We start from the raw sequence: 226,198 nt of genomic DNA, 5'->3' as shown, positions 1-226,198 counted from the left end.
ATCTTAAAAAAAAAGAATAAACGTAAAGTTGTATTTTAATTAAATCCAGTTTGGCCTTCAAGATTTAATACATTAATTACAAGAAAATTGAGGCTGTCAAGTTTAGACTGCGGCGCAGCAAAAACTGGCAAGCGGATGACGTCAAAGTACCGCGAGAGTACTTCTCCGTATTATTTCTCGCATCGCTCTCGCGGTACCTTGACGTCATATGCCTGTCAGTTCTTGCGGCGCCACATGAAGTTGAACGCAATTGTAGATTCATAACGAGATTAGCAGCAAGTGAAAAGTTGCCATACTGAAACAAATGATTATTGCATTTCCTGAACATAAATAATGTTTTCTCAGATACATTTCATTTCACTCAATATTTACTTGAATGAGAGACTACGTACCCATATAGCGGGTTAATTTTAACAGCAACCTTAAACAAAGAAAGTCACAGATGACTTACTTGTTCACGCGGAGTTTTTTCGCTGTTTTGCTGAAGTTGTGCAGTTTAAGAGACGATGCGGTGGATGCAACACAGATCTCACCTTACAAGCACACTGCAATACAATTCATTATCTATGAATCCTTTATCATGTCACGTGACCTTATAAGCGGGTAATAAAAAATGAGTTGAGTTGGTCAGAGCAGACACAAATTTCACAAAAATATGTCAAAGCACAAAATGTGTGCATCTACTAAACGTCAATAAAGTGTTTGCTCAAATGAATGGAATGTAAATATAATTTAACAAAGTTGGTGAACTAGTTTTGTTTTTACAAATCAATAAAAAATATACACTAATAAAAACTAGAACATAGTTTAATATATGAATATACGTTCTGAATATACATTTGATAATATTTGTGAAATGGGGTGTACATTTTTTCAGGACTGATATTTCAATAGAATTTGCATTCTTAAAATAATTTCCTCTTTCATTTGCATTAAGTTGCATTTGAATAAAGCATGCAATGGATCTTTAAACATTGCATTTATGTTCGTGTTAATGTTTGCTGGCCTGACTTTAATATTGTGGGGTTTTAGGAGATTGTTGTGAAACGAGACAAAACCTTAATACACTTACTGCATAACCAGCAGAAAAACATGAGCGATTTGAGCGTTTATGATAACATTAATTATTATAAATGATAAGATAAAGCAGAATGCATTTGGAATTAAGATAACGTAAACATTTTTCCTTCCTTTATCAGTATGTTCGAACCTATGACCTTTTGCACTGCTAACCTAATGTTCTACCACTAAGCTGTACAGGAACAAAATCATGCTAAACATGACTGATAAACTTTTATTGCCAAAGGTATGTGAGGTATTGACATAATGATATATAAACCACTTGTTGGGATTATTAGATTAATTTCCCTTAGTCAGCACAATTAATAGTGCCTTCACCTTACAGACACATCTGATGTTTCTGCAAAAAAGATGAAAGTCCAGTTACTATAAACGCTCATGAGTGATATATAAAACCCTGCATACTGACCGCCAGGGTCATTTGATCACACCACCAGTTAAGTACAGGATAAAACAGGATGACCTCAGCTGAAGTGAAACTATTATGCATCAATGCATAGATTTTTTTAAAGGGCTGCACAATTCAAATAAAAAAAAAATCATAATTATCAGTTATTTCCCCTGATATTGTATTAACAGTTATCATTTTGATTAATAGTTTTGTACATTGTTTTCCTTTCATTATCATTGTATACCTGAGTCTTAATTGTAACATTTTTTTACACCTAACCACAGTGTGTAAAAATGTTTTACTATTAGTTACGAGGAGTTGCTGACATGTTTCAAAATGGTGTTATGTTTTATGTAACAAGACAGTGATTAAAACAATATAAGGTTGGATTTGGTAACCTACACCCCAACTCAGAAATCGAAAAAAACCTCCACAACCCTATTTGTTTAATATCTTAACGAAAACACATCAAAAAATTTTACAAATCAACAGAAGATCACCTTCTGACAGTAAGAGAAGTGCCCGCTCACCCCTACATTTTATATACTGGTGGTTACACATCAACACATCACCAGGACATTTTCTTTACTCAGCGATGATAGTAAAAAAACAGAATGATTAACTGTACATTTCTTACAATTGGCTACCCAAAAGCCAAATGACATTAACTTGGAGACAGCAAAGTTCATTAAAATAAGCTTTAATTTTAAAAATCTTTTTATAGAAACTATACATTGTTCACTGTTAAGTATAACTTGTGATCTATTTCAATAACATTTTTTTTAATTACAAGTATCACTTTTGTACTGCAAGAATCTATCCTGGAGGCCAGCTCATTTGCCTTCCACCTAGGACATGGATGTGGAGATGGTACACAGACTGAGCCCCATGTTTCCCATCATTTATCACTGTAAATTATAAAAAAAGAAAATTAAATTCAATATACACTCACCTAAAGGATTATTAGGAACACCATTCTAATACTGTGTTTGACCCCCTTTCGCCTTCAAAACTGCCTTAATTCTATGTGGCATTGATTCCATAAGGTGCTGAAAGCATTCTTTAGAAATGTTGGCCCATATTGATAGGATAGCATCTTGCAGTTGATTGAGATTTGTGGGATGCACACCTAGGGCAAGAAGCTCCTGTTCCACCACATCCCAAAGATGCTCTATTGGGTTGAGATCTGGTGACTGTGGGGGCCATTGTAGTACAGTGAACTCATTCTCATGTTCAAGAAACCAATTTGAAATGATTCGAACTTTGTGACATGGTGCATTATCCTGCTGGAAGTAGCCATCAGAGGATGGTGTCAAGGTTGTGCGTGTTGTGGCTTCACAAATGCTTTGCTGCATACCTCGGTTGTAACGAGTGGTTATTTCAGTCACAGTTGCCCTTCTATCAGCCTGAATCAGTCGGCCCATTCTCCTCTGACCTCTACATTCAACAAGGCATTTTTTGCCCACAGGACTGCCACATACTAGATGTTTTTCCCTTTTCCACACCATTCTTTGTAAACCCTAGAAATGGTTGTGCGTGAAAATCCCAGTAACTGAGCAGATTGTGAAATACTCAGACCGGCCCGTCTGGCACCAACAACCACGCCACGCTCAAAATTGCTTAAATCACCTTTCTTTCCCATTCTGACATTCAGTTTGGAGTTCAGGAGATTGTCTTGACCAGGACCACACCCCTAAATGCATTGAAGCAACTGCCATGTAATTGGTTAATTAGATCATTGCATTAATGAGAAATTGAACAGGTGTTCCTAATAATCATTTAGGTGAGTGTACACATGGAATGATATGGTGATAACATGCAACTGTGATGTACAAGAACAAATTTTCTGCTGATAGTAAGATGACATAAAATAGATAAACTCACCAACTCTGTATCCTTTATCTAGTCCTTCTTTTTTTGCAACATTTTTGGCCACCATCAAGAGATGACCAAGAAGCTGCATGAAAAAAATCCATATATTAAAGGTTAGAGGTTTCAGGCTCAGAAATTACTATGACAGAGAAATAATATAAAGTAAAAGAATGATAGGGAAAGACAAACCGGTGCATCCTCATCGTGTGCCTCACTAATTTTTGGAATAGAAATCCTTGGAATAACCAGGAAGTGTACAGGAGCTTGTGGACTTACATCTCTGAATGCAAGACACTACAATATAAACTTTTATGAATAGATGTTTAAGTTTACTGATAGTATCTATATCCTATAACATTTTCCTATCCCCATTAAACATGTTTGTTACAAACTTACTTTGTCGTCTTCATAAATGATGTTTGCAGGAATAGTTTTGTCAATTATTTTGGAAAATATAGTGGGTTCAGGTTTTCCATATTTCTTGCTGGCCTCTTCTGCAAGACGAACCTCATCTCGCGTAGATGAGCAGAAGCTCTAAAACAAACAATCAAACAAACAAATAATTTAATAGAATGTAAATAAAATATCTATCTTTCAAGCAACTAAATCATGCACTATTATAAATATCAAGTCTTCTATGCAATTGCTCTGGGCATTTACAAATTCAAAGCATAGACAGCACTTACAGTCAAAAAGAGCGTGAATAACATTAAAATAAACACCTTTACGGATATTGCACCCCTTAAATAATAGCCAATGGGTAAAACTCGCCGAGTCAGCATGAAACTTAAGGCTGTCATTTTTTGAAACACACGCCAACCCCACACACGCTGATCGATGTTTACATCCACTACCGCTGTTCGGTATATTTCAAAATAAAAGTTTTCTTCTTCTTCTAATGACTTTTTATGGCGGATGGCAAACCAACTTTTGGTGCATTTACCGCTCCCAAATGGACCGGAGTGTGACGCACTAGTAAGCAGATGACATACAAATGTATATATAAAAAGTAAAATAATTATATTAATTATTCCTATTTCTTTAATATATTTCATAATAGCAATAGTACTTTGTTCTGTATGTTCTTTCAAAAGACTTATCAAATTGAATGATTCAATACCCATGTTTTTAACTTCATTAATTAGTTTTAACCTTTCTTTTTCATATTTTTTACATTTTATTAATACATGTTCTATAGTTTCTGGCTGATTACAATAAATGCATTGACCTGATTCATGTTTTCCTATTTAAAACAGGGAATCATTTAATCTAGTAAGCCCTATTCGGATGTGTGAAATAATTGTATCTTCTTTTCTGTATTTCTTCCATTTCCTACTGCTGTTGTATATTATACAAACATGGTAAATGTGAAAAGTCGAACACTTGACTTTTTTAACGAACATACAAAGAGTAAAATGGATAAAAAGCTCAAAGATCAGTGCAGAACATCAGAAGAAAGATTACTTAGATCATGACATTCAACTAAATTTACATTAAATAAATAAAACCGAGGATAAAAAATTTAACAAAAAGAAATATTAAAAAATATATAATAAAATAACTATAAATAAAATAATAGCTCGCAGTTAAACTTCCTTATTTTTAACTCCACCAAGAGCAATATTTTACTGAATTCTTTGGGTAGCACTTTACATTTGTGTATTTGAAACTGTTTAAACAGTTCCCATCCAACATATAAATTATAAAGTTTGTTATGATTTTTTTCTTTTCATTAAAGGGGACATTATATGAAAATCTTTCCATATTTAAATGCTATAATTACTATAATATACTATAATAACTAGGGGCCTGTGCTTCTATCAACCTAGAAAACATGAAAAACAACAACCCAGTAATTTAGTTTTGGTAAACCATTCTCTGCAAGCATGTGAAAGAATAAGTAATTAAAATGTGGCTCCCCTTGTGATGTCAGAAGGGGATCTTACTATAATAATACCACCCTTAAACCATTATGGCGATTAGTGTTTGTATTTTATCAGCTGGTTTGCATTTAAAAGACCCACCCAAAAACGGCACACTTTGCTCACACCAACAGAGTGGCAATTTAACATTTTATAATAAATTATCTATATAGTATTTTAAGTTAAAACTTCACAAACGTACTCTGGGGACACCAAAGATTTATTTTACATCTTAAAAGAATTCTTGTGAAATGTCCTTTAAAGGAATAGTCTACTCATTTTCAATATTAAACTATGTTATTACCTTAACTAAGAATTGTTGATACATCCCTCTATCATCTCTGTGCGTGCACGTAAGCGCTGGAGCGCGCTGCGACACTTCGATAGCATTTAGCTTAGCCCCATTCATTCAATGGTACCAATCAGAGATAAAGTTAGAAGTGACCAAACACATCAACGTTTTTCCTATTTAAGACGAGTAGTTATACGAGCAAGTTTGGTGGTACAAAATAAAACGTAGCGCTTTCTAAGCGGATTTAAATGAGGAACTATATTTTATGGCGTAATAGCCTTTTTGGGAGTACATCGACTCGCCTGAAAAGTCCGCTCCCCTTCTCCCTCTCATAATGGGAGAGGGAGGGTGTTACTGCGCCGAGTCGATGTACTCCCAAAAGTGCTATTACGCCATAAAATATAGTTCCTCTTTTAAATCCGCTTAGAAAAGCGCTACGTTTTATTTTGTACCACCAAACTTGCTCGTATAACTACTCGTCTTAATTAGGAAAAACGTTGATGTGTTTGGTCACTTCTAACTTTATCTCTGATTGGTACCATTGAATAAATGGGGCTAAGCTAAATGCTATCGAAGTGTCGCAGCGCTCCAGCGCTTACGTGCACGCACACAGATGATAGAGGGATGTATCAACTCTTCTTAGTTAAGGTAATAACATAGTTTAATATTGAAAATGAGTAGACTATTCCTTTAAGTCAGGAGTGGGGAACCCTGGGTCCTGGAGGGCCACTGTCCTGCAGAGTTTAGTTCCAACCCTAACCAAACACACCTGAATTGAATTTCCAAGTAATCCTGAAGACTTGAATTAGATTTTCCAGGTGTGTTTAATTAGGGTTGGAACTAAACTCTGCAGGACAGTGGCCCTCCAGGAACAGGGTTCCCCACCCCTGCTTTAAGTCGTGCACACACACACACACACACACACACACACACACACACACACACACACACACACACACACACACACACACACACATACTTGCTTTTACTACTGGGTGGGGACACATGACATAATGCTGCCTGGTGGGAACCACCCTTTCTGAGGGGTCTACAGACAAGGTAGAAACTGGTCCACACTACATTTACAGTCGTTATAACAGCCATCACTTGTAAATTTGAGCCTGACCCCCAGAAGGCTGACCTGACATTTAACAAACTGCTGGGGACCCAGTCAGGTAGAATTCCCTCCAGGGGACCTATGATGTAATGTTTTGATATGCAAATGAATGACGTCACTGTGTGTGTTAAAAAGGTTAACAATGGGGACCTCACCTCAAGCTTCTTAAATCAGTATCCTGATACAGGTCAACAGGTGCTCCCTGCTAACACTGTAACATTTGCTGAGTTATGCAGCTGTTTGCCAGTAACTTGCTGTAGATTTAAAAGATTGTTATTTACTGGCAACAGTTTTTTCAAAGATAAATTAACATTAAACATTTCTTTAGATTTTGGTGCTTTGAATGCTTTGCATGATGCTGTTATTTTGTGGTTTTATTCTGTAAAGATGTTAATGTTTATTTATCTTTGAAAAAATTGTTTTACAGATACAAATAAGGTGCTTCTTTTTCATGAGTCCAACATCTAGCCATGTAAGAAAACACAACAAAGTGTCAAGTACCAAAAGCCGTCCATGTTAAATCTACATTTCAAGTATTTAAGTATATTATACACAATTGTCCCATATTTTTTCTTTGTGAAGTTGGAAACCCTAGCTACCACTTATCACAAATGTATTGTGCAAATAGATTAAATTTCAAATAAAATAAATTGCATTCAAATAAATTGTCATTTGGAAAAAAAGTACTTCTTTTATTTATCACACTTAGATATCTCATCGTACGAATACAAGTGCAAACACAGATGTCTCACTGTACGAATACAAGTGCAAACACAGATATCTCATCGTACGAATACAAGTGCAAACAAAGATCTCATTGCACAAATATAAGTGCAAACACAGAACTAATTGTACTTATACAAGTACAAAAACTTCTCTTAGAAAACACATTGTACAAATAAAAGTGGAAAAAAAAATTATTCGTACAATGAGATTTCTACATTTTTGGACTTTTATTTGTACGATGAGTTTTCTAAGAAAAGTTCTTGTACTTGTATTCGTACGATGAGATTTTGAAGTACAAAAACTTCTCTTAGAAAACTGCAAAAACTTAGAAATCTCATCGTACGAATACAAGTGCAAACATAGATCTCATCGTATGAATATAAGTCCAAACACAGATATCTCATCATACGAATAAGTGTGCAAAATCTTCTCTTAGAAATCTCATCGTACGAATACAAGTACAAAAACTTCTCTTAGAAAACTCAACGTACGAATAACAGTGCAAACACAGATATCTCATCGTACAAATAAGTGTGCAAAAACTTCTCTTAGAAATCTCATCGTACGAATACAAGTCCAAACACAGATATCTCATCGTACGAATAAGTGTGCAAAAACTTCTTAGAAAACTCATCGTACAAATAAAAGTGCAAAAATGTAGAAATCTCATCATACGAATACAAGTACAAAAACTTCTCTTAGAAAACTCAACGTACGAATAAAAGTGCAATCACAGATATCTCATTGTACGAATGCAAGTGCAAACACAGATCTCATCGCACGAATATAAGTGCAAACACAGAACTAATTGTACGAATGCAAGTACAAAAACTTTTCTTTATACGTTGAGTTTTTTAAGAAAAGTTCTTGTACTTGTATTCGTACGATGAGATTTCGAAGTACAAAAACTTCTCTTAGAAAACTGCAAAAACTTAGAAATCTCATCGTACGAATACAAGTGCAAACATAGATCTCATCGTATGAATATAAGTCCAAACACAGATATCTCATCGTACGAATAAGTGTGCAAAAACTTCTCTTAGAAATCTCATCGTACGAATACAAGTACAAAAACTTTTCTTAGAAAACTCAACGTACGAATAAAAGTGCAAACACAGATATCTCATCATACGAATAAGTGTGCAAAAACTTCTCTTAGAAATCTCATCGTACGAATACAAGTACAAAAACTTTTCTTAGAAAACTCAACGTACGAATAAAAGTGCAAACACAGATATCTCATCGTACGAATAAGTGTGCAAAAACTTCTCTTAGAAAACTCATCGTACAAATAAAAGTGCAAAAATTTAGAAATCTCATCGTACGAATACAAGTACAAAAACTTCTCTTAGAAAACTCAACGTACGAATAAAAGTGCAATCACAGATATCTCATCGTACGAATGCAAGTGCAAACACAGATCTCATCGCACGAATATAAGTGCAAACACAGAACTAATTGTACGAATGCAAGTACAAAAACTTTTCTTAGAACTTAAAAGTGCTTGATTTCCCTGAAAAAAAAAGGAATAATCTGACCTGAGACATTACATTTTCTTTCTTTTCTCACACTCTCTCCTGAATGCTGTTATTCGGTTCTTGACATAAAACTTCACTGATTTCCAGGTTCTGTTTTTAAGCAATTCCGGCGCTGACCTGATGCAGTCTTCACACTGTCTTATCCCTGGTAACCTGCCAGATGTGATGCAGTCTAAAAGTTTGTTTTCAACTGCCTTCACCTCCTCTTCTGTCCACTTTCTTTTGGGGCATTTTGACAAACCTAAAAATGAAAATAATTTTACATCAACTTTCAAGAAAGATAATAATTTTACCTCAACTTATAAGAAAGACAATCTTTTGCTTTACTTTAAAAAAACTGAATGTAGAGTACAGTACAGGGGTAATGTACACTAGGACATCGGCAGTCAATACCAAGTAGGGGAGTACCAGACGTTACTATTGAGCAAGGCTTTGAACCGGTTCACAGAACGAAAACGAAAACCAGAAACTTTTAATGTATTGCAAGGAACAGAAACGAAACCAGAAACTTTAAAAATATATATGTTCCGGAACAGAAACGTTTATTGAAAATAGTGGTAACCGGTTAATAACGTAATTTTTTCCGTTCTTTGACAAGATTTCTGTGTAATGACTTGTGGAAGTTCACTTCCGGTCGTTGCCGACTCAGAGAATTGAGAAGCTTGCCACCAGCAAGTACAGTGTTTCCCTCTCGTTGTGTTCAGCGCCTCAGCAGCACACGCTCCTCCCCTGTTGCATGCAGCGCGCCTCTCTCACATAACAGTGAAAAGTATTTTAACTCCGCGTTCCTCCCGCGTGTACTTTCTTTTTTGCATAAACTTCAACGTTCACAGATATTACTGACAGAGAAGATGGCTGATCGAGTTCATCATGAGTGACTTAACAAAAGGTTAGCATTACCACACATACCCATTCTGGTGTGAGTCTGTGTCCAAGATCTCTTCCTACCTATGATGCATATGCACGTGTTCTGTAGTAACAGCAACCGTGTATTCTCTCATATTTCTGTATTTGCATACAATAAAACTACCAATCGTATTTAAAATAAAAAAGCGCTCAAAACGCAACAACACCGATGAGAAGAGCAACATCAGTACAGCCTCAATGTAAATGTATGATGATTTTGCGCGTTTTTAGCAGCAGTTAAAGAGCTGATTTGATTAAACAAGTAGTTACTGGGTCGTGGGACGTTACTAGGTTGTGTTAAGTCACTATTTCATAGACAACAGAACAAATAATCTGTAAAAATAGCATCCAGTTTTGTTAAATGCAATATAATGTGACAGATCACATGGTAAAACACGACGCAATGACGCCACATATATGCTAATCGGCGTGTGACGTCATCACCACCACAGTCTCTAAAAATCCTGTGGGAAACACTAAAGTAGCATAATCAAGCCCAAGTCTCTAATGCTCAATCATAAGAGGTAAATATTGTAGGCTACCAAGTCTCTCAAGATGTTTGTTTTAAAACTAATTAGTGGTGTAACGGATCCATTCCATACAGATCACGACCCACAGTTCAGCTTGCATGTGATTCGCGGATTAATACACAAATTTAAATAGGGTGAAAGTTGATGATTTGCCTATGCCCTTCAAAGATCAGATCTCTTGATGTATAAACTTGAGAGGGAGTTGCTCTACTGTATCTCATACTGTAGTCCAGTGTTTCCCAATCCTGGTCCTCGAGGCACAGAAAGTTTTAGATGTCTCCTTATTTAAAACACCTGATTCAACTTATCAACCTCCTTAAAAAATGGTAAACATGTCTCCCTAACGAGCTGATGAGTTAAATCAGGTATGTTAAATAAGGAAACATCTAAAACTTTCTGGCAGGGGGGCCTCGAGGACCAGGATTGGGAACCACTGCGTGTAGTCCATTAAAATAAGTGGCGAATATAGCACTGAAAAACAACTTAATTTTCACTTCATGTGGAGCGACTGTTTATGCTCCATCTTCTTCCCAAAGCGACATTTGGCATTCGTCCTCCATCTATGTGTGTGTGCGTGTTTAAGTGCACTCAACGAATGTAGGCATGTCAGAATTACAGTTATGCCGCTTACATAATGTAGCCTTTTTTAATGTTTGATGACAAGATAGAGACTTAAGGAAAATTATGTAGACTAATAATTTAAATTAAATGTCCTTAATGATCAGCCTACTTATTTAGTCCCACAGCTGACATGGAACGTTATTAACCGGTTCGGGAACTTAATTTTTTTGTTCTAACCGGTTCAGGAACGCCAACTTTAGGGTTGAACCGAAAACCGGAAACGTTAAAATACTGTTTGTGTTCGGAACTAACCAATTGGGAAAAAATTCTGGTTCAAAGCCCTGCTATTGAGGCCTATGAGATTAAATTTTTAGTTCTCATTTGTGTGGATAACCAATCACAACAGACTGGGCCATCTTCATTTACAGAGTCCTTTGAAAAATATTGAACAATGTGGTGATATACAATGCATGAGAAAAGTGTTTTTTGACTTTGGATGCATGTAAACCTCTAAAACAAAATTAGGAGCCTTTCAAATACAATAATAGGGGCATTAACTTTAATTAGGCAAGTCAGCAATTAGCAGTGCAGTGCAGTCCTGACTGTTTACCTGAGTTTGAAGTCGTCGCTCTCTCCTTTGCCGACTTGCGGGCAAATGAATTTTCTTCTGAAAGAGAAAACAAACACTTTAAAATTAAGCCGTACTGTAACCAAAAGCTTCAATAATGATGATTTCAGGCAAGTTCATTTCCAGAGCACAGGTTTGACTTTACCTGTAGATGTTGAAGGGGACTGACATTGCTTCTCTTGCTGTGGCATTTCCCTCAAAGACTTGGTGCCAACTGAAGATTCCGCTGAAGGACACAAAAAAGATTTTGACTATTGTAAAAAGTAAACAATTAAATACAGGTTGTACTAGCCAAGACCATTTAGGGATGGACGATTTGACCTAAAATCAAAACCTCGGTTAATTTAACATTGACATAGATTACGATTAATTAACTATTATTTTGCCTCATAGTTCACTGAGAAGGTTTGAACTGTAAATATGCTCAGATAGTAAAGGTGGGATACATTTTTCTATTGAAGGGGAATATTTTTTATTTGAAAAGAATTTTGAGAAAAGAACAAAGTATTAGTTGTTAAGGTTATTTATTGAATTTATTGAAGATTATTGTGTTATATTATTCATATAATTTTTTTATTGCTTATTTGTTGCACTGTTTTATACAGTTATATTCTAAAACTAAAATAACCTTTCAGTTTACAGTGTTAGATTTGTGGCTTGTTTTCTCTCAGGAAAAATAAATAATATTAATGTCTTTCAGATAATAAAAATACTGTAATAAAAGTTCACTGTATGTATTTGTTCATGTTTTATACAGGAATAAGTCTAAAGCACACCATAAATTAATTATATCAATTCATACAGGGCTAGTAGTACGTATAGCTGTATATTATACTGATATGCACACCTAGGTATCGGATCAGTACTCTGTATCGGTCGATGCCCTGAGCCCACATATCTGGAAGAGAAAAATAGTATCGGAACATCCCTAAAGTAAAATCTAACAATGGCCTACTAAGAAAGACCAAAGCAAGGGCACTGTCGTAGTCAAGCAGAGAGATAACCATGGGAAGTTCCAATGGCTGTGGCCTGAGTTGGCTGGTATATTGACGTGGTCAGAGAAGGACAACTGGTCAGTCAGTCATGACACCCAGGTTTCTTGCAACAGATTTGAATTCAGGTCACCATTCTGAGAGAGGAATTCATAGACCTGTTTGAAAACCAATCTTTTGATAGCCTCAGATAATGGGAAATGGGAATAGTGAAACTAGATGATATTTCTCAACTTCAGCAGGACTAAGGGAAAGGGACTGGGTTTTTTCCGAGCAGGGGAGTTACCAAAGCCAGTTTGAACACGGTAGGAAATGTTCCAAAAGCTATTGAAATATAGAAGTGTGATTGCTGATACAATGATAAATGTTATGGCTTAGGTGATGGGTAGTAAGAATGGGGTCCAGCAGACAAGCAGTAGTATGGCCAAGTCAATGAGCGAATGATCAAAGTGATACGCAGTTGATGGGGAAGAAAAGTTGTCCCAGAGTAGCTTTAAGAACTGCTTACTAATGGGTGCCACTTTTTTCAGTCAAGAAAGAAGCAAACAGATCAACTGAGAGGTCAGTGGTTTTGGTACATCATTGTAGAAAGCCATTTTTTCAGCACTAATGCTGGATGAGAAGCAAGGTAGGAGTGAAGGGTTTAAGTTTTCTGACATGTTCTCTCTGCAGCTCCAAGATCAGTATGCAACTTTAAGATTATATTATTCATTCATGGGTGAGGTTGGTTTGAGGGAGCAGGTTTGGTGGAGAGAGGACACAGCCTGTCCAGACATAAGCTTAGTGTAGGGCAGAGAGATTGTGTGGCATCATTAACCTTTAGTGAGGAAAATGTTCAATAGGTAGAGTGGAGGTGACCAGTGAAAAGTGGGTGGAAGGCAGGTTGCAGTAGAAAAACCAGTAGTGAAGGAACAGAGGACTGTTCCAGGAGGCACACAATGAACTGAATGAAACCATGTTCAGAGGCGTAACCATCAGTGACCATTAGGCATTCTAGGGGCACAGCTTGAGTGAGAATGAGATCAAGTTCCTTACCTGCTTTGTAACGGCTGCAAACCTGTTTTAGGTCAAATGAGCATATCAGGGACAGCCACAGAGATTTTTATAATACAAGAGCAAAATCTAAATCTTTATTCTTAAACCCAACCAAAGCAAACACATAATAGGTTACTTGTTAATGCAGGAATTTACATAAAATCACAGAGGACCATACCTATAGATGTTGAAGAGGACCGACGTCGTTTTTTTGGCTGTGGCATCTCACCCTCACTTTCTTCATCCTCAGTTTCAGAAACATCAGTTTCAGAAACATCAGTCTCTACATTCACTTTCTCTGCAAAAAATTATACAAAAACATTTGTTTTAATGCACCGTATAAAGTTGCACAAAAGAGATGTTACTGAACAATACAGAAATTTTGCTCTTGTACATATGTGTTATTACCATTAGGATCAAGGTTAATTTCATCAAGGTTTTTCCCCTTGAATTCTGATACCCTTCCCTGTTCAAGGGCCATCAGCACCTTGCTGATCTTTGCTAGTTGTAACGTCCCTTCAGGCAGTCGGTAAAAGTTTCTATGAACTCTTATATCATGTCCCATAAAATCTGCCAATTGGTCCATATCAGTATCTCTCAGATTAAGCACTGTAGAAAGTGTTGCAATGTGTTTCCGCAGCTTTGTGGTTTTTAGAGTCTTTGGACGTTCAGCTCCACACTGGTAGGCAACCTTCCTGATGCAATCCGTGCCTTTGTAGTATGATGTCTCAGTCATGGGTTTTGCGAAAAAAAAAAGATTTTCATCATGTACACCACATGCTTGACGATTCTTTACAAGTAGCTCCATGGAGTCCAGCATACTTGGGGTCAGGAGTATTGGCACCTTTCTGTCTCGCTTGCCTCTAATTTCAACACGTTGGAAATGCTGACAGAGCTTCTGCTCAACTTTAGATAAAGCAACCGCGACATCAGAATGCAAAACAGATGTGTTTCGGAGAAGATATGAATTCAACTTCATTTTCGAAACTTCTCCTGCTCTCCTGCGATTAAACACCATTACATCACACAGAGTCACTTGAGCAAGATTTGACCAGTTCTTTTGACTTTTCTCAAGTTTTAGCTTTTCTTGGTACAGTTTAGTTTGCTTGCTGAGATGGATGTGCATTTTCTTAACATCCTCAGTAAAAGGAAGAAGCTCTGGAGTGTTCCATTTTGCTTCATTAAGTGTCTTCAAGGCTGAGGCTGACACCAATTCATTCCATTTTGTGGTATACATTTTCTTAAACATTTTTACCTTTTGGACAATGTTTTCATCTCCTGCAATCATTGCTTCACATTCTGCAATATCTGCCATTTTTTTTAGGTTGTGCCCCAGTTTTAACGCCAAAGACGGAATTGCAAAGACCTCATCTTCTTCTCGGTATCCCGCTGTATCTTTAACGGCCTTAATAACATCATAGAAGTTTTTGGGTATGAAAAAGTCTTTAATACTCTGCAGTTTTCCAACTTTTCTAGCAGATACCAACAGCCTTCCAGCCTCACGCATTTTAGTTCTGATGTATTCATGCTTGGTTTTGTCGTTCCCCATTTTGTTGCACAAGTGTTCTCCAAACTTGATGATGCATGCATCACTTTTAACCACGTGCGTTACTTCATCTTGCTTCATGTCACTGATCAGTTTCCATAATTTTTTTGTTACTCCTTCAGGAACAGGCTCTGCATAAGCACAGAGTGCTTGAACTCTGGATCTACCTGGTTTTGTGACCTGGCACTTCTTGGCTAGGTTACACCTTGACATATGCCTCCAAAGTGCTTTTCGCCTGAACAGCCCTTGGCAATTCAAACAGTGCAAGTAGTCCTTAAAATTCACGTATTTAGCAGTGGATTGTTGACGTGGCACCAACACTCCTTTGCCAGCTTTTAGAACATTTGTGTTGTGTACACGGTTCCCTTTATTCCTCAAAAGATCCAAATTAATCTTCCTTTCTTTAGACCCCTTTGGATAAGAAAGAGCTTTTGCTACATCGACCTCATTTTTATGAACTTGGGCCAAGTGTCTTGCCATTTTGCAGAATGGTTTGTAACAATAAAAGCAATAATGCTTTTTGTTGTACATTCTTTGGCCATATGCAGTCTTTTTCAGTTTCATTACAGAAACCTCACTACTGCAGTCATTATCTGAATGAGTCATTGTCTCCTTAACTTCAAGTGGGGAACATTCCTTGTCTGCATTCATGGAAGATGAGGAAGAATCAACATTGTCACCTAATGGCACATTGGTAGATGAGGGACTGGACAAAGGCTGTGGAAGGCTGTCTTCAGATTCTTCACAACTGCTCTCTGATTCAGGCACATACTCGTCTTCACTGTTGTCAATGCTGCTAATTGAGTCATCTGAAGTGGAACTGATCCCTAATGATTTCTTGGTAAGCTGTAAATAAATAACATAGTTTAAGTTTAAAATAATTAAACTGGATCTCTGTATGTAGAGTCCATTGTGAGTTCAGAGTTTATTTATATAATTCAAATAAAAGCAGCCTATAAAATTTACAATAAAACAGTTTGTACCTTCATTTTTTTACAAACCTAGGGCCCCATACAATGCAATGCTAGTGTTTTTTGCTGGTTTCAGACAAAGTTATCATTTTCACGTCCAGCGCCACAGTGTTTAAATAGAACAATAGAAATCTCTTGCGCCCATGGATGTGCTGGTCTGAAAACGAGGTGTGTTCAGGCACATTGTTGGTGCATTGTTATTTTGATAAAACTAAAATAGGCTACACCATTGACCAACTAAAACCTGGTCTAAAGTCAATGGCGCAATATTGACTTTGTTATTTAACGAGTGGGTTAGTAATATTCATAAACGAGACGAAAACACGGATTTTCTTTTGCTGTGGCGCACGGCGACACTTTGGTAACACTTAGCTTAGCTCAGTTCATTCACTGGTACCAAACAGAGATGAAGTTAGAAATGACAAACACATCAACGTTTTCCCTATTTAAAACGAGTAGTTATACAACCTTCTAGTGCTTCGACTTGGCGCAGTAAAACTCTCGCTCTCCTTATGAAAGGGAGAAGGGGAGCAAATTTTTCAGGCGTGACTTTTTACTGCGCCAAGTCGAAGTACTCCCAAAAAAGCTATTCCGCCATACGTTATAGTTATCCTTTTTAACCCGCTTAAAAAAGCACAAGGTTTTATTTTGTGCCACCATACTAGGTTGTATAACTACTCGTTTTAAATAGGGAAAATGTTGATGTGTTTGGTCATTTCTAACTTCATCTCTGTTTGGTACCAGTGAATGGAATGAACTGGGCTAAGCTAAGTGCTATCAAAGTGTCACCGCACGCAACAGCAATTAAGTGCACGCACTAAGATGATAGAGGGATGTATCAACTCTTCTTAGATAAGGTAATAACATAGTTTAATAAGACAAAAAGATGGAGTATCCCTTTAATGATAAATATGTGTGTGAAACCTAGAAATGCAATGATGCCATAGCCACAAGTCTAAAGTTGTAAAGATGTTTCATGTTTGAGGTCATTCTTGCAAGGGTTTTCGGAAGAATAGTGCCTTTTCTAAGTGCCAGTCAGCCCAAACATAGAAGTCTTTTGTTTACATGCATACACGTTCGTTCTTATTACTTATCCTTATGTTAGCATATAAAATGCAGTTTCCACACCAGGAAATAAAAGGTCACACAAAGATCTTTGGATTCGTTATGTAATTGGCTACACATACTGTCTATCAATATTTTCCATGAAGTCATTGGAGGAACAAGCGAGTCAGATGACATCACAATATTTGACAGCGCTGTTTGGATATTATGTATTATACTCCCACCTACTTTGTAAAACAAAGTTTGAACGCAGGTTTAAACACGAGTGTAAGCTTATATACAGTGTTACGATGTAAATAGTCCTCAGATTGGATATTATATTCTATTACAAGACGTTCATGCGAAATCTGATGTAAACAATAGACAATAAATCTATATTTCACGAATTATACGCATTTGTGGACAAAAATGGTAATTGGATGTAGTCTATAAGATGGTTTTAAAGAGTAATTCACACATCTGAAACAGACTGGATTCAATTCACGATCGTTATACCAACACAAAGGTAAGAAGTCCCGTTTATATTTTGCATGTTGTCATCTGGATTTCTGTCACAAAATACTACATTTACGATGCTAGAGCATCTGTATCTCAAAACAGAGACCATACACTGATGCTAAACCCGTAGACCTTTTAAACGATGTATAGTAATGTTAATATTATTAATGTTTGTAGACAGTAGGCTATATAGATATTTTTAGCAGCGTTAAAAAAAACTGACATCATCCCGCCCCCGAGCTAGTGCGCGTCGAGAGGTTAAGGGAATGGGAGATGAGACTCTCATTGGTTTATTGAACATTACGCCCAAAACACACCCATTACTCATTAAGGGAATAGGAACAATCCTTTTAGACTGTGTGCCAGGCGTATAACCATTTTTTCCCATTGTTAAACTAGCAAAAGTGGATTCCGACACGCCTTAAGTGCACTTGTGCCATGCCCTTTAGACCATGTGTTTAGATAGTTAAAATAGAGCCCTATAGTTATAAACACAAGGCTCGTCTGGAAGGAAAATGGGAAGGAGTTCCTCTTTAACATTGCGCACAAGCAGATCAGTTTACTCACTAGAAAAGCATTTACGAACACTTGAAGGCGTATGGTGGGCGGAGCTAAAGAGTTACGAGTATGCGCAGCATTTGGAAACTAATCTTACACTGTGACGTCGATGGAAACAAACTTAAAAACTATTTTTTAAATAACCATGGCTTACAGTCAGATGCAGCCTTACATATTTGATCCAGAATCGGATACCGATTCAGTAATTGATCAACAGGAACAACAGCAGCAACAATGGCAGCAGGACGTCTCTATCTAATCGTTGTTTGTTTATCCGCTATTTTAAGCAACGTAAATCTCGATGTGTTTGCATCCACTGTTGTCTCAACAAAGGGAAAACTAAATAATATTTTCTTCTCCTTACATCCAAAGACACACTTCTTTTGTCGAACTATCTTGATAAAACAAAGTTGTTGCGTGCTGTGCAGTGATACCGGTGACTTCTACTTGACTGACCAATACTACTGCACATTACATAATAAATGTGTTACATTTATTATTTGTTGAGGAATTATATATAAAAATGTATTAGACTTTTTGACTAATCAATAGTTGCAGCTCTGAATACAACAGATACTGTAGACTAAATGTAGACTTAAGATAAAATGATCAGCACACACGAGTGTGGGAAACTTACAAATACACTGTCAGTCCTCTTTAGGTCTGGGACATCACAGGCTCCTGGTGATACAGAAGAACTGGGCAACTCTAGGATTTCTGTATCTGCATCACTGTCTGTGTCCTGGACAAAGAGATAAATATAATCAAATGTATTTTTATCCAGCAATGTTCCATCTCTGACTAAGTTTTCACCCAGCAAATACTGGATAAGAGCAGTGTAGAAATTAACAACACCAACGTAACAAAGCTAATGTTTAAAATTTAGCACATATCAAGCAATGTTTTTTTATATAATATATATATATATATATATATATATATATATATAAATATATATATAAATTAAACTTAAAGTGATTGAGCTTACTGAATCGCATGCTACTGTCAAAGGGACTTTTCACACCTAGTCACTTCATGAGTTTTCTCTAGGGATGCTCCGATCAGGATTTTTGTCTCCTAAAAGTACTGAAAATATGAGCAAAGGGTTGTAAAAATGCTCGCGCTACGTAAAAAATGTCTTTAATTGCAGCCGCATTCAGGATCCTTTTGATGACAAAAGTAAACAGAAAGATCGGTTTATGAGATCGGCAGATTTAGCGAGCACCGATCGAGTCATTTAATGCCATTATTGGCCGATACCGATCGGCGGCCGATCGATCGGAGCATCCCTAGTTTTCTCTGATCGGATAGCTATCTGATTTGTTCAAACTCTTCCATTTACATTTGGCCTCATAAATGCGTCTTGGCAAAATGGATAACAATCTGATCTTCTACTAAAAAACGCAAAAACACTATTTATTACTCCTAATAAATAGATTGCGCTTTACAGAGCAGCAAAAGTTTTAATTCTTGGTTTAATATCGAGTTTGTTTAAAATGTAGAAACCTAAAGGCAACTGTTCAGATGTAAGAGCCACAAAAGCTGATATTAGTCACGTAAGGATATTTATATATGTAAAATGACTACAAAGAAAAATAAAATCCTGCACAAATAAATACACGTGGATGAGACAAAATCCACTCGGGCCTCAAAATCCTCTCCCAAATGTATCTCCTACAAATGAATGCAACATTATCATCTACATGATCCTCAAGGACATGACATCTTAAAGCCAATTTATACTTTTGCGTCGGGGTTACGCCGTAGGGTACGCCAGACGCTACGCACGTAAGCAACGCCGTCATGAGCATTTATACTTCTGCGTTTGTGTTGCTCTGCAGTTACACCACCGAAATGCGTAGGAGGAAACACAATGCATTCACGCCGACCAATCACAGATCTTGCGGTCCGCGTCGTTTCGACGTGTAGTTACATTTTTGAGGAGGTGCACGTCAGGTTCTGCGAAAACTACGGCGACAGGGTTCGCGTCTATGCGTATGTTACGGCGTACCTATAACGCGCACCTAACGCAAAAGTATAAATTGGCCTTTAGACATACACAGTCTTTGCACCGAAGTACATGAAATTGGCTATACAAGTCATTGCTATTTAATGTTTTAATTTTGAGGTTGACTTTTTTGTACTAAATATATAAAATATATTAAAATGACTTGCACTGGCAATTTCATTGTAAATTAAAAACAACAAAAAATTAACAGTACATTAATTGGGCACAGTTTTAAGTACACTGAGTAAACTAACAAGATATACAAACTCCCCTACTGCTAAATTGGGGAAGGAGACCACAAGAAACTCTGAGTACAAGTTACTTCTTCTGAAACAGGCTTACCCCGCTGTCTCTGGTTTAACAAACCTCCCGTTTTGAAATGGAAAACTCAAAGAGTTTCCCTCATTTCAGGGTTAAAATACTTAGTTTTCACCACCTTTCTGAAACGGGCTCCCAGTCTTTTTATGATTGGATAGCTATCCAACCAGAGAAAACGCATGAATTGACCAGATGTTAATATCCTCATAAAGCCAAACCAAATTGATGTGTGTTTTATGGTGCATGTCGGCTATGTTGTCTCTGGCGACATTATGACAAATACTCACCGCAGATTTCTTTGTAGACAGTGACTTTTTGCCAAACGGCTTGGTAACATCTGAAGGTATTGAACTGTCCATATTTCCCTTTGAATCCAGCTGATCAGATTGACAGAAAGTGTCATAAATTATTGCCTTTTTAAACACACCTATTACCTTTGTATTTTTAAAACACACAAATTTACCAAGGATCGTTTTCTACACATCAATTTTAAGTCAAGTATGTCCTGCTGGAGGGGAGATGGGACCTGGTCATCTGGGTCCTGGTGAGGCATGATGGTGCCAACACTTGATGTTTCCATTGCCTGAAATAAGTTCATTTAATTTATAACTGCAGTCAAAAAAATGTTTTTCTTTCACTTTACTTTGCAGCCTCACTTGCTTTAAAAAGTAAATAGGGGATGCAATATTTGATTTTATATGAATATTTAAAGTGCCCATATTATGAAAAACTCACTTTTTCTGGGTTTTGGGGTGTTATTTTGTGTCTCTGGTGCTTCCACACACATACAAACTTGGAAAAAAATCCATCCATGCTGTTTTGAGTGAGATACAGGTTTCTGAATGTCCTCTGCCTTGAGTCTCAGATTGCACAAGTTCAAACTCAGCTCCGAAGTGACGTAACTAGCCGTTTCGTCAAATTCCGTTTACTAATAGTGCTTTGCCAAACTAAAAGTGTTTTGCCAAACTAACCGTGACCGGGCCTTACTGACCTGGCTTTTCTGACGAGGCTAACGTACCCCCAAGTCTCTTCTTTACGGTCCGGACCTCCCGCTAGCTTCTAGCAATTAGCACGCGGTCCACAAGCAGTATATATCCCCCGCCGGGTCTAAATTTCTGTCATTTGCAAAAATAATGCGTTTGAAAATGTTTTATAACGGGAATATGTTAGCATTGTCCAGGGAAAACGAGTGTATTGTTGAGACTGATACATCATAATTTACTCTGGAATCATTATGTGTCATGAGTTTCTTCTCCTGTAATGTACTTTTTAGTGATACTTTTTTGCTTGATTTGTCTGTTGGCAACATAAACCGTTAATATTAATATATAAAAATAATAACACAGTATTGTACTGCTCACAATATCACTGAGCACGCACACATGACCTTAGTAGTGGGGCGTGATCAAAGGAGCAGCAGCTCATAAATATGTAATGACCACCTCAAAACGGCACAATCTGAAATGCACTGAAACAGAGGCTACTAGAGATGGGTAACAATCTTTTCCTACAAGCTATTACAAGCAAACAACTTTTGAAACATGCTTTATGGAACTCATACAACTATTTAACTTGTGGAAAAGCAGTCATAATATGGGCACTTTAATTTTCTGTCTTGGCAAATATGTAGGTTTTGTACATATGTTCACATAATCATAAAAACTAAATGTTTTACATAAACAAAACATGCAACGATTAAGGCTACTTCAATTTGCATGCATGAAAAAAAATCACCTTTTCTCTAGCTGATTGTCTCCTGGCACATTCACCATGACGCTTTCTCAGTCTTGTGATGCGACGTTCAAACCTGCTGATCCTTTTGTTGACTTTATTTGGGCTGTTTAAAATAAAATCAACATCTTTACACATGTACAGTTACAACTACAAAACTCTTGTTTACATGTATGCACAGACCAACCGTGACCAACCATAAACATAACATATTTTTGCCACTAAACTGCACTGCATGCATCACAATGTTATTATTATTATTATTTTCTACTTTGGCACATAACTGCTGGCTATTATTTTCAGCAGGGATATCAAAACAAAGGTGAGAAGTCCTGTTATTTAGCATGTTGTTATCCGCAATTCTGTCTCAAAATACTGTATTTATGATCCTATAACATCTGAATATCTCAACAGAGACCATTTACTGAAGCGAAACACTTAGACATTTTAAACAATGTATTTTTGCTAATATTATAAACGTTTGTAACGTAGTCTATATGGTAAACAGTGTAAAAACGGTGACGCAGACGAATTAACATTAGTCCACATCAAGAAGTTTTTAACTAAAATAACCATCTCTAGTTTAAAGTTTTCAATTATGAACAATAGACTCACACAACACTTGAAATATTTATGATTATTTTCCATGCGCTATGACATAATAGGCTTGTTCGACTTCCTACGGTGCCGCTAGAACTGACAGGCGGATGACGTTAAAGTGCCACGAGAGCGAGACGAAATTACACTTCGTATGATTTCTCAAATCGTTCTCGCGGTACTTTGACGTCATCCGGCTGTCGGTTCTTGCAGCGCCGCATGAAGTCGAACAAGCCTAATGTTGACAATCAGAACACACGTGACGTTCGGTTATTGATTTAAAACAAGCATATTATTAAGAGTTAACATAAATCAATTTCATATTTATGTGAAGACGATTTACATTCGTTAAACTATCATTCTATCTATCATTATAATGAGCACGCTTGCCAACACGCTTGCTAATTGCTAATTACCTAAAGCTTTAATTTAATCTGTTTAATTGATCTACCTCATCATATTACTACTATAAAATTTACCATGGTTTCGATAACATTTCTTACCTTTTTTTGTCCATGATGCTCCCATCAAAAAGAAATATTCCGGGGAGATGTTTCGTCTTTCCAAGTTCTGATCAAAATTAAACTAAAATGGAGGTCGCACCTGCGTGACTGCATGAGAGTGAATGGGGGAGGGGTGCTGTTGTCATCCCCTATTGGCTATCGCAGGGGGTGGGGTGGTTGTGATGGGGACTTGATATGTCAGGTGAACACACAGTTCAGGAAATTTCCATTAGGCTTATAAGGCCTTCTGATATTATCAGAGGTTTTGAAAAAAAAAATGAAATATTGACTTATTTTTTAGATTTAATTACATTTTGCATCTTTATAAATCAAAATTAAAAATGAACAGATTAATGTAAAAAAGTCAATTTAAAGTTATCTTTTGTCTAATTGTTTCTCCCACACATTACTCTCAAACCATGATAATACTTTATTTTAAAACTGAAATGGGCATAGAGTGCTGCAGGGATGATGTATTTTTGCAGGCTATTTGAATGTGAACTACTCTTAAAATAAAGAAAATGCTTAATGCATCAAGACCATGATATTGAAAGACTAATCTGTAACATTATTAATAAAGCAGCCTTCTATATTGACAAACAGATCAGGCCTAATATGATGCATTGTGCTTAACACACTTAATGTGCCAATTAATGCATTAAGACTGGCATTTAAAGATTCAGTATAGTCTAGCCTACACCTTGTTAATAAAGCATACTATACAGACATGCCTATGCAGGCATTTAAGCCTACATTAAGCCATGTAAAGCGTTTTAGAATGAAAACCAGATGGATAACAACACTTGACATATCACACCATGTCATTATTTATTTAACAAAAATAAACCAAGGGAAAAAAGACATGAGACAAGTTATGACACTGTTAAAAGATGAATTAAGAGTCTGACAGTAGTATTCAGGCTCTGCTAATCAAATGCCTGTGATTAAGGATTGCCAGGGGAAATCCTCTACTGGAAAAAAACTTGACAGCATGGCTAACGTTTGCAAAGCTGCATGTGAACAAACACCTCACAACAAATGCAACACATGCTTGTTCACCCTGCTGAAAAAAACAGAATCAAACCAGCATGGGAATTATGCTGGTCTATGCTGGTTTAGCTGGTGGTCACCAGCATACCAGCACCAAAACACAACATATGCTGGTATGCTAATGCTGGTTTAGCTGGTGCTAATGCTGGTTTAATGCTGGTTTAGCTGGTGCTAATGCTGGTGCTGGTTGGATGCTGGTTTAGCTGGTGTTCACTAGCAAACCAGCACCAAAACACAACATAGGCTATGCTGGTCTTGCTGGTATCCTGTTTTTGTCAGCAGGGCAATAAACCCTTTTCCAGCTCACGTGATCAAATAGCCTGCGCGTGCATTTTGGCGACGAAAGTGGTATTGTTCCCCATTGGTTCTAACGTGTTAGCAACTCAGAAAGTTTATCAAAATGGTTTCCCAGCATCAAAATGTCTGGTTGTTGCGTTTGGTTGCACTAATATAATAACTAATATAGGCTACGTATATATGTATCTGGCCACTTTATATTTGGCCATCTGCTAACATCTTCTATCCACTCCACTATAGTATACGGATCAGGTAGCTGTGTTAAAAAAGTTGATAAGTCAATGTTTTAAAATAACTTTCTCTGTCTGTGTTGCTTCAGTGCTGATTCTTGCCATACTTCCGTTGCCAAAATGTGCGCGCATACGTTGCCACGTCATCATTGTGTACAAACAGTAAAAGGGTCTATAGGCACATGACCTGGGCACCTCACAGTGATTGAGTCGACCATGTGCTCTGCACATTTTGTATATCTCTTTTATTTGACAGACAGTTCAGTTCATGGAGATCTCTTCTAATTAGCTGATGATTTGAATCAGGTGTGTTTAATAAGGGAGACATAAAAAATGTGCAGAGCAGTGGGCTTCCAGGAATAACGTTAAGAACCACTGGTATGACCATTTTGCAAGATGTAAACAACACAGGGTCAGAAGCACTTTCTGTTTCAGTTTTTTTAACACTACATAAACGTTGGGATAAAATACAACCAACAGAACATATAGAACTGAATTAAAAAAGTTAAAAATCATCTTTAAAATGTTTTTTATATGTGAAATAAAGAAAACAGTTACAAACTGAAACAGGAAGTGTTTCTGGACCAGTGTTGTTTACATCTTGGAAAATGGTCTATATTAAACCATCCTAGAGTCCAATGTGAGGACATCCATTTGACAGCTAAAGCTTAGCCACAACTGGGTCATGCAACAGGATAATGATACAAGCACAGAATCATATCTACAACAAAATGTCGGAAAAGAAAATAATAAAGTGGTTGCAACAGTCCAGTCATTGTCCAGACCTCATCCTGACTGAAATCATGTGCATAAACAAAAGCTCCACCAACCTCAATGAACTGGACATTGCAATGTTGTAAAGAAGAACCAAAACCTCCAAACAATGTGAGAGACTGATACAGTCATACAGAAAATTATTACTTAAAGGGATAGTTCAGCCAAAAATGAAAATTCTGTCATCATTTACTCACTCTCATGTTGTTATAAACCTGTATAAATGTGTTTGTTCTCATGAACACAAAGGAAGATTTTATGAGGAATGTTTGTAATCAAACTGTTTGTGAGCCTTGTTCATTTCTATAGTAGGACAAATAATACTATGGAAATGATTGGACTCACAAACAGTTTGATTACAAACATTCCTCATAATATCTTCCTTTGTGTTCATGAGAACAAACACATTTATACAGGTTTATAACAACATGAGAGTGATTAAATGATGACAGAATTTTCATTTTTGGCTGAACTATCTTTAAGCAGCTAAGAAGACGTTACCAGCATTAGCACCAGCTAAATCAGCACCAAACCAGCCTTAGCATCAGCATTCCATGCTGGTCATACCAGCAAGACACAGCATATGTTGTGTTTTGGTACTAATTCCCATGCTGGTCCATGCTGGTTTGATGCTGGATTTTTCAGCAGGGTTTCCTTGCATATTCTTATTTATGTGACACCCAGTCGGGCCAGTGGTTCAGATTTTCACTTGCCCTGCCAAAATTCTTACTGGCCCCAATAAAAAAATCTGTGTCACATATTTCAAAAGAATAATTCAAAAATAATTAATTGTATACATATACAACAGACACGTTCCAACGAAAAAAAGGCTCCCAACTTTTCTGCTTTACCTGTAAACTGACAGCAAATTGTGCAAAATATTGCATTGTTTCTTTTGTCGGGTTTTACCCAAGTAGATGTCTGCTTCAAAGATGTTAAATAATATACATTGATGAAAATATATTTTAGTGACTGAGGGTGAAGCACTGGTTCGATCGGGCAAGTGACAATACTTTTTACTGTCCCGAACGCCTCTCATGCTTGCCCCGGGCCACCGGGCAGTCCTTTATGTTGAGCCCTGCCTTGTTTAACAACATCAAAGACAAAAAACCAGTGGCTTCTCTTCCGAGGGGCGCAAATTCAAAATATGTGTTCAGAATGTGTTACATGTGTTGCTTGTCATTCCGAAATATGTGTTCGTTTTGTCATGTGAACCTATGTGCATCATGCGTCTTGTCAAAATATGTCCCTTCTGCACATGCGTCGAGACGCTCACGTTCACACAATTCTCACAAGACACTAACTTAACCCCTGCTGAAAAAAACAGCATCAAACCAGCATGGACCAGCAAGGGATTTATGCTGGTCTATGCTGGTTTAGCTGGTGGTCACAGCATACCAGCACCAAAACACAACATATGCTGGTATGACCAGCATGGGATGCTGGTGCTAATGCTGGTTTAGCTGGTGCTAATGCTGGTAGTGATGCTGGTTTGATGCTGGTTTAGCTGGTGTTCACTAGCAAACCAGCACCAAAACACAACATATGCTGGTATGCTGTTTTTTTAGCAGGGACAGTAAACTTTGATTATATATTAAGCGAGTATCTGGCAAACGCGAGCGTCTCTTTTATCATAAACCCTTTAGACCCTTTTTTATAACTTCCGGTCTCTGTTTGTTTAATGGTCTGACTAGTGTTTAAACTGAACTCTGGAACAATTACCTCATGGAAAATTACAAATGTTTTAGGTTCCTAAAGATAAGGGGAGATGACCCTTATCATTGATCACCGCTATGTGAAGAGCATTTTGGCAGCCAATCTGTAATCAACCATGTTTTTATTTATGGTTACGTGTAGTAAAGATTTTTTTGGTGTATTGATTACTATAATCAAAACTATGCTATGGTTTAACTACAGTAACCATATATTTTCTTTTGTTTTTAAGTGTAGTAAAACCATGGTTACATTTCCTAAAGGACACATTATATACATTAATTTTAAACAGTAACATTAGCTCAATGTAGTTTTTGATACGCTTTAGCTCTGCTATATGAACTAAGGTAATCTATTTGTTGTGTATTTTGCTTGTTATCAGAAATAATCTACTCTAAAAGGTCACTGATGTTATTGATTCTTTGTAGAAGTTTACTGGAAGTTACGTTGGTTCCACAAAAGTCATTTGTTTATGTTGTTACTGCAGTTCTTACAGTATTTTTCAAGTTGTATTCTTCAAATACAATGGCATAATGTTGTAAAGATGCCTTCACACGACATCAACACCTCCGTGCAGCTGTGGTTGTACAGTAAATTATCATTGGTTGTATTCAAACTGAACAATATACTGTTCTACCGAATATCTAGCAGTAAGTGTATCGACATAAAAACAGTGTTTAAACTCATTGTTTACTTCATTAAATTTCTCTCCAGGGAAAAGTCAGTATGCATGGGTCAGAGGTTTTTTATAAATCACACATTTTGAATAGGAAGAAGTGTAAACCTCTTTCAGGGCATGTTTTGCATATGCAATGATTATAAATTAGGCCAAAGACTATTTTTACTACACCCTGATACACAACACCATAGAATTTAATAGGATGTATTTACTTTTTCACACAACTGTATGTTGGGTTAGGCTATTTTCAATTTGAACATATAGTCTATAGCAACTTATAAACTTGGACAATTTCAAAAGTCACTGTCATTTAGAAGTTGTCTTTATTCATAAAATAAAAGCAATAGGATGGGGAAAAATAATTCAAAAAATTAGAAAGAAAACTAGATAGGGTAAAAGTTTGTTAACAAACTTTATGTTGGCTATATAAGAGACCAGAACCAGGAAATAAATATAAAATCCACGGAACCATCTGTTTTACTAATTAGGTTTCTTAAACATATTAGTTTTTGTTTATATTACTTTTTATATTATTTTTAAGTAATGTGTTAAATGTCTACTTTGTTCATAGACAGACTGGCAGACAGACAGACAGACTGACCCAGGTCTGAAATCAGAGATGATAAAGATCCCAGAAGAGACACCAAATATATTACATTTGGATATATTTAAACATATCAGAACATATAGCAGAAAATAGATAAATGATTAAGGAAATCAATTACGTGTAAAAAAAAATTATAATATGTAAAGAATAATTCATAAAAATAAATAATATGAATAAAGACATCATCATAAACATTGACCATTTTGGATTTAATGTTAAAAAATTTTACTGTCTCTTTAAATCTGTCTGAAACGATTTTGTAATAAAAAAAACCACACACACTTGTTCCAGTATTGACCACAGGGGGCGCACTCTGATACACAGTTTATACACACACACAATATTGTTTCTGTGAAACCGACCCCATGAGAACCTAAGGGAATTTTCAGGGAAACACTGCCAGACATGTTAAAGTGGCCATTTCTATTCATTTCAATGGGTGTGCCGGTGGGGACCTTGAATCAGGTCCCCACCGTTCAGGAGGTCCCCACGGGTTTGGTGTGCAAACAGGTCCAAGTCCACATCGGGATATAAAAACAAGTACACACACACACACACACACACACACACACACACACACACACACACACACACACACACACACACACACACACACACACACACACACACACACACACACACACACACACACACACACACACACACACACACACACACACACACACACATACTTGCTTTTACTACTGGGTGGGGACACATGACATAATGCTGCCTGGTGGGAACCACCCTTTCTGAGGGGTCTACAGACAAGGTAGAAACTGGTCCACACTACATTTACAGTCGTTATAACAGCCATCACTTGTAAATTTGAGCCTGACCCCCAGAAGGCTGACCTGACATTTAACAAACTGCTGGGGACCCAGTCAGGTAGAATTCCCTCCAGGGGACCTATGATGTAATGTTTTGATATGCAAATGAATGACGTCACTGTGTGTGTTAAAAAGGTTAACAATGGGGACCTCACCTCAAGCTTCTTAAATCAGTATCCTGATACAGGTCAACAGGTGCTCCCTGCTAACACTGTAACATTTGCTGAGTTATGCAGCTGTTTGCCAGTAACTTGCTGTAGATTTAAAAGATTGTTATTTACTGGCAACAGTTTTTTCAAAGATAAATTAACATTAAACATTTCTTTAGATTTTGGTGCTTTGAATGCTTTGCATGATGCTGTTATTTTGTGGTTTTATTCTGTAAAGATGTTAATGTTTATTTATCTTTGAAAAAATTGTTTTACAGATACAAATAAGGTGCTTCTTTTTCATGAGTCCAACATCTAGCCATGTAAGAAAACACAACAAAGTGTCAAGTACCAAAAGCCGTCCATGTTAAATCTACATTTCAAGTATTTAAGTATATTATACACAATTGTCCCATATTTTTTCTTTGTGAAGTTGGAAACCCTAGCTACCACTTATCACAAATGTATTGCAAATAGATTAAATTTCAAATAAAATAAATTGCATTCAAATAAATTGTCATTTGGAAAAAAAGTACTTCTTTTATTTATCACACTTAGATATCTCATCGTACGAATACAAGTGCAAACACAGATGTCTCACTGTACGAATACAAGTGCAAACACAGATATCTCATCGTACGAATACAAGTGCAAACAAAGATCTCATTGCACAAATATAAGTGCAAACACAGAACTAATTGTACTTATACAAGTACAAAAACTTCTCTTAGAAAACACATTGTACAAATAAAAGTGCAAAAAAAAATTATTCGTACAATGAGATTTCTACATTTTTGGACTTTTATTTGTACGATGAGTTTTCTAAGAAAAGTTCTTGTACTTGTATTCGTACGATGAGATTTTGAAGTACAAAAACTTCTCTTAGAAAACTGCAAAAACTTAGAAATCTCATCGTACGAATACAAGTGCAAACATAGATCTCATCGTATGAATATAAGTCCAAACACAGATATCTCATCATACGAATAAGTGTGCAAAATCTTCTCTTAGAAATCTCATCGTACGAATACAAGTACAAAAACTTCTCTTAGAAAACTCAACGTACGAATAACAGTGCAAACACAGATATCTCATCGTACAAATAAGTGTGCAAAAACTTCTCTTAGAAATCTCATCGTACGAATACAAGTCCAAACACAGATATCTCATCGTACGAATAAGTGTGCAAAAACTTCTTAGAAAACTCATCGTACAAATAAAAGTGCAAAAATGTAGAAATCTCATCATACGAATACAAGTACAAAAACTTCTCTTAGAAAACTCAACGTACGAATAAAAGTGCAATCACAGATATCTCATCGTACGAATGCAAGTGCAAACACAGATCTCATCGCACGAATATAAGTGCAAACACAGAACTAATTGTACGAATGCAAGTACAAAAACTTTTCTTTATACGTTGAGTTTTTTAAGAAAAGTTCTTGTACTTGTATTCGTACGATGAGATTTCGAAGTACAAAAACTTCTCTTAGAAAACTGCAAAAACTTAGAAATCTCATCGTACGAATACAAGTGCAAACATAGATCTCATCGTATGAATATAAGTCCAAACACAGATATCTCATCGTACGAATAAGTGTGCAAAAACTTCTCTTAGAAATCTCATCATACGAATACAAGTACAAAAACTTTTCTGAGAAAACTCAACGTACGAATAAAAGTGCAAACACAGATATCTCATCATACGAATAAGTGTGCAAAAACTTCTCTTAGAAATCTCATCGTACGAATACAAGTACAAAAACTTTTCTTAGAAAACTCAACGTACGAATAAAAGTGCAAACACAGATATCTCATCGTACGAATAAGTGTGCAAAAACTTCTCTTAGAAAACTCATCGTACAAATAAAAGTGCAAAAATGTAGAAATCTCATCGTACGAATACAAGTACAAAAACTTCTCTTAGAAAACTCAACGTACGAATAAAAGTGCAATCACAGATATCTCATCGTACGAATGCAAGTGCAAACACAGATCTCATCGCACGAATATAAGTGCAAACACAGAACTAATTGTACGAATGCAAGTACAAAAACTTTTCTTAGAACTTAAAAGTGCTTGATTTCCCTGAAAAAAAAAGGAATAATCTGACCTGAGACATTACATTTTCTTTCTTTTCTCACACTCTCTCCTGAATGCTGTTATTCGGTTCTTGACATAAAACTTCACTGATTTCCAGGTTCTGTTTTTAAGCAATTCCGGCGCTGACCTGATGCAGTCTTCACACTGTCTTATCCCTGGTAACCTGCCAGATGTGATGCAGTCTAAAAGTTTGTTTTCAACTGCCTTCACCTCCTCTTCTGTCCACTTTCTTTTGGGGCATTTTGACAAACCTAAAAATAAAAATAATTTTACATCAACTTTCAAGAAAGATAATAATTTTACCTCAACTTATAAGAAAGACAATCTTTTGCTTTACTTTAAAAAAACTGAATGTAGAGTACAGTACAGGGGTAATGTACACTAGGACATCGGCAGTCAATACCAAGTAGGGGAGTACCAGACGTTACTATTGAGCAAGGCTTTGAACCGGTTCACAGAACGAAAACGAAAACCAGAAACTTTTAATGTATTGCAAGGAACAGAAACGAAACCAGAAACTTTAAAAATATATATGTTCCGGAACAGAAACGTTTATTGAAAATAGTGGTAACCGGTTAATAACGTAATTTTTTCCGTTCTTTGACAAGATTTCTGTGTAATGACTTGTGGAAGTTCACTTCCGGTCGTTGCCGACTCAGAGAATTGAGAAGCTTGCCACCAGCAAGTACAGTGTTTCTCTCTCGTTGTGTTCAGCGCCTCAGCAGCACACGCTCCTCCCCTGTTGCATGCAGCCCGCCTCTCTCACATAACAGTGAAAAGTATTTTAACTCCGCGTTCCTCCCGCGTGTACTTTCTTTTTTGCATAAACTTCAACGTTCACAGATATTACTGACAGAGAAGATGGCTGATCGAGTTCATCATGAGTGACTTAACAAAAGGTTAGCATTACCACACATACCCATTCTGGTGTGAGTCTGTGTCCAAGATCTCTTCCTACCTATGATGCATATGCACGTGTTCTGTAGTAACAGCAACCGTGTATTCTCTCATATTTCTGTATTTGCATACAATAAAACTACCAATCGTATTTAAAATAAAAAAGCGCTCAAAACGCAACAACACCGATGAGAAGAGCAACATCAGTACAGCCTCAATGTAAATGTATGATGATTTTGCGCGTTTTTAGCAGCAGTTAAAGAGCTGATTTGATTAAACAAGTAGTTACTGGGTCGTGGGACGTTACTAGGTTGTGTTAAGTCACTATTTCATAGACAACAGAACAAATAATCTGTAAAAATAGCATCCAGTTGTGTTAAATGCAATATAATGTGACAGATCACATGGTAAAACACGACGCAATGACGCCACATATATGCTAATCGGCGTGTGACGTCATCACCACCACAGTCTCTAAAAATCCTGTGGGAAACACTAAAGTAGCATAATCAAGCCCAAGTCTCTAATGCTCAATCATAAGAGGTAAATATTGTAGGCTACCAAGTCTCTCAAGATGTTTGTTTTAAAACTAATTAGTGGTGTAACGGATCCATTCCATACAGATCACGACCCACAGTTCAGCTTGCATGTGATTCGCGGATTAATACACAAATTTAAATAGGGTGAAAGTTGATGATTTGCCTATGCCCTTCAAAGATCAGATCTCTTGATGTATAAACTTGAGAGGGAGTTGCTCTACTGTATCTCATACTGTAGTCCAGTGTTTCCCAATCCTGGTCCTCGAGGCACAGAAAGTTTTAGATGTCTCCTTATTTAAAACACCTGATTCAACTTATCAACCTCCTTAAAAAATGGTAAACATGTCTCCCTAACGAGCTGATGAGTTAAATCAGGTATGTTAAATAAGGAAACATCTAAAACTTTCTGGCAGGGGGGCCTCGAGGACCAGGATTGGGAACCACTGCGTGTAGTCCATTAAAATAAGTGGCGAATATAGCACTGAAAAACAACTTAATTTTCACTTCATGTGGAGCGACTGTTTATGCTCCATCTTCTTCCCAAAGCGACATTTGGCATTCGTCCTCCATCTATGTGTGTGTGCGTGTTTAAGTGCACTCAACGAATGTAGGCATGTCAGAATTACAGTTATGCCGCTTACATAATGTAGCCTTTTTTAATGTTTGATGACAAGATAGAGACTTAAGGAAAATTATGTAGACTAATAATTTAAATTAAATGTCCTTAATGATCAGCCTACTTATTTAGTCCCACAGCTGACATGGAACGTTATTAACCGGTTCGGGAACTTAATTTTTTTGTTCTAACCGGTTCAGGAACGCCAACTTTAGGGTTGAACCGAAAACCGGAAACGTTAAAATACTGTTTGTGTTCGGAACTAACCAATTGGGAAAAAATTCTGGTTCAAAGCCCTGCTATTGAGGCCTATGAGATTAAATTTTTAGTTCTCATTTGTGTGGATAACCAATCACAACAGACTGGGCCATCTTCATTTACAGAGTCCTTTGAAAAATATTGAACAATGTGGTGATATACAATGCATGAGAAAAGTGTTTTTTGACTTTGGATGCATGTAAACCTCTAAAACAAAATTAGGAGCCTTTCAAATACAATAATAGGGGCATTAACTTTAATTAGGCAAGTCAGCAATTAGCAGTGCAGTGCAGTCCTGACTGTTTACCTGAGTTTGAAGTCGTCGCTCTCTCCTTTGCCGACTTGCGGGCAAATGAATTTTCTTCTGAAAGAGAAAACAAACACTTTAAAATTAAGCCGTACTGTAACCAAAAGCTTCAATAATGATGATTTCAGGCAAGTTCATTTCCAGAGCACAGGTTTGACTTTACCTGTAGATGTTGAAGGGGACTGACATTGCTTCTCTTGCTGTGGCATTTCCCTCAAAGACTTGGTGCCAACTGAAGATTCCGCTGAAGGACACAAAAAAGATTTTGACTATTGTAAAAAGTAAACAATTAAATACAGGTTGTACTAGCCAAGACCATTTAGGGATGGACAATTTGACCTAAAATCAAAACCTCGGTTAATTTAACATTGACATAGATTACGATTAATTAACTATTATTTTGCCTCATAGTTCACTGAGAAGGTTTGAACTGTAAATATGCTCAGATAGTAAAGGTGGGATACATTTTTCTATTGAAGGGGAATATTTTTTATTTGAAAAGAATTTTGAGAAAAGAACAAAGTATTAGTTGTTAAGGTTATTTATTGAATTTATTGAAGATTATTGTGTTATATTATTCATATAATTTTTTTATTGCTTATTTGTTGCACTGTTTTATACAGTTATATTCTAAAACTAAAATAACCTTTCAGTTTACAGTGTTAGATTTGTGGCTTGTTTTCTCTCAGGAAAAATAAATAATATTAATGTCTTTCAGATAATAAAAATACTGTAATAAAAGTTCACTGTATGTATTTGTTCATGTTTTATACAGGAATAAGTCTAAAGCACACCATAAATTAATTATATCAATTCATACAGGGCTAGTAGTACGTATAGCTGTATATTATACTGATATGCACACCTAGGTATCGGATCAGTACTCTGTATCGGTCGATGCCCTGAGCCCACATATCTGGAAGAGAAAAATAGTATCGGAACATCCCTAAAGTAAAATCTAACAATGGCCTACTAAGAAAGACCAAAGCAAGGGCACTGTCGTAGTCAAGCAGAGAGATAACCATGGGAAGTTCCAATGGCTGTGGCCTGAGTTGGCTGGTATATTGACGTGGTCAGAGAAGGACAACTGGTCAGTCAGTCATGACACCCAGGTTTCTTGCAACAGATTTGAATTCAGGTCACCATTCTGAGAGAGGAATTCATAGACCTGTTTGAAAACCAATCTTTTGATAGCCTCAGATAATGGGAAATGGGAATAGTGAAACTAGATGATATTTCTCAACTTCAGCAGGACTAAGGGAAAGGGACTGGGTTTTTTCCGAGCAGGGGAGTTACCAAAGCCAGTTTGAACACGGTAGGAAATGTTCCAAAAGCTATTGAAATATAGAAGTGTGATTGCTGATACAATGATAAATGTTATGGCTTAGGTGATGGGTAGTAAGAATGGGGTCCAGCAGACAAGCAGTAGTATGGCCAAGTCAATGAGCGAATGATCAAAGTGATACACAGTTGATGGGGAAGAAAAGTTGTCCCAGAGTAGCTTTAAGAACTGCTTACTAATGGGTGCCACTTTTTTCAGTCAAGAAAGAAGCAAACAGATCAACTGAGAGGTCAGTGGTTTTGGTACATCATTGTAGAAAGCCATTTTTTCAGCACTAATGCTGGATGAGAAGCAAGGTAGGAGTGAAGGGTTTAAGTTTTCTGACATGTTCTCTCTGCAGCTCCAAGATCAGTATGCAACTTTAAGATTATATTATTCATTCATGGGTGAGGTTGGTTTGAGGGAGCAGGTTTGGTGGAGAGAGGACACAGCCTGTCCAGACATAAGCTTAGTGTAGGGCAGAGAGATTGTGTGGCATCATTAACCTTTAGTGAGGAAAATGTTCAATAGGTAGAGTGGAGGTGACCAGTGAAAAGTGGGTGGAAGGCAGGTTGCAGTAGAAAAACCAGTAGTGAAGGAACAGAGGACTGTTCCAGGAGGCACACAATGAACTGAATGAAACCATGTTCAGAGGCGTAACCATCAGTGACCATTAGGCATTCTAGGGGCACAGCTTGAGTGAGAATGAGATCAAGTTCCTTACCTGCTTTGTAACGGCTGCAAACCTGTTTTAGGTCAAATGAGCATATCAGGGACAGCCACAGAGATTTTTATAATACAAGAGCAAAATCTAAATCTTTATTCTTAAACCCAACCAAAGCAAACACATAATAGGTTACTTGTTAATGCAGGAATTTACATAAAATCACAGAGGACCATACCTATAGATGTTGAAGAGGACCGACGTCGTTTTTTTGGCTGTGGCATCTCACCCTCACTTTCTTCATCCTCAGTTTCAGAAACATCAGTTTCAGAAACATCAGTCTCTACATTCACTTTCTCTGCAAAAAATTATACAAAAACATTTGTTTTAATGCACCGTATAAAGTTGCACAAAAGAGATGTTACTGAACAATACAGAAATTTTGCTCTTGTACATATGTGTTATTACCATTAGGATCAAGGTTAATTTCATCAAGGTTTTTCCCCTTGAATTCTGATACCCTTCCCTGTTCAAGGGCCATCAGCACCTTGCTGATCTTTGCTAGTTGTAACGTCCCTTCAGGCAGTCGGTAAAAGTTTCTATGAACTCTTATATCATGTCCCATAAAATCTGCCAATTGGTCCATATCAGTATCTCTCAGATTAAGCACTGTAGAAAGTGTTGCAATGTGTTTCCGCAGCTTTGTGGTTTTTAGAGTCTTTGGACGTTCAGCTCCACACTGGTAGGCAACCTTCCTGATGCAATCCGTGCCTTTGTAGTATGATGTCTCAGTCATGGGTTTTGCGAAAAAAAAAAGATTTTCATCATGTACACCACATGCTTGACGATTCTTTACAAGTAGCTCCATGGAGTCCAGCATACTTGGGGTCAGGAGTATTGGCACCTTTCTGTCTCGCTTGCCTCTAATTTCAACACGTTGGAAATGCTGACAGAGCTTCTGCTCAACTTTAGATAAAGCAACCGCGACATCAGAATGCAAAACAGATGTGTTTCGGAGAAGATATGAATTCAACTTCATTTTCGAAACTTCTCCTGCTCTCCTGCGATTAAACACCATTACATCACACAGAGTCACTTGAGCAAGATTTGACCAGTTCTTTTGACTTTTCTCAAGTTTTAGCTTTTCTTGGTACAGTTTAGTTTGCTTGCTGAGATGGATGTGCATTTTCTTAACATCCTCAGTAAAAGGAAGAAGCTCTGGAGTGTTCCATTTTGCTTCATTAAGTGTCTTCAAGGCTGAGGCTGACACCAATTCATTCCATTTTGTGGTATACATTTTCTTAAACATTTTTACCTTTTGGACAATGTTTTCATCTCCTGCAATCATTGCTTCACATTCTGCAATATCTGCCATTTTTTTTAGGTTGTGCCCCAGTTTTAACGCCAAAGACGGAATTGCAAAGACCTCATCTTCTTCTCGGTATCCCGCTGTATCTTTAACGGCCTTAATAACATCATAGAAGTTTTGGGGTATGAAAAAGTCTTTAATACTCTGCAGTTTTCCAACTTTTCTAGCAGATACCAACAGCCTTCCAGCCTCACGCATTTTAGTTCTGATGTATTCATGCTTGGTTTTGTCGTTCCCCATTTTGTTGCACAAGTGTTCTCCAAACTTGATGATGCATGCATCACTTTTAACCACGTGCGTTACTTCATCTTGCTTCATGTCACTGATCAGTTTCCATAATTTTTTTGTTACTCCTTCAGGAACAGGCTCTGCATAAGCACAGAGTGCTTGAACTCTGGATCTACCTGGTTTTGTGACCTGGCACTTCTTGGCCAGGTTACACCTTGACATATGCCTCCAAAGTGCTTTTCGCCTGAACAGCCCTTGGCAGTTCAAACAGTGCAAGTAGTCCTTAAAATTCACGTTTTTAGCAGTGGATTGTTGACGTGGCACCAACACTCCTTTGCCAGCTTTTAGAACATTTGTGTTGTGTACACGGTTCCCTTTATTCCTCAAAAGATCCAAATTAATCTTCCTTTCTTTAGACCCCTTTGGATAAGAAAGAGCTTTTGCTACATCGACCTCATTTTTATGAACTTGGGCCAAGTGTCTTGCCATTTTGCAGAATGGTTTGTAACAATAAAAGCAATAATGCTTTTTGTTGTACATTCTTTGGCCATATGCAGTCTTTTTCAGTTTCATTACAGAAACCTCACTACTGCAGTCATTATCTGAATGAGTCATTGTCTCCTTAACTTCAAGTGGGGAACATTCCTTGTCTGCATTCATGGAAGATGAGGAAGAATCAACATTGTCACCTAATGACACATTGGTAGATGAGGGACTGGACAAAGGCTGTGGAATGCTGTCTTCAGATTCTTCAGAACTGCTCTCCGATTCAGGCACATACTCGTCTTCACTGTTGTCAATGCTGCTAATTGAGTCATCTGAAGTGGAACTGATCCCTAATGATTTCTTGGTAAGCTGTAAATAAATAACATAGTTTAAGTTTAAAATAATTAAACTGGATCTCTGTATGTAGAGTCCATTGTGAGTTCAGAGTTTATTTATATAATTCAAATAAAAGCAGACTATAAAATTTACAATAAAACAGTTTGTACCTTCATTTTTTTTACAAACCTAGGGCCCCATACAATGCAGTGCTAGTGTTTTTTGCTGGTTTCAGACAAAGTTATCATTTTCACGTCCAGCGCCACAGTGTTTAAATAGAACAATAGAAATCTCTTGCGCTCATGGTTGTGCTGGTCTGAAAACGAGGTGTGTTCAGGCACATTGTTGGTGCATTGTTATTTTGATAAAACTAAAATAGGCTACACCATTGACCAACTAAAACCTGGTCTAAAGTCAATGGCTCAATATTGACTTTGTTATTTAAGGAGTGGGTTAGTAATATTCATAAACGAGACGAAAACGCGGATTTTCTTTTCCTGTGTCGCACGGCGGCACTTTGGTAACACTTAGCTTAGCTCAGTTCATTCAATGGTACCAAACAGAGATGAAGTAAGAAATGACCAAACACATCAACGTTTTCCCTATTTAAAACGAGTAGTTATACAACCTTCGAGTGCTTCGACTTGGCGCAGTAAAACTCTCCCTCTCCTTATGAAAGGGAGAAGAGGAGCAAATTTTTCAGGCGTGACTTTTTACTGCGCCAAGTCGATGTACTCCCAAAAAGGCTATTCCGCCATACGTTATAGTTATCCTTTTTAACCCGCTTAAAAAAGCACAAGGTTTTGTTGTTAAACAAAACTTCTTAAATAGGAAAAACGTTGATGTGTTTGGTCATTTCTAACTTCATCTCTGTTTGGTACCAATGAATGGAATGAACTGGGCTAAGCTAAATGCTATCAAAGTGTCACCGCGCGCAACAGCAATTAAGTGCATGCACTAAGATGATAGAGGGATGTATCAACTCTTCTTAGTTAAGGTAATAACATAGTTTAATATGACAAAAAGATGGAGTATCCCTTTAATGATAAATATGTGTGTGAAACCTAGAAATGCAATTATGCCAAAGCCACAAGTCTAAAGTTGTTATGTTTCATGTTTGAGGTCATTCTTGCAAGTGTTTTCGGAAGAATAGTGCCTTTTCTAAGTGCCAGTCAGCCCAAACATAGAAGTCTTTTGTTTACATGCATACACGTTCGTTCTTATTATTTATCCTTATGTAAGCATATAAAATGCAGTTTCCACACCAGGAAATAAAATGTCACACAAAGATCTTTGGATTCGTTATCTAATTGGCTATGGGTTCTGTCTATCAATATTTTCCATGAAGTCATTGGAGGAACAAGCAAGTCAGATGACATCACAATATTTGACAGCGCTGTTTGGATATTATGTATTATACTCCCACCTACTTTGTAAAACAAAGTTTGAACGCAGGTTTAAACGCGAGTGTAAGCTTATATACAGTGTTACGATGTAAACAGTCCTCAGATTGGATATTATATTCTATTACAAGACGTTCATGCGAAATCTGATGTAAACAATAGACAATAAACCTATATTTCACAAATTATACGCATTTGTGGACAAAAATGGTAATTGGATGTAGTCTATAAGATGGTTTTAAAGAGTTATTCACACATCTGAAACAGACTGGATTCAATTTGCGATCGTTATACCAACACAAAGGTAAGAAGTCCCGTTTATATTGTGCATGTTGTCATCTGGACTTCTGACACAAAATACTACATTTATGATGCTAGAGCATCTGTATCTCAAAACAGAGACCATACACTGATGCTAAACCCGTAGACCTTTTAAACGATGTATAGTAATGTTAATATTATTAATGTTTGTAGACAGTAGGCTATATAGATATTTTTAGCAGCATTAAAAAAAACTGACATCATCCCGCCCCCGAGCTAGTGCGCGTCGAGAGGTTAAGGGAATGGGAGATGAGACTCTCATTGGTTTATTGAACATTACGCCCAAAACACACCCATTACTCATTAAGGGAATAGGAACAATCCTTTTAGACTGTGTGCCAGGCGTATAACCATTTTTTCCCATTGTTAAACTAGCAAAAGTGGATTCCGACACGCCTTAAGTGCACTTGTGCCATGCCCTTTAGACCATGTGTTTAGATAGTTAAAATAGAGCCCTATAGTTATAAACACGAGGCTCGTCTGGAAGGAAAATGGGAAGGAGTTCCTCTTTAACATTGCGCACAAGCAGATCAGTTTACTCACTAGAAAAGCATTTACGAACACTTGAAGGCGTATGGTGGGCGGAGCTAAAGAGTTATGAGTATGCGCAGCATTTGGAAACTAATCTTACACTGTGACGTCGATGGAAACAAACTTAAAAACTATTTTTTAAATAACCATGGCTTACAGTCAGATGCAGCCTTACATATTTGATCCAGAATCGGATACCGATTCAGTAATTGATCAACAGCAGCAACAATGGCAGCAGGACGTCTCTATCTAATCGTTGTTTGTTTATCCGCTATTTTAAGCAACGTAAATCTCGATGTGTTTGCATCCACTGTTGTCTCAACAAAGGGAAAACTAAATAATGTTTTCTTCTCCTTACATCCAAAGACACACTTCTTTTGTCGAACTATCTTGATAAAACAAAGTTGTTGCGTGCTGTGCAGTGATACCGGTGACTTCTACTTGACTGACCAATACTACTGCACATTACATAATAAATGTGTTACATTTATTATTTGTTGAGGAATTATATATAAAAATGTATTAGACTTTTTGACTAATCAATAGTTGCAGCTCTGAATACAACAGATACTGTAGACTAAATGTAGACTTAAGATAAAATGATCAGCACACACGAGTGTGGGAAACTTACGAATACACTGTCAGTCCTCTTTAGGTCTGGGACATCACAGGCTCCTGGTGATACAGAAGAACTGGGCAACTCTAGGATTTCTGTATCTGCATCACTGTCTGTGTCCTGAACAAAGAGATAAATATAATCAAATGTATTTTTATCCAGCAATGTTCCATCTCTGACTAAGTTTTCACCTAGCAAATCCTGGATAAGAGCAGTGTAGAAATTAACAACACCAACGTAACAAAGCTAATGTTTAAAATTTAGCACATATCAAGCAATGTTTTTATATATATATATATATATATATATATATATATATATATATATATATATATATATATATATATATATATATATATATATATATATATATATATATATATATATTAAACTTAAAGTGATTGAGCTTACTGAATCGCATGCTACTGTCAAAGGGACTTTTCACACCTAGTCACTTCATGAGTTTTCTCTAGGGATGCTCCGATCAGGATTTTTGTCTCCTAAAAGTACTGAAAATATGAGCAACGGGTTGTAAAAATGCTCGCGCTACGTAAAAAATGTCTTTAATTGCAGCCGCATTCAGGATCCTTTTGATGACAAAAGTAAACAGAAAGATCGGTTTATGAGATCGGCAGATTTAGCGAGCACCGATCGAGTCATTTAATGCCATTATTGGCCGATACCGATCGGCGGCCGATCGATCGGAGCATCCCTAGTTTTCTCTGATCGGATAGCTATCTGATTTGTTAAAACTCTTCCATTTACATTTGGCCTCATAAATGTGTCTTGGCAAAATGGATAACAAGCTGATCTTCTACTAAAAAACGCAAAAACACTATTTATTACTCCTAATAAATAGATTGCGCTTTACAGAGCAGCAAAAGTTTTAATTCTTGGTTTAATATCGAGTTTGTTTAAAATGTAGAAACCTAAAGGCAACTGTTCAGATGTAAGAGCCACAAAAGCTGATATTAGTCACGTAAGAATATTTATACAGTATATGTAAAATGACTACAAAGAAAAATAAAATCCTGCACAAATAAATACACGTGGATGAGACAAAATCCACTCGGGCCTCAAAATCCTCTCCCAAATGTATCTCCTACAAATGAATGCAACATTATCATCTACATGATCCTCAAGGACATGACATCTTAAAGCCAATTTATACTTTTGCGTCGGGGTTACGCCGTAGGGTACGCCAGACGCTAGGCACGTAAGCAACGCCGTCATGAGCATTTATACTTCTGCGTTTGTGTTGCTCTGCAGTTACACCGCCGAAATGCGTAGGAGGAAACACAATGCATTCACGCCGACCAATCACAGATCTTGCGGTCCGCGTCGTTTCGACGTGTAGTTACATTTTTGAGGAGGTGCACGTCAGGTTCTGCGAAAACTACGGCGACAGGGTTCGCGTCTATGCGTATGTTACGGCGTACCTATAACGCGCACCTAACGCAAAAGTATAAATTGGCCTTTAGACATACACAGTCTTTGCACCGAAGTACATGAAATTGGCTATACAAGTCATTGCTATTTAATGTTTTAATTTTGAGGTTGACTTTTTTGTACTAAATATATAAAATATATTAAAATGACTTGCACTGGCAATTTCATTGTAAATTAAAAACAACAAAAAATTAAAAATTAAGTACATTAATTGGGCACAGTTTTATGTACACTGAGTAAACTAACAAGATATACAAACTCCCCTACTGCTAAATTGGGGAAGGAGACCACAAGAAACTCTTGAGTACAAGTTACTTCTTCTGAAACAGGCTTACCCCGCTGTCTCTGGTTTAACAAACCTCCCGTTTTGAAACGGAAAACTCAAAGAGTTTCCCTCATTTCAGGGTTAACATACTTAGTTTTCACCACCTTTCTGAAACGGGCTCCCAGTCTTTTTATGATTGGATAGCTATCCAACCAGAGAAAACGCATGAATTGACCAGATGTTAATATCCTCATAAAGCCAAACCAAATTGATGTGTGTTTTATGGTACATGTCGGCTATGTTGTCTCTGGCGACATTATGACAAATACTCACCGCAGATTTCTTTGTAGACAGTGACTTTTTGCCAAACGGCTTGGTAACATCTGAAGGTATTGAACTGTCCATATTTCCCTTTGAATCCAGCTGATCAGATTGACAGAAAGTGTCATAAATTATTGCCTTTTTAAACACACCTATTACCTTTGTATTTTTAAAACACACAAATTTACCAAGGATCGTTTTCTACACATCAATTTTAAGTCAAGTATGTCCTGCTGGAGGGGAGATGGGACCTGGTCATCTGGGTCCTGGTGAGGCATGATGGTGCCAACACTTGATGTTTCCATTGCCTGAAATAAGTTCATTTAATTTATAACTGCAGTCAAAAAAATTTTTTTCTTTCACTTTACTTTGCAGCCTCACTTGCTTTAAAAAGTGAATAGGGCATGCAATATGTGATTTTATATGAATATTAAAAGTGCCCATATTATGAAAAACTCACTTTTTCTGGGTTTTGGGGTGTTATTTTGTGTCTCTGGTGCTTCCACACACATACAAACTTGGAAAAAAATCCATCCATGCTGTTTTGAGTGAGATACAGGTTTCTGAATGTCCTCTGCCTTGAGTCTCAGATTGCACAAGTTCAAACTCAGCTCCGAAGTGACGTAACTAGCCGTTTCGTCAAATTCCGTTTACTAATAGTGCTTTGCCAAACTAAAAGTGTTTTGCCAAACTAAGCGTGACTGGGCCTTACTGACCTGGCTTTTCTGACAGGGCTAACGTACCCCCAAGTCTCTTCTTTACGGTCCGGACCTCCCGCTAGCTTCTAGCAATTAGCACGCGGTCCTCAAGCAGTATATATCCCCCGCCGGGTCTAAATTTCTGTCATTTGCAAAAATAATGCGTTTGAAAATGTTTTTTAATGGGAATATGTTAGCATTGTCCAGGGAAAACGAGTGTATTGTTGAGACTGATACATCATAATTTACTCTGGAATCATTATGTGTCATGAGTTTCTTCTCCTGTAATGTACTTTTTAGTGATACTTTTTTGCTTGATTTGTCTGTTGGCAACATAAACCGTTAATATTAATATATAAAAATAATAACACAGTATTGTACTGCTCACAATATCACTGAGCACGCACACATGACCTTAGTAGTGGGGTGTGATCAAAGGAGCAGCAGCTCATAAATATGTAATGACCACCTCAAAACGGCACAATCTGAACTGCCCTGAAACAGAGGCTACTAGAGATGGGTAACAATCTTTTCCTACAAGCTATTACAAGCAAACAACTTTTGAAACATGCTTTATGGAACTCATACACCTATATAACTTGTGGAAAAGCAGTCATAATATGGGCACTTTAATTTTCTGTCTTGGCAAATATGTAGGTTTTGTACATATGTTCACATAATCATAAAAACTAAATGTTTTACATAAACAAAACATGCAACGATTAAGGCTACTTCAATTTGCATGCATGAAAAAAAAATCACCTTTTCTCTAGCTGATTGTCTCCTGGCACATTCACCATGATGCTTTCTCAGTCTTGTGATGCGACGTTCAAACCTGCTGATCCTTTTGTTGACTTTATTTGGGCTGTTTAAAATAAAATCAACATCTTTACACATGTACAGTTATGTACAATACAGTTACATCTACAAAACTCTTGTTTACATGTATGCACAGACCAACCGTGACCAACCATAAACATAACATTTTTGCCACTAAACTGCACTGCATGCATCACAATGTTATTATTATTATTTTCTACTTTGGCACATAACTGCTGGCTATTATTTTCAGCAGGGATATCAAAACAAAGGTGAGAAGTCCTGTTATTTAGCATGTTGTTATCCGCAATTCTGTCTCAAAATACTGTATTTATGATCCTATAACATCTGAATATCTCAACAGAGACCATTTACTGAAGCGAAACACTTGGACATTTTAAACAATGTATTTTTGCTAATATTATAAACGTTTGTAACGTAGTCTATATGGTAAACAGTGTAAAAACGGTGACGCAGACGAATTAACATTAGTCCACATCAAGAAGTTTTTAACTAAAATAACCATCTCTAGTTTAAAGTTTTCAATTATGAACAATAGACTCACACAACACTTGAAATATTTATGATTATTTTCCATGCGCTATGACATAATAGGCTTGTTCGACTTCCTACGGTGCCGCTAGAACTGACAGGCGGATGACCTTAAAGTGCCACGAGAGCGAGACGAAATTACACTTCGTATGATTTCTCAAATCGTTCTCGCGGTACTTTGACGTCATCCGGCTGTCGGTTCTTGCAGCGCCGCATGAAGTCGAACAAGCCTAATGTTGACAATCAGAACACACGTGACGTTCGGTTATTGATTTAAAACAAGCATATTATTAAGAGTTAACATAAATCAATTTCATATTTATGTGAAGACGATTTACATTCGTTAAACTATCATTCTATCTATCATGAGCACGCTTGCCAACACGCTTGCTAATTGCTAATTACCTAAAGCTTTAATTTAATCTGTTTAATTGATCTACCTCATCATATTACTACTATAAAATTTACCATGGTTTCGATAACATTTCTTACCTTTTTTTGTCCATGATGCTCCCATCAAAAAGAAATATTCCGGGGAGATGTTTCGTCTTTCCAAGTTCTGATCAAAATTAAACTAAAATGGAGGTCGCACCTGCGTGACTGCATGAGAGTGAATGGGGGAGGGGTGCTGTTGTCATCCCCTATTGGCTATCGCAGGGGGTGGGGTGGTTGTGATGGGGACTTGATATGTCAGGTGAACACACAGTTCAGGAAATTTCCATTAGGCTTATAAGCCCTTCTGATATTATCAGAGGTTTTGAAAAAAAAAAATGAAATATTGACTTATTTTTTAGATTTAATTACATTTTGCATCTTTATAAATCAAAATTAAAAATGAACAGATTAATGTAAAAAAGTCAATTTAAAGTTATCTTTTGTCTAATTGTTTCTCCCACACATTACTCTCAAACCATGATAATACTTTATTTTAAAACTGAAATGGGCATAGAGTGCTGCAGGGATGATGTATTTTTGCAGGCTATTTGAATGTGAACTAATCTTAAAATAAAGAAAATGCTTAATGCATCAAGACCATGATATTGAAAGACTAATCTGTAACATTATTAATAAAGCAGCCTTCTATATTGACAAACAGATCAGGCCTAATATGATGCATTGTGCTTAACACACTTAATGTGCCTTAATGCATTAAGACTGGCATTTAAAGATTCAGTATAGTCTAGCCTACACCTTGTTAATAAAGCATACTATACAGACATGCCTATGCAGGCATTTAAGCCTACATTAAGCCATGTAAAGCGTTTTAGAATGAAAACCAGATGGATAACAACACTTGACATATCACACCATGTCATTATTTATTTAACAAAAATAAACCAAGGGAAAAAAGACATGAGACAAGTTATGACACTGTTAAAAGATGAATTAAGAGTCTGACAGTAGTATTCAGGCTCTGCTAATCAAATGCCTGTGATTAAGGATTGCCAGGGGAAATCCTCTACTGGAAAAAAACTTGACAGCATGGCTAACGTTTGCAAAGCTGCATGTGAACAAACACCTCACAACAAATGCAACACATGCTTGTTCACCCTGCTGAAAAAAACAGAATCAAACCAGCATGGACCAGCATGGGAATTATGCTGGTCTATGCTGGTTTAGCTGGTGGTCACCAGCATACCAGCACCAAAACACAACATATGCTGGTATGCTAATGCTGGTTTAGCTGGTGCTAATGCTGGTTTAGCTGGTGCTAATGCTGGTGCTGGTTGGATGCTGGTTTAGCTGGTGTTCACTAGCAAACCAGCACCAAAACACAACATATGCTGGTCTTGCTGGTATGCTGTTTTTGTCAGCAGGGCAATAAACCCTTTTCCAGCTCACGTGATCAAATAGCCTGCGCGTGCATTTTGACGACGAAAGTGGTATTGTTCCCCATTGGTTCTAACGTGTTAGCAACTCAGAAAGTTTATCAAAATGGTTTCCCAGCATCAAAATGTCTGGTTGTTGCGTTTGGTTGCACTAATATAATAACTAATATAGGCTACGTATATATGTATCTGGCCACTTTATATTTGGCCATCTGCTAACATCTTCTATCCACTCCACTATAGTATACGGATCAGGTAGCTGTGTTAAAAAAGTTGATAAGTCAATGTTTTAAAATAACTTTCTCTGTCTGTGTTGCTTCAGTGCTGATTCTTGCCATACTTCCGTTGCCAAAATGTGCGCGCATACGTTGCCACGTCATCATTGTGTACAAACAGTAAAAGGGTCTATAGGCACATGACCTGGGCACCTCACAGTGATTGAGTCGACCATGTGCTCTGCACATTTTGTATATCTCTTTTATTTGACAGACAGTTCAGTTCATGGAGATCTCTTCTAATTAGCTGATGATTTGAATCAGGTGTGTTTAATAAGGGAGACATAAAAAATGTGCAGAGCAGTGGGCTTCCAGGAATAACGTTAAGAACCACTGGTATGACCATTTTGCAAGATGTAAACAACACGGGGTCAGAAGCACTTTCTGTTTCAGTTTTTTAACACTACATAAACGTTGGGATAAAATACAACCAACAGAACATATAGAACTGAATTAAAAAAGTTAAAAATCATCTTTAAAATGTTTTTTATATGTGAAATAAAGAAAACAGTTACAAACTGAAACAGGAAGTGTTTCTGGACCAGTGTTGTTTACATCTTGGAAAATGGTCTATATTAAACCATCCTAGAGTCCAATGTGAGGACATCCATTTGACAGCTAAAGCTTAGCCACAACTGGGTCATGCAACAGGATAATGATACAAGCACAGAATCATATCTACAACAAAATGTCGGAAAAGAAAATAATAAAGTGGTTGCAACAGTCCAGTCATTGTCCAGACCTCATCCTGACTGAAATCATGTGCATAAACAAAAGCTCCACCAACCTCAATGAACTGGACATTGCAATGTTGTAAAGAAGAACCAAAACCTCCAAACAATGTGAGAGACTGATACAGTCATACAGAAAATTATTACTTAAAGGGATAGTTCAGCCAAAAATGAAAATTCTGTCATCATTTACTCACTCTCATGTTGTTATAAACCTGTATAAATGTGTTTGTTCTCATGAACACAAAGGAAGATTTTATGAGGAATGTTTGTAATCAAACTGTTTGTGAGCCTCGTTCATTTCTATAGTAGGACAAATAATACTATGGAAATGATTGGACTCACAAACAGTTTGATTACAAACATTCCTCATAATATCTTCCTTTGTGTTCATGAGAACAAACACATTTATACAGGTTTATAACAACATGAGAGTGATTAAATGATGACAGAATTTTCATTTTTGGCTGAACTATCTTTAAGCAGCTAAGAACGTTACCAGCATTAGCACCAGCTAAATCAGCACCAAACCAGCATTAGCATCAGCATTCCATGCTGGTCATACCAGCAAGACACAGCATATGTTGTGTTTTGGTACTAATTCCCATGCTGGTCCATGCTGGTTTGATCGTGGATTTTTCAGCAGGGTTTCCTTGCATATTCTTATTTATGTGACACCCAGTCGGGCCAGTGGTTCAGATTTTCTCTTGCCCTGCCAAAATTCTTACTGGCCCCAATAAAAAAATCTGTGTCACATATTTCAAAAGAATAATTCAAAAATAATTAATTGTATACATATACAACAGACACGTTCCAACGAAAAAAAGGCTCCCAACTTTTCTGCTTTACCTGTAAACTGACAGCAAATTGTGCAAAATATTGCATTGTTTCTTTTGTCGGGTTTTACCCAAGTAGATGTCTGCTTCAAAGATGTTAAATAATATACATTGATGAAAATATATTTTAGTGACTGAGGGTGAAGTACTGGTTCGATCGGGCAAGTGACAATACTTTTTACTGTCCCGAACGCCTCTCATGCTTGCCCCGGGCCACCGGGCAGTCCTTTATGTTGAGCCCTGCCTTGTTTAACAACATCAAAGACAAAAAACCAGTGGCTTCTCTTCCGAGGGGCGCAAATTCAAAATATGTGTTCAGAATGTGTTACATGTGTTGCTTGTCATTCCGAAATATGTGTTCGTTTTGTCATGTGAACCTATGTGCATCATACGTCTTGTCAAAATATGTCCCTTCTGCACATGCGTCGAGACGCTCACGTTCACACAATTCTCACAAGACACTAACTTAACCCCTGCTGAAAAAAACAGCATCAAACCAGCATGGACCAGCATGGGATTTATGCTGGTTTAGCTGGTGGTCACAGCATACCAGCACCAAAACACAACATATGCTGGTATGACCAGCATGGGATGCTGGTGCTAATGCTGGTTTAGCTGGTGCTAATGCTGGTAGTGATGCTGGTTTGATGCTGGTTTAGCTGGTGTTCACTAGCAAACCAGCACCAAAACACAACACATGCTGGTATGCTGGTTTTTTAGCAGGGACAGTAAACTTTGATTATATATTAAGCGAGTATCTGGCAAACGCGAGCGTCTCTTTTATCATAAACCCTTTAGACCCTTTTTTATAACTTCCGGTCTCTGTTTGTTTAATGGTCTGACTAGTGTTTAAACTGAACTCTGGAACAATTACCTCATGGAAAATTACAAATGTTTTAGTTTCCTAAAGATAAGGGGAGATGACCCTTATCATTGATCACCGCTATGTGAAGAGCATTTTGGCAGCCAATCTGTAATCAACCATGTTTTTATTTATGGTTACGTGTAGTAAAGATTTTTTTGGTGTATTGATTACTATAATCAAAACTATGCTATGGTTTAACTACAGTAACCATATATTTTCTTTTGTTTTTAAGTGTAGTAAAACCATGGTTACATTTCCTAAAGGACACATTATATACATTAATTTTAAACAGTAACATTAGCTCAATGTAGTTTTTGATACGCTTTAGCTCTGCTAAGGGTAATCTATTTGTTGTGTATTTTGCTTGTTATCAGAAATAATCTACTCTAAAAGGTCACTGATGTTATTGATTCTTTGTAGAAGTTTACTGGCAGTTACGTTGGTTCCACAAAAGTCATTTGTTTATGTTGTTACTGCAGTTCTTACAGTATTTTTCAAGTTGTATTCTTCAAATACAATGGCATAATGTTGTAAAGATGCCTTCACACGACATCAACACCTCCGTGCAGCTGTGGTTGTACAGTAAATTATCATTGGTTGTATTCAAACTGAACAATATACTGTTCTACCGAATATCTAGCAGTAAGTGTATCGACATAAAAACAGTGTTTAAACTCATTGTTTACTTCATTATATTTCTCTCCAGGGAAAAGTCAGTATGCATGGGTCAGAGGTTTTTTATAAATCACACATTTTGAATAGGAAGAAGTGTACACCTCTTTCAGGGCAAGTTTTGTGCATATGCAATGATTATAAATTAGGCCAAAGACTATTTTTACTACACCCTGATACACAACACCATAGAATTTAATAGGATGTCTTAACTTTTTCACACAACTGTATGTTGGGTTAGGCTATTTTCAATTTGAACATATAGTCTATAGCAACTTATAAACTTGGACAATTTCAAAAGTCACTGTCATTTAGAAGTTGTCTTTATTCATAAAATAAAAGCAATAGGATGGGGAAAAATAATTCAAAAAATTAGAAAGAAAACTAGATAGGGTAAAAGTTTGTTAACACACTTTATGTTGGCTATATAAGAGACCAGAACCAGGAAATAAATATAAAATCCACGGAACCATCTGTTTTACTAATTAGGTTTCTTAAACATATTAGTTTTTGTTTATATTACTTTTTATATTATTTTTAAGTAATGTGTTAAATGTCTACTTTGTTCATAGACAGACTGGCAGACAGACAGACAGACTGACCCAGGTCTGAAATCAGAGATGATAAAGATCCCAGAAGAGACACCAAATATATTACATTTGGATATATTTAAACATATCAGAACATATAGCAGAAAATAGATAAATGATTAAGGAAATCAATTACGTGTAAAAAAAAATTATAATATGTAAAGAATAATTCATAAAAATAAATAATATGAATAAAGACATCATCATAAACATTGACCATTTTGGATTTAATGTTAAAAAAGTCTCTTTAAATCTGTCTGAAACGATTTTGTAATAAAAAAACCACACACACTTGTTCCAGTATTGACCACAGGGGGCGCACTCTGATACACAGTTTATACACACACACAATATTGTTTCTGTGAAACCGACCCCATGAGAACCTAAGGGAATTTTCAGGGAAACACTGCCAGACATGTTAAAGTGGCCATTTCTATTCATTTCAATGGGTGTGCCGGTGGGGACCTCGAATCAGGTCCCCACCGTTCAGGAGGTCCCCACGGGTTTGGTGTGCAAACAGGTCCAAGTCCACATCGGGATATAAAAACAAGTACACACACACACACACACACACACACACACACACACACACACACACACACACTTTGCCATTTACTTCTCTACATTCCATTCAGCCACACCAGTAGATGGCAGTAGAGAATTTGCACATGCACAACCACACGAAAATGACGGGAGAGTAACCCGTAAAATCACGTGGGACAAACATGGCGTCCTGCAGCAGGCTGCCCTTGCATCCGTTTCTCCGTAGAACATCATTACGGGTCGCTTGTAACAGAAACGTCCAGGTTGAAGCCTCGACAGCCGAGAGTTTATATCCGCCAATTCTGCCGTCCCGGACCGCGAAAAGCAAGTCGGCAAAGAAACGGGTTCTGTCGGAATTCTTCGACCAGCTGCGCACATGCACCGCACAGGAGAAGATCACAGGGCTCACTCGCGTGCAGCGCAAAAAGTACGTGGTTTATCCGCAGACGTTTGCTCTGAATGCGGACAGGTGGTACCAACACTACACCAAAACCGCATTCGTCACCGGTCTGCCCGAAAAAATCAGCGCAGCCGCCGAGATCGATGAGGCTGTGTTGTCGGAGGTTAGATCTGTAGTTTGCAACTCCATCCTACAGGAGCACTGGTACATGAAGAAGGGGAGAACCTTCCTCTACAGAGAGCAAGAACAAACCGCTGCTCCATTTTTAAGGAACATTGCGTGTGGTCTTAAAAACGTCTTGGCCAAAGAAAATCCTTTGCTTGCCCTGTCCAGTTTAGGTAAGCATGCAATGTACAGCCCTGCTGAGTAGAACCATTACAAAAGCTATATTGCATTTAATGGTTACACTAGAAAATGTGTTGCTTTTAATGAAACTGTAGTAATCTTTACATCCTTACATATAATCTGTGGGTTTTTATTGCCCTGATTCCAAAAACAAGCTGCATAAGGGGATTTTGTTTTCTAATCCATAATGTGTGTTGTCAAGAATTTTGCCATTTGTATTGATATAGAATGTAGATAAGATGATTTCAATAAGATGTTTCTTTGTGTAGATTTTGAACCCCAGGTCAACTTTTACTGGCTAAGGGGACAAAGAACTATACCAAATGGACACAGGAAAGGACGGGTCGAGCCCATGAGATTTCAGATTGATGACAAACCACACAGTCAGATACGAATCCCTCAACAACTTCCTGAGGTAGGACAATGTTTCAAAATTAAAATAATGCAGTGAGTGTTATTTGTACTTTATACGTCTTTTTTCTGTAGTTTGTTCCTCTTGAGGCAGAGATCTCTGCTGAAGTTCCTGTGGTCCAGTTATCTCCTGACCTTCTCCCATTGTTCAGGAGACAGTATGACAACAACATCTTTATAGGTTTGTCTGATCCCAAACACTTCTCCATTACAATACACTTCTGTTCAATTCAATTTAAATGTATGTATTTATATAAACCAGGTTTATTGCTTTATATAATCAAGAGTGGTGTACATAAGTTAAACCATCCATTTTTAAGTCTGTTTTTTCACCCACAGGTGCCAAACTGGATGATCCATGCTGCTACGGTCACACACAGTTTCACGTGGTGCCTGATCGGTTGCGAAGGGACAAAATGAAAAAGAGAGGACTTTCTGACCAGATCGAGGTGTCGTTGAGAGCTAACGGTATCGCCAGCCTGTTCGCATGGACCGGTGCACAGGCTATGTATCAAGGTTAGTATTTCAGTAGTTATGAAGTCCATTTAAAATACTGGATCTGTTTTCATCTCATTTAAAATTGAATCTGCACAAATACAGGATGATTTTGTTGATTTTAAAAAGAAAAGTCATATTCAAGCATCCCTCATGGGTAACCACAAATACTTTATTCCTCTAAGGTTTTTGGAGTGAAGAGGATGTGAGCAGGCCTTTCGTGTCTCAGGCAGTCATTACGGACGGACAGTACTTCTCATTTTTCTGCTATCAGCTCAACACTCTGGATTTAACGCACGGATCGGACGAGCGCAATGTCAGGAAGAATCTGTGCTGGGGAACTGAAAGCATGAGTTTGTATGAGAGAGTCACAGATGGAGATGTTGTGGGCTGGAACGATGCCGTTCTTAGGCTAATTGTTCAGTTTATATTGAACAAGTCGCAGATTTGAAACTCTGCTGAAGTATAAATATGTATAGGTGTGAAATGGTGAGCTTGTAAAAATGCTCATGTTTGTTCTGTATTCAATAAACATAATTTAATGCAAGTGTTTGTCTAATTACATTATTCAAGTTTAAAGGTGGAGTCCATGATGTTTGAAAGCCAATGTTTATATTTGAAATCACCTAAACAAACACGCCCCTTCCCCAATAGAATCTGGACCTTCTGTTGATAGACCCGCCCTACACATACGCAACCCGGCATTTGATTTGATTTGATTGGCTATAAGTGTGTTTTGGTAGTCGGCCCGTCTCCTTTTCCAACGCGTTTTTCAAACATCGTGGACTCCGCCTTTAAACCAGAAATTAAAGTACATTTTATTTGAGTTCCAAAATAAAGGTATTTTAATAAAATTGAAACGTTTACACATGCATTTCTTAAAAGTCCACTGTGTAGATTTTTTGCGACATCTAGTGGTAAGATTGTGAATTGTAACCAACGTCTCATTCTGCGTTCATACCAGCCGTGGTAAGAGGCATGAAGCGCGAGTGATTTCAATGTTAAAGGAGCATTTCACCCGTAGAAACATTAATCTTTATTGAAAGTGTGTCATATTTGTAGTCGAAATGTAACATACATTTAGAATTTGGTGCCTATTTGACCGAGAAAAGGGCTGTTTGAAGTCTCACCTCCTCAACAAAGATATTGGACTTCCTGCTTTCAATGATGCAAAATGATGATTTTTACATCATTGAAAGAAGGAAGTGCAACACTGAAATCTGTATTTCTCCTGTCTCAGCGGCAACTGAGGAAATTATGCATGACCATTCAAAAACATGACTGGGGTTCTAACTATACAAAGCTTAATGCAAATGGGTGAAGTGTCCCTTTAAGTCAATGTTAAGACGCGTTGACTCACGCCTGGAGGTCGTGCGGCACGAATGAGGTGTTTAGTGCTGCGTGTTAGACGCAATTCGGCCTCATTTGCGCGAATTGAGTGTTGCCGGGGGAAACGCGCAAGTTAAAAAATTTGAACTTTGGCGGAAAAACGTGCCGCGTTAACCATCAGGAGCTTGCTCTAGTGACGTGATTACAGAAAGCGAGTGGAGTTGCAGAAGCCCCTCCCATGACGTGAATTTCCGCATAAATGTCTCGATGACTAGAATTTCATGTGCGAATGAAGCGAGGAAACTCAGAATGTTTAAGCGGCAAACTAGATGCAAATTTGACGCCTCAAACGCGGCTAGTGTGAACCCACAGTAAGTCCACAGCTCACCCCTCCCTTTCTAAATGCGTAGAGAAGCTACGGTACACACCACAGTAGGAACAGGTCGTCTGATACAACGTAGTGACAAAACTGCAGAAACATGACTTCCATGTTAAAGGGATAGTTGACGTGAGATCAACGTCAACGCGACTAAGATGGCGGCGCTACCGGAAGGTATTTATTTTCGTTAATAAAGTTTTAAATATGAATATTTCTGCAACAACACCGCACGGATTACTCTCAGAAGACCTTTGTTTTATCATCCTGGAGCCGTTTGGATTTAATTTGTGAAGGATGGACGCACTTTTTTGGACTTGAAGGTCGTGGACTATGGGTGGACCCCGTAACATTACATTTAATCAACTGAAAGATCTAAAACATTTTATAAAATATCCGAAAAACTTTAAACAACCATCAGATCACAAAAAAAAACCATTTGGTATATGATGAGGCTTTTAGAAAAGTAGATTCATAATAAGTTTATTACTCAATAAATAATAATGTCCAAAAATTAAATACACATCAGTATTGGATATAAAATGCATACATCTGCATTTTGTACGTGTAACATTAATACAGTGAAGATTACGAATACATGACTTATATTCTTATATATGGTATTGCCTTTTGAAATGTGAATAGATATTGCTTCAACATATAGGTAGTTTTGGCAAAAACTTTATTGCTGAGTAAAATTAAAAGCTGAGGTTACACAATGAGGTTCACACTTTTTAAACTGCTTGGTAGCAGTCTGTAAGATCATTCATCTACTTCAGGGTTCCTCACATCCAACCTTGGAGAGCCGGTGCCCTGGAGAGTTTAGCTCCGACGTTGATCAAGCACACCAGAACAAGCTAATCAATGGCTTCACGATCACTAGAAAATCACAGGCAGGTGTGTTTGATCAGGGTTGATGCTAAACTCTGCAGGTCACCGGCTCTCCAGGGTTGGATGTGAGGAACCCTGATCTATTTGAATGAAAATCTCAGTGTTCCGGTTTTCTTTGTCTTGCTGTGGTCTCCATCCCATTAGTGTCACCAGAAGTGCTGCAACAAATATGTATATCTTCATTGACATTTTCTGTACCTTCTACATTTTGATTTTACCAGGAACGTCTTTATTGAGACTTTCAAGGCATTATTTTAAAATATACTTACAGTTTACTGGTTTGTTCAGTATGGTCATCATTCTCTGTAAATGGAAAAATCCTTTGTTAATTTTTTTTATGACGATGGAGTGAATGGTAGAAACAAATCTTTTCAAAGCTTCAGTTGTACGGAAGCCAAGAGGCCAAGTGCTATTTATATTTTTGAATGCTTGTTTTCTTGTGATCTCGACATAAAATTTGTAGTCTTGTGATGTGATTAAAGCGTATATGTATTCGATAGAACTATTGTTTTGTTTGAAGACAGCAAAAGCATATTTAGCGAAATAAGCATGGATGAACAAATTACATTTTACTTGAATCAGGGAATTAAGGGACTGTCTCTAAAGTTACACATTAATATACATAGAAATTTAATGAATTTTTAAGTCAGAATTTCTAGCAGCGGCGGCCTGTGACTTCTTTTCCGAGGGTTCCAAATTCAAAATATGTGTTCGGAGTGTCGTGTGTGACTCGTCATGTCAAAAAATGTGTTCAGTGCGTCATGTCAAAATACATGTCTACGGCACACACGTCGAAAAGGTTTGCGATAAAAGAGATGCTCACTTAACACTAAACTCTGATTACACATGATATTAAGCGAGTGTCTCTTTGATCATAAACCCCTTCGAAGCGTCTGCAGCAGGCACGTACTGTATTTGACATGACGTGTGATGCACATGACGGGCTTCGCATCGAGCGCCCTCAACAAAAAAGTCACCGGCCGCCACTGATTTCTTGTAAACGCATTTACACTTCAAAATTCATATACTTTGAATTCATCTGTGAGGATTAACTTGTTGGACAAAACGTGTAAGTGGTATAAATTTTGTTAAACACAGAGCCTACTTTCTGCAATAATCTAAAAGTCGATGAAAAAAAAAACGAATGGGCTTTTTTGCAAGCATTCAGGGTTAGCCTACAAAAATATGTCTATTGTTTAAAAGCAACTAGATCTAGACACAGATCATTACAACAGTGTATTTTTTCAATATTATTTACTCAATAATAAGCTTATTAAGTGCCAAATTATCCACTTTATCCGCTAAAATTAACCATAAAACTGACCCACAATCTGATGATTCATGGGTTTACTTTGAGATCAACACCACCTAGTGGCAGCCATCAGCGTCAAATGTTCGGAGGTTGTGGCTAGAAGGTAGCCTGGTTAGCCAGACCTACATCAAGATGTAAGGTCTGGCAACTCTTCACACAAACGGCTCAATGCAAGGGGCGGGATATAAGGTTGTCCCTCAAAATGCCTCTGCACGCAATAGGATAGCGCTATGACCAATTAGAGCAACGAAGAAGGTGACGTAGTTACCGTAACCAGTCGGCAAAACTCCAAACACATCTTTCTTGCTTAAAAAGGACTTCAGTAGGGTTATTTGCTCTTCCCTCAAAGAAAAACATAGTCCCGGCCAAAGCCGCTTCAAAAGAAAGCTGTTCGCCAGCAGCAGCAGCCATTCTTTGTTTTCAAGTAGGAACCGTTGCAGCTCTGTCGTCATCATGTTAAGCCCGCCCCACAGACGCTACACACGATGTGATTGGCCTGACCAAATTTTGGTTTTTGGAGCTGTTAAAGCAACACCAAAGAGTTTTGGCTCTTTGCTCCCCCTACAGGTTAGAAGCGTAATTGTCCATTACCCACTGTCATAAATACTGAGGCATAGCTGGCTCTGATTGGATTGTAGGTCTGCCGTAAAGCAAGTTTTTGTAGTATTCACTCGGACTACAGGACCACTACCCGACGTTTGGAAACTTCTTTAGTGCGGTTTTGGCCGATAGAGGGCTGCAAAGCGAATGTGAAAGTGCTGTTCACCCTGTTTAGAGTGGATGAACGACTGAAACTGTTTTGGAAGCATTATTTTAAGGTAAAAAAAACTCTTTGGTGTTGCTTTAAGTGTATTGTGAGTGCCTAGACTAAACCCTGGCAGCAAATATATTTTGCGGCCGCTAGGGTGCGTCTAGATTTCTAGGCTAGCTAGAAGGAATACAGCCACGACCAAAATCGTGTGAATCCTTGCCAGATGAGCGCTGTTTCATCCTAATAATCCTACCCCCAAATTTAGCCATAAACTCCTAAACCGAGGTTTGGCCGTAGCTGTATCACTCAAACCATGTTGTGAAACAGTTGGTGTTTCTTAATGTCAAGGATACTTCCTTGGCAGGACTGGTCCTTCCAAGTCACTTCCTTCAGAGGCTAGGTGAGGCTCCTCTTTAGTATCGGAGAACACATAAATGGAACAGGCTAGCAAGAGCACGTTCTTGCATCATTACATCAGTGAAAAAGTGTGCTTTCGGTGCTGCGCGCTTAGGATTGTGGCTACACATGTGCATCCTTTCCTGTATATGAGATATTTCTTGAATGAAGAACTCAGTCCTTGGTTGAAAATCTGAGGATCCTCGACATTGGAACAGTCCTTTAACGGATGTCGATGACGTAGCATCCTCGAAATTCTGGCTTCCGAGGATCCTTCCTTGGCCCTGTCCCAAATGGCACACTCCGGACTTGTGGACCTCCTCAGAGTCCACACTTTGATGACATCATGTAGTGCTGACCCTAGGGACCCTTGACGCGAGTCCAAGAGGGCGCACCGGAGTCGTATTTTAGGACAGACTTGAGCGTCATGGTGGAAATAGGAAGAGAAGTTGCCCAGTTGCTGATTGTTCTTTCGCAACGACTTCTGGGTTGGTAAAGTGCGCAAAGCCTGAGCACACTTTGGAGCGTAAAAATGAGAGACAGGACACCCTACAGACTCGTAGACTAAGCGAGCACGTGCAATTTAAGGCCATGAGACCGAAAGTCCACATGAAGTGCGCCATTTGGGACAGGGCCCTTGACATAGAGAAACACCTAGTATTGACGTAACAATCCTTGTTTGCTAAAATCACGTGACTTGTCCAATTTGATACGCGCTCGGAATCAATAGGCTTGTTCGACTTCATGCGGTGCCGGAAGAACCGACAGCAGGATGACGTCAAAGTACCGCGAGAATGATTCAAGAAATCATACGAAGTCTAATTTCGTCTCGCTCTCGCGGAACTTTGACGTCATCCGCCTGTCAGTTCTAGCTGCGCCGCATGAAGTCGAAAAAGTAATGATTCGAAACAAAAGATTCGTAAACGTTTCGAAGCTTCATGAAGCAGTGTTGCTATCCCTTAGTTTCAAGCACCTTTATTGGAGTGTTGGCTGCTATGTGTCTATATAGTCCAACTTTCGACTGCTAGTCATTTAGAGATTATTGTTGACCTTACCTGTAGCTACAGAGTCGTGGTGCTGAGGTTTATTACATTTTTCCCAAAGCAAAATCAGAGCGACCAGGACAATGACCTCAAACAGGATGACCAGGAAGGGTTTGAGAGGCTCGATGTAAGACAAGACCTTCAGCTCTACATAAGACTCAGTGGGTTTGATGTCAAATTCAGCACTGCATATGTACTTTCCAGAATCTTCCTCAGTCAAATTCAGTACAGTCAGTTTTGTTTCATTATTCTTAATAAAGATCTTGTAGTTCAAAGGGTTGGCGGTACCATTAATTAAAATCTGTAAAGAGGAATAAATATTCATTATATAAATACAGGCAGATTTGTGTAAGGCTATATATTGTCCGTGTGTAGCTGTTAACACTTTAATGTATGGCAGGGCATAATGTCTTCTTACCTTTTCAGTATAATTTGTTTTGTACCAGCTCCAGGTGTCTGGTGTATATTTATGTTTACACACAAGTACAACCGAATCTCCAATGTAGCTCACTACGGGCTTGTCTCGTTTATCTTTCATTACAGGAACTGAAAGAAAGGTTATTGTGTGAATTCATAAGTATGCATAAAAATCATTGAGTATTTGATAAACATATGCATGCTGTATGTAAACATACCATCTAAAACAAATGTGACTTGTGCATCAGTTTCTCTAAAGATGCAGGAATAATTTCCAAGATCTGTGGCCTGTATTTTGAAACTATGGAGAAAGTTTAATAATATACAGCATTGTTAAGTCATTCTTGTAATGTTGGGATGGTTTAAAACTTCCAGACTTTAAAGTCTGTGTAAAGTCATTTAAGAGAATTGTTTCTACACACATTATGAATTTAAGAAATGTATTGCTGAAACACACACAAGGACTGTGAACTAAAGAATTGTGTTAGTAATTGAGTTAGACCGTTAAACCCCATATGGTAAAAATATATTTTCAAATATAACTTTTAAGTAAGATTTAAGAAATTTCCAAAAATATATGTATTGAAATATATGTTTACAAAAATATTTTTAACAATATATTTTTTTGGCCATTTTGAAATATACATTTTAACCAAAACCTTTATATTTTGGCCAAGAAAATTTTTTTTTGCTCTATTTGTTTTATTTGTTTGTTAATTTATTTGTTCCCCCTGTAAAATATTTTTTCAAATTCAAAAATATATTTAATTAAGCTTCACTTTCTACAAAGCATATATTTGAAACATATTTTTGGTCAGAGAAATATTTTTTTGCTGTATGGCACAGTTTATCCACATTTCTGTGTTCACAATCCTGAGCATCCATTCAGCTTGAAAGTTAAAACGAGTGGGCGTGGTTTCGTGCGCTGACAGAGGACACGCCCCCTGCGTTTGAGAGCAGAAAATCCTGCCTCTTTTTTCAAATTTCTGATAACTTCACTTGGCGGGTTTGTAAATAATATAATAATAATTTGGCTGGGTGATAAATATCACATATTCTGTGGTGACACAAACTAAGAACACATTTAATATCAGACTTTCACAGACTTAAAAGATCATTTTGAAATTTTGATACATAATGTACACTTTCTGGAATAAAGGTCACTGGTGCACCAAAAAGTGGATATTTAAATAAATATGACTTTTTAAAGGTTACCCTCTGAGTGACAGCTTTTGTACCTTTATTCTGACAGTGCACAGAAACATTAAGCACACGTACGTCTTTTTGAAGATATAATGTTCATTGTCTCTATTCACGGTTTCTTCTGAGTTTTCAATTTCTTGTCCATCTTTTGTCCAGTAACCAGTAACGTAGGAGGGGTTATTTGGTATTTCAGTTAGGTTACATATTAGTTCTATATATTGAGGTGTCAGGATTGCAAGTTTTTCAATAATGGCATGACTTTGACCTGTGTGGTGAGAAATTGTAATCTGATAAGCGAAACATACAATAAATCTTTATTAAAGCGATACTCCAGCCAAATATCAAAATTAACCCATGATTTACTCACCCCCAAGCAATCCGAAAAACATGTCCATCACATTTCAGACGAACACATTTGGAGGTTTTTTTTTAGTAAATGTTCTTACTTTTCCAAACTTACAGGGGCCTAAAATAAATGTAAGAGCTGTCCAAACTGAAAACAACTTGCAGCTGACATATCTTAAAATACTGATGCCCTCTGTTTTGCCTCACAATGCACACAAGTAATGTTTTTAGCAAGGCATGTTTGTTAAACTAGTTATATTTGAAGAGTTTGGTTGCAAAACGCAATAAATGCCATTTTTGAAAAAATTTAGTTACTGCCAAAATCAGTATTATATCAGGTCAATATTTAAAAGTAAATTCTTAATTTTACGCAAAATCCAATATCCGCCGTGTTATTCTGTCATCTTTTCTCTCTATTTTCCCAAAACGCAATAAACACCACTCCCCCTTTTCTACAGAATGCAATAAATCCGCTCCACAAATTACAGCGCACCATTCCACGTAATGTAAACAAACAATGGTGGTGCGTTGAGTACACAGAGTCCTAGTTTTCCTCATGTACTTTGTACTTCGTGATCAACAAACAAACAAAAACGAAATAATACTTTAATAGCATTGATAAACCTGTGGTTTTCTGTGACGGGAAAGAAACGTAAGCCATCAACATCGAATAATTTACGCGAGAGGCACTCGGGAGACGATCGCTTGTTCTTCCGACAGCATCTAGCTTCTCTCATGCTTACACATTGACCCCAGGGGATCTTATGAAAAACTTTCCATAATTTTACTCAAAGTCAACAAGAATCATAGCTGATCGCTGTGAAAAATGTTAAGTGTTGGCGTTTAGAATAACCGCGCAGCAATGAAAGTTTTCCTAATATGACAAAGTAAGTGTTTTGATTCATTTTTTTAATCAGTGTGTACAATTGTTCAACTAAATTAATATGAAATTGCAAAAATGAATGCACATCTATACATTGATTGAATAGATTTATAGAATTTTGAAGAAAAAAAACGTCATGCATTTATTGCATTTTGTGGAAAAAATCATTTGTTTTTATAATAAATCTTTAAAAATCTTTGAAAGTTATGAATTTGAATTTTTTATGTTTTTATAACCTAAAGTTTATATGTGAAAGTTTGTATAAGAAAATAGTGGTTTTCCTCTTGTCACTTTCTTGGTATAGAAAACACGTTTTTACCGAAATTTGTCAAAATGGATTTATTGCGTTTTGGAACCAAACTCTTCATTTCTTAATGAAAGTAAGGCCTTCTGACTTTAAAGTCTAAAAATGTGCATTCGTCATTCACCGAAGTTATCTACACGGCGCATCAATGTGATATTGTATGAAAAAATCCATATTTTGAACGTTATAAACTAGCTTCTAGTAAAAATGCCAGAGTTACTGCGCAACGTACCCATGGCAACGCTAAAGTCCAAAATGGGTCCGTTTTCCGAAAGCTAGTTATGGTTTATAAAGTTTGAAATATGGATATTTTTTTACAAAATCGCATCGATTACCCGCAGAAGACCTTTATTAACCCATTGTAGCCATGTGAATTACTTCTGTGAAGGATGAATGCACTTTTTGGGGGTTTAAAATCAGGAAGTCATTCCCTGATCGCTGTTTTCTACCGTTATAAAGCTTGATAAAGCAAGGCCATTTACTAAAATAACTCCAAATGTGTTCGTGTGAAAGATGATGGACAAATGTATCTCGGATTGCTTGAGGGTGAGAAAATCATGGGGTAATTTTGATATTTGGCTGGAGTAACCCTTTAAAAAAGGTAATTTCTGTCATTCTTGCATTACAAGATGGTGACCAAATTTGCACTGTTTAAATGCAATTATTATACTATGCAATATAAATGTATTATTATGTTAATGCATCCAGTCACCTCTGGAGACAGCTTTTCGAGTTGTAATGACAGTATTTAATTCTGGAGATGAGGTTGTCTCTGAAAAAAGCAAAAAACATTTTGTGTTTTATTTTATGTCATATATTGTGCATATAATAAATGTTATTATTTATTTATTTATTTATTTATTTATATAAAGGGGATAATGCACATCAATTGACATTTTTTGTTTACACTCAAAATTTAAATGCACCAGAGTTAGCAGAAACGTTCATTTTCATGTGTAGTCCCTAAAGTCAACACAACATCATATGACAGTAAAAAATAAATAAAAAATATTTATAAAATAAAAGCGAACACATAACAAAGATAAAAAGATGATAAAAGAGGAAGTGATTTTTTTAAATTTACAATACAAGAAGGTTACACAAGCTGGTGTTTTCTATCATTCTATCAAGTTCAGTAGGAAGGCAGTTCCAATAATTTGAGGCCCGTACTAAAAATACTGACCAAACTTACTACGTATGTACTGTACAATATAGTCACCCCTGGTGGCTGTCCTAGTTACCCTGCCACTGATGTCCTTTTGTCGTATCAATTCTGCTGGTAATTTATTTACTCATTAACTAACATTAATAACCCAAAAAAGGATCATCTTTATTGAAATTATGAGTAAATTATGTTCAAGGTTAATATAAAAATTAGCATTACTGTTTAAAAATGAAGCCATAGCTATGCAAACAAAATTTTTTTTTAATTCAGGTATTTTCCATGCAATCCCATTGCCATTCTTTAGATACTTTGACAGAAGAATTATCATAACAGTCAATGGAAACTGACTGGCAGCAAGGTCATGAGGTCAAAGCTGGAAAACAAGCAGCAAATGTCACACTATGCAGCAAACATACATAAGAAATAAGACAACAACATACCTGTGCTTATTCTGTCACAGTAGAGAAGTATCAAGATGAAATGCCTAACATTAGCCATTGAGAAGAGCACTGTGTCCCTGCAACTGCGCTGTGTTTTAACGGAGGCGAGGCATCACATCAGGCATCACGTCCCATGAGACGCCTCAACACCGCCTCCTTTTACTGTAGCCATGGTGACTTAGCAGGTCTGGCGTATGCTTGCAGCTCCCTGCTATAAATTAATCATGAATGTCAGGAGGTGACCATAGCCGTGCCTGATCAAATGATGACAAAGCTTGTAACATGAATCTCGATGGGGTGGCGCATGGAATGTGATGTGTTTTACAGGCACAAACGTGTGTCTGTGTCAGGTGTCGTGAGATTGTTTTGACCTCACACTGTATGGTATAATGCAGGCTAAAATCTCATAATCTAATAATAGAGATTGGGAGCAGCACCATTTTAATTAGAATTTTTGACATGATCTTAGTCAATATAAAAGATATTAAAATTTTATATTTTCACAGAATGTTCTTTACATTATGTAGCATGAGTTTATGTGGTAAATCACAAAATAAATGGATTTTTGGACTTTCTGATATCAGAATAATAATTAATGTAGCCTTTTGATTCATTTCAGTCAATATTTCATTATTAAAACTTAAAGGGACATTCCACTTTTGAAAATATTCTCATTTTCCAGCTCTCATAGAGTTAAACATTTGATTTTTACCATTTTGGAATCCATTCAGCTGATGTCCTGGTCTGGCGGTAACACTTTTAGCATAGCTTAGCATAATCCATTGCATCTGATTAGACCATTAGCATTATGCTCAAAAATGACTCAAGAGTTTGAATATTTTTCCTATTTAAAACTTGACTCTTCTGTAGTTACATCGTGTACTAAGACCGACCGATATTACTAGGAACTATACTCTCATTCTGGCGTAATAATCAAGGACTTTGCTGCTCCACCATGGTTGCAGGAGGGGCAATGATATTACGCAGTGCCTGAAAATAGTCCCCTGCTATTGAAAGTAACCAAGGGAACTGTTTCCGGGCAGTGCGTAATATCATTGCGCCTCCTGCAGCCATGGTGGAGCAGCAAAGTTCTTGATTATTACGCCGGAATGAGAGTACTTTTAATACTTTTAATTTTACGTCTGTCTTAGTACACGATGTTACCACAGAAGAATCAAGTTTTAAATAGGAAAAATATCCAACTCTTTGGTTAATTTTGAGTGCGATGCTAATGGTCTAATCTGATTCAATGGATTATGCTAAACTATGCTAAAAGTGGTACCGCCAAACCCGGAGATCAGCTGAATAGATTCCAAAATGGTAAAAATCTAATGTTTAACTCTAGGGGAACTGGAAAATTAGCATCTTTTCAAAAAAAGGGTATTGTCCCTTTAAACTGGCCTTGTTGAGGTTAATATTTCAACGTTGTTTTGAAAAATAGAAGTACAACAAGAATTCGCGTGTGTAAACATTGCAGTGTCATGTCTGTTGTTAGGCCACTGATCTTCAATCCTGTTGCATTTAAAAATATTTTTAATGTAACTGGGTTGGCTTCAAAACATGTTTATATAAATATGACCCATGGCACTTCTTTTAAGTTTCAATTCTAATACTGAGACTTACACATGTAACCCTGGACCACAAAATCAGCAATAGGCAAAAAATACATTGTATGGGTCAAAATTATGGATTTCCTACTGTAAATATATGAAACCTATTAGTACATAACACTTATTAGTAATGTGTTGCTAAGGACTTTATTTTGTAAACTTCAAAAGCAATTGTTTCAATATTTAGATTTTTTTTGCACCCCCAGATTCCAGATTTTCAAATAATTGTATCTCAGGCAAATATTGTCCTATTCTTACAAACCATCAATGGAAAGCTTATTTGGATGTATAGATCTCAATTTAAAAAAATTGACGCTTGTGATTGAATTTGTGGTCCAGGGTCACATATGCTCCCTAGCTGGCACTGGGGCGGTACCTTTTTAAAAAGTACACCTTTGCACGTAAAGAGTTCATATACCTCAGTGGTGCATACCGGTACCAAATGTATACATTCCTATACCTAAATGTAATCATTTGCAGAATAAAAGTTTTTGTTTACATCATATATGTGTGTGTACTGTGTATAATGATTATTTATATATAAACACACACACACACACACACATGCATGTATATATTTAAGAAATATTTACATGTGTATATACATTTTGCATGTATATATAATTTATATTATACATAAATATGAATACTAAATATTTACAAATATTTTTTATCTTAAAATTGTACGTGCATGTGTATGTATTTATTTATACATTATTATTATACACAATACACATACATATATAATGTAAACAAAAACTTTTATTCTGCAAACGATTAGTTGTGATTAATTGTTAAATTGTTATGCAGACCTAAATGGTACATATTAGGACCTTTTTAATGGTTACTGCCTCACTGGCAACTTGGGACCCTTTTTTTACTTTTTAATTTTATATGTACTTTACAAATGTTTAATCACATTTTAAGGATTTGGTACTTAAAAAATCTGTATTGTATGTGGAGGAGAAAGAGGGGACGGCATCGCTCAATGATTTTCAATGACTTTTGGCATCGGAAGAGGATAAGGGCCACTGGTGAAAAAAATATTTGAATTCTGACTTTATTCTCAGAATTCTGACTTTAATCTCAGAATTATGAGATTAAAGTCAGAATTCAAATTCTGAGATTAAAGTCAGAATTCTGAGATTAAAGTCAGAATTATGAGAATAAAGTCAGAATTCAAATTCTGAGATTAAAGTCAGAATTCTGAGATTAAAGTCAGAATTCAAATTCTGAGATTAAAGTCAGAATTATGAGATTAAAGTCAGAATTCAAATTATGAGATTAAAGTCAGAATTCTGAGATTAAAGTCAGAATTATGAGAATAAAGTCAGAATTCAAATTCTGAGATTAAAGTCAGAATTCTGAGATTAAAGTCAGAATTCAAATTCTGAGATTAAAGTCAGAATTATGAGATTAAAGTCAGAATTCAAATTATGAGATTAAAGTCAGAATTCTGAGATTAAAGTCAGAATTATGAGAATAAAGTCAGAATTCAAATTCTGAGATTAAAGTCAGAATTCTGAGATTAAAGTCAGAATTCTGAGAATAAAGTCAGAATTCAAATTCTGAGATTAAAGTCAGAATTCTGAGATTAAAGTCAGAATTCAAATTCTGAGATTAAAGTCAGAATTATGAGATTAAAGTCAGAATTCTGAGATTAAAGTCAGAATTATGAGATTAAAGTCAGAATTCAAATTATGAGATTAAAGTCAGAATTCTGAGATTAAAGTCAGAATTATGAGAATAAAGTCAGAATTCAAATTCTGAGATTAAAGTCAGAATTCTGAGATTAAAGTCAGAATTCAAATTCTGAGATTAAAGTCAGAATTCTGAGATTAAAGTCAGAATTCTGAGATTAAAGTCAGAATTATGAGATTAAAGTCAGAATTCAAATTATGAGATTAAAGTCAGAATTCTGAGATTAAAGTCAGAATTATGAGAATAAAGTCAGAATTCAAATTCTGAGATTAAAGTCAGAATTCTGAGATTAAAGTCAGAATTCAAATTCTGAGATTAAAGTCAGAATTCTGAGATTAAAATCAGAATTCTGAGATTAAAGTCAGAATTCAAAAACAAAAATTCACCAGTGGCCCTAATCCTCTTCCGTAGTCTAGTACATTAAGCATGGCACTTTAGAAAAAAATAAGATTTCTCGAAAGTTCAATAGTTCAACTGTTTTAATGAACTTCATGAATTAATGAACAATTTCCTTAAAATCACAAGGTAAAAAGTTTGTTATTTTCTAACGGAGAGCCTCAGTTAAGACCTTGCCCTTTACTAAAAACCCTGCACATCTGACCTCTTAAGAATTCACATCAGTTAAAAATTCAAATTTGGCAGACTTTTGCTACTCTTTATTTGGCCGGGGTCATTGTGAGGATCTTTCTTGGTGATGCAACTTGACCACAGGGTTGTCTCGCAGGAAAGCCTCTCATTGGATTTACTCTGGCCAATCCTGTGGCAAGACTGAAGCTTGATTCACAAAAAAGGAAAAGGAGAATTTCTCTCTATTTTAAAGATGATCAGGTAGCATTTATTTTCAATAATCAGCCGAAGAAGTAGAATCAACTTGTGAAATGGCTCGTGATGGAATGTCCAGAGAGGAATATGAGGAATATCAGAAACAGATGGTGGAGGAAAAGTAGGTTATCTCATTCAAATGCTTTGCTTTACAGTGGTATACTTATTTTTATATTTAAATTATCAGAATTATTTTCTGTGTCAGAAAAGATTGTTGATAGTCTTATTGTCCTAATTCATTCTCATCGTATGTACATCACCTGCTTATGTGAATAAACAAGGATGGAAAGAGATGCAGAATTTGCAACTAAAAAGGCAGAGAGGGCTTGTTTGAGGACGTGTTTAAGAGACAAATACAGACTTCCAAAGGTAAGAGTTCTGCTCAAACACGCCGTGATGCTTTATTCAGTAATCAATGTCCCAGCTTTGTCCTTAAGCATCACATAAATAGCATCAGTTCAAAGAGATGTTGTAGATACCAGGTGTGATGAACAGAGATCAGCTGAATGTGCCAAGAGATTAAGTCACAAAATAGTGGACTAAGTCAGTCTGGATATATTCAGCTTACCTTCACACAGTGAGTGCTGAGTCCTTTGATGAAAAATGACTTTAAAATACATACATGCATAAATAAATAAATGTTTAATTAATTCAAAAATTAATTAAGTGTAAATAAATAAATACATGTAGAAATGCATAAATAAATGTAGGATAACACAAATTGAACAAAAATGATACAATAACTTGAAAAGCTTACATATGTAATAAGAAAGAAACCCTCTGAATTTTTTGATATATGGAAGATATTCCTAGATTTTGTGAAAAATGGAGATATTAAAGAAGCCTTGGATGTGTGAAATTATAGAATGCAAGATGTGGTTTATTTAATTTTATTTAATTATTGATCTGTACTTTATTTATTAAATTTTTATTTATTGTATTTTTTAATCCTGCCTGGGGAAAGGTTTTTTTTGTTTTGTTTTTAAATATTTAGTAAAATCCTAATAAAGACATGTTCTAAAAAATGATACAATAACAGTTGATACTTTTGACAAAACTTTATATTTAATAATTTATATCTGCATTTACTTATTTCTGCATTTAACCAATTATTTATTTCTGCATTTATGTATTTATTCTTTATTTATTTATACTTTATTTGTTTATTTAAATATTTCTGCATTTAATTATTTATTTAATACATTTTTCATCCTCCATACTTTCTCTTTTGAATAAGCTCTCAAAAGCATGTGTCATTCTCAATACTTCTGACATTATTATTATTTAATGATGATTTAAATCTGTTTAAAGAGCACCTATTGTCCGATTCACGTTTTTACATTTCCTTTGGTGTGTAAGTGTGCATAAAGGGCGATTTATAGTCGTGCGTAGGTGCTACGCCGTAGCTACGGCGTAGGTGCTACGCCGTAGCTACGGCGTAGGCTATCCGTAGCCTGTGCGTAGCTCTGCGTAGCCTGACGCGCACCTCACAAAATTCCTAACAGCGCGTCGGACCTACGCGGACCGCAAGCTCTGTGATTGGTCCACCAGAACCCCTCCCGTCAGGTAAAAAAAACTGCGTCATAGGTATTTCCGGTTGAGACGGTGAAAACAAAGATGAGCCAAGTCGAGGAGTGATTTAACTAAAACTGCAACATAAGTCGCTGTTTATTTACTTACATTATTGCTGGTCTTCTCAAATTATACACAACAAGTTGCTATTTTTTCTTCGTTTGTGGGTTAACTTGCTTAGCTTCTTCTTCTGTGACGACTTCTGCTGCTACTGTGGTTACACGCGTGATTACTGCCAACCAGCGGTTTCGCGTGTCTTTGCACGTCGACGCGGACGGCGACGCACAAGTATAAATGAAAACCGACGCGGAACCTACGCCGTCGCTGCTACGCCGTAGGACCTACGCACGAGTATAAATCGCCCTTTAGTACAAACCTTAAAGTAAATGACGACGCAAGTTTTCATCTCCAACATAAATCTTTTTTCTTGGACTACAACAAACACACGGATTGTAGGGAACAGTTTACTTCCTGGGATTGGGGATGTAGACAAGACCGACATTATCATAAATCCTCCCGCTTCGGACTTACAGCCTTTAATTTAACTCCTTATAGCATTGCATTGTGAGCGAATCTTTCAAACATGGTAAGGAGCGTCACGTTTCCGGCTGACGTCAGAGGTATTCAGATCAATCATAACGTACAGATTAGCTGGCCAATCAGTGACACAGAGCTTTTCAAATCCGTGTCAGGAAGAGAGTTCAATCTGGAGCTACAAAAATGTACACTGTAAAAAAAATCCATAGAAATTACAATGTTATTGCAGCTGGGTTGCCGGTAATTTACCGGCAACCCAGAGTTTATTGTTAAATAAATTTTAAATATTAACAAGTCTTTATCTTTACAGAATAAAACTTTACAATATCAGCCTCATGCAAAGCATTCTGGGAACCAGAAATCATCATCAACATTTTTCTGTTTTGTGCTTCAGATTTTGTTTCCCAGAATGTTTTGCTTGATGCTGTTTTTTTAGTTTTACTCTGTAAAGACAAAGACTTGTAAATGTTAAATGTTTATTTAACTTTAAACAAAATATTGCCAGTAAAAAACATAAATTTAAATCTATGGTAAATTACCGGCAACCCAGCTGCAATTTCTACGGAATTTTTTTACAGTGTACGATAAGTGGAAAATAATGTTTTTTTAACCATAAATCACACAAACACATTATATTATACAAAAATCCTCAAAATAATTTTTTTTGTGGAAATTAACTTAAAAAAAGACGGAAAAAGTCAGATTTTCATGTCCTCTTTAATTTAAACTTTTTGTCAATGTTGTTTTTCCTTTCAAATCAAGTTGCTAAACTGAATTTATGTAAAATATTGAAATATGACATGAAAGGTATTTCATTATCAAAACACTGACTTAAAGGCGCTCTAAGCGAATTGAAGCGTTTTAGACCATAAAACATTTTTTGTTACATACCGGAAACATCTCCTCACTATCTGCTTGCTGCCTGTCCGCTGATCAAACTGTAAAATGCGCTCTCTGTAGACAGCCCAGGCTTCACAAACGGCTATATCAACAAGTGGCCAAACCTAGCATCACAAAACAAAACAAAGTATTCCAGCCAATAAACGACAAAAAGGATTTGGGGGTGGGGGTTGGGCGCGTTCATGAAAGCACGGAAGGGTGGGGGAAGAATTAGCTACGCTCTGTCTGTTTGAAAACAGTTCAAACGTCAACAATAACTAAGGTCTCGCAGATTCGCTTAGAGAGCCTTTAACCTCCTAAGACCCGAGCTTTGGTTTGTCTTTTTTTTCAGATTCCCTCCAGCTTTTTGGGTTTGGAAGAACCAATAAATATAATAACCAAATATTTTTCATTGAACACGAAGCAGTGTGATTGTCCACGTTTGTGTACAACAGGTTCCAGTTACACAGAATTAAGTATTATAGTGCAAACAACAAAAAATGTGTTGTCCACGTAAGTGGACACAACAGGAGGTTAATATATGCACTTTTTTAATGAGGTAATTCAATGGTTATCCACACCCGTTTTTTCTCAGAGTGAACAGGATGAGATAATGATCCAGCAGGCTGGAGATGATGTTGATGTTCCCGAGGAACTGATTAAGATTGTAGATGGAGACGCTCCACAGGAGGAGGAGAAGACATCCATGATGGAGAACCTTCAGAGCATGGACATGGAGCAGCTGAAGGAAAAAGCCCAGGCCACATTTGTGGAGATGAAATCCAAAGCTGAGGAAAAGTGCACTATTATGTGACATGTTAACGAGGTGCTTTCATAAGTTTTGCATGTTGCCTAATTTCAGAGAGACGTGAACTTGTATACATTTTACCCAGTTGATGTTAATCTAATTGGCATCGGCTTGCTCACTGAGTAAAGAAGTATTGAGTGATCAGTAATGGACACATTAAGAGAACCATGACACTTATACACATTGTTATTTAAAATAAAGTTTATTTATATTTATAAACTGTTTTAAAATCGAAATGAACATGTTTTACAGTAGATAATATGCAATATATTAAACCTAAATGATCATTTAACAACTAAAATACTCTGAATGTTACAGTACTTGCTTTATGCAAAAAAGGTGTAGTAATACGTGTGTTATGAAGTATTGGTAGTGAGATTTGATGACTTGACTGTGTTTTATTACAAGTTTAAGAGAGGATTTCAACAAAAAAAGTTTTCTTCTGTTCTGTACTTAAAAAATCTACTTAAAGGGCACCTATTATGCACATTTTTACAAGATGCATAAGTATCAGGTGTGTCCACAATGTGTCTGTGAAGTTTTTAGCTCAAAATTCCCCTATAGATAATTTATTATAGCATATCCAAAAAGCCCCTATTTGGGTTTTGTGTGTGTACCTTTAAATGCAAATGAGCTACTGCTCCTCACTCCCTTACCAAAAGAGACAGTGAGAACTTAAAAAAGTTCTTAAAGGAATATTCCATTTTCTTAAAAGAAAAATCCAGATAATTTACTCACCACCATGTCATCCAAAATGTTGATGTTTTTCTTTTTTCAGTCGAGAAGAAATTATGTTTTTTGAGGAAAACATTGCAGGATTTTTCTCATTTTACTGGACATTAATAGACACCAACAATTAACGCTTAAATCAACACGTAACAGTTTTTTTCAACTGAGTTTCAAAGGACTATAAACTATCCCAAACGAGGCATAAGGGTTTTATCTAGCGAAACGATTGTCATTTTTGACAATAAAAATAACAAATATACACTTTTAAAGCACAACTTCTCGTCCAGATCCGGTCGTGATGCGTCAGCGTGACCGCACGCAATACGTCATGACATCAAGAGGTCACAGAGGACTAACGCGAAACTCCGCCCCAGTGTTTACAAGTGTTGAGAACGAGGACCTTTCCTACATTGTTGTATGTCAACTGATACTAATTAATGTCTTTGTGTCAGTTTATTGTTTACAATGGTCCGCAAATGTGCGTTTTATATATGTAACACGTGACCTCCCTATGTCACTACGCATTTACGTTAGGTCGCGCTGGACCGGATTTAAACGAGAAGTTGTGGTTTAAAAGTGTATATTTGTTATTTTTATCGTCAAAAATGACAATATACCCCAAAGACATCAACATTTTGGATGACATGGTGGTGAGTAAATTATCTGGACTTTTCTTTTAAGAAAATTGAATATTCCTTTAAAATAGATCTGATTCCTGTGAAAAAAGGCAGAAACTATGGACTGTCATTCAGTGGCAGTGGGCGGGGCTTTATCAGTGTGACGTCACATTTACAAGATAATCAAAACGGCATATCTAATGACACTGCTTTGGTTTAATGGGGATTGAAAAATAAGTAGGGTGGTTGTCTTCACACACTGCCAACACACATTTTTGTCCAAACACCTTGTAAAAGTGAATTTTGTATAATAGGTGCCCTTTAATAAACTTCTGTAACTGTATACACTAGGACAAGAGAAAGTATTGTAACATACACAAATAAAAACACTGTATCATACTGATTCTGCTCTCCTCTAAGCTCTGTTTTGTCCCTGTGTGCAAAAACAAAAGTAGCTTGAAAAACTTGGTTCGTGCAAAGATGTCAAGGCCTTTAACATTTACATTATGCCTTCATCCAAAGCATTACAAGGGAAACATTTAATCTGTTTAAATTATATGATTTAGGGATTGTTGTAGAACTGCAAACTATTCATAAACTCATTCTGCATGTCATCAACATCATCAGTGGTCTCGATAGGAATACTCAGTGGGGTCGAAGGTGAGCCTGGCACATTATCACATGGATATGTATAATCACCACCACACATTTTAAATCCGCCGTGACCTCCTATAGCACCGCAGAGAGGCTCACAGACGTTGAGGTAGGGGTTGGCGTGCAGCTGAGGAAAGCAGGGGCCGTGGCTGTGGAAGCGTCGATCGGATGACGGGCTGTGGCTGGGACTGGTGGACGGACTGTGGGGCATCGGACACGTCAGCTGGCAGCTGTTCTTCCGGGTCGGCCGGTTGAGTTCCAGTTTGGCAGTGAGGGGCTTGCCGATGTTAACGTCCATGTTCCACTGGACCAGATCTTCCAGGGAGTTAAACTGGACTTGTAGACAAACAGTAAAAGCAAGTTCGTCCTGTAAAACAAAAAAGTGTTTTAATCAAAATTCAGGAGCTAATAAAAAAAGGGTAGGGGGCGATGGAAGTTACCCTGAGCTTCTGTATTGAGCTTAGCCGGGTATAAAGGCAATGCTGGGGAAGACTGCCCGTCAGTAAGAAACTTCCAGTCTCCTCAAGAGTCTCCTTATTCATCAGCTTCGGATCTACATCCAGCTCCTTTAATGTCAAATAATACACAAGACACACGGAGAGATGAAGAAATAGAAATACTATTTATGAAAACATGCCAAAATATTTTTCTTTTTAAGGAATAGTCCATTTTCTTTAAAAAATCCAGATAATTTACTCACCACCATGTTATCCAAAATGTTGATGTCTTTCTTTGTTTAGTCGAGAAGAAATTATGGTTTTTGAGGAAAACATTCCAGGATTTTTCTAATTTTAATTGACATTAATGGACCCCAACACTGTGCAGTTTAAAATTGTAGTTTCAAAGGACTCTAAACGATTTCAAACGAGGCATAAGGGTCTTATCTATCGAAACGATTATCAATTTTGGGAAGAAAAATTAAAAATATGCACTTTTAGACCACAACTTCTCGTCTTCCTCCGGTCGCGTGACGCGCCAGTGCAACCTCGCGTAATACGTCATCACGTCAAGAGGTCACAGATGACGAATGCGAAACTACACCCCAGTGTTTACAAGTGTGTTTAAAGAGGACCGTTCCTACGTTGTTGTATGTGGAATGATACCAATTAATGTCTTTGTGTCAGTTTATTGTTTAAAATGGTCAGCAAATGTGCGTTTCATATATGTAACATGTGACCTTTCAACGTCATTACACAATTACGTGAAGTCGCGCGTCGCGTCACAGGACCGGAGGAAGACGAGAAATTGTGGTTTAAAAGTGCATATTTTTTATTTTTCTTGCCAAAAATGACAATCGTTTCGCTAGATAAGACCCTTACCCCTTGTTTGAGATCGTTTAGGCTCCTTTGAAACTGCAATTTTAAACTGCATTAAAACTGTTAAGTGCTGGGGTCCATTAAAGTCCATTAAAATGAGAAAAATCCTGGAATGTTTTCCTTAAAAAACACAATTTCTTCTCGACTGAACAAAGAAAGAGATCAACATTTTGGATGACATGGTGGTAAGTAAATTATCTGTTTTTTTTTTAAGAAAATTGACTAATCATTTAAGGTATCATACATATGAAGACATTCTGATATTTTTTTTTCAAATGAAAAGACTTCTAACCAGAGGAAGGTTAGTTATGTGTGCTTGACATGATGCCATTTCTTCTGGCTTTTTCACAATGCTGGTGTAGATGACCAGCACATTGGAGAACTCTGCGGCAAAGTCCATTTTAATCTGAACGCCACATTCAAAATCCAAAATTTTACTCTCTGGAAGTTCTGTTTTAAGACATAAAGGCAATATATTAAATTAGTCTGATCTATATTACATCTCACCAAAAAGATGTTATTTATAGTGATTTAGCTCTATAATATTTTGCATTAGCTGACATTACCGTGTGCTTTGCACCAGTGCAGGTTGTGTGCCTGGGCCGGGTGTGAATACTCTCCAGGACGGATAGGATCGGTGAGGGATCGCCTCTCTGACAAACTGCTGCGGATCTCCAGTGCCTGCTTACCCTTCGTCGGGTCAAACTGACCCATATCTACAAATAATCAGTATAGTTATGTTTATACAACAGGGCTGTTAAATGCTTTATTCTAATTGGTTGAGACATGTTCCATGGATATGCATTATTTTTCAATAAACGTCCCCCTGACCTGTGGTAACCTTAATAATGCTGAATAATTGACTCCGATTCTTTGAATACTTAGAAAATAATGCACACCCAGCGTGTAACTTCGCTTTGCGTCATGCCGCATTATCACCTTGGGTGTGCTTAATGTTCTACTAAATTTAAGCAATTATTATTAAAGCAATAGTTTTACTTTTCTCACATTTCAGACATTTCACAAGACAGAATATGTATGTGAAGTTCTAGCTCAAAATATCATATAGATAATTTATTATAGCACGTTAAAATTGCCACTTTTTAGGTATGAGCAAAAATGTGCCGCATTTTGTCACATGCTTGCAGAGAATGGTTTACCAAAACTAAGTTACTGGGTTGATCTTTATCATGTTTTCTAGGTTGATAGAAGCACTGGGGACCCAATAATAGCACTTAAACATGGAAGAAGTCAGATTTTCCTGATATGTCTCTTTTAAAATGATTGGGCACCCTCACCTTCAGCAACACTGTCTAGCAGAACAGTGATCTTTTCATCCTCTAGGAGGCGTCCCTTTAGGAATTTAATAAAGACTCCATTGGTGAATCCACTTGAACTCAATTCAAAAGCCTCTGCATCTTGGCACCTTCACAAAAATGCATGACGTTAGACAGAGAACAAAAAAGATATAGCATGTTTTCACTGAACTAAAATGAGAAACAGTTACTCACGTTGCATATCCAAACACAATATTGGCTGTGACTTTAAGCATGACATTCGGCATGACATCATCATGCAAGTTTCTGAAACAATATAATGGTGTTAAGAAGAGTGATGACAAACTTAGGACAAATCCTAATGACTAGCATTTTGTGATACAGCAGATGCTAATTTGCTGGTATTTTAAAGGCGGGATCTCTGAAAGCCAATGTTGATATTTGAAATCACGTAAAACACGCCCCTACCCCAATAGAATCTGGACCTTCTTTTGACAGACCCGCCCCACACATACGCAACCCAGGCAATGATGTTGGTTAGAAGACATGCCCCTTACTGCTGATTGGCTACAAGTGTGTTTTGGTACTCGGGCGACTCCTGCAAAAATCCTGCACCCCACCTTTAACAAGCTTAACCAAGAGACTATTCGTTCAGCCAGTTTTATTAGCCAGGTTACCATTTAGACCAGCAAGAGTCTAGGTCAGCATTGAAATCCATTCTGTTTCTTTCAGCAGGGCAATATAGATTTGGTTTTTCTACATTTTAATACTAAAAAATGCAAACCTTTTTCTGCACATATCCAGGAGAAAGACATTAAGTCCGGTTTCTTTTTCCTGCATCAGTTTCAGAATGCTCTGGACACAAAGGCAGTTGGCTGATCGGTATGGATTCGGGGCGTCCACGGGTACCATGAAACTGTGCCCGAAGTTCTCATATCCGTGTCCAGCATAATACAACAGACCTAGAGAGAGAAACAAAAGCAAGAATAATTTATTTTCAGTTCACCCCAATGAGAACTCTTTCATCTTCTTTCCTAAATGAATATGTTTACTGTCATGCTGCTTTGAAACATACAGTACAAACACTAACGCAGAATAAACCATGTAGAAGAAACTACAGTAGCAGCAACTCCAACAAAGCAGAAATTACAGTAGCATATAAACTCCCACGCAACAGAAACTACAGCAGCATTTAAACTCCCACGCAACAGAAACTAAAGTAGCATATAAACTCCCACGCAACAGAAACTACAGTAGCATATAAACTCCCACGCAACAGAAACTACAGTAGCATATAAACTCCCACGCAACAGAAACTAAAGTAGCATATAAACTCCCACGCAACAGAAACTACAGTAGCATGTAAACTCCCACGCAACAGAAACTACAGTAGCATATAAACTCCCACGCAACAGAAACTACAGAAGCATATAAACTCCCATACATCAGAAACTACAGTAATATATAAACTCCCATATAGCAGAAACTACAGTAGCATATAACCCCCCACGCAGCAGAAACTTCAGTACCATAAACTCTCATGTAGCAGAAACTACAACAGCATATAAACTCCCACACATCAAATACTACAGCAGCATATAAACTCCCACACAACAAAAACTACAGTAGCATATCAAATCCCACACAACAAAAACTACAGCAGCATATAAACTCCCACACAACAAAAACTACAGCAGCACATAAACTCCCACACAACAAAAACTACAGTAGTAGAAAAACTCTCATGTAGCCAAAATGAAAGTTGCATAAACTCCCATGTATCAGAAACTACAGTAGCATAAACCTTTACACATCAGAAATTACAGATGCATAAATTCCCTTGTAGCAGAAACTACAGTAGCAGAAAAAACAGTAGCCCAAACACCCACACAGTAGGTAAAAACTACAGTACCCATGTAGCAGAAACTGCAGTAGCATAAACCGCCACACATTAGAAGATACAGTTGCAAAAACACTCATGTGGTAAAAACTACATCAACAAACTCCCATGTATTAAAACTACAAAAACTACAGAAGCATAAACCTCTATGTATCAGAAGATACAGTAGCAGAAACTTACATGTAGTAAAAACTACATTAGCATAACCTCACATATAGCAGAAACTACAGTAGCATAAACTTTCATGTAGCAAAAAACTACATCAGCATAAACTCCCATAAAGCAGAAACTACAGTAGCATAAACTTTCATGTAGCAAAAAACTACATTAGCATAAACTCCCATATAGCAGAAACTACAGTAGCATAAATTCCCATATAGCAGAAACTACAGGAGCAAACACTCCCATATAGTAGAAACTACAGTAGCATAAACTTCCATATAGCAGAAACTACAGGAGCATAAACTTTCATGTAGCAAAAAACTACAGTAGCATAAACTCCCATATAGCAGAAACTACAGTAGCATAAACTCCCATATAGCAGAAACTACATCAGCATAAACTCCCATAAAGCAGAAACTACAGTAGCATAAACTTTCATGTAGCAAAAAACTACATTAGCATAAACTCCCATATAGCAGAAACTACAGTAGCATAAATTCCCATCTAGCAGAAACTACAGTAGCATAAACTCCCATATAGCAGAAACTACAGTAGCATAAATTCCCATATAGCAGAAACTACATCAGCATAAACTCCCATAAAGCAGAAACTACAGTAGCATAAACTTTCATGTAGCAAAAAACTACATTAGCATAAACTCCCATATAGCAGAAACTACAGTAGCAAACACTTTCATGTAGCAAAAAACTACATTAGCATAAACTCCCATATAGCAGAAACTACAGTAGCATACATTCCCATATAGCAGAAACTACAGGAACATAAACTTTCATGTAGCAAAAAAACTACAGTAGCATAAACTCCCATATAGTAGAAACTACAGTAGCATAAACTCCCATATAGTAGAAACTACAGTAGCATAAACTTCCATATAGCAGAAACTACAGGAGCATAAACTTTCATGTAGCAAAAAACTACAGTAGCATAAACTCCCATATAGTAGAAACTACAGTAGCATAAACTTCCATATAGCAGAAACTACAGGAGCATAAACTTTCATGTAGCAAAAAACTACAGTAGCATAAACTCCCACACAGCAGAATCTACAATAGCAATTTCTCCCATGTAGCAGAAACTACAGTAGCATAAACTCCCACACAACAAAAACTACAGTAGCATAAACTTCCATGTAGCAGAAACTACAGTAGCATAAATTCCCACACAGCAAAAACTACAGTAGCATAAATTCCCACACAGCAAAAACTACAGTAGCATAAACTCCCATATAGCAGAAACTACAGTAGCCTAAACTCTTATGTAGGAGAAACTACAGTTGCATAAACTCCCACACAACAAAAACTACAGTTGCATAAACTCCCATATAGAAGCCATAGTACCATAGACTCCTTTATGAAGCAGGGAGAGGAATTCCTCCACGGCATTCCGCATCTCCGACTCTGTCAGATCCAGCAATGACACCACTTTAAAGTTCAGCTGCCGCAGAAGATTGGTGAGGTCGTACACATCAACCATAGGAGCTTTTAGTTGGGGGTGATTTCGATATGTGAGGTTACCGATCAGAAGGGCCACTTTGTCTGTAGCTGTTGAGAGACCCACACATTCATTGTGAAAAGACCTGAAGGCTTCGGACATCAGGTTTATTCATAAACGCTTCTGTTTAACTCACCGTAAGGTTTTTCAAGACTGTAATCTGAGAAAGAAAATCACAATTGGTAATGACATAAAAGATTTGTTTCTCAATATGTGCAAAAAATCTTCATGTGATATAAAACCAAAGTACTTACACTGCTCACTGGTCAAAAAATCATCTGAAAATCAAAGAGAGAAGACTTTTACATGCTGATGTTGAGATTATGTTAGACATTTACAAACCAATTCTCCTGTTTGCAATTATAAAATACATCAGATCTATTAAGTAGCGACCTCCACCAACTCAATCAGTGAGAAAAGTCAAGAAAGATGAATACAAGTTAACCCCTCCATACAGAAGTTAGCAGTCCCTACCGAAAAGAATCTTGAACCTTCTTTTATTTTGCCAAACCAGTTCTGAAACCCAAAGTTTTTATGTCATGCATTATTCGTTCAAGCATACGATAATTCAGTGTGACATGCATCCAGAAAGAGATTTTATAGTAAAACTGACACCATAGACACCAGATGTGCCAATCCATCTACCTTCAGAGCATTCCATTGCTTCTGAGATATGAATTGATATCCCTGGGGTTTTCATTTCTGAATGGCAAGGACTTTCTTAATAAAAAAACAGAGTAAAATCATTTTAATATCGAAAGATTATGCTTACGACTCTTTAATAACTCCACGCAGTTTACAAATAACTTTACAGATGCTGGTAATTTATTATACTGAGCTACATAAGACATTATTTCATAGCTCCAGAAGAGATCCCCACTTGTAGCTGCTTGTAACACCATTATTAAGTTGTTTTTAATGTAATACTTTTAATTTAAAGGGACACTCCACTTTTTTTGAAAATATGCTCCGTAAATTGAGTGATTTTTACTGTTTTGTAATCCATTCTGCCGATCTTTGGATCTGGCGATACCAGTTTTTGCATAGCTTAGTACAATCCATTGAATCTGATTAGACCATTCAGCATTGCGCTTAAAAATAACCAAAGCGTTTCAATATTTAAAACCTATTTAAAACTTGACTCTTTTGTAGTTACATCATGTACTAAGACCGACAAAAAAGCGGACTTGCTTTGTGTTTGCTTCAGCCATCGTCTCACTGTATATTGTGCTTCCTTCACATTGAAGCTTTCTTGCTTTGAAAGACATATCACAACTAAAACAGGAGTTATTATTAATCAATTATACATGCTAGCACAAAGTATCACATAATACGCGAATGTGTTAAACTTCAAAGGTCTTAAGCAACCTCTAAATATTAATTAATATTTTTAAAAATATGTATTTATTCAAATATATTGGTGGGGTGAGAGCATGAACTTTAAAAAAATGAAAAATAAGGACCACCCTAACACTGCATGATATCATTGTATCGATCTTAATACATGATGTAACTACAGAAGAGTCTTCTGTAAGTTTTAAATAGAAAAAATATCGAAACTCTTTGGTTATTTTTGAACGTGATGCTAAATGGTCTAATCAGATTCAATGGATTATGCTAAGCTATGCTAAAAGTGGTACCGCCAGCCCCGGAGATCGGCTGAATGAATTCCAAAATGGTAAAAATCAAATGTTTAACTCTAAGGTCGCTGTGTCCCTTTAAGTGTCCCTTTAAGGTTTAAACAATCATCTCAACTGTTTTTACTTCATATCTGATCTCTATCCTTCAAAAGTTATGCATGTTACATTAATGAAACAGTAATGCGACGTGCACACCGCCAGTGACTTTGTTGCTGTGTGTCATAAACCGTCCTCTAGATAAACGACAAATGACATAAAAACCAGTGCTTTACTTTCATTGGTAGTCGCTCGTCAGTTGAATTTTTATCAACTTTGTCACGTAGCTGGACACGCCCACTTTCTGTTGTCACAGTTACCATTGTTGCGTCCACTGAAATGAACAAGATTGTGTCGCTCCGCCGTTGGAAGTCACAGTGGTGTGCACACAGCATAACTGTACAGACTAACTTCTGTTCACAAAAAAAATTAATACGAAAGCATCTAGAAAATAAATCATTTCGTACCAACGACAACATCGACTTCATTGCTCCATGTGCGCTCGCTGTTGCAGCAGATTTCACAGCGATATCTTCCCTGGTGCTCTGGCATTAAACCCTGGACCTATTTTAAACAACAAAACATTGTTCGATCACTCTTGCCAAGCTCTTGCCTGTCACGGGGGCAGCTCCCTTAAAAAATGTCCTAATATGTATAATTTCAGTACAGATATGTATACATGCATATGCCGTATTATCCAAAGGCAAAGTGAAAAAATATGCACACTTTGGAACCAATATGAACTCTTTAGGTGCAAATATGTACTTTTTAAAAGAGTACCGCCCCAGTGACAGCCAGGGACTATTTTTTTTAACTGTCACTCATCAAAGTAGTGCTGCCTCACGATAAGTCGCAACTAATCGTTTGCAGAATAAAAGTTTTTGTTTACATGATATATGTGGGTGTACTGTGTATAATAATTATGTTTATATAAATACACACACATACATGTAGAATTTTAAGATTTTTTTTAATAATAAATATTTATATTTATATATAATATAGATTATAGGTTATATATAAATATAAAAATGTATGTACACATGCAAATGTTTCTTAATTATATACGTTTTTCTCACTTCTGAAAGCCGCTTTGAATAAAAGCATCTGCTAAATAACGTAAATGTAAACATAAGAAATCATCAATGCTCTTCAGTGAAAGTATTCACGACCTTACACTGTATTTCCTCTTGGTTGCTTTTTTGATTGGGATTCCATTCCTGTACCATTGATATTGCGGTATGGGTCTTCCAATAGCTCCACACTCCAGAAAGAGTGAATCACCAACAAACAGTCTTTGGGGATGGGGCTGAATCAGAACCCTGGGCCTGCCGTCCGATGGCTGAGATACAAGCCCTGAACAAAACAGCAAACCACGTTTTAAATTTTGACATCAATGATAAACAGAGATCAGAATAGAATCAGAAGCTTCAGCTGTCACTGTAAAACACTAAACCCTAAATTTATAAAAGCGGTCTGCTCTCCGATCACTCTTGTTTTGCCTTAATGGCTCATATGTTTTCAAACACACATAACAAGCCATAAACTCATAATTACGATGAACTCCATCATGCATATCTTCCAGTTTTCTTTAAAACAATCACATTTTTTAATGATGTAAGCATACTTGGGTACGGATCATAAAGTGTAGTGTAAGTGCAGATGAGTGGGCACAATCGTACTCGGGTGCGGTTCGGTCCAGTTAAGTATGATGTGAGCGCACCCTAACTTACCACATTTTGGTGGAACATCAAGTACGTCTACTTGGGCCCAATGACTGAAAACACATGTGTTTCCACAGTTTACCCTACAGATGTAAAACCCTGCGTCTTTGACCTGAACTGGGCTGAACACCAGGTCTGGGGAGGAGCTATGAGGTACCTGTTAGGATCATAATTGGACGACATCATTGATTGACAGTATGTAAGTACGTTTCTTACTTTTCATATTATTTTTTGCATTTACAGACCTCCTCTGTTTTCCTAAACCATTGGAATTGAATAGGTGAAGAGCCTACAGCACAACAGCTAAGACGGAGGTTGTGTCCAGCAATGACCGCCGCTGACTGTGGTTGGACAAGAATTTGAATTCCTGTTGGGATACATTTTAAGAAAGAAACAGCTTGATTAGGACTTCTAAGGTTCTACCCATCTTATCTGTAACCTATGAAAGACAGCTTTGTGTGCACCTGATGGTTTAAGACACTGCAGGGCGTCTGTGTGACCCATCTTCTGTAAAAACTCTGTCAGATCCCCCACCACACAGCCTTGATCTCCCATGAGCTTAAGCATGGCACGTGAGGGACTGCCATCCACCTCCAAAACCTTCAGAGAGCACATGTCCATATCATCCACACTGTACATGCGAGACAGGGAGATAACATGAGCATACAGTCAACTATATATCAAATGAAAAGTTAAGATTGTGGTTTGGAGTCGAGGTGGTCACCTCATTTTGAATCGCTTGTCATTTTTCACCATCTCCCCCAGTTTTCGCCATCCCTTGTTGTTGGCCTTGTCGAGAGACTCGCAGAGCCTCTTCAATGCAGACTCCTTCAGGAAGTTTATGTTTAAAGAGTTCTCATTCATATCTGACATGATGAACAAATCCAGATGATGTTTGATCGGCACCTGTCAGGTTGACTCCTGCAAAAGGAAGTCAACAATATTTAAGTCTCTGTGACAGTACCTTGATTATTGTTTGTAAGTCAAATGCAAGAAATGCACTCTTTAGTTTACAGCATCAACAGCGCACACAGGACATAAATCTTTGTAAAATAAAATTTGGGCTGCCACACGCTATACTGTACTTAAATTTTTACTATTATTAATTAATAAATTGTAGTAAAAATTCTAGATACTACAGTGCACCCAAACAGGACAAAAAATCTTTGTAATTTAAATATGGGCTGCCACCAACATATATTATATTATACATAATATTTTAGTATTTACTATAGTAAACTGTAGTAATTCTAGATACTAAACTGCTTTTGAGCCTTACTATAGCAAATATTAAAGAATACTGAAGTAAAAAAGTGTATTGATTCACTATAGTAAGTACTACAGTTGTTACACTTGACTATAGTGTAATTACTGTAATTACTACATTATACTACAATTTACTCAAATGACTGAAATTCAGATTCCTCTTTTGGGAATATAATGAAACACATTGATCAATGGTGCTGTTCAAAGTTTAGTTCAAACTTACAGAGTTTAGTTATACTGTTTACAAAGCAGTGATATACAAACATAACCGTAAACACACGTGGCTGTAACTTACGTCAGGTAAACAACAAGTGCACGTACCGCAGATGTATCAGATCGAGTCGAAAAAAGATTTATTAAACGACATGAATCCTGGCAGATGAGGGGAAATTCAGCTTCAGAGAATTTACGTGTACGCATCACTTCCTGGTGTTTGACAAAGGGGAAGGTGTTTCTCATCGCTCCTGAACTCAAAACGCCTTTGAGCGGAATTCATGCAGCACTGCGCAGACTGAGCGGCTTCTGACATCAAGACATGCGCTTTCGAATCTCGCGGTATTTTGATGTCACAGGTTAATACCTGAAAACTTTTTGTACATGTAATATACATGATTTTTCCGTAAATAAACGTAGTGAAAATTATTATTAACATATAGTTCATAAAATGGTCTGTGACACGCAGACGCTAATAGTGTAAAGTTTTTTAAAGCGTATTTGGAGTAAATACAAATGTATAGATCACGCGAATAAAGAAACAGTAAGAGGAATGGACAACGTCAAAGATATGTAATATTGTACATTATAATTTACAATTAATGAAATTATAAGTGCAGAATTTATAATGTATGTATATCTAGAGTAAAGATCAATGATGTATTCCAATCAAATTGGCACGATGTGTATAAAATCATGCACTGGCCGTGAGATGCTTTTAGAAGGTTTAAAGTTGCAAGATGTACTGTAACCACATGAAAAATGATTGTAGTATGGCTTACTCTAGTATTTACTGTAGTAAACTGAAGTAAAGTAATTATAATATACTACGATTTTTTATGTGGTTAGTAGCACAACACACTGTTAATGGCAGGTAAGTACCCTATCTGTAAACGTAGTACCATGACACTCCCCCCCTCTCTCTGCGTGTGTGTAACTGGAGGTTGTGCGCAGTGTCAACAAGTTGGCGTTGCATTTGGCCTTCCCACTCTCATCATAATGTGTTTTGGGGATCTCCGTCCTTTGCTAACAGTCGGAAAGAAAACTGGAGTTTGACAGCGCAACAGTCCGAAATGTAGCACTGCGTTAGGGTACAAAACACAGGTGACTGTGTGTGTGATGTTTATCGCAGGTTGGGTGGTAAATCCAGGTGAGTCTCCTTCCATACTCAATACTATAATATTCTAGTCTGTGTAACATTTTACAGGATCTATACGTTAATGCAAATATCAAGAAATGACACGAAAAGTGTGTTTACAGCGTTGGTGTTACTTGATGTGTTGTTCTCTTATTGCTTCTTAGTTTTTTTTAATTTATAACCTACATGAAATAATACAGCAGTATAAACTGTAATACTTTAATAATTACTATAGTATGCACCAGTGTAATACAATATATATAGACTGTATATAAAAACATATAAACTGTATATAAAACATATAAACTATTAAAATGTATTAGTATATGTAGAAATAATGTTAATGTTAATAATACAGATATCAAACATAAACACAGTATACATGCATATTATATCAACCTGATACTACTAAATAAATAAGGTTTACTACTACTACTACACTTACTACATTTAGGCTACTACACTTAATATTTTATATTTTTACTGTTTAAAATATAGATTTGATATATTTTTTATGTTTAATATCCACTGTAAAAAATGCAGAATGAAGATAAAACAACTTGGTTTTGCTAGTCAATTCAACTTTTTCTGAATGTTTTGATCCGTGATAAGTTGACATAATAAAAACAAGTAGAAATTGTTTAACTTAACTTGTTAAGTAACATCAACGTAAAATATATGTTGATTTATATATACCTTTTTTGCATGTTGATTTATATATGCCTTTTTTGCAGTGTCTCTCTCTCTCTCTCTCTCTCTCTCTCTCTCTCTCTCTCTCTCTCTCTCTCTCTCTCTCTCTCTCTCTCTCTCTCATATATATATATAACTATATATAACTCTTTCTTCAAAATCTCTAAAAAAATTTTCTTTGGTCAGTTTTGTTGTCATAAGATCATAAGATGTCTGTCTGGCCTGTCTTGTGTTACAGAAGCAATATGTTTTGGCTGTCAGCTATCACATTGTTATCAGTGGAACTGGTCTGGTAAAATTAATCCCTTGAGACAAGACCTTAAGTGACTGGAATTTTTAAAAACTTTTTAAGTTTTCAGAAAGTTTAGTGTTTCCATGTAATGATTTATGCATCGTATGAGCAGATCTGTGGGTAAAAATGTCATTTTTTTTTAAACGAATCCTGCAAAATACTCTGGTCGGACAGATTTGTGCGTCTAAAAACAATTTTTTTGGAAATTAATTGGACAGTTAATGTTTTAAAAGTCATTTAAATTCGCACTTTAACCCGCTTCCTCCCGAATAAGTGCATTTATGTGGGTCATTGAATAAAAAACACTGTTCTGACCACAGACAAATAGTATCTGATTCATACCAAGATCATTGAGTTAACCTTTGAGTTAATTTTCCACCAAGCCCTTGGCGTTTTAATGATCTGTTTGTTGTGTTGTAAATATGCTGAAGGTATTCTGAAATATGCAAATATAGGGTGTAGGATGCGGGAGGTGTAGTGTGTGCACTACAACACACTACAGCGGAGTGTTTGTATAAAATCATTAAAATGCACATTCATTGTTTTGCAAGTGTCCAATCAGTTTTTTTTATTGGCTCTCTCTTCTCCGAGGCTGTAACTTTCCATTAAGTCAACAATTTGTACCTGCGCCTGCCACACCTGACTCATTTGTCTGGTATGCTCTGCTTTGAAAATTACATGGTTATTTTCCTGTTTATTACTGTAAAGCCGCCTTGAAACAATCTGTATTGTATAAAACTTTATCTTCATCGTATATGTATATCATCTGTATACAATCCCTGCAGAAATGCATTCACTACATTGATGAAAACCTTCATAGCGATGCACCTGAGAATCATCCTTAATGCAGTCTTAATGTAACTGTTCACATAGTCAACCTTTTAACTTCATTTAGTTGTTTTTCAGCGCGAAGCTGTTTACACATGCCAAGCGGTTGTTTTGCATGTCCCGATTCATGTTTGAAGTACAAACAAACTCCACAGGTGGTGCATAATGTGCTTGAGTTTGACAACTCATTGACTTTGTGGACTTTTTTCGTGCAGGAAAAATGCGAAGAGATGCAGATGCCTTGATTCTGATGTGGCTTCTCTATTGGATCTCATACAGCATGTGTAAGTGAAGAATGTATTCAAAGAAATAAATGTTGTTTGGTGGTCACATCATTGGTTATAAACTAGAAATACTGTATGATGTGTGTCCAGGTTATTCTCCACCCGGTCGGCCTAGACTTACAAGATGTCGGTCACCTGAGAAAGAAACCTTCACGTGCTGGTGGGAGCCCGGATCTTCAGGTGGATTGCCAACGAGCCACCATCTGTATTATAGAAAGGAGAGGTGAGTTAAAGTAAATCCTAGATTTTGGTTAAACTATTGACTTAAAGTAAGTAATAACACATACAAACCTTATTTTTTAGCTCTGTGGAAGTCTTTGAATGTCCAGATTATCATAAAGCAGGAAACAATTCCTGCTTTTTCGATAAGCGGCACACATCGATTTGGATCATGTACAACATCACGGTGCTTGCGTCCAACGCGCTGGGGAAAACCTACTCGGAATCTGTGGAAGTAGATGTTATGGATATCGGTGAGTTTATTAAGTTTGCATGCATTATGCGTGTATTTATGTGCGCTCTCGAGATGTCCATTCACCCCTAGTGTATACTAACCACGCATGAGTGGTTAAAGATGTTTTACCACAGAGACCAATTTCAGGGTTGTTTTGACAACACTCACACTTGGAGCCACTGTGAGCTGCTCGCTAAATATAGTTTATGGCAAATTTGCATACTTATATGTAAGGGCAAGCACACCAAAACACGTCCCTTTCCCCATGGTACAATTTTACTTTCTAAAACAGTGAATGGTTTAGGTCCGCTGTTATAGCAAGTCCTTGTTTTAGTCAATTTGCAATTGCCATAAATCTGTGCCTGCTGGGCTTCATCAAGACTTGAATGGAAAATTACTGAGTGGGATGTAACAGAGGCTGTTTTGCCTGGGAGTAGCTAAATGAGGATGAACAGGTCTTCTTGCATACGGAAAACTCAAGCTATATATTTAACATCCCACTGAGGCCAGCTAAATATGCTTGTGTACGTGTATGGAGGTGAAAGGTTTGCACATGTGTGATTTTAAAAATTAATATGCATTAATTTCACATCTCATGTGGAACAGCACAGAAGGTCATCGGATCAAACCGAGGAAACACACATACTGATAAAAAAATGATAGTTTGAATGAAAGTCAATTTGCATTAAAGCATTAATTGAAATAAAAAATTATGTCTGTTCAGTTTTGTGTCATTTAACGTGTTTTATTGTCCTACAGTTCAACCTCACCCTCCAGAAAACGTAAATGTGACTGTAAATCAGACTGAGAACAGCTTTTATATCCTATTGCGATGGCGGCCTCCCAGTGATGCAGACACACGTTCGGGCTGGGTGACGATTAAATATGAAGTTCGCATTAAAATGGAAAACAGCAAGGAGAAAAAAGACTGGGAGGTGAGATTGAAGGACAACGACAGCAAAAGTTTTAAAAGAAATACTTAAAAATGTTGTTTAGGGTTAACAATGTTACACTACTTTTAAGGAACACGCCCACATTTTGGGAATTAAGCTTATTCACCGTATTCCCCAGAGTTAGATAAGTCCAAACATACCTTTCTCATCTCCGTGCGTGCTGTGTAACTGTCTGACACAGCCCCCACTAGCTTAGCTTAGCACAAAGACTGTAAGTGAATGGCTCCAGCTAGCAGACTGCTCCTAATAAGTGACAAAATAACGGGAACATTTTCCTATTTATGTGTTGTGATTTGTATAGTCACACCGTGTACAAATAACAAGGTCATATGAGACACAGCCATCTTTTAACAGTATACATACTGGGAACTATATTCTCAGAAGGCGAAGCACTGCTACATGGGCGGAGTGATTAGTGCAACACTTGTACTCCACCCAAGTAGCAGTGCTTCGCCTTCTGAGAATATAATTCCCAGTATGTACATGGTTAAAAGATGGCTGTGTCTCATATGACCTTGTTATTTGTACAAAGTGTGACTATACAAATCACAACACATAAATAGGAAAATGTTCGTGTTTGCTAGCTGGAGCCATTTACTTCCTGTATTTGTGCTAAGCTAAGCTAGCGGGGGCTGCGTCAGACAGAGTTACAGCACGCACAGAGATGAGAAAGGTAGGTATGGACTTATCTAACTCTGGGGCATACAGTGAATAAGCTCAATTCCCAAAATGTGGGCGTGTTTCTTTAAAGACGGGGTGCATGATCTCTGGAAGCCAATGTTGACACTTGAAATCACCTAAACAATCACGCCCCTACCACAATAGAATTTGGACCTTCTTTTGATAGACCCGCCCCACACATACACAACCTAGGCAACAATGTTGGTTAGTTGACACGCCCCTTACTGCTGATTGGCTACAAGTGCATAAGTTTTGGTACTCAGCCCGATTCCCTGTGTTTTTCAAAAATCATGCACCCCGTCTTTAACTAGGGTGCTTATAACTTAGAATAGAAATTTCAAATTAGAAAAGGATAAAATAGATTTTTTTGGGGGGGGGGGGTATTCTATACACTTTTATACATTTGTTTGAAAATGTTACTTTAATAATATACTAATATTGTTAATAAATTATTGTAAATTGTATAAAATGTGTAGAAGAAAAAACATTCAAATGTAATATTGGGGCTCTTGAGTCAGTACAGATTAAAAGCCCAGATTTTAAGAAACAAAATTTGTTACATTTTAAAGTTTGAAACCATTTTTAGTTGGCAACATTTCAAGAGTTTACCTATAATTCAGACACACCTTAAAGGGTTGGTTCACTCAAAAATGAAAATAACCCCATGATTTACTCACCCTCAAGCAATCTTTAATGTATATGATTTTTTTCAATATATATATTATATTAGATAATGTCTTGACTGTTCAAAGCGTTATAAGTGTAGTAAACAGTGCTTCTGTCCATCCATAAAAGTCCATCCATCCTACACAGAAGTAATCCAGTTCTCAACAGGCCTGAAAATCACGACCCGGCCTCATCAAGCTTTAATGTTTACGCCTTTTAACAATACAAACAACTGAAACAATAAACTTTAAATATAGGCTATATAAATATGCCTAAAAATCACACAATAATAAATAAAAATAACTCAACAAGTGCCCAGCCAGCGGCTTCTCCTCATATAGTAGCAAGCAACAGTGAATTCACCTGCGGCAAGTTTACTTTTCTCCATCTCTACTCCAGGCAACAGGCGTGCACGCAGTGATAGCAATAAGCTCCGGGGCGGATCCGCAATGGATCCGTTCTGAAGCCGGCAGCTGGATCCGTTGCAAATCCGCCCCGTAGCTTAATGCTATCCCCGCCCCTATCTGTGATGCACGTTGCAGCAGCCAGACCAGACTTTCTTTACGGTGAACAGCAGTGATGATTAATAATTTTTTTCACGGAGCGTAAAAGATTAAGCCGGAGGTCCGACCCGACTCATTTGCTTATATTATTGGCCCGACCCGTTGAGAACTCTAATCCACACAGCTCCAGGGCCAGCTCTGAGGCCAATTGATGCGATTTTACAAATTAAAATAAGCATTAAATCAAAAGCACCATTTACTACCATTATAAAGCTTGGAACAGCCAAGACATTTTCTAATATAACTCTGATTGTGTTTGTCTGAAAAAAGATAATCGTATACATCCAGAAAGGCTTGAGGGTGAGTAAATCATTTTTGGGTGAACCATCCCTTTAAAGTTGTAATGTGTAACAATTGCCTATATCTTGTCATCTCTGTTATAAACTACATAAATAATCTAAGTGACATTACATGCTCTTATTACTTACTACAAAAATGCAATTATTACTGACATTTCATACCTAGAAGCAAAGGGCATATTTTCCATTAACCAAAACTAACAATTTACAAAACTAGCAATGACATACCCAACAATGTTTTTACAATGATTAAGGCTAATTACAGTATGTAGAGTTGACATTTAAACCTTCCTGGTCTACATACCAAATCTACGCCCTTGCTGACAGCTCAAATTATACATCATTATCATTCACTTCTGAATTGAGTTAAAGGGTAAAAAACACTGATTTGATGTACTTGCTCTACAACAGATTTTTGTTTATTTTAAATCCTTTGTCCTATGCCTATAGTCATTTAGTGCTGGAAAACAGCTGGAGTTTAGCGTCTACAGTCCTCAGCCAGGAGCATCTTACCATATACAAGTGCGCTGTAAACTCGACCAGGGCCTGTGGAGTGAATGGAGCGAACCCGTATCCATCTGGATCCCAGACAGTAATCTTTCACAACTTTATGTTACACTACAAAGTAGTTTTTCTGATTTTGTAATGATGACCAGGATGAAGAGAAATAATCCAAACTGCAACTACATATAAAAACATAAATAGATTACAAAAAAACTATTAAAATGAAATCATAAACTATTTAAAGCACAATTGCAGCTGTATAAGTCTTAACACATTGTTTTCTCTGCTTTAGAAACATCAGAGACACAGAACGATGTGATGATCTTCGCTGCGTCTCTAACAGCCTTTATTTTCTTGCTGAGCGCAACATTTTTGGCAACCAAGATAAAACAGTAAGCCTTACCTCTCATTACAATCACTTTTATACTGTTGTTATACGGGCTATTTACATGTTGTTGGATATTGTTTGTGTTTATTTATTCTAGCGTGAAACATTTTCTACTGCCACCAGTTCCAGAACCCAAGATCAATGGCTTTGATACTCAGCAAATTAAGGTACATGCATATATGTTCCTGTAGCTTAACTGGTAGAGCATTGGTCAAAGACTATAGGTTTGATTCTCATCAATGGCTATATATCCGAGAACCGGTTAATCCATACACACGTTGGGGGAGAGCACATCGAAATCTCCAATTCACCTAACCTGCATGTCTATAGACTGTGGGAGGAAACACATGGCGACCCAGAAAGACCTCCAGACAACCCTATATCACGAAATTTGTCTTTTCCGTGACACTGACACGCTTTTCCGCCTTTTTGCGTGAACATGTCACACATTTTTGTTTGCGTATTTGTTACTCGGCTGCTTTGTCCTATTTTCAAACCATTGATGCTTCGGTTTAGGGTTAGATTTGGTGTTGCATTAGGAAGTCACTTTAAGTATTTATACCTTTTTTCATGATTTATTTTTATGTTTATGATTTTTAAACCATTGTCACCTGGCATTAGGGTTAGAGTTGGGTTTGGGTACGGATGTCATTTTATGCAGATCTAACCCTAAACCGAAGCGTCTATAGTAAGAAAATAGGACAAAACAGTAGAGTAACAAATACTATGGAGGACCACAAGAGTCATGCAAAATGTAATAAAGAACTTCAATATTTAATAACTACCTGGACAATAAAAATAGCAATTAATAGATTTGTTTAAAAATTCATTAATTAATCTATAAATAAATAGACAAAGTTATAAAAAAATCATTATGTAAGATTTTATTAGGCAATAAAAAGTGAGATTATAAAAATAACGTAGAAATGAAATATTAATCCATTAATAAATAGTTCAAATTAATATAACAATTTATAAAAACAACATAAAATACTCAATAAGTTCATCATTTTAAATTGCATTTATAAATTCTTAATTAAATAATGGAATTTCAAAATGTATTTCAAAAAGCGATTTAAAAAGAGAAATAAATAACTGGATTTATAAATTGAATTACAAATACAGGTTTAAATTAGGCATTTAAAAGGGCATTTCCGTTTAACTTTTCTGTTTTCATTTTCCCAATGATTCACCTTATTCTTTTCGCTATTGGATTTGCTTTTCGTTTTAGCCCCTCTATTTAGCTTTTCCGTGACTCTTTGGGTCCTTGCAAATGGTCAAATGAGAAATGCAAATTAGCTATGGCCAGGAGGATGTAACAAGCTCGCTGATTGGCTCTGATTGTACGTCATGCGCAGATTTATAGATCTCAGATGAGGACCCAAAGAGTCACGGAAAAGCTAAATAGAGAGGCTAAAACGAAAAGCAAATCCAATAGCGAAAAGAATAAGGAGAACCAACGGGGAAATGAAAACAGAAATGTTAAAAGGAAATGCCTTTTTAAATGCCTAATTTAAACCTGTATTTGTAATTCAATTTATAAATCCAGTTATTTATTTCTCTTTTTAAATCGCTTTTTGAAATACAATTTGAAATTCCATTATTTAATTAAGAATTTATAAATGCAATTTAAAATGATGAACTTATTGAGTATTTTATGTTGTTTTTATAAATTGTTATATTAATTTGAATTATTTATTAATGGATTAATATTTCATTTCTATGTTATTTTTATAATCTCATTTTTTATTGCCTAATAAAATGTTACATAATGATTTTTTTTGTAACTTTGTCTATTTATTTATAGATTAATTAATGAATTTTTAAACAAATCTATTAATTGCTATTTTTATTGTCCAGGTAGTTATTAAAAATTGAAGTTCTTTATTACATTTTGCATGACTCTTGTGGTCCTCCATAAAATACATGATAGTGAGACGTAAACATAAATGCGTGACATGTTCACACAAAAAGGCGGAAAAGTGTGTCAGGTTCACGGAAAAGACTTTACGTGACTATAGGTATGTTATTTCGTGATACTGGGTTGGTCCAGACCATGCCAGGGCACAAACCAGGCTACCATTTGAGCCACTGTGCTGACCCACACACACTTTTTGCAGAGATGCCATAGATTAACTGTTTTTAGTTCTCTAAAAATCATTTAGTTCTTAAGAAGAATACAGAGAACCTTTAAAATCTTTTTTGCATATAGCCCGACAAATAATAGTTTACAAATAAAAGTTGTTTTGTAACATTTTTCACTACAAAGGACTTTTTTGGAAACAGAAAGGTTCTCTAGATGTTAAAGATTCTATATGGAACCAAAAGGTTCTTCTAAGGCAGTGGTACCCTAACTGGGGGGTGCCCCCCCTTGGGGGGCGTGAGATGGTGTCAGAGGCCCGAGTCTTATGACATTCTTTAATTTAATTAATTGTAATTATGTAATGTTTAATTCAAAGATTAAAAAACTTTCTTTTGGGGGGCAAGAAGGGATGCACCCTACGGAAGGGGGTCGGGTTGCACGCCAAAATGTTTGAGAATCACTGTTCTATCATATCCCTTTTATTTACTGATAATAATGCATACAGTAGCACCATTCTAATACACCATAAGTCCTTTTCAGGGAAAAGCATCTGCCAAATGCATGCATATAATTTTCCAGCTTATTAAAGCAACACTATGTAGTTTTTTTACCTTTAAATAATGTCTCTAAAATTATTTCAGTGATAGAACAACTTCTAACAGGACAAATTGTACTGTTGCTGCAATCTGAGCAGCCTCCTAGCTGCTACAAGCACACTCTGAAAGTGGCGGTGGAGGGTAGAGCACACAGCCCCGCCCCTCCCCCTGCCTGCAGAAGAGTGTCTGATACCAGGCACTGTTGCGCTTTTCAACCACATGGGGGAGTTGTAAGTCATTTTTACATGGAAACTACATAGTGTTGCTTTAAATTCTGTAGTTTCAAAAAATATTGGATTGTTTTGACCCATGGTTGTCATATTGTTAGATTTCAGCGATCATGAAAATCATGATAACCAAATGTAGGAGGAAATACCAATTTTTCCGTTCCCCCATAAATCTTAAGCTAGTGATAATAAATTTAATAAAGTATTCACTGTTACCTCTCATTTGATCAATTTCCCAGAACGCAACGTCTGGAGAGATCTTCGATGCCCTCATCATTCATGGATATCCACAGATATCCCAAAGCTCAGAACGTGACGTGGACTATCTCGTGATCTCTGAAGACGATGAGGAGTTGGATGGAAAATGTTTTACAGAACCTGCCCAAAAGTTCAAGCAGATCGTTCAGAAGAGCACTGAGGAACTGAAGCGATTGAGCTGTCCCGGTCCAGGATGTGACCCTCAGGACTACAGATACGAGTATGAAGATACACTAGCCACAATCCAACCTGAAATAAGTTCAGAGCATCTTCAACTTGATGATTCAGGGCAGCTTCAACCTGACAGTAGTAACGCTCAGGACCGAAATCCAGCCAAATACACTTGTTTGAGTAGTGACCGCCTTCGAAAACTCAGCATCAGTCCTGCCGAACTCACGGGTTACGTTGAGGTTGATAAAGAGAAACGAGAACAGGAACCGCTGGCAGTGTTGGAGGATTACAGTAAGATCAGTGATATTTTCAGTGACAACGTTCTTGTGCTACATAAAGACACAAACGCACAAAGACATAAAGAGATCAAATGTGACAAAACAGAGATTTCAACCGGTTCAACGGAACCTTTGGAATATTTGGAAACTGTGACAAGCGCATCTTGACTTTCCTGTGACCAAAACTTTGGGATTCCCCTATTGAAGCACTTTTTTCGACTTTCAGTAACGTGTTCTCATCTGTTAACCTGGTGTTTATTGTTTTAAAGAAATCGAGTTAATAGGTTTCTAATGGTTATTAATATTGACTTTTCTCTGTTGACTTACTCAATATGGGTCTGAAACAGGAAGCTGCTAGAACGTCCTTATAAAAAACCATTACACATCGACCAACGGCTGTTAAAAAATACCCTACTACAGATCATTATATTAATTGTTAAACCTCTCTGAACATTTTTTCAACTAACTACCTCACCAAATGAGACAAACAAAACACAACAAGTTTTATTTTCGAAAGGTCATTGTAGCTAAACAATGTGCTTTTGTTAATGGGAACACAGATTTAAACTACTATTTTTTATAGTTATGTATGATGAAACTACCAAACCAAGATATCTTTGACTGGTCAAAATGATTTTACAGTGTATTTATTCCAGCTTGATCTCACAAGAAATTGTACGTATTTTACGAGTTGGCAAATTCGAATGAACTGAATCATACAAAAACACAATAACGAATAACGAAACCTTACACAATGTCAAAAGCAATCGTACACAAATGTACGAATGTGGTTGTACGAATTATCCACTTCGTAAAAAACGTACAATTTATTTTATATATCACTGAAAACTGATTCACTGTAAATATGTAGATTTTATATTAATTCACAAAGATCATTTTTGCCTAGAGAAACCGTAACAATGAATATAAATATATTCATACTTTTTGTACTTTAAGTTTGTTGTGTATTGTATTGTAAAAATTGTTCATTTTAAAGGTGCCAACTAGAGTCAAGACTACTACTGAATAATAGATTTGTTCCAAACGCACACAAGGGTTATCAAAACCTAACCGCTGTCAAAGCTTAACCAAACACGAGAGCAGTGACCCGAGAAGCAGGTTAGACTCGGAGGGCTTTGATGTGGGTTTTCATGTTATATAGACGACCTGAGAGAAGCGAGTTAATGCAAACGCAGGCGGGTCAGCAGATCTCATCATGGAACATTTATGGTCTGCAGTGCAGCAGTTAAGAGTTACTTCAAGTCAAACATTGACCTGACGCTATATGGGAACAAACATTGGGTTCAGGATGAAGGAAATGGAAGTAGTCTAAATTTTAAACGGTCCTAATGCAGATTTTAGTGTGGTTTTAAACTGGAACGCAAGCCATTTCTATTTTTTTAGTCCTGTGGTAAACATCTATTTGTTTGTTACTTTATGTTGCAATTATAAAAACATGAAATAAACACCGAAGTAATTTTACAGTAAGGTTGTATTTGTTAACATGGTTAATGCATTTGATAACAAGAACTAAGAGTGAACTGTAGTTCTACATCAGTTATTCATCTTAGTTCATGTTAATTTCATACTTGTGCATTAAAATCAAAAGTTGTATCTTTTAACATTATTTAAAGGTGCCAAAGAATGCATTGAAATAATATGTTAAATTGTTCTTTGATATTACAACCCTAGGATTGTCCTTTGAATATAATGGTCTATTTTTGCCCTATTTGGAAGGGTCGTGAATAATAATGTTGAGCTCTGCTCTGATTGCTCTGAGGCTCATGCCAGTAGCTCACATTAGTAAACAGACCTTATATGTTTGAGCCTGTATCAGATGAAAATACAGATTTTGAGGAACAACTAATTGTTTGGAGATTGTTAATGGACGTTTCTGAGCAGTACGTTTTATTTTCCAGTATGGACCTGCCAAACGTAACGTACAAAGTCAATAGTAGAACTTCAGCCTAAACGGTAGCATATAGCATTAATTAGCATAGCGCTAACTCAGCAGTCACAACTTGTTTTTTTGCATTTTAACAACTTAACTTGTAATTAATTTAATGTGTAGTTTGAGTTTAAATGGACATACGTGCATATTTTACAGCAACGGTGGTCGATAAGCGTTCTTCCAATCATTAATTAGAATGGTAAAGTCGCGTTGCATATTGACAGATGAATACGCTTTTTAAAGTTTATTAAAAAGCCTACGTCTTAGTTTATTAAATACGCTTAGTTTATTTAATATTAATTATACATTTATTAAATGTCTCTTGCAAACAATGAATCAATACACTGACATGATAATGCTAGACAGATACTTTGTTTGCACAGTCCTACCGTAATTTTGTCACACCTAGACATACGTCTGGCATCAGGGGGGAAACGTTTACCTCGATGAAGGAAAGTCATTGTCTCACAGGGCTATGTTTATTCGGCTATGCAGTGCTGAGCTTCGATGAAACTTCACGAGACCGGCAAGATGCTTCCACAGGGCAGGAGATACGCAGCGTGATTGACAGCTTTGACACCAAATGGATTTACGTGAAAATCAGATGACATGATTCACAACTTTTCATTGGCCATTTAGATATGTGAAGCATACTGTATACGGACATTCAATCCATCGAAAATCTCAAAATCGACTAAATGGACATACGTGGTTTTCATTGGACAGCGACGATATGTCATTACCATGAACAGAGCTCTTTTTATTCATCTATGTCTATATATCGTTTTTTTTTCTATGGCACCTTTAATGAACTAACATGAACAATTGTGCATTTACTAATATTAACAAATACAACCTTATTGTAAAGTGTTACTGGTTGTCGAATTTCAAAGATAGTTAAAGATTTTTTTCCATAAATATGTACTATTAAATATTAGCTTTTTGTAATAAAATCTTTCAGAAACAAAACATGTACTTCATCATTTAAGTTTTCTTTCTGTTCAAAAACTGGGCTGTAACCACAATAAACAATTTATACGGACATTTGTTGCCCAATAATCAAAAACTGATCTCACAAGAACTCGTAAATATTTTACACGACGGTCATAAAACACTAATAAAACTCCACCCCTAACCTCCCAAAGGTCACAAGGGCAAAAGCAAATCGTACAAAAATTTACGAATGTGGTCGTATGAATTAATACGATTTAGCCATCTCGCAAAATACGCACAAATTGCCATGGGATCACGTTGATATGGTCCTAAATGTTTTGGTCCCACCAATCAATCTTTGATGCTAAAAATTCCATCATTCAATTATAAGACCTGGATTTTACGTAACATGGTCACATATAAATAAAATGCAGAAATTGATGACAAAAAACAGCCAAGAAGTTTATTCACAATCATTTAACATTCTTTGTACATTCTCAAATACAAGTTTATAGTGTTAAATTATATTTTGGTGGTGGTTAAACAAACTAAATACAATTTAAAAACTTTTTCCAACTAGTAATCAGAATTTGGGTAAACACAGAATGAGTTTATTGCAAAGAATTTATTGCAAATCCTGGCAAAATCTCTTGTGCTTGCATTTAATCCTTCAACAGCAAAACAAACATGTTTTGGTCCCAAAGTCAGCATTCTTCACATGAAAATACATAGCAGCAAAGCAGATGGTTTATATGTGAAATTACTTGTGAGTGGTTTGCTTTATACTACGTGTGTTATTTAAAAACCCCAATTCAGCTTAAAATACACATTTGAGGAGTTCAGATGCAAAACCCTCTTATGCTGCGTACACACCAAACGCGAGACATCGCGTTCATCGCTCTAGATTACGCCACCCAATTCATGTCATTCACATCGCCCCACATGAGTTCACGTCTATCTATTTCTATGCATTAACTTTCGTATGTAATCCACTCGCTAAATTCGCATTTTGTGTGTACGCCCCATAAGGGGCGGTTCACATTTCGCGTCTAAAACTTTCCTCCTCCTTTCCAAAACAGCATTCTGAAAAAAGTATTTTCAACTGGCTGCGGCGCAAACACGCCAAAAACGTTATTTTGCTAGATGCGCATGTACATTCAAAACAACGTATTTGCACTGTCAAAAGAGCACCTAAGTGCGTCTGACATGTTTTAAAAAATCCACTTCTTTGGACAAGACATAGTAAACAGTTGCAAAATAACTAAAGATGCAACTAGAAACATTGCAAATTAAGAAACTGAACTACACATAGGGGGCGCTGTGATCCATCTGGCTGCCACATTCAGGTCGTATTCTGGTACACAAACTCACAAGGGACACAAGTTTGAATGTGAACTCTGCGTTTAAAGCATCATCATTTAATTTATCGTCCATGCACTGCCAACAAAGTCCTCTAAACATTGTTTTTTCAGCAAAACGGTATTTTTAAATGACCTGAGGCCAGGATTAAGCAAATTTGAAGCTAAGGTATTTAATGAAAGTACAATACGCGCCGAGAGCGTTCGGTTAATATCATGATGGGCGTCCTAACTATTATACGTGGGTGGGACAAGACCCTTGCCAAGCACATTTCTTCTGCTACCAATGCCCATGGTTAATATTATCATCTCATTTTTGACAGAAGTGGTGTTTAGAGGATTTTGCATCTGAGCACCTCAATTCCTGTTAAGTGCTTTCAACGGCATTCAGACGCTGTTAAATTTTATACTGATTAAAGTGTGCAAAACTTTGAGATTCAGTATTAATGGATTAGCTTTTAAACAGGAATTCTCAGTTGGATATGGTGGATTACAAATTAAAAGTATATGCTATAAATTAGGTAAGTGGTGTTTAATAAGTTCTAGGAGGAAGAGGTATTCCTACAAACAGTTCACGGTCATAACATTCATTTACCAGCATTAAGATTGAAACCATTGTCCATGTACCACAATCTTTCTACAAATGCAGTGGTCATATTTAGGAAAGTTGTGCACCCCACAGGGAAAGTAAAATACATTTGTTTTACAAACGTAAACATTTACATAAATGCAGCGGTTCTGCTCGCTTCCAAGTCTTTTATCAAACTATTACATTTATTTAAATAGAAAATAGAGAGAGATAGTAGCATATCTGCAAAAATAATCACCATTCAGAGTGCGAAACAACAAACTTCGTATGTGATTGATTGATATCTCTAAGAAAATATTGTTAGTCAAGGGCTGCTCTCCATGATTTTCAACGGTATTGCCTTGATTTATTTCACCATTCCAGGCCATTATAATCCTCAGACAACCATAGGCACATTCGGTACTTCAAGATTTCCTCACTGGAATGTGCTAGAAGCTCATGCATGGGTGAAAAACGTCACGTAACAAAAGCATGACCTCATCACGCAAATAGACAAAAAATGACATTTCGTCTCTTTCACTTCCATCAGCTTCCTTCACGGTCGACCAGATCCGAACTGATGGAAAGCGATGAAAACTGATCCTCAAAATTCAGGAAAGAGTGCTCAGAATCTTTCTCCAGCATTTTCTTCCAGATTTTTACTGAGAGAACAGAAACGGGTAAGATGATTGGGTGAATTCATATTTTGTGCAGAGATAAAGCAACTTAAACAATACTGGCCTTTTTTGTTACCAAAATCAATGGTACTTTCACTTCTATTACGTAGGAAATACATTTTTGGGTGATTCTCACAAAATCTAAACTAAGATTGTGTCCAGCATCAGATTTTTTTTAAAAGCCCTCGAAGCCACATATAAGATTAATTTGAACTTACTATAACCATTATTTTTAGACGATATAAAAATATTTAATATAGAATTATTTACATTTTTTAGATAATCATTACCGCAACATGATATTACATTAAATATATACATTTACAAACTCATGTTTCGGTAATGAGAACTAAAATGTTGTCTAGGTACTATGACAAACTAAATTTCAACTTTTATCCGGAGAGAAAAAATAAGAACTGCTGACCTGGTAGCCATCTTGAGTGTCACAGTCAATTATGTCCCTTCCAACAATATATTTTTTTAAATATTAGTTCCTTGAGGGCTTAAACAATGATTGAAAATTGTTGCGGAGGATGAGAAAATTGGTCTTGGACACATTTATATTCCTTATTATTGTCTCTACATTTACCAATGTTCCCAAATACCACATGTTTCTTTACTGTAAATGTTTATAGTATTACATGCACTGAAGCTTTTTATTTTTTAGATTTTTTTAATTATAAATATTTCCATGTCAAAAAACCCATGGGCACATTGCGGTAATGAACTTTTTTCCCTTAAATGTGGAAAAAACAACAAAATTGGTTTGTATGATGTCATTTGATATCATATGCAAAATAGTACATGAAGAAATGTCTGTAACTGTATGCTTCTTATTTTGATACTCTTACTTAGCATTTACTTTTTTTTATAAAAAGTTTCATGACACCTCATAAGTCTAATTTCACGAGAATCACCCCTTTTGCTTTTATAACAATGTCCAAGGATTGCATGAAGAAATCATTCACAGTTAACAATTTTCGGTTAAGCCTCTTTTCATACACAGTTAACATTCAATAACCAAAGCTAAAATGTGTTACACATTTAAATACTGGACAAACTCAATAAGAGGTCACACAGTACTGCGGGCAAAACCATTTAGCAGCACAAAATTTGTATAGCAAAAAATAAATGAGGACATACTGTACTCTGGTTCTTCGGTTCCTGAAGGTTCTTCTGATGTCTCCTGCTCCTGGGGTGATGCCTCTAGATTTGCGATCATCACCTCGTAGGCCGTCCTGGCCTCAGATGATAACTCAATCATTTTGTGATAGTGGTCCTGTGACAATTGTGTGCAAAATGCAATGAAAAGAGAAGATATAAATGCAGTAGGCATCATTTATAATTTTTTAATAAAAGACCGATACAATAAAGCTTTTACCATACTTCTAAGCAGCAATAACCTAAAGATATTTCTGACTCTCACCTGTGCCCCGTCGTAGTTAAAGATGCCCACTAAGCTAACAGGGACGGCTTTGCTAACACAGCGGCCCAGTGCCTTTCTCGACAAGGCAAACACGAACGGCACACCCTGTTCCCGACATGTGTCAATGATAGTGTGAAGTGCTTCATCTAGACCACCTGCAAAACCCAATACCCCAAATCAGCTTTACAACACATCATTTGATTTGTTGGTCAAAGACTTAAGAAAGCGCACCTCCTTTCACTGTATCAAAGCTCAGCATGACTTTTTTGAGTAATTTTTAATTTTGTGTGAACATTAAAGTGAAACAAAAGCAATATGATTTTGTGAATCTGTACAATGAAGCATCATGTTGATTCAATACTGTACCTTTGGACTGAATACGTTCGCAGTTGGGCGATATGATAACGCACTTGACCTTCCTGAGTTTGAGATGTTTCAGGACCTCTCTTAGACCCATGACCAGTCGTCGCTTCATCCGGGCCTTCATGGGGTCTTTCTGATAAAGACGATCCTGAAACCTCACCAGCTCCTTTAGTAAAGTGGTCACACATTCATCTACATCTTTGCTCAGCACCTGGTTGCAATAGCTGAAGAAAAAAAACATCAAGTATGCCATTAAAATAAACAATTTCAGAAAGACTTAACAAGGAGATAGATCACATAAATTATGGAGAAAAAAGACTCTTACTCTCTGAACTTCCTGCTGTGGATTTTGGGAAGATTAGGGTTGGAATTGGGATTTAGGGTCACATTTTCCGCCATGCCGTTATCCAACACGTGATTAGACTCGTAAGTGGGATGGTCGCTCTCTGGTTCTTCAATATCAACAAGTTCAGAGTCATCACCTAGATCCAATGACAAAGTCGGTAAACTTTTCATACATATGGTACATGCAACACAGGGTTGCCAAGTCCACAGTTTTCCAGCGGAAATAGGCTACTTTACACGGGCTGTTTTTCACTTTCACGGGTTGATGTGACCCCAATAATGTGATATTTAGCCCTGGGAATATAAATTTTAGCAGAAGAACCCTAACAAAAATGCAGGTGTTAGCCCCCGGAACACAATTTTTACTGGAGAACGCAATTGGGATAGTTTTAAGCAGCAATTGGGTGGGTTTCGCTGTGATCACCTGGCAACCGTGATGCAAAGATTACATACATGACAATTTAGTAAAAAATGTCACAGTGACTGCTGTGTTTTCATACCTGTGAGATGTTGGTCTTGATCAGTCAGACTTGCTTCTGAAGGATTTTCTTCAGTTTCTATTTCGCAAGCCTCAGCGACCAGTCGGGCTGGGTCTTTCTCCTCTAGCAGGCGATTCTGTTTCCTCTCCTCTCTTTCTCGCAGAATGACCTCAAATAATAAAAGTAAAACATGTTTTACAATACCGTAAACTGAAAATTGAAGTAAAAAAAAAACTGTAAAATTTCTGTGCTACTAACAGCACGGAGCATAAACATCTCAATGGTTCACCAAACGTATGCCACCGATTTGCACGTTGGCTTTATATGTGGACGACATGAGAAATCGAGCTCATCTTACTCGTTTGAGAGGCGTTGGTTTTTTCGCTTTAGGAACTTCTCGTTGCTTTCCCTTTTTCACTAAAGGACAGGTGGAGTCCAGCGGGTTGTGAGGGATCTTCTCTTGCTGCCATGGCTTCTTCTGAACTGAAGGCTCCTTATGGACCACAGGCAGAGCTCCACCAACTAAGACAACAGAAAATACCATTTGATTCTTAGCTTACATATGATGGCAAGGCAAGTTTATTTGTATAGCACATTTCATATACACGGGGAAATTCAAAGTGCTTTACATAGAAATGAGAAAACATACATGATGCATGAGAATTTAAAATAAAAAAATAAAATGCAATTTTATAAAGATTAGCATTTTCCATTGACAGGTTTACTATTGCTCAGAATAGGACCCTTGTTAAAAAGGGACACTCCACTTTTTTAAAAAAAAAAAGGCTTATTTTTCAGCTTCCCTGGAGTTATTTTTTACCGTTATTTGGAGTGATTTTTACAGTTTTGGAATCCATTCGGCCAATCTCCGGGTCTGGCGTTACCACTTTTAGCATAGTTTAGCATAATCCTTTGAATCTGATTAGAATTGCACTCAAAAATAACCAAAGAGTTTCAAGATTTTTCCTTTTTAAAACTTGACCCTTCTGTACAGACCCTCCAGAAAAACGCTTTTATGCGATCACATGATTCAATGCATAATAAGCCAAAGTCTGCATATTTATGCAGGGGGCGCATTTTTTCAATACACTGCACTTTCGCCTTATAAATTGCAGATTTCTGCTCGCAAAATATGCAGGGCTTGCATGATTTCATAATCCCCACATTATTAGGGGTGGGCCGATACGATATTTGGTATCAATATTAGTCCGATATTTGCGAAAATGGCTGGATCGAATATCGAAGAGGCCGGGGAGTACAATCCGATCCAATACCAACACATACCTTGTCATGGCAACTTGGGGTAAAGCGCGACTTGCTGAGCAACATGAATTTGCACAAAGTAGCACTTTAAATTGTCCAAAGTTACACCTTAACATTTTGAATTGTTTTGCTGACTAACTAAAAATGTTGCCTCTAGTCTGTTTGAAACATTTAAATAAAAATGAAGCAGCAGTATTGCACAATGTTTCACTGAGTCTTAAATTTGCTTTTTGTACGGCTAACAAATGTGTTATTTGCAGCTTAATTTATTAAAATGGCGATAGAGATGGTATTGTATCGGTATCGGTATCGACAGATACTCAAAGTTGTGGTATCGAGATCGGTATCAGACATGAAAAAGTGGTATCGGCCCAGCCCTACACATTATCGTAGCAAAAAGTCACATAAACCTTAGCAGAAAGTTTAAAAATGTTGCATTTACTTCACACATGCGCAGCCATGTCCCCTGTTGTCATGGGAATGTTAGGAAGTGACGTAATTACGCGACGTGAACATCAATGAAATGCTGCAAAAGCTGCAAACAGTTTTTGCAGTTTTTGCAAGTTCCCGCAATTTCACAGCATAAAATTGCATAAATATCCCGCATATTAAATCGCATTTTTTAAGAAAATGTGCCGCAAGACCAAGGATTTTTGCCCGCAACAATAAAAAAAAACTCAGCGTTTTTCTGGAAGGACTGTCTGTAGTTACATCATGTACTAAGACCAACGGAAAATTGAAAGTTGCGATTTTCTATGAAGATATGGCTAGGACCATGGGTGCAGCATACGCAAAGATATTACGCAGCCAGCACCTGAAAAATAGTCCCCTTGGTAACTTTCAATAGCAGGGAACTATTTTCGGGCACTGCGTAATATCATTGCACCTCCTACAAACATGGTACGGCAGCAAAGTCCTTGATTATTACTGGTTGCGGCATTGTGCATGTGCACCCAGCATTAGTATGATGAAGTTTTTTTTTAAAGCACATCATTTAATTTGCTATTATTATATACTTAAACATTTACTGCATATCATATTGCATTTTTTAACAAATTGTCACACATTGCATTTTCCTTCAGTATGGTGCAGCTCTATTAGATGTTGTCCTACAAAAACTTAGACCAATATGAAAATGCACTAATAATATTTTCAGCCAAATACCTGAAAGCGTCACCGGCCGTTGGTCTTGTTTCGATTTCTTACACTGTTGCTTCTGCTCAAGGACGGCCAACATGTTTCCCAGGTCAAGCTGAACGGGAACTTTCGATTTCTTCTGACTAGTCTGCCGAGTTAAGGGGTAAAAATCAACTTCGATCAGTTCAATAAAATCTTGTTTCTATCCTGTCTTCTTTAAACTCATAAACTAGTATCCTGTTTGACATTGCACTGCGTTGAATCAAATACCAACCTGTTGTTTCTTCGTGTCACTAGAGGCAGAAGTGGATGTCGTTGTTTTGTATCTTATTTCTTCTTTCTGTGCTACAGAATGTCCTCTGAAATCCTGAATCGATACAATTACAGATGGTCATAAATGAACAAGTGTTCAGTGTTTGGTATTTAATGGCTGTATTATGAATTGTTGGCTCACAAACTCACAGAGGCAAGTGACAGGCCTGGAAACTCCTCTTCATCCTGTGAACACAATGTAAAGTTATTATCCATCTGTGATTTATAAATCCATTTAACCACTTTGAATTTCATTGAAAATTACATTGATTTGAAAGACAAATAGATTTTCACTTCAAACTTTGGAGGTTCCTGTTGGATCAAATGTTCCTCTGGTTTCTGCTCCGTCATGTCCTCGGGGGTCGTTTTAGTTTTCTTCTTTTTCTTTCTCTTTCTCTTATCCGTTTTCTGCTGTGCTGGTTGTGCTGATAAATCCTCCTTGATACAGTAAATCAAATGTTAGTTTGTGTGTCCATGTTGTACAATATATCCTAAAGATGCTAACTGTACCTGAGATGATCCGTTGGATTTGGGGCTTTTCTGGATTACTTTTGGAGGCTGAGAAGCAACATTAGCCCAGGATGGAGGTCCAGTGGGAACATAAACTGAATTATCCTGATCTAAATCAGATAGGATTATAAACAATATGTTATTATTTATTTACCTCACATTGATGACCTAGACAAAGAAATGTAATTTTAAAAGACCATGATGCTTACAAAGGTCATCAACATCATTTTAATCCTTTTCCAATCAGCACAATTATTTTAAAACAAGATAAGTTTGTCTTTATAATCTTTCATAAACAAAAAGCAATCATTTGCTCTGCCTACTTTCCTTTTCATTACAAGTGACCATCACCTGTCATATAGAAATCACTTTTCATGGTCCATTCAATATGCTTTATGCCCAGCTGCACTACTTCCTGGACTTCAGCCAGCTCCTTGTTTCCTGTCTGCCATTATTGGACAAACTGATTAATCCAGGTGTGTCTGATATTGTTGTTGTGACTACTGAGGTCAGGCACACATGGATTAATCAGTTTGTCCAATAATGGCAGACAGGAAACAAGGAGCTGGCTGAAGTTCAGGAAGTAGTGCAGCTGGGCATAAAGCCTATTCTAGATGATTAACATAAAGCCCTGCCCTAAAATATTTTAAATGCTGCCCAATGTTGAATTCATCCTGGTGTTTGGAAAATTTTACCTGCTGTTACAGCTGATGGAATGTCACACTTTCCGGTTGACGGGACATGCCATGCCGACGACTTTGTTCTTCGCTTTGGTACATTCTAACATTAAGAAAAAAATGCCTTGCTTCAGTGAACCAGAAAATACAGATATTTGGTAATCAGTTTGTGTTTGAAAAGCACACTGTGTTCTTTGGCTGAAAATTACCTTGCAAGTAACTGCTGGTGAACTTTGAAGCTCTTCTGGCATTAGTGAACCACTCGCCGATGGTTCCAGGTGCCAAGAGTTTAGTGCAGGGTTACTGGGTGTGATGTCACCCAATTCAGGAAAATCTGCAAGTTGCATTTGAAAAGTGCTACTGCATGTCACTGCGGACTTGGCTCTCTCAGTAGGATCTTGGGAAGGTTTGGTCCCTCTGTAACCTGAAAATAAAAGTGATTTTAATATTTTGTCAGAAAATTAAGATTTTAATGTGGTTATTAAAATGTACAATTACCTTTTCTGTCTGAAGATCGCCTATTGATTCTTTTGTCCTGAGATGAAGGATCCGATCTATTATCTTTCCATATCTGCAAGGTTACAAAAAATTCAAAACTGCAATAAAATATACCTGCAAATGGGTATGCACGAATACGATTCATTTTACAGATACTGTATTTTAACTAGTGGCAGATTAATTTTGCAGATTTTAACAATCGGCTGAAAAGTAGGTATTCACGGTACGATTACTTTTGCGGATACCAATCTCAACTAAATCGGCAGATTCTAATACCGCAATTGGAATGACTGATGCGATTAATTTAGCCAATTCTAACTATTGGCTGATTCTGATATCAAAATGGGAATTATTCATTAAGCTGATACCGATTTTAACTATTAGCAGATTCTGCTACCAATATTTGCCCTTGCTTACTTAATCCTTTAAGGGACACTCAACTTTTTTTGAAAATATGCTCATTTTCCAGCTCCCCTAGTGATATTACGCACTGCCCGAAAAAAGTCCCCTTGGTTACTTTTAAAAGCAGGGGACAATTTTTAGGCGCTAGCAATTTAGCAATTTTTTATTGCGCCTGCTGCAGCCATGTTACAGCAGCAAAGTCCTTGATTATTATGCCAGAATGAGAGTATAGTTCCTAGCCATATCGCAACTTTGAATTTTCCGTCAGTCTTAGTACACAATGTAACTACAGAAGAGTCAAGTTTTAAATAGGAAAGACATTGAAACTCTTTGTTTCTTTTTTGCGCAATGCTAATGGTCTAATCAGATTCTATGGACTCCAAAATGGTAAAAAACAAATGTTTCACTTTAGGGGAGCTGGAAAATGAGCATATATATTTTTTAAAGTGAAGTGTCCCTTTAAAAGAACATTTTGCCATCAAATAGGTTTTCAACACCCTCAAGCGGTCAATTAATAAATTATCGGTTTATAATATAGCTGATACGTAGATGGTTAAAATTTAATTAAAACATAAGCTATACATCGGTGCATCTCAACTTCTTATACAAAAAAATGAATCCACTATCGAAACTGTAATACGATTAATTTGATTGATTCTGATACCTCAATGGGATATGATAAATTTTGACACTGACGATTTTAAAGGGGGTCGCACACTGGACGCGCAGCACCGTGCCGTTCTAAAAAAAAAAAAAAATTGTTTTCTATGAGTATACGCACACAGGGCGCTGACACGTGCCACCTGTCCGCAATCCCAGCTACGACTCAGGAAGTTGTTCAAATCCCGAATCATAAAAGATTAACATTGGCTGCTAACGTATATTTAGCATTTTGAAGTAGACTTTATCGGACTAAGCTCACGCTATTTAATTGGCACTTCCGGTGTACGACACCTTCGAGTTGTCCTAGACACGACTCTGCGCTGAGCTGTGCGTCTGATGTGCGACCCCCTTGACTATCGATATTTTCCGATTACCGATATTTGCCCTCGCTTCCTTAATCTGAACTTTTGTTGATATTGTTTTAACTTAACACATGCGTTTAAGGATACTGGCTATAAGAGAGGCAGAAAAGTAAGGTTAAAAATACGACAACTTTCAGAGAATATCCTTACCAACAAATAGGTTTTCAACACCCTCAAGATGAGTTAATTATTTAATGATCGGTTTATTATATCAGCCTTTTTATGCTATAGGCGGTATGTGGATGGTTTAAATTGATCAAAATCGGCCGATACATCGGTGCATCTTACTTTGAGATTATGCGGTCAAACTTGTTTTGTCATACTAGACCTTTTCGGTCTGCTTAATTTTGAGATCAGCAGTCCTGTTGGGAACGCCGTTAGAGCCGTGTTTTCTCTCGGCTGGGTCATGCTGACAGTCGAATGATCTCTGCCTTCTTTTGAACCAGTCTTCAGGTGAGGATTGACATGTCTGATCTTTAGGTCGAGTTCTGAAATACAAAACAAAAAGTAAACTGATAACCAAACTAATCCTAGCTGTAGAGATTCTGATATTGTAAAAGTATAAAGATTCATTTTGCAATAATTCTCATTATAATAACCTTTTCATATTCTCCATTTCTGTATTCTAGTAGTAGATGGCTATGCATCCAATAAACTCAGCTGATCCAAAACTCCAACCTTGAATATCTATGGGTTCAAAGAACAGTGTTGAGAAAACAACATGCACAGTGAATTTAAAATGACTTAAATAAAAAATAAGCTTGAATAAACGTCTAATATCAATAAGCAGTGTTTAAGTAAACGATACTGAATCTGTGTGTACAATTTTAACAGTTATATAATGGCGCAGTACAGATTAAAGGTTACACACACTAGTAAACAAAATAGTAATGACTAGTAATGTCATAAACCTCTCAGTCAAAGTCAGGCAGTTTCCAAACACGCTTACCTATCGGTTACACCTCGTAATCATCTGGATTTAATTATTTAACTAGCTGACTGTAAGTAAACGTGTATAATGTTTTGTAAGGCTGATGTCGTAATAAACATCGCTTTGGATTGGTTAGCAGTCAGCTAAAAATCTCGTCAGCAGTAAACAACCTGCAAACTTCTTTGATTCGAACCTATACCTATCGACTACCACCTTACATGTCAAATATAATCACATAAAGTCGCATGTTTAGTTCTAGACAGCTTTCAGCAGCTCTTCTGTGTCGTGCCGAGCCATATGGGATTTCTAGATAGATCTTTAGACAGGCGTCTGAGCTCGTGTGAACAGTTGAAATAACGAAGGGGTTTTCACGAGTGAATTATATTAAGATTTTTCATACCTTTCGGTCTTTGACAGACTCCATTTTAAAAACGCTTACCCCCTCTGAGGTAAAACTGCTAGGCCAAATAATAAAGATTAATCTTAAAGTTGACAGTAAAGATGAGGGACTTTTATTTTGAAATAGTCTGTTGATTTATTCGACTTCATGCAGCGCTGCGCAGCTAGTTCCGCGAGAGCGATTCAAAGCCCACTATTCGAATCGCTCTCGCGGTACTTTGATGTCATACTCCAATCTATCCGCGCAGCCTCGTATTAACTTATTAATTATACATAGGTTAAACTCAGGGATTTATTTATAACATGGTTAAATAACACAAAAGCATTACTGTTATAATATTAGTCAAAGTTGTGCCATTTTATAATAAACATTTAAATTGCGGCAAAAAGTAATTTTTTATCTTTTACCATTAACGTCTAAATATATTTTTTAATAATATTAATAATGAAAAACACTGCTTCGCGTGATGAGGTTCATGTTTATTTTAAAAAAAAACAAATACGATTGAAAAGTTACATTCAGTCTCAAAAAAAAAAATAATCCAAGCATCCCCATATATTTTATTTCAGTAGTATATTTATATAAACATAATAAAGTGTTGTAAAACATCTTCATGGTAATAAAATGTTGTAAAAAAAATAGTATCGTAATATCCTAACACACTATATGTCTATAATGATTCTAGGCTCTGCTAATAGTACCTTATATTGTTTTTCTTAAATACTGCACACATTTCAGATGGTTAACAAGTGGTCCTGTTGCTCATTTGGTATAGCATCGTGTTAACAGTGCAAAGGTCATGGGTTCGATTCCCAGAAAACACACATACCGCTAAAACAAAATGTACAGATTGAAGTCACTGCCAAGCATCTGCCAAATGCATATATGTAACAGTGTCAGAGGTCTGATCAGACTAAGACTGCATGTTTTATTCCTCCTTCTGTCTTTTTAGTCTGTTCAGTAAAATCAGAGGCACTATAAGTGAAGCTGAACTCAACATAAAGCATACTTCTGGTCCAGCCAACCAGTACACTGTAAAAAAAAAAATACAACCAGGTTACGGTTTGTGGGTGAAACATTTAAGCAAGGTTAAAGCATCTGTTTACATAATTACATAAGTCATCCACAAAAGCATTTAAAACTGTTAGATTATTAGGTTACTTATTTACCTGATGAAGCCACAGTAGGGCCCAGTGCACGAGCTAAAGCTCCAAGACTCCGAAGGATTCCCATTACTGTTCCCTTCTGACTAGATGAGCCTAATACAGCAACACACATCATTAATACATCTCACACATGTGAGAGATCACGACAATCATGATGTTGTTAGAAAAAAAATACTTATCAAAAAAACTCACCATGCCCAGAAACTTGCGCTGAAAGGCAAGGAACAACGATGGCAGCAGCTGCAAAATTATAAAATAAAAAGTTCACAAACACAGCAAAATTTGCATTAAAAAAATGCTTTACAAATGCATACTTGCTTACCAAAGGAGTACAAAAACAAGCCAGAATAGAGAAGTGTCAAATTCCATGCCATTCCAATAAGCAGAAAGGCCGGTATAAGCAATACAATCGCCTGGAATATAAATGAAAACAAATATTTGTTGTAAATAATTAAGCGAGTCACAGTCTTGGTTCCAAGAAAGTCATACAAAAATAGCTGTTTTAATAGACTTGTGATTCGGTAATGCATGAAAGAGTTTACCACGCTAACAGTCTGGATCTGATGATCAGGTTTGATCCTGCGGGCATAGCCGCCCTGGATCACAGCCATGGTTATGCCGATAAAAAAGAACATTTTACCCTGCTGCATGCTGCAAGAGAAGAAATAAGCATTGAAGTTAGTAAAGCACAGGTAAGGGGGTTATATGGGATTCAGTTATTGCTAAAGGGATGGGAGAGGTACATCAGTAGTGTTTTACTGTGGGTGATGGGGTCACTTCAACCTTTGCTCCTGATCCATCATTTCTGTTGTTTGTCATGTACAATAAAAATATTAAACTTCCTGGTTCGTTACGGTCTTACAGAAATACAAAAACTTATGAGCTGCTTTGTGCGTCACACATCATGACCCTGACCTTGAAATCAATTAACTTTCACTATGACAATGAGAAGCTTTATGTTACATGAAATGTAATGAATGCTGGAATTTTCATATCTGCAGCTTTAGTTATGAAATATTCAATAGTCCCCAACCAAGATACCTTAAAGGGATAGTTCACCCAAAAATAAAAAATACTGTCATCATTTTCTCACTCTCGTCTTGATACAAATCTATGTAAATTTCTTTGTTCTGCTGAACACAAATGAAGATATTTTAAGCAATGATTGTAACATTTTGTTAGCACGGCTGACCATTTTTCCTATTATGGAAGTCAATGGTGCTTCTGTTTCCTGGTTGATTACAAACATCTTCCTTTGTGTTCAGCAGAACAAATAATATGTATACAGGTTTGTAACAACATAAGGGTTAGTAAATGATGATTTTTGGGTAAACTATCCTTTTAATTGAACAAATTATACACTAAATTCCAGTTAAATGTAAGTTTCAGTAGGATCAGGATGCACTGCGAAGATTGCTGAAGTCACTGAACATTTTAAGATTTTGTGCCCTTGTGTTTTTTATGATACCTAACTGTAGTATTTAAGCTGTACCTGGAAAACTGGAAGCGCTGGTGTGTTAAGAAACTCAGGGTGAATTCCAACCCGGAGAAAAGAAACAGATATGTGAAATAGACCAGTCCGAGCCTTTTCAGATTTTGCATTCCTAATGGAAAAATGAAAAAACTATTACAAAGAAATTCTGTGAAGCGTGTTTTATTCTATGATAAGGTATATTACTGCAAAACTGTTTTAAACATTGGACCGACTTTGTTCAGAGGGTGGATTTTCTGTTCTTGTGACTGCAGTGAAATTGAAAAGTGCTGCAGGGTGAAGAAGATCTCCGGATTGTTGAATGCCTGGAGTTCCTGATGATCCCTGTGATGTATAAAATGAATCATATCCATAATTCTAATTAAACTAATTTAAACCTGTTAAGGTAGAGATTACGACTTAAATGTTTAGGTAAGAGTTCAAGTTTTCAGATAATGATTTGTTTGGGTAGGACAATATTTAGCCGAGATACAACTATTTGGAAATCTGAAATCTGACGGTGCAAAAAATCAAGGAAAAATAATAATACTTTTTTTTATATTTAGGGTATTTTGACCCATTCAATTTTATTATTGGCAATTGCTGCTACTTATGACTTTTGTGGTCCATATCTCAAATAATTTTTTTCTAAAGTCATCTGTAATTTGGATTATATTGTCACCTTGTTGTCCTTCTGAAAAGTCTCTGGCAGTGTGAAGAAAATGAAAAGCAGATCTGCTAAAGAAAACAGGACGGCCAGCAAGGCGGGTCCTTGATAAAACATCTCGGCGTCTTTGCGCCTCAGAGCGAAATATGCTCCCATTAACGGCCCCAATGTGAACCCCAAAGAGAAAGCAACACCAATCATTGCCTGAAAGCACAACAAAACAACAGATTATGAAACAAAATGACAAAATAAAGGTAATGTGTGAAAGGTATAGTTCACCGAAAAGAAAATTCTGTCATCATTTACTCACTCAAACATGTATAAATTTCTTTGTTCTGCTAAACACAAGTTAAGATTTAAAAGTGTTAATAGCCGAGCAGCTCAGGGGCACCATTCACTTCCATAATATTATTTTTCCTACTGTGAAAGTCAATGGTGCACCAGATCCGCTTGGTCACAAAAATTCTTAAAACATCTTCCTTTGTATTCAGCATAAAAAAAGAAATTCATACAAGCTTGGAACTTAAGGGTGAGTAAACAATGGCAAAATTTTATTTTTTCTGTGAACTCTCTTGAAATAAACTAGATTACAAATAACTCACCATTCCCTTGCTTCTTGCTTTAGGGCAGGGCAGGTCAGCCACAATAGCAGTGCACAGACTGACATTACCCTTACAAATCCCACCGACTACCCGAGACAGGAGGAAGATGCTAAAACTGTGAGATAAAGCCCATAGTATGTAGGAGGCCATGAGGCCCACCTAAAACACAAGGAAATATTTGTTCATTTTTACACACATATGGGCAAAAGTCTTAGGCCACCATAGCACAATAAGATTTGTTGTTTTTGCAATGTTATAGTGATCATATATAATTGTTTTTCTTTTCAGTCACTTTACTTTTTTATTTTTTTATTTTTGTGTACATATTTCCTGTATTTTCGTAGTTTGTATCCTAATAAAATAGATTAAAAAATAAATATGGATGGACATTAAAACTTCTAAAACAACATGTCTGGTGGTGATGGCCTAAGACTTTACACACTACTATTCATCATATTACAGTAGACATATTATAGTATGCACTATACACACAGTTGTTAGAAGCAGCAATGGTTTTCTTCCATAATCATCTGAAAGAGCCCCAGTGATGGGCGATGACAGAAATTGTAGAAAAGAGTAGAGCGAACCGATCAGACCTGAGACATCAAGAGGAAACAATCAATGTAAAGATTCAATACAAAAGGTCACGTGCTGCAATTTTAACAAAACCTAGGATCAGTAAAAATGAAGTTACCTCCGAAAAGAACGCTGTTATATTTTGTTTCCATTGGAACTCCCACAGCCCCTCTAAACCAGTCCACTACGCTCTGTAGTGTGTGATACATGCTGTCCTGTAAAATGCATACATGCATGCAAGAAATAAAGAGAAGTTAAAGGCACATTTTATGCAAAATTCACTTCTACAGGATAAATGTGTGTTGGCAGTGTGTGAACACAACAACCCTACCATGAAAACAAATTCACCCTCTCCTTCTTTTTTAATCCCCTTTAAACCAAAGCGGTTTAGATTCTTGTTAATGTGACATCACACTGACATAGCCCTGCCCACAGTCACTGACTTGGTAAGGCTGTAGCTCATTTCATTTGCATTTAAAGGTACAGATGGGGCATTTTGGACATACTATAATACATTATATCTTGGGTATTTTTAAGCTGAAACTTCACAGACACATTAAACCCACACCTGAGACTTATATTACATCTTGTAAAAATGGGCATAATAGGTGCCCTTTAATGAAAACTATTTTTGATGGACAGTCCAAACAACAGCTGCTATGCAAGTTTTCAAGTGGCACATTAATGATTGCTGGCTAAATAAACAAGTCATTGTCTGTTTTGTTTCATCAGAAAGAACAGCTCAGGCCTGGTCATACAACAAATGTCATTGCTATAAAGTTCATTTATTTAGTACCATGTGTTATCATCACCCTTATACTTAGTATATACATGTCAGGCCTGGAGAATGAAACATTCACAAAGTTTTTAAAATAAAAAACAATGTTGCATAATAGTTATTTTATGGCATATCAAAGCATCTTTATTTTTTTTTAAGAGTGCTAAGTCAGATATAACTCTATAAAGATCTTCTTCTCACCCCTGTTTGACTGTAATGGTCCAGGATTGAAGGCAGCAGGGGAAGAATTAATGTGAAACCTAGAAGGTCAAGCAGCAAAGCCAAGAAAACCACCCTGATGACTCTGGAAGATCGGACATCTTCGGCTTGTGAAGTCTTCTCGCTTGCCATTTCTCCACTCTGGTTGCCCCAGGGATTTTGTTACTGCAGAAGATCCTTAAACCATCTCATGTGCTCACTGAACTGAAGTGACGCTTCACTGAATCACATCGGTAAAGATCAACAAGATACACTTCTGATAAATCACTTTATGATCACTTCCTCATTATTTACTCATATTTTTGTCATATTTTTAAAAACAGTAGTGAAGTCAGAACTATGGGAATTACGTTTTTATGAAGTTTAAAGTTTTTAGACGTCACTTTATCAAGCAGCTACACAGTATTGAAAAAATTCAGATCTAGTCTGGTGTCTCATTGGCTGATTTTTGGCTGAAGTTTTTGATCCACATCATCCATATTAAAAGTTTTTGAAAAAAGTTTTTTGTACTGAAAAAAAAAATGTTGACACAATTATACGCGTGTCTACAAAAATAATTGCAAACATTAAGCATAGGCCTTCAGATTCAAGAGGTTGTACAAAACATTACTAAAGTGACTTCCATTAAAAACCGGTTTTATGATATTTTTTGTCTTAAGTATTTTTTGTTGCTTGTGTGAATTAAAATGTAACACATTTATAGATATTACGTATTTCAACGTTACGTTACGCGAGAACCTTCTTCAATAAACATGACTAAGTTATTTTAAACAGGTTTAAGACACATACAGTGAGTTCCTTCTAAAACATACAAGGAAACCAAAACCGCCCAGACGCTAACTGGATCTAGTTTGCTTAATAGTCACCACATAACCACGTACTACTCTGAGATTTACATTCACATTAAAGATGACCTTACCTTAAATCTCAGCATTCAATTGTGTTTACAGAAGATGAAGATGCGCTATTTCCACGCGCTCGTGAACACATACACACACGGGGTGTTCGAATTCTGTGGCGCTGTTCAGAGCGATCGAAGTATGACATCGAAGCATCGCGGGAGTTATACAAGGGCTGTTCTTTGAATCTTTCTCGCGATGCTTTGATGTCAAAACCCGATCGGTCTGCGCAAGTTCTGCATAGTCGAACACGTTCACACAGGCATATACAGTACCAGGAAGCGCGGTGTCTGATTTCAACAGGCACGACGCGAATGTGACGTGTCAATATTTACTTTGAATTAAGTGATTTCTGTTCAGAGGCAGGGCCTGTTCACTTTAGTTCACGACTGATTATATTAAAATAATATAATTAAATCCTCAGTACTTTATAAGTCTGCAAAAGTGCACTATATTCTCTGCAGCCTTGCAATTAATATATTTTCCAAAAATATAATTTCCAATTCATTGCAAATACAGTAGTCCTTAAACAATTATGATTTTGCCATAATCGTGCAGCCCTACCATAAGGCATTTTAATATTATTCAATTAAACTTATTAAAAAAAAAACTGCTGAAAAGGAACAAATGTGTTTGTGTTCTCCCCTATATTTCTATTTTTAATAAATGGTGGGTCTTGAGATTACCTGTTGGGTTGAAAAAGTTTGGAAACCCCTGATAAACAAGATTTATCAAGTATTCAGGGGAAACAGATGGAAAAATAAAAATCCTTATCTTAATCTGTTTAGTAGTATTAGATTCTGTATATTGCCAAATAATGTATGGTAGGCCTCTCTTGTGTCAAAAAGAACAAATATATAATGGACTTTCAACATTTTACTTGATATATATATATGAAACATCGTTTTTTTCCCCTAATAAAACTGATGAGTTTTCCCTGAAATAGATGAAGAATATAACTATTCATAGATTATTCATTGTTACGTCTATAACTTAGATAAAAAAATACGATTTGTAGCTCATTTACCTTTTAGAGGCCGTTTCGTGTTGTTTAAGGACCCTAATTATGATTATAAATGCAAGAATTACTCCGTGGTCGGGGCACAATGAACTTGGCCATAAAGCGGTGGGGGCGTATACCACCCGCAAATTACGCGAATGAGGCTGCTGTGAGTGCTGTCATCATAGGGACAGCAACCTTCAACCTGGTGTCATGATGACACCGGCCCTCGTGCCCCCAAAAAACAGACCGACCCACCGAGAATTCTCCCGGTTCTCCCTATGGCCAATCCGGGCCTGTTCAGAGGTGCATATGTTATTAAAGAGATACAGCTAATTATACCACACGATAATGTAAACATATCGAGTTCTATAAAGAAGAATGTAAATTTTGCACTGTGAGTGAAAATATCATATGTATACATTTAGATAAACGGCCATCATCTGTCATTAAAAATGAACACTGACTACAAATCATAAGAATAAAATAATATGCCTTAATATGCAACATTATTTCATGTTTTAGTTTTAATTTATTAGTTTTGGCTTCTAACTTGACTGTAAAGTTTCCAAAGACCACAAGAGGGAGATAATCGATCATAATTTGAAAGATTGGCTTATGTGCAAAACCATTCACACGGCCAGTCAATTATCTGAAATATGTACATTTCAAATAGTTTCGTATATGTTATTATTTTATAACTGATTAGTTAGTTTGTATTTTGAAGTAAACATAAAGCATTTCTTGTAGTCTACTGAACACTTATCTATCTGTCTTGGGTTACTTGCAAACCTTTCCTATGCGTATTACCTCTCAAGTAAAATACGAAATACAAAACAAAATAGACAAAGTTATAGCAAAGGCTACAGAATAAAATAAGTGTACAATAGAAATTTTAAAGGTAACGTCGAAACCCTAAACATATCATAATAAATTAATAAACAGCCTCTGTTTTTTTCACAGGCGGAACCATTCAGCAAATTATCATTTCAAGGGGAACACATAATCGGTGAACACAACGTTCGGACTACTTGAAAGTGTTCAGCTGTTACAGTGATGTAAGTTCAAAATTGAGAATTTGAAAAATGAGTAAATTTTTAACATCGTAAAAGATCTTTCTAACACCACTGATCTCTTATTTCTCAGTTTATAATGCGTTGTCGATGCTCGGTTGTGTGGAATGCAATGACACCTTCGGTTAGCCAATCAAAGTCATGTGCTACATTTTAAATGTCATAGGTAATTTACCAATTAAAAGGCATACTTTCTATTTGGTGTCATTGATCTTAAAGAATATTACCACACAGTATAGGAAAATTAACCATGGTGTATTTTTTTGGTAGAAGTGTTGTTTACGATACATAATTAACTTAGTTTTACCCCAGATATCAAAAAATTTTACTGTTGTGAAATAATGGTACATTTTTGGTTACAATACATGTCATGGTCAAACAATGATTTCTATAGTGAGACAATGGTACATTTGTGGTTAGTATAGTTTTACCACAAATACCATAGCTAAACTACGGTTACCATAGTACATTTTCTAAAGATATATAAATAACCAACATTGCGATTCCATGACCGGTCAGTAATCTGTACTGAATACTGTTCATTGTATTCATCATCTGTTATTATTGTCAGGTTGAATTGTTCCTCATGAGGTCCCTCATTTGCACATGAATGCAGGAGCACAATGACGCCTTTCGCTCCTCTGCAGTCCTGACATCTCTTACAAAGTTGATCATGACAGCCCAACCGACAAAATGATATCCACCACGAGACTCCTGACACTGCTTAACCCACATCCAGTTAAGAGGAGTTTACCACTGTTCTGCAGTGCTTACTTTTCAAATCTCACAAGACACCATGAGAACCTCAACATAGCACTTTGTCAGTCCGGATCCTCTTTTAACAAAGCCAGTGCTCACCTACAGGGTATATGGTCATCCTCACTGGCTGGCAACAGATCTTTCAGCCTCACACCTGCTGGGATTGTAAATGCAGCTCCAGCATCCTTTCAGCCCTACCTCAGATTAATGAGATTGGACAAACCTATAGGTGAGTTTATATTAAGTTAAATCTATAAAATACTGTCTGTTTCTGTAGCTCATCTATTAGAGCATGAATTTGACGCTAAGGCTGTGGGTTTGGCTATTGGGGGAACACATACAAATAAAATGTAGTGGTCGACAGATGAAGTTTGGCTTTATGGCGAATACTGAGAAAGCAATGATGCAAAAAAAATGCAAATGTAATTACAGTAAATGAGTGACAATAAGAAAATTGGAACTAAATAAACATTTATTGTACTGAATATTTATACATATATACGCATTTAGGTACTTGCAGGGCTCCAGACTGCCCCCAAATGGTGGCATTTTGCCCCTAAAATTTGAGTGTGCGCCACTGAATTTTACATCCAGTCGCACATGTGCAACCAGTAAATTTGACCTTTTTTTCCAAAAGTGCACAATAAAATGTGACGATGAATTTGAAACAGCACATTGTACTTTCTGCATCTATCATTAAAGTATTTATTAGTAATACAGTGGAAATTAGTAGAAATGTGAATATTTGGTTGGCATGTTGATTTACGCTGTGTGCCCCTAAATTTTCTGGTTGCGCCCCTAAAATTTTCAGTTGGGGGCCACTGTGCTCCTAGTGAAAAAAGTTAGTCTGGAGCCCTGACTTGAAAAATGTATTAATGACACACTGTCGATCTGACACCTCACAGTACTGTCGGAATAAGACTTCACGTGAAAAGTGAATATTATTGGTCATTTTACTGTCTTTCAGACATTGGCTGAGTTTTCAGTAGAAACAACTAATTAAAGGAACAGAAAGATTTATCTTTAGAATAAAAAGATTTATTGGCCAACCTCAATATTGAAAAAAGTAAAATAAAAAACATAAATAAAAATATTGGCTGATGTATCGGCCACTTAAATATATTGGTTTAATCTCCAATAAAAGGTGACCCTTACATGCAAATATGTATGTAGAAATGAATATGTAGGTAAAACATATTGTATTTATTGTTCTAAATAAAATATTTGTAATGCTCACCCTGGGGGAAAATAGACGATATACCAGCTACTTCAATATACCGGTTTAAACCAATTAAAAGGTATAGACGGTTCATCGGACGCACGTGCACTGACGTGATACAGGTCTAGATCCGAACTTTACGTCCAGTTTCGTTTTTTTTTTATGGTCTGACTAGTTGCTAAACTGATCTCTTGAACAAATGCCTCGTCGAAAATAACAAATGTTTTGGTTTCCTAGTTAATCTGTGTGTTTTTTTTTGCTTGTTATGTAAATAAACTACATTTAAAGAACTTTGTTGTTATTTATTATTAGCGGAGTTAACCGGAAGTTATGTGCGGACCATGACAGCCGCTTGTTTATGTTGTTACTACTGAAACTGTCAATAGCTTATGTAGGTTTAAATATTGTATTTGTTGTTCTCATTGAAATATTTCTAATGCTCACCACTGTAAAAAAAAAAAAAACAAATACCTTCCGATATATCGGCCACTTCAATATATCAGTTTAATTATTAATAAAAGGTATAGCTTGCATGCATAAATATATGTAAAGTAAATATGTAGGTATAAATATTCTATTTGTTGTTCTCATTAAAATATTTATAATGCTCACCACTGTAATAAAAAACAAATCCAAATATCAGCTGATACCAGCAACAAAAAAAAAGTATAGCTTGCATGCATAAATGTATGTAAAATAAATATGTAGATATAAATATTGTATTTGTTGTTCTCATTAAAATATTTCTAATGCTCACCACTGTAAAAAAAATCCAAATATCGGCCGTTACCAGCCACTAAAAAAAAGTATAAATTTTGTATTTATTGTCTCATTATAATATTTCAGTAACACGTTACAATAAGGTTTTATTAGTAAACATTAGTAGATGCATTAACTAGACTGCACAATTTTTGCACACCGTTGTTTACGCATGCGATGTGCATGCTCTCTAACTTGTTAACATTGGCGCTGAAAAAAAACATGTGCTGCTTATGCGCTGCTCAGGCTTGCGGTATGAAACCGGCATTAGTTCATGGTGCCTAAACTAATGTCAACAGTTTAAACATTTCATTTTAATAATATATTGATAAATGACAAAATTAACATGAACAAAGACCAATAAATGTTATAGAAGTAGTGTTCATTAATAGTTCATGTTAGCTAATGCATTAACTAATTGTTAACTAATACAACCTTATTGTAAAGTGTTTTCAATATTTCTATTGCTTGTAATTTGGTAGGAACTTGGTTGCTGTATCTGCCTGGTACATGGAGTATTGGTTTGGCTGCAGACCCCGGATGCCTCCCTGATTTGCGCATGCTGGCGCTGTTCGGTGTAGGAGCTTTGCTTATGAGGGGAGCTGGTTGCACAATCAATGACATGTGGGATAAAGACTTCGATAAAAAGGTATGATTGAATGGGCTTCCCACCATTATGAAAATCACTGAACTCTCTGGGAATTTTAAGTTACAGTATGAAAGGCTGTGTTGCATGGTGAGAAAAGTTGGCATAAGCCATTATGTTAGTATGTAACAATGTGGGTTGCTGCAATGTAATAGCTGCATACGTTTTGGGGTCATATGTTGTAGGTATCAAGGACCGCCACACGGCCCATTGCGTCAGGGGATGTCACGCAGTTTCAGGCTCTGGTTTTCCTCGGAGGTCAGCTGAGTTTAGCCCTGGGGGTCCTGCTCTGCCTGAATTACTACAGGTATGCTCAGCGTTTTTGATATACCTTTACGAAAAGGGTGTAAATTTGGTATAATAGGTATTGTAATTAAAAATGTATTACTCTCTTTCTGTTTAGCATAGCCCTCGGTGCAGCCTCTTTGTCATTGGTGGTCACCTACCCTCTCATGAAGAGAATCACATACTGGCCTCAGCTTGTTCTAGGTAAATATGCATTTAAAGGTGCAGTATGTAATTTAAAATGTATATATATACCACCCCGTTGAGACAAACTGGTCCCCCCAAACACTATCGAGATGTCAGACTGTGAGTGCCCCATTTGGAGGGTGCTTCTCACTTATTCGTGCATCCTTGTTTATTTTCTTGCATCTTAGCTCTGCCCCCCTCATGATGCACCCATAGTTGTCATGAACATATTCGATTGCACACAGCACCGCTAAATGTGAAGTCTGACCTGCTACATTAGTCCTAAAAAACTATTTATTTCTTGTCATTTTTTCCCTGTAGGTCTTACTTTCAATTGGGGTGCTCTGCTGGGCTGGGCTGCCGTGCAGGGATCATGTGACTGGTCTGTGTGTTTACCTCTGTATTTCTCTGGTATAATGTGGACATTGATTTATGACACCATCTACGCCCATCAGGTACGCCCATCTGTTGTCTCATCACATAAAAATGACAAAAACCGTGCGCACGTTTTTAAGTCTTTTTTGAGCAGGACAAAGATGACGATTTTAAAGTGGGAGTGAAGTCGACAGCCCTTAGGTTCGGCCAGGACACCAAACTGTGGTTGAGTGGGTTTAGCGTTGCCATGTTGTCTGGACTCACTCTTGCAGGAGTGAATGCCGACCAGACGTTACCGTACTATTGTACGTTGTCTGCGGTGGCCGCTCATCTCGCGTATCAGGTGAGAAGCTCGGTTTTTAGAGGATGCATTGGCCTACAAGGAAAAATAAGCAACTTATTCTCTATTTCTTGCAGATTTACACAGTGGACATCAACAAACCGGAGGACTGCTGGAAAAAATTCGCCTCCAACCGAAACCTCGGACTGCTTTTATTCTTGGGAATAGTGACTGGCGGTTTTTGGAAAAAGAGAAAGGATGATCAATATGAAATACAGCTGAACTCCGTTTCAAATAAATAATAATAAAGTATACGTAAAATTTCTTCTTTTAAAATATTTATTAAACTGCTACAAACAGGCTTGAATACAATTTCTTAAATAATTAGAAAGCGTTACATCTATAAAAATTAATGATAACAATGCCGGTAAGTTACGGCTACATACAGACCAAAAAGACCCAAACGCTTTCCGTACAGTGAATAAAAATATAAAAAGACAAAATAAAGAACCCCTATACAGGTGGATTACAGTATCCGAGTCAGATTTGGATTGTTTTAGTAGAGTAACAAGAGGCCAGCTATGTGTACACTGTTTGCAAAGAAAAACTGTAATCACAGGAGAGAGAGGGGCGGGATGACATTTGACGGGAATGGTTCATTTGGATGACATCACATGAGGTCACGATGAAGCTCGCTCTTCATACGGAGACTCGTAGACATCCATGGGTGGGCAGGTGCAGACGAGATGTTGGTCTCCATAGATGTCATCGATCCTTGAAATTGTCGGCCAGAACTTGGTCTCGGGTCTCACGAAAGGCTAAAACGACGTTAAGAGGCATTCACAAATCTTCTCAAAATAAACTGAATATGAAAAAAAAGTGTGCAACATACCGTGGGAAAGGCAGCAAACTCTCTGGAGTACGGCCGATCCCATGTGGTGGAGGTAATGCAGGCCAATGAGTGAGGAGCCATCTTATTTGATAATAAAAGCAAGAATTTTTAGATATTTGTACCAAAAAAATGTATTATAAGCCATTTAACTAAAGAGTTACTGTATCTATATTTAATAAAAAGCATAACATCACCTTTAAAGGATTAACCCTAGAATCCATTCTGCCCTCCTCGATGTCTGCGATCTCTTGACGTATAGCCAACAGCGAGTCACAGAACCGGTCCAGCTCGGCTTTGTCCTCCGACTCTGTGGGTTCGATCATCAGAGTTCCCGCTACAGGCCATGACATGGTGGGTGCGTGAAAACCTGGTGCAGGAAAATTAAAGGTTCTTGATCATCAGCACATTGGCAAACCCCTATAAAACATGCATTTACGGCTTAATTTTACAGCCACTTACCGTAATCTTGCAGCCGTTTTGCTACGTCAACTGCCTCGATGTTTGCACTTTTCTTAAAGGGCCGGACGTCCAGAATAAATTCGTGAGCAACAAATCCTATAAATCGCATAAAAAGATTTTAGCAGTACTCATTTACTTAAACATGCTGTTTGTACATAACTAAAGGCATTGCAAAAAAGTTCCACCTTAATTTTGCATTATTGGTTGAACAAGGGTCAAACGCAAGACCAGATTTGGCATAACATATTAAACCAACCTTTAGTGCCCCTGAAAAGAATTTTGTAATGGTTTTCCAGTCTTTTAACCATGTAGTTGGCATTAAGGATGGCCACCTCTGTAGCGTGCACAAGACCCTTCGCACCCATCATCTGTTAAATACAAAACCGAAACCCAAATAAATTGAGTATTCAGAAATACAAAGAAAAGCATGGCAAGAAGGGCAGCGGGACCTTAATGTAAGCCCATGAGATGGGCAGGATGGCACTAGAGCCCCACGGCGCAGCGCTGATGGTACCCAGAGAGCTCAGCGCATCGCTGAACTGAATGTTCACGACCGGGTGACTGGGAAGGAAGGGAGCAAGATGCTGTTTCCTGTAAGAGAACCTCATTTTTAGTCGTTGACCCAAACCTCCAACCTTTACATTTTATCCCTAAAATAAAACGGATACTTACACTCCTATCGGTCCCATCCCAGGTCCGCCTCCACCGTGAGGAATGCAGAAGGTTTTGTGGAGATTCAAATGAGACACATCTGAGCCATAGTCTCCCGGTCGGCATAAGCCCACCTGTATGAAACATCATACATGCACATTGAAATGCTTGAGGTAAAGATGATTTTACTGCCAACATCTTCTTCAAAACATACCTGGGCGTTCATGTTGGCACCATCCAGGTACACCTGTCCTCCATTTTGATGAATGAGATCGCAGACCTCACTGACGTTCTCCTCAAACACACCGTTTGTGGAGGGGTAAGTGATCATCATGGCAGCGAGATTTGCTTTATGTTTGTCCACCTATGAGAGGTTACAGATGAAAATAATAATGAAAACAAAGCAAATTCATTCGATTCCTGATTTATACGCAATTACGGATTAAACATCCAAACATAGAAGGATTGGCTTAAAGCAAATAAAATCATGGGTGGCACTACTGGTATGCAATACAAAATAATACAGTTCAGCTTTGACAGTTACCCATTTCTTGTTAATGGTTAAGTAACAATATCTGGTTAAGTATTGACTAAAGGTCAACATGTCCTGCAGATTACATCATTGTACAGGAGAACTGTACTGTATGTACCATTGCTTTGAGGTGAGCCACATCGATGCTGCCGTCTTTATCCACCTCCACCACCTGAACCTTCATGCCAGCCATCTGAGCACTGGCAGGATTCGTCCCATGAGCCGATTTAGGAATCAAACAGACCTGAAGAGATTCGTAACAGATTCATTAGCTGTGTTTCCATTAGAGATATATTCAAAACTTTAGCACCCGGGCTGCATAACAACTAATCGCAACCAACCGTTTGCAGAATAAAAGTTTTTGTTTAGATCATATATGTGTGTACTATATAATAATTATGTATCTGTATCTCTATACCGGTATCTCTATACCACTTTATTAATAAACACACATAATTTTAAGCAAAAAAATGTGTATTATAAATATAAAAATACACATGTAATTATTTCTTAAATATACAAATGCATGTGTGTGTATTTATATAAATTTATAAAACGGTTAGTTTCCAATCCTTGATTCTGATTGGTCAATAGCTGTGCTTTATTTACGATAAACCACGGTTACAACCGCTTCACCCAACAGTTCTATTTATCATCCTTAGCAACACCCTTAGCAACCACACGTCAGTTTGAAAATGGTTTGTTTTTATTTGAGCTTTCATGCATATTACACATTGGAACATTTATTTTTTTCTAGCCGAAGGATAGAAAATGGTTACCGCTTCGCGTCGTGCCTAATGCTGCGTTCACATCAGCAGCGGTAGAGGCGTCAAGCCAGGTGATTTCAATCAATGTCAAGTCAATATAAAGATGCGTTGACGCGCGTCTGGTGGTCTCGCGGCACGAATGAGTCATTTAGCGCAGGCAGATGCGATTCCGCCTCATTAATGCGTCTAGTTTGCACGAATGACGCAAATTGAGCGTTGCCGCTAACCCACAGTAACAACGCCCTTCAGCCATTACTTATTCACGATACGGCACATCCTCTCGTACCTTATAGCTTACATATAAATGAATGTGTGTGTGTATTTATATATACATAATTATTATACACAGTACACGCACACACTATGTAACCTACAACTTTAATTCTGCAAACGATTAGTTTAGTTTGGTTTAATGCAGCCCTATTTAGCGCCTTTTTTTTAAATGACAATTCGTTAACCGAATAAAACGTAATTTTGTTGTCTTGCAATAAGCTATTCCAAAAACCATGGCGACTGACATGCAGATGACATCAAAATACTGCAAAAGGACTTAAAAACATACAGAATAGTCGACTCTTAAATAGCGCACGCGTGATGCCACATGAGGTCGACCACACCTCTTCTGTCTTTTCCACCAATCAAACATACAGTGCCATATTTAAAAAAATGATCCTTTGACTTTTATGCACCGTAAATGCAAATAAAATGTTTCCATTGCAGTTTTGCGATATTCCTATTTTTGTATCGCCCGATAAACCACCTCCCCCATCGAATCGCCTGAAAAACCACCTCACCTGAGCATAAAAACTTTTCCAATATGAGAGCTTATGCGAAATTACTGTGTTTCCATTGGGTTAGTTTTCAATTTGCGCAATTTGAACGGTAATAGAAACACAGCTATTGTTAGGGAACTCTGTTTGTGAAGCATATTCCTGTGTCTCAATCCGTAGAGCATTGTGTTAGCAGTGCAAAGGTTGCCGGTTCGATCCTCAGGGAACGCATGTGCTGATAAACCGTATAGCTAGAGTCACTTTGGATAAATAATGATAAATGTAAATCAATTTTGCCATGCAACGACATCTATGTCAAATAAAACAATGTCAGCCGTATGCCGGACCTTTGACATGGAACACAGTGGCCTAAATACATAAAATTGTGCAATCAACGACTCTTAAAAATCACCAAATATGGATCTGAATCCTCCAAGCGGATGCTTGTTTTCCATGGTTATTTGATCAAGCATGGCAGTTTGAACCTTGGCTGTGTTAAAGACCTATCTAAGATCTGCTTATAAGGAAGCTGATAAAAACAAAGGCCAGATTACAAAACGCTGTAATGACTTGACTGACTAAGCACTTTTAGCGCTGATCTCATTTTGCCTTTCTAGGATTTTGCCACTTTTCGAACTTTCTAGCTCATGAAAGTTTATACCAGCGAGTCTCACCTCACATTTGGAAATGGTCAGTTTTCTGTATCGGGCGATCGTGAAACATTTGCTAACAAATTTTATAGATGATGTCGTTTTAATGGCTCTAATTTAAACAAAGGCTTTAGAAGAACGTAAGCCATTCAGACTGATCTTTTGGATGATAAAAGTGCTTTTGGCTCTCCTTAACTTTTAATTCCGTATCTATGTTTCTGAAAATCAATTGATACAGCATTGCAGTGCAAAGGTTGTGGGTTCGAATCCCATGGAACACACGTACTGATAAAAATGTATGCATTGTATCTCATTGTATATCTAAATGTAAATTTTTTGGTCTAGAGAGTTGGTTTTCGTCACTGTAGGATGATACTGACCGTTCTGTGAGATTCTCCTTTGGAATTCAGATAGGCTTTGATGGCAGCCAGACCCGCATATTCTCCCTGCGCACCACTACAGGACAAAAAAAAAAATCAATCCTATCATGTACATGTAACAGTTAAGCCGCAGTTAACCAGAGTTCAAAGATAAGATCTGTAAGTACAGTATGCTAATAGTCCGGTTAAAGTGTCAACCAAGCAGAATGCATTGATGCATACACACCCCCAAACTTATCAGAGCCGGAATAAAAATAAATGGCATGTTGACATTTGTTCTGTGAACCACAGGACAACGTTAACTACGATTCAAATAAAGCACGTGATTGATTCTGTAGCTACAACAGCCAAAACTAACAGACGGTGTCATTTAAAGCAAGTATACAACTGCCAAGTATACAAAGTTGAAGACAGCAAGCTAATTACAACTTAAACATCGGTCAAAGTTGACATTTGTGCTAAAATTATTTTTATATGCAATGTTTTGTCCGATTGTAACGTTAAAATTGTATTTGAAAATGCTCTTAAAGTCCCCCCGTGTTGAAAATCCAAGTTTTTTATATGTGGTGTTTTTAACATGATTCAAGACAAACTATGTGCAAATCATCATTCAACATCATTTCAGATTATTTTCTCCATAAAACTGGAGTTTTCTATAGAAAGTCCCAAAAGAAAGTGGTGGTTTAAAATTCCCCCCAGTTTCAAATGTGTAACTAATAATAGATGGAAAAACAGCAGATACGCCAAATTAACTTTTATCAAAAACGCGTAAAAAAAATTCAGGAACCTCTCTGATTGTTCGATCTCACGTGTTGTAATATCTACACTTTGATGAATAAGGTGAATAAGGGGCGTTTCAGATTTTGCTTTTAAAACAGCTCAAAAAAGGCGCATGGGCGCTCCCTTAGCGTTTGCAGCTTCTAAGCATTGCATGACGTTGTGCCGAGCAGAAAAAAATCGCGCCTATGTAACCAATCGCATCAACACAGTGGATCAGTAGTTTTGAGCCATAGATAATAGTCTTGTTCAACTTCATACGGCGGCGCAAGAATCAACCGCTGGATGATGTCAAAGTACCGCGATTCGCGAAATCATACGGAGAAGTTTGCTTATAAATCGCTCTCGCAGAACTTTGATGTCATCCGGCTGTCGGTTCTTGCGCCGCTGCAAGAAGTCGAACAAATCTATTATGTATGGATGCTCCATTGACTGCTTCAGCTCTACTTCTGTGATGCTCACACGTGCAGTGTGAATGCTCCAACCTGTTAACATCAGCGCAAAAAACATTACGCGCATTTGACGTATGCATTGTGTGAAACCGGACTTAGCAATTATGTGTCTGAAACTGCTGAATGTGGCATCTATTTACATGTATATCTATGGTCCGACGTATTGTGAGAGACTGGAGGCGCCGACTAATTTGCATATTTATATCTATGGTCGGAGCCTGCCCACTACACCATCGTCTCTGACATTGTTTTAAAGCACAAAGAAATTATCGTTGAAGGGGAAAACTTTTAACAGACGCTCATTATGATGCTCAAAGATAAGTTTTAAGTGATTAAAAAAAAAATCAACTACGGGGGGACTTTAATATCGTAGTATTTACCAATGTGGAATTTTAACTTACCTATTTGGTTGAAACGAGATCTTATCATATCCTGTGATCTCACAAAGGTCTTTCTCTAGCTGTCTGAAGAGCTGCTGATAACCTTCAGCCTGCTCCAGCGGCACAAACGGATGGATGTTAGCAAATTCTCTCCAGGTTATCGGCTGTTGAAGAGTTTGAGAGAGCAAAAGGATGAGATTGGTTCACATATAACTTTGAAATAAGAGGATAGCGGTGACTTACCATGAGCTCGGACGAACTGTTCAGCTTCATAGTGCAGGAGCCCTGGATTCAACACACAAGTATCGACACAATTATTAAGAAAGTTCATCTGACATCAGTCGCAAGGGATGAAATACAAACTTTACTTACCAATGGAATCATACTGTGGACGAGGGAAATATCCTTGTTTTCCAAACGTTTCATGTATCGTACAATATTAGTTTCAGAGTGATAACTGAAATAGTTAGTCAATTTTTAATTAGTCAATTTCAACACATAAAACACAATTATTATTACGGTAACTACCCTTAGCAAACTAACCTGTTAAACACTGGATGGGTGAGAAACGTGCTGGTTCTCTTGAAAGGGCTTGCCAACAATCCCTTGCTTCTCTCACTCATTTTCTCAGCGATAAGCTCCTGATAAATGGCAAAGGGGTGAATCGTAAAGGCAACCATCCAAAAATAAACACATTTTCTGAATCACTCAAGTCACTCACAGCTGAAGATTCACAGCCAAAGACCCAGAGAAGATCATCCAAGTCTCTCTCAGTCACGGTTTCGTCCAGAGACACTCCAAGCTAAAAACCACATGACTATTTAAAACACATGCATGCGCCATCTTTTCTTGTTTTCAAACGAAATGATTTATGTGCACACATGCTTTCATGAAGCGAAGTGCAGTAAACAGGACTCACCACTCCATCACTGTAGAAGCGTAAGTTGATCTCCCTCTGCATAGCTTTTTCTAAAATGTCCTTACCAGCCACACCGCAGTGTATCTTAAGCGTGTCAAAGAAGTTATCATGCTGGAGTTTGTGTCCAGCTCTTTTCAAACCTATTTTTGACAAAAACAGACATTTAAAACTAGGGATGCACGATACAAAATTTGTGCCCACATTCGATTACTTAGCATGACTTTTACGGATACCAATAGTTGGTAGCTTTTTACACCATGTTTTAAAGGGGACATTTCACAAGACTTTTATAAGATGTCAAATAAATATTTGGTTTCCCCATAGTACGTATGTGAAGATCTAGCTCAAAATATGATATAAATAATTTATTATAACATGTTAAAATTGCCACTTTGTGGGTGTGAGCAAAAATGTGCCATTTTTGGGTGTGTCCTTTTAAATGCAAATCAGCTGATCTCTGCGCTAAATGACAGTGCCGTGGTTGGATAGGGCAGATTAAGGGGTGGAACTATTATAATAAAATCCCCTTCTGACATCACAAGGGGAGCTAAATTTCAATGACCCGTACCAAAAAGTTACTGGGCTGTTCTTTTTCACAATTTCTAGATTGATAGAAGCACTGGGGACCCAATTATAGCACTTAAACATGGAAAAAGTCAGATTTTCATGAAATGTCCCCGTGGTTGGATAGGGCAGATTAAGGGGTGGAATTATTATAAGAAAATCCCCTTCTGACATCACAAGGGGAGCTAAATTTCAATGACCCGTACCAAAAAGTTACTAAGCTGTTCTTTTTCACATTTTCTAGATTGATAGAAGCACTGGGGACCCAATTATAGCACTTAAACATGGAAAAAGTCAGATTTTCATGATATGTCCCCTTTAAATTCCTATAAGTCGCCCGAAGATACTTTGGCGGATTCATTAACCGTTATAATTCGACTTAATCGTAATTTAATTGTCTCATTCCAAAAACCGTAGCGGCACGCGACTTTGACTTCATATGGCGCCACGCAGACCGACATGCAGATGGCATCAAAATACAGCGAGAGCGATTTGTAAGCATTCAGAGCAGTCGACTCCCGACTAACGGTATGTTGACGTCATGCAGTTCTTGTAACGCGATGTTAAGTCAAACACACCTCTTTTGTCTTGTCCTCCAATCAAACATAACACATCATATTTAAAGAGGACATATTACTTTTTTCATGTTTACGCGCTATAATTGGGTCTTCAGTGCTTTTATTAACCTAAAAATTTTGAAAAAGAACAACCCAATAACTTAGTTTTGAAAACCATTCTCTGAAAGCATGTTAAAAATAGGTCATTGAAATTTTGCTCCCCTTGTGATGTCAGAAGGGGATAATACCACCCCTTAAATCTGCACTATTCAACCACGGCACTGCCATTTAGTGCAGAGATCAGCTCATTGGAATTTAACAGGAAACACCTAAAACGACACATTTTTGCTCACACCCACAATGAGCGGACCCTGCCCACCTGCCACACCATATGACCGGAAGTAAAGATAGATCGTTTCGAGAAAGGAAGGAGATTTGCTCTTGATTAAAAATTATGAGGGCACATGATAAAAAAAAAACAGCTCACAGATAAGTCATTTGTAAAAAAATATTTCAAATGACGTTTTTTTCATTTAAATTTCATTGTGACTTTAAAGAATGATCATGTGACTTACACAATGTTAATGCGAATAAAATGTTTCCATTGCAGTTTTGCGATATTCCTTATTCAAATCGCCTGAAAAACCACCTCACCCAAACGCAAAAACATTTTTGCGATATATGGGAGTTTTTGTGAAATTGCCACTTTCTGTTGGGTGCGATTTCAATTTGGGCAATTTGAAGGATAATGTAAACACAGCTACTGTGCATTTTTCTGTCATTTTTATATAATCTGGCCTGATCATCTGCTATTTTTAAACGATCGGTCGATAGTTGAAAAAAAAAACGCTTTTATCAGCCAATATCAGTTATAGACCGATATATCACTGCATCCCTATTTAAAACGTTTAAATAGTATCTTAGTACGCCTTATTACTATAAAAACTACTGCACTACTTGCCTTCAGCTAGAATCAAAGTTGCATTGTGGGTCCTCTCTGCTATGTGCTTTAAGCCTTGAGGTCCGTGATACAACGCAAACATCGCGGCCATGTTCGCAAGAAGAGCCTGAAATTCAACACACGATTGAGCACAAAAACCAAACGACGTCACAACAGAAATATTTGGAACGTGGAGCTTTACCTGAGCTGTGCAGATGTTACTGGTGGCTTTGTCTCTACGGATGTGCTGCTCTCTGGTTTGCAGAGCCAGACGATAAACTTCCTTTCCGGCGGCATCTCTTTAAAAGATGCAAGAAGGATTGGAGAGTCTGTATACGCTTCCAACATATTAGCAAGTGCTCTTTAGGATTTGTCGTAAATGATCGGTGTTTAACTACGAATAAAACACACCTGGTCACTCCAACCATCCTTCCCGGCATCATCCTGACAAGATTTTCTTTGACGGCGAAGAAGGCGGCGTGGGGTCCGCCGTAGCAGAGGGGAACGCCGAATCGCTGAGAGTTGCCGAGAGCGATGTCTACTCCGAACTCACCCGGAGGACGCAGCACGCAGAGCGCCAACAAGTCTGTGGCACAGCACGCCAGTGCCTTTAAAATAAACATTTACATGGATTTTTATGCAAGATTACAAGTTAAATAGTTTTAAAATGAAAACTAAATGATGCATTTAAAGTTTGTGCAAAGTCCGATATTAAATGTGAAAAATGTTATACTAACCACCCAGCCAAATTTGAATGACTTAGTCAGTGTCAAATAAATAAAATAAGTTAACAAAATGGTAAAAAAACAGGCAGGATTCTCTGCTCTCAAATGCTGGGGGCGTGTCTGCTGTCGCATGGAAACCACGCCCACTCACATGAAATCTCTTGACTTTCAAAAACTGCTACAACCTTAATGGATGCTTGTGATTGTGTTAGGGGGCGGGGCCATGCTCGGTGGCTCCAGTGCATCATCGAGCCACCATTTTAGCCCCGCCCAAATAATCCTGAACACAGAAATGTGGATAAACCTTTCAACGGTGTAACTCCACAATTTAGTACTACACAGTTCACAGTCTTTGTTCTCAGTGAAATAACAACTAGGATATCCGAGGTACATACGCCAGCCTTGTGAGCCCGATCAACCAGTTCGGTAAAATCTTCAACCCGGCCCTCAGTATCAGGATACTGGAAGAGAACACCGCTAACGTCCTTACCGCTGAAGTCCATCTCATGAGGAAGCTTGAGAATCGTCTTCACACCGATATAACTAAACCAGACAAACATTCATACTCAATATCAAAACACTGTTCGACACATAGGTTATTTTGGGGGGAAAAATCCCAATCTACGTACTTTGCTCTGGTTTGCACGACTGCAATAGTCTGTGGGTGACAACGTGGGTCAATGTAAAATGTTCTTCTTTTGTTTTGCCTTTGAAAAGAAACAGGTGAGCATTAAAGGGGAATTCCGCCCTAAAACGGAATTTAGGGTGTTTTTTCGTTGTTAACGAGTCAAACTTTCATTTAAAAGCATATTTATGACTAAAGAGCAACATTTAAGATATTTAAGATTTTCGTTTTCTGGTAAACTGGCCTTTGAATGGGAGTGAATAGGGCATGTCTATTGAGCGCACAAAATCTCTATTTTTACAACACTAAGGAGGCTCGACACAACGTGATACTTTACTCGAAGTATCACGTGGGTCTCTACACATGAACGCGAGCATTGAGAACATTGTTTGTGTACACAGATTTTAGTAAAAGCGAAAAGTTTGGAACAACTTACCGTGCTGTTAAACTGCGTCCCGCCGCCATCTTGCCAGTCATGAGAAATCGATCTCAGAATGCGACATAAGGAGGAAGGAGAGTAAAGATGGATAGCTCCTAAAGCATAGTTCCATATAAATGCACGGATAATTTGTTGTTTTGTCTCAAGTGAAAAACAATATTGACCCTGTAGTTGAAAAGTAGCGTCCTATGGAGTCCATTCAATCGCATTCTGAAATCGATTGCTCATGACTGGCAATATGGCGGCGGGACGCAGTTTAACAGCACGGTAAGTTGTTCCAAACTTTTCGCTTTTACTAAAATCTGTGTACACAAACAATGTTCTCAATGCTCGCGTTCATGTGTAGAGACCCACGTGATACTTCGAGTAAAGTATCACGTTGTGTCGAGCCTCCTTAGTGTTGTAAAAATAGAGATTTTGTGCGCTCAATCGACATGCCCTATTCACTCCCATTCAAAGGCCAGTTTACCAGAAAACGAAAATCTTAAATATCTTAAATGTTGCTCTTTAGTCATAAATATGCTTTTAAATGAAAGTTTGACTCGTTAACAACGAAAAAACACCCTAAATTCCGTTTTAGGGCGGAATTCCCCTTTAACTGCCTTGTTTACTAGGAAGCGTTCACTCCCAGCCCTGGAGTGACTTTAAATGTCGTAAAATTACTTTAGTCATCCACCAACCTGTGGCAGAGTTGCATGGCTTCTGCAGCTGCGGTTCCTTCATCCAGCAACGACGCATTAGCTACCGCCATTCCAGTGATGTCACAAACCAATGTCTGATAATTGAGCAAACTCTCGAGACGTCCTTGAGAAACCTCAGGCTGGTAGGGCGTATACTGAGTCACCCTAGAAAGTATAGCAACAAGATATGCATTGATTTAAAGGTCAAATTTACAAACCTTAAATAACGATATTAGTAGGCAAGGGCAAAGTGTGCAATATGAGAAATTCATATTTTTCCACATACTAGGATTAAACATTTAGGAAACAATGTAAAGGTGCAATGTGTAACTTTTAGAAGGATCTCTTGACAGAAATGCAATATAATATATATAACCATATTATCAGTGGTGTGTAAAGGCCTTACATAATGAACTATATTGTTTTTATTACCTTAGAATGAGCCGTTTTATCTACAAACACCGCGGGTCTCCTTACATGGAAGTCGCCGTCATGTTTCTACAGTAGCCCTAAACGGACAAACTACGTGTCTCATCCCTACGTTGTGACAGACGACGATATGTTTGTCCTGTGGTGGTGGGCTACCGTAGCTTCTAATTGCGTTTCGAAATGGAGGTTGGTTGCAATTCGCAATCTCACCTTAAGATGGCGCTAAAAACCCACATTGCACCTTTAATGTAAATTAGCGATACTTAAAGTTTATATAATCGTCTGTGGGTTCGAAACTGGATTGATATGTGCTTGAGTGATATCAGATGCACATCTCCAAAAACAAAAAGCCATCTTGCTTCAATTTGCTTTTGGACCAAGTATGTACTGCAGATGTGACAGATGGTAACGTAATTCAGTATTTAGTACTTCAAATAGAAACGCCTCCAAAAAGCATTTAAACAGACACATACCATCCAGAATTCTCAAGCAGGTTTCTTTGTATGACCGGTGGTACGAAGCAGTTATAATAACCCATTCCTATATAAGACCTCCACATCTTATTTCTGGAGGCAATCTTCTGGAGTGAATCAAGAATCTCGTTTTCACCTGCAATGATGAAACACATACAGTAGATAAGATTACATCTGAGATTATTGGAAGAACATTCTGTCACCCAACGTGAGTACAGTCTGATGTAACAGTAAATAGATGATTCAGGGCCGACATCTTTTTGAGAGCACAAACTGTTTGTGCCGAGTCAAAACGAATGCTTCTTTGCTTTCATTTTAACAAGCGATGGCCACTATGGCTCAAATGTGACTCAAAAAAGGCTTCTCACAAGACTTACTGAAATAAACATCTTTTAAACACATAGGCGATTATATAATATGCGTTTTTCAAATGGTTACATTTTTTATTATTTAAATTATTTGGATTTCCTGTTGTTCAAATTAGTCAATTCTGTTACTGTCAAACTCTGTTAAAGGGACACTCCACTTTTTTTTTTAAATAGGATGATTTTCCGGCTCCCATAGTGTTAAACAATTTTGAAATCCATTCAGCCGAACTCCGGGTCTGGCGTACCCCTTTTAGCATAGCTTAGCATAATCCATTGAATCTGATTAGAACATTAGCATCACGCTAAAAAATGACCAAAGAATTTCTATATATTCCCGAATTTGAGTCTCCTATAGTTACTGACAGAAAATTAATTAAAGTTGTAATTTTCTAGGCCGATATGGCTAGGAACTATACTCTCATTCAAGGACTTTGCTGCCGTAACATGGATGCAGCAGGCGCAATGATATTACACAGTGCCCGAAAATAATCCTCTGCTATTGAAAGTAAACAAGAGAACTATTTTCAGGCGCTGCATAATATCTTAGCGCCTGCTGCAGCCATGTTACGGCAGCAAAGTCCTTGATTATTATGCCAGAATGAGAGTATAGTTCCTAGCCATATCGGCCTTAAAAATCACTTCTTTTAATTTTCTGTTGGTCTTAGTACACGATGTAACTACAGAGGAGTCAAGTTTTAAATAGGAAAAATATTGAAACTCTTAGGTGATTTTTTAGCGCGATGCTAATGGTCTAATCAGATTCAATGGATTATGCAAAGCTTTGCTAAAAGTAGTACCGCCAGACACGGAGATCGGCTGAATGGATTCCAAAACGATAAAAAGCAAATGTTTAAGTCTAGGGGAGCTGAAAAAAGAGCCTATTTTCAAAAAAAGTGTAGTGTCCCTTTAAAGGTGACAAAAAGCCCATATACAGTAAGAATGATGCTTAGGTGAGCAGTATAAATACCAGTTTCTGGAAACCACTAAAGCCAGCGCACACAGACACACACACAACACAGAAACAAGACACAGACACACAAAATTCCCCAGGCATTGTTCTGCAGCTTAGCAACACAGCAAGTGAACAGGGCAAAGATAATGGTGTAGTAAAAACAGTTAGACAGAGGGGTCGACGGGGGCATTACTGACCACCTCAAATTTACATTTATTCATTTAAAAGACGCTTTTGTCAAAAAAAAAAACCTTAAAAATTAAGCATTGTCTACAAAGCGGTGTTTTACAGCAGAGTTAAGTTTTATTTATAATAAAAATAAATATGACCCTGTGTCTGTGAAATTTAGGTCTCCTCATAATGACGAGATTAGGAGCATCAAGTTTGATTTCAATCTTTGATATGATCTTATCAGTCAATATTAAAGATATCAAGGTTATTTTCACACAGTGTTCATAACATTTTATGTTGAAAACACACAAAAAAAGGACATTTCCCTATATTAATTTAGCTGACAATTATATCCAAATCTACTTTTAAATGAGGAGGCATTTAACATTTTGCTTTAAGATACACGCGCGCGCGCACACACAAACACACTTATATGAACCAGCAGAATCCAGTATAAGCCCACCATCATCAGATTCAGTTCAGACTCAAACAAGCATATACATCAGTTTCAACAAATTCTATACCTTTAAAATGCAAGCTTTTCTGTCATGCATAAAAACGGTATGGGAGAGACACTTTAACAGATCATGTTAATAAGTAAAGTGTTTAGTACAGATCTAAAAAAAAAGACGAACTTGTATTAAAAAAACGCCGTTGTAAAATGTATAGTTTGAAGGCAATAAATGTATACTTTGGATAAAAGCGTACATAAATGTAAATAAATAAATAAAAATGTGTATGCACGTGGATATATTCAAAGCAATGTTTAAAGTTTTCAAAAAATTAAAGTAAAAATAGTTTAAGGTTTGTTTTCTCTAAAAAAAACAAATGTATTCAAATGTAAAGCATCAACTTGGACAGATTAACGCATTTTTTTCCATTTAAGCAAATGCACTATTTATCAAATGCTAGAAGTTGCGTGCAATGTTAATGCATGATTGTGACATTACGCAAAGCAGTACATGTTAAGGGCTGCCACTGCTAACCAGATCAAACTGGCCGTGTGACGCTGAACTTTACACCCGGTTTGTCATCCTATTGGCATCAGCGGTGGGCGTCAGGAGATCCGCAAAAACAACTCCAAATATGTTCAAAGGAAGACTTAAACCCACCATTGACACACAAAGAGCGTGTAACCCACATTCGAGCCTCCTTTGTCGACTCTAATCCCAATTTGGGGTGTAAAACAAACGTTTAACGCAAAAGATGCAAATGTTTGAGATCGAACACAGATGCAAGAAAATACGCGATGAAAACAAACGGCACGTGCTTGCAGTGGCGCGAGGCAAAAACTCACACACTGGATCGTCCATTTTCAAACTTCTTCCCAGGCGGATGGATGCGGGAACTGTGTTTTCAATAAGATGAGAGATTGACTGCAATCGAAGAGATGATAAAAAAATGTAAATATGCATGTATGTTTAAACTTGCACAGAGCGAATAATGAAGTGCGCTTAATTTCTACTTTATAAATAAATATATATGCATACTGTTACCTCAAGTCCAAGTGTATTGAGCATCTCTCGTTTCTCTTTGTCACCCGGTCCGATGTGCCTTTCGGAGAAATCATCGTGCCTCGGCAGGATCCGTTCAATCTTCCTGGACCACAGAGCTTGTGAGGTGCTCAGGGTTCGAGTCAAACCCTTAACTTTCCTAAATGTGTCAGCGTTGCATTTATTCCTGTACGGTATCGTTCTGGTGATGATTAAGCCCCATGATTTAGCGCAACACTGCATGTTATTTACTTTAAATCTTCTTCAACTATATAGATGAATCTCGTTCAGCCAACCTCCACGCCGCGCAAGCCACTCAGTGTCTGTGAAATTCCCGAAAAAGTGTCTACTTTATACGCCTTCCCGTTGCAGCCAATCGATAAGGGAAATCTGTGTGACGCAGGGACAAACCCCAAGCTCGTACTCGTGTTAATTTCAGTCTCGTGTTTGCGCTTCTTTACTCACCTGCTTGTTGCGTTAACATGGTTTATAGTTGTGTTGCAATTCTTGCTCTGTCTTGTTTTCCAATGTCTAAACACAGTTGAAATATAAATGCTATATTTAGTCAAGAAGCAAAATGATACACGATTTTGTAATGTTTTGCTTTAAGCAACAACACGCTGTTGCCAGTGGGTAATGTGATGAAAAAAACAAGAATATTTTTTCATACCCTATTACAAACAGGCTTGGTTGGGTTTGTTTTTTTGGCTCTCAAGTAAATATAATTTAAGGATGATAAAAATCTTTAGAGATGTTTGGATAATTGTGTTTAAAAAGAGACAAAAAAATCTGATTTTTTTGTAGTAAAATGTGAAGTACAGTGACTGTTTATTTGTTGGTCCTTGTTGTTTTTATATTGAATTGTGTCATATTCTTTCAATGTAAAAATAGACAGAAAGTGTTTGATCTCATACAAGCCGGGTTATTTTTAACTGGATCAAAAAGGGATGAACCCAACCTGTATGGTTGTAATTTAACCTAAGATTGGTTGTTTTTATCCATTACTGGGTCAATATAAAAAAATTTTTGGGTTACCTGATGGTTGGGTTTGTCCTTTGTTGACCCAATTTTATTCTATATATTTGATCATTTTCCTGTTTGTATAATTTTTGTTTCCTTCTTTCTACATAGTTTCTTCTGTATGTTCTGAAAGCCGCTCTGCAACAATGCATGTTGTAAAACATTTTTTAGATATAAATTTGAATTTATAAAAAGTGTTATTGACTTCTTCATTTTTTAACATACAATTTGACATTCACAAAAGTTTATTTTGTTTGTTTGTTTTAAAAGTCACAAAATTTTCTTCTATTAATTTTTAAACATACAAATATATTAAAGAACAGACCCTCTGCTTTCAAACAAACAAGCAAAAAAAAAAAAACAGGGAAAAGTTTCATCCTATCTTCATTTGTTCTCTTTTATAACTTCTTAAATAGGGTTCAGTTTCTAGGTTTCAAAATACCAAATTTTAAACGAAAAGCTGAAATAGTTGAATTTTTATTTAAAATTGATTAAATTCATTTTTGCTTCAGTTTTTTATAAATTGGGCAAGAGTGCCATCTAGTGGATAATAGCGGAATTACAAATTAGCATAAAAACCTGTCAGGAAAGAGTCTTTGGCAGGGAAATAATTTCTCTTAATTGACAAGATAACTCGTCAATGGCAGGGAAAGAGTTAAAGGTACACACACCAAAGGAAAACAGCGTATTTTTGCTCCCACCCAAATAGGGGCATTTTAGACATGTTATAGACGGTTTCAGCAGTAACAACATAAACATGCGGCTTTCGTGGTCATCACGTAACTTCTGGTAAACTCTGCAAAGAATAAATTACAACAAAGTCCTTTTAAAGTAGTTTATTTATATAACAAGCAAAAAAAAACCACGTAGATTAAATAGGAACCCAAACATTTATTATTTTCGATTAGGTATTTCTTTAAGAGTTCAGTTTCAACAGTCAGACCATTAAACAAACAGAAACCGGAAGTAAAGTTCGGACCAGACGCTTATTGCGTCACACACGTGCGCCTGATGAAACCGTCTATAACCATAAGCACTATTCGGACGGGATTAGTTTTCCAAACAACGTTCGAGTTTCAACGTGTCCCCCAGGACGTCTGTGATTTTATGTACCGATTCGGACGGGATTTAAATGATGCAGGCTATTCCAGAGATGGGAGTGTCTGTTTAATGCATTTGGGCGTTGCAGAAGAGCACGTGCTGTGGATACGCGTGTTTGTAATGTTTAATATTTTTCTTAAATGTTGAAGTATGACAGAACATGTAATTTATTCATTTAATTTTAATAAATCAAAATAAAATATACAAATCCTAATAAAGTAACGTAAGTCTACGTGTTTTATATAACTCTCTACTTATAATAAACCCAAAGAAATTTAGAAATAATGATTAATAACAATTATTATCTTTATTAATTAACTTTACCATTCCGGAGTTGAACAACTTTGAACGGAGTTTCTTATAACGTTAATGATATTACAGTGGCCAGTCTTAACAGTGTTTGATATTCAGCTCGTCTGGATTTAATTATTTTATTTTGCCGAATGCGAAAAAACATCCATATCTGAATGAATGGGACTCAGAAAATACAATATACGCGCATTAGTAAGACCTTACGGCAGATCACGTTGGCCAAAACACAAAATGAACCGCATTTTCAAAAGATATTGCGGGCAAACACAGACATTTGCATCCGGACGGGATTAAATTTCTCAGAGTTCGGCGAAAAACAGTGGGTAAATTGCTCTGGAATTCTTACGGAGGTTATCAGAGAAAAAAACCCACATGGACAGGATTAAAAACACGATTTTCTCAGAGGTCCCCCTGTTAAACTAATCCCGTGCGAATATGACTATAGACTGTAAAAAACTTTGGACGTTGTGTCCGTTACGTCATCATAGCTTTTTTGAAGCCAATAGTAGGCCGTGCCTGCCGTCGCCATCTTGGCTGCGCATCAACGTAAAAAAAAACACTCTTAATTATGCAGAACTTTAAGGCTTAATATAATTTAAACAAATGAGTTACAAAAAAATTCACCCCCTTACAGTTGTCATGAAGGGAAAACTTAGCTATAAAGACCAAAAACTATTTTTGTACCAGGCTGTACATTTTTTTACTGTAAAGTTGGGCATTTTAACATGGGGATCTATGGATATTAACTGCCTTTGGAGCCAGCCTCTAGCGGCCAGTAGCTAAATTGCAGTTTAAGTCACTTCTGTCATTTGAAAGATTGGAACGTTGCTCCTTGGTTATAACAAATGATCTGTAGCGTATTTTAACTCCAAAGACACATTCTAGGTCAGTGGTCACCAACCCTGTTCCTGGAGATCCACTTTCCTGCAGACTTCACCTACAACCCCAAACACACCTGAACCTGCTGATCAAGCTTTTCACAGCTACCTAAAAATGTAAAGGTTGGATCTAGAGATGGAGGAGGGTCTCCAGGAACAGGGTTGGTGACCACTGTTCTATAGGCACACCTGAGAATTATATAACATCTTGTAAAAATGAGTATAATATGTGTCCTTTAAATAAACATTTGTACTTTTATGTACATCATTAATAATGTAAAAAAATGACACTGTTCCTTTATGTGTTATCTAGGTCAGTGTTTCTCAAACCTGGTCCTCAAGGACCCCCTTCCAGAAAGTTTTAGATGTCTCCCAATTTAAAACACCTTAACTAACTCATCAGCCTCCTTTCAGAATGTCTCCCTAACAAGCTAATAATTTAAATCAGGTGTGTTAATTAAGGAGACATCTAAAACATTCTGGAAGGGGGTCCTTGAGGACCAGGGTTGAGAAACACTGATCTAGGTCATCAAAAACATTTTTGTAGTTTAGAGTGCATGAGAGTTTGAAACAAGTATGGTTATCAATTATTTCCTGTCGGTGGATGTATCAAATCCTTTTCCAAGGAAATCATAAACAACATGCAGTAAGTGAATATGTTTTTTTATTCTTTACACTCAATGAGAAGATACTCGTGTTTGCTCATGAGTCGGTTGCCGCTGTCAGATTGCATTTAGGAAATAAGTACACAGCGTTGACTTGCTGAGTTCCTGTATCTCCATGCATGACTGGAATCTGGATGTATATTTTACTCCAAAGATCACACAAATGGACGAGACCCCAAGGCGATCAAACATTCAGCTGATAAGAGATTGAAATAATAGACTCATCCGCATGCTGTATAACACTCTTTAACACATTATACTCTCAGACTGTTCCCACATGGTGATGGATCTTCTCTGGGTACTTTTGGATGGAAACCTGCAGCTGTTTTACCAGTTTCTAAACATTCCTTTTGCTTTGCTGTCGTATTATTTGGCTAGAAGTGGACGTCTCTCAGTAGTAAACAGGTATATATGACAACATCATCCACACTCTTAAATTAAAGGTGCTAGACCTGTTACTGACTGAATGGTTCTTTGGGGAGAACCGCTGTAAAGAACTCTGATTTTTGTAGCACCTTTATTTAATACACTGTAAAAATTATTTACTGGTTCAACTTATAAAAGTAAGTTACCTGGTTGCCTTAAAATGTTGAGCTAATTCCATAAAAAATATTAGTTAACTCAAAAAAGTTATTAAAAGAATTATCTCGTCAATTAAGAGAAAACATTTTCCTGCCAATATCGCATTCCTGACGTGTTTTTACGATAATCTGTAATTCCGCTATTATCCACTAGATTTACCCAAAACTGAAGCAAAAACTAATTTAATTTCTTTTAAACTCTGTGTATGTTTTGATATTTTTTTTTAATCTGATCTCTAACTAAATTTGTTTACAAAAAAGGCAATTATTTCAGCTTTTTGCAAAAAAATTTGTATTTTTAAAGAAAACCTACCAATATTTAAGAGGTTATAAAAAGAGAACAAACAAAGATAGGATTAAATATTTTTTTCCCGTTTTGTTTGTTTGTTTGCTTGAAAGCAGAGAGTCTGTTCTTTTGTTTGATATATTTGTATGTTTATATTTATTAAAGAAAATTTTCTTGGAAGGTATTTTGTGAAACCTTTGAAAAATCTCAAAAAATGCTGGTGGGGAATAAGTTAAGTTGAACAACCTTTTTTTACAGTCTAAGGGGCTGATCACACCAAACTCGTTTATGGCAGTTGCAGGCGCCTTTTTTGAATGATTTTCTATGGGGGGTGAGCGGTGACTTCTTTTTTTCGAGGACGCATGATGAGAAGTTCGTCACAACATGTATGTAGCCCATCAGGTGTGTGGTTCGTCATTTCAAAATATGTGTTCTGCGCATCAAGAGTTCCTATGCGCATCACGTGTTTGTGCAAGGGTTTATGATAAAAAAGACGCTTGCGTTTGCCAGATACTCACATAATCTTATGCATACTCAGATTGACGAGATTTTCTGTCTTTCCGCAATACCGCTATTATCCACCAGGTGCTTCCGCAACTTTTTAAACCTGGAAGTATTGCCCTATGGCAAGCTGCTGCATGTCCGTGTCTGTTTTAAAGATCGCTCTGAATCGGATCTCTATGAAAAGTCCGTCACAAAAATGGAATTATCTCTGCTTTTTGCTCAAAATGTGGTGTTTTTGCAGAAACCTACCCATATTCAAAAGCTGATTACAAAAGAACCCCTAAAGGTAGGATGAAAGTTTTTTTTTGTTTGAAAGCAGAGGGTCTGTTCTTTCATTTGGTATATTGTATGTTTATATATTTAAAGAAGAACATTTTCTGGAAGGCATTCAACTTTGGTGAAAATCATGAAAAACGCTGCCGCTGGCTGGCAACTTTTTTTAAAAACGCTGGCGGTGAAAGAGTTAAGGGAGTGTCTTGCATGTATTTTGTGAATGTGAGCGTCTATTTTATCATAAACAGTTTTGACGCGTGTGCAGCAGGCACTTATTTTGACAAAACACGTGATGCACATGGTTCACATAACGCAACAAACACATATTTGGAAAACACAAGCAACACATATGACACTCCAAACACATATTTTGTATTTGCGTCCCTCTGATGAGCGGTTACGAGCCGCCACTGCAATGCGTGCTGTTTATGCACATCGAACGCCTTACATTTTTTGCCACCTGCCGCACCACACGTTTTTAAAGGAGCCCGACGTCATTTGCGTTTTTTCACTGTCCAATCAAATGAGGGGAGAGGCACCTTTTTTCATCACTTTAAAAAAAGAGTAGTGTAAAAACGCGAGATAAACAGCGCACGTAACGCTCACGGCCCATAGCAAATTATTCAAAAAAGACGCCTCCCACTGCCATAAACACGTTTTGTGTGATCAGCCCCTAAGAATGCATGCTGCTGCTTATGCTGTTTTGAAAGATGTTCCCCTCTTCCCATGACACTAAAGGTCCTTTGTAAAATAACATTTCTGACATGCATCTCATCCTGAAAGGTTTATCTATTTGGCACTGGGTGGCATCGTCCTGGCTGCTGTGACGATGGGTCCGTACAGCGTTCTGCTGTTTATCAGTTCTGGTTTTTCCCTTCTGCTGATTCGATTTTTGGACCCAACGCATATTTATCGGTGGACTTTAGGATTGCAGATGTGCTGGCAAACGTTTTGGCATTCGTGCATACAGTACCAGCAATACTGGCTGCAGGAGACACCCGACTCCAGGTTTGATGTTAAATATATATATATATATATATATATATATATATATATATATATATATATATACGTAAATGTCACGTAACATCTGGCATCTCAATTCTTTTGCTTTATCACATACAGGCTTTTATTGGCGGTGTCTGCTCTGATGTTGATGACACAGAGGGTTTCATCTCTATCTCTGGATCTTCAGGAGGGATTAGTCGGCGTAGATCATCATTCAGGGATCTTTGTTTCATTTCTGAGCTACTTGCTTTGTTTTCCATCTCTCCTCGGAGGACCGCTTTGTGATTTCAACACTTTTGTGGAGTCAGTAAGGCGAATGAGCCGGGCTCCACCCCTAACGTCCTGCCTAGGTAATCTTGCATCGAAAACATTGCAAGTTTTAGTTTTAGTTTTGATTAAATATGCTCTACATATGCTCCTGAAATCCAACACACGAGAGATATTAGGGATCTGGATCTTGGCCCTGCTACTGAAAACAAACTATTATGCACACTGGAAAGTAAGTGAGTGTGTTAACAATGCCGCAGGCATGGGTCTCCGTGGTTACCGTCACGCTGGAAAACCATCATGGGATGGGATGTCTGATGGCAACCCATGGCTGACTGAACTGTCGTGTCGACCTTCAGTGTTTGCTCGTGAGTGGAACAGAACCACAGCGGCGTGGCTTCGGAGAATAATCTTCCAAAGGTGCAACACATCTCCGCTCCTCGTGACTTTTGGGTTCTCGGCTTGGTGGCACGGACTTCATCCTGGTCAGATTCTGGGTTTTCTCATGTGGGCCGCCACCGTGCATGGTGACTACAAGTTACATCGCTTCCTGAAACCAAAGCTTACCTCCCCGTGGAGGAAGCGGTTATATGTGTGTCTAAGCTGGGCCTTAACACAACTCACCATTGCATGTGTTGTTATTTGTGTCGAGCTTCAAAGTTTTAAGTCAGTCGGATTTCTCTGTTCTTCATATATCACTGTGTTTCCATTCCTGAGTGTTCTGTTCATTATGATCCTGTGAGAATTAAACAGGAATTTAAATGATACGAATAGTAATTAGATGCTATCTATATTGGCAGATACTATTTGGACCCCAGTATTTTTGTAGATTAACAGGATCCGATAATTACACAGAGAGTAAATGATTATATTTATAGAAATGATGAAATAGATGCATTAATGGGAGAATAAAAATCCTTCCTATAGCGACCCCCAACCCTACCCAATACTTTTATTTTTAATAAACATTCATAATGCTGGATTCACACTAAACTTGGTAAAAGTGGCAAAACCGCACTATTCGCACATAGTTGGACACCCTTTTTAGTTTAATCGCTTTATTTGCGCATGAAAGTTGCGTGTGAAATTTTATGCTGCGTTTTATACGCGGCTTTCACGCGTAAATGAAATGAGTAAACTCAAAATGTTCAAGCGGCAAACTAGACGCGGTAGACGCGAATTTGACGCCTCAAATGCGGCTGGTGTGAACCCACGGTTAGTCATTCAAGACATACAAGCGAAAATTTGTGTCATGAGAGGGGCTTCTGCGACCTGTAATCACGTCACTACTAGAGCAAGCTCCTGATTAACGCGGCGGGGCGATTTTCCGCCAAAGTTCAGGGTTTTTTTTCAAAGTTCTCATTCACGCATCAATTCGCGTAATTCGCGCGTTAATTTGCGCGTCAATTTGACGAAATAAACGTGCAAATGAGGCGGAATCGCATCTACCGTGCCGCGATAAAAGCCTCATTCATCTGCAAGACCTCTAGAAATGCGTAAATGCGTCTTTACATTGACTTAATATTGAAATCACTCGCGCTTGATGCCTCTACCGTGGCTGGTGTGAACAAAGCACTTTATTTCCACTTTTCAAAATAATTTCTTATTTTTTTTAACCATTATGTTATGTTGGGGATGTTTTCATCCACTATGGCCACAACTTTTCTGTGTTTTAGCAAATGGAATTTTGAATTTTGGTGACAAATCTTATTTTAAAACATATTTTGGGAAAATGCTTTTGTTGCTTATGCTTATGTTTGGGATTAAAACATCCACTAAATTAAAAATATTGTAAAAAGTATCGGATAAATATATAATTTTTAAACTTAATGCATAAATCTATTAGTCAACCCCAGTCCTGTTGGGAAGAGGTAAACTTTGTAATTTTTACTGGTGATCAACAGGTGGCACCATTAACCCTTTAGATAGGCCTGTGCAAAAACAAAGCTTAGTTTATGGCTTTTATATGGAGTATAACAGCATATTTTTGTTCAGGAAAAAAAAAGAAAGATCTGCGTTGTTAAAATTAAGCAAATCAAATATTTCAAATCAATATTTAATGTTCCTTAACATTACCTTACTTTTGAGCAGTGTAAGGGGCCGATCACACCAAACGCGTTTATGGCAGTTGCAGGCCCCTTTTTTGATTGATATTCTATGGGTAGTGAGCGTTATGCGGGCCAAACACCTCGCGGTTTTTGGTGCCAGCCGCAGCACATCCATTTGAAGGATCGCTGAGAGGGGAAAAGTGCCCGATTTTCCATTGTCGAATCGAATGAGGGTAGAGGCGGGCCTTTTGTTGTGGTGATGGATGTTTACAGTTGTTTGGATCAACCGGACTCCACTCACTCACTGTCTCCTGTGTGTTTGTGCACCTCTGTGTTTTGCAAGCGTCCTCTTTTTAAAGTTTCTGCTAATATGACAGTTAACAGCACGAGTGCTCACGCTTAAATATTTGATTGACAAGACAATTTTAATCAATTTAAATCAATATTAAAAGCCACGTCACACTGCTCTTTTAAAAAAAGGCAGTCGCACTGTCTTTTTTTTTGTTACTTTAGGGGCGATTCACATATCGCGTTTTTTGCGCGCTCAAGTTCGTTATTTAAAATGTAAGCGCGAGGTATGCTCGCTTATAATGGAAGTGATGCAGTCGCGACGCGCACGTGTCCGCACCGCATTATGTTAAAAACATTTCACATTTTCACAATGCCGCAGGTCATGTAACAAAAGCCTATGCGCCTAGCGTTTTCCACGCGTTTTTAGGCGTGACATGTGAACGGCCCCTTAAAAAAAAAGAGCAGCGCAGCGCAGCTTTTTATATTGCTAGGCAACCACTGACGCAGCTGTCCTGTCAGTCAAATATTGAAGTGTCAGCGCTCTTTTGCTGTTAAGTGTCATATTAGCAGAAACATCATAAAGACCTTGATCGAGTGCAGTCCGGTTGTTACTGTAAAACTGTAAACTTCCGTCACCACAACGGAACACTCACCTCTCCACTCTTTTCAGCTCTCAGCACTCCTTCAAAAAAAAAGCAAGGTATTCGCCGCACATAAACAGCACGCATAATGCTCACTGCTCATAGAAAATCATTCAAAAAGGCGCCTGCAACTGCCATAAATGTGTTTTTGTGTGATCGGTCCCTAATACAGGTTTAGCCATGCTGTGTACAGATAGCAGGTTGTTATCGTAAAATAAGTCCCTCAGTGTGATACAAGATAACCACGACAAAAAAGCTTTTAAGTGTTAATTTGTCACGGACACACTTTATATTAAATGTTATTGTGTTCATGTCAAATGAAAAAACAAACATACAAATCAAAAGTAATGACACGTCGACTGAATTTTTGGTTCAGTATTGTTTTATCCAGTGGCACTTCATGTGACTGAGAATGGCAACAATGTTGAAAAAGTATTCAGTTTTCAAGTAATCAGTTTTTAGCATTCATTTGGTCACTAAAAAATGTCCTAGATGACTTTACTATTATTCCAAAAAAGTAGAAATAAAAATAAACTGGTGTGGTTGTGTACTGTATGTCTATTGTATGACTGAAGATCAACTCTTACTGGAGTCATACTGACACCCAGTGGCTACAGATGATCTCCTTGAAAAAAATGTATGCTTTTAAAAATTTAAAGGAATAGTCTACCCTTTTGCCATATTAAACTATGTTATTACCTCAACCTAGACGAATTAATACATACCTATCTTTTTTCAATGCGTGCACTGTACAGCGTGTTGTGAATGTGTTAGCATTTAGCCTAGCCCCATTCATTCCTATGGTACCAAAAAAAGTTTTATTTTGTGGCACCATACTTACTAGTATAACTCCTCATGTAACAGTCTTTAAATAGGGAAAACACGGAAGTGTTTGGTGGCTTCCGTTTGGTACCATAGGAATGAATGGGGCTAGGCTAAATGCTAACACATTCACGACGCGCTGTACAGTGCACACATTGAAAAAAGATAGATATGTATTAATTCGTCTAAGTTGAGGTAATAACATAGTTTAATATGGCAAAAGGGTAGACTATTCCTTTAAGGTGAAAAAAACTAGGTGTTTAGGTGTTAATTGAAATAATTTTGAAGCTAATCCAACTTTCACTTTTTACAGTGCAGTGCCAAAATCGCTGGCAGTGTGCACGCTGAGGTAAATCAACCTGACTGCATTAGCTTATACCAATTAAGTAAAATAAAACAATTGTACTTTTTCACCTTTCACATTTAACAGAAAACAAGAATAGACACATTCATACCCTGTACATTCCCTGAATGTTTTGTCTGTACATGATTATGCTTGTTGGTGCTAATTACATGGAGCCCGTTCAAGAACAGAAAGAGGATCTCAGAATGTCGTGTCTGAGGTTTAGTTTTTCAATAGGTTAGGGCTTTAAAATATGGCAACAATGAGGTCACATTCTTAAAGGGACAGGTGACCCAATAAATGACAAACCTGTAACTAATCGTCAGGTAATTTCAAACTCGATTTTCTGCTCCAAACAGAACATAAGACATCCAGTAGTAAATCAATTGGTATATTCAAATACTAAAATGCAATGCTCAATATAGCTGCTATAAACTTGTTTTCAAAAATGTTTTCAAAATGTATGGTACAGTTGATGCCAGCTTTAATTGTTTGTTGGAAATAAGTGTTTTTATTGTGATAGGTATATCAGTTTTCACTTATTCAAGTAGATAGGACTTATGGTATAAATACTTTCTTGCTGTGTAGAAGTCTGCTAATGCAATACAATCACTTTGTGTGATAAACAAATCCATTTGCATTTTCAAAGTATAAATATACAGTGGCAAGAAAGTAAGAAAGTATGTGAACCCCTAGGAATGAACTGGTTTTCTAATGTGATTTTCCATCAAATGTGATCTGATCCTCATGTAGGTGACAACAATACACAAAACACAATGTGTATAAGGCAAAACTCTGCATAGATTCACGAAAAAGTGGCACTACGACAAAACTAAACAAACCCCAGTTTGTAATATAAAGTAGATCTACATTGTCTTCATTGACCGTTATGCATCTGTATGGTTTGCTTTGTTGTTTAAATGATCTGTGGTGTCAACATATAAACCTGCTTGTTTGACAAAGAGTTTTTTCTTCTGCACCAGTCTGTCAACAAACACCACGAATACACTGGAGAGGATGAGACAGATGCCAGACAAATAGAAACCTGCGCTGAAGTCATTGGTCCAGTCCACCAGCCAGCCTGTAATACAAAAGAAACATGAGACCCGTGTCCTGTAACACAGAGATAGAGACACCAGAGCCTTATTTGCTATTTGAGGAACTAAGCTGCCAAAACAACTCATTGTAAACGTCTGTGATCTTATTATTTAATGCAGATTAAAGAAATAATTCACCAAAAATACTTTTTTTACTATAATTTACTCACCCACATGCTATCCCAGATGTAAATATTGCTTTTTCAGATGATCACAAACAAATAATTTTTATTATTGGTTAAACTATTGCTTTACTTATTGCTACTAAAGCCCCATTCAGACCGCCAGCAACTAGCAGTGGCATAGCAACATGATCTCATTCATTTTAATGGAAGTTTGGTGACCTCCGTTGATATCAGGAAATGGCCATGTCTAGCAATGCCACAAAGCTGAAAAACCTTCAATTTTATGCAAATGATGAGCGACTTTCGGGAGCGACTACCAATGGGTGTAAAGCGCGGAGTTTACATCATTCATCTTTCATCAGTTAGAGGGCGTGCACACCAAAACTTTTACGTCCGTGGCTGGCGCATGTTTCCAATTGTTTCCGTTTTTTCAGTCAACAGCTAGCGGTTTTCTTCCGTGCTGAAAACCGACGCTCTGCGGTTTTTCCGCACTCAGCGTTAAGTGCAGAGAGTTGAAAAATACTTTGGTCTGGCGCTAGCACTTTTAGCATAGCTTAGCACAATCCATTGAATCTGATTAGACCATTAGCATTGCGCTCAAAAATAACCAAAGAGTTTCGATATTTTTCCTATTTAAAACTTGACTCTTCTGTTGTTCCATCGTGTACTAAGACCGATGTAAAATTAAAAGTTGCGATTTTGGCAGGTATGGCTAGGAACTATACTCTGATTCTGGCGTAATAATCAAGGACTTTGCTGCTGTAATGATGTAACGACAGAAGAATCAAGTTTTAAATAGGAAAAATATCGAAACTCTTTGGTTATTTTTTAGCGCGATGCTAATGGTCTAATCAGATTCAATGGATTGTGCTAAGCTAAGCTAAAAGTGCTAGCGCCAGACCCGGAGATCAGCTGAATGGATTCCAAAATGGTAAAAATCAAATGTTTAACTGTAGGGGAGCTGGAAATTAGCATATTTTAAAAAAAAAGTGGAATGTCCCTTTAAAATTATTTTTATCACCTTAAACATGAAATCTATAGAGAATGAAACTTTTACCTGCAGCAGGTGGTCCCACAAATCCCCCAGAGCTTCGTAACAGCATGAAGAGCCCTAGGGCGCTGTCAAACCCCTCCAGTCCAACAATATCCACAATACTTGTCACGTGGATGGCCACCACACAGCCGAACAGGAAACCGTACAGTGAGGAGAAGACCACAATGCCCCAGTAACTTTCTGCAATGGGAAACAGAAGTAGCACCACACCTCCAGCCGTTACTACCACTGTCAACAGCTGCAGGTTCCTTACGAGCCGCAGGGTCGCCAGCCATCCGCACATAAGTCTTCCCAGCAGGTCTGCACACGCCAGCACTGACAGGACGGAGGCGGCCCAGTACTGCTCCATACCCCGGCTGTTGGCATAGGGTACCAAAAACAAAGGGGGGATGAAGAAACTAGCTGCGGCCAAGATGGCAAACATGATGTATAGCAGCAGCTCGGGCCTCTGAATCAGAGACCACTGGAAAGTGACGGCTGCTTTTTTTGGATATTTAGAGTCCGACACCAGTTTGTCTTGCAAAGAGTTTTGCATGACTGAGTTTGGTGGAAGGGGTCGCATCAGAGCACCACACGCACACAGATTCAGCTGCAGACCTCCGATAATGAGAACGGCCCCCTGCCACGTATAGATCTCGATGAGCCACTGAAAGAACGGACTGAAGATCATGGCGAACACGCACTCTCCAGAGCTCGCGACCGCATAGGCGACTGGACGCCAGTGTTTGAAATAATGGCTGACCATGCTGTTTGCTGGTATCCAGCATAATGAGATACCAAGGCCTAGATCACAACATAGGAGAGAAATCATCATTAGAGGACTTGGCGGATTCTGCCAACAAAGCGGTATTTCAGATTTTCCAAGAGCATTCGCGGTCATTATCATTATCCCATTTTTGACCAAGGTGATGTTTAATGGGTTTGCATCTGAGCTCCTCAATTATACATCCAAAGATATTTAGAATGCTTAAAGGGATTTCACATAATATCTTTATATCAGTGTATAAAAACATGCCGAAATGCCAGCATTATTCAAACCAACAAGCCTACCTTGAAGCACACCCATAGACACGTACATCCACGGCAGGCTGAGGCCCAAAGAAGCAAGAACCATCCCTGAAGTAGCCAGGATCCCTCCGATCATGATGACTGTCCGCTGTGACATGTGCATACTGAGAGCACTAGCCAGAGGCGCTAAACAGCAAAGCATGACATCACCAAAACACAGGAAGTCCATTTTAAGATAATTTTAAAAGGGATCTTATCACCTCCCAAATGAAACACTGCAATAGTGGTTGAGGTCACCCATGAGGTAGTGCTGGCACAAGTGCTGTAGTGTCTTTGGATGTCGAGGAAGAACAGGCCGAAGTTCTTCAGGACAGCAGCGGTAAGGCCCATAATGAAGAAGGCAGAGGTGACCACAACCCAACCGTAGCCACCATCCGGTGGATCGACCGAACACTTGTCCATTCTGGATATGTCAGCCTGTTCCCACCCACTGCAAAGCATTGTCACAAATCACAATATAGTATCTCTTTAAAGGAAAACACCACCGTTTTCAATATTTTTCTATGTTCTCACGTTAATTTAGACAATTCGTTCACTTTATCGTTGCACAGCGCACATGAATGTGTTAAAATTTAGCCTAGCACCATTAATTCCTTAGGATCCAAAGAGGGATGCATTAAGAAGCCACCAAACACTTGTTTCCCATATTTAAAGACTGATACACGAGTAAATATGGTGGCAGAAAATAAAACGTGGCGATTTTTTTTTAAGTGGATAAAGAATTAGAACTATATTGTATGGCGGAAGAGCACTTAGTTTGTAGCACTTCAACCTCTCGCGCAGTAACATCATCAATAATGAAAAACAGTGGTGTTTTCATTTAAAGGTGCCAAAGAATGCATTGAAATAATATGTTAAATTGTTCTCTGATATCTACATAGAAGGTATACGACTTTATTAAGTGCAAAAATGATCCAGAAACTGTTTAACATGTCCATTTACAACTCTAGAAATTGTCCACAGAATAAAAATGGTCTATTATTACCTTATTTGAAGGAGTCATGAATAATAATGTTGAGCTTTGCTCTGATTGGCTGTTTCTCAGAGCAGCTCATTTCATTTCATTTTATGCAAAATGTAACTGTAACGTCAACAGCGGTGGCAGGGAGTTCTTTTTCTAGGGCGCACGATGCGAAGCTCGTCACAACATGTATGTAGCCCGTCATGTGTGTGACTCATCATTTCAAGATATGTGTTCGGCACGTCAGGTAAACTTATGTGCATCACGCGTGATGTCAAAATACGAGCCTGCTGCAGATGCTTCGAATGGGTTTATGATAGGGATGCACCGAATCCAGGATTCGGATTTGGATTCGGCCGAATACTGGGCTTTTTGACGGGGTTCGGGTTCGGCCGAATCCTAGAATTTTTTTCCACCGAACCGATTCCTAGGCTTGCGCCACGCTGCTCGACGTCACGCGACCGTTGATTACACACATCGGGTGCTGACGTGGAGATGAGCTTTTTCTTTCGGTGAGCTTTAGGGGCTGGACACACCAAAACTTTTAAACACAGCTGAAAACGCCTTGAGGACGCCAAATGCCAGCTGTTTTTCAGCCGAGCGCTTGGTACAGATGTGGCCTTTAAAAATGCGCGTCTGTGAGACCAGAATGCCGCGGAGACTTCCGAAATTCTGCGAGATCCCGCAAAAGGGGGGTTCGGTGGGGGACGCAGGAAATATAAAAACCTGTAGAGGGCAGGCGTGTTTCTTGTAGGCCATACTGACGACAATGTGTGTGCTCGACTTCATGCTGAGCGTATACTGTATGATATTGAAGTAACATGACACGGATTATCGATAGACTTTGATGTCATACAAATGCATGCTTTTTGGCAAACATTTTGTTGGCGAAGTTTTCTTTTGCCAGTTAAATAAACAGTCACATATTCTTCATAAAAATCCGACTCAAACGCGCATCATTTGTCTTATTTTTTTCCGTGTACTTACAGTAGAAGAGACGTGATGTATGATAATCGAGTCTTATAACAAAATAATTCGCGAAGACCTTTGAAGAGACCGAGCGCATTTACGCAATATCATTAACTAGTTTATCTAATTTTACATTTAGTTCATTTTTGCATCTGAACGTTTAAATAGCTTTAACATGGTTGTGGTGCGCTTTTCTGCATTACTGAACAGTAGGCTACTTTTTATATTATCATGTTTCCCTTTACATGGTATGAAACACGATAAAAAGTATGCATTGGTGTTTAATACATTTCACTGAGAATTTGTATAATATGTTATACTTGTACTAAGGAAATAAAATCATATTGTGAGTGTAAATATTCATAAATTCGAGGAGTTTCTGAGGTGTTTGTCATCGGCAAAATGCGCAGTTTCTTTGTTGCCGATTAAAAACCGTTGGCTATGTGATTGTTTAAAATTGACATTTTTTCTACTTATTATTAATTAATTTTTTGCCTACATTTACTCAAATAATATCAATGTGAAAATATAAGTAAATCATACTTCAAGTTAGGCGTAAAACTAACACATTTTTTATGTCAAATAGAAATAATAATAATTTGAAATATGCAATTATTACAGTTTTAAAAACTTAAATATATTACTCTGACCTTTTTAAATATATTGACTAAAATAATCTGTAAATGTAATACTTATATTATTAAGGCGTATACATCAAATAATATATGTACATTTTACACAAAATATCAGTTCTATTTTTAGTAATTTATTTTCCAACTAAAAAAATCGCATTACTGCATTAAGAGATTTTATTAAGTTACTTTAATCATTTATTTTAGAGATATTTACAAAGCCACTGAATCAATTTTAACAGTGTGTAGCTACATTATCACCTTACGGTAGACTATTATTAAATGCATATAAATAAAAATATGTAAAACTAAATAAAAAAGATATCATACACGGACTGTATGTAAGCATACGTTTTCTTGTTCGGTGCACGTGGGTTTAAATGCCGTTTTTCTAAAGAAGAATTTTAAAACTTTATTGGTGGTAGTTGAGAAGAATTCCTTTTTCCATTTCTAAATCATTTTGAGCGCAATATAAATATATCATATTGTTATTCTTATTATATAAGAATACGCAATTTTTACAACATTTTTAACATATATAAAATATACGTTAAGCATGTTGTCTGTATTTCCTAATTACAAGCTTTTGATGAAATTGCACCAAAACTAAACGTGCATAAAAACATAAAAAAGTCATTTAAATAAGCGAAAAATCTTTTTTATGAGCTCAAAATTTTGAATATAATGTGCTATTGCTGAAAATTGCCCATCTCTAAAGGAGAATATTCATCTTTAAAGTTTAAGAAACAAAAAAGTACTGATAAGCATTCTCAAACATATATATTCTGCAAGCACTCATTTATCCATAATGATGTTATTTATTTTTTAATAACATATTGTCGCTGTCGGGCAAAGATACTCTCTGGACACCAAGACCATGTCTATGGGTTCAAGAATAACAAAATATTGGCCATTTGAAACTCGAAAGTCATCACTTTATTTTGTCCCATTGTTTTCCATTTTGCGTGTGGTAAAACTCCTGTGCGCGTCGTTCAAATTCATTGAAATTTCGTTCACTTGTAGTTGTATGTGTAATACAATTTCAATAATGTTTTTACACTGCACATCGTCTGAGGAAATCCGAAGTTGCGTCGAGGGGAACCAAGCTGACAGCCGCGACAGCAGAGATTGTCACGTACCTACAAAAGGGTACTGGAAAAAGTTTGCATCTGACCTGCAGCGATATCATTCTGGCTTGGTGGGATGTCAGCCAGCGAGAGTCCTCTGATTCTGACCTTGTTCTTTTACTCCTCAGAGTCTAAAACCAGGAGGCCATATTAAGTATTAGAGCAGCTATGGTTGCGCGTTTCACACACCTCTCCAAACCACGTTATTAACACCATGCTTGTTCGACTTCATGCGGCGCCGCAAGAACCGACAGCCGGATGACGTCAGAGTACCGCGAGAATGATTCAAGAAATCATATTTCGCCTCGCTCTCGCGATACTGTGACGTCTTCCGGCTGTCGATTCTCGGGGCGCCGCATGAAGTCGAACAAGCCTATTGACAGCAGCAAAAGCTACGCATGCGCTTTTAACTTGTAAAACTCAAAGGTGTATGGGTAATGTAGTCTCTGCTCTCGGTGGGACGAATTAGGTAGCTATTGTGAAGGGCGCTTTGAAAAGCGGCAGCGCAGCCAAATAATTAAATTAAGCCTCTGATTTAAACAGATGTGCAAATGAGCGTTCTGGTACGCTAGAAGTACGTTCTGGACGCAGGGAGAGTGGTACGCTCAAGAGCTATATTTGGAAGTGGCGGTACTGAGTACTGGCGCCTACCGGCCCACATTAAAGCACTGGTGGTAGCAAAGGTAGACGGCCCTTTAAAAAGCAAAAGAAAGCTGATAAAAATGAGAAACCTACACTGAAATAAATTGGAGTAGGATTTAGGCTACTTAACAAAATCTAAACATTTTTCACTCAGAAAATGCTAGTAAATATAAACAAAATTATCAGCAGCTTTAACTTTATTATTTTTTTAATTTAATTCACTCTTTGTTTCAGCGATGTTTATAAATATACTATATTTTTGCATTTTGATGACAAACTGTTCAACACTGAAAAGAAACTAATGTAATCTTCCTGATTTAATCACGTAAAACACGAGTCTAAACACAAGCACCACTTTTCTGAATGATGATAATCACAAACATCCCAGAGTTTGTAAACCAATTGTTTGTAAAACATATTTAATGCTAACTTTACTTAAAAATTCAGAAAATATTTTTTACAGTGTATAAATAAAAAGACATGAAGGAAGTTAATTCCAAAATGTAATTAATTGTACATGGTTTAGCTGCTTGTTTTAGCAGCTACCAGTGACAGAGAGTCAAAAAATTAAAAACCACCCACCCCTAGGTCTGCCAATTCTTTGCCAACCCCCAATGCTAATCGATCACCTCATGAAAGAAAACCGGTTTATCCAGTTTTCACCAGCGTGTTGGGTTTTAATATCAACCCTTGCAGTTTCTTTGTTAAAATGTAATTTAAGCAAATAGGCCTAATACATACGCTGTATGTTATTTTAAATGAATGTTTATAACTTATAAAATTAAGTGGATATCAGGTAACTTAATTTGACATATGTTGATATAACCTACACTGTAAAAAATCCAATTAATGAAATGTTGGACGGGCAAAAATATATAAGTTAAACCAATTTTTTTGTTTGAGCTAGTTGAGAAGACATATTATTTTAAGTCTAGATAAATCTGTGTTTAAAACATTAAATGAATGGTTATTTTCAAATCCAGTCAACATTCAGAATGGCTAATGTTGACTGAACTAATTAAGACAAATCAGGTAAATATGTGGAGTTATGACAGCTATGTTTTCTGACAGCAAAATGCTCCTAATATTACTGTTATTTGGTCACAAAATGTAATTGTAAGAGTTGTTCAGGCGTGAATGTATGTGCTTAAAGTTTAAATATGCGGTCGGTTAATAAAGATAGCGTCTATTTAAACGTGTGCTCTGACACTTTCGGACGGAGATGAGCTCCATATGAGCTCCAGAAAATCACCGGCGCTTAAGTGCTCACACCCCGCCCAGCGCAGCCTCGCCTCGGCAAGCGCATCAGAAATCGACTGCTGGCTCTGATATCTCTGTGGCGTTTAAACGTGATTTAATTCATTTTAATTTCTCATACTTAACAATGAAAGGGTTATGTTTTAACCCTTGTTGCTCATGTTGCTGGTACTTTGCCTTAAAGAGTCAAAGGGCGTTTCTATGTGGCGCTGCGCAGACAGTTCGGCAACGAAGACATCAAAGTACCGCGAGAGCAAGTCGAAATGTTACAAATGGTCCGACTTTACCTTTGCTCTCGCGGTACTCTGATGTCATACGCCGACCAGTCAGCGCCGCACCATTTAAAGTCGAACACACAAAGCGTCAAGGCAGGGCCGCTGGAAGTCATTTTGAACAGGGGGTGCTGTGAATTTTTTTACCAAAAAACCTATGAGCCTATAGGCCTATTTAAAATACATTTTAAAAATAAATATATTGAGATTTACTACTTTATTGTCATATACACTTCAGGGCACACAGCCAGGGTCTGAAACACACAGACATCATCAGTTCTCAGATGAATATGCGCTATTAATCAGAAGCAAAAATACTTATCCCAGGGGGAATTACTTTCGTTACAATTTACATACAACATATAATATTATAACAACATATAATATTAATTAAACTTCACAATTTTCAATGTCCATGCGGACGAACATATTTTACTTTCGTTTTTAAGTTAGAATCACACGACAGATGTAAAACATTCTCACATTAACATACCTAGTATATTTTTATATAGATCTTTTTTTTACTAAATAGTACTATTACTGTCTTTTTTAAACTTATAAATAATTCATAATTTGAACAAAAATAATGATGGGTTTAGTTCTGATATTGTATACTTTTATAAAGAAATACATGGTGTATAATTACATTTTTAGAATAGGCTTTATATAAGGTTTGTACTGTAAAAATACTCTATTTGTTACAAACAAAAGATAAAGAATTTACAAACGTGTGGAGAGCCATTTCAGCACTTGGACAGCGAAATGTTTTTTTTTTAAAGAATTACTTAAAATGTTTTCTCATCTCACCATATCTACAGGTGCAGAGTCATTATATACAATAAATCCGTTGGGTAGCATTTAAAAAAAAAACATTTAAAAGTAGATGCATTTGTTTAAAGCAAAGCATTTATTTACTTAGCTTACAGATGAACTTACAGATGAAGCAGCTATTTAAGCCTTCTAACCTCTCATAATTGGTCATCATTTATGTCCAAGAGACTCAATAATAATCTGTTACATTTTAATCCTTTAATTTTTCATATTAAAAAGCGTTTTTGTGCTGCTGCGCATCCATGTATGTAATAAACAAACCCGCGTTGTCATTCCGTTAATACGCATATTATCAATGCGCTCTTTTACTCACGCAGAAAAAACTCGCGTTTTCATGAGCTAGGGGACGAATGTCCAGGAAGTTCAGTATTTCTGTGTGGGCATGCATCAGGGGAAGGTGTGTGAGTCTTTTCTGGGTCATGGTGCTGCTTACCAATGTCTTCAAAAGACGCAAGGCAAAGAAAGTGCGCTCGGATGAGGCCACGGATAGGCACAGACAGTAATGAAATTAAAATCCAAAATACACGTAATAACCTACGTGTGTCCAAAATAATTTCCTAAAATATTCATAAGTAATATATCAATTGTGCAAAATATTTGTACTTAAAAAAAATATATTTCTCGCTTTCCCGCGACCATGCTTCAAGGTCTGAAGGAAAGGATACCTGCCCGGATCCCACGCACGCATCTGCAGTTATATACATTTTACAAAACCAGTATTCATTAGATTTTAAGAACTTTTTTGCCACTTTTAAAACTGTAAAACTAAATAAAAAAGATATCATATGCCGATTGAGCATGTAAGCATATGTTTTCTTGTTCGCTCCACGCAACACGGGTTTAAACGCCGTTTTTTTTCTAAAGAATAATGTTTAAACTTTATTGGTGGTGGTTGAGAATAATTTATATTGCAGAATAATGTATATTGCATTTTAGCGCAATATAAATGTATCATATTGTTATTCTTAATATAAAAGAATACTAATATATTTTTTACAACATTTTTAACTTTAAAACATACATATAAAGATGCTTTGTACAATAGCTTTGCTTCTGACAACAATTTTCTGTAATAAATCAGTAAATCAACCACAAAATGTGTTGAAAGTGGCGAATAAAATGCTTGTCAATTCAAACAAAGGTGTATAAAACCGCTTTAATTAACAATAACTAAACTGTGCTCTTTTGCATACCTCTACTTTTCTCATGTCTTTCTTTATACCACCTTTATCTTTTTAAAATCTTGCCACTTTTAGAAATAATTTGTTTGCATTTATTGTATACTGCACACTTTATTTGCATCAACTATACCCATAATAACATTTTCTACGTTTTTCTTTCAATAAAAATAAACATATTTATTATTGTCTTAACTTAAAACTTTGTTTTTTAATATATATATTAGATTTTATATAAATACGTTTTAAAAGTGTTGACTGCGAACGTCTGAGATAAGATATCTGGAAGGACCTATAATAAACGCCTATAATATATGTACGTTTTAAATTAAAATGTCTGTTCTATTTCTAGCCATTTATTTTGTTTTGACCAACTAAAAAATACATAAGTGACATTAAGAGATTTTATAAAGTTACTTTAATCCATTATTTTAGTAATATATTTACAAAGCCACTGAATATTTTTACTGTTATGAATAACGGCTAAAAGGATTAAAAAAAATCATAACGCTGACTGCCTATATGCGCAAGAAAGGTATTATTAAAGTTTTAAATATGTCAAACTAAATAAAGATATCATATGCCCACTGTACAGTATGTAAGCATAGGCCCATGTTTTCTTGTTCGCTCTGCGTGGGTTTAAACGCCGTTTTTAAAGAATATTTTTTAAACTTTATTGGTGGTGGTTGAGAAGAATTTCTCTTTCCATATGTAAAGCAATTTAGCGCAATATACATGTGTCATATTATTGTTCTTAATATATTAAGAACAATAATACTAATATATTTTTACAACATTTTTAACTTTAAAACATGTATTTATATACCACATGAATCTCTCTAAAATATTAATACTTTTAGAAAAACTGACATAATTATTAATATTATGAACAAACAATGAAACGGTGTCAAAATTCGACAACACAAATAATTAAGATATTCATTGTAAATAGAGTTAAGTGTATTAGGCTCACACTAAATTCTTTGTTGCACTTAGTATAAATGCCCATTGCACGTACAGTCATCTTAATATATGTATGCGCTGTTATGCTGGCAAGAAGTGGTTGACGTCACTTTGCTGTTTTAATAGAAATGTTAAATATTCAGCAATGCCCTTATTAACTTCTGGAAACAACCGCAATGACAACGCATATAAAAATGTAGTTTTTTATGCGCCACCTGGTGGATTTTCTGTGAAGCGAAACACATTAAGGGAAAAGGGAAAGTAGCCCCCCCGAAAACACTTGCAGAATTCTGCGTGACTCCGCGAGACGATTTGGCGAATGCCGCGGGAGAAAACGCGCGTTTTTAAAGGCCACATCTGTAGCTGTGATGCTTCAGCTGTGAGCCGGTTGGTTGCTGTGGTAATGTCCCGCCCCTCCTCCATTGTAATTGGACGGCCGTGTGAAAACTGACATTGACGAGCGGAGCTTCTCACTCAAAGTTAAATATTGTTTTCAGCGCGGAGCTGCTTGCTTATTGGAAAAACGAGCGTGTCGCAACGCATCGCTTTCATTATGCATAGGCTTATGGTAATTGTCAAAATAGTTTTCCAACTTGTCATCCTGGCATAATGTACAGTTAAAATTAAATAAAATGAAAAATACATGCTGTGGACGTTGTATAATTCATTAATGTGTTTTACTGTGTTAATGGAATAAGGATGTGAGTAGGATTCGGTATTCGGTTTCGGATTCGGCCAAATCTTAAACGGTGGATTCGGGATTCGGCCGAACCTAAATAATCTGGATTCGGTGCATCCCTAGTTTATGATAAATGTGAAGCTGTGTCAAAAACTAGGGCTGCGTTCGAAATCACTTACTGTGACAGTAGATACTGAATTAGATGAAGAACCTTCTCATCAACCGTTAAAACATTACGTACTATATAGCAATGGTTTTCAAACTGGGGGCCGCGAGATGGTGCCAGGGGGGCCCCAGTTTTATGGAATTTTATGAAATACATCAATTTATCATGAATTCTGTGTAATTAAACCTAAAAAATAAGGCTATGTTTTTTTTTTATTAAAATGTTGAGTTTTAGAACAGTTTTTTGTCACAAATTTTCTTTGGGGGGGCACGAAGGAATGTACCGTACACAAGAGGGGCCGCACGCTGAAAAAGTTTGGGAACCACTGCTATATAGTATGATTATGTATAGTATGAATAAATTCGGACGCACTACATCGTCATCATAACAACAAGTTAGTCGTTAATTGGAATAACGTTAAATGGAATGAACACTTCGGGATCTTCCCGGAAGTAGTAGGTCATTCGGGTACTTTTCACCTAAGCTACTTGCTGCGTCCGAAACTTCATACTATATAGTATGCGAAATGCAGTAGGCGAGGCGAGTAGTATGTCCGAATACAGAGTACTCGAAAAACAGTATGTGAAAAGCACCTGAATGACCTACTACTTCCGGTTAGATTTTGCAGTGTGCACACGATGGACACTTCACTATCCCATGATGCCCTGGCAGAGGAGTTATCCAACGAAAAAGAAGATCATGCGTCTGTTTTCGCGCTGGAATGACATGAAGTGATGACGACGTATGTCACGTGATGTAGCAACATGGCGGATGTAGTACGTCCGAATCTCATTCATACTACAAGGATTCATACTATACAGTACCTACTGTTTTAACGGCAAGTAAGTAGGTACTTCATCTTATTCAGTACCTACTATACAGTATGTGGTTTCGGACGCAGCCACTGTTTTTCGAAAAATATTAGGGCTGGACAAAAAAAAAAATCGATTTTTCGATTAATCGTTTTTTAAAACATGGTCGATTCAGAATCGATTCTCAAAGAGCAGAATCGATTTGTTTTTTGCAAACATTGAACGTAAGATTAACATTAATCAAATTACTAGTCCTCTTCACTAGATGTCACCCTCTTTTTTGCCTCGCGTGATGTTACCAAGAGCGAGAGGTGAGCCTGTTATTCTTTCATTTAGTCCTTAAAATGGCGGTTTTGGGTACTTCATCGACGTTGATGCCACCTACACATAAAAAGTAAGAGGTATGGACGCATTTTAGATTTTGCTAGCAAGACGACGATGGTAGTGTTGTGGCTTTTAATTTCTTTTTATTACCCACTCTTTTTTTATCAATATAGTATTTGTATTAAATCTATATTCATTGAGTTGAATTGAGAATTGAGTATAAAAACCAACCCGAGATCTGGAATCGAAAATTGAATCGAGAATCGAATAAATTTAATAGCTTGTGAATCGAAATTGAATCGATCTGGAACATCTGAATCGATACCCAGCCCTAAAAAATATGCATTCGGACATAATTGCCTCACCTACTCCTTTTTGCCTACTATTTAGTATAGAAGTAGGCGGTTTCTGATGCAATCTATGGCTGGAAGCTAACATTTAACTGGAAGCTAGTTAAATGTCCATATCACATGGTGTAACGCAGCATACTGCAGCACATGGCAATTTGCAATAACTTTATTTTTTTAAATTACTTTATAGTTAAATCACATTTTTGGTCAATATTGTGCACCCCTAGGAAAGACTGTGTATTTTTGAGAAATCGAAATGATGCAATATATGCAAACAAATTGAAGTTTACAGATGTATCGGCCGCTGATATTTATCGGCTGCTTTTTTTCGAACAATTAAAAACCATTGGTTTATCGGCTAAAGCAAAAAAATATATTACAAACACTGATCTATTTTAAAGACAGAACTTCAAATAAGTGAGCAAGTGTCAAATATCGTCATTACTAAAAAAATTATTTGTGCTTTCTGTAATAAATACATTATTATAGCCGTATATTCATTTCAATAATATAAATTTTAATTCAATTAAGAATCCAGTCAGAAAAAGTGGAATTCAAGTCTATTTTATTTTGAATAGGCTGTGTGTACCGTATGTTTTGTGTATATATTGCGCATATGGCGCAAAACATAGACTGGTATGTACGTTGCTCACTGCATGTACATTGTGAACTCTCTAATTTAGCTACTGTTTTTAAAGACAATTATAATATCTATACGTAAAATAATCGTGTGATGTCCTTTCAAAGAAAATAAAATTACAAAAGTACACTCACGTGAAAGGTATGAGAACCCTGTTCTCTTGTCTGTCCTCGCTCAGGATCTCCTCATATTTTTCACGTAGGTTACAGCAGCAGCAATGACACATAACGGAGCTCTATTTATAACCTCGAGGCAGTGTTGGCCACGCCCCTTAGGGGAACGCGGTGTTGTGACGGACGCTTGTTTTTTTTAATGGACGCACTTTCGTCAATATGTCTCAATATCTGCTTCACGCAATATTATACATACATTTATTTATTATTACAAATAAGACGTTACTTGCCAAAACATGTCATTAAATCATATTAACTTATACTGGAATCGTTATCTTTCCTACCTATTTACTTTATTTAAAACAGGTAACTATGAATGTCATAATAATAATAAAACATGAAAAAGTCTCTGATAAACACAAAACATGCCCAAGATCAAAGCAAAAAAATGTTTTTTTTTTTTTTTTTTTTTTTGTGCTGCATGGGGTGTAAAATGCTCTTCTAAACAATATATAAGAAATCTCCAAGGCACTCGAATGGTGTAGAAATAGTTAAAAAGCCTTTATTTCAGATGGCTTAATCTTTAAAAACAGGTGACAAATACACCTACGCATGTGTTTGTTACACCCTGAGGAAGGCTTGTTAGCCACAACGCGTAGGTGTATTTGTGACCTGTTTTTAAAGATTAAGCCATGTGAAATAAAGGCTTTTTAACTATTTCTACACCATTCGAGTGCCTTGGAGATTTCTTATATATTAACATGCCCAAGATACTTCACATTTCAGGACCCCTTAAGGACTTGCTTAAGTTTCTTACATTCAAATAAAGGGCACCATTTTGCAAGGACTCAAGTATTGTTCTCTGATGCATCCTTTTTCAGATGACCTCATAAGCTTGGAAGGCCCGAGAGAGGGTACATGTCAGCCCACTACATCTGAGGTAGCCAAGAGGGAAGATGGTGTCGCTAATCTGGGCCAAAAGACCAAGACCATACATGAGAAACTGGCCATGGACTATCATGAGCACAAATTAAAGTATTTAAAAGTAGAAGATGAAATAAAGATGAAAATCTTTCATGTTGAATTGGCTATAAAGGAGGAGAGAAACATGAAGCAGCAACAAATCCTGTCCAGTTCTGGGTCCTGAAATTTGGACGCTTTATTGGAATATGACACCCATCAATGCAGCCAAAGACTCCGGGGAAATTGCCATATTCATAGAACTGCACCTTGTATGGCTTGGGTAGCAGCATCAGGGAACTTGATGTAGTCATCTTTTAGTTTACACATAGCATTGCAGACTTTTTGGACTATTTTGCACACTGTTGGTTCATTCCAACCACACTCCTGTTTCAAGATGGAATGGTCCACATGCCAAAAACCTCAAGGTAATCAGTATTTGTAGGGAAGGACGGGTAGGCCTTCCCCCTAAAGAGTGAAATGAAAGCTTTGATTCAAGCAAAATAATTATATTTTGTTTGTACATACAAAAACGGTCACGAAAGTTAATTCCATCAAACTCGTTCAGTGGGATGTTCCTGTCTATAATTTCCCACCTATCTGGTCTTGGTGGTACCCTTTCATCATCATTAAAATAGTCCAAATAATCAATTTTCTTCTTTTGCTGATGTCAACCTGGAGGCCAACATAAGTTAATCTGAATTTAAACCTGCCTCTGGCCAGGTTTAAATTATGCCTTCACTTAAACCTAGACAACCTCTGATCGTCCTTCAGGAAATCTGATTTATAATTGAAGACTATTTTACTTATTTAAAATCATGTCTGAGAAATGCTTTTTTTAGTTAATCCAGTTTAAATGTGCATTTAATTCTAAGATTAGTGTTAATCCCTGTTCATGAAACCGCCCCATAATCCTTAAAAAAAGGCCATAATACTTCAATAATCAATATTGTAAAATCTTACAAAAAAACTAGGACTGTAATATATGCATGAATATATGCATATAAGGGATGCACAGATACAAAATGTATTCGGACATACCGATATTTGAATACTTAGAATGACATCACCTAACGATACTAACAGATACATATAGTTTTACTTTTTAGTGTTTGTTTCAAAGTATTATGTCATGAAATCATCCGCTTTTTTTTAAACAATTGGCTGATGTCCAATAGTGAAATAAAATGCTTTTATCTGCCGATACCGATTACAGGCCGATATGTATGCGCATCCCTAATGCATATTCTCCAGTGAAAAACATTCAAAAATTATCAGACATTTTTTATTCAAAGAAAGTATAAAGACTTCTCTTATAATAGCAGGATTCTTCATTTACATTAAACAGCTTCTGAACAATTCACAAAGAATGAGAGTGAATTTATAGATTTCATTTTTATAAAATTATAAAATCATCTTTTATATATACATACAAACACGCAGATGTAAAAACGCACAGTTCCTAATATAACGATTCATTCATTCATTCAAACCATTGTCGGTTGAGAGGTGCGCGCCAGCACTGCTAGCAAAGCAAAAACAAAATAAAACATTCTTGATATAAATGACCCTAAGATTGTTCTGAGAGAAGAAGAGGTGATCGAGTCTTAGTTGGGCTGGCAGCTCTCAGACCACAGAAATGCTTCTGGGTTAAAATGCAGGCACTTGGGTATATCTGTCTGAATCGCTGCTGTCCCGAAACAAGTCCACACGGAGAGACAAATGCTTAAACGTTGGCCGGAGACTAGGATCGTCATCCCAACATTCCTGCATGATCTCGTACATCTACAGGAGTAAAATAAATACTGTTATTATGGTTGCCAAATACTCACACATGCCTGTAGAGCAAACATGTAATACGAGCGTGCAAATGACGTCACAGTTTTCACAGATTTATGTTTTTGCTGTTTACGTGGAACAATAACGTGGTTGTTTTCGAAAACTTTGAAACTCATTTGCGAAAATTTGCCTATAAATTGCACTGAAAGTTTTTGGTTAAAAACTGTCATCGTGTACACAGCCCTCAAAAGACATTATGCATTGGATGAGATGTGATACCTCTGAGGGACAGCCCACAGGTTCCGGTAATCGGTTTCCTTTTTTCAAGAGCTCAATGAGATGATAGACGATTGTCTGTCCCTGCTTGTCACCTCCCATCATACTCAGGAACACCTGACAAGAACCAAAGAAAGGCTACAGTCAGGAACTCACAAAGCTATTTATCTATTAGGACAATTTAAGACATGTTTTGTTGGCATTGTCCTTGTGATATACATGGCCAAAGCAAAATAACACATAAACCTTATAATTCCAAGTGTGAGGAGGTGAAATGTCCAAAACCAACAAATAAACTGCATTAATGCATTTTAAAAAGATGCTTTCTCCAATGTAGTGCTGTCAAACGATTAATTGTGATTAATAGCATACAAAATAAAAGTATTTCAGGTGATTTCCTGGCTTTCTATGTCATTTTGCACCTTGTTCTTTTCATGTGTTCCATACTTATTCCCCGTGTCATTTCAGTTTAATTATTATGACTCAACTTGTATATTTAAATGTTCCGATTTCTTTGTATAAATTCAGTATATTAGGGCTGTGTAAATTAACGCATTAATAACGTAAATTCATTTTAACACTATTAATTTGATTAACGCCACACACAATTTCTGTTTGACCCTTGGCCTAGCCCATTGTTGGATAAATGCAGCCTTAAGACAGTAAAATAGACATCAAATGTCTAAAATGATCTTTATTTGTACGTTTTCTGAGAGGTGTACAGTCCTAAATGCTTAACCAATACAAATGATGCTTGCCCATCCACTTTGGGCTTCGATTTTAAAACATGCAGGAATTACACAATAAAGTGCAGCACTTGCTTGATGTTAAAATAGTTATTACTTTCACTAATAAAATGCAAATAAACATATTTGCATAAAGCATCCATTTTTGTCCACGCCCATGTTGATTAGGGTATTAAAAACGTGAAAAGTGTTAAATTAAGGTCAAGGCTTTGAACCGGTTCACGGAACGAAAACGAAAACCAGAAACTTTTGATGTTTTGCAAGGAACAGAAACAAAACCTGAAACTTTCAAAAAAATAAATGTTCCGGAACAGAAACGATTTCTGTGCAAGACTCGATGAAGTTCACTTCCGGTTTGTTGACTCATCGGAGAAATGAGAAGCTTGCCACCAGCAAGTTGCCTCAACCCCAAGTCTCTAATGCTCATAAGAGGTAAATATTGTAGGCTACCAAGTATCTCAAGATGTTTGTTTTTTTACTAATTAGTGGTGTAACGGATCGCAGTTGATCCGTGATCCGTACAGATCACAACCCACGGTTTGCCCTAGCATGCGATTCGCAGATTAATACGCAAATGTAAATAGGGTGAAAGCTGATCATTTGCACGAGTTTCAAAGGCTTGCAAATGTTAACACTTAAGTGAATTTAAACAATTTAACCACAAAAAGACGCTAAAGTGAGCAATTTTCTGTACGCACATTCGGTTGAATGTGTCCGGGCCAACTCCGACCTTCAAAGATCAGAACTCTTGATGTATAAACTTGAGAGAGAGAGTTGCACTACTGTGTCTCATACTGTAGTCCATTAAATTTGGTGAATAAAGCACTGAAAAACAACGTAATTTTCACTTTATGTGGAGCGACTGTTTATGCTGCATCTTCTTCCTGAAGAGCTGTTTTGGCATTCATCCTCCGTCTGTGTGTGTGTGCGCATGTTTAAGTGCATTCAACAAATGTAGGCATGTCAGAATTCGCTTATGCCGCTTACATAATGCAGCCTTTTTTAATGTTTGATGACAAGATAGAGACTTAAGGAAAATTATGTAGACTAATATTTTAGGTTAAATGTCCTAAAGATCAGCCTACTTATTTTTATGTCCCATAGCTGACATGGAACGTTATTAACCGGTTCAGGAACTTAATTTTTTTGTTCTAACCGGTTCAGGAACGTCAATTTCTGGAAACGTTAAAATACTGTTTCTGTTCGGAACAAACCAATTGAGAAACAATTCTAGTTCAAAGCCCTGATTAAGGTAAACATTGAACAGATAAAAATGTGCGATTAAGTTGTATATATAAATACACATACATGTATACATATAAAGGGACACTCCACTTTTTTTGTAAATAGGCTCATTTTCCAGCTCCCCTAGAGTTAAACATTTGATTTTTACTGTTTTGGAATCCATTCAGCCGATCTCCAGGTCTGGCGGTACCACTTTTAGCATAGCTTAGCACAATCCATTGAATCTGATTAGACCATTAGCATCGTGCTGAAAAATGACCAAAGAGTTCCGATATTTTTCCTATTTAAAACTTGACTCTTCTGTAGTTACATCGTGTACAAAGACCGACGGAAAATTAAAAGTTGCGATTTTCTAGGCAGATCTGGAACTATACTCTCATTCTGGCGTAATAATCAAGCACTTGGCTGCGGTACCATGGTTGCAGCAGGCGCAATGATATTACCCAGCGCCTCTATAGCAGGGGACTATTTTCGGTCACTGCGTAACATCACTGCGACCCAAACATACCCGGAGATCAAATGTTTAATTAAAAATAAAAAAATGAAATGTTTAACTATTTAAGAAAAAATAATTATACACACACGCACGCACGCACGCACGCACGCACGCACGCACGCACACACACATTCTGGTTTCCATGTTTTGTGGGGACATTCCATAGACGTAATGCATTTTATACCGTACAAACTGTATATTCTATTCCCCTTACCTACCCCAGTCCCTAACCCCAACCATCACAAAAAACTTTCTTGTACCTTAGATTTTCAATAAACATAATCTTGTTTGATTTATAAGCTTGTTTCCTCATAGGGACATCAAAATGTCCACATAGGCACAAAAACACTGGTATTCCTATCTTTGTGGGGACAATTGGTCCCCACAACGTGAAAATTACCAGGTACACACAAACACACAATATTTATTTTATATAAAATATAAATAAATATTATAAACACAAATGTAAATGTTTCTGAAATACATACATGAATGGTGTGTGTGTGTGTGTGTGTGTGTGTTTATATATAGATGATAATTACACACAGGACACACACACATATTATGCAAACACAAACTTTTATTTTGTTTGCGGTTAATCACGATTAATCGTTTGACAGCCCTAATCCAAAGTGACTTAAAGAGCTATACATTTAAGTAGTATGTGTGTTCTCTGGAAATCGAACCCATGATTTTCAACCCTGGGGAGTCAGCCAACATTGGCTTAACTTAGCACCCTCGTCTACACGTTACATCATCAACACGCTCGCTTGTAAAGTTTATTCATAGCCGCTTTATTTTGCTACTCATGTTGTCTGTCGATTTTTCTGTGTTTTCCCCTGCTTCTATTAATGTAAAGCTGATTTGATACAATTACCTATTGTGAAAAACACTAAATAAATAAAAATGAATAAAAAATGCTCTGCGCTGCTAACATCATCATACTTACTGTAGGTGGGCTACAGAGCTTGTTGCTGTATGTGAAGAGTTCGTAAAGAACCACACCAAAACTCCAGATATCGGATGCTACGGAGAACTTGCTCTCAGTAAGAGACTCAGGGGCATACCTGTCATGACACAATTTAGCATTTTTTTAAAGCCATCTTCAAGTCCGATTAATTTCGAAGACCAAATCAGTTCAATGGGGTCACAATAAAGGCAAAACTCACCAGAATATTGGACTCTCTCCAGGTTCTTTAACCTTATAGTATTCCTTGTCCTGAGGCAACACCTTGGTCAGGCCAAAATCACCGATCTTCACTCGAAACTCGCTCTCCACTAGAATGTTTCGTGTGGCTAGGTCTCTGTGAATGTAACGCTTTGTTGCAAGGTACTCCATTCCCTTTAAACAGAAAATATTATGGGAGAAATGTCAATATCGAACACCTGTGTGTAAAGGTGAAATGCAGTAAAGTAAAATGCTTCTGGTTACCTTGCATATTTGAGAAGAATAATGCACAAGTTTGGGGTGGTCAATTCGTTCTCGATTCTTGTTAAGGTAGTCGCGCAGACTGCCGTAAGGCAAGTATTCCATAACCAGCCGAAGGTTTCTTCGTCCTGAAAAAACAAGCATTTGAATTTTTACTTAGTGGCTTATGGAGAGCAGAAGTCTTGCTTTATTTGCCTCGGACTCCACTTTTTCAAAAAAAAATTCATTTTCCAGCTCCCCAAGAGTTATACATTTAATTTTTACCGTTTTGGAATCCATTCAGCTGATCTCTGGGTCTGGCGCTAGCACTCTTAGCATAGCCCTTTTTAGCAAAATCCATTGAATCTGATTAGACCATTAGCATCGCGCTCAAAAACAACTAAATAGTTTTGATATTTTTCCTTCTTGACTCTTCTGTAGTTACATCGTGTACTAGGGCTGACGAAAAATTAAAAGTTGCAATTTTCTAGGCAGATATGGCTAGGAACTAAACTCTCATTCCTGCGTAATAATCAAGGACTTTGCTGCCATACCATGGCTGCAGCAGGCGCAATGATATTATGCAGTTCCTAAAAGTAGTTCCCTTGGTAACTTTCAATAGCAGGGGACTATTTTCGGGCTATTTTTGAGCGCAATGCTAATGGTCTAATCAGATTCAATGGATTATGCTAAGCTATGCTAAAAGTGGTACCGCCAGGCCCAGAGATCAGCTAAATGGATTCCAAAATGGTAAAAATCAAATGTTTAACTCAAGGGGAGCTGGAAAATTCACAGCCCACATACCAACAACTATTTTCCAGGTTGGCCTACAAAAATACTGTACGGCATTAGCTAAAATTATGTAAAGGACACACATTGATTTATAATAAGGATACGCACACAAAAACAAAAAAGCGTGTGTACACACATACTGAGACAAACAGGGTCACCCCAGCATTCATACCTGCACCGTAACAGACACCCTTGTATTTAACAATGTTCTCGTGCTGGAGGGATTTCAGGATCTCGATCTCCCGCTCAAAATCCCGGATGTGCTCGGTAGTGCTGTGTTGGAGTTTTTTCACGGCCACCACCTCGCCGGTGTTATCCTGCAAGGGGTCGTATCTGCACATTTCCACACTGCCAAAGTTTCCCTAGAAACAGGAGATCATGTTTACAGATTGGATTATATTGTAGGAGATTAAATAAATAATTTTTAACCACTGAGCAATAAGAAGAATAATGCTGCCGTTTATATATAAATATATATACGTTTATTTGTTGTGACACATCTGGCAGTAGGATAAGTAGGGCCCTATAATTTCCACGATCACGGAAGGAAATGCGGAATTGGCTAATTAACACGGAATCTAGTATTAACACGGAATTTTACATATTTTGAATAAAACTATGTTTTTGTGTGGGAGACGAACGTATGTCTGGGGAAATGCAGACTGGGGGGGAAGTAAATCTGGGCGACACGCCCCCTCCCGTCGTTTCAGACCCCCTCAAAAACACTGAAACCATGGCGAAGCGGCTCTCCACGACTCTGCTTTCGTCACCGAAAAAATTAAGAAATTCGACGCTAAGCACTTAGTTCCGAGCAAGTCTCACATGACTTTTATGTGACCAGAAAACTGTTATTTTATACGTTTTATCAACACTCTGTTCACGGTGAGTGTGTATGTGCGTGTGTAAATGCATCTTTTATAGTCATTAAGTAATCCTGTTATCCAGTTTTTCCCAAAATCATTTACATTTTAATCATTAACATTAAAGGCACACTCTTTTTATGACTAAAATAACAGTAAAGGGTAAAACACATAATTGCCAAAAATTAAAACTGAGAAAACGGAATTTGGGAAAAAATAAAACGGAATTTGGGAAAAAATAAAACGGATTTTATAGGGCCCTAGATAAGTGAAAAATGGGTATTTAAACCCAGTGGTCACACTAGATTGTGAGCATGCAAATATTTTTCAGACGTTACTACAAATATGGGCGGAGAGCACTTCATCAGTTTAAGTTCTTTGGCTTCGCCCATCTTTAAGAAACGTCATTACGTACTGGTTTTCTACTGGTCATATTTATCCATGTGAATTTGATGTAACGAAAAGTGTAGTGTGTGACCGCCCCTTAATATTGGTTCAGGTCGGTCATTTTTGGATGAGAAGCTGTGCGCAAAGCCCATACTTGACGTTTCCGCACAAAATGGGGTCTTGCACACTCTGTCTGCAATTACGTTTTTGTGCCAATGGCGGATGGGTAAATTTCCCAATGTTTCCTAACTGAAACGTTCATAATTATCTAATGCAAACACGTAAACAACGTAAACCACAATGCATCTACAACGAATGTGAGTTAAAACAAGCGACAAACATTTTCGATGGTGCACTTACGTAACCTATTCCTAAAAAATGAACGCCAACAGGTTCCTCACACATCATTCAGGTTAGTCTAGTGGTAACTGATGTTATAACACATACACTGTAAATAAAGCTAAACTTGTGAATACTTGTTTATACAATAAACAGATAAAGTATAATATCCTAATAGTGCAGCATTTAAATGTTGTCAGCTACCTTGCCCAGCTGCTGTAGGAAAATAAGATGTCTTTCCTCGAACTGAACCGGCTCCTCGTTCTCAAACGCTCCGGTACTAAATCCAGTCGCCACGGCTCTGCTTGGCAACGTGTCACTCTCCTTTACTATCTCATAGTCTGAAACAAACGCTCGTTTAGTGAGCAGCTGCATGAGCGAGTTACAAATCTGAAACTGCCGTATAACAGTAGTACTAACCTGGACAGAAAAGGCTGTTGAGATCTCGTATGATGGCTCTGAACGAAGGCCTAAACGATGGCTCGTAATCCATACAGCTGTTGATCAGGTTCGCAAGTTCTGTCCACTTGGGAGCCGCAAGTTGGTGACGATTTTCATAAAATAGCTGTTTCTAGAATGACAAACACAGGAACGTCCTTAATTTTGAACTAAAAAGGTGGCTTTTTTAATCTTATATAATACTAAGGACTTGAGTGTTGCCATACCTTAGAAATGTCCATACCGGCGAGTGGCTTTTCTCCCCTGCTGCATATCTCCCATAACGTTGTGCCAAAGCTCCACTTGTCGGCGGCCGGACTCAGGTTTTTAGGGTCTAAGATGCATTCAGGAGCCACCCAGGGGATTCGCTCCACAAGAACTAGAGAAACACATTTATAGTTACTTGTCAATCGATGGACACAAATAAATTTAGATTACATGGGAAAATTCATAAAGTGCCCTACAATGAGTGAATGAAGTGCTCCTGAACAGCTCAGGTAGAGCAATGCATTAGCAGCACAAAAGGTCATGGGTTCGAACCCAGGGAACACACATGCTTATAAAAATTGCATACCTTGTAATGCACTGTAAGTCACTTTTGGCTACAAACCACAATAGCAAGAACAAATAATATATGTGACCCTGGACCACAAAACAGTCTTAAGTTGCACGGCTATATTTGTAGCAATAATGTTCTATGAATACATTTTGTAATTTCCTACCGTAAATACATAAATAAATTAATTTATCACTAGTAATGTGCGCTACAAAGGACTCATTTGGATTGGCGATTATCTCAATATTTTTTTTTTGCAGATTCCCAAATAGTTGTATTTCGGGCCAAAAAAAAATCTAAAATTGACCCTTACGACTGGTTTTGTGATCCAAGGTCACAACTCCATGGAAAACACTGCCCTCTACTGGTCAAGTGTTCATGTGTAAATGAAAATGTTGAGGTCAGGTGTGGAAAACATTCGAGCTGGCAATTTGAATGATTTGGTCTCTGCTACTTTATAGTATCTCCTTGATTTACATGCATTTGGGAAACACTTATACAAAGTGACTTATTTGATCAGTTCATTTGATCAGTCTCTGCGATTAATCTCATAAACTTTGTGCTCAACTTTATGATTGTTTTGAACTCCATTTATTGTACAATTCTTGATTTATATTATATTGAGATTTTTTTTTTGTGTATATTTATTCCATTTTGAGTTAAAAGCAATATGTGTCTCCACTAAAACCCACTCCACTTCTCATTTACAGGTTATTTGACACATGCATATGCACATCCTCTTATATTGGTTCATGAAAATATCCCATCATCACTCACTCTCTCTGGGCAGCACTGTGACGCTGATGCCCGGGTCGCTTAGTTTAATGAACGGTGGGTTTCCCTGTGCTCGGTCCTCCTCTCTGATCAACAGAATGTTCTTTGCACATACGTTCCCATGAGCCAGATTCTTCTCCTCCTGTGTGTGAAAACAAATACATGAAGGTTATGGAAAAATCCTGTTTAACCCAATTAATTAAAGATTTTAACAGAATGATGAATGGTGGTCACTCCAGCAACCACCTTTCAATAAAAAGAGCCAATAATCAATCATTAAAGGGAACATATTATGCAAATCCACTTTTACAAGGAGTTCAGACACAAATGTGTGTTGGCAGTGTGAGAACGCAATCATCCTACAATGAAAAAAATCCACCCACTCCTCCTTTTTAAATCTCTTTTAAACCAAAGCAGTCTCATTAGACATGCCGTTTTGATTCTCTTGTTAATGGGATGTTACAGTGATAAAGCCCCGGCCACAGCAACTGACTAATTGGTTAATTTTACCCAAATGTGTTTGTTAGCACATCGTAGCACTACTATTAAGCTACTATTGTCTCATGCCGTGATCACAACAAATGCAAATAGAGCGTCTGGTGCGAATGATTTCAATTTTAAGTCAATGTAAAAAACGCGTCTGGAGGTCTTGCGGGGCGCTAGACCCAAATCCGCCTCATGCGCACGAACTAGACGCAAATTTATCATTGTCGCAGGAAACGCGCAAGTAAAAAATCTGAACATTTACGCCGCATTAACCAATCAGGAGCTTGCTCCAGTAGTGACATGATTACAGAAATCAAGCGAAGTCGCAGAAGCCCCTCCCATCCTCCTTGAATGTCTCGAATGACTAGATTTTAACGCTCATGAATGAAGCCAGTAAACTCAAAATGTTCAAGCGTCCAACTACACATGAATAGAGCGTTTTTTCCGCCTCTACCGCGTCTGTTGTGAACGCACAGTCAAGACTGTATTCACAGGAATCATATCTATTTTTTAACCAAAAGCGCTCACTATCTGTTGATAAAAACTTGGCATAATAGGTGCCCTTTAGACTAATGCAGTAGCTGAAGTGGAGAAACCTAAAGAAAGTGTTTTTTAATGCACAGTTAATGTCATGTTTAAGTGTTTGTTGGAAAAATTTTATATTGATACCTCAGTATTCAAGTAAATAGGACTTGGTGTTGTATGACTGAAATAGCTGTCGTTGCAAGTGGAGAGACTTTCCTTAAAGCAACTTACCAAAAACAGCATGGCCCCGGCGAGCTGCTTGGCCACCTCCAGCTTCCACAAGATGTTCACCGATATCGAGTTCTTGTTCTTCTTCAAATAGGTGTCCAAAGAGCCAAACTTCACATATTCCTGCACCATGATGTCTAAGACAAAAACACCACAAGTTGAAAGATTCTGTTGCATTCACAGAAGCATCCTTTTGGGTAAAAATACCGACACTTACTCTCCTCGCCGCACACACAGATGCCGTAGGTTAACACCAGGTGCTTGTGCGTCAGCTGGCTCATCATGCTTGCAGCTTCAAAGAAAGACTAAAAGAAAAACAATATTTATCAAGCAAATATAAATATATAAATAAGGTAGCTCAAGGGCAAATTCTGTGAGATCGTCTAGGTGCTTGAATACATTGAAGCGAGAGGATTTTAGTAACACATTTCTTACCTCCGAGTAATTTCTGTGTGCTTTGTCCAAAACTTTGACAATGACTTCAGTCTTATGGGTCTCTCCATAGTCACCCTGCTCTCTGCGAATCCCTCTGAAGATCTTGGTGAACGTTCCCTGACCTTGACTCTCACCCTGGACAGAATGACGTATAACATTGTTGCGCTTTACATTTATTACATGTATTTTTAACCATGATCCACTGCCATGATACGTAAGGACAGAATGAGATACTTACAAGATCAAGGTCTTCTTTTTTGATTTTGTGAAACACCATCTGACTGATGTTGCGTCTCTGCAGTGAGGAGGAGAGGGGAACCTCTGAACCCCGTCGACTTCGACACACCAACAGGCTTGACTTTTCTATTTACGTTAAAAACACAAAGCAAAAGTTTTCCACGCAACCATAAGACCATTATAAATTTGAATTTTTACTACTACGATGACTACATACAAGTGTATATAAACAATCATTGAATAAGACCACCTCCCTGTCCCTTCTACTACAAAAAAAGTAAGATATCACGAATCCGTCAAAACTGGGTCTTCATTTATCCACTTTATTTTCGAACACGGAGTAAGACAAATTGTGATGGAAGTAAGATAAAATGTGACGTATTTCCCTTCTTTAAGCGAGACGTCCATTTCAATAGCCAGCCGGCACAAAAAACAGTGTAGTGGGAGCACGCATAAAACATGATATACCTGAATATTTACTAGACCTGCCATGTATGAACCAGTGTGAGGATGAAATTAAGAAGTGGCCCGATATATCAAATGAAGATTCAATCATTTCGTGTTGTTGGTCGTGTGACGTGTCTTCAAATCGCAAATATAAAAGCACAGAGACATACCAGTATCTTTACAATGGGAAAGTCAGTCGAGTGTTAAATACATGGAATATACCAAGACTTCATGTTTTTAATCTTTTCAGGTGATGGTTTAAAATGTCACAACTGGTCCCTCTGTTGTGAGTTTTTTTAAATGGCAATTTTTAATTGACTTTAATTGACACATTAAGCTTCATGCGATCCGACGGCATCAACTTATCCTTCTCATTCAAAACATATTAAGCTATTTAAACAAATCATAATAAACATATTAAACTACTTTTAAATGTATTCAGTATTGTTTTTTCGTTTTATGGAAATATTATTATTAGTGATGCACCGAAATGAAAATTCTTTGCCGAAACCGAGTAAAACAAAGGCCGAAACACCGAAATAAATTATTATGGCAATTATTAGTACAAATGCATTTATGGCTATCACTGTGTACTAACTTTACTAAGGGGGGGGGGGGGGGGGGGTGACAGATCACAAAACTCACGGTTCAGATCACATTACAGTTTTTGAGGCACGGATCGGATTATTTTTCAGATCAGCAAAAAGGGGGTGGGGAAAATCTAATAACAAATAAAGAAATTACAAACATTTATAAAAAAAAAGAACAAAGCTGCACATTAATAAGGGCTAACATTAGCATTAGGTACAGAAATCAAATTAAACTAGATAGAAAAGTTTGAAGACAAACTTTATGTTGGCTTGACAAAGCCTAGCCTGAATGTTTAAAACAGATTGAGAGAAATTTAAAGCAAGTTTAGTTTAGTATTATAACTTTCCGTAAACATGATACCAAAAGTTACCATGTTAGCATGTTTAGCACTAAGTTAGCATGATGCTAACATGAATTAGCATGAAGCTAGCATGATGATAACATGAATTAGCATGAAGCTAACATGATGCTAACATGAATTAGCATGAAGCTAACATGAATTAGCATGAAGCTAACATGATGCTAACATGAATTAACATGAAGCTAACATGATGCTAACATGAATTAACATGAAGCTAGCATGATGCTAACATGAATTAGCATGAAGCTAGCATGATGCTAACATGAATTAACATGAAGCTAACATGATGCTAACATGAATTAGCATGAAGCTAGCATGATGCTAACATGAATTAGCATGAAGCTAGCATGACTTAGCATGAAGCTAGCATGATGTTAACATGAATTAGCATGAAGCTAACATGAATTAGCATGAAGCTAGCATGATGCTAACATGAATTAGCATGAAGCTAGCATGATGCTAACATGAATTACAATGAAGCTAGCATGATGCTAACATGAATTAGCATGAAGCTAGCATGATGTTAACATGAATTAGTATGAAGCTAGCATGATGCTAACATGAATTAGCATGAAGCTAGCATGATGCTAACATGAATAAGCATGAAGCTAGCATGATGCTAACATGAATTAGCATGAAGCTAGCATGATGCTAGCATGATTAGCATGAAGCTAGCATGATGCTAGCATGATTAGCAGGAAGCTAACATCATGTTAGCATGATTAGCATGAAGCTAACATGATGCTAACATGAATTACCATGAAGCTAACATGAATTAGCATGAAGCTAGCACGACGCTAACATGAATTAGCATGAAGCTAGCACGATGTTAACATGAATTAGCATGAAGCTAGCATGATGCTAACATGAATTAGCATGAAGCTAGCATGATGCTAACATGAATTAGCATGAAGTTAGCATGATGCTAACATGAATTAGCATGAAGCTAGCATGATGTTAACATGAATTAGCATGAAGCTAACATGATGCTAACATGAATTAGCATGAAGCTAGCATGATGCTAACATGAATAAACATGAAGCTAGCATGATGCTAACATGAATTAGCAGGAAGCTAGCATCATGTTAGCATGATTAGCATGAAGCTAGCATAATGCTAACATGAATTAGCATGAAGCTAACATGAATTAGCATGAAGCTAGCACGATGCTAACATGAATTAGCATGAAGCTAGCACGACGCTAACATGAATAAGCATGAAGCTAGCACGACGCTTACATGAATTAGCATGAAGCTAGCACGATGTTAACATCAATTAGCATGAAGCTAGCACGATGCTAACATGAATAAGCATGAAGCTAGCACGATGCTAACATGAATTAGCATGAAGCTAGCACGATGCTAACATGAATTAGCATGAAGCTAGCACGATGCTAACATGAATTAGCATGAAGCTAGCACGATGCTAACATGAATTAGCATGAAGCTAGCACGATGCTAACATGAATTAGCATGAAGCTAGCACGATGCTAACATGAATTAGCATGAAGCTAGCACGATGCTAACATGAATTAGCATGAAGCTAGCACGATGCTAACATGAATTAGTATGAAGCTAGCACGAAGCTAACATGAATTAGCATGAAGCTAGCACGATGCTAACATGAATAAGCATGAAGCTAGCACGATGCTAACATGAATTAGCATGAAGCTAGCACGAAGCTAACATGAATACGCATGAAGCTAGCACGATGCTAACATGAATTAGCATGAAGCTAGCACGATGTTAACATGAATTAACATGAAGCTAGCACGATGCTAACATGAATTAGCATGAAGCTAGCACGATGCTAACATGAATTAGCATGAAGCTAGCATGAAGCTAACATGAATTAGCATGAAGCTAGCACGATGTTAACATGAATTAGCATGAAGCTAGCACGATGCTAACATGAATTAGCATGAAGCTAGCATGAAGCTAACATGATTTAGCATGAAGTTAGCAAGATTTATTATGAAATTAGCATAAAGCTAGCACGAAACTAGCATGAAGCTAGTATGACTTAGCATGGAGCTAGCATAAGGCTAACATGACCAAAAGACCCAACCCCCATGTCTCTATGATGTTCGGATCCAGAGATATAAGGCTTTGTTTATTATGTTGCTTGGGTGCTCATATTTGGTTGTTAGGGGCGTGGCTTAATACCTCAATAAGAATCCAAAGAGACTGATTGGATGTCTGAGTAAAATAAGCCCACCCCCATGTCTCTGTGACACTGTGATGCAAAGATATCCATCTGGGCATTTTATAATGGCAGTCTATGGAAGATGTTGCTAGGGTGCCCAAAATGGTTGCTAGGGGCGTGGCTTAATAGCTCTGGGGTGATCCTAAGAGACTGATTGGATGACTGAGTAAAATGAGCCCACCCCCATGTCTCTACGACACTCTAAAGTGAAGATATTCCATCTGGGACGCATTTATTCCCTTATATGGGCATGTTCTCTGCCCCATTATAAGTCAATGGGGAAATTTGGGTGGCCCTTACGCCCCAGGGGTGAAACTTACACCCCAATGTGAGGCATGTTCTTACAGAGCCTGCCAGCCTCTTCAAATGTGGTAACCCAGAAGTTTCTACAAATTTCTCGCTCGCAGCTATGACCCGTCAAAGTTTGTCGCAATGTTAAGTCAATGGAAAATTTGGGGTGTTTGAGCGCCCCGTTTAGGAATTCGGTAGGTCCCATCAGTTAGAAAAGATATAGCATAAATCTACGTACCAGTCTTAAAAGTTTTGTAAAATTTTGTGGGTGTAGCTTGAAAGCTCTAGGAGGAGTTACAGTTAGAAAAAGTGTGGACCAGAAGAATAATAATAATAATAATAATAATAATAAGCTTAGATCGAAGAACAGTATGTTGGCTTTGTCAAGCCAACATAATGAGTCATAACACTGTCTTTATTGTATAAATTAAATATATTATTATTTTTAGAGTAGCTATTTGTCTCTTTGTTAGAATTAAGTAGGTGAATTGAGGTTACTGTCTCTTTAAATAAGCAGAGACTGGTTTATGACTGTAATCTATACATACACTTAAGACATAAACAAATGTTTTTATTAGAAAAAGAATACTTTGGAGATAATTTTGTTTATATGTGCCCTGTCAATAACAGAAAGATTTTACGTTCTCTTGTTTGCGTCTCACTCGTGTGTGCACTATTGAGGGCACTTAAACGCGCGCGCACACAGAGAACGAAGGCGAATTCCAAACAGCGCAGCATAAAAACGTTACGTTGTTTTTCATTGCTTTATTCGGCACATGTATGTTAATGGACTATACAGTATGAGACACATTTATGCGACTCTCTCTAAAGTTTACACATCAAGAGTTCTGATCTTTGAAGACCGTACTCACTGTGATGATCACGTCTGGACCGGACACAACCGCATGTGCCTCTGTGCGTACTTTAGCGCCTTTTTGCGGTTAATTACATCCTTGCCGCATACATGTTGCTTCAGACAAGCACGTGCAGGTCGCGGTTTCTGTTTGCGTCATCACAACATTTCGGCCGTATTGTTTCGGTGATAAAAGTCTTTCGGCCGAAAGCCGAAAATGCTCTTTTGGGCCATCTTCGGCCGAAAATTTTCGGTGCCCGAATATTCGGTGCATCCCTAATTATTATGCAGTAGGTAAGACACGAGCTTATGAAATTATTTGCTTATTTAAAAAAAATTATTTAAAACATAACAAAAGTACGCACAAACACATCACAAACATTAACTAATAAGCAGTTTATGTCTTATTTCTGTACTGTAATCGCATTTTTGTAATAATATATAGTAGCAGTATAAATCAGCATAACATTAGTTGTTTTTAAACAATTATTGCATTTATTGTTCACTGGCAGTGTCTAAGAAATGTTTTACTGGATGGATGTGTGGATACAGCTAATGGGTGCACGTGCGCCACATACACATTCAACTCTAGTGCGTGTATTATGGTTGAAACAAATGTTTTGCAGAGATATACTGAGTTTGTACCAGCTAATATGGCAACCCATAACTGCACACATTATGTCTTTCTGGATTTCATAATAAACATTAGGGGTGGCACGGATCACAAAACCCTCGGTTCGGTTCGTATCACGGTTTTATGGTCATGGTTCTCGGTTCAGTACGGTTCTTGTTGTTATTTTTTCTTAACATTTTTTTAACATTATCTTATTAATGTATTAATTATCCATAATTTAGGATACAGTATTAAAAAAAGTTATATCATGTAATAATGTACAAACTGAATTTGACTTTAAGCACATTATTGGGACCATCCCTGAGGAAAGCCAGGTTAGATTTTGATACAGCAAGAGGGAAGACATTGATAATTTCAACATGCTTTTCGTTTATTTGGCAAAAAAAGAGAATGTGTATTGGCATCTACATGAACTTTATGTGCATTTTTAGCACACAAAGATAACTTGCATTTATCAAACTGCAAACTTCAGTGTAGCTCTAAGATTTATCACTGAGATGCTGCTTAAATACTGCAGAGAGTATATTTGTGGACGAGAGAGAAACATAACGTTTACACCTGTAATATTTAAATCCGTCTCTTTTGTCCACTTTTGACCACTTCTGTCCTGATTACTTTGAGGGACAATTTCTGAAATAAGATCGCGCAACTTTCACACGCAAGCAAAATGAAACTACGCGGAAATCAGCCGCTTTAATTTTATCAATGAAAGGCTAAAATAAATAGCGCTGAATACAAAAAGACGTAAAACACTGTGTTCAGTACCTCAGATTAGATAAATGGTCGGAGAGAACACGTTCAACCCATACACTGCAGTTCTATCTATTGTTTTATTTCCGCTGTCATCATAGGTAACATGAAATAAAAAATGTTTCCACACACCAAACTTATACGACGCTGGTGCATCCTCCAACTCCGGGCAGACTTCCTTTTCTCTCCCACTTGCCATTTCTACACGTAACATAACCTGCAGTAATACACTCCAAACCAGTCACCTCTTCTTTCGTGCGACAGGGAAACACGCTATCTGAGGTCACATACAGGGCATGAGGCTACATTGCGCATGCCATGAACCGGTGAACCGTGCGACTCACACGCGCCCCGAACCGAGACAAACAAACCGAACAGTTCGGATTTTTTTCATGAACCGTGCCACCCCTAATAAACATTAAAAAGCCAGTCAAAATGTGTCACTTGTGTCCCTCGCAATATGACTACTATAAGCTGTAGTGGCTAACTGGAGGAGCTCAAAGATGGTGGCGCCCACATTCACTTCAAAAAATAAGGTGGAAAAATCATCCTAAATTCGATCTAGAAAACGCACGTATAGATATGAAATTAATATATTGCATATGATCTTGAAATTGTGACTATAGACACTAAATCCAACGATTTATCATATGGGATAAATATTAAAGTGTCATTTCACTTTATTATTATGACTCAACTTGTATACTTAAATGTTCTGATTTCTTTGTATGAAGTCAATATTTGGCTTGATGGCTACATCGGATTGAAATTTTGTGTCAATAGCCAACTTAGAAATAAAAAATGCTGATGTGTCAAATACTTATTTTCCCCGCCTTATGTTGCCAATCCAAACGGTGGAAAAGGAGGGATTTGACCAACTTGTTAAAAAGGTAACACCTCCCAGGTAGAATTTTTTTTTTGAAGACATCCGTGCCTGTGATGTATGAAGCATTCCGCGACAAATTAGCTGCTAAGCTATCATGAATTTTTGTAACAAATATATTTTTCTTTTAACTGATAGTATTAATTGGTAATAAATTCTTACCTTCAGTTAACCTGTCAATATGAGAATACGTACTTACGATAAATTCTCAAAAGCGCATACAATTTGCTGCAAATGAAATTATTGATGATATTTCAGATTATAAAATACAAAAAAAATTGTACATATATGTTACCCTGAGAAGCCTTTCAGGTTCAGTACTGACCTTTGGCCCTCGGAGAACAGCACCTGCTGAACTGAAATACAATGCCATCTGATTTCACAGTTTCCTTCTGGTAACACTTGAGCAGTTCCTTCAGGCTTCTAAAGCTCCTTTTGGTTCCACTGAGATTGTAATCCCCGTTCACAGACCTGGTGATCAGGCAGTGCTTGTACTCTACATCCTCATACGCCTGATAGACAGTAAAACACATGAAGATTATGCGATAATAAAAATACAGCTGAAGTATAACGGTCACAGACTTCTGAGTGACACCTTTAGAGATTATATTATTTATATAAATGCTTTATATAAATAGACAGTACAATTATTTATGGATACTGTAATTAAATAAGAATTCTAACATCACATAGCTAAACAGATTTTTTACATACCCCAACTGCAAGAGTCAGGAAGTATTTGTTGAAATCTTTGGGGCTGCAGCGTAACACATACAGACCTTTCTGGTTTCCTGACTTGCGCAATTTGTTGATTGCAAAGTCCATTCTGTGTGAACAGACAATGAAAGCAAAGACGGCTGAATGCAACTCTGCATCGAATTAATATGAATATTCATTTTATTTTGTCAAAGAGTAAACTGAAAGTGCAAAAACTGCCGAAATTAGGGCAAATGGATAAAAATAAACAGCATGTGATGCTGAAGAACTTCCTGCTGCGCTTACGATATTGGCCCGTGGCAGTAGCTCTCAATGGCGTCCAGCAGATGGGGCGGTGCCACATCCCTACAAAGGTAATGATGGGCGTCCGTGGTCAGTCTGTAGTAACCATCGATCAGAGACACAAAGGACAAAGCCTCCGCTGAAGTAGAAAACTCCAGCTCCTGATAAAAACAACAACAACAACAACAAGTCCAAATCAGTGCATATAAACCTGTAAATAATCCAAAACCAGCAAACGCCTACAGTGCAATACCTAGAATCACAACACTTAGTTTTGGATCAAATTTCAAATGCACATATCCCTAAAGGTCAGCCTCCTACACAGGCATTAGGTAGCTGGCTAGACATTGTTATAGATAATAACAGGAAGAATTCCATAAGGCACCATAAAGCCGTTCAACATGGTTTGACAATAAATAAAAGGAAATCCTTATGAACAACAGTGCAGAGATTTGGTACACAGATCAACAATTTTCTTATCTAACAGACTTACTAGAGTTTTGCCATCTTGTCGGTTGATGGAGACGATTCGGTTCGTGTCGGTCCCCTCTTTGCTGGCCTGCCTGATACTGATATCAACGACTTCTCCGAAATCACAATACGTCTGCAGGTCCTGTGAGAAAGTAAAATCTCAAGAGATCATGTTTTAACAAACACAAGAAAAGTAACCTCCTCGTTTTGGTAGCATCACAAAAGTACCAATAAAGATAGTTATAACACAATACAAATCACAGTTTTATACGCAAAAAAGAACGAAAAGAATGAACTGCAAGTTTATAAATAATACATTTATAATAAAATAGGGCTGTATGATATTGGCAACAACAACAACAACAAAACTGCTATTCGATGAGTTGCTGAATGGTGCGATATATGATAGCAGTACAATAAATCTTTACGCTCATAATCGGTTTGAATAACTATAAAATTAGGGCTGGAACAACGCATCGATGTAATCAACTACGTTGACGCAAAATATGCGCGCCGATTCATCAAACCCAAAATGTCGGCGGGGAGTAGTAGCAACGTGAGTGGCTCCACGCAGGTTTCACACCGCAAACGTGAGGAGTAGGGATGTGCATTTATGTCATTTTTTATTTTCGATTAATCCATAGGTCTGAAAAACGAGTACTCGATTAACTGGGGGCGGGGCAATCAAAGGGGCGGGTGTTTAAATATGAGATGATAACCCATTGAACTTTTGACTGCGCTGTAAATTTCGCACCTGACTGACTCTATTCGAAAATCACGGCATCCTTTTAAACCATAGTGCCTCAGTGATGTGAGGTGTGGCCGGCTTCATGGGATCGGCAGGCTGCCACGCATTTCGCGGATCGGCTGGTTGCTGCGGCGCGGTCGCGCGGAATTATCTGTTTGTTTTTGAATCATGCATGGTTATGTCAAATGCCGGTCTGCGTAGCACAACACGACATCAAACGCGCATTTCTAAACCAAGTCTTTACTTCCACATGCGCTTGTAACGCTAATCAGAGATCCAAATTCCGCCATATCAACAATAAATAAACCCACATGATCATCGTTTTCGTCATCGATGCCACGTTCAAGTACTCGAGCAATCGAATACTCGTGCCCATCCCTAGTGAGGAGTGCGTAAGCGGGGCATGTTTTTTTTCAGTGCCCAAGTTAACAAGTAAGAGTATGCACACCGCACGCATAAGCAGTGTGCGCTCGCATAGCAAGAGCGGCCCTGAAGCAGCAGTGCTGCGATCGTTTCGGCTCAATTAAAGTGACAGTGCTTTGTTTATGGTTTAAATGCCCGTGGATTGACACGAAAAAGTGTCATCATAAAATCATGAATGTGATGCAAAGTGTATTAAACAGTCATGACTTTGAGCAATTTAACATAAAAAATTAAATATTATAAAACACATACATTGCGCTATGCATATTTGCAGTAATTTGGGGGAACGAAAGCATCAATTGCCAGTCTCTCTGTTATCTGTATCGACCTAAAACTTTGACTAAACATCACTTTTTTATGCATTAAAATTATTTAGTGTTTGCAAACCACTGCCATTTGTGCATTTCGATATGCACATTTGCAATATTGTGTTCATTTAAATGTATCTGTGGTAGCCCTATTTAACAATGCAAAAGGGAGATTTTTCGACTTTAGGCCCACAATATAACAAACAGACAGTACCAGATACTTCTGTAAGGCTCAAATTATTATCAAAGTGTGAAGGAAGTCCATACATTAAAAGGTTCAGACAGACATTACACAATTTCGAAATTTTAAATATCAATAAAATCTTGCAAGCACCATTAAAATAGCAGTACTGCCCTGCATACACTGTAATAAAAGCTTATGTAAGCGTTTCTATGAATTTCAACCATTAAATCTAAAAATAGACCACAGATATATATATATAATAATCTAAAGACGGATCTGTTTCATCTGAAATGAGCACTCGACCCAAGAACAAGCACAGTAAGTTCATAATGTCAAAGTGGTTTAAATATTTACCTACATCACTGAAAAAATGTCTATGCACCAGTGTTTAGTAAACCTCTTTGTAGTAAATTCCGCTCCATCTGAAAGCAGGTAATAGCGGTTTACTACTAATCACCAAACCGGCTTTAATGATGAGACACGCATGAAAATCGCACACAATATTTTTCGCAAGCTCTACATGAAAGTAACTTTACACACTTTCCTCATTCATTATAGTAATGTATGAATATGCAAATTAGTTCATTCGTTCAAATAGAAGCCGATTTACTCTAAGGGCAACGCGACCGCAACCTTCTTAAAACTGATTCAATTAATCCTGCGTGAAATTTCAAGCATGCCAGGGAGTGGATGCGGGAACAACACACTCACTGGTTTTAAACCCCTGCGCGCCCCATGCGAGGAAAAGCACACAATGTGCATATAAAAGATATAAAGATATAAAGATAATAAGCTATCAGCCATATGGCTGACGATCATCGATACACAATACTATTGTCTATCGTCACAACCCTAGTTCGGACCCAAGATAAGGATATGCAAATTATTCCCAGCCTCCAATCTTTCGCACCACATCAAAACATTGATATATATTTGTAAATAGATGCTACACTTGCAGAAAAATAACTTAAGTTTGGTTACAAACATTGCATCCATGAACTGCACATTTGCATTACTCATTTTTTTAGCTCTGATGTTAACAGGTTAGAGCATTCACACTTCACATGTGAGCATCACAGAAGTAGAGCTGAAGCTGTTGTGCTGCGATCGTTTCAGCGCAGAGTCTATGCGGGACCCATACATAATAACTACTGATCCACTCGTTCAACTGTGATTATGTAATTGTTTACATGTTTGTAACACAAACTTTAAAACAAATGACTGAAAAGATTTTTGCGAGGCGCTAACTGAAAGCCGGTACCTCAGGCTGCGTATCTTTCTGTCGTTCACGGCACCACTGAATACCGTGGTCTGCAGAAACAACTATGGTGACCTCCTCGGCCGAAGGCTCCTTGACCTGGAAGCGTTCGGTGTAGAAAGTGGAGTCCAGAGACTCCAGGGTGATCAGGTACTTGAGCTTTAGGTCCCGCGCAGACGCTCGGCACTGGCTGAGCTGCTGGACCACCTTCCGAAAACGATAGCGGATACGCTTCCTTGTGATGAAATGGTAGTCCTGGATACGCTCCTTCATGTCTTTGGGAAGGAAGGACTTGTAACTGAATAAAACAGACAAGAAGTGAGAAATTAACAGAGCCGCCAACATATGATAAAATATGAAAAGGTCTCAAAACTGTTGTAGACGATGGACCCATTAGGTGGTCAAGATGGCAGACACAGGTTCATAGTTTAAAGATGACACAGACAGTTTTAAGTTATTTGAGGGGCTTTATGTAAGAATATTCATGTTTTTATTGTTATTTAAATGCTAATGTGTAAGCAGCTTGTAAAAAACCTAAATAAAGAGACTACGAAAATAAAATGAGACTACGAGACTGTGTCTATGAAAGCCTGTGGACTGATTTGTATATGAAGGCCTCAAGATGGATCTGCTAGAACAATCCAAAGCATTTGACGAATCTTGCCTTAATTTTAGTTAACCTCATCCATCAAAATTATGTCTATAAACACTGGGGAGTCACCTTTAATGTGAACATTAAGTTGCTAGATGGAGTTCACTTAATGGCCACCCGTGTCGCTAATAACAAGCTTTTTGGAATTCCACTTAATGCCGCTTAAATTTATTTTATAACTCCCTATTTTCCCCAGATTTGAAAAAATGGTCAGTGACGTTTTACACAAGTATTTAATACAGTAAAAAATTAATGTTGGTTTGGATTCAGGCAATCAAGCCCATTTAAGAGACACAAAGAATTCCCCAGGTGATATAAGTTGACAAATGTGCCCATAACTCTTCATTACTTTACAGCTGAGACATTTTGAAAAGACAAATATGTGACCCAGTCTGTGATCTATATAAAATCATCCTACATAATATAAAAAAATCTGTAAAAATATAACTTATAAAATAATAATCAAATGATGAGGACCATCAGACACTTTAGCCTAAATTTCTCACACATGGTTATCAGTCAGATTTTGGCATTGCTGTTAATACCTAATATCATTATAGATATCCAGCGGGGAGCACTGCTTCTCTTTACCCGTTCGCATCATATCCAGCACTGCCAGGCCGAGACACTCCTCCTGAGTCTCATGGTTGTTGGATAATTTTACCCAGCCATTTACAAAGTCACTCCTCCACTAAACACACAAAACACAGGGGAAAAAAACACATAATTATGATAGCAGATAAAGTCAGGAGAGAGAGAGAGCGCGAGAGCGATTGAATGAGGTTTTGAATGACATGAGACTATTAAACCCTGTTAACCCCTTTTTTTAACCTAGATTAGTTTCATGCGTTACCTTAGCCTTAAGCATAAAGTTTAGTTCAGTTTGCCCAAAAGGCAAAAAAAGTTTCCTATGGATCTAAACTGCCAGTTCTTGGCCAGAATAAACTGCAACGTGGTTTAGACTTTGCACCACCAGTCAAAAGTCCCAAATCCTGGGTTAAGCAATGTTTTAAAACTTTGAAATGGGGGTTTAAGCATCATTTGTGACTCTTCTCGTAGTTATGAAGGCCTTTCAATGCAACACTTGTGCAACACTGCTCTGTATAAGGGTGCTCTGAGTGATCAGGTTATTATCAGCTGTTATACGTTTAGAGAAGATGATCAGATGAAGATTAGCCATGTAAAAGAATTAGGATGTGCGAGACTAGTCGACTAAACGGTACAGCTGCTACTAATCAAAAACTAAAACACTAGTCGACTACATGAAAAAATACAAATAGTCTATTGTTTAAATTACTGTCATTTTTATTTAGATAAAAAACATAATTTTGAAGTAACACATAAAAGTGAAATATTTGAAATATATAATAAATTATTTTAAAAGAGTATCTGAACAGAAACAGAATTATTTTACCTTAGATCACGGGTGCATTTTTCATTATTTTTAGTGGCACAGTTGTCCAGGACCAGAATTTTCCACTCGCGTCCTTATAGTTTGATGGAATTAAACCTGCTAAACCTCCATGTTTGTCTGCTTCCCTGTATTTGTCATTTTATTTAATGGATAATAAATCCACGGAAAAGAACTGCCATTTGTATAACTTATAAAAGGTAAAAAATTATAATTTAATGCAAAATTTTCCACATTTTGTGAGATTCCACCGTATACTAGGGCTGGGTAAAAAAATAGATTTTTCGAATAATCGTTTTTTTATACGTGGTCAATTCAGAATCGATTCTCAAAGAGCAGAATCTATTTTTTTTTCTTTTTTTTCCTGCAAACAATGAATGTAAGATTAACGTTAATCAAATTACTAGTCTTCTTCACTAGATGTCACCCTCTTTTTTGCCTTGCGCGATGTTACCAAGGAGCATGTCATTCTTTCATTCAGTGCTTAAAATGGCGGTTTAAGGTGCTTCATCGACGTTGATGCCACCTAAACATTAGGGCTGTCACTTTTTATTAGATATTCGAATATGCATTCGAACATGACGTGAAATATCCGTATTCGAAATAAATAAACCATCCGGTTTTTAAAATGCCATGTGTGGCGCATTTTTTACAGTAAAACCTCGTAATAGGAAGGAGGCTGAGAGTGAGACCGACGACAGCAACTGTGCGCAAGAGAGGGAATCAAATGGGACCAAAATGAACCTCATGTGCATGTCAAGATAGAATTATAGTTTGTATATAAAATGGCATATTATAGTGTTAAATATTATAGCAGAATAAAAATACGTGTTAATATGTTCGCATTATGAAATTAGCATGTCTGAAGATAATTTCATCATTTTTACAACGCAATGTAAACTATATTAAACAACAACAGCATTCGCCTTGTAAACGGATTTGAAATGATGATGTGTTGACTGTCGCGCGTCACATAGATGACAGAGTCAAGTGAGATCTGCTTAACTCATCTATAAGTTTAATTTCATCTCAAGTATCAAAGGGTTTGTGCTCTCTATCATTGAAAACGGACAAGCAAACAGCACGCGCAGGGTTAATGTCACGTTATGCTGCTATTTAATTTGTCACGTTATTGTTTGTAACTGTTCCGATTCGTTTTTCTATATATATAAGTTTGTTATTCATAAGTTGATAACCTGCTGTTTCAAACATTAAGTAAAAAAGTAATGCAGACAACCCTGTTTATGACTGTCACTGTTAATAATTTTTTGATTGAATCTCCATTATGGTGGGGTTTTTTTGTGTGCGGGAGGGGGGGGATTTGGTTTGGTAGATATTCGAATATATTCGGATAAATTGCTTGATATTCGAAATCCGTTCGAATTTGATTTTTCTCAAAAGTGACAGCCCTACTTAACATAAAAAGTAAGAGGTATGGAAGCATCCCAAGAACCGGAATCGAGAATTGAATCGGGAATTGGAATCGAATTGATTTGATAGCTTGTGAATCGAAATTGAATCGATCTGGAACATCTGAATCGATACCCAGCCCTACGCTATACAGTAAACTTTTTTCCAGTAAACTGTTTTATGTCTGGATCCTGGAATGTAGCTCAATACCGGCAAAATCTTACAGCAAATTAATTTAAATTTACAGCAATCTTACCCAACTTATAAAACACTAAAATTCAAAAACACTGATTCAAAAAACAGTAAAACTCGATGTGTGTTTTGATCATCGTTCTGAATCTGATCTTTAACGAAAGTCTACAAAAATGCAATTATCCCATTTTTGTGTGAAAATTTTGGTATTTTTGAAGAAACCTACCCATATTTGAGAGGTGATAAAAATAAAACAAATGAAGATAGGGTGAAACTTCTTTTGTGTTTTGTTTAAAAGCAGAGGGTCTGTTTTTTCATTTGATATATTGTATGTTTATATATTTAAAGAAGAACATTTTCTGGAAGACATTAAACTTTTGTTAAAATCATAAAAAGGGCTGGCACTGGCTGTCAACTTTTTTTAAAAAGGAAAGGAAGAGTTAAAAAGATTACCATTGTTGCATTAATGCAGTTGGCATACTAGAGAAAACCACCACAGAGCGAAAGACAAACACATGTTACGAAAGCATCAAACCACGTACAGACAGACACACGGAGAAGCGCACACAAACTGACAAGTCAAAGCTACCGTCTGAAAGCATCTGTGTCAGCCTTGCTCTTTTACAGTACATAAACCCATGTAATCCAGTCGGGTCAGAAATAGTTCACATCTAACACATCAAATCCTAAACAGCTTAATTTTAAACTACGTAAGCCTTGCAGCTTTTCGTGGTGGTCCTCCGACATTAACTGGCAAAATTAAATCACCGCAACCACTAATAAACAAAATATCTGTGGGTAATAAGATTTATTACGTGGACCATTAAGCAACAATCTATTGCAACAACGCAAAGCAACAGACTTAAAATCATTTAGCACATCAAAGCATCCGCAAAGCAACGCTCTGGCAACCATCCAATACACCGAAACATCGTAGCTGCGAATTTGCAAGAGTAAGCACTGCATTTTCTACAGAAAAATGTGAAAAATCTTGTCCTTGTAACAATTGTGGATGCAACATTTCCCTTAGGGATTTCCAGGGTGTGGCGCTTTATAAACCAACAAGACTATGCCAGCTATGCAGGTATAAAACCAACAATCTGATTCAATCTGATTTGTTGCAGTGCCAGCCAATGCATACCAAAATGCAGCTGGAAAACATGCAGGAGCCCAAAACAAAAAAGCCACACGGTGGAGTCAACGCCAGCATTATTATTCAGTTTGTAAATAGGGGCCTTTATTTCTGTAGATATAAAGAGACATGATTCACTTTACACACTTTAAAACCCAAAGCCAAGAATGTTCCTTATCCAAGAATATCCCATGGAAGACAATCTAGGCCAAATTGCAATTCAATTATAAATGGATGTGACGCAAGCAATACATTGTTGCTATGGTGAATCGTCTGGGTTTTTATTTCATCTGGCAGAAGCAAAGCCAAAATACTCTTTGAGCTTAAATGTGGAGACGAGTTACCTGAGCAAACAGGTAGGACATAACATTATCATCCAGTACAGGACTCTCAGATCCCTTAGTTACTCCATAACGGTACGCCCGAGACGGCCCACAACTGTACCAGCCAGGAAAATAGTACCTTTATGGGTGGAAAGTGACAAAAATAAAACAAAGTTGAATACTTTAGATTCAAAAACAATATAAAGGCATCTTCAGCTTAAGTCATTTAGACAATGTATTACCTAATTCTGAATAACAAACTCTCATTGGCTGTTTCATCTAAACGAAGAATGTGATTGGGTGATAACCAAATGTCTTCATCTTCTTTGTACAACCCAAACAGGCTGCAGTAGACCGGTGACACTCCTGTTAGAGAAAACACACACACAAAAAAATAGGTATCAGTAATCATTTCTCTGTCTTCCCTCTTCCCCTTCCCCCTCCCCCTACATCTACCCCTCCCCCTTTTTTATGGCTGAACATCAAACTGTCAAGGAGTTGCACAGCGTTATTTTTAGCAGTTTAATTAATATTATGACACTCATGTTTTATGATACATTTAATAAAATGTTCAAGTGGTTTTAATTATAATGTTTTTGTTTTGAATCGCTAGCTAGCAGCTAAGTTGGGCACTATTTGTTGAGCTCAGCAAAGGGAATCGATACCACTAGGGATCGACCGATATGGATTTTTTTTTTTTTAGTGCCGATGCCGATTTTTGTTTCATCAGCCTTAACCAATGACTGATACAGGCTGCCGATTTTCTTGAGCCGATATTTGTGGCCTATATTGCTTTTGCTCACTCAACATACATCATAAAAATGGCACGATGACGCCAAATGTCTCAATTTAAAAAAGTAAAACTTATTGAACTTAAAAAAAAACTATATTTAACAAATAGTAAAAACAGTTGAGGGTGCTATGGAACCATGAACTGCACGCTCCCCAATGACGAGGAACTATCAGCAAAGGATACTGATTTCTAGCACTTTACTACTACAAATATATATAGAGATGAGAAATAAAAACCCGCTTTGTGCAGCTATGATCAGCTGTTCGATGTTGTCATGGCAAGGTTGGTTGTTTTTAGTCACACAACCTGCAATCGCTTGTGGCTTCCAGCACTCTGTCTGTAAATAATGCTGGAAAAAATAGGCGAACACAGCAGCCACATATCGGCACATGCCGATACACATAAAACCCGCAAATATCAGCCCGATATATCGGCCGGCCGATATATTGGGCTGATATTTGCGGGGTTTTATATGTATCGGCCGATATGTGGCTGCTGTGTTCGCCTATTACAATTCCGAAGGCATCTCCTTTGTTTATGTCAACGTTTCTCACCTCTGCTGACGTAGTAGCAGGTCAATTTTTTTTTATTGGTACTAAATCTGAAAGTTGAAGAAGCTTTCTATTGATGTTTGTCAGGATATGAAAATAATTGGTTGAGATACAACTATCTTAAAATCTAAAATTTGAAGGTGCAAAAACACCTTGAAATAGGGATGTAAATAATTTATCGATCTTTGATTAATTGTCGATAAGAATTAAATCGAGAAAACTTAACGTTTGTCGAATAAGCAATTGTCGTCTGTGCAAAACACATACAGCTAGAGAAAAAAATGAAGCGAGCGCGGAAGTTAAAATATCACAACGAATCTCGATGCCAAACACGGTTAGGATTCTGAAAGCAAAGACCCTCTTCAGGGAAGCCTGCAAGCATAGCATAGCAACACTGGAGACCAAAAGCCGTTTTTAATGAACAGATTAAAATGTAATCTTAAATTCTGACGTGTAACTGTAAAATGTAAACTGTCATTAAACTCAGAATGCCGGCAACATATATATCACTGATCATTATTGACTGGCTGAGGCGCTACATGTTAGCCAAATTGACTGTTGCATGTTTTCTAATAGACCCCTTCAAGGTTTGTAAACATTGAATGACTATCGGGTGCGCGCGCAGCATGGGGTCAAACTGTTCATACAAGCGAGGCTTTAAAATTTAATCTAACAGGGCTGAAAAATGATGACTTACCTCAAATGAAGTGAGCACTACAATCACAAGCCTCTTTGATATTTGTATTGTTCCAGTCTGCACGTTAATAGCTTGCAGCCGCAGATGTTGTATTTTTTTGTTTTTGAGATTCTGCATGAATCGCGAAAACTTAACGGAAGACCTGGCGCGATTTTCAGAGCCCAGGACGTAAGTAGGCATTTATACGATACCGAATAACATGCAACTCAATCTGCTGTAATTACTTTTCTGACCCCGACATGCGCAGTGGGAACCGCCTGTGACGTGAACCGTGAAGGGGTCTATAGAAGGTTGCCATCTCCATAACATAAACATCTTTGCTGAAAGTACGCCGCAGGTCTAAGCTGAGGTGACGACGGGAAAAGTGCCCTTTGTGTGCTTTTTGGATATAATTACAACAAATGGTGTATCAACAACTCGGAAAGCGAGGTGAACAACTATTAAAATATACTTGATAATAATGAAACTTTTATTTTGACATGTCATGGACACATGGACTTACATGCAAGTGTTGCAGAGTGCCCACGTGAGGCGGATTTATACACTGTTAGTCATTATGTTTCATTATGAGATAAATTTATGATTTTATCAAAACACCAACTACATTGACTCATTTTACAATTCCACCAGCATGTTATTTAGACAAAATAAATCTTTTAATTTGCGTAAGGAAGCTGGCGTTTTTACAAACACTTATGTCATAGGCCACGTCAGTAAAGGATAATTGCACTATTACTGTTAAAGATTATTCAATTGTTTAATCATCGAATATGGGAAATTGCATAAATTGACATCACTACCTTGAAAGTTGTCCAAATGAAGGTCTAGAAAATATCTACATGGAACATGATCTTTACTTAATATCCTAATGATTTTTGGCATTAAAATATGCATAATTTTACCAGTGCGTCTTATGACTGGTTTTGTGGTCCAGGGTCACAAATGTTTACACTGGTAAGAGTGCTATGCAGTTATACACAGAATCATAGGGTGCAGCGGTCATTGCAGTGTTTCACTGTAAATGAAACAATCAGAATCAAGCACTGTTTTATAAAAGTGAGTAAAGCATGGCTTTGCAAATTTTCCCAAGCAGCATGAAAAGCTCTACAAGAGTCGACTGTTAGGAGCTGGGACTTTTAAACAGGACCTTTGCTGGTACAACTGCATCTTATTTTTATAGTATTAGTACAGTATTAGTCACGGAAAACGTAATTTCCAGTTGTTGAAAACATCTTTAGCCATTTTTGAGCCATAGTGTTACGTCACTAGACAGAGGCTGGGAAGGAAATGTGCATGTGGGTAAAACCTTCTGTTGCTGATGATTTGTTTGTGGTTTCAAGGGCATGATTTTTCACACCTTTCACTCTCACTTTTGCTCTCGTTTCTATTCAATGATGAAAAACTCTTTTCAAGGCAACTTTTTTTTTACAAACAATAAATGTGGTATTGGCAGTAAATGAGGTATGGTGCTTATTGCCATTTCATGAAAAGAGATTAATTTGAGCAACGTCTGAATGAATTCTTAAGCAATTAAAATGCCCTTGAAAACAGGGGTAAATAAAGTTTCAACAAACCCTATTAAATACTTTTAAGTTTAGCGCTCAATCGCTACTGAGAAAGCCGGCATCATACATCTATCACAATCGCTTGGCTGGTGTTGGTGTCCCCCGTGATGTTTATCTTTGTTAAACTGTAAATACAGGTGGACTGGCAGGATCTACCAAATCGGCACCTGAATCCTCTTCATTTAAGATGTTTACACAATAATCTCTCCAAGTATTGTTTGGTTTCATCTTGATGATAGCACTGAAAGCTAATTTTAACTAATAATCATAAATTGTCAGTCCTTACATAAATATGCTGAGTTTTTTGTGATTGTTGCATGCAAAAATCCTTGATCTCATGGCACGTTTTCTTAAAAAATGCGATAGAGAACCCGGAATATTTATGCAATTTTATGCAATGAAACTGCGGGAACTTGCAAAAACTGCGGAAACTTGCAAAAACTGCGGAAACTTGCAAAATCTGCGGGAACCTGCAAAATCTGCGGGAACCTGCAAAATCTGCGGGAACCTGCAAAATCTGCGGGAACCTGCAAAAACTGCGGGAACCTGCAAAAACTGCGGGAACCTGCAAAAACTGCGGGAACTTGCAAAAACTGCGGGAACCTGCAAAAACTGCGGGAACCTGCAAAATCTGCGGGAACCTGCAAAAACTGCGGCAACCTGCAAAAACTACGGGAACCTGCAAAAACTACGGGAACTTGCAAAAACAGTTTTCAGCTTTTGCAACTTTTCAATGATGTTCACATCACATAATCACGTCACTTCATAACGTTCCCATGGCAATGGGACATGGCTGCGCTTATGTGAGGTAAATGCAACTTTTTTTAACTTTATGCTAAGATATAGGTGATGTTTGCTACAAAAATGCAGGGATTATGAAATCATGCAAGCCCCGCATATTTTGTGCAAGGAAATCTGCAATTTATGCTGCGAAAGACTGCATGTGCAGTGAAGAGAATTACGAAAAAGGCTTTAGTATGTGACTCCGTGCAGAACTCGCTCTTAAAGAGACAGTAGCCTCTATTTTTCTGATCGAAAAAATTATACTTTTAAATAGTGAGTATATCCAGTGTGGAGATGAGCAGGAACAGTTGGCTTGCATAGAAATCCAAATTTTTTGATTGTTAAAAACAACAGCAACACAAGCAAGAATAGCAGAACAAACATTGTGGTCAGTGGCCCTTTAGGCTTTGTATGGCAAAATCTAGCCCATGGTGAAAACTAATTGAGAAACCCTGTGCTATGCCCACAATGTCTAGTGCCATTTTCTTATCTGTGACTTGAGTCAATATTCAGAATCTGAAGTTTATAGATATTTCAGTTCAATTAGAAGCAAATATTTGTATTGATGATGGTAATTAGATTATTTTATATGATTATTGTTTGTGTTTTGATAAATGTTTTGTCTCAATATTCTACATTACACCAACGTTGCAAATTATGCACATGCCATTTTCACAATCAAAGCCAATCAGATCATTTTGGATATTGTAGACAACGCTGCGTGGAGCAGAAAACTGGAACGGTGAGGCTTCTCCACAAACGTGCCATGACAAACAATTTAATTCAAACTTACTTTACAATTTTGCATTCCACAAAACGTGGGTTGTTTAAAACAGTCGCAGCTTGCCAGGACAAACAAAGGATTTATTCCTAGTCACTGCATATTGTTTAGCACTGGTCATTTATCATACGATGTAGATGACTTACCGCACTCTTTGGCGGCATCGATGATGAGCTGTTCGGTGATGTACTGTCCTTGTGGGTAACAGAGGGGGCTGCAGTGAGCGTCACTCTGGCTGGTGTGGTAAAGATGGATTTTGAGAACAGTGGGCTGCTTCGAGTTGAGGTCCTCATGGTGGGCGTCACCGTTCTGATGAAGCGGTTCACAGGCTGCCGTCTCCATGTCCATCACAAAGACACAAGCGACAAGATGAGATGGAGCAACATTCACCTGAAGGAGGTCATGCGGTGGGAGAAAAAAAAGAAGCGACATTTTAGTTAAGCTTTGCATACGTACACACTGTGATATTTGATTATGAATCACAGATGTTAATGTGTCAGGCACACAACGAACATTACAATAAATCTGAATACCTTTGCTTAACTGTCTGTGACAATGTAGTGAACTGTAGTACACATATGCACAACCTCAAATGTCTAACACGATATTTAGCCTTTGTCATCATTTTCACTTCGACACATCACGGTTTCAAAATGATTTGCATTCAGTGTTGAAATCCTGACAGTTATAGTGAGTTAACAAGAACGAGTCAGAACAGTCAAGAAATAAAAAAAGGAAAAGCCGAGCATGTACATGTTTTACTCAACTTCTATTTAAGCAGTCAGTTAGTGAATGTCTGATTTTAGATGCACTGTGGCAAAGCAAAATCCTTTTGAAACATGATCCAGCAATTATTTAAAATATAATAAAAATAAAAAACAGACATGGCATTCAAACGAGCTTGTAATGCATTGAAAATAAGCAGCACATACCAAATGGAAAACGCGATACGGAAAGTCAAAAATACAATTAATATCAGATCAATTGTTTCAACAACAAACAAAGGTCAGTTCTGATCTCAGACAACACACGCCTACTGAAAGTTCATTTGCCGGTCAGCCGAAGTGTTCTGCACGCAATAGTAACCCTTTTAGATCTGGCAAGCTTTAATCTGATTGGCCAATTAGTCAACCGGGTTTTAAATCATCTCATCAACGAAACATGTTTACAAAATACCACTTTGATAAAATATAATGGGAATACGGGTTAAAGTCGTTGTCTGTCGCGTGTTTTTGAAAATATGACGTTTTAGCATCGACATCCCAATGTGCGCAATATTCTCTCAGATGCTTTTGTCAATCTAACATTATATAAGATACAAGGTTTCAAAGGCAGAGAGAAATCACAGATTCAGTAACTCATGAAAGAGATGGTTTGAACGAAGATTTTAATAACACGATCTGGAAACTTGACAAGTGTTTTTAAGTCAATTTTTAGCGCATTATATACAGAAGGCAGGGTTTCCCACAGAAAATTTGTTAGTTAAAGGGATAGTTCACCCAAAAATGAAAATTGTGTCATTGTTTACTCACTCTCATGTTGTTACAAACCTGTATACATGTCTTTGTTCTGATGAACACAAAGCAAGATATTTTGAGAAATGTTTTTTAGCAAACCGTTCGTGGACCCCATTCACTTCCATATCATTCTTTTCTCCTACTATAGAAGTGAATGGGGTCCATGAATGGTTTTGTTCCAATCATTTCTCAAAATATCTTGCTTTGTGTTCATCAGAACAAAGAAATTTATGCAGGTTTGTAACAACATGAGGGTGAGTAAATGATGACAGAATTTTCATTTTTGGGTGAACTATCCCTTTAAGGTGGTAGGGTTGGGCGAGTGGACGTGGCAATCAAAGGGGCGGGGCGTATGCGTCATGATGAAAATGGTAATATTTTTATTTAAAACACTCAAATAAAACTTAATTTTGAAGAAACTACGAAAAAAAATGAACACATACTAGATAATTAATTAATTAAATGTTTTTAACAGAAACCTCTAATGGGAATAGCTGCGTGGTGAAGTGAAACTAAAGGGTTAAAAAACACAAACTAAAGCAGATGTTGTAGAACGTCTGGCGAACGATGACAGAAATTGTTAAAACTGATTATTTCCCACCATTAATAACATTATCTTAAAGGAGTGTAACTACTGTAGCATGTAAATAATGCACATAAATAAAGTGAGCAAGCAAGCTCAACAATTATATCTAATCAACAGGCACGTGAAACCTAGCTAGCAGGTTGTCCAACAACAAAATCACCAGCTAACCCACTTTAAAATTGCAAGAACTATAGACTAATACAATAACAGGCTTAAATAAACCCAAAACATAAGTCCACTTACATTTCTCACGCGGACACGTGTTTTATAAACTGGCTATCCTCCAGACATGACGGACCACGTCTTATCTCATTTCGGCTGTGTGGTGCGCGTGCACACTCGCGGTGTGAAGTGCGTCTGCGCTATTCTCCGTGATGTTTTATCAACTGGCTAGTTATACTCCACAGACAGTGACGGTCCGGACCACTTCTTTCTCATTTCGATCGTGTGGCGCGCGTCCCCGCTCGCGTTGTGATGCGCGTACGCGCTATTCTCTGAGATGCACTTTATTGCCTTTTGTGCAGCGATTTTATTTTGTTTTGGACGACCTAGTTAAGGCGGTAGGGTTTCCAAGCTTAGGCGAGCCGCCTTAACTGAAATGTGCTGAGGGAAACCCTGGAAGGAAAACAAAACATTGCAATGTCAGTTTCCCACCAATATTGTACTTTAGCACTTTTTATATTATATTCTCCATAAGATCAATCGATTTATTGTTATATATCGCTTTAAAAAAAAGCATCTGCTAAATGCTCTAATTAAAGAGTAACTAAACCCCTGGTCAGAGCCTGACTCCACCCACTGCAATATTTGAAAAATGCAAGAAAAGTGGGCAGATCCCAACGGAGATAGAGGGGACGAACTAAGTGTGTGGTGAGATCGTAACAAGGGCGTGGTGAGCTTGAACCTGCTTACGTCACGAGTTATTTCTTGGACCCAACATCCAATAGGAAAATTCAACTGCAGTAGCCACCGTTCAACCTGAAGAGGGCAGCACTCAGACGTTTTTACACCATATATTGTAGTATTGAAACACTTTATATCCAAATGTCAAAAAACTTACTAAAATCAATGAACAGTACTAATAAAACCCCATTCTTACAGATCATTAACTAAAAAAAGTTGGTTTAGGGTTTAGTTACTCTTTAAGGGGCTCCTTTTAATTGCTTGCTGCTATTTTTATATGTTTGTCTAACAGCTATAAACTGGTGTGCCCACTTCAGCAAGTTTTTCAATTTCGAGAGTCAACAATACAAACTTTTAAAAAGCTGTTCTAGATGATTTAGATTTTTTTATAAGCCAATAAGACTAAAATCTCAGTAGGTTTAAGAAAAGCAAAAGAAAGCTGTAGCAACAATGTTTTCGGAAAGAGGAACGGACTATTGGGGAACTTCTAAAATAATAATGCTGATTGTCATCATTGCTGTTGGCTATGGCAACATCAAATAAGAAAAAAAGAAAACAAGACACAAAGGCCATATAAAGAATTATGAAATCTGCTCCAAGAAATAAACCCTTTGACTGCAACAGCAAACAGCTTTTGCTTTTACAACTACAACCCAAAGTTTTAATACAACCCCTTTTCTAGTTTAACTAGAGTTACACTAGTCTCAAAAGTTTTTATTTGCTGTATTATTGACCAACAAATGTCATACACAGCAGACATTACAGACAGACATAAACTTTAACCTGTATGCTTAATATAATATTGGTTTGCACACTAAGTTGCACTACAGATGAACCTTAGTTGTGTTTGTTTGTTGCACTGTCAAAAGCATTCAGATGCCTTAAAAGTCCAATATTTGGAACTCTCTTTAAAACAGGTTCTATAGAAACTCACCTTAAGTTTATAACCAATTTTGTACCAAAATCTGACCAAAAAATAAGGGGATGACCAGATTTTATAGACATGCAGCATTTGTATGACAGGTGGGTAAGGGTTGGTAAATAAGAGGGCTTGGTAAAGTTGACGTAAAAGTTGTTTCTCAAGAGGAGCAAGTTATTGCACCATGACTGCAAAGACTAAATGTTTTTCCTTTAAATGACATGCACCAATAAAAACCAGAAAACTTTATAAATTAATTTTTGATTTGAGTAACATCATATGCTTTACAAACATCATTGCGAAGGATCCCAAAACTCACAGTTCGGATCACATTATGTTTTTTGAGAAACGGATCGGATTATTTTTCGGATCAGCAAAAAATAAAAAAATAAAATGGATAGTAAAAGAACAAAGTTGCAGATTAAGTAAGGTCTTAAATTGGCATTAGGTACAGAAATCGAATCAAATGATGAATAACACTGTCTTCATTGTATGATTTAAATATAATTATTATTTTTTAGAGCTACAGAAGTGATTTTCTCTTTGTCTTGGGTTGTTAGATTTACATCAATGACACAAACTTAAGTAGGTTAATTGAGGTTACTATCTCTTTAAGATAAGCAAGACCTGGTTTCTGCTTCTTATACAAAACCCTTAAGACATAAACAAATGTTTTTATAAAAAAATGAAAACTGTGGTATTTCGAGATCATTTTGTTTGTATTTGTCCTGTCAAGAACAGAAAGATTCTGTGTCCGCCTGCTTTTTGAAACGTGTCCCGGTACACCACTAAACATAATATATCTGATAAATGATTAAATGTTTTATTTAAAAAAATGTAAGTGTTAAATTGGTCATAAGTTTTACAATTTACAATTTCCTTTTTTTTGCTCGACTATTATCAGTCTTTGAGTCATTTCAGACTCGCATCATCGGTTTTTTTTCTAGTGTTTGGGAAACAGCATCTATCTATCTTTCATCTTATTCATGTGCAAAAGTTCAGAAGCATAATTTTAATATGTGGTCATTTTTTAGGTGGGAAGAACACTTTTAAATGCTCTTCTACAAAAGTTTTTATTTTTTTTATACTAGTTCTACTTTTCAATTTTTCCCATCCTACACTCTTTAAAAATAAAGGTGCGTAAGTGTGATCTGCAGCGATGCCATAGAAGAACCATCTTGGTTTCTCAAAGAACCTTTTAGTCAATGGTTCTCAAAAGAACAATTTCCTTCTTATCTTTTCACAGTCTGTATAACCTTTACAAAGAAACCCTTTTTAAACAGTAATGGTCTGTGAAGGTTAAAAGTTTTGTATGGAACCATACAGACTTACAAAGATGCTCTTATAAACCTTACATTTTTTAAGTGCATGACCCCTTTAAGGCAAAAGATGTTGTGAATCTACAAAATGGATAACAGATACCTCACATGAAAGTGCACAGTCAACAACTTCAGCACATCAGTATTATCACAAAACATGTCTGCCTGATAGCAAACCACATGTGAGCTAAGAATTAGGACAAATTTTCCAATGATGACAAAACTAAGATGATAAACACAAGCATTCAATAAAATGTACATCTTTAAGGAACTGAAGAAACTGTCTTAAGAGATGTCATCATGTCAATGCACCAATAGTCATTTAACTTCTGCTGCATTTCCTTGGTAAATGAATGAAATACTCACAAATACAAAATGAATAGTAAAAAACAAAATATATAGCCCCAAGAAGCCGGGGTTTTCAGTAAATCTGGAACATACAAAGGGGCGTTGTTGGGCACAATGTGCTGTATATATCGAAATTGGGAAAAGATAAGTAAATACTGTAGTATACTTTATTATTATAGTTATTACTACACTTACAGTAATGATACACTGTTATGTTTACAACAGTATTCTGTATTATCAACTATAGCACATAAACTATAGTTAATACTACAGTATGTAGGATTTTTTTTCTACAGTTTACTATAGTAAATACTATTGTATACTACAGTGTATTCTCATGTGGTATAGTTGATAAAATCGGTATGGGCAAAAATATCCATCTTATTCACAAAACGTATTTAATCGTAATATGACTAATTTTTTATGTGAAATCATGGTGTGACGTCATAAGTTCATATGTAAAAGATTTTTTAATATGTATGATTATATATATATATATATATATATATATATATATATATATATATGCTAATTAATTTAGTGGAAAGTAGCGATATTTTCCACAAGTATGAAGTCATGTGCAAGTAATCAACAACCTACTGTAGTAATTAGTATAAACCATAGCACTATTTTTAACTTTACCATAGTAAATATTAAAATGTTATATCATAATTAACTACAGTTATAATTCCACTTTAGATAATACCACAGAATATTGTAGTATACATTAACGAAATGTAGGTATTGCTTCAACATATCTTCCTACAGCACACCACAACATTAGGGTTAGGGTAACGTTACAGGTTCTTCACGTGGGGAATCCGATTACGTTATATTGTCAGTGTACTAAACTGACAGATGCACACATACACATCATTACAGATCATAATATGTATTAAATCGACCTTACACATGCAGTTTATAAAGAAAAAGACACACATGTTAAAGAAAAATGACTCGGGTAAAGAAAATTACTCACTTGTTTGGTGTTGCTGAGCTAGCGCGCGCTGCTAGCCAACTCGCGCGACGGGCGACTCACTCGAAACTTCAAAATTCCCACAGAAGCGTTCATTTAATCAATGTCGTTGCTTCTACTGGACATATAGAGTCGACCGTGGGTCCATCTCGTTAGTTGTCGTGCCGTTTGACTCCCAGCAAAGCTCGCCAATACGTTTAGGGTCAAGTTTAGTCGACTAGCTGCGCGTTAGCATGTGCAGCTGCTGCTGTTATTTACAAAACATGACCAGTGGAGCTTCGCGTACATGCGTCAGGTCTCAATACGACTACAAACGCGACGATATCTTCTTTAATAAAGACACTTGATACATGTCCTACGGAAACGACATGTCTGAAGATCGCAAGATCACCAAGCGGAATGACAGCTAGCGTGCATGCTAACGCATGCGACTGTCACTAAACACCATGTTTAAACAAACACCATACGCGTTTGTGTTTAAATGTCCGACGCGTTGTCTGTCCTGTTCCAAAGACTCAATTTACGCAACGTTAATTTTCAACACGAAGTCTTTATCTCCCCGTGCTGTCTACATAGGCAGGAGGTGGCGCCCTGTAGTTAACGTTACTGCAGTTGACACGCCACTTTCGGTTGAGGCGTGTCTCAAAACTTAACTAGCTGCCTACCTAAACAGCTGTCTTTGCCATCGTTGACTTAGCAGCATATAATGTGTTGCACCCAAAAGGGAATATTGACACTTTTTTTACTTCGAGCCCCCATCCTACATGAGAAAAACACCGTAGTGTACTTTAGTATTTACTATAGTAAACTATAAAACAGTTCCTAGATAAAGTAAAGCACTACTTCGCCTACCAAATAGTATGAAAGTAGGCGGTTTGGTACGTTGCCGTAGTACTGTATACAAACCTGTACAGTTGAGTTTTTGTCATGTGACTTTTTCGCCGTGTCGTCATCTTTCGGACCTTTGCATAGCCGCTTTAGGCAAAAAGCTCGGTCTAAATACTTGGTATTTCGAGTCAGTCAGTATACAGTTTCAGATCTGTTCGATCTTACAGAATTTATATGATACCCAAACAGAGCCGGCCCTAGACCTTTGGGGGCCCTAAGCAAAATTTCGTCGGAGGCCCCTTTGACCGTTTTAAGTAAGGCCTAAAGAAAAGCAATGACTACCTTATGACTATACTGCACATATTATCTCTACTATGTTATTTTTTTTAAATGTGTCTATTAAATTATGTTTTAATTATTCTATGTATACTGTATGTTAATGATCTTTTTTACATTGCTGGTCCTGAGTACGTATTTCGTTCTTATGTGGCAACATGTAGCCTACAGAATGACAATAAAAGACCTTGGGGTGGTCCCGGACAGGGAATATCTTAAGACAGGACTCGGCCTTAGTTTAATTAGAAAACATAACTAATTTGAACAAAAATGCCTTACTAAAAACATTATTTGTGTGGATTTTGAGGCAAAACAAAGAGCACTGGTGTATTTTAAGATATGTCAGTGCAAGCTTTTTTCAGTTTGGACAGCTCTTAGCCTACTTTTATTTTAGTCTAGGACTACTTTAATTCCTGTCAGGGAAACTGCCCCCTTGAGTTCTTGATTTGAGTTCCATGTTTGATGTCTAACAGGAAAAAATATGATACCACTGACTGAACTGAATGGCAGTGCAGTGCAACAAACACACACTGATGAACTTGCTAAATAAAAAGACTTTTCACTGACCATCAAAGAAACATTTTTAATTGACACCAAAGTTTAAGAGGCACAAACAACAGCCTATATATAATTTGAATGAAATTGAGTAAATAGAATAACATTTAAATAAAATATAATATAAAATAATAAATATAACACTTAAATGTTTAAATTTTTCAAATAAACAAAATTAACAATAATATCTAAAACATCACAAACAAGGTTAATAGTACCTAACATTCGCCTCACTATATATTATCCCTTACGTAAATAGCATAACAAAAGTTAATAGGCTTGTTTGAGATGAGCAAAATCTGACACAAACATAGGTTTGTGGATAATAACAATTAACTTGCAAATAATATTAATAATTGAAGATTAACAATTAACATTGCATTCATAACATTAATCTAACAAAGCTGACTACTGTATGTCATATGCATTGCTATAGTTTAAATATTAAAGACTGAACAGTGACATTATAAACTTTTGCAAAGGCCAGCAGGTGGTTTTAAAAACAGTTCGCTGTCTGGGCATGTACCACCACGCATATGCGCATGAGTTTGTTTACTCTTACACATAAAACACTTTAAATTCAGACGTTTAACAATATAATTACACTAATGACATACATATGTAGAAATGACAATGGCATACGTGAAATATAAGCGTAACAGAATTAATTTACCACGTTAAACCGTTTAAATATTAATTATTAAGCTTAATATACCAATTCACGTTATGATGGCAAATATAAGAAAGAGAAGTCAAACAGAACACAGGTTTGGTCATTACCGAAGTCAAATAAGATCCACTTACTTCGCATTTACGCACAAACACACATAGCATTAAAGAAATTGTCCTTAAAGCAACAGCAAAAGTTCGCGTCTGTATCAGTGATCTGGCTCAACTCAACTTTGCGTTCTGTGGGCGGGATGCTCGCCTGCACATAGATCGCGGGCACTGATTGGCTGCTGCGCTGGATGTTGTGTGTCAATCAATCTGGGCAAGAAAGAGATCTTATTTATTAGCGAACTTTCATAATAACTATAATAACAAGTAACAGCCTTTTTAACATTGCCATAATAATAAATAATGAATATTTATTTTATGTTACTTTTGATGAATGATTTTTTTCAACCACTAGCTAAGTGATGGCCCTAGCTAGGGGGCCCTCTGCTGGCCACGAGGCCCTTTGCAATTGCAAGTGTCGTTTAGTGGCTGGGCCGGCTCTGTACCCAAACCCAGGCAAAGTTTAAGGTTTGAGAACTTGTGATCGTCATGAAAACCGATTTGAAACGCCTATTTAGTGAGAGCCCTAGGCAAAACCCAGTCTAGACACAATATTTAAATATTTAGGATGTATGAACTGGATGTTAAGTTCATTGATAAAATGCACTGAAATAAATATGAGGCATGTTTATGCACTAAAAATGAACATAAGAATTCTATACTGTGTTTTCTTGTGTGTTTTTGTTCTCAAATGTATTTTTATAAAGGTTTTCTGTGTACTCCTTATGCATAATGGGGCAGTTTTAAAGTAGCCTAAATGAAATTAAAAATAGTATTTTTGGGAATATTGTGCTATTTTTTTACAAATCAAATGACTTATCTGTATTCTTTATTTTTTTAATTAATGTGCTCTTAAAATCTTTAATCAAAAATGCAAATCTCCTTTCCTCCTTGAAACAATTGCTGCGTCCCAAACCGCTATATAGTAGGCAAAGAGTATGAGAAGTAGTGCTTTTCGCCTACTATATAGTATGGAAGTATGCGGTTTGGGACGGAAAATCTCTCTTTACATCCGGTCACTACAGGTGGACGGGGTCAGGGAAAAGATTGCGGTGATAGCAAACAGCAACATGACCCAACTTCCAGCGATCCAATCAATCCTCCATGGACGAATTCAAGTCCAGCCATACAATTTTCATTTTCAAAGCCGTTTTACTCGGATATACAGTGGTGTGAAAAAGTGTTGCTACCCTCCAGATTTCTGATGTTATTACATCGTAATACTTTAATGTTTCAGATCATCAAACAAATGTAAATATTAGTCAAAGATAACACAAGTGAACACATCATGCAGTTTTTAAACGAAGGTTTTTAAGGGAAAACAAAATCCGAAACTATGGCCCTCTGTGAAAAAGTGTTTGCCCTCTAAACCTAATAACTCCACTCATCTTGTTTGGTGATTTGAAACATTAAAGTGTGACAAATATGCAAAAACATAAGAAATCTGTGCGGGGGGCAACACTTTTTCACACCACTGTACATCACCATGGGGAAAATAAATTAATTGCTACTTTCATTATATGAGGACTTTAACTAACGTTAGTAAGTCCCAACTGAAAACTTAAACCAAACAGGTTTTGATATGTTTGTGTTTACAAAAAAATCTATCTATCCATCCATCCATCCATCCATCTATCCATCCATCTATCTATCTATCTATCTATCTATCTATCTATCTATCTATCTATCTATCTATCTATCTATCTATCTATCTATCTATCTATCTATAACTATGCCCTAATAGTATGTACTGCATTTGTGTTGGTTAAGTACCTATGTGGCGCCCACACGACCCACATGCGATGTCATGTGAAACCCATGAATAGTTAATACCACAGAACACTGTTGTATACAGTGACAATGCATAGTAATTACTATAATATACTAGTATTAAAAGTAAATACAAAATTATACTACAGTATTTTTTCACGTGGGATTGTCAATAATAATATTTGAAGTCACTCACAATTTCTTCCCAATAATAAATTATAGAGCTTGGTATAATTAGAAATATTCATTATAAAATCTACAAACACTAGGAAATGTCTTGATTTTAAGTTGGTTTAGCATATTTAATGCTTGTCTTATTTTCAATAATTTTAAAGGTGCTATAGAATGTAAAACTGTATTTACTTAGATGAATAATATAAGCTCTGTGCATAGTAATGACATATAATGAGCAGGATTGCACATAACTGGTGCGCATGCACAATTAAAATAAAAATGCGCACCAGACATTGCTCTAAAAGCCGCTTTTGCGTACTGCTGAAATTTTAGGGATTGCCCCGTGCATCATTGGTAAGATAATTATTACAAACGTGTTAACATTAATGTGTGTTAGCAGACATGCAACAGTCACTGGCCCGTTTTGCCAATTTAAATATTTAAGCACAACAAGACGCAAAACAGATCTCTCTTTACTCACGTGTTGTTTGCGCGCACCTCAAGCGCGAGCACGATCCACATCTCAAGGTTTCAGACAGCTTAACTGGCAAATGCCAACTGAGTTTGTTTTCTTGCACTTGAGCGGACTTTTAAAAACTAAATCATCTCAAAATGGCGTGATTATAGTAGTAAAAGTCTTTTACACATTAAATAAATACAAGCAGTTAGGAAAAAATCCGTGCGTAACAATGTATTGGATCCATGCATTTAAAGTGACAGTACACCCATTTTTAGAGTATAATCCTGATGCAGTTTTTAATATTAATCAAACCACAGACAAAGAAAATAACGATAACACGGAACGCAGTGAAACCACCACTTCCACATTTGTCCACTCGTGTTGCCACAATTTCTACAAGTGGAAACCATGGTGGAAACCATTTACAAATCTTTGGGATCTTTTGGGATCATGTAAGTACACAACCGCACGTAATATATCACAATGTGCACGTGGTTTTTGGATTTTTTCTTACAAAAGTCTTACACATTATTGCTTTAACTAACAACGAAAAATATATTTTTGCAGCATTTATTAATCTTTGCTAATGTAAGTTACACATATGATTATTCAATGTTTATTCATGCATTATTAATGTTAACTGTAAAAACATTTAATAAATATATACATATGTATTAGTAAATGATGAAACTTAAATAACTAAGATTAATAAATGCTGTAGAAGTATTGTTAAGTCTTAGTTAACGTTAACCAATGTTAACAAATTAAAGCTTATTGTTTTACTTGACTTTAAATTTTCCTTTAAAGTTTAACTTATTTAACTCAAAAGTCCAGTTACACAAACGTGTGTTCAAAACACCTATAATTAAAAAATATATAATATTTGAAAAATGTACTCTTTTTCTAGTCCAAGTTTTCTAAACAAATAGTTTTTTATTTTATTTTTATTCAATTATTGACTATTTAGTTTTTGCATTACCTTTTAAAATAAGGCTGTTTTAAGAAGTTGTTTCTGGTTTATTTTTTATAATGGTTTCAGACTTTAAATCTCAAAAAGCCTTTTTAATGGTTGTTTATTGGCAGGTTTCATTGAAAGATTGCATACAAAGGTGCATCTTTTGGTATTAAAAGTGGAATGTTAATTTACTTTAAAGTCGCAATGAAATTGAAATGAAAAACTATATATATTTTTTTTAATATTGTGGTATTATTAACAAATGACTTATCTGTGAGCTTCATTATTTTTTAAAAATTTGTGTGTGCTCATAATCTTTAATCAAAAATGCAAATCTCCTCCCCTCCTCAAAACGATCTCTCTTCACTTCCGGTCAAAAGTATGGCAGGTGGGCGGGGTCCGGGAGAAGATCGCAGCGATTAGCAATTAGCAACACGACCCAACTTCAAACGATCCAATCAGATCTCGATGGACAAATTCAAATCCAGCCCTGCCTTATTTCATCTCAAAAGCCGTTTCATTCGGATATACGTCACCACGGGGAAAATAAGGCAATCGCTACTTCCGTTTCATGGCGACTTTAAAGGTGCAGTGTGTAAATTCTAGCGGCATCTAGTGGTGAGGTTGCGTATTGCAAACAACGTCTCAGTCCACGAGTCACTCCTTGCTTTTAAAAAACATAGAGAAGCTACGTTAACTGCCACAGGACAAACATGTCATAGTCGGAGACAACTTAGTAAAAGGGTTTGTCTGCTAAGGGCTTCTGTAGAAACATGGCGGCACAAAAAAAAATGGTGACTTCCATGAAAGGGGACCCTCTGTGTATGTGTATAAAAACTTCTCATTCTAAGGTAATTAAAACATAACTGTTCATTATGAAAGGTATTCATACAACACTGATATTATAGTTATGTATATTATATTGCATTTCTATCAAGAGATCCTCCTAAAAGTTACACACTGCACCTTTAAATAGTCTAGACCAGGGGTGGCGAACGTCAGTCCTGGAGAGCCGCAGCCCTGCAGTTTTTAGCTCCAACCCTGATTAAACCTCCCTGTTGGAAGGTTTCTAGTAACTCTTTAGACCTTGATTACCTGTTCAGGTATGTTTGATTAGAGCTGGAGCTAAACTCTGCAGGACTGCGGCTCTCCAGGACCGACGCTTGCCACCCCTGGTCTAGACTTATGTGCATGTATATGACCTAGAATAAAATCACTGGAGTAAAGTGAGACAACTATATTATTGCCTACCTGTTTTTGGGCATCATAGGCTGAGTTTATTCAGAATGCACCCTACATGGTTCCTTAAAATGCATCATGGTGCCTTTAATTCCAAATATGCTGACTAATCAGAAAGCTTGCTCAGTTTTAGATCACAGCTGGAGCTGGTGGGACTAAAGACTGACTGACCCTTAACTGTATCACCTCCATCAGATCATAATCAATGATTAACTTTAAATGCTTACGGCGCCAGTCATTTAGATCATTTGTGTCGATTATATTTGGTCATTTAGAAATGCAACGACTTTGTTGTATTATTTCAAGGAAGCAAAAATAAGGACGGTGAACTTGTATGGGTGGTGTTTGACCTCTGAGTTTGGTTTAGCTGAAAGCAAAGCATGTTTGCTATACACATGGGCCATTGCTTTTTCAAACTATACAGTACTTGATGTTTTTTTCTTTGGTTCACCAAAATGTCAAAGATATTTCAAAACATATAATGAGATGATTATATCCGTAGCAGATTTTGAAAGTCAGCTTGAAATTCCTAAGAAGATAAAACTTTCCATAATCTCTTACTAAAGTAAAAATATTATATTTAAAGGATTTTTCTTTTTTTAAATTATAAATATGTGGCATATAATAGTCATTTGCATTAATTACCTCCTTTAGCCATTTACAAATTTGAAGACATCTAATTACAGTGCATTGAAAATGCGCTGTACTGTTCTTACTGGGCTTTTTATTCCTTAAATCATGCTAGCTTCATGCTAACTTCATGCTAACTTCATGCTAAATCATGCTAACGTCATGCTAGCTTCATGCTAAATCATGATAACGTCATGCTAGCTTCATGCTAAATCTTACTAGCTTCATGCTGAATCTTATTAGCTTCATGCTAAATCATGCTAGCTTCATGCTAAATCATGTTAGCTTCATGTTAATGCTAGCTTCATGTTAAATCATGCTAACTTCATGTTAAATCATGCTAGCTTTATGTTAGCTTCATGTTAAATCATGCTAGCTTCATGCTAAATCATGCTAACTTCATGCTAAATCATGTTAGCATCATGCTAGCCTCATGCTAAATCATGTTAGCTTTATGCTAAATCATGTTTGCTTCATGCTAAATCATGCTAGCTTTATGTTAAATCATGCTAGCTTCATGCTAAATTATGCTAACGTCATGCTATATCATGCTAGCTTCATGATAAATCATGCTAGCTTCATGATAAATCATGGTAGCTTCATACTAAATCATGTTAACTTCATGTTAAATCATGTTAGCTTCATGTTAAATCATGCTAGCATCATGTTAGCTTCATGCTAAGTTGCTAAATCATGTTTGCTTCATGCCAAATCATGCTAGCTTTATGTTAAATCATGCTAGCTTCATGGTAAATAATGCTAGTGTCATGTTAACTTCATGCTAAATCATGCTAAAGTCATGCTAAATCATGCTAGATTCATGATAAATCATGTTAACGTCATGTTAAATCATGTTAGCTTCATGCTAAATCATGTTAACTTCATGTTAAATCATGTTAGCTTCATGCTTGCTAGCTTTATACTTAATCATGCTAGTTTCATGTTTAATCATGCTAGCTTCATATTTCATCATGATAACTTTTTTAAATCATGCTAGCTTCACACTAAAACATGTCAACAGCAGGTAAACTACTATACTAAATTTCTTTTACATTTCTGTCAATCAACTTTTTAGCATTTTCATGCACTGGTAGTTTCTTGGGAATTGCATTTCTAGCTATTTTTCAGTAGTTTCTTTATTTACATAGAAGTGTGGACACTTAAATTGCACTTGAAAATGTAAATGACATTAAAAAATATTAAACATGTAGTCCTGAATGAGTAAACATTTGAAATATAACTATAAATATTTATTGTTTCTGATTCTAAATGCTATTTTCATTAATTTTTTCTGGGTTGTAATTGACATAATTGGTAACACTTTACAATACAGTTGTATTTGTTAAAGAGCACCTATTGTTCGATTCACATTTAAACAAATATCCCTGTGTAAGTGTGTATTTGTACATGTTAAGGATATGCAAAAGATAAAAACCCCAAAGTAAACGATGAGGCGAGTTCTGTTTGCATTGCATTGTGAGGAAATCGTTCAAACATGGCAAGGAGCGTCACGTTTCCTGCTGATGTCAGAGGTATTCAGGCCAATCACAAAGTACATAATAGCTGGCCAATCAGGGACACAGGGCTTTCCAAATCTGTGCGTATTAAGAAGAGAGTGACATCTGGAGCTACAAAAATGTACGGTTTGTGGAAAATACACAACCACGCAAACACATTGTATTATACCAAATACACAAAATAACATTGTTTTTAGCAATGAAATAGGTTCTCTTTAACATTAAATGCATATGATAACATGAACTAACAATAAAAAATATAGTTTTTCAGCATTTATTAGTCTTTGATAATGTTAGGAATAAGAGATCCCGGCAGAAGACGGTTTGTGGCAAATAGCACAAAAAAGCAGAGACGGCATCAAGATGGCTCTGGCTAAAGTCCTGCGAGCGATGGAGCAACCCACCGGTTAGGGAAGGAACCTAAAAGAGCACTGGCTGTGCATCTCAAGGGGCCATGGGGGCTGCCCCCTTATTAACAAATGTTAATAAGCAAACAGATCTGGGGCACCATTCCATAGTAGTATTTTTTTCTAAAATTGAAGTCAATGGTGCCCCATATCTGCTTACAAACATTCTTCAAAATATCAAAAACAAACACACGTACGCAAGTAACAATGACAGAATTTGTATTTTTCGGTGAGCTATCACTTTAATACTTATATATGTGAGGTCATGTACAACAAAGACACCTTACTGAGGGAAAAATACCATCAGAATAACACACGGAGAAGGATTGTTTGTTTCTTAGCCTTTTTAGTCACTAGAGGGAGCCAGTGTCCTTTATAATACCCAGACAGCTAACAAATTCCTTGGAAAGAAAGACCAATGTCTTTAGAAAAACAACTGGAACCAAGACCTACATTGGCACCTGTATCTACAGGAATCTGCTGGATTTAATAGCAGTCATGAGCAAGGATCTTTCTTATACTGAACTTTTAGTCATTACCATGGGTAAGTGTTTAATTCCAGTAATAAAGGTTACTCCAGTGCAACGTCTGACATCACGATCAGCGTTGCCTTTTCCTGGGGATATCCGTCACAAACACAGAGCCTGAGAGCTGGACGAGAACAGGAAAGCGTTCACTTGGAGGAGGGTGCAGGGCTGTACTGAAGAGGATAAAGTATGCCTTTAGACACTGTTGCAAATATACAGAAACGTAATCATTTCACAGGTCTGTCTATTATTGTAGAAGTGAATTCATATGTGTTAGCTCGTGTTAGCAAGAAACTGGCACTACAGGTTGCTTTACTTTAAAAAATAAAATAAAAAATGCTGCATGAGTTTTAAGTATTCAAACAAAATAAAAAATCAGTCATTTCAACTGTTTTAACATCAACTTATATCAAAAACTTATTTTTAAAAATTAAAGGTTAAGGGTGCAATGTGTTGAAAGGTGCAATATAAGATACACTCACCTAAAGGATTATTAGGAACACCTGTTCAATTTCTCATCAATGCAATTTTCTAATCAACCAATCACATGGCAGTTGCTTCAATGCATTTAGGGTTGTGTTTCTGGTCAAGACAATCTCCTGAACTCCAAACTGAATGTCAGAATGGGAAAGAAAGGTGATTTAAGCAATTTTGAGCGTGGCATGGTTGTTGGTGCCAGACGGGCCGATCTGAGTATTTCACAATCTACTCAGTTACTGGGATTTTCACGCACAACCATTTCTAGGGTTAACAAAGAATGGCGTGAAAAGGGAAAAACATCCAGTATGCAGCAGTCCTGTGAGCGAAAATGCCTTTGTTGATGCTAGAGGTCAGAGGAGAATGGGCTTACTGATTCAAGCTGATAGAAGAGCAACTTTGAATGAAATAACCACTCGTTACAACCGAGGTATGCAGCAAAGCATTTGTGAAGACACAACACGCACAACCTTGAGGTTGATGGGCTACAACAGCAGAAGACCCCACCGGGTACCACTCATCCTCACTACAAATAGGAAAAAGAGGCTACAATTTGCAGGAGCTCACCAAAACTGGACAGTTGAAGACTGGAAAAATGTTGCCTGGTGTGATGAGTCTCGATTTCTGTTGAGACATTCAGATGGTAGAGAATTTGGCATAAAAAGAATGAGAACATGGATCCATCATGCCTTGTTACCGCTGTGCAGGCTGCTGGTGGTGGTGTAATGGTGTGGGGGATGTTTTCTTGGCTCACTTTAGGCCCCTTAGTGCCAAATGGGCATCGTTTAAATACCACAGCCTACCTGAGCATTGTTTCTGACCATGTCCATCTCTTTATGACCACCATATACCCATCCTCTGATGGCTACTTCCAGCAGGATAATGCACCATTTCACAATGAATCATTTCAAATCGGTTTCTTGAGCATGACAATGAGTTCACTGTACTAAAATGGCCCCACAGTCACCAGATCTCAACCCAATAGAGCATCTTTGGGATGTGGTGGAACGGGAGCTTCGTGCCCTGGATGTGCATCCCACAAATCTCCATCAACTGCAAGATGCTATCCTATCAATATGGGCCAACAATTCTAAAGAATGCTTTCAGCACCTTGTTGAATCAATGCCACGTAGATTTAAGGCTGTTCTGAAGGTGAAAGGGGGTCAAACACAGTATTAGTATGGTGTTCCTAATAATCCTTTAGGTGAGTGTATACAGTAGTATGTTGAAATGACAATTTGACTATACTAAAAAAATAAACAGTACACATAGAAAAAGTTTTTACAGCATTTACAGCCTAAAACTTGAAGAGAGTCCTCATTTATAAAAGCATTTGGAGCGATGCACTAAAAATGCGAAATATGTCTACACATAAACAATAAACATACAAAAAACATCTCTCCCTAATCTGTGTATTTATCACTTTCTGCATCATCTCTCTCTTTCTCTCTCTCTCTCTCTCTCTTTCTGAGTGTGAGCAAGTGTAGCTCCTGCCCCACAGCTGTTGTGGTTCAAGGTCAGGAAGTAGTTTGGTTCCCACACAAAGGTACACGTCCAACACCCAGACCAGTACAGACTCACCGTCTTACAAATGCCAGCCACACAAAGTACAGTGAACAAATACACACCAAGACAAACAGGACATTCCTACTGTCTGACGTTACAAACCAACAGATTTACAGGCCTGGTTTCCCCTTAAACAAATGCATTAGCTTACCAGTGTCACTTTGAATCATTGCGGTCTATATGCATATGCACAAATTAGACGTGTGTTTATACAGTAATACAGGTGTATGAAAAATATCAAATCATAAGAGCAAGCTTTATCTGCACTTTCATACCTAATGCACGGTACAATAGATTTTTAGAAATACGAAAGTGTGCAACTGGCACAAAAGAAAGTTTAAAAAAAGTTGCTTGCAATATGTTGACCTGCAGCACTGCAGGTGTCAGGAAGAGAAACATCCATTGCCAAGTTTCCCATGCTTAATAAATAGGTCAATGTATTATTTGCTATTTAGCATGCGGTTTTATATTCAAAGCAACATATAGCTCTCTAATTGTAAAGGCAATGCCCTGGAGCAACCTGGGTTTAAGTGCCTCACTTAAGGGCTCCACAAATGACCTCATGTAAGAAGGACTTAACAATTCGCATTTGAAAGCACACATCATTTGCATGCTTAATTTGCAAAAGAATGTCAAAAGCTCTTTTATTACCCGTCACATTCTTTTTTGGAAAGAGAAACGTTACAAATTCTTACAAGAATGAAAAGCTGATTAAAACAAGTTGCCCGGTGCAAATATTTACATTTATGCTTTTTGCAGACTCTTTTATCCAATAGCCAAATATAGATATTAAATAAAGATTATGTTCCATGAAGATATTTTGTAAATGTCCTAATGTGAAAATTTTAAATATATATTTATCATTTGTAATATGTGTTGCTTCATTTTGGACAACTTTAACTCTTTCCCCGCCATTGACGAGATATCTCGTCAATTAAGAGAAAACGCTTCCCCGCCAATGACGAGATTTTCCGTCTTTCCGCAATACCGCTATTATCCACCAGGCTTTAAAAGCCGCAACTTTTTAAAACCGGAAGTATTGCCCTATGGCAAGCTGCTGCATGTCCGTGTCTGTTTTAAAGATCGCTCTGAATCGGATCTCTATGAAAAGTCCGTCATAAAAATTGAATTATCTCTGCTTTTTGCTCAAAATACGGTGTTTTTGCAAAAACCTACCCATATTCAAAAGCTGATTGCAAAAGAACCACTAAAGGTAGGATGAAACGTTTTTTTTTTTTTTTTTGAAAGCAGAGGGTCTGTTCTTTCATTTGGTATATTGTATGTTTATATATTTAAAGAAGAACATTTTCTGGAAGGCATTAAACTTTGGTGAAAATCATGAAAAACGCTGGCGCTGGATGGCAACTTTTTTTAAAAACGCTGGCGGTGAAAGAGTTAAATATGATTTTCTCAATATTTAGATTTTTGCACACTTAGATTGCAAATTTTCAAATGTTTGTTCCAATTGAAATTGTATGTATTCAACTTTCAGATAATTCTCAATAAAAAAAAAACATTGTCCCTTGTGACTGGTTTTGTTGTCCAGGGTCACATTTTAATTGTGTGTTGCCTGGGATCAAACCCATGACCTTTGCATTGCTAATGCAAATGCTCTACCAGTTGAGTTACAGGAATACTTTGCGGTTTTGTTTGGTAACAGAACAGATAACCAACTGACTCTATCCTTAACTTCTTTAAAATCTGCATAACATGCCATTTTTCACAAGCAACTGTTTTGAAATATCTACCTTCCCTTTCTCTCTCTCTCTTTTTCTCTTGCACAACTCAGACTTTCTATCTGTGCATACGCCTATGCTGGGAAGAAAGGCTCGTCTCATTCCCACGGTCCTAGAGCACGTGGTTTAAAATTGGATCCTGAATGACCCACCCTCCCTATTGAAACGTCACTACAGCTCAGCCATTGAGATCCTATTACACCGCCAAAGGCTCTTGAATGAGAGTCTATTGAGCTGGCAAAGAACAGTACAAGACGCATTCAACAAAACCACAGTACCTACAGACAAGTCAGGTTCGAGAGACGCTTGAAATCGTGTTTCGCCGAAGGATCTGAATATAAGACATGAGGTCCCGCTCTTGTTTGTTGGCTCAGAACATGCTAAATTTGTTCAAGGGGTGCTAGTTAGATGCATTCAAAAAAATCTTTTGTGTACTTACAGAATTTGTTTTTAGCTTCACTATTGTTGCACTTTTTCAGCTCTGGTTATACAGGAAAATAGTGTAAACATGCATAGACGCACATCTTATCAATATCTATATTATCCTATAGTATAATGTAAATTTGATGTATTTAAACAACTGCTTGCCATGTCATCAAAATGTATAAAATGGCCTAGTTTGGGCGTCAGTCTCTGTGCCAAATTGTGGCTGCTAGAAAAACAGCATGCATGCAGTAGCCTAGTTCCCATGGTGCTTGTTTCACTTCATGAGAACCCTGCTGTTGTCAGAGAATATACCGTCCCCCATTTGTTAATATATCTTTAACAAATGCATTGGTGATCAACAAATGTGTAGGCATTTGAAAATCTGTAAAACTCTAGGGGGGAATGACCTCCCCAACCCAACCCTATATAAATGTCAAGTCATAGTTGTGAAAACCCATGCATCTAATCATTTTTATTCACATAAACTTACCCTACATAACATAAAGAACATTTTGTCAAAATATAATGTTCATATCTTTAATATTAACTGAGTAAGATCATGTCAAAGATTGAATTCAATGTGAAATCAAACGTTGATGCTCCTGATCTATTTATATAGCCTGGATTTCACAAACAGGGTCACATTTATTATTTTGACTATTTTTGATTTTAATTTATTTATTTAAAGTGCAAAATGTGTTTTATTTAGTGCTGGGCAAAGATTAATCGCGATTAATTGCATACAAAATAAAAGTGATTTTTTTTTCATAATATATGTGTGTACGTGTAATTATTATGTATATTTAACCACACACACATAAATATATTCATTTCATAATTTTTAAAATTAATATACATTTTTTTTAAATTCATATATCATATAGAATATATAAAAATATTAATAAATATATATATATATACACATGTAAATGTTTCTTAAATACATAGATGAATGTGTGTATTTATATATTTATTTAAATCACTTTTATTTTGTATGCGATTAATCGCGATTAGTTGTTGCCCAGCGCTTTATGTTTATTTTTTTTAAAGTAAATAAAATTTTACAAATTTTACATATATTTTCTTATTTAATAGAAGTTTAACATTTGTGAATTTTATCACAAAGCATGTAAATGTTGGCAGTTTCTAAACCCTTTGAGGTACACACACAATACTAAAGACACTTTAGACTTTATTGTCCAAATGCACAAATTAAGATAAGCAAAACCAAAAGATATTGAACTAGTGATACTCAAATGTTATGAACACAGTCCTATTAAAGCCACAAGTTTAACAAAGTAGTTTTTTTCCAAATGTCTTTACCCAAGTTAATTTCTTGCATCGCGCACCAACACTTCAACACAAGCAGCCCTATAAAAATGAACACAGTCTCCACCCATTAAAGACGCACTTTATGACAGGCTTTTGTTATTCAAATGCCTCGCAATAGGCTGAATAGAGTCTATCGGGCACAGCGGAGCGCGCAGTCAGAACGCGGAGGAGCGCGCAGAGGCCATTCAGCACCCGCTCGTGGGAACCACAGAGGTAAAGCCCCAAAACACATTTAGCCATGTAATGTGCTTTACGACGACTGCATTTCTATGCAAAGATTAAATGACTGTTAATGCATTTCTTTGGACCAACAGATCATTGGACCAGCAGCATAGGTAGTATGGAACACTGAAGTTGGCAGGACGCGCGTGCAACTTTTCTTCATTTATCGCATGTCGGACCATAAAAAAGGGGATACCTTAACGTTTATTCGTTTGGAGGCCATTTTCATAGTTTCACTGAGCTCTACCTGTTAAGATCATGAGTCAGGACATGACTTGCTCGGCGCGTCAGCGAGTGTTTCAGGAAGCGCTCAGGAAAGGCAACACCAAGGAGCTTCATTCTCTCTTGCAAAACATGACAAACTGCGAATTTAACGTCAACTCCTTTGGACCCGAGGGACAGACGGCCCTGCATCAGTCCGTGATCGATGGGAACTTGGAGTTAGTGAAGCTGCTGGTGAAGTTCGGCGCGGACATTCGCCTGGCCAACAGAGACGGATGGAGCGCGCTGCACATAGCGGCGTTCGGTGGACACCAGGACATCGTGCTTTACCTCGTTACGCGGGCGAAGTACTCATCCAGCGCAATCTGAGCAATCAAAGAGAAAAGATGACACTGTACCCTATCACATTCGACCTCCTTGTGCCAAAGTCAAAGACAGCTTCAGGGCCACGTAACTGAGTATCTGTAGGCACAGAATTTAAATAAGGAAACCATGCAATTTTTACCCTTTGCATTACATTCAAACCATTTCAAAATATGAAGTGTGTTTTGGGCTTCAGTCCAGTAGGATGTTAAAGGTTCTTGATGGAACCATTTTACAATTCCCATAACTAGGCTATTATAACCATTAGAATTTATGTAATGGTTTTGTTGCTTTACATGCATTTAAAATGATGACATTGCAAATATTAAGCTTATAGGATCTCAGTGTCATCTCTCTTAAATTGAAACAGGCCACACACTACCAAATGACCATATAGGACTGAATTTAGTTTGCTTGTCATAATCAGTATTGTTACTAGTGTGGGTTCCCCATTTAAACTTGGTTTCTGACACTATAGCTAATCTCATTTTTAAGGCTCTGGAATGACCATTGTTGTTATTTTGTGTTGACATGTAAATGTCAGACTCCTCACATTTCAATTCAGAGGTTGAGAACGTGCATCGGACAGTGGTTTCCTACTCAATTTCCCTTTGTCTTAAAACCAGCGCCAACTCAGGCAAGACGTGGTGAGGTTTGAAAATGTCATGACTTTGGGAACACTTCGAAGCCAGTATGGAAATATGCATCACTTATACTTGAGAATGTTTGTTTAAAAATTGCACTGATGGCTGTTATATGAGTTGTTGGTGTCGTGCCGACTTTTAAAGATACTATTTTTCTAAATGGAAAAAGAATTTCTTATTGTATGAACGCTCCAGGGCGGTTTGTCACTCATTTGTATGCCTGTGAACTGAATTACTGTATGTATAATTTTGTAAT

General features: G+C 37.1%; 16 protein-coding genes across 27 annotated transcripts in view; 6 read left to right on the top strand and 10 right to left on the bottom strand.

Moving 5' to 3' along the window:
• Positions 1-2,155: 2,155 nt before the first annotated feature.
• hint2 (histidine triad nucleotide binding protein 2) lies at positions 2,156-4,238 on the bottom strand. 2 transcript variants are annotated; one of them, XM_065284672.2, is made up of 5 exons: positions 4,030-4,238; positions 3,740-3,877; positions 3,533-3,637; positions 3,356-3,428; positions 2,156-2,379 (listed from the first exon to the last, which is right to left on the bottom strand). In XM_065284672.2, the coding sequence occupies exons 1-5, from the start codon at positions 4,141-4,143 to the stop codon at positions 2,288-2,290; spliced, it is 522 nt and encodes a 173-aa protein (XP_065140744.1). In that variant the 5' UTR covers positions 4,144-4,238; the 3' UTR covers positions 2,156-2,287. The 2 variants fall into 2 exon arrangements, with proteins under 2 accessions (XP_065140744.1, XP_065140745.1); XM_065284673.2 differs by having other exon boundaries at positions 4,066-4,229.
• Positions 4,239-7,338: 3,100 nt separating this feature from the next.
• Positions 7,339-24,478, bottom strand: LOC135774359 (uncharacterized). The gene is made up of 10 exons (XM_065284404.2): positions 23,386-24,478; positions 22,289-22,391; positions 21,018-21,137; positions 20,842-20,931; positions 18,866-18,970; positions 13,999-15,982; positions 13,769-13,888; positions 11,709-11,789; positions 11,546-11,602; positions 7,339-9,179 (listed from the first exon to the last, which is right to left on the bottom strand). The coding sequence occupies exons 1-10, from the start codon at positions 23,397-23,399 to the stop codon at positions 8,947-8,949; spliced, it is 2,907 nt and encodes a 968-aa protein (XP_065140476.1). The 5' UTR covers positions 23,400-24,478; the 3' UTR covers positions 7,339-8,946.
• Positions 24,479-29,012: 4,534 nt separating this feature from the next.
• Positions 29,013-48,841, bottom strand: LOC135774358 (uncharacterized). 2 transcript variants are annotated; one of them, XM_065284402.1, is made up of 10 exons: positions 46,306-48,841; positions 45,205-45,307; positions 43,933-44,052; positions 43,757-43,846; positions 41,725-41,829; positions 36,888-38,871; positions 36,658-36,777; positions 34,598-34,678; positions 34,435-34,491; positions 29,013-32,068 (listed from the first exon to the last, which is right to left on the bottom strand). In XM_065284402.1, the coding sequence occupies exons 1-10, from the start codon at positions 46,317-46,319 to the stop codon at positions 31,836-31,838; spliced, it is 2,907 nt and encodes a 968-aa protein (XP_065140474.1). In that variant the 5' UTR covers positions 46,320-48,841; the 3' UTR covers positions 29,013-31,835. The 2 variants fall into 2 exon arrangements, with proteins under 2 accessions (XP_065140474.1, XP_073670870.1); XM_073814769.1 differs by lacking the exon at positions 46,306-48,841 and having other exon boundaries at positions 45,205-45,856.
• A 3,463-nt stretch (positions 48,842-52,304) lies between these two features.
• On the top strand, positions 52,305-54,352 carry mrps30 (mitochondrial ribosomal protein S30). Its single transcript, XM_065284401.2, has 5 exons — positions 52,305-52,892; positions 53,169-53,314; positions 53,386-53,491; positions 53,650-53,826; positions 53,991-54,352. Exons 1-5 carry the CDS (start codon positions 52,337-52,339, stop codon positions 54,254-54,256), a joined length of 1,251 nt encoding a protein of 416 aa, XP_065140473.1. The 5' UTR covers positions 52,305-52,336; the 3' UTR covers positions 54,257-54,352.
• A 1,625-nt stretch (positions 54,353-55,977) lies between these two features.
• emb (embigin) lies at positions 55,978-64,875 on the bottom strand. 2 transcript variants are annotated; one of them, XM_065284400.1, is made up of 9 exons: positions 64,661-64,875; positions 63,768-63,827; positions 61,599-61,788; positions 60,539-60,621; positions 60,322-60,449; positions 59,916-60,204; positions 56,671-56,704; positions 56,476-56,559; positions 55,978-56,306 (listed from the first exon to the last, which is right to left on the bottom strand). In XM_065284400.1, exons 1-8 carry the CDS (start codon positions 64,716-64,718, stop codon positions 56,499-56,501), a joined length of 903 nt encoding a protein of 300 aa, XP_065140472.1. In that variant the 5' UTR covers positions 64,719-64,875; the 3' UTR covers positions 55,978-56,306; positions 56,476-56,498. The 2 variants fall into 2 exon arrangements, with proteins under 2 accessions (XP_065140472.1, XP_065140471.1); XM_065284399.1 differs by having other exon boundaries at positions 55,978-56,559; positions 64,661-64,874.
• A 3,936-nt stretch (positions 64,876-68,811) lies between these two features.
• Positions 68,812-72,672, top strand: cplx4b (complexin 4b). The gene is made up of 3 exons (XM_065284671.1): positions 68,812-68,914; positions 69,075-69,162; positions 72,377-72,672. The coding sequence occupies exons 1-3, from the start codon at positions 68,850-68,852 to the stop codon at positions 72,593-72,595; spliced, it is 372 nt and encodes a 123-aa protein (XP_065140743.1). The 5' UTR covers positions 68,812-68,849; the 3' UTR covers positions 72,596-72,672.
• A 128-nt stretch (positions 72,673-72,800) lies between these two features.
• Positions 72,801-85,857, bottom strand: malt1 (MALT paracaspase 1). 4 transcript variants are annotated; one of them, XM_065284396.2, is made up of 19 exons: positions 85,744-85,857; positions 84,881-85,077; positions 84,621-84,787; positions 84,402-84,523; positions 84,166-84,313; positions 83,610-83,788; positions 82,900-82,996; positions 81,402-81,476; positions 81,231-81,272; positions 81,011-81,034; positions 80,893-80,916; positions 80,603-80,806; positions 77,967-78,144; positions 77,417-77,488; positions 77,204-77,331; positions 76,472-76,621; positions 76,198-76,355; positions 75,030-75,155; positions 72,801-74,956 (listed from the first exon to the last, which is right to left on the bottom strand). In XM_065284396.2, exons 2-19 carry the CDS (start codon positions 85,027-85,029, stop codon positions 74,498-74,500), a joined length of 2,502 nt encoding a protein of 833 aa, XP_065140468.1. In that variant the 5' UTR covers positions 85,030-85,077; positions 85,744-85,857; the 3' UTR covers positions 72,801-74,497. The 4 variants fall into 4 exon arrangements, with proteins under 4 accessions (XP_065140468.1, XP_065140467.1, XP_065140469.1 ...); XM_065284395.2 differs by having other exon boundaries at positions 85,718-85,851; XM_065284397.2 differs by lacking the exon at positions 81,231-81,272 and having other exon boundaries at positions 85,718-85,851.
• A 778-nt stretch (positions 85,858-86,635) lies between these two features.
• prlrb (prolactin receptor b) lies at positions 86,636-99,724 on the top strand. The gene is made up of 9 exons (XM_065284394.2): positions 86,636-86,785; positions 88,799-88,867; positions 88,958-89,090; positions 89,171-89,340; positions 90,081-90,256; positions 92,934-93,075; positions 93,280-93,379; positions 93,473-93,542; positions 96,521-99,724. The coding sequence occupies exons 1-9, from the start codon at positions 86,755-86,757 to the stop codon at positions 97,154-97,156; spliced, it is 1,527 nt and encodes a 508-aa protein (XP_065140466.1). The 5' UTR covers positions 86,636-86,754; the 3' UTR covers positions 97,157-99,724.
• A 597-nt stretch (positions 99,725-100,321) lies between these two features.
• Positions 100,322-112,361, bottom strand: secisbp2 (SECIS binding protein 2). Of its 3 annotated transcripts, XR_010543676.1 has the most exons (19): positions 111,862-112,202; positions 111,512-111,599; positions 111,241-111,400; positions 109,486-109,558; positions 109,197-109,411; positions 109,006-109,090; positions 108,311-108,420; positions 108,095-108,238; positions 107,951-107,986; positions 107,763-107,855; positions 107,516-107,636; positions 105,447-105,610; positions 105,110-105,257; positions 104,590-104,746; positions 104,268-104,488; positions 103,902-104,056; positions 103,619-103,754; positions 101,367-102,460; positions 100,322-101,323 (listed from the first exon to the last, which is right to left on the bottom strand). XR_010543676.1 is itself a non-coding variant. In XM_065284393.1 (18 exons), the coding sequence occupies exons 2-18, from the start codon at positions 111,526-111,528 to the stop codon at positions 102,345-102,347; spliced, it is 2,151 nt and encodes a 716-aa protein (XP_065140465.1). In that variant the 5' UTR covers positions 111,529-111,599; positions 112,244-112,361; the 3' UTR covers positions 100,322-102,344. The 3 variants fall into 3 exon arrangements, 2 of the variants coding, with proteins under 2 accessions (XP_065140465.1, XP_065140464.1); XM_065284393.1 differs by lacking the exon at positions 111,862-112,202 and adding an exon at positions 112,244-112,361 and having other exon boundaries at positions 100,322-102,460; XM_065284392.1 differs by having other exon boundaries at positions 100,322-102,460.
• Positions 112,362-112,710: 349 nt separating this feature from the next.
• mfsd10 (major facilitator superfamily domain containing 10) lies at positions 112,711-119,732 on the bottom strand. Of its 2 annotated transcripts, none has more exons than XM_065284390.1 (13): positions 119,649-119,732; positions 117,705-117,942; positions 116,844-116,940; positions 116,642-116,745; positions 116,150-116,308; positions 115,563-115,751; positions 115,117-115,225; positions 114,902-115,013; positions 113,952-114,060; positions 113,732-113,822; positions 113,602-113,649; positions 113,413-113,502; positions 112,711-113,275 (listed from the first exon to the last, which is right to left on the bottom strand). In XM_065284390.1, the coding sequence occupies exons 2-13, from the start codon at positions 117,852-117,854 to the stop codon at positions 113,172-113,174; spliced, it is 1,362 nt and encodes a 453-aa protein (XP_065140462.1). In that variant the 5' UTR covers positions 117,855-117,942; positions 119,649-119,732; the 3' UTR covers positions 112,711-113,171. The 2 variants fall into 2 exon arrangements, with proteins under 2 accessions (XP_065140462.1, XP_065140461.1); XM_065284389.1 differs by lacking the exon at positions 119,649-119,732 and adding an exon at positions 118,642-118,744.
• An 856-nt stretch (positions 119,733-120,588) lies between these two features.
• Positions 120,589-125,517, top strand: coq2 (coenzyme Q2 4-hydroxybenzoate polyprenyltransferase). Its single transcript, XM_065284388.2, has 8 exons — positions 120,589-120,679; positions 121,266-121,682; positions 123,914-124,080; positions 124,263-124,384; positions 124,481-124,566; positions 124,870-125,003; positions 125,078-125,266; positions 125,341-125,517. The coding sequence occupies exons 2-8, from the start codon at positions 121,388-121,390 to the stop codon at positions 125,503-125,505; spliced, it is 1,158 nt and encodes a 385-aa protein (XP_065140460.1). The 5' UTR covers positions 120,589-120,679; positions 121,266-121,387; the 3' UTR covers positions 125,506-125,517.
• Positions 125,518-125,524: 7 nt separating this feature from the next.
• Positions 125,525-141,695, bottom strand: gldc (glycine dehydrogenase (decarboxylating)). The gene is made up of 25 exons (XM_065284383.2): positions 141,252-141,695; positions 141,053-141,131; positions 138,265-138,400; positions 137,363-137,527; positions 136,248-136,325; positions 136,014-136,161; positions 135,305-135,501; positions 135,096-135,192; positions 134,915-135,020; positions 132,833-132,972; positions 132,635-132,715; positions 132,457-132,554; positions 132,286-132,370; positions 132,157-132,198; positions 131,935-132,077; positions 130,305-130,380; positions 127,856-127,981; positions 127,420-127,569; positions 127,227-127,339; positions 127,004-127,145; positions 126,811-126,922; positions 126,555-126,650; positions 126,290-126,462; positions 126,096-126,176; positions 125,525-126,021 (listed from the first exon to the last, which is right to left on the bottom strand). Exons 1-25 carry the CDS (start codon positions 141,489-141,491, stop codon positions 125,884-125,886), a joined length of 3,042 nt encoding a protein of 1,013 aa, XP_065140455.1. The 5' UTR covers positions 141,492-141,695; the 3' UTR covers positions 125,525-125,883.
• On the bottom strand, positions 141,670-167,639 carry LOC135774348 (monocarboxylate transporter 12). 3 transcript variants are annotated; one of them, XR_010543675.1, is made up of 7 exons: positions 167,570-167,639; positions 155,833-156,062; positions 155,615-155,758; positions 154,568-155,347; positions 153,235-153,369; positions 148,768-148,879; positions 141,670-141,779 (listed from the first exon to the last, which is right to left on the bottom strand). XR_010543675.1 is itself a non-coding variant. In XM_065284385.1 (6 exons), the coding sequence occupies exons 2-6, from the start codon at positions 156,032-156,034 to the stop codon at positions 148,872-148,874; spliced, it is 1,269 nt and encodes a 422-aa protein (XP_065140457.1). In that variant the 5' UTR covers positions 156,035-156,062; positions 167,570-167,639; the 3' UTR covers positions 148,743-148,871. The 3 variants fall into 3 exon arrangements, 2 of the variants coding, with proteins under 2 accessions (XP_065140457.1, XP_065140456.1); XM_065284385.1 differs by lacking the exon at positions 141,670-141,779 and having other exon boundaries at positions 148,743-148,879; XM_065284384.2 differs by lacking the exons at positions 141,670-141,779; positions 148,768-148,879 and having other exon boundaries at positions 152,161-153,369.
• mboat4 (membrane bound O-acyltransferase domain containing 4) lies at positions 142,566-148,885 on the top strand. Its single transcript, XM_065284386.2, has 3 exons — positions 142,566-145,629; positions 147,652-147,876; positions 147,994-148,885. The coding sequence occupies exons 1-3, from the start codon at positions 145,502-145,504 to the stop codon at positions 148,883-148,885; spliced, it is 1,245 nt and encodes a 414-aa protein (XP_065140458.1). The 5' UTR covers positions 142,566-145,501.
• Positions 167,640-169,785: 2,146 nt separating the features above from the next.
• jak2b (Janus kinase 2b) lies at positions 169,786-209,421 on the bottom strand. The gene is made up of 24 exons (XM_065284380.2): positions 208,783-209,421; positions 202,358-202,601; positions 197,284-197,407; positions 197,063-197,180; positions 193,119-193,264; positions 191,925-192,219; positions 189,023-189,142; positions 188,533-188,690; positions 188,245-188,356; positions 187,856-188,042; positions 180,517-180,641; positions 180,279-180,413; positions 180,061-180,148; positions 179,847-179,980; positions 178,608-178,746; positions 177,502-177,653; positions 177,257-177,407; positions 177,041-177,177; positions 175,423-175,612; positions 174,483-174,607; positions 174,220-174,392; positions 174,000-174,117; positions 170,567-170,680; positions 169,786-170,293 (listed from the first exon to the last, which is right to left on the bottom strand). Exons 2-24 carry the CDS (start codon positions 202,557-202,559, stop codon positions 170,159-170,161), a joined length of 3,378 nt encoding a protein of 1,125 aa, XP_065140452.1. The 5' UTR covers positions 202,560-202,601; positions 208,783-209,421; the 3' UTR covers positions 169,786-170,158.
• A 15,184-nt stretch (positions 209,422-224,605) lies between these two features.
• nrarpb (NOTCH regulated ankyrin repeat protein b) overlaps positions 224,606-226,198 on the top strand; it is a 2,072-nt gene continuing 479 nt past the window's right edge. The window contains exons 1-2 of the mRNA XM_065284379.1: positions 224,606-224,704; positions 224,806-226,198. The exon at positions 224,806-226,198 is cut by the window's right edge and continues 479 nt beyond it. Coding sequence (XP_065140451.1) covers positions 224,972-225,304 — 333 coding nt within the window. The 5' untranslated portion in view covers positions 224,606-224,704; positions 224,806-224,971 and the 3' untranslated portion in view covers positions 225,305-226,198. The remainder of the gene's footprint in view (positions 224,705-224,805) is intronic.

Source organism: Paramisgurnus dabryanus, chromosome 5, assembly GCF_030506205.2.
Source record: "Paramisgurnus dabryanus chromosome 5, PD_genome_1.1, whole genome shotgun sequence".
Lineage (NCBI taxonomy): Eukaryota > Metazoa > Chordata > Actinopteri > Cypriniformes > Cobitidae > Paramisgurnus > Paramisgurnus dabryanus.
The sequence above is the reverse complement of the archived record's forward strand: the minus strand, read 5'-3'. Positions and strand labels throughout refer to the sequence as shown.

What these genes read in the sequence shown, in the direction of transcription:
- hint2 (XM_065284672.2), bottom strand. Translation starts at nt 4,143, where the DNA reads ATGACAGCCTTAAGTTTCATGCTGACTCGGCGAGTTTTACCCATTGGC. An exon ending in TCATTTATGAAGACGACAAA is followed by an intron (nt 3,638 to 3,739) that starts GTAAGTTTGTAA and finishes TTTATATTGTAG; the next exon opens with TGTCTTGCATTCAGAGATGT. An exon ending in CACACGATGAGGATGCACCG is followed by an intron (nt 3,429 to 3,532) that starts GTTTGTCTTTCC and finishes TTTTTCATGCAG; the next exon opens with CTTCTTGGTCATCTCTTGAT.
- LOC135774359 (XM_065284404.2), bottom strand. An exon ending in TGTCTACAAAGAAATCTGCG is followed by an intron (nt 18,971 to 20,841) that starts GTGAGTATTTGT and finishes CTCTTTGTCCAG; the next exon opens with GACACAGACAGTGATGCAGA. An exon ending in AGCGACGACTTCAAACTCAG is followed by an intron (nt 9,180 to 11,545) that starts GTAAACAGTCAG and finishes TTTCATTTTTAG; the next exon opens with GTTTGTCAAAATGCCCCAAA.
- LOC135774358 (XM_073814769.1), bottom strand. Translation starts at nt 45,339, where the DNA reads ATGTGTAAAGATGTTGATTTTATTTTAAACAGCCCAAATAAAGTCAAC. An exon ending in GTCCTCTTCAACATCTATAG is followed by an intron (nt 34,679 to 36,657) that starts GTATGGTCCTCT and finishes TGTGTCCTTCAG; the next exon opens with CGGAATCTTCAGTTGGCACC. An exon ending in AGCGACGACTTCAAACTCAG is followed by an intron (nt 32,069 to 34,434) that starts GTAAACAGTCAG and finishes TTTTATTTTTAG; the next exon opens with GTTTGTCAAAATGCCCCAAA.
- mrps30 (XM_065284401.2), top strand. Translation starts at nt 52,337, where the DNA reads ATGGCGTCCTGCAGCAGGCTGCCCTTGCATCCGTTTCTCCGTAGAACA. An exon ending in TCCCTCAACAACTTCCTGAG is followed by an intron (nt 53,315 to 53,385) that starts GTAGGACAATGT and finishes TTTTTTCTGTAG; the next exon opens with TTTGTTCCTCTTGAGGCAGA. An exon ending in TGCACAGGCTATGTATCAAG is followed by an intron (nt 53,827 to 53,990) that starts GTTAGTATTTCA and finishes TATTCCTCTAAG; the next exon opens with GTTTTTGGAGTGAAGAGGAT.
- emb (XM_065284400.1), bottom strand. Translation starts at nt 64,718, where the DNA reads ATGGCTAATGTTAGGCATTTCATCTTGATACTTCTCTACTGTGACAGA. An exon ending in CTGTGACAGAATAAGCACAG is followed by an intron (nt 63,828 to 64,660) that starts GTATGTTGTTGT and finishes TGCTTTTTTCAG; the next exon opens with AGACAACCTCATCTCCAGAA. An exon ending in ACTGAACAAACCAGTAAACT is followed by an intron (nt 56,560 to 56,670) that starts GTAAGTATATTT and finishes TATTTGTTGCAG; the next exon opens with CACTTCTGGTGACACTAATG.
- cplx4b (XM_065284671.1), top strand. Translation starts at nt 68,850, where the DNA reads ATGGCTCGTGATGGAATGTCCAGAGAGGAATATGAGGAATATCAGAAA. An exon ending in AAACAGATGGTGGAGGAAAA is followed by an intron (nt 68,915 to 69,074) that starts GTAGGTTATCTC and finishes TGAATAAACAAG; the next exon opens with GATGGAAAGAGATGCAGAAT. An exon ending in ACAAATACAGACTTCCAAAG is followed by an intron (nt 69,163 to 72,376) that starts GTAAGAGTTCTG and finishes GTTTTTTCTCAG; the next exon opens with AGTGAACAGGATGAGATAAT.
- malt1 (XM_065284396.2), bottom strand. Translation starts at nt 85,029, where the DNA reads ATGTCAGATATGAATGAGAACTCTTTAAACATAAACTTCCTGAAGGAG. An exon ending in GGTTTAGGAAAACAGAGGAG is followed by an intron (nt 84,314 to 84,401) that starts GTCTGTAAATGC and finishes TGATCCTAACAG; the next exon opens with GTACCTCATAGCTCCTCCCC. An exon ending in TGAAGTCGATGTTGTCGTTG is followed by an intron (nt 81,477 to 82,899) that starts GTACGAAATGAT and finishes TTTTTTATTAAG; the next exon opens with AAAGTCCTTGCCATTCAGAA.
- prlrb (XM_065284394.2), top strand. Translation starts at nt 86,755, where the DNA reads ATGTTTATCGCAGGTTGGGTGGTAAATCCAG. An exon ending in AGTAGATGTTATGGATATCG is followed by an intron (nt 89,341 to 90,080) that starts GTGAGTTTATTA and finishes ATTGTCCTACAG; the next exon opens with TTCAACCTCACCCTCCAGAA. An exon ending in TTGATACTCAGCAAATTAAG is followed by an intron (nt 93,543 to 96,520) that starts GTACATGCATAT and finishes TCAATTTCCCAG; the next exon opens with AACGCAACGTCTGGAGAGAT.
- secisbp2 (XM_065284393.1), bottom strand. An exon ending in CACCAGCAGTTACTTGCAAG is followed by an intron (nt 109,091 to 109,196) that starts GTAATTTTCAGC and finishes TCTTAATGTTAG; the next exon opens with AATGTACCAAAGCGAAGAAC. An exon ending in CAGGCCTGTCACTTGCCTCT is followed by an intron (nt 107,856 to 107,950) that starts GTGAGTTTGTGA and finishes GTATCGATTCAG; the next exon opens with GATTTCAGAGGACATTCTGT.
- mfsd10 (XM_065284390.1), bottom strand. Translation starts at nt 117,854, where the DNA reads ATGGCAAGCGAGAAGACTTCACAAGCCGAAGATGTCCGATCTTCCAGA. An exon ending in ACCATTACAGTCAAACAGGG is followed by an intron (nt 116,941 to 117,704) that starts GTGAGAAGAAGA and finishes TGCATTTTACAG; the next exon opens with GACAGCATGTATCACACACT. An exon ending in CTTTTCAGAAGGACAACAAG is followed by an intron (nt 115,226 to 115,562) that starts GTGACAATATAA and finishes TATACATCACAG; the next exon opens with GGATCATCAGGAACTCCAGG.
- coq2 (XM_065284388.2), top strand. Translation starts at nt 121,388, where the DNA reads ATGATATCCACCACGAGACTCCTGACACTGCTTAACCCACATCCAGTT. An exon ending in CTGGCCTCAGCTTGTTCTAG is followed by an intron (nt 124,567 to 124,869) that starts GTAAATATGCAT and finishes TTTTCCCTGTAG; the next exon opens with GTCTTACTTTCAATTGGGGT. An exon ending in ACACCATCTACGCCCATCAG is followed by an intron (nt 125,004 to 125,077) that starts GTACGCCCATCT and finishes TTTTTTGAGCAG; the next exon opens with GACAAAGATGACGATTTTAA.
- gldc (XM_065284383.2), bottom strand. Translation starts at nt 141,491, where the DNA reads ATGCAGTGTTGCGCTAAATCATGGGGCTTAATCATCACCAGAACGATA. An exon ending in TCAATACACTTGGACTTGAG is followed by an intron (nt 141,132 to 141,251) that starts GTAACAGTATGC and finishes CTTCGATTGCAG; the next exon opens with TCAATCTCTCATCTTATTGA. An exon ending in AAAACGGCTGCAAGATTACG is followed by an intron (nt 126,463 to 126,554) that starts GTAAGTGGCTGT and finishes TTCCTGCACCAG; the next exon opens with GTTTTCACGCACCCACCATG.
- mboat4 (XM_065284386.2), top strand. Translation starts at nt 145,502, where the DNA reads ATGGTGATGGATCTTCTCTGGGTACTTTTGGATGGAAACCTGCAGCTG. An exon ending in CGTCTCTCAGTAGTAAACAG is followed by an intron (nt 145,630 to 147,651) that starts GTATATATGACA and finishes TCATCCTGAAAG; the next exon opens with GTTTATCTATTTGGCACTGG. An exon ending in CAGGAGACACCCGACTCCAG is followed by an intron (nt 147,877 to 147,993) that starts GTTTGATGTTAA and finishes TATCACATACAG; the next exon opens with GCTTTTATTGGCGGTGTCTG.
- LOC135774348 (XM_065284384.2), bottom strand. Translation starts at nt 156,034, where the DNA reads ATGGACAAGTGTTCGGTCGATCCACCGGATGGTGGCTACGGTTGGGTT. An exon ending in GTCTATGGGTGTGCTTCAAG is followed by an intron (nt 155,348 to 155,614) that starts GTAGGCTTGTTG and finishes GTTGTGATCTAG; the next exon opens with GCCTTGGTATCTCATTATGC. An exon ending in TGTGGGACCACCTGCTGCAG is followed by an intron (nt 153,370 to 154,567) that starts GTAAAAGTTTCA and finishes TTTGTATTACAG; the next exon opens with GCTGGCTGGTGGACTGGACC.
- jak2b (XM_065284380.2), bottom strand. Translation starts at nt 202,559, where the DNA reads ATGGACATGGAGACGGCAGCCTGTGAACCGCTTCATCAGAACGGTGAC. An exon ending in CGATGCCGCCAAAGAGTGCG is followed by an intron (nt 197,408 to 202,357) that starts GTAAGTCATCTA and finishes TTTCTCTAACAG; the next exon opens with GAGTGTCACCGGTCTACTGC. An exon ending in CACACAGAAATTACTCGGAG is followed by an intron (nt 180,149 to 180,278) that starts GTAAGAAATGTG and finishes TTTTTCTTTTAG; the next exon opens with TCTTTCTTTGAAGCTGCAAG.